Raw genomic sequence first — 287,477 nt, forward strand, 5'->3', positions numbered from 1 at the left:
AGACTAACTAAAGTGATTTCTACAGACCAAAAAAAAAAGATGATTTGGCTCAAATCCATAACAGCTGATATCCAGAACTCCAGTTTGGCTATCCTTACATCTGCGACAGTGGTTCTCCCACATCTGGAGGCTAATGACACCAGGATGCTTTTTAAATTTATTATTTATTTATTTATTATTGCCCTTTCCCACATCATGAAGTTCTATTTTGTTTTCTGAGCTCATACAGACCTAGGTTAATGTTTTGCTGATCAGTTCTATTTTTTGACTATGGAGTTTTTAAACATTGTAATGGAGATTTCACCTGTAAAAAGTTACAAGGCCTTTACTATTATGTTATGTGTTGTATATATTATATTATGTGTACACACTTGTGTTTTGTGTTGTATGTTTGTATGTGCGTATGTCCATATATCATTATGATGAGTGCTCATGAAAAAATGGATCCAAATATTTTTTTTCTTATTCACGTGATTTAAATGGTTTAATTTAAATTAGGTAAACAGCTGTTGAGGATTGTTTTAATATGTGAACAAAAAAGGAGGTTAACAGATCTGTTTGTTTATTTTCACCTTTCCTTTTCATTATATTTAATAATTCTATTCAGGATAATGTAAATTGTTCAGAAAATTGCTTTCTTTTAGTGCCTGCTGGAATGTTACATAATTTTTTCTTTAGCCATCATTGCCAGAATTCCTATCTTCATCCCAGTGCCGGTGAAGACAAAGATAAAACCAAACTACAGCTTCTGCAATAGCTATCACTGAACTGCTTGCAGAACTTGCCTCGACTATGTATCACTTATATGCATTGTGAACTATCTGTTGGTGCAGCAACTTGTGGTAGTGCCGGGGTATTTTTGCTGATGGTGTCATCGGTGGTACAATTTTCCAAAAAGGAGCCGTCAGTTGGCTTGGTGTATCCTCCTCCCTTCTGCTTGTGATGGTCGTTCAGCTAAAATTTGGGGGCCAACAGAGGTGAGGCAAAGAACTTCACCCTCCCACTAGTACAAAGGCCTATCCACAGGTGTGGCTGTATGCTGGACTGGTAGTCAGTGACGGGTAAGATCCAATTGCAATGGTACCAACCTAAGACAGGAGGCTGACACCTTGAGGTCAGCTCATCTGATGACGGGTAAGTACCATATGTAGTATTGGACAACCTAAGACAGGCACGGTCCCTAAGCCACATGCTTGTTGTTTAATTAAACAGAGAGGGGGAGATGTTGAGAGCCACAGCCGAAGCGGCCCCAGCAAACTTCCAGCTGATTGGCTCCTCTGCAGTGATGCTCATTGGGCTGTTTCCCCACCCTTTCAGACCACAGAGCTGCTCATTGGGGGACTCTTTTGGCTCCACCCACATGACCCAGCCAATCAGCCTCAAGAGTGGGAGGGGGGGGTTGAGAGGCTCGATGGAAGCTGGTGGTGGCAGTTGGGCTCTGAGGGAATTCCTGAAGAGCTCGTGTGGTGCGGCGTGTGTGTTCTAAAAATACAGTTTGTTTCTGCTTGACAATTGGCTCGTGAATTGTGCCCAGCCAGACTGCGGCAAAGAGAGATAGAAGCAGAAAATGAGGCTCCCACATTTCAGAGAAAGAGATGAGCAAGAGGTAGAGTCAATATTAAAGTAATGATAGCTGGGAATCTTACAAAATGGCAAGAGACCCATTACCCTCGGCACCTAGACACTCTCAGTGAAACTCAAGAACCTAGAGGATAAAGAGTATCCTCTTGTAAGGCCCCTAGAGAATAAAACAGCTCACCCTATGCAGGACAGCAAAATGTTGGCCAGCCGAATTCTCACGAACAGCAGCATAAGCCAGAAAGAAGTGGAAGGATGTCTTTGAAGTTGGGAGAAAATAATTGTGAATCTGTAATTCTGTATCCACCAAACTAAACTTTAAGAGTGAGGATGATATAAAGGTGTCTTAGGTAAACCAGAGCTTAGAATAGGCACATGTGGGTGTCCCTAATGTAATTAACATCCAAAACGAGAAAAAAATACAACAGAAGGGAGGAGAAGGGTACAAGATCAAAAATATTAAAATGTAAGAGTCAACACCAGACTAATGGAATAAGTAACTTCTGAACCAGCTATGAAAATCAGTGAGCATAGAAAATTTGGCCAGTCCAAAAAAAGGAGTAAAATGGGAAAACCAAGAAAAACAAAAAGAAAATGTGAAGTACAAATAGAACTACATGAATTGCTAAACACAATAAATGTAAATAGGCTAAACTCACAATTAAAGGACACAAACTTCATATTACATCAAAAATTTATGAGTATATGATGCCCTTTGAAAAGTAAAGTTTAGAGCAAAGATAAAGTAGGCATTCACTAACCAAAGGAGGTCAGTTTTTTTTTCTTTTGGTATTAGAGACTGAACCCAGGGGCACTTAACCACTGTGTCACATCCTCAAACCTTTTTATATTTTATTGAGACACAGGGTCTTGCTGAGTTTCTTAGGGCCTCACAAAGTTGCTGAGGATGCTTTGAATTCACAATCCTCCTGCCTCAGCCTCCTGAATCATTGGGATTACAGGTATGTGCCACTGCACCTGGCTGTGTAGTGTTCTTAATAAAGGACAAAGTAGAACTTAATATGAATCACATTGTGGTGTTGATAAAAAACACAATCCACTGAGTTGACATAACAACCATTAATTGTATATAAATAACTATCCAATCCCCAAACACAAAAATCAGCAACTGTCACACTGACAGGATGTGATTGATCAATATGCAACAGTGATACATTTTAATATCCATCTCCCAAGTGAAGAATAATAAGAATCCAAGAAACAAGTCTGATCTGGCAGAAGATATATACACATTTGCACTTCACAAAACATATATTTTTTTCAAACATGCACTGAATATTTACAGAAGATGTCAGTTTAGTGGACCATTAAAGAAGTCCAGTGCATTCCAAATAATAGCCTTTACAGGATCCATCCACCTCTTCTTACCACTGTGAATTAAATTGAAATATAAACAATAAAAAGATAGGTATTTCCCATGCATCTGGGAATATTAAACTATGTTAATGAGAAAATCACAAGGAAAATGATAAGTGCATGAAACTAAATTACAACGAATACATTACATTTAAAACCTTGGGAGATGAAGGGAAGGTCTTTCTTTTCTTTCTTTCTTTTTTTGTATTGGGGATGGACATGTGGGTCTTGCACAGTCAACCGCTCTACCATTGAGCCAAATCTCCAGCCCTTTTTATTTTGAGATGAGGTCTCACTAAGTTGCCCAGGTTGGCCTTAAATTTGTGATCCTCCTCCCACAGCCTTCCAAGTAGCTGAGATTATAGGCTGTGCCACTATACCTGGAAGATTCAGGTAAATTTTTACTTAAAGGAAAATTAATAGTCTCATATGCTTTTATTAAAAACATTAAAAGGCTGAGAACAGATGACGAAGGCACCAGTCAATTCAGTTTCTGGTAAGGATGCTCTTCTTGGCCTGTAGATGGTCACCTTCTTATTGCATCCACATTTAGTTATATTCTCTCTCTCTCTCTCTCTCTCTCTCTCTCTCTCTCTCTCATTCAATCTTGGAGATAGAACTCCAGGGTCTCCTCTTATCAGGACATCAGCCATCTTGAGTTATGACCTCACCCTTATGACCTATTTTAACCTTTACCACCTCCTCAAAGACCCTACCCACAATGCAGCCACATTGGGGATCAGGGCTTCAATGTGAGAATTTGGGGAGGATATAGACCTTCAGCCTTTAATGCACATTGTTGGGTGGTACACAATTTTGGTTTGTACTCATTTGTCCCCATTACTGGCTTTTACTTAGGTGGCATCTGTCAAGTTTCTTCACTATGAAGTTCATTTTTCTCCTTTTGTAATCAATAATGTTTTGTGGGGAGATGCTTGTAAACTATGTAAATATCATAAATCCCATAAATATTTATCCTAAGTATCGATTTTTGATGCTTCTTGTTCGAATTACTTATTACTATGCTGAATACCAAATGGTGATATTATAATACTACCATCCCTTTTCATTTATTAATTGGTATGAATTTTAAGGGAAAACTTATTTTTATCCCTATTTACTTATTTATTTTTATTTATAGCCGTTTAGATTTATATATTAGATTTTATTCAATTGCTATAATTTACTAGGAACAATATTTCTATTGGTTTTTAAGTTGTCCTTTATTTGGCATTTCCACAAAGGAATTAGATTAGCTTTTGCACCATAAACAAGTAGAACACCAGATAAAACATATAAACATATTTTCAGACTTTTGACAACAGGAAGATCAGGTAGTGATCACTAGAAGTGAAACAAACAAATAAGCACAACAATTACTACAGGTTTTGTCCTGGAAGAATTCTGTGGCTCTGATGTAGGGAGGAGGAAGTCCAGCAAGCAAAGTAGGCTTTGTGATCCAGGGCAACAGGAATCAGAGTTTAAGGGGGAATTTGAAATCTGTCAGAGTACTGGAGATAAGGTAGCTGCATAGAGAAAGGCTTCCAGAAATCTTCAGGGGCTTCCAGGAGTATTTGGATGAATATTGGCTTATACATGGGTAGGGGGAGACTCTATGAGGCTGGACAAAGAGCACCACAGAAGGCAAAGAATCAATGTGTAGTGATAAGCCAAATAACCACCACGACCCACACAGAGTTGTAAATTATTGAGGTTCCAACCAACCAGAGTGGAGAGCTCTTGTTCAATAATGGTAGCATCCAGTGGAGACTCATGTCTTAGGAGTATGTCTCAGGAGGAGGATGTCTATCAGCATGTCTTAGGAATAGGAAGGAACCACCCACAGGGTAAAACCAACTTTTACTTCCTCTAGTAAGCCCAAAAGGATGATGCTAATCTGGGAGTAAATTAAGTGCCTGCCAGAATAGAACTCTACTTCTTGAAGAAAGCTAGCAAAATGTAGCCACTTGACAGCATCACACAATGTCTAGCACACAATAAATAATCACTAGATATGCGAAAAAGCAGAGAACATGTGGCAAATAACCTGGAGGAAGAAAAATAGAGTCAAATTTAAAAAATGACAGAGGTAATGGAATTGCCAGGGAAAGGCTACGTAACAGCTTCTACAAATATGTTTGAGATATTAAAGGAAAATATAGTGAAAAGAGAAATAGAAACCACAAAAAATAAACAAATGGCTACTTTAGAGCTGAAAAACATAATCTATGAAGCAAAAAAAGCACACCAGATCTGCTCATTAGTATATTAGTAAGTTCAGAAGTAAAGGTGAGTAAACTTGAGAACATAGTCATAAAAACGATTCAAATTGAAGAACAGAAAGAAAGAAAGAGGTCTAAAAAATGAACAGAGCCACAGAGCTCCTTGGCACAGCAGTGCACAACTTAGAACATGTATGATTGATGTCCCAGGGATGGAGGAAGAGACAATCAGGTGTGTGTGTGTGGGGGGGAGTATTAGAGGAAATAGTCAAAATCTCCCCAAATGTGGTGAAAAATATTCTGAATTTTAATGAACCCCAAGCAAAGTTAACAAAGAGGAAACCACTTCAAGTCATGCCAAATTAAATTAAATTAAACCAAAGAACACTATAAGACCTTAAGACAATTGACAAAGAGAAAAATTCTAAAAGCTTTCGAGGAAAAAGACATATTACACACAGGACAACAGAGATGAAAATGTCTTCTGGCTTCTCCAAAACAATATGAGCCAGGTGATATTATAATGACATCTTTAAAGTGCGGAGAGGAAAAAAAATCCCAGCGTTGGTTACATAGAATTTTTTATATCCAGTAAGAAACCTTTCAAAAATTGAAGGTGAAATAAAGACATTTTTAGACAGACAAAAGCCAAGGAAATTGTTACCAGCAGACCTGAACTAACTACAATAAATGTCCAACCAAGTTTTCCAGGCTGAAGGAAAATCATTCTAAGTGGAAACTCAAGTGTGCAAAACAGAAGAAAGGTGCCAGAAACTGAAAATATGTAGATATGTAAAAGATCTTTGTACCCATTAAATATTTTTAGGAAAATAATTGTGTAAATAAAAATAACAATTTATTCCATATTTCGCATAGGAATGAAATGAAGGGCAAAATAGCACATGAAAGAAACATCAAGGCTTGCCTTCGGAGAAAATGCCTGTTTATTGAGGAACAGCTCTGCATATTTATAGAGATGGGGGTGGTTTGGCATGGTTGAAGGGTTTGACAGTTGGCATGGGGTGCTTTTTGATTGGTGGGTAAGGATCATGTGAGCCAGCAGGGCTAGTCTGATTGGTGGGTAAGGATCATGTGAGCCAGCAGGGCTCACGATTGGACGGCTCTTCTTGGGGGATGGAGAAGTTAGTCTTTGGAGCTGGGGTGAAACCCAACAGCACAGAAAATGGAAGAAGGAAAATCTAAACATATTGTTGTAAGGTTCTAACATTGCATGTAAAGTTTATGCTATTACTTGATGTTTAAAGAATCACATTTGTAGGGAAACAAAATGGATTGAAGCATAGCTAGTAAGCGCTTTATTGACTTGATGAAACTGAATACAGATTGAGTGTCTCGTATCAGAAAAGCTTGCCCAGGATTGTTTTTGAGTTTGGAATAACTATGTATGTATGTACCTAGCTACCTACTATCTGTCTGTCTTGGGGGAGGGGACCTAAATATAAAAATCAATTGTTTCATACGTACATGTCTTATACACTTAGCCTGAAGGTGATTTTATAGAAGATGTCAGTGCTAAAAATGTTTCAAACTTTTGAGCATTTTGGATTTTTAATTTTTGTATTAGGGTATTCAATGTATACTATAATACTTATACTTAAAATACTTAGTTAACTCAAAAGAAGACATGGAAGAGGGGGAAGGGAATTAGGAGAAGATAGGAGAACTATCAAAGGAATAGCAATAGAGTGAACTTAAATTTACCTTTATCTTTAATTACATTAATTCTAAATGGGCTATGCGCATTAGTTAACAAGCAGCCAAGTCATATCTAACTATATGCTGTGCACAAGAAACACACTTCAAATATGAAGAGAGAGGCAAAAAGTCACTGGATGCGAAAGGAGTTACAGGGCAAAGACCAGTCACAAGGAGGCCAGAGTGGCTGTATTAATATCAAATATATAGGCTTCAAGTAAAAGGAACTAGCAAGGGCAAGGGGGACATTTGCAAGTTATAAATAGCCAATTCATTAAGAAGATGTAGTAGTAGCACTTATACGAATAAAAAGTGACCATAATTAAATAAAGTGAGAAAATTATAAAATAAATCTAGAAAATTTGCCACTATTTGGAAATTATGTAACATACTTTTAATATATTTTAAAATTATCCATGGGTCAAAGAAGAGTCATAAATAAAATTAGATAATGTTTTGAATGGAAATAAAATGAAAGCAAAATGTATTTATGTTTTTTAGAGGGAAATACTTTTAAGTCATTTTGTGAGAAAAGAGGAAAGGTTTAAAATAAATGATCTAAGATTACATTTTAAGAATCTAGGAGAAGAACAATAAAATCCCAAATAAGAAGAAAGAAGGAAAAAGGATCAAAACAGTAGTTAAGAAATAGCAAATGTAAAAATGATAGAGGAAGGAATCCGTGAAACTAAAAATTTGTTCTTCATAAAGCTTTATGAATTCATACCTTTGAATTGATTGATCAAAAAAGGGCATCTGTGATCATTTTCCAAAACGAGGAATAAGAGAGGGTATCACTGCAGAGTCCACAGACATGAAAAGGATGCTAAGAAACTATCTTGATGATCTTTGTGCCAATAATATAAATAACTTAGATAAAATGGACAAATTATTTGAAAAATACAATTTACCAGAACAGACACAAGAAAAAATTGAAAAATGAATAATCCTATAATTTCATGCCCAAACGATCAACTAATAAATTCTATTAAATATCTAAGGAAGAAAAAAATACCAATATTATGTAAACTTTTTCAGAAAATAGAAAAAGGGACCACTTTGCAGATGATGTTGTGATGGCATGACAAAAAAACAAGTATGAAGAAAATATGGGAGATAGTAGAGGATAGGAAAGGCAGCAGAATACAACAGACACTAGTATAAGTAAAACAGTGGATGTGTAACCGATGTGATTCTGCAATCTGTATACAGGGTAAAAATGGGAGTTTGTAACCCACTTGAATCAAAGTGTGAAATATGATATGTCAAGAACTATGTAATGTTTTGAACAACCAACAATAAACACTTAAAAAAAGGAAAAAAAATTGTCAAATCAAATTCAGAGGTATTAACGATATACTGTTAAGAGTCAGTGCTGTTTTGACATTAAAAGAAAGAAGTAATCAATGTAATTTGCAATATTGCAAAAAGAAGGAAATCATGATTATTTCGGAACAAGCATAAAAATCATCTGACAATATTTAACATTCATAGATTATAAAAACTCAGAAAACTGGGAATATAAGAAACTTTTCTCAATACAACAAAAAGCATATATGAAAAACATATAGCTATACCATACTTAATAGTAAAAGAGTAAATACTTTTTCCTTTAAGACCAGTTACAGTAAGGATGAACCTCTCTTACCACTTCTTTTCATGGGGTAGAGATCCTAGCCAGTGTAATAAAGCAAGAAAAGAAAAAAAATAAACAGCACAAAGATGGGATATAAATAAATAAAATCATCTTTATTTGCAGATGATATAATTATGTGGTTATTAAAACTTAAGGAATCTTTGAAAATGCTACAAGGTATATAATTTTGCAAGTTTTCTTGATACAAAGTCAATATACAAAATCTACTACATTTCTTTTTTTTTAAATTTTTTATTTATTTTTTAGTTTTTGGCAGACACAACATCTTTGTCTGTGGTGCTGAGGATCAAACCCGGGCCGCATGCATGCCAGGCGAGTGTGCTACAGCTTGAGCCACATCTCCAGCCCCCAAATCTACTATATTTCTAAATACAGCTGGCTTTCAATATTCATGGAGGATGGATTCCATGATCTCTTATGAATGCTAAATCTATGTTACTCGAGTCTCATGTAACATGATGTGGGATTTGGATATCACATGTATCCGTCCTTCCATATACTTTAAGTCAACTTTAGATCACTTATAATACAAATACTATATAAATGCTACAATCATTTATTAAATGCTATGAACAATTGCCATTAAATATTGCTTAAATAATAGAAACAAGGAAAATGTGTGTATGTTCAGTACAGATGCGATTTTTTCCTAAAATTATAATTCATGGTTGGTGGAATCCATGGCTGAAATGGGAAAACTATATGAGTAAGAATAATTGGAAACATAAAATATTTATAAATAAATTGAATAAAATGACACTATGAAACTATGAAGTACTTTTGAAGAAAGTTAAATGCCGCAGTCCGGCTGCAGCAGAATAAGCGGGGGGTGACGAATAACTTGTGTACGTTGATGCAGCAGGAATAGGAGCCGTTTATTGTAGGATAACAGAGGTATTTATACATTTTGCACAGCTTATCTTAATTAGCATAAACTAGATACAGCAGTCAACCAATCAGGAATCTCCACACTTAATGGCTCGCTTTTGTTACTTTACAAACCACTCCCTCTGGCATTTTGCCAGGCGCCATCCAGACTTGTTTACAGACTCTAACAGTTAAAAAATACCTATACATATGGAGAGGTACACTAAATGGATGGGGAGATGCATCACAGGACTGAAAGTTGTTGTGATATCCAAGAAGTTTCTTCCTCTTTTGGGAACACTCTCAACACCAAACATGTGGGTTTTCCACCAGTTCACCAGTTCTCCATCAGCGGGATATTGACAATTCCATTTAGGTCTGACACCAACTCCTGGAATCAGCACAGACCCCAGGGGTCAAGACTTAGTCCTCCAAGGCTATGGGAGATGCCAGAGGCTGATGAGGTGCCCAGGTTACCCTGCGAATCTGGCATTTCCACCTGCCTCCCCTCAAGTTTGACGATATGCTAGAATGGCTCCCAGAGTCCAGGAAAGGTCTTAACTCATGTTTTCTGGTCAGTTATAAAGCCAAGCACAAGGGACACAGGAAGCCATGCTGGAGAGCCCCGGTCCTCCCCAGGAGTACTGCCTGCCCAGCACCTTGATGTTCTCACCACTGGAAACTCTCTGAGTCTTCTTGTCCTAGAGCTTTCCTGGGTCTCACTCTCTAGTCCCCATTCTTCTCCCAGGAGGTTAGGGGGTGGGGCTGTAGGTTCCAACTGTAATCACTTGGTCTCTTTTTTGACCAACTCCATCCTGAAGCTGTGGAGAGTTCCCATCTTAAATCACCTCATTAGCTTAAGTCCAGGTAAGATTGAAGGGGCTTGATATGAACAACAACAACAACAACAACAACAGAAAACCCCACAACACTCTTATTTCTCAAAATTCCAAGGGTTTCAGGAGCTCTGTGCCAGGACCAGAATGAGACCAAATATATTTCTTATTATATGATAACATCATTCTACTCGAATTTATTTGTAGATTTAATTCAACTCCAATGACTATGCCAGTAGATTTTGGTAAAATTTATGTGGTAAAGCAAAGGACCTAGTGTAGTTAAAATAACTTTTAAAAGGGGGGAGCTTTTTTGGGAGACTTATACTCCCTAATTTCAACAACTGCAATATAATAAAACTTCAAAATTCAAGTCACTATAGGACTAGACACGAAAATTAATGGAACACAACCACACAACGTATGTGATCAACTGATTTCAACAAGGAAGCAAAGGTAATTTCATAGCAGGAGGATGATCTTTTCAGTAAATGATTCTGGGATGACTGAATATCCACGTGGGAAAGTAAAGCCTGGCTCTTCCTGGCCTCACCTATCAAGATGAACTCTAGCTAGACCATTTACTTCGGCACAGAGACTTGAATCATGAATCTTCTGAAGAAATCATAGGAAAATCTATGTCTGACCTTGGAATAGGCAATGGGTGGAACACCACCAGCATTAACCATACAGGGAAATTTGAGAAAATGAGCTCCCACAAAGTTAAAAACTTCTGCTCCTTAAAAGACAGCTTTAAGAACATAGAGGACTGCTGTGATTGGAGAAGATATTGTTGATAGGTAAGTACAGTAAATCACATATTCAGAAAGACTCCAACAACTTAATAATACGATAGATGACCCAATGAAGGTGTGCGAATGCTCAGATGTGCACTATGCAAAACAGCCACACGAATGGCCAGAAAGATCAGGAGAAGCTGCTTGACATCCCCAGCCAAGGGGAAGCTCAGATGAGACAAGAGGATACATCCACTAGAATTGCTAAAATTAGAAAAGGTAAGTAAGACAAGCACTGCTGAGAAGGTGGGGCACTGGAGTGCTGAAGCATCATGGTGGGAATGCGAAATGTACGATCATTTTGGAAAATGGTGCAAAAGTTTCTTATAGGATAAATAGCCTTATTAGAAAACCCAGAAAGTCTATGAATTACCTTAGAGAAATGAATACAAATATCCAGACCTGTAGGTAAACATTCAAGCCAGCATTACTTACAATATCCACAAACTAGTACAATATACATAAATTTCCATCAATTGGTGAATGGATATACCAACTGCATTTTTAACAGATTCAAAAATTATTCAGCACCAAAAATTAATGAATTACTGGTACGTATGGCTATCTGGATGAATCTCAAAAACTCTACTAGCCAAAGAAGGCAGACAACAAAGAACACTAACGGTAAGATTTCATTTATGTGAAGTCCTAGAAAAGGCAAAAGCATCTGTAGCAACATAAATGAGATGAGGAGGTCTCTGGGAGGGGTGAATCATTAGGACCTTTTCTGTCAGAATTTTGGGAATAATGGGAATATTTGGTGTCTTGATTAGAGCCATAGTCACATAGTTATATATATTTGTCAAAATTCATTGACCTGTAATTGAAATAGGTGCCTCTAATTGTATATCAATTATATCAGATCAACTCAGTTGCAATGTAGATTTTTTAATCCCCAAATTTGGCCCATGTGTGCCTCTTCAAGTTGGCTATCTTTAGAGGTTACCGTCTTTCCTTGAGCATTTCTTTAGTTTCTGCCACAAAATGTTCCTGGTGCATCTTGTTCTTTGTTGGTCCCAAACCTGGAATCATACGCTGTCCCAAGGATCCCATGTTCCCTTGAGTGGAGAATGGTCTGTTGAAACCAAGATCTGAAGCTAAGTGTGCTCACTGTCACTGGAGTGTCACGCCGACAGTCCTTTCGGCAGACAGAGCAAGGAGACAGAAGTATGGACATGACACACACAAACCTAGGTGCACACCCATAGTTCTACCTGTCTATCTCTATCAAAACCCAAGAGCTCACACCAACACTTCCCACTTCAGTTCAACCTGTTCCATGCCAGACCTTCACCCTTGAAGCACTTCTCCGAGGTTATCACGGGTGACAAGTTAATTAGCCCTTTCTCTTCTGGTTGTTAGAGTCTCACCCTGAGCACAGATCAGAGCCTCATTACAGAGTCTTATTATCTTTTCTTCCTCTTGGTCAGAAGCGACTTCAACATACCCCACATTTTTCTGAGGTTCTTTTATCTGAAAACTCGTTCTCTGCATTAATTTCTGTCACTGTTGGTTCTTTGTTTTCAAATCACATATCAAATTCAGACTAAGGAGCAAAAAGGACATTTACTGGAGGCTCAGTGGTGGCTTGCGGAATCTAAAGGAAAGTCAAAGAATCAGAGTTGGGAGCAACAAGAAGCTCGAGAGATTGGGGAGGGATCTAAGAGGCCAGACTCAAAGACCCTTCATTAGCACATCACCAAGGGGAAGAGCTGGCTCCTCCACTGTCCCATCTTATTCTTTCCCTATTGGACATGTGGACCTAGGTGAGTGTCTGCCTGAACGCTCTTGTGTCATTGATGGGCTCTTTGCTTTGCTGGATGGGGCCAGGCCCCCTGAATGAATGCCCCACCAAGCTGTGCTATGGAGTGGAGGGCTGGTGGGCAGCCCAGCAGATGCCTGAGACCAGACCCTTCCCCTTGCTGCAGGTGCCACCTGCCTTGCTCTTCTGGAGCTCTTTGAATTGCTGGCTTAGTCTCAACTTTCAGGTCTCTTTTCAAATGCCATTTCCTCAGAAAGACCTTTCTCAATTACCCTACCTAAAGCCAGCCTTCTTCAAGTTCCCTCTTTCGCAGCACTCTGGGTCCCTCCCCCCCAGAAATAATTACCTCTCCAGCTGTCTGCTGCTGGCTGTCTATCGATAGCAGCAAGCCTCTCCCCTGCAAGGCAGAGGCGCTCAAGAACGGCTTGTTCATCTGCTCACTCCTGAGACCCCGACCTTGACCTCATGTACTTGGGGACCAAGTGAAGGGCGCATGCCCAGGGTCTCATCCCTCTGTGTAGCAAAACTGGGCTTCCTACACCAGCAGGTTTGGCGCTGGAGTCCCTGGTTTTCTAGTTGCCTGCCCCCTGCCATCTACTAGAAGACATGACAAAAGCAAAGCAAACCTGACTCATGCAGTAAGAACAGCACTCAAACCGAGGCTGTCTCAAGGAAATGTCCATTTATAATTAGAAAGTGCCACAGCGACGGCAGATGAAGGGTTAAACCAACCCCAAATAAATAAGTCACCATAAAGAGGGTTAGGAAGAGTGAGGGAAGCCGGTTCACATTGCTTCTTTCTTTTTGCTCTGAACTCTGTTTTCCTCCTCCTCTTCCTCTTCCCCCTCCCGGCAAGAGGCCCAGGTCGCAGAGCCATCCAGGGGCTGGCGGAGCCCTGAAAGGGACCAGAGGCGCTTGCTGACAAAAGCCTGAAATCCTGGTATCTCTTTTGTTTTCACCCAAGTCTGTGGCCACTGACATTCCTCTTTCACACCGCGGGTGGATAATAAGCCCCCTTCTCAGGCATCGAAATGCTCTTATACATTTTAATGTGACCTTAGACAGTGCTTTTCAGAAAGCACGGCCCATCTGACTACACTTGAGGTTGAATTGAGCTAATGGTATTCACCTCATCTTTAGATGCAAAATTGGAAGATAAAAAGACCTTGATGTGAAAGGAGGGGGGGCGCGAGGGGAGTTGGGAGGGGAGTCGGGGGTGGATGGGTTGAAGGGGGTGTGGGAGGGGGGAGCAGATTAGAGATTCTGCTCAAAAATCTCATGATTGCGCGTTGATAACGAAATGTCTCCCCTTTCTAAAATCCCCCATGGGCCCCAGAGATGTCCTGATGCTTTTATTTTTAATGATAGAATCTTTTTATTCCCGGGCCAGGAAAATTTGAATGTTGCTGCATATGTGGCCAGGAGATACATTGACCTTTAGCAAATCTTAGTTTTTAAAAAATCAGATGGAACAGTTATTGCAATATTCCAGCCCCATAAGATGAAAAAGAGAGGGAGAGGGAGAGAGAAAGCGCTGCCTCTCTGTAATCAGACGTGGCTTAAATTTAATAAAGATGTGGTGTCTCCTTTTAAATGGCCGCAACCAGCAGTCTCTGGGAATGATAAGGAGCTTGCTGGAGACGTGGCGCCTTCCAGTTTCATCTCAAGATCACAGAGAGAAGCGTTCTCAAATGGGAGCAAACTTGGTTTCTCTCTGCTGCTCTTCGGCTCAAACTTGGTTCTCACCCTTGGAACTAAAGGCAGGCAGGAGGAATGGGAGGGCGTGACCAGATCAGCCTCCCAGGACAGAAGCCAGGAGGGAGCCCCTGCAACTCAAATAAAAGGCATGTCCCCCGGAGACAGCCTGCCCTGCTTCCAGTTTTGACGTGCCTGCTGTCTGTCAAAGGCCCAGGGAATGCTTCCCGCCACCGGGGCTCAGCGCCTCTAGGATGGAGGGGCCAGTTGGGCAATCCATCATGAGCACACCTGGTCTGCCCAAGGGAGACAGCAGGTGGGGAGGGGTGGGTGGATGGCAGGGAGAGGGGGACCCCAGGGTGACTGGTGAGAGCGGATCCGAATTGCTCAGACAGAACCCCATGCCCCTGGGCGTCTCCATCCAGAGGGTGTACATAATTTATCGGCGCAGACAGGGCGACGGATGGGGCTTGCTGGCCTTTGACTCGGCAGCGTCTGTCTGTATTTAGAGATGGGATGCTAGGGCCTGCGGCCACGGCCCTCTGACGTTCACGTTGGGCACTGACTCAGATACAGGTGGCGCATGGCCTTGTGTTTTTGTTTTTTGATGTCTTGTTTGTTCCCCGGGTGGCAGCCACTCAGATGTGCAGGGAACTCTTCTCTTTCTCCATGAGAGTGACCTTCTCCTGTGTGTGCCCTCAGAAAGTCTGAGCCTGAGCAAGGCAGATTCTGCAGTGGGTGTTCAGTTCCCGGAGAATTTCCTATGTGGTCCCTGCTGGGGACGAGAGGCTGGGGTGGTGATCTAGGGTCACCGCTGCACAGGGCATGATGGCAGCAGGCTGGCTGGTGGTCACAGGTGCATCTCAGCTGGGGTTACCTGAGCTCGCTGTCCACCCACCTTGGTGACCTTCTGTTTCTTCGACTGACACACACAGAAAAAACTCCTAATTTGCTTTTAGCTCAGAATTCATTCGTACTAGGAAATCCAGGCCAAGAGATGGTCTGCCTAAAACCTCTGTGACCAAACGCCCAACTGAACACATGTGTGAGGGATGATGGAGGGGCCACCCACAGTGCTGGTGGAAGCTGGGCTTGGAAACCAAAGAATGAACAAACCTCTAGGAGAGGAGAGGTGGGCTGGGTGGAGGAGGGGGACTTCGAACATGCTCTGAAGGTCAAGTGAACAGGGGACCAGCCCCACGGGCTCACAGCTCAGTAGCAAAATGGCACATGCACCCGTGGTCTCCTTTCCCCATGACAAGCAGAGGGGCCAATGGCAGGGGTGACTTCACCAGCCCCTTCCTGCTCAGGGGTCTTAGAGGTCACGTGGCTGCAGAGCTCCTGGGTGGTGGAGTCAAGAGCAAAGCCCAGTCTCTCTGATTGAGTTGTGTGATTGCTCCTATGTGCTGGGAAGTTCCGCTGTCCCCTTTGGAGCCCTTGTCCTCAGGGCGTGGCCCTGTGGAAGGCCGGGCTGGCTCCCTGCCTGCACAGCACACCTGCAGAGCTCACCGCCAGGCTTCGTGCTGGGAATCTTCTCGACACAGGGGAGGTTCCCACCCTTGCCCTCCAGGGCCTGAGAACTTTCTTTCCATTGCATGCTTCAAGCCCAAGGGGGAACTGGCACCGTTCCTCCTAACCTTGTCCTGACCAGTCCTCAAAAATGCAGTCTTGGAGGAGTGGAGGCTAGGGAGGGGCACTTGGTCAATTCCTTGGAGCAGGGCCACCTTGCCTGCAGGATCCTTCAGGTCTGAGGCCCCTGCCAGGGGTTTCAGAGAGAGTGGCCTGGATCCCTGGACCTGGCCAGGTCACCTCGGGGAGGTGGGGTGGGGTGCAGGGTGGGGCTGTGACTGGCTGTGTCATCTGCGGGGGCTGACTTCTCCCACCCAGGAATGTGCTGACAGTTCTGATTTTAGCGTCCCCCTAACCTTCATCGGCAATTCAAAATCTAAAAATGTTCCAAGACTCAGAAAGATTGATGATTCATGTGCCATGGCTACTTCTGAGTCTGACTTGCATCTGGGGGAGGAGAGTGCTGGCAGGGGCTGTAGTGGCCAATCTTGGCCTTCTGAATCAGCAAGCCATGGGAAGCTGTGAGACTCTGGGCAATAGGTGTCCCTCTCTGAATTCTGGCTTCCTCTCTGATAATGATTCTACGAAGACCGGTGCTGCAGGATTGGCTAAGGCTGAAGACCCTTAGGTGGAAGAGTGTTGCTGTGGAGTCACTCGCGAGGGTGAAGAATGGCTATTTTTGTTTGCAGAGTTGGTGTTTGATGAAGAAAAAAAAAAGAGGTGGAGGAAGAGGAGGAGGAAGAAGAGAACATTATAGCAGCTATCATTTTTTAGAGTTCTCACTGTGTACCTGCTGTCAGTTAGTCTTCACCAAACACCTTGTAGAATTCAGAAGACTGTCATCGTCCCTTCTTTCTGGCTAAAGGAATGGGCTTAGTGGGGTGATTGGCTGTAGGTCACACAGCTAGTAGAGGCCAGGGTTGGGCTTTGAGGGCATGGTCAAGTCTGCATGACAGGTGGTCACTGCAGGAGAGCACATCTTACCTAGGACCCTTCTTGGTGCCACTAGGCCTAGGGGACAGAGGCAGAGGCAGAGTGTACCCGGTGTGACATCTTGGGAGCTCATGGATGAGGCTGGGGTTTAGGTGGGAGGGTGGTGCCAGGGCCCAGTGCCCCCAGCCAAGAGTTCCCCAAGCACCCCAGGGGCTTTGACTGGGGAAACTGCCCGCACAGGCCCTGGCGAAAGAAGGCTATTTTGCCATAAATATTTGGATGAGAAATTGTCTTTGAAGATAAATGGTCTGGCTGGTGGCAAAGCCTGAGCTGGGAGGGGATGGGGAGGAGGACCGGGCGGCCAGACCTGGGGGGCCGGGGAGGGGCAGCCAGGGGCCTGAGTGGGTGGAGGGCTGCCGAAACCCACCAGCCTTGGCCTTCAACAGATGGGAAGGAGCTGGATCAGTCAGCCATGGGTGTTGAAAAGACTTTGAAATGGCCATCCTGGGAATGTCTGGACTCCCCAGGAAGAGCTGTGCCCACACATTGACATCCCTAGCTCTGACCCTGGGTGGGTCCCTTCCCCTCTCTCAACCTTCTCTTTCTGTCATTTGTAAAATAGGAAACACAATAAACGTCCCCACGAATGGGTCAGGTTTAACTCAGTTAGGATATAAAGTAATGGAGGCTCCATTCGGTATTAAAAAGCATCTTTATTGAGCTGTAATCCATGGACCATGCAATTCAGTCTTTCAGGTTTACAATCCAATGGCTTTTAGTGTATTCACAGATACGTACAAGCACAGAGACCATTTTCATCACCTCCAAAAGAGACCCTGTAACCGCCCCTGTCCCCTCCAGCCTAAGGCAGTTGTGGGTCTATGTTTTTCGTCTTGGACTTCTCTATCCTGGCTTCCCAGGTGACTTGGGGACATGCTGCATGGATTATGTTGCCTGCTGTACTCAGCATGATGTCGATGCTCTGTTGATTTATCACTCAGCGTCAGTGGACACTCAGTGGTTCTCGCCTCTGTTAGGAACTGTGTGGTCTGAACGCTTGCGCGTGCCCTTGTGGACGCACCTTTAGCGCCTTTTGCTTGGTCTTGGGATGTTCCTGGGAGCACAGTTGCTGGCTCAAATGGAAATGCCCCATTGGACTGTCTGAGGGATGTTTTCCCAAGTGGCTGCTCCACAGGGTTCTCCACACAGCTCTCAGGTAAGTCCTTCTGCATGGGACAGCATCTAACGATCCCCAAGCAAAAGCCCACCAAGGTCCACAGCGCCCACTGCATCAAGCCCCATCCCTGTTCCTTAGCAGCATGGGTGGAGCTAGAGCCTCTGTCCCCGCCACTCCTCCTTCCCACAGTGACCTCTTCACATATGGCTCTCTCCTAGAAGCGGCCCTCCTCCACAGCAGGCCTTCCATGCCAGCTGCCCGCCTGGCCTGGCCCACTCTGGGCACTTGGGAAAGGCTCCCACCAGCCTCGCCTGCCTCATCCCTTGCAGGACCTGCAGCTGTGTGTGGGGAGTGCCTCTGTTCAGGCCCAGGCCCACCAGGCTTCTGATGTGCTGCTGCAGTTTACCAGCAGCAGGGCACCAGCCGTTCAACTCTCTCTCCTCCTCGGAGTCTGCACCCTGAACCCAATGGCAGCGACCCAAAGCTCAAGTACTAAATGCCCCTAGAATACCTGAATATACAGAGCAACATGCAGAGGGTGACTGAAAGTGGCATGAGGCCATCCCCAGGGAGCTACAGGCAGCAGGTCTGTGTGTTCCAGGAAATATTTTCTTTATTTAAATTCCAGTATTTTATTTTATTTATTTATTTTTTCAGTACTGGGGATTGAACCCATGGACTCTTCCATTGAGCTACATCCCCAGTCCTTTTAATTTAATTTTTTAAAATTTGAGACAGGGTCTCTCTACGTTGCCTAGGCTGGCCTCGAACCTGCGATCTTCCTGCCTTGGCTTCCTGAGTCCCTGGGATTACAGATGTGCATCACGGTGCCTGGTGAAAGGTTTTCTTTATTCCTGCAACATCTGTCCAGTGGGTATGATTCATGACACCCATGTTACAAGGTCAAAGCCAAGGCTCAAGAGCTTCATTTGCCAAGGACACACACATCTACAGGACAGCGTTGGAAAATCCACAGCAGAGTTAGGCGCAGTTAGGAAGCACAAAGGTGGCATTTCCCCAAATGTGTCTTTCAACTTGAGTCCTGTCAAGTACCAGGGGGAGCAGAGACTCCTAAGCCAAAGGAGGTGGAGGAACACTTTGCAGGGGTCATCCTCGAGGGTCTCCCTCAAAGCCTCCCAGGAACACTGTCATGCAGAAGGCAGTCATGTCAAGATGTCCCCAAAGGCTCCTGGGGCCACTTCCCAAACAGACCCTGCGCCCTCACCTGAGAATATAGGAAGTAGCTCTGGGCAAAAAGACCTAGGCTGTTTTGGGGTGTGGGGAGCACGTTTTTGGCCATGAGAAACCCCGCTCTGGCCCACGCTGACCTGCAGGAGACAGCCCTGCCAGGGTCTTCTGGGAGAAGCCTTCTGACCACAGGGGAGAAAGGATGGAGGGATGGGGCAAGCAGGACTTCTGGAGGTCAGCCTCCCCCCGAGCCTGGAGCTGAGCTACTGGGGCCTCCAGAGGATGCCCCTACTCTTCCCAAGGCCTCCATGGCCCCTGTCCCTGGCCAGAGCACGGGGCAGGTCAGCTGTGGTTTCGCTCTTGATGTCTGTCCCCTTCTCCTCCCATCTCTACCTCTACCTCACCCATAGGGGACAGAATCGTGCAGACCACTGAGAGGAGCAGCAAGCCTTTGACCTTGCCTGTGACTCCCGCCAGCCAGGGCCTTGGTAATGCTCACTCTTGGTCCTCAAGACCAAAATGTGTCACTCGTGGGAGTGACAGCGAGAGAGAAGAAGGCTTTGTCGAATGGCTTCTATGTGCTCAGCACAGAAGGAAGAGTTGGCACATTCTGTGCCAGGATCCTAGTTCCACTTTGAAGACGACGCTGCAGTTCACAGAGGCCAGGGACCCCTGCAAGGTCATTCCATGGTGGTGCTGGGAAGAGGAGGGCCTTCTGCCTGCTGCGCCTGTGCCCTTCCCGTACCCCTGCAGTGCCCCATGAGGCAGACCTTCCTCAGCTTTCTGCCTCCCTCTGTGGGCAGGAACATGGCTCTCAGGATGGGCCCAGGGGACACAGAAATCAATTTGTTCCTTGAAAGAAAAGAAATGGCTTTACTGACCTGTGGACTGAGGCGTCTCCTGGGATAGAGAGGGCACTCTGGGTCGGGCCCTGAGTGCAGCCCAGCGCCTGGCCAGGGGCGCTGCCTCTTCCATGCCCTGGGGTCCACCCGGTCAATCATCTGCTGAAGGCGGGAGCACATTCCCCCTCTGTCCCACTGCAGAAATGACAACCCCCGACAGCTGCTCACCCTTCACAGGGCACCACAGGGGCCAGTTACTATTATTATTTTTTTTTTTTGGTGGCAAAAATGTCCAATGACATAACATTTGTCATCTTGGTCATTCCAAAGTGTACAACTCAATGGCACTGAATCCACTCCCAAGGTTGTGCAACCATCTCCAACCACCATCTACACCCAAACCCTTTTGTCATCCCCGACAGAACTGCACCCATTAGTAATAGCGCCCTCCCGCTCCCCAAGGGCCAATCCTCATTTGGAAGAGGCCTCCCTCCCCGCCCCCCAGCAAGCTCCCTCTTTGGGAACACATGTCCAAGCTCTGAGCACAAGGATGTGGCCTGGATGAGTCCAGGTTCAGAAACCTAATTAAGGAAAAGGGGAAAGAAGGTTCCAGAGGAAAGCGACCTGGTGGTGTGAAGCTACCTTCCTCCTGAGGGCGGGGCCCGCCTCAGGACCTGGAAACCTGGACGGAGGTTTGTTTGTGCAACGTCTGGGCTGGGCTTGGCCTCCTGGCTCTCCTGGACGCGGCTGCCGTCTCCTTTGCCACACAGACCATGAGCTGTTTTCTTTTGCTTTCTGTTCCAGCTGTCCCTGAGGCTCAACAACTGTCCCCTCCCTCAGGTTGAAGGCAGCTGGGTGGAGGCAGGTGGCTGCTGGAGAGGGCAGGGGCTGGGGGCTGGTGGGTTTGTTGGTTTTAATCCTAGGCTGCAGTTTAGCCAAACAAAGATGAGAAGAAAACTTAAGATACCAATCTCTGGCCCCCCAATCAAAGGGGTGTGGAAAGCTCTTGGGAGCCTGGATTTGAATCTACAGTCTTCTAGCTGTCACCTCAGACAGGGGCTTCAGACCTTCCAGGCTCGGTCTCTGACCTGGCAAGGGAAGGTAACCGGAGTAGCTGGCCACTCATTTCTGTATTCTCTGCTGCAGGAACCTGCCCTCGTGGGCCTTTGCAGTGCTGGTAGTTTGAATATCTTTGCTGTCTTTGCTCATTTGAAAACCCCTATTCATCCTGCAAATCCCACGTTACTGACCCTCCTCCATGAAGCCAACCCACCGGACCTCAGAAGTTGGCCATTTCCATCTGTTTCAGTACCCAGAACTGGTTTTGTTCTGTTTTACTCTCTTCTGTCATTTAAATGTTCACTCCATTGCTGGCTTGATGCTGGGTCCAGGACACAAAATGTGCGGGACAAGCATGAGGTTCTCTTTGCCTATGGTCACACAAGGTCCATATCTGAATGGTTTGGGCCCATGGGGACACGGTGTGTGTTCCTGGGCAGGGACCACAGGCACTCGGACAGAACTTCTGCCTCCTCCCATGAGCAGACCCACCTCCTGTGCGCCGGAAGCCCAAGTGGGCACTTGGAGTCTGGTTCCATGGTTAGCCTTGGAAGGCAGGGTCACAACTCCTATCTGGGGGCAGAGGAGCCTGCTCCAACAGGACTAGCCTGTCGCGGGATTTGGGCAGCCGCAGCCTGGTCTCCCTGGGACTTGGACACTGTGTCTGTTTCTCATCCCCGCTCAGGAGCTGGCGTGCCCCAGCCCCGCATCTGTTTGTAAAAAATAATTATTTGCTTAAAACATGTGAAGTGCTCCTGTAATTTTAATCGGTTTAATTTAAATTTTAAACGACGGATCTTCAACCTCTAATCACTTTGAAACTGAAGTGCTTTTCACCAAATGTGAAGTGTTTTAGGGTTGGAAATGATTATGGGTAGGACAGTGAAGGGGTGCGGGGAGAGAGGGCCAAGGAGACAGGAAGGGAGGAAACCCAGGACAAGGAGAGCAACTCAGAGTCAAGTTGGAAGCCATTTCCACAACAGGGCAGAAGCCAGTGCTTTGGAAGGCCTTCGCTGAGGTGAGACAGGGATGCCCACAGCCCCACGTGGTTCAAGTTCAAATCTGCATTTTATTTTTTACATGGACACAGGACTTGGTGCACTGTGAGCTTCACAGTGAGTTCGGCTGGGCTTTCGGATTGCAAAATTCCGGTGAGCCCTCTGGTGCTGAACTTGTGTGTGCACGTCCCTGCAGTCCTAGCCTTGTGACCCATCCCTCAGTTAGGCCTCCCAGGGCCGGCCACAGTGCAGCTTAGACAGCAGGACCGAGAGGTGGGCTGATGACTGATGATTTAGGAATTTGACCTTGGTTTGTGACTCCAGAGCTGAGATCCTGCCAGAGGGCTGTGGACCCTGCCCAAGGTGTCATGACACATGAGTTTCTATGTAGATGCGTGTGCAGGCTTGCATGTGTGTCTATGCGTGCATGCACACATGTGTGTCTATGGACATCGATGCATGCGTGTGTGTGTGTGTGTGGGCATGTGTGTTAGTGCTGGGAACACCTGGCCGCAGCTGGCAGGGCTGGGTGTTCCTGGGAAACATGAGCGCGGTCATGGCTGCGGGCACTGTGCAACCAGGAAGCTCTGGCCTCCGAGGCCAGATGCCGGAGCCGGCTCTGGCAACTGGGGTGGACAGGCTGCCTGCAGCTGCTGCCCGTCCCACCAGCCACTTTCCTCTTCCTTTCTGTCTGTGCAGAGAGGCTGAAGGAGCAGGAGAAACCAGTCCTGTGTCTCGCAGGCCTGACTTTCAATTTCACTCATTGCTTTTTTCCGTGTGTGATCTTGGGCTGGTTACTTCAAATTCCCAAGTGTTGTTTTGCTGTTTTAGAAAATAGGAGCTGGAGTTGTAGCTCAATGGCAGAGCACACCTGCCCTGTGGGGCCCTGGGCTCAGTCCCCAGCACCACACAAAAAACCATACAAAACTCCCCAAAGATGTGTGTGTGTGTGTGTGTGTGTGTGTGTGTGTGTGTGTAGATAACACAAGGAAATAAGCACTTTCCTTGTGCTCTTAGCTTCAGGCAGGGTGTCCCCAGCCCCGCCTTGGCCCCACAGTGGCCCTGTGCTTGCTTCTTCACTCTGGCCTCCAGGAATTTACAGTCCCCTGGCTGAGCACCTATCCTCACCCTGTCCTACTTCAAGCTCCTCCATGGAAGGCCTGGTCCTGTGGATCTTTGTGGTCAGGGCCAGGAGCTGAGTGCAGCTCCAACTGGAGGCTTCTGGGAGGGAAGATAGGGTGCAGGGCGAGACCCATGGTTTGGGCCAGATGGATCAGCTTCTGACTCTTGGCTTTGCCACATGCAGCCAGAAAAGTGTGTTCACCAGTCTGAACTAAATTTTATCTACTGTAAACTGTTTTACAAAATCTGTTCTATAAGGAATGCAGAGGCAGGCTACAAACTGGAAAAAGATATTTACAATACCCAAAACAAATGAAGGATGGTGTACGCAGAATGAAGAAAGACTTCTACAAATCAAAACCTGAAAATAAAAGCAGATGAATTTAAAAAGCAAAATATCCACATGAATAACTCACAGAAGAGGAGTGTGTTAGTCAGTTTTGCAAAGCTGGGGCAAAATGCCTGATGAAAACAACTTCAAGCAGAAAAGGCTCATTTTGATCCTGGTTTCCCTCTGTGGTCCCCTAGAGCCTTGGTTTGGGGCCTGTGGTGAGGCAGAACATGGTGGCAGAAGGGTACATCAGAGCGAAGTTGCCCAGGTCCTGGAAGCCAGGAAGCAGAGGCAGACAGAGAGGAGAGAAAGGAGGGGCTGGGGACAAACACCTAAGCACCTACCCTCTTCAACTGTGTCCCACCTCCTGAGGTTCCACCACTCTCAACAGTCCATTCAGCTACGATCCCTCCATGGGTCACTCCACTGATGAGGCCAGATCCCTCTTGATCTAATGGCTGCCCCAAAGTCACACCTCTGAGCCTCAGGGTACCAGAACCTCACCTTGAAACAAGGCTTTGAGGAACATCCCATATCCAAACTCGGACAAGGAGACACATGAGTTCCCAGACATCTGAAGAGATTCCCCATCTTGGCATCAGGAAAATGTAAACCAACAGCGTACGTACTGGAGTCGCAGAAATATCTGGCAGAATAAGATAATGAACAGGAGACAGAAACAAGGGGCTGACATTTGGGGGGTTACCTCCCCAGCTGAGCTACCTGCTCCCCAGGTAGCCCATGACAACCTCTAAAAACAGCGTTCTTCTGCCAAACCTAGGAGAAGACAGACCCCAGACCCTGTAGCAGCCTTCTTCTGCCACTCTGTTGGGGTTTGCTATTGTTTCTCCCCCAGTTCTTAGATGGATGTTTGGAGCATTGTCTTTGAACTGTTCTTCTCTAATCTCTCTCTCTCTCTCTCTCTCCCTCGATATATATATATATTCATACCAATTTTCCATAAATTTGGCTTTTGAGCTTTCCACAAATGATCATAGTTTCATCATTTCTTAGTTAAATATTTTCTGATTTTCATCGTGATTTTTTTTGTTAGAATTAGCTTAATGCTCAGAAGTGTATTTATTTCTCAACTTCCCCCAATTCTTGCTTTTCAAGAGCATTCTGCTCACTTTGCTATTGCAACCTAGCTGAGTTCCACTCTGATCAGAGAATACACTTTGTGGGGTTGAATCTTTTCAAACTCGTTGAAACTTGCTTTACGGCTCAATATGTGGTCAATTTTGGTAAATGTTTAAGTGTACTTGAAAAGAAGGTGTGCTCCGCAGTGGTTAGGTGCAGTGTTCCATTAATGCCAATGAAGTGAACGTGGTTAATTATGTTAATGAAAACTCCTATATCCTTGCTAGTGTTTTTGGCTGACTTGTTTTATCGATTATGAAAGTATGTAAAAATTTGGTGTTTGCGTCTATTTTCCATCTCAGTTTTGTCGGTTTTTGCTTTATATATTTTGAGGCTATGCTATTAGGTCCCTGCGCCTTTAGAATTATTATACTCTTTCTGGGAAATCTGGCTTTGCGTCTTCTAAAGTCCCCCTTTTTGTATGTAGTCACGATTTCTTCCAGGAAGGCTGTGTGGTCTGATGTCACTGTAGCTCTGCCAGCTTTCTCTTGACTGGTATTTATATTTAGATGTTTTTCATCATTTTACTGCCAATCTTTCTGTATTCTTAAATTTTAAGTGTGTTGGTCAGCTTTTGGTCACTGTGACCAGAATACCTGACAAGAATATCTTAGAGGAGGAAAGTTTATGTTGGGCTCCTGGTTTCAGAGGCTCAGTCCATGGATGGCCTGCTCCATTGCCCTGAGCCTGGGGCAGAGCATCATGGCGGGAGGTCCTGGCAGAGCAAGCTTCTCAGTGTGGGCTTCCAGAAAGCAGAGAGAGGGAGGAACCAGAGGGACAAGATAGAGCCCCACGGCTGGCCTCCTGTGACCTGCTTCCCCAGCCACCCCCACCTGCCTAGAGTCCCTCTCAGTCCATTTAAATGATAATCCATCAAGTAGATTAACCTACTGATTAGGTGCTGGCTCTCATAACCTGACCAATTCACCTCCTGCTCAACACAGGAGCTCTTAAGGCACACCTCCAATCCAAGCCGTAACAGAAGTGTGATCATAAGCAGGATACAATCGGATCATTTTCTTTTCTTAAATCCCAACGATCTTTGTCCATCGCACTGAAGAAAGTAACTGGGATGGTCTATTTCTTCTAGTTCGTATCTTTTGCTTGACCTGTTATTTTTATTTTTTCAAATTTTTTGCTTTCTTACTTTCTTTTAGATTCACTGAGTCTTTTTTATTACTTATTTTCTCTTTTTAAAATTTAGTATTAATACATTCTTTTGTTATTCTTTTAATAGTTACTCTAGAACTTCAGTCCTTAAACTATTTGGTCTCAGGACAACTGTTCTTCTCCTAGAAATCATGAGAACTTAAGGTTTTCCTCATCTGGATTATATTGTCGATATTTTGTTGTCTTATGTTAAACTGGGAAAAATTTAAAATATTTGTTAATGCATCCCAAGGTAGCAATAACAAATATAAGCTATTAGAAATAAACTACATTTAAAAAAATTCTGAGAGGATAGCATCTTTCCCCTTTTGGCCTCTATCTTTGATGTATAGCTTAATGGAAGACAGGCTGGTCCCCATACTGCTTCTGCATTCAGTTTGTTGTGATGTGTGGCTTTGGTCGGAGCATGGAAGATCTGACCTCACTCAGCTGCGTAGTTGGAGGAGGAGGAGCCCTGTGACGACATGTTCAGGGTGCTGTGCGTGGGTTTGTTCCTACACCCGACTCCGCTAAACTAGACTCTTCAAGGTTCGTTACAAGGTGGAATCTGAAGCAAGGTCAATGAACTTTTCTTATGCTATTTTGTTAAAGTCTATTGGCCTCTCTTGCAATTTGAATAGTTTTTTTTTTTTGCTTTTGCATAATTTTGTAGCACGGTGCACTGATCATTTGGAAGATGTGGTTCTAATGAATTATGCAGGTCTTACAAATATTGACACGTTTGATTGTATGACATCAAAAGTTGCATTTGCTTATGCCATCATTGATTTTATTAGCAAGCTCACTGTGGCCAATAAATCACTTTCCAAAATTCTCACTTTTATTTGAAAACTCAAATTAGAACATTGGTAACATACACTGTAAATTGTTTTCCTTAAAGTGACTTGTATACTTTGTTCATTAAAAAAAAAAATTTAAACTTATTTTACTTAGCTATACATGACAGTAGAGTGCATTTATGCTCCTTCATATATCATCCATAGATGGGATATAATTTCATTTCTCTGAGTGGCATGTTGCAGAATCACCTTGGTCATGTAGTCACATATATACATACAATAATAATGTCTGTTTCATTCTACTATCTTTCCTATCCCCTCATCCCCATTCCTCCCCTCCCATCACTTCCCTCTACCTAATCTAAGGTAATGCTATTCTTCCCTAGTGCCCTCTGCCTTATTGTGAATTAACATCCACATATTAGAGAAAACATTTGGCTTTTGGTTTTGTGGGATTGGCTTATTTTGCTTTGTATGATATTCTCCAACTCCAACAATAGACTTAAAAACAAGCATCACATGATCATCTCAATAGATGCAGAAAAAGCAGTTGATAAAATACAGCACCCCTTCCTGTTCAAAACACTAGAAAAACTAGGGATGGTACAACATATCTCAACATTCTAAAAGATATCTATGCTAAACCCAAGGCCAGCATCATTCTAAATGGAGAAAAATTGAAAGCATTCCTGCTAAAAACTGGAACAAGACAAGAATGTCCTCTTTCACCATTGCTATTCAACATCATCCTTGAAACTCTAGCCAGAGCAATTAGACAAAAGAAAGAAATTAAAGGGATACAAATAGATAAAGAAGAACTCAAACTATTGCTATTCTCTGATGACATGAAGATACAAAAAATTCCACCAGAAACTTCTAGAACTAATGAATGAATTCAGTAAAGTAGCAGATATAAAAATCAACACCCATAAATCAAATGCATCCCTATATATCAGTGATGAATCGACAGAAAGAGAAATTAGGAAAATTACTCCATTCACAATAAGCCTTAAAAAAATACCTGGGAATCAATCTAACAAGAAAGACTTGTTAAGACTTGTGAAAGACCTCTACAATGAAAACTACAGAACACTGAAGAAAGAAATTGCAAAAAGCCTCAGAAGATGGAAAGATCTCCCATACTCCTGGACAGACAGAATTAATATTGTCACAAAAGCCATACTACCAAAAGCGTAATGCAGATTTAATGCAATTCCCATTAAAATCCCAATGACATTCTCCATTGAAATAGAAAAAGCAATCATAAAATTTATTTGGAAAAATAAGAGACCCAGAATCGCTAAAGCAATCCTTAGCAAGGAGGTATCACAATACCAGAACTTAAACTATACTACAGAGCTACAGTAACAAAAATGTCATGGTATTGGCACCAAAATAGACTCATGGACCAATGGTACAGAATAGAGGACACAGAGACAAATCCACATAAATACGATTACCTCATACTAGACAAGGGTGCCAAAAATATTCACTGGAGAAAAGATAGCCTCTTCTACAAATGGTGCTGACAAAACTGGAAATCCATATGTAGCAAAATGAAATTAAAACTCTATCTCTCACCCTGCACAAAAATCAACTCAAAATGGATCAAAGACTTAGGCACTAGAACAGAGACCCTGCACCTAATAGAAGAAAAAATAGGCCCAAATCTTCACCATGTTGGTCTAGGATCTGACTTCCTTAACAAAACTCCTAAAGTGTAAGAAGTAAAATCAAGAATCAATAAATGGGATGGATTCAAATTAAAAAGCTTCTTCTCAGGAAAGGAAACAATTAATAAAGTAAAGAGAGAGCGGATAGATTGGGAGAAAGTCTTTATGACATGCACCTCTGATAAAGTGTTAATCTCTAGGATGTATAAAGAACTCAAAAAACTTAACACCAAAAAAACCAAATAACCCAATCAATAAATGGGCTAAGGAACCGAACAGACACGTCTCAGAAGAAGGTATACATTTGATGAACAAATATATTAAAAAATGTTCATGATCTCTAGTAATTAGAGAAATGCAAATCAAAGCTACACTAAGATTTCATCTCACTCCTGTCAGAATGGCAATCATCAAGAATACAGGCAACAATAAGTGTTGGCGAGGATATGGTGAAAAGGCACACTCATACATTGCTGGGGGGACTGCAAATTGGTGCAACCCCTATGGAAAGCAGTATGGAGAGTCCTCAAAAATTGGAAATGGAACCAACATTTGACCCAGCTATCCCACTCCTTGGTTTATACACAAAGGACTTTAAATCAGCATACTACAGTGACACAGCCACATCAGTGTTTATAGCAGCTCAATTCCCAATAGCTAGACTATGGAACCAACCTTGGTGTCCCTCAACAGATTACTGGATAAAGCAAATGTGGTATATATACTCAATGGAATATTACTCTGCTTTAAAGAAGAGTGAAACTACTTTGTTCATTTTTTGAAAAGGTTTCTGCCAGACATCCAAGTTGGAATAACCATAGTTTATCTGTCAGTTATTCTTTTGAGTAAAAATGGTGTTGAATGAGAAAGAGTGGCTCTTTCACCTTACCATGTGGCCCCACAGATCCTTTTTCTCCAGACAGCCGTTTGATCTCAGGATATGTCAGTGCTTTATCCAGTGTCTGAGCTCATCTAGTCACATAGAGTATTAGAAAATATATTCTCTAGGGTCATGATTTAATGAAAATTAATTCTCTTACTGTTTCCTAGAGGTCAGTCAAGTGAAATCGCTCCTCTCTTGTTTTCCTGCAAGGCAGGTGGTGAAGCCTGGAATGAGTAGCGATATGGTTTCTTACTGTGGCCGTGACCTTAACTTCTTTTACTCCTTTCCGAGTTGTATTGTGTTGTAGTTTTCATGCATTCTTTAATAGTTCATACTCTACAGGTCATTCCTACTATAGAATTTTCATTTACATTGATCACATGTTAACCTTTCTGTCATTTTCCATGCATTTCTACATTTCCAAGCTTCTTTCTGAAAAGTGTCTTTTAGTGTTTGCTTTAGTGTGGGTCCGCCAGTGTGAATTCTCTCAGTCTGAAAATAACATTTCTTCCAAATTGAATGTATCTTCATTTCCCTTTATTGTTGAAGGGTATTTTTGGCTGAGGAATTCTAAGTTGGCAAATTTCTTTGAAGATGTTGTAGATCACATTCTATTGTCTTATTTAAAAAAATGTTTCTCTTGGGAAGTCAGATGTCAGTATTCTTCTTTTGAAGGCTATGTATCTTTCTTCTCTGTCTGATTTTATGATTTTCTCTGCCTTTGGGTTTCACTAGTTTTAGTATAAAGTACATAGGTATGGTGAGCTCTGTATTTATTTTTCTTGGAAATACATAGTGCTTCTTGAGTCTTTCTAAATATAATTCCTCATTTTTAAAAAAGTGTCAGCAGTTATGTCTTTTCATAAGCCTCTTTCTCACTCTCCTGTACTTTAGAGACTCCAATTTCTTGTATGTTAGATCTTTTCATAGTATCTCAATGTTTCTTACACTTCTTCCCTTTCTTTCTATCCTCATGTCCCTCTATGTGTTGCTCTAGGTATTTCCTTTGGACATATCCTTCAGTTTACTGATTATTTCTTTAGCTATATCTTATTTTTTATTTGATCTATCTACTGAATTTTTGTTTCAGTTATTTTATTTTTCAGTCCTAGAATTTACATTTGATTCATCTCTAGTAGTTCCTGGTTCTCTGATGTAATTCTTACTCTTTTGCTTCCTTAGACACATTACACTATTTTTAAAGACTGGGTCTCCTTTATCTGGAAGTCTTATGGGAAGTTTTCATGGTTTGTTGTGCCTCTTGTTTCCTGCCATTTTATTCTGTTTCCTTGTGTGCCTGGCTTAAATTAGCTATTGGAAAAACTCTAGAGATAAATTGAGAACTAGAATGGTCATATCTTTCTCCAGAGAGGCTTACTGTTTGATTCAGGCAGACTACTAGCAGATCTCCTTAATCCAATAGTAACATTTTATCAATTAATATTAGCAATGAAAATATTTTGAATTGGGTTTCAATCCCTTGAAAGAATAGCATATTTCTGGTTTGTCCATACTCATAGGGTATATCCCTTTAAAGTCAGTTGAAAAACAAAACCTAGTAAGTTGTTCCATGAATGCAAGAGAAAGAAGAGAATCCTAGATAAAGTGGACACCATTTTTGGTGCTGGTTTACTAATCCCTTTAAATAATGGTCTCTGAATCTTAACTTTTATCTTTCTACTTTTATAAATTTGTCACAATCTAAGCCAACCAGACTCCTTTCCTGGAATCAGGAGACACCTTTAGGAGGAAAAGCAATCCAAATGCTGGGTTTGTTTCATTGAATTTCCTTTTTTTTCTCTGAATCTTGGCCCTGTAATTCTTCACCGTCTTGATAACTCTCCAATTTAGGCACTTAATTTTTAATTTAAAAATTCACCTAGATTTTCTGGGTTTTAAAGCATAGATGTTGGTCCTCATAACCTGGTCTTTTATTGCCAGAGACAGTACAATGTGTTACAACTTCTTTCAGTTTGCCAATATCTAGGAAAATTGAAGACACTTACATTTTGCGAGCCCCAAATTTCATACCTAAGACTATTAAATTTAGAGAGGAACTTCTGCAAATATAAACAAGGTGACATATGAGAACATTCTTACAGCAGTTTTGTGATAGTAAGGCCAACCCACAGAAGAATGGATAAGTCAGTTGTGGTATAGTCTTTCAAAAAATAAAACAGTAGTGAAAGTTAATCAAACTACATGTACCAAAACACCACCTCATGAGCACATTGAATAAAATATGCTGAAAAAATTGTGAGTGAAGTAAGATTTTGTTTATAATAAAATATATAGACATGTGTGGCTATTATAGACACAGAATTAAATATACTTTTTTTCTGGTGGAAGGGGATTGAGTTTGTGATCAGGAAGTATTTTATAGATGCTTCAATTTTGCCAAATAATATTTTACTTCTTAAACTATACGGTGGCTAGGTTTTTCTTGTAGTTAAAAAAATATTTTGGACAGTTTTGTCTTAAATAGATTAGTTAGGGGGGCTGGGGATGTTGCTCAAGCGGTAGTGTGCTCGCCTGGCATGCGTGCGGATCGGGTTGGATCCTTAGCACCACATACAAACAAAGATGTTGTGTCCGCCGAAAACTAAAAAATAAATATTAAAAAATTCTCTCTCTCTCTCTCTCTCTCTCTCTCTCTCTCTCTCTCTCTCAAAAATAGATTAGTTAGTCCATTTATATCTATTTTGATTATTTTTAAAATTGTTTCTATTATCTTACTATGTAGTTTCTCCTTTCTCACTTTTTCTATGATTCTATTTTCATCTTTCTTGCCTATTGAGGAAATATTGATCAAGATTTTAAAAAATTATCTATTTACTTTCTTCCTTATTTAAAGAATTCTCTTTTCCTATTTTTAAAAAAATTTCCTGGACACTTAACCCCCTTTGAACACTAAAAGGATGCTAGAATATTCCAAATCAAATCAACCCCACTCCTAACTAACATGATTTTGTTGTCTAACATTTTAACTCTGTTATTTTTCTGTAGCTTTATAATTTTTTTATTTTTTAAAATTTTAATTTGTTATACATGACAGCAGGATGCATTACAATTCATATTACACATATAGAGCACAATGCTTCGTATCTCTGGTTGTACACAAAGTAGAGTCACACCATTTGTGTCTTCACACATGTATTAGGGTAATGATGCTCATTTCATTCCATTATTTTTCCTACCCCCATTCCCCCTCCCTCCCCTTTTCCCCTTTGCCCTATCTAGAGTTCATCAAATCCTCCCATGCCTCCCCCTACCACATTATGAATCAGCATCCTTAATCAGAGAAAACATTCAGCATTTGGTTTTTTGGGATTGGCCAACTTCACTTAGCATGATATTCTCCAACTCCATCCATTTACCTGCAAATGCCATAATTTTATTCCCTTTTAATGCTAAGTAATACTCCATTGTGTATGCATTCCACAGTTTCTTTATCCTTTCATATATTGAAGGGCATCTAGGTTGGTTCCACAGTTTAGCTATTGTAAATTGAGCTGCTATAAACATTGATGTGGCTGTGTCCCTGTAGTGTGCTGATTTTAAGTCCTTTGGGTAGAGATAAAGGAGTGGGATAATTGGGTCAAATGGTGGTTCCATTCCACGTTTTCTAAGGAATCTCCAGATTGGCTGCACCAATTCGCAGTCCCATCAGCAAAGTATGAGTGTGCCTTTCCCCCCACGTCCTCGCCAGCACTTATTATTGTCTGTATTCTTGATGACTGCCATTTTGACTGGTGTGAGATGAAATCTTAGTTTTGATTTGCATTTCTCTAATTACTAGAGATGATGAACATTTTTTAATATGTTTGTTCATCGAATGTATATCTTCTTCCGAGAAGTGTCTGTTCAGCTCCTTAGCCCATTTATTGATTGGGTTATCTGGTTTTTTGTTGTTAAGTTTTTTGAGTTTTTTATATATCCTGGAGATTAGTGCTCTATCTGACGTGTGTGTGGCAAAAATGTGCTCTGAACTTCACCTGACTGTTGTTTCTTTTGCTGAGAAGAAGCTTTTTAGTTTGAGTCCATCCCATTTATTGATTCTTGATTTTATGTCTTGTGCTGTAGGAGTCATCTTTGCGACTGCTGGACTTCACCTGTCCTGGACGTCTGAACACGGTCTTGTTTCACTCTGTCCTGCTGGCTGTGCAGTTTGTGACCCACTATTCTGGATGACAGTATTGCAGTGCCTCACTCTGCAGGCACTGGGATGCGTACTCTGGCTGCTTCTGTTGGAGCTGAGATGGACTCCGTCTGTCTTCTCATCACTGTTGGAGGGTTATCTCATTTCTTTCTCTGGAGGCTTTTAAAATCTTATCTTTGTCTTTAGTGTTTTAAAGACTCACTACAAGATGTCAGTGAGGATCTAAAACATTCAATCTTATTGGAACATATAGTGATTATGGAGCTTGGATCAGTGTCTCCTACCTATTCTGGAATGTTCTCAGCTATTGAGTGTTCATATGTTACATGTTCATATATTCTGCCCTCTCTGCATTCTCCTTCTGGGGCTTTTCCTTCTAGTTCTCATGTCTTTTAAATTTTCCTATATTTTTTATTTCCTTATCTCTTGCTATTGCATTTTGAGTAATTTAATCAGACTCTTATCCTTAGGTTCACAAAATTATTAACTCATCTACCATCTATTGGGTTTTTTAAATTAATGAAAATGTTCACTTTTGGAAGTTCCATTTGGTTATTTTCAGAGCTGCTTGGTCACCCCGGATGGTCTCTTGTAGATGCCTCATCTCTGTGATTCCCTTTCCTTCTCCATATTTCCGATACACTGATGCTGCGCAGCATGTGTTGGACCAGTCCATGGGTGCAGGCTTCAGGTGTTTGAATCTATTGCTTGCTCTATGTGCTGACTGCCACCTGTGGGCATTTGCCTCCTTCTGTTTTGTGACTTTTCATTGTGAGCTCATTTATTATTATTGTTTTTAAATCTGTAGGATGCTCATGGGCCAAAGTAGGGAATGCATTCCTCTTGAAGTTCCTATCTGGTTCTGCTGTGAATCAAGGGCATCAAGGATATGGAGGCACTTCAGCCACCTTTGAACATCCCTGATCTGCAGGGGGTTGCCAGCCCAGCCCCACTGCCTCTTTAGGCTCAGAATCCCAGTAGTGAGGCCATTTGGTGCTTACCCTCAAGGCAGGCAACCTCTTCTGTCTGTGCACCACCAGCTCTAGCTCCCACCCGGAGGAAGACTGGAGGGTTTGGAGATGTCCACATGCCTGTCAGCCCAGCACTGTCTCCCAGCTGCATGCCTGTTGTTCAGGGTAGTCTTGTTCTGATATGGGAGTGTGCTTTGGAGCACTCAGTCTGCCACACTGCCAAGAATGGTCATTATTGTAGGATTCCGTATTGACCATTTTACTTCTCCAGCTCATGTAAACATTGCATAAAGGCAAACATACTATCTGCCTTGAAGGGTTCTGGTGAGGATTAGGAAGACTGAAAAGGCCCTGGCACTTAGTAGATGCTAAGTAAGTGGTATCCAATGGCAAAAATGCTGATGATCAGCACCCAGCTTAACGAAACCTACACTACTTGATGTACACATTTAGATCCTGTACTATCCTATCTCACTTAATCTCATCATACTGTAAGGTAGACTGGGTTATTTCTTCTATAAATCAGGAAACTGGGGCTCTGAGGGTATAAAGAACAGCATTCCTATATTAAATTATATGAAATATACAATGGTACCTATTGGAACATTTGGCTCATTCATTCTTTTAACACTAGTTGGTGCTTGGAGTTTTTTTTTTTTTTTCTTTTTTTTTTTTAGTGCTGCTGTTTGAATTTGGATGTAGATGCAACAGGTGAGTTGCCATGTGTCATTGATATTTAGTAATTAATGATGCCATTGGAAGGGAATAGGCACCTTGTGTGGGTGGCCTGTCCCCAAACTATCTGGTGCTCTTGGCGAGAGCAGGGCCCCTTGATCCTCCAGCTCTTTCTAGAACACCCCTGACAATAAGAAGTGTTCTGCATTCTGGTTCCTGCGGGTCACCTTCTGGAATCTTCTATTACTCCTCACCACACTCAGCTTCTCTGGGGTCCTTTAGGCTGCTGTGACCATGCTTCAGCCCTCCACCATCCCTGGGTCCCTGGGAGCTACCCAGGTCTGGGGAAGATAAGGCCCAGCGTGGGCAGTGTTCTGTTGCAGATAATGGTGAGTCTGCTTTGTGGCATGAGGGTCCTCCGCTCAGGAGACAGAGACCTGCCTCAGCTCCACCTGGAGGACTGGGAAGGTCTTCAAGCAGGTTGCACCCCCTCTGTGCATTTACAGATGGGGATGTTGGAGAGGGTACGGAGAGGGGAGAGGGTATGGGGGGGGGAGAGGGAGAGGGAGCTTTGTGTTTCATCTTCTGCTCCAATAAGAATTCACTTATGGAACATGAAGTCTGCACAGCTACCGAGGGTCTAAGAGGGAATTCAAACCTGCGTCTGTCTGGATTCTGCAGCCCACACTCCTGCCACCGTAAGACGCCCACCCCAGGGGAGTTCAGAAGGTAGGAGATGCTGCCTGTAGCGTGGCCAGCACAGTGCCTGGCATTTAAGAACTCGGCGTGGTTTGGTAACTTTCTGTCTTGAGCAAAAAGAAATCTTAAAAGGAAGCAAATTTCTGTTGCCTTGGAGAAGGAGCCAGAAAGTGTGTGGGAAGGATCCGCTCATCCTGGGCTGCCACAGGTCCTGTGGGCCTCCAGTCCTGGTGTCCCCTGGCAGTGGGGCCCTCTCCATCTGCTCCAGGTTGTCCTTACCCTGTTTCCCTTGTGGCCTGGGGGCTCTCATGGGTGGACGGGACGGCGAGTTTGCATCTTTGAGGAACTGTGCTACGCTGAGCCTTGTCTTTTATTCATTGTGATTATGCTTGTAACGAAGGACTGCAAATCTGACAGACTGAGTGTCACCGTGGAGGCTGTACTTCTCATAGTCCTTGTGGTTTGGATTGATTTGGGAGAGAGCAAAGGGAGAGGGGGCTCTTTGTGAAGAAAACATAATTTTTCTCCGTGCAGTTGTTAAAGAACATGACTCTATCAAATTCATCTCACTAAGCAAAAATGATGCTGGCAAACACCCTTGTGGCTTAATAAACTGGAGGGACATGGCCATGGAAGGAAGGAGGGGCAAAGTGGTGGTTCCACCCTTGAGATCTGCCACTGGGGTGTCCAAGGCAAGGTCAGACCCTTCAGTCAGAGAGAGCCCACTCCCCTGGCAGGGGTCACCAAGGCCAGGAGACCTGCCCCCCACACCTTGGGGGCACATCCCGATGGCCTGTGCTGGGAGGGCTCCCATAGTCATGCAGTGACCTGGGCATGGTCGTCGTCCTGAGAGATGTGAAAGCAGAAGCTCAGAGACGGGGCCTGGCTCATCTCAGGTTTCTGGTTAGTGAATGACTGAGCCAGGTCCCAAACCAGCTTGTGTGGCCCGAGCCCACCGTGGCCCCTGCACAGCAGCACCTTCTAACTCTCGGGCTCACACCTGATGTCGCTGTGCTGTGACCAGGAAGAGGGGCGCAGTACATGAGCACACTCCCCACCTGCCCAGATCAGGGGACTGCAGATGGGGCAGCCTTCAGGGCCTTGCAATCTCATGGTCCCTCACTAGAGTCCTGAGTAAGGCCTCCGGCAGCCAAGCCACCAACAGCGCCTTCCAGGTGCACCAGGGAGGTGCAAAGGGAGCATCTGGAGGAAGTGACGGGCCCCACACTCACCCCCATCCCTCGTCCATCAGGTCCTGAATTATGGAACCCTCCAGAACTTGTCCCACAGCTGGGCGCTGGCTGAGTCACAGTGGGACCCCAACCATTCCAAGCCCAACTCTAATCTCTCCCCTGGCCACGGGATGGTTCCTTTGCTCTCGTGCCTGGTGGTTGCTGCTGGCTGTTGGCTGGGATTTCAGGAGGGACTGCTGGCCTGGGCAGCTGCGGTGGCCTCCTGGGGTGCCTGGGGCTCCCCACACCTGGGTTCCACGCCTCTGCCCTGAAAGTCATGAGGCTTGGCACCTGCTGTCCTTCCGTGTTAAGACCTCACTGTAGCCTGCCCAGGTTCAAGGGCAGGGGATCCAGGCTCTGCTTCTGCAGGCGAGGTGATGCTCCATGACGGGATGTGGATGGTCTTGGAGAGCACAGTCTGCTACCACGAGGGGGTTAATAACTGGTGTTGGGATGACCATGAGTATAAAATGGCACAATGACACCCAGCTTCCAGGCTGGACGTGTGGATCGAGTGAGGCAAGGTCTGTGTAAGTGAGTGCTTATTAGACAGTCCAGGTGGGACTCTAGGTGCTGGGACGTTAAGAACAGGCACAGCCGGGATGCTTGAGGGTCAGAGAAGACGGCAGTCATGGAATCGAGCCTGATGGTGATCAGTGACTGGAAAACAAGGGACCGTAAGGGGTGGAGGTTGTGCAGTGAGGTGCAAGCTGCCGGGCTGCTGGGAGGCCGGAGTGGAGCCGGAGGAAGGGCGAACACAGGGCCTTGTGTGTGCAGAGGGCAGGCGACAGGGAGAGCAGGGGTGGAGATTGCGCTCGCAGTGTGTGAAAGTTCTGGAAGAGTGCAGGGAGGTGTGTCCCATGGGGGCGTGGAGGGAGAGGAAGGGGCCAGATGCACACGGCCTCTGAGGCTGCTGACACGGAGCCAGCCTGAAATCACTGTGATGCAGAAAGCCAAGGGGGTTTTGGGCGATGGCCGATCCTTTCTCTTAATATTTGAACACACTTTAATACGGCTTGAAGGAATGCACCCTATTTGTAAATAACCTTGTAAAATCTCCGCAGGGTTCCCACCGTCCTGAAGAACAAGGAAACCAACTCCTGATGCAAAGCGAGTCTGCTCCTTCACGGCTCCCTGGCATTCCTGTGCCCCTGGGCACCCAAGACCAAGCAAGGGCAAGTCAAGGTCCAGGTTACTCGGCCTGCAAGGAGCAGGCAGGACTTCAGCCTGGACGAGCCGAGTCCGGTGTTCCCTCGCTCCTGGCTGACGGTCAGGCCCGGAGCCTTTGCCTGGTGCCAGCCTCCCTTGCCCCCTTCTGTTCCCTCCCGAGTTAGCTCTGTGGCCCAGGCTGGTGTGTGAGAGGCAGGCTTTTCTGTCACCTGCCAGCTGTGACAGGGCTAAGTGAATTTCTTTTGGTGATGATGGACATAATTAATTTAGAATAGAGATGGCTCATTGCTGCTGGTGTCAACTAAAAGTGAGAAGGGAAGACAGGTGGCACACCTGGCCAAGTGTTCTTAGGAGAGGGTGGCCCAACCGAGCACCAGCTCGGGTCCTAGAAATGTGTCACGTCCCCAGTGGTCTACAGAGAGCAGGTCCCAGCAGCGGGGACAGCAGACGTGGAGGCCGGGGCCCCTGAAATGTACCTCTTCCTAGAATAAGCGATTGGTGGCCTGCCATTTGCTGATTCTCAAACTTCAGCCTCCACGCCTGTCATTTAGAAGCTCACGCAGAACATTCTTTGGCCAGACCCCGAGAGCCCTGGTCCTGTCTCTTTCTGGGTGCAGGGCTTATGAGCTTGGAGTTTGGGGTTCTGGGTTTGAAGCTTCCAAGACCCGGCACACGTGACCCAGCCTCTTTGGTTTTCACTGTGCTGTGAAATGGGCCTGATAATCCCCACCTCAGCGGGTCGTGGGGGAAAATACAGGATCTTGCTTATAATGCTGCTTTGCTTCTGTGTTCAAGGTCGCTAGGAGTGGAGACCTGGGCCCTGAGCAGAGGACTACTTGGTGAGCTTGAACTTGGGTGCCTGGGGTCTGGCGGGCGCCAGCTCCATCAAGGGCACCCATAGGTCCTTCAGGACTCAGTGGAGGCATTGCCTCCCCTGAGAGCCCTTCCTCAGTCTGCTTCCGGATCCCTGTGTTCTCCTCCACTGGAGCATGTCTCCTGGTGTTCAAGCCGTCTGCTCCTCTCTTCTCCTCCCTGGCCTGGGCTGTGAGGTCCAGGGGAAGGGATGAGCTTGCTCATCCTGAGTCTTGGGGCCCAGCACACGAGACACTGTGCTTTGTGATCAGAACATGGAGGCACTTTTGCAGGCTGGCTTTGGCCTCCCTTCCTTCAGCCAGCATCCCCCTAACGGCTCTCCAGTGTTCCACCCAGGGGCTGCACGCTGATACTTAAGCTATTGCCTTGTCTCATTTTTTTGCCATTATAAATAATGCTGAGGTGAATATCTTTGTGTCCCTGATTTGTTTAATGAACTCCTGCCGATAACGGAGAAAACCGTCAGATCCTGATAGTAAACAATTTCAAGAGATAAGTCCCATAGAATGGGGTGTGATCTGCAAGCACAGAGAACAGTGGTCAACTTCTAAATTGAAATACAAAATAAAATGGTGCGCAATCTTGTACCTGCTAAATAGCCAAATTAAAAATAACGGTGATCTTGAGCACTAATAATGTCATAAGGAGTTAGGAGCACTTCTTCTGGCTTGTTTTTGGCAGTGGAAATTTACACAATTTGGCAAGGAGTTAGAAAATTAGTGATTCCACTCTTTGGAACACTAGTTTGAAAAACAGACTCCTTGTATGCATTGGAAGAAACTGCAAGTCTGTTAATGGTTACTCCTTGGCCATAGAGTCTTCTTCTGTGTACGGAGCCAGCTTCAGCAGGATTCTAGCAGAGCATGCTGAGGCCCAGCATGAAGGGCAGTCAGTCTTGTCCAGTGGGTGAGGGAGCAGATAGGGTAGGGACAGGTCACCCAACTTACGTGTGTTTGCAGGTGGGGTACTTGATATGTCCCAGCAAGAGGATGGTGGGCAGGGGCTGCAGGTCATCAGGGACCTTCTAGGCTATGCTGGGCTCTCCCTTGAAGGTGATGGAATGACACTGAATCAGGAGAGTGACATAGTCAGATGCGAATTTTAGAAGAATCTCTCTGACTTCTGGGTGAGGAGGGAGGCAGGGAGGCCAAGAGGCTGCTATAATGGTCTAGGTTGGAAATACTGAAGCAGGGCCTGTGTGCAGGCAGATTGGTTGGAGAGAAAGAGGTGGATTCTGAGATTTTAGGAGCTGATCTCCACTGCTCCCTGGAACCTGCGCCAGGCCCCTTCACTGGGGCAGAGGTCACTCTGCTGTGTTCCCTCCCAGCACCCAGGGTCTCCTAGAAGCCCGAGGCGCACCTGTCAGCTCCTGCACACTGCAGACCCACTAATTGCGCTTTGGTTGATTGCACGACTTGCTCATCTGCCTGAATTGAGGCTGTAGCGTTGCTCTGTGCAGGGTGATTATGCCAGTAAGTGACTGGCTGGAATATTTACAAGATTTTGTCCCTTGGTCGATTTCCTTTCTCAGAAGACAGCCGCTGTGTGGGGTAAAACATAAGACAGAAAATATCTCTGGGGCTTGCGCAACGTGGCGACAGGAACACTTGTGTTTCAGAGAGGAACATGCAAAATATTAAGTTTGGGTAGAAAAGAGCATACAACTGTTCTGTCCTTGAAATGCATATGCTCCGCTGGCGGATCAGCGGGGCTCGCCTCTGCCCTTGCCTGTTTGCAGCCAAGGAGCGCGTCTCACTTCAGTACGGGTATGTGCTGTGCACCCTGGTGAGGCTGGGTGCAGGTCCACACAGGGGCCCCAGAGGTGTGGCTGGGTGTTGGGGTCCCACAACCTTGGATCTGGATCCACAACCTGGGACATCCATGGTTGTGATCTTGACTGAGTTGTTCAATGACTGCAGGCTCCGCTTCCTCCTCTGTCAAGTGGGGAGAATGCTGAGTCTTTGGAGAGTTGTCATGGGAAGTCTAAGAGGTGAGGTGGCTGAAGGTGCACGGTGTGGGGCTGGGATGAGTGTCGCCTGCCCTCTGCCTCCTACAGGCCTGGGGACCAGCTTGAAGCTGGCACAGGGAAGCTTCCTGGGGGCTGGGAAACCCCACGGGTTACACTGCACCTTTTCCCCGTTAACCCCACTGACGGGAGCAGACTGGGGCGATAGATCTTTGGTGAAGACTCTGCTATCTTCCTTGAGAAAAGAGAATCCATCTTTCCCACTAAGTGCCAAGCACTGCTGGAGAAAGTGTTTCCATGTTACACTCAGGCCTTGAAAAGTATTTCCATCTCCCTTCTTTGAAGGAGCCATTTGAGGCTCAGAGATGTTACATAATATTCTTTGGGTCACACAGCTCACAAAAGGCAGGAACTGGGTTTGGACCAGTCTCAAAGTTTGATCTCTTTGGTCTGGGAAGCAGGTAGGAGGCTCCCCTCGCCTTTTGATGGGTGTGAGTGAAAGGTGTTTGCCTGTCCTCCTCAAATGCCAATTGTGGCCCTTTGTTGGTGGGGAGGTCACATGGAAGCTGCCTTAGCTCCTTAGGACAATGTGGCCTCTGCACTTGACACAGAGTTCCCTTCCTGGTGTGGCTCACAGGGTCTCCATTTCCTCATCACCTCCTTTTAGCTGCCTGACCTTGGACAATTGCCCCAACTTCCATGAGGCACTGAGGGACACTGAGTGACATTTCCCCAAATGAGATTGGGCTTCCTGACCGGGTGCCACGGACCCCCCTGCAGTGGGAACGTGTCCTTTTGAGACCTCCCATCAGGGCAGCTGCCTTCCGGCTCCACGGGTCTCTCTCCCCCATGAGGGGTTCCCTTGGGTGATGGGCCAGCGTGAAGGTGGCTCTAATAGGGCTCTGGCAGGGTGAAGCTGGCCTGTGCCCACAGCCCACGGCCTGGGGTGGGGACGCTGCTGAAGGGTGAGCAGAGCAGGCCCGAGTCCCGGGCGAGAGGCTGGCTGCCTCCGAGGCGTGTGCTGTGTGTGGACAGTCCTTCGCCTTCTCGGCCTCAGGATCTCACCGTGTGAGGCTAGCAGGCCCCGCCATGGCTGTTGATAAGGGGAAAACAAAGTCACAGCAGCAGGTCGTTGGCACTGTGCCTGGCTTAGGGCAGGTGGCCTGCCTCAGGCCTGCTGTCAGCATGGCCACCATCTCTGTCATGGCCCTGAGTGCTGGGCCTGGCGTGAAGAAGGGCTGGTGCAGCCAGGCAGGGCTGGGGTCTCCGTTTGAGGAGGTGAGAGGTACTGGGTAGGGGCGGGAGCTCAGAGAAGATCCAGGCAGCAGCCTCGTTGCCTTAGCCTCGTGACTGGCTCAGTCCAGCCAAGTGCTCGCTGAGCACTTACTGTGCAGGTGCTGGGGTGGGATGGGTGCAGGCAGGTTCTCAGCACCCAGTTCAAGCAGACCATGAGCACCCAGAGAACTGCAGCCCCGTGGGAATTTGGAGGTGGAGGGTTCATGCTTCGGTCTCCTGCTGTGATCCCTTGCCTTCCTCTCTGCCAGGTCTGGGCCACACCAGCTTTGCACCTTCCTGGTCACGTCCCGACCCAAGCTTGGCAGCCTACAGTGGCTCAGGGTCATCCAGGTGCCTGGCCCCAACCTTGCTCCTCAGCACTCTGAGGCTATGCCCAGAGGGTGTGGGACTAGGCCTTGTCCCTCTCAGCCATACCCCTGGGTGCCTGGGCAGGCCAGGGCACAGAGGGAACCTGGAAAGTTTGCATGGATTCCTGATCCCTGCTCTTGGTGGCCTCCTCTGCTGTGTCCCCCACCCTCCACCGTGTACCTGGCGTCCTGCAGGGCTCAGGAGCGTTTCTGCAGGAGTGAGAGAACTTGCACTGGTGAGTTGGAACTCCTGCGATTGGTGAGTTAAAAGAAGAAAGGGTCAGAGGCATTGGGTAGGACGTTGTGAAACATGGTTGCGTTTTAAGTCTGAATGGACTAAATGTGCCAAACGCAGTTTGAAACAGGTTGATATCTTGACCCAGCAAAAGCTTTTGAAACGTTTAAGAGAGGAAGGACTTGAAAGTGGGGAACTCCTACCCCATACTGTCGTGCATGTGCCCGCGTGCGTGTGCCCGCGTGCGTGTGCCCATGTTGGAAACGTCTTCCAGAGCAGTGTCATGTGGTGGATCCACGCAGCTTATTTCATGCACATGGCTGGTGCTCAATAATTGCTCTTGGGTTAGATTGAATGAAGCTCCCTGCTTTGCATCCCCATGCTTCTTGCTGGGCTGCACTATTTGAAAATTGCTGAGGTTAAAAAGGAAGCCATGGTTATATCTTGATTTAGTTTGAAAACCTGCGAAGACTTGCACTCCGGCAGTCAGACAGACCCACCTGCCTGTTCACTCTTGGGTTCGCACACAGAGTGGCTGCTGTTCAGATGGAGGCCCTGACGTGGGGTTGGCATGCAGATATGAGAGGAGAGTTTGGCTTTGTCCGTGCTTCCATCTGCCAGGGCTGCCCCAGCCAAGCACCACAACTGGGCTGGGCAACAGAAGTCCACTGTCTCACAGTTCAGAGCTGAAGCCCAAGACCCAGGCTGCGGGTGGCTGTGGTTCCTTCTGAGGCTGGGGGCAGAATGGGGTCCTGGTGGCCTTCTTCACCTTCGTGTGGTGCTCTGCAGTGTGTCTGTGCTCAAATGTCCCCTTCTAAAGCCACCGGTCTTACTAAAGTATGGCCCACCCCAACCACGTCATTTTAACTTGATTATCTCTGAAAAGACCTTTGATTCTAACATAGTCACATTCTGCAGTCCTGGGGTTAGTACTTCAACATGGAATTTAAGGGACACATTCACGCCACAATGCTAGGAACCCAAGGCCCACTGGGAAGGCAGGAAGTCCAGTGCCTCTGGCTGGACAGCTGTGCCCTGGAAGCGGAGAACATGGCTGAATCTGCCTGGGAGGGTCAGGAGCCTTCTAGAGCAGGAGGGCAGGCCGGCTTGCTGAGGTGGCGGGTGGAGGGCCACGTGCTGTGCTCAGGAAGCCCAGAGGCCTGGACGCCTGGCCTGGGGCCTGGGGTGCTGCACCAACAGCAGAAGGCAGAGATGCCCAGGGGGCAAGGCCGACAATGGGCCCTGGAATGCTGGGTACCTAGAAGAGGTGTCAGGATCACCCGGGCCTGACCGAGTCCACTCCTGCCTACGTCACCCTTTAACCCCCTCCCCTGAGTCTGCCGCTGGTGCTTGACTGAGGGATCTAGGGCTTTGGAGTCGTTCTGTTGATGAGCTCAGGGATCTTGATCAGGTTTAAGACTTCCCTGAGACTCCGCTAAAAATGAGGACTTAATATCACCTCCCAGGGCCAAGGTTAGGGTGAGGGTGCTGAATGGGTGAGGTGTCCTGAGGGGCTTCTGCACTCTCCTTTGAGCCTGCCTGGGAGTACAGTGGTCAGAAGCTACTGTGATGGAGGGGAGGGGGAGGAGCCAGGAAATACACAAAGAAGACAGGAGGAAAGAGGGGCCGGCAGGACAGGAGGAATGGGAGGGAGAGCTGGTCAGATGCGAAGCCTCGAGCTGTGCACTGGGGCAGCACAGATTTGAAGACAAGGGAGTCCTGAGCCCAGGTGCCCAGCCAGGAAGGGTGCCAGGAAGGGGTGGGTGGGAAGGGCAGGGCCCCGGGGTTCCAGGGTCCCCTCTGCTGTGCCTTCCCTCACCAGTGGGCAGCAGATGGCTCTTTTTCTGGCTCACATCCGCGGGCTGGGTCTCTGTCCTGGAAGGCCGCCCACCTGTGCTGCTGTTGGTTGGAGGGCCTGGGTTTGGCTGCTGTCCCAGGTGGATGTCCTCTGTGGTGGGACTGGCTCTGCCTCTCTATTTAGGAGTCACAGTGTTCCATGTGGCAGTCAGTCAGGGCCCCCTTGCTAGGGGCCTGTCCAAGCTCCCTGAAATTTTAGTTTCATGTCCTCTACAGAAGGACTCGGGTGTGTGGAGAAGTAGAATCTGGCTCTGGAGAAGCCAAGGGGCCAGAGCCTGCATTTGCTCCCCTGTGCACAGGGCCTTGCAGCCCACAAGAGTGTCTCAAAGATGAGGAGGAGCCTGGGCTGTTCTGGTGGTTTCTTTCTTTCTTTCTTTCTTTCTTTTTTTTTTTTTTTAAATGTTTACTTTTTAGTTGTAGGTGGGCACAATACCTTTATTTTATTTATTTTTAATGTGGTGCTGAGGATCGAACCCAGGGCCTCACATGTGCTAGGCGAGCGCTCTACCGCTGAGCCACAACCCAGCCCCTGTTCCGGTGGTTTCTGAGCTGTTCTGTTCAGGTTTCTTGGAGTTGTTTGGAGAGGAAAGGAAAAAAAGGTCTTTGATCAGTGGTGTGCTGGTAAATGTTTAACAACAGGCTCTCTGGAAAAATTCCAATTTGTAGCAGTGGCCGATTTCTGGGGTGTAAATGCTTCACCATTGCCAATTTCAGGGATCTTAGGCTGTCACTGGACACTGGTGCGTGGAGAGACCCACACCATTGCAGCATGTGGGGGTTCACGAGGCATGCAGTTGGTGGGGGCCATGTCTTATGGTTAAATCTGAGGACCAAAAAGACCATGTCAATCTGATTCTCACACTCGGGTTGCCAGTCCCCCCTTAGGGCTCTCGCCCTGGAACACCTTGTGATGGTAATGATCTCTACTTTAGTCTCCAGACCTGGGTTAGACACAAATCCCATTTGCCCCTCTGTCTAGTGCAGGTGGACCTGAGGCCTGGTGCAGCTGCTGCAGGTGAACTCGGGCTGGCTGGTGCTGGGCCCAGGTTCAATGTCATGCTGTGAACAGCTCTTCTCAGCCTCCCCTTCATCTGTGAGCCTGAGGCCTGGTCCTAGGAGGGAAGGCTGGTGGGAGCCACGGCTCTGCTAGCAGGGGAGCCCTGCCCTGTCCCCAGGGGACCCCGGTGTTGCTGCAGGTGCAGGGGAGCGGCCCCTGGAGCCTAGAGAGTGAGGGTCGGAGCCTTGGAGAGGCAGGATCTGGTGCCTTCTACTCACCATCTCTGGAGCACAGAGAGCGGGAACAGGACAGTGGGCCAGAGGCCGGTGTCAGAAGAATTCTGCAGAATGTGCCCCTTGCTCTGGAAGGCTGTGGTGGAGTGGGAGGCTGAAGGAGGTTGAAGCAGTGGGGCTGGTGGGGCTGGTGGGGCTGGCGGGGCTGGTGGGGTGGCTTTGGGGGAGCTGGAGTGGGCTGGAGAGGGTGAGCCAGCTTCCTATGGCACCCACCTCTCATGCACAGGAGGTAAGAGAGGTGATAAGCTTCTCGCAGAGTGGTGGGTGGCGGGAGGCATGAGGCAGGACGCAGAGCTTGGCACACAGCAGTCAATCAATGGACAGTGATTTCTGCGTCTTCCTTGGTCCCTTCCCATCTGCCCAGAGCTAGGAGCGAGGCTGCCCTGTGACATTGCTTGTACTCCCGGCAGCTTTGGGGAGAGATGCTGCAGGTGGCCCCTAACCCAGGGCCTCTTGGGAACCTCTTGGGAACCTCTTGTGTGTTTCCAGGCTGGGGAAGGAGCCTCCGGAGCTGGAGGGTGGCGCCATGCACGTGGGCTGCTGCCCTGGCCGCCCAGGGCTCTGCAGACGCTGGCTCACAGGAGCCAGGACAAAGCCCCATTATGAAGGGCGCTCGCTGTCATGTCTGCAGTGTGTGAACCTGCCGACCTGGCCCGCCCCTGCCCACGGAGGGCTGGGGCTGCCCTGCCTGCCATTGTTCCCACAGTGTGAAGGAGGTCACCCGGGGTGAGCCTGTCCAGAGGCATCTTCTGTGGGTGTGGAGGGTGCGCGTGCTCTTGTCCAGATGGGACTAGCTGTCCTCTGTCCCGTTGTCCTGGTCAGAGGTGCTGGGCTCTGGCTGCAGGGAGCAGGTCAGGAAGGAAAGAAACTGTGGTCAGCTTTAGAGTGGGAGGCCAGGTCCCAGACCTTCTTCCAAAAGGGAGTAGGTGTTTAATTGAAGGGTTCTGGACCTGCAGGCAGCAGAGGGTGGACCATGTTCATGCACTCAGTAAATATTTGTTGAGAGCCCACGATGGGCCAGGCGCTGTGGATGTGGCAAGGAGATGGGTCTGTTCTCATGGAGCTTGTCTTCCATGGCCGAAGTCTATTCTGCCCTCTCCCAGCTTTCCAACTCCAGGGTACGACTTGTGTATGCATCTGGCACGACCTGAGGCCTCCCTCCATCCCCCTTCCTCTCTCCCTCCATCCCCCTTCCTCTCTCCCTCCATCCCCCTTCCTCTCTCCCTCCATCCCCCTTCCTCTCTCCCTCCATCCCCCTTCCTCTCTCCCTCCTTTCTTCCATAATGTTCACCAAGGAGCCTCCACTATGTTCACACCCTCTTCCGGCCATCAGGATGCCTTACCTTTTGCCGCCCAGAGGCAGATTGGAGACAAGGACTCAAGCCTATGGCGATTACTAAGGAGGCGCCCCTGGAAGACCTGGCCAGGGGTGAGGGCAGGGGGAGAAGCTGATTGGGGTGCAAGGTCAGAGGACCCCTCAGGTGCAGCCTGATGCCCTGAGTCTCTAGAGCCTCGGTGGTGTCGCTGACCTTGTCCTGAGCTGCAGTGTGTGAACCTGCCGACCTGGCCCGCCCCTGCCCACGGAGGGCTGGTGTTCCTGGGCCAGGGGCTGGTTGGGGGCCTCTCCAGGGGGAGTAAGCTCCCAGGTACTTTGGATCCCTGAATACGGATAAGGTGGCTGCAGTGGCCCAGGCCTGTCCTCCCCAGGGAGCAGCAGGTATTGATGGACAGAGGCAGGAGAGGGCTCACCCAGAAATATGAAGTAGAAAGGGTCCCAGAGCTGCTACTTCTGTCACCATGGTGGGGCGATGACATGTGGGGGAGGGGCCAGGCCCCACCCCAGGAAAGAGGTGTCAAGGAGGGTTTGTTGGAGGAGGTGATACCATGGTGCAAGAGGCCTGGTATACACACACACACACACACACACACACACACACACACACACCTGGTGTCAGGGCTGGGTTTGAACCTAGTTCTCTCTGCACTGAAACCTGTGCTGGTCTCTTGATTTTCTTGGCTTCATGGACTCAGAGCTCCTGAAGGGTGGGAGAAACGTCAGTGGTCACCTGACTGGCTTGCCAGGGCCACACAGTGTCTTGCTCCCAAACCCAGTCAGATGGCCCTCCTGCAGGGCCTCTGAGCCCCAGCTGCGGCTTGCCCAGGACACCCCAGGACGGGTCCCGCCAAGGCTTGCCTCTTGCGTGTCCTTCCCGGAAAGGGCCTCAAGGTGACTGGGAAGATGAGAGAGGGCCAGTGGGAGGATGAGTCGCACGCTGCCTGCCTCCTGCTGCAAGGCAAGGGACTCGCCCTGGGGAGGACAGGTCACCTGCAGCGGGGAGGTCGCACAGCTGCTTTGTCAGTTCTGACTAGCGAATCGGCTGAATGCTGGCCGTCTGGACAGCTGGTCCAACGGAAAGGTGACAGCATCCTTGTAGGTCCTTTTCTTCCCAGTCCCCCATCAGTCGGGGTAGGGAGTAAAGATCACGTGAAAGAAGCTCAGCTGGAAAATAAGTCTGTGCCTCAGATTTGCCTGGGGTGCATTGCTTATCTGTGAGTAATAGGGTTTTCACAATCCACCTTTTATATCCATCTCGATACTGGGCCTTGGGAAGCCAAGTTCTTTTAAAGGAAAAGGCCTGCTCATTGCCTGCTCCGCTTCTGGGCGAGCCTTGGAGGAGTCATCGTCCACCCCCAGCCCCTGAAGAATCAGACCAGCCGTGTGTCCTGAACAGAAGAACGCCAAATCCTAAAGACTTCAAAGCGCACACAGCTTCAGGGGCTTTTGAAGGTGTGAGATGAAAGCCCCAGTCAGCAAAATAAGTGTGTGTCATGTGTGTCTTTGGTGGCAATCACTGGCCTGACATCCCAGGCCGCTGGCTGGCAGGAACCTGGTTGCTGTCTTTGTCCATCCATCTCAGGGTCCTGGAGGTTTTCCTCTGAACCTTCTCCAGGGGCGTGGCCTGTGTTTGATTCCCTGTGTGTGCTAATGGAGGAAGGTACCCCTAGCAAGCCGGGATGAACCTTCCCCTCCACAGGGCCCTTCCATAGTTCTCCTGATTCAAGAGGTGGACGTTTGTGTGTTTGTTTCTAGTTTTGCAGGAGACAAAGGCTCCGAGAGGGGAAGCCACTGCCTGGAGGTCACAGAGCTAGTTGGCACGTGATTCAGCTAGCCATGAACTTGCCTTTAAAGCCCTTGGACCTCTTGTGGGAGGCCCCAGGGTAAGTCCACCAGGAAAGAATGACCCTGTCCCCTCCTTTCTTGTCCCTCCACATGGAGTTTGGAGCTGTTTTTTTTTAAGTATGTGTGGTCATGGGTCAAGGACAGCTGTGGTGAGAATGTACGCCTGGGGGTGGGGGCACTTGGAAGTCTTTAACTTTTAATCTGCTCCTAGGAAGGCGACCAACCGTCCCTCCCAGGACTCACTCTGAACGTTTTCTAGCGTCTTGCATTTTTTGGTTAGTGACAGTTTTGCAAATTGCGGGTAAAGAACTTAAATGTCTAATTAAACCCTGAAGATGTACAGGAGTTTGAAAAGAGTGATTGATGTTCACGGAGGTGCGGCTCCCTGACGGAGGCCGCCTGACAGGGACTGCAAAGCCCGCTCCGCGACTGATGTCTTGTTGTGATCCATGTTGTCATTTTTTCATTACTGATTAAAATTAAAAATCTGCTTGGCAAATCCATTGTAAAAATTCCCTTCATGAGCATCGACGGGTACAAATTATTTTGTCAATCGTCTGGCAATCAAAATGGGGCTGGAGACGATTCTAGCCCACACTTTTTTATCCCCTTCTCGCTCACGCCAGTGACTTTTCACAACAAAGTTTTAAAAAGCGTAGGTAGCAGTCTTGGCAGCATTTTTTTAAAAAATTAAAGATTCATCTCTATTTTTTAATGAAACGTTGGTTTGTGTGAGCCCCTCCCCCACCGAGAGTGGAGGGAAGGTTCGCGGTGGGAGAGTCAGTCTGTGCTCTGTAATTGTCTAATGCTGTGTAATGACAGGTGGATGATAGTAATAAAAGCCTTTATTAGGATAAAAATCTGTTTTGAGAATGGAAGCGTAAATTGTCTAACACTTCGAGGCAGAGAAGAGCCTTGCTAACCTGCAAACCAAGTGGAAAATATTTACAGCTACTCCACTGAGATGGCTTTTGACCTGGTACATTGTGTCACGGGGAGGATGGGGCCGCCAGGCAGGAAGGACTCACGGGTGGCATGGGGCTCTGTGTGTTGCGCTGGGAGTTGTAGGTCCTGGACTCCAGATTTAACTCTGGATAGTCACTTCCCTTGCTGGGTCCCAGCTTCCTCCTTCTCAAGTCACATGACCAGCTTGCCTGGGCAGTTCCTCATTCCCTTGGGCACGGCTCCTGATGCGTGTTCTTTGCTGCAAGTCGCAGGGCAGGCACAGCTAGGCATTGAAGGTCCCCGGGCTCACCCCTAGATAGTGGCAAGAGACCATGCTGGGTTTGGAGCTGGAGGCGTTGGGTGGGACCCTGATCAGCCACATATGTGCCCTGCACATATGTAGGTATATTGAGAAACGTACTCACGTCTTGGAGCCTCAGTCCTTTGAGTCCCTCCATGAGCACTCAGCATGGTGCGGTCACGTGGGAGGGACCGAATCTAGGAAAATTTAATCTAAAAAATCGCAGACATCCAAGAAATCTTTGAAGCCTTCTGAGAAAGAAAAAGACTCTGTGTGTGTGTGTGTGTGTGTGTGTGTGTGTGTGTGTTGCCCAGATCCCCAGGCCCCCAGGTCCCCAGAACTCCCATGGAAGCTCCATGGAAGCTCCTGGGTCCCCTGCATTATGTGAGCAGCTTTGGGGTTGACTGCTCCTGCTACCAGTCTCTGGAAGACAGGATCTGAAGCCAGCACCTGGGTTCAGGATCCCAGCAGCACCCAGTTCTGACATCACCGGCCTCCATCCCACCAACAGGCTGATCTCTGTCCTCAAGGCACCAAACTCTGTCTTTCTTAGACATACAGAAGAGTGAAGCTGTGGAAGGTCCTTTTAGGATATTCTTGAACTGTATCTTAGACTTAATTAAGAAATATTTCATTCTGTTCAGTGTTATTTGTTTATAATTTATGCATTTCATTTTCTCACCCCCCCCTTTTTTTTGCACAAAAACCTAAAGATTTTCATTCTTCTGGAAAGAAAAAAGTAGAATAGATTTCTATGGGATTAGGATTTCAGGGTCATCTTTAATGATAAATAATATGCCCCCTCTCTTTTTATAGACTCATCTGCTTATAAAATACCTTGAGCAAATCATAGTACAGAGAAAGAACTTGGAACAATGAAATCAGGAGGTTCAGGATTCCAAATTGACGCCCTTTCTAACTGAATTGGGATATTTATGACTCTTCACACATAGTTGGCATGTGAGCCTCAGATGAAGAATAGGGATATTATAAAATGCAAATAAATCCACATTTTCCTCCCTCCATAATAATGGGGACAGGACTATTGGGAATTTTAGAGGCCACGGATATTTGAATGGTTAAAAAAAATCCCTTTAATGATTGGGCAATTTTCTTTTGGAAAATGGTTCATACTATTTTATAGGATGATTTCCCCAAACCTATATTTTGCGGATATTTTGCTAATGTGCCAACCCACAGCTGGAAAGACAGGCATTGCCTCTTCCACACCCCTGAAATGTGAGCTGATGCGTTCGGCATTGGTGAGAATTCTTCGTTCAGAAACCCCCAGGGAGCCCGGCTCCCTCCTCCACTCTGGGACAGTTGAAGGGGTGTTTTCTGAGATTGGTGCCCACCCACTTGCCTTATGGACTCATCATGCTGAACATAGTTTAATTAAATCACTCCCCCCAACACCGAAGACCTTGTATGTAGGGGTGTGAGTCCAGAAGTGAACTTCATGCAGGCTTTGTCCTATAAGAGCACCAGCCTGATTGGAGAGAAGGGGGAAAAGGAGGGTAGGAGAGCGGGGGTGGGGGGTGGGGGGTGGAATAGGTCATTTTAAACTATCCCGGTTGCAGAAATCATCAATGAACACAGTAGTTCCAGTGGACGTGTTTGGCGTTTAGCCAGATCTAAAGCCAAGGTGAGCTACAGCCCTCTCTATCACTCCCACGCTCTGCCAGTGTCAGACCTGACCAATTGATCCCAGTACCTTTCCCAGGTGGGCAGGGGCCACCATTGCTGCCTACTGGGGTTGGCCCAGGAGAGTAAATCCAGGTGTAGGTAGGAGCTGGTTCCTGGGAAGGGCCCTGGGTAAGAACTCAGGGGACATGTTTCCTGCTTCCCTTTGGGTGAGACTTTGTTAAACGGTGAGTGTGAAATGACCTTTAAAGTCCTCTGTAGCTCTGACATGTTAGCTACGAGCAGCTTACTGAGAACGTGTTTCAGTTAGCACACACTGGCTGAGGACCGACTGTGTGTTGGGCCCTGTGCGTCTATGGACATTAGTGGGGAGATGGGCATGGACTTGACCTGTACTAATGGCAGCCGGAGTGTGGAAGAAAAATAGTTTTGGCCAAGGGCTCCAAGGGTTAGGGGAGGGAAAGCTATGGGGGAGATGGGAAGGCTTCATGGGGCACCTGGCAAGCAAACTGGCCTGAGTGGATCAAGAGGAGTCCCATAGCCACAGGTCTGATTAGTGCCCAAAGTGCTTGGCTTTCTGTTCTTCATCCTGGATCCTCTGTTTCCTCATCTGCAAGTTGGGGACCACGTCAACTTCCTCTCCAGATGGAACAAGACAACAGTGTAAACAAGTGTTTTATTCAAAGCCCCTTATTATTGTTGTTAATTATTCATTTGGTCATCTGGGAAATACTTGTTGAACACCTGTCTGCCAGGCCCCGTCAAACCCTGGGGATAGAGAGGTTGACGGGGAGGGGACAGTCTCCTTCCACGTTCTGGCTGGCTGTCATGGCACGGGAGAGCAGACATTTCAAACTGTGTTTGGGCGCTGGGAGGAGAGACGTGGTGGATTTAACACCAAGTTATGAAGAGGCTCAGCCTCTGGGAGTAACCATCTGAAGGAAAGAGTTTGCCCTCAGGAGGCAGCTCTGCTTCCTGGAGATCTTCCACTGTGTGGGTGAGGATCAGAATCAGCCCTGTGTGGAGGGCTTAGCACGGCCCCTGGAGTGGAGAGAGTGGTCCTGGGTCCCCCCTGGCTGCAGGCACCTCACCACCCTGTTTCTCTTGACCTTGCCAGGGGAGTTGCTGGGCCCCCTCACAGATGCGGGAACTGGGGACTGCCAAGGTGAGTGTCTGCCCCCTAGATGATGTGGCCGAGTCGCCCCAGCTTCATGGGGTCCATCTGAACAGGCTCATCTCCGCCCCCATCCTGTAGTCTCCCCCTCCTCTGCACGTTCCCTGGCATTCAGCTTAGGCCTTGTGGGGACAGTCAGAGGTGGCCAGTATTGGGGCATGGACATGGAGCCAGGCTGACCTGAATGGAGACCTGGCCTCATCACTTATGAGACTCTGGTGACCTGGCCTTCCCTCCTCAGTTCCCGCGTGTGTCGGAGGGGATGTAGAGGAGCTGGCTCGTGAAGGGCAGCAGGGACGAGCGGGAGAGCCAGGAGTGGCAGCAGGCCTGGCACGAGACTACTCTTATGTGCAACCATGGTACAGGCAGCTTTCCAGTGGTGCCTCTCAGCCTCCGGGAGGGGCCTCTGGACCACTTTGCCATCCACCCTGAAGCTGACACCGCCAGGCCCTGAGCACACGGTGTCCCGAAACGCTCTCTCTGCCTCTGTTGACGCTGATACATACTTGTCGTGGGCGATGTTCCCACTATCAGACATTTGGTGGAATCATAAAAATCCATTCCCACCCTGCTTAATACATTTTCATGTTTCTTCCTTGACAGGCCTGGGCGTGTTGGATTTGGGGTCTCACCATCTTGGGGCCCATGCCTCTGATTTGCTTGGGAATGGAAGATGTTTGAGGACCGTCCAGGTAAGAGGCCCAGGTCACTGAGATGGTCCTTGCTGCTGTCGAAAAATAGAAAAGTCAAGGTCAAGAACAAGGTCAGGGTCCTGCCCCTATCATGTGCCCATTTGCTTCTTCCCGCAGCCTCCAGACTCCCCAAGGCCCCCACACAGTCTAGTGCTGGAGCTCATCCTGATTCCAGCCATGTGCTCATGGTTAATCGCTCCAAACCTCAGTGTTTATGAAACAGGAATAATAAAAATACCCACCCATGCAGTTCAACGACTAAATGGCCTGGTGCAGGAGAACAGCTGTGCCCAGGGTCTTGCTCCTGGTATGCACCCGGGAAATGTTGTCACAGGAAGGTATTGAGACCACAGTCTGCAGCCAGGCTGAGTTCCCATGCTATGGAGGAGGGGTTTATCACTGTCGTCTTTATTTTTTAGATAGGGAAACCAAGGCTTCGGGAAGCCCAGGCAGCTTGGTAAACATGTCACTGTCACCTCCCAGTCTACCCGTCCAGGCCCAAGCCTGCTGTGAGCACACTGGAGCCGGGGTGCAGGAGGCACAGGGTCTGCCTGGGGGGTTGGACCTCTGGAAGTTCCACTGCTTAAGTGGAGGCCTCGTGGCAGCCGACTGCACACTGGGTTTTACTGAGGGCCTCTGGAGAGTCCTCCCCATGGAAAGGCAAACACATTGGTTCCCAGTGACTGGACACATCAAACATGTGCGGCCTCTAAACCTCAAAGGGGGGTTGGCAGCTGGTGCCTTTCTGGCAATGAAAGCTGTTGATTTATTTTCCAAGCCAAATGGCTAGCTGGGTGTGCCCGTCACAACCTGCTGCTAGACATTCCTGCTAGGAGAGGCTTGGTCTGTGTGAGGGCTCAGGGCAGACCTGCTCTGGGGCCTAGGGTCGTGGAGTCCTTCCCTTCAAGCTCCTGCAGCCTTTGCCTGTCCCTCTGTCTGTTTGTGGCAGGGCAGGGAATCCACAGTGGTTGTTGTGAGCATCTCTGTCATTTGTTGGATGCTTCAGACTCCCTCAGAGCTCATCTGAGGCAGTGGCCCGCATTTGATGTTGGCCTAGAGGCTGGTCTCCTTTTCTGATTGGGGTTCCCAGGACTCCTCCCTCCCTGGCCCAAGCTATTTTCAGTCTTTCAGTGTTTGCAAATGCTGCTTTGGGACCAGCTCTTGGAGAACTTTTGCAAACATAGATGTACACAGAAAAGCGGGTGCCCAAAGCTCCTCAGTGACTTTGGCTGTCCCTGTGGAAGGCTCTGTCCTGCCAGAACGGAGGACAGCAGGTACCCAAGGTATCCTGTGGCTGCTTGGCTGGATGGAGGTGGTGTGCTTCCACAGTCTCCCGAGGGGTCGGGCCTGATCATCCCCAAGCAAAGAGCTTCTCCAAGGCAGCACCTTGCCACTCTGTCTCCCCTTCCCGTACCTGCTGTCTGCACAGCCCTGCCTGTTCGTATTTGTTGAGATGAATAGTTGGTGTGGACATAAACCATGAGTCAGGGCTTCTTGCATTCCAACCCACTTCCCACCCCAGGACCCCTGCCTTTGTGATCTCAGGGTCCTCTGTGTAAAGAGCTAAAATGATACCACGGGTGTTCAGCACCCATAAATGCTCTCCATACCTCGAGTCCCAACTAGGGTCAGAGTGCTGACCCTTAAACAGACACAGGGACAGGCATTTCTGCTGACATTATGGGCTGGAAACAGAGATGGCAGTGTTAGGGTGAGGATGGCCATGGCACTTTCATCAGTCAGGATAGGTTAGGTTATGCTGTAGTAATAAATAAGTCCTCATCTCAATGGTGCAATACAGCACAGACTTACTTCTTACTCATATGAGAGGTCCAATAAGTACCAGCTGGGGCTTCAGCTCTATGCTGGGGCTTAGGCCAATAGAGAAGCCATCATCTAGAATGTCGTGTATTCCATAGTTGGAAGAATTGCATCTGATTCTTGAAGTTTCCACCAGGAAGTGATCTATATCACTTTATCTATGTAACTATCTATGTGTCTATGTATGTATGTATCTACCTACCTACCTACCTATGATTGAATCCAGGGGTGCTTAACCACTGAGTCTAATCCCCAGCCCTTTTTATGTTTTTTTTTTTTTTTTTTTTTTGAGATGGAGTCTCACTAAGTCGTTTAGGGCCTCACTAAGTTAGTGAGGCTGGCTTTGAAATTGTGATCCTCTTGCCTTAGCTTCCCAAGCCACTGGGATTATAGGCGTGTGCCACCACACCCAGCTTCATCACTTCTTTTTAAATGTCATTGGCCACAGCAAGGTTTACAGTGACATCTAACTTCAGTGTCCCAGAGAATTAAACCCTACCATGTTCTCTAAGGGAGAATTTGGATATTGGTGTACTGTGCACTAAGAAATTCTGCACCATGTTTTGAAACTTCAAGGATAGTTCTTGGGGAGTGGCTTCATCCCCTGAGTCTTAGCACCCTAATAGGCTAAGGAGGGAACAATGTTTATTCAACAGGTTAATGTGAGGGTTGAATGAGATGATATATTTAAAACAGAGTCAGCTCAATACTCACTTCCTCAACGTATGCACGAAGACTCGGGAGAGAACGCTGAGGAAAACAGATTTGGTTCCAGCCTGGCCAGGCCCCACTGAATAGTGGATGAGAGAACATCCACATAATTTAAGGGGGTGGCAATTTTGATGTGTTCATTAAAGGGAAGTGTGGCACATAGATGGTGAAATAGATCCAGTGGCCGCCCTCGCCTGCCTCAAGCCCTGTGCCTGTGCCTTTGCTGTACCCCTTACCTAGAAGCAATGCCATTTCTCCACCTTTTGAGTGGGGATGGTCTTGGCTTGTTTGGGCCCATAGAGTGCTGAGAAAGTTATGCTGTGCTGTTCTGGGTCTCAGCCTCAGGAGGCCTTGCGTGCCACTGCCACCCACCATGAGGTTGTGGCTAGGTGAGCCTGCTGCACAGGAGACCATGGGGAACACAGGGGAGCAGAGCTGTCATTCACCAGCCATCCCCCAGCAGGCTGACGGGCTGACCGTGGACACAGAACCTGTCCAACTGAGATCAGCTAACCCTGGCCCAGGTTGACAGAACTGACCAGCTATCTCATAGACAAATAGAAATAATGCATGGCTGTCATGTTAAGCTCTGGGGTGGTTTTGTTACTCAGCATTATCGTGGTTATTATGTGATTAATACAGGAAGAGCCATGCTGTCACAATAATGTATATCCAGAGAATTGAACTAGTCTGGGAGTCACATGGGCTCCCCTGAGTGAGCAACGACTGCCTGGGATCCCGTGGAAGAGTGGAGCAGGTGTTCTCTGGGTGGTGGAGGAGCAGGCAACAGAGGACGTGTGTGTGCAAATGAGCCCCTGTGGGAGAGCACAGCCCCTTCAGACATGGAAAGGGGTCAGGGAGGTGGGTGGCAGCAGCCACCTGGGAGTGCCGGGTTCCTTCCCAGGCCTCTGTAAATAAGCCCTTTCATTTCTAGGGAACCCGACGTCCCACTCTGCATGAGCAATGTGGATGACACCATGTTTTGTGCCATGTTTGTATAACACAGGCCTCGAGGGCCCTGCTTTCTTGGGTCCCAGGGGAAGTAAGTGGGTGACCTCGACGTCAGAGCTGAAAGCTCTCAGAGGTGGTCTTGTTCAACCTGTCCTGTGCGACTGGGGAGCAGTGGCCTGGAGAGGAGGTCCTAGGTGACCAGGTGTGGACAAGACATCTTACTGCTTTTCTTCCAGTGTGTCTCCCTGGGTGATGGGTGAGTCTTGGAGGCCTGGTGTCTTGATGAATAGTTTCAAGGAAGACCCACAGCAGGCACAGGTGGAAGAGGTCCAGAAAAGAGGGACAGATACTGTTTAACTATCTACTGTGTGTCAAAGGCTGGGTGAGGAGCTTTATGCAGATCATTTTATTCTCTTGGCAACACGATGAGACAGGTGAATTTATTTTTATTTTATTTGATTCGTCTGATACACTGAGAAACTGACATGCAGAGATTAAGTAATCTCAGCTCTTCTGGCCGGCAAGCCCGAGACTTTCCTTGACTTCAAAGTCCATGTCTTCCCTCCCTAAAAGCTGCCGCTCTGTACCGAGTTCCTTCCTGGTGGAATCCCTTGACTTCCGCTGCTTGTGAGGGACTTCAGATGGAGCAGATATTTATTATTATTATTATTATTTTTGCCTAGTCAGTTCTCAACCTTGGCCTTTCCTTTGGAGAACCTTGACATTGCAAACAGCCCAACCCCGCCAACTCTTCTTCCCTAGCCTAAGCCATGGGGCAACTCTGCACAGACAGAAGTTACAGCAAACCTTCTGGAATTCATTCCAGATGGAGTCTGGCCTCTCGGCCTAGGAAATGTGCAGGATTCAGCAGCCGCATGACTCGGCTGCCCCCACCCAGCCTCCCTTGGGGAAGTCAGCCTGCGTAGCTTAGGGCAAGAAGGTCAGGAGATTCTTACTGGGAGACAAACTAGCACTGCTTAGCTGGGAGTTGATGGCAGAAGCCCAAACTGCTGTGAGAGGTTCAGTTTCTTGGGGTCAGATCAATGCAGCTCAGTTCAGTTCACCTGGACTCAACTGGACCGAGCTCAGCTCAGCTTAACACCAACAGGACTCAGCTCACCCCACTCAGCCTGGGCGGCTCAGCATCCAGAAAGACGGAGCATTGATGGCAGGGGTAGAGTGAGCAGATGGTCAGAGAGAACAGAGGGGACAGAGGGAAGAGGAGACGGAGGTAAAAGGCAAGAAGTGAGATTCAAAAGAGCTCTGAGTGATATGCTCGGGGCTTCCTCTGTAAGAACAGTAATCTGTGAGATGAATTTCATTTTATTCTTACAAAAATCCTGGGAAACATTCAGGGTAGGGATGATTGTCTCAACCACTTTGAAAAAATCATGTCTCATTGGTTTCTGTCTCCTCAGGCCCACAGCTGGCCTGCAGCAGCCTTGGTGTGACTCAAACTTTCTTTTTACACCATGAAATGTCCAGAAAACAGAGGGAGGATGGGAGGCAATGGGGACAGACAAATGGCCAGAAGAGAATGAGAGTTTGGAAAAAGGCAGGCGTCCCACAGATTGTCGAGAGAGGATGTTTGCTAAACATGTCTTCAAGTTCCAATGAACGGCATGCCACATCTAGAACATATTTAGTTGAATTAATAAATCATGGCCCCATTTTCCCAAATCTCTTACTTCTCTAGAACTTTTAAGTTTCTTATCTGCAGAAATGAAGTTTGTTCCCTAAATGATTTTTAATATCCAAATGAGAAGGAAATGCTTCAAAGAAATAGCTTTTGATCTACAGATTCAATGCAATTCCTGCCAAGTCACCTATGATGTTTTCACAGACCTGGGAAAAAATGTACTAAAATTCCTTTGTAAGGATGAAAGACTTAGAATAGCCAAAGTAATTCTAGGTAAAAAAGACAAAGCTGAAGGCATCACAATATCCAACTTCAAATTATACTCCAGAGCTATGGTAACAAAACCTGCAGGGTACTGGCATAGACCAAAGGAATGGAATAGAAGACACAGAGACAAAGCCTCACAGATGGAGCCATCCGATCTTTGACAAAGGCTTCAAAAACCTCCCTTGGAGAAAAGACAGTCTTTTCAACAAAGGGTGCTAGGAAACTTGGATACCATCTGTAGAAGAACGAAACTAGAACCCTGTCTCTCACCCTGCAAGAAAGTCAACTTGAGTGGATCAAAGATCTAGGAATTACAGCAGGAACTTTGCAACTCCTGGAAGAAAACAGAGGCCTCATGCACCAACCTGTGAGTGCAAGCAACAACTTCCCAAACAGAACTTCTACAGCCGAGGAAACAAAACCAAGAATTAACCATCAGATGGCATCGAATTTAAAAAGCTTCTGCACATCAACAGAAACAAGAGCAGGAAGAGGGAATCTACAGAAGAGGAGAATATCTTTGCTAGTTACTCTTGCAACAGAAGGTTAATATCCAGAATATATAAAGAACTGAAAAAGCTTAACGTCAGAAACCAAATAACCAGATAAATAAATGGTCAAACTAAAGAGACATTTATCAAAAGAAGAAATACAAATAGCCAATACATGTGTAAAAGTGTCCACCACCTTTAGCAATCTGGAAAGTGCAAATCAAAGCTACACTCTGAGTGACATCTCTTCTCACCTGTCAGAATGGTGGCCAACAAGAATGCAAATAATGAATGCCAGAGAGGATGTGGGGCAAAGGGAATGCTTTACAATGTTGTGAATAAGTAGAACAACTATGGAAACCAGTATGGAGATTCCTCCAAAGATTAGGAATGGAACCACCATACGACCCAACTACACTACTCCTTGGTATTTATTTTAAAAGAATTAAATCATCGTACCACAGTGATACATACATACCCATGTTTAGAGCAGCACAATTCACAATAGCAAAGTTATGGGACCAGCCTAGGTGTTTTCAATGGATGGATGGCTAAAGAAAATGTGTTGTAAATTCACAATGGAGTCTTATTCAGCCATAAAGAAGAATTAAATGATGTCATTTTCAGGATAATGGATGGAAATTGAGAGCATTAAGTTACGTGAAATAAGTCAAACTTGTATGTTTTCTCTAGTATGTGGAAATAAGAGTGAAAAATTTGGTGAAAATGTAAGAGGGCAATGTCATGAAAACAGAGGGGAGACCCATAGGGCAGAGGAAGGGGCCAGGGGAAGGCCTGAGGGGAGGCAGAGGAGAAGTAACGGGGAATGAAATTGGCCAAATTTTATTGTTCCATTGTGTGCGTGTACACATGTCTAACAACAAATCCCACTATTATGTACAATTATAATGCCTCATTAAAAAAGAAATCAGTACCAAACTTAAGAAAAATATGGGAAACATTTCAACACCCTTGTACTCATTGCCTAGAATAAACTAAGATTAATGTTTTGCCCAAGTGGTTTTGGCTTTTTGTTTGTTTTGAAAATAAAATCATTGACAGTTATGTTACGGTTCCATTTGTGTCCCTCTCAAATCCGTTTTTCTCACTTTTTGCCTAATGTCTGGAATTAGAAGTGTCCTGTTCTGGACTTGAACAAAGAATGGACTTCTCTATCAGCATTGTATCATTTGTGTACTGCATAGCACTATGTACAGGACATGTTACTCTATTACTCTGCAACTTGGATATTCTAAGAGATGAGTTTAATCCATTTACATTTATTGTGACTCCTAGGAATTATTTTCTGTTTTGTTTCCAACATGTAATTCCTGGGTATCCATGGGCGTTTGATTCCAGGAGCACCATAGATGCTAAAATCTGAGGATGCTGAAGACCCTTTTATAAAATGGCCTAGTATTTGCAGATAACTCATACGCGTCTCCTGCATACTCTAAGTCTTCTCTAGATTATAATATCTAATTCAATGTAAATGCTATATTAAGAGTCACCATATTAAGAGTCACTATATTAAGAGTTTTTATACTGTATTGTTTAGGGGATAATGACAAGGGAAAAAAGTCTATGCATGTTTAGTACACATGCAATTTTTTTTTTTCCAATTAATTTGATCCCAGCTTGGTTGAATCTGTAGATTCAGAACCCATGGTTATGGAGGGAAACTATGTTTTTTCCTTATTGCTACTTAAAAGAAAAAAAAAAACAACATTTAATTTGTCTTCTATTGTAAGAGGTGGCAAACTGTAGCCTGTAGGCTGAATCCAGACAGCTACCTATTTTGTGAACAATGTGATATTGGAACCCAGGCATGCTCAGTTATTTCCAGCTGGTCTCTGGTTGCATTTGCATGGCAATGGTTGAGTTTGACGGAGCTGCGTGGCTTCCAGAGCTGAAAGGGTTTGCTATGTGGCTCTCTGTAGATAATATAGTTTGTAGTCTTTGTCTCCAGGGTTGGTTTTATTTTTGTAACTACTGGTTTTGAAGTAACATATCTTTTTAAAAAAGCAGTTGTCCTTAAAATTTTAAGGTGAATGTTTAGCAAAATCTAATGCAATTTCTATTCTCTTCCCTAACAATTTACCTTAGAACTCTTTAAGTCTGAACTCTCCCTCTCTTTAAAAAATAATTACTTAATTTTTCAATTCTGTCTCATTGAACCCTTCTGGTAGTCATTCTTATTTTTTGTAGCCAATGTTTATCCAGCCTTCCAACATATTTACCTTTTATAGATTCCCATTCTTTAGGCTTATACTTCATTTTGACTTTTTTTCCTTTTTAAAATTTTAACACATCTAACTGACAAAGATTGTCAACGTTCAATGTGTGCAACACAATAATTCACTACACCTTGTGTAATGATTACTATATTCAAATTGATTAATAAATTTATCTCTACCCATACTGTCCATTAGATTCCCAGAACTTGTTCATACTGTGACTTGAACTTTGTACCCCTGGCCAGCATCTCCCCATTTCCCTCACCCCTTAGCCCCTGAACCATTCACTACCTCTGCTTCTCTGAGTCTGGCCTTTTTAGATGATACCTACACGTCAGATCACAGAGCATTTGTTTTTTCTGTGCCTGCTCTATTTTACTTGGCATGAAGTCTTTCAGTTTCTCATCCACGTTGCAGATGTCAGGATTTCCTTCCTTTTAGGGTGTTATGTGTCCTTTGTACATTTATCACATGATCTTTATCCAGTTGTCTCTCAATGAATGCTTGGATGTCTCCTATACTTTGATGATTGTGAATAATGCTACAGTGAAGATGAGGTGCAGGTATCTCTTGAGATACCGATTTCGTTTCCTTTGGGCATACACACCCAGAAGTGGACTTGTTGGATTTTGCGCAGTTCTATATTGAATTTTTGGAGGAACCGCCATATTGTTTTCCATAGTGGCTGTACCCATTTCCAGTCCCACCAGCAATATGCAAGGGTTCTTTTCTCTCGACACCTTCTCCAACACTTGTTATTATCTGCCTTTTTGATAATGGGGGGAGGTGATATCTCTTTGTGGCTTGAATTTGCATTTTTCTTTCTGATTTTATTTCCTTCGTGGTGTAAGTAGTTTTATTCAGTGAGATTCGGCAGATGACAAATTCTTTGTGTGTCTGAGAATGACTGTTGTGGTTGTTACTCTGGAACAGCAGCTTGGTTAGACCTTCTGGAAGCTTCAATAGGCTATGCTGTTGCCTCAGACTTGAAGGGTGCTGGTAAGAGGTCAGCCATCATTCCATCTTTCTTGTCTCTTCTCTCTGGTGATTTCTAAACTGCCCTCTTTATCCTCGACGTTGGCTAGTTTTGCTCTACTTCATGTTGCTTCAAGTCAATTCGACATATTTTTTTTTTCAGTTCTGAAAAAGCTGTCAGTTCTCAGCTTTTCAAATCTCTCTCTCACCCACACTCTTTCTCATTTTCCTCTGTGCAACTCATATCAGACATAGTGGATTGAGGTGGATGAAATTGCTGAGAACCAACTATTGGTGACCTACAAAAATAATTCAACCTAATATATTGGAGCTCCTCTTGTTTCCATACAGATCTTACATGACTCTTTAATTTTTCCCATTTATCGCTCTTTTTTAATATTTAGTGTGATTTCCCAGTGTTTATTTTAGAGTTCAATATTTTCGCTTCCATGTAGCTATTCTTCTGTATAAATGGTCGTTGAAATTCTCAATTTTAATTATCATATGATTCATTTCTAGAATCTCTAGTGAGTTCTTTTAGAGATGGCTCTTCTTTCACATACTATTTTGCTCTTGTATGCATTTTTGGCTTTGGATTTCTTCCTGTCTCTCTTTGAAGATTTTAAGTGTGCTTATTTAAAAGTGTCTTTCAAATCTTTCCTTAATTTCTAGTTCTGAAGGTGAATTTCTCTCATTTTTCTAGAGCTTTTGATTGTACTGTGCTTCATGTGGTTTTCTTACTCATGTGTATTCTAGTTTTTAATTGTGAGTTCATCTTCAGCACGGGTAGCTTTCCACAGGCCCTGGTGTCCTGAGTTTTGAAAGTATCTTCTCTGAGAAATTTTACCTCTGCCTCGGCTAGGCTCCTATGTGGTTTTATTATGCCGGTGCCATTTTTTATATTAAAAATTTAGCTTGAGATTTCACGAATGGGCTGCACTTTATAATGCCTGGTTTCATGTGGGGGTCTCAGGGCCTTGCCTCTGCCTCCCTGAAGTCTAAGATCTCCTTCCTTCTGCTCTCCAGTTTCTAGAATCCAGTCTTGATATTCAGGGAGTTGTCTGTCTTCGACTTTTGTCAGCTACTCTGTTTTGAGTTTTGTCTTCACTTTGTGTTCCTGGAAACCTTTCTTTCCTTGCTTTTGAGCTTGGCTTGATACTTTTCAATAGTTGTTTGTCATACTGGTTGGACATTTGTATTTATTTTTACCAGGGAATGGACAGCTTTCCTGTGTTGGCTCTGCCCACCATATTGACTGGACTTCAGAGTATCAGTTATTATTATGGATGTTTTTATTATCCTGGTCGGAGATGCATAAGTCAGCAGAAGTAAGACAATGGATGTAAGTCCAGTTTGTAAACGTTCAAGTTCTCTCTTGACGGAAGACATGGGGTGCTCAGATTTTTTTCCTAACACAGGAGTTTTAAAAATATCCTCTACAAATTGAAATTAGTGGGAGAGCTGCCTACATTTGCCATTTCTGCTTTCTCATCCCCTGCACAGAAATGTCACGTATCTAGGTCACTAATGTGACCTCCACCCAGCCGACTCCGCGGGGAGCTCCGTAACCTCTTGCTCATTTGGTTCAGCGGCAGTGCTCCGGGACCCCCTCTCTCCTTGCGGACCCTGCTGTCTGTATGCTTCTCCTCAGCTCCTTTCCAAGGCCACTTCTTTCACACAGGTCAGCTTCAGCTCCAACACACGTCCTGCAGGAGACCTCTGATTACCCTCCGAAGCCGCCACAGCCTCTGCCCCTTGTTTTCTCTGCTGTCACCCTGCTCTGCTCTCTAAGCCCTTGTCACCAAATGGCATCTTGTTGACTTCTCTACTCGCTTGTGTTCTACCCCTCCACGAGGGTGCGCATGCCATTACGGCGGGTACTGGCCTTCCCTTTCCACACCCATTTCCCGGCACCGGAAACTGAGAGCCATGCCTGGCACATAGTAGGCTCTTCATAGTTGATTGTCTCAATTGTCATTCTATTTGATGCGTGTTCTCTCCTTCATTTCTGAACAACTCTGCAAAGGAGAAATTCCTTTGCCCTTTATAGAGAGAAGGAAAGTGAGAAGCTGAGAAGCAAGACGTCCTAATGCCAGGGTCCTGATGCCAGGCAGAGGCAGAGCCGGGCTCAGGTTTCCCCACATGATGCAGGCCTAATTATTCTCTCACGTCAAGCTCACTCTTGCTCTTACGAACAGATTTGGGGTTTGGGTGCAGGGGTCAAAACACAAAGAGTTCAGTCAAGGTGTCCCTTTTGTTTGAGAAAAAACCCTTTTCTTTAAGCCAACGAAGACCGTCCGAGACCCTGAGTCCCCACACTGGGTGGCAGGGTTCCTTGTAGATGCCCACATGGTTGGCATCATGCAGAGGCATTTTTTAAATCAACTCTGTTTTGGAGTCTTTTAAACCATAAAAAGACCAGTGTGAAACCACAGAACTTCTATGTTTCTTGCACTTTTAAAACTAAAGACGAAAAAAAAAGTGGAGGGGGGTTGCTGGCTTATTTGAACCATATTTTGTAAACGCCAGCTTCTCTCCCAGGCTGCAGCGGCTGGTGCCAAGTTGTGACTCGCCACACATTTTTACGGGCCTGGTTGTCAACCTTTGCAAACAGCTGCCTGCAGTGGATGACTGACAGCGCCCAGATCCCGTGCAGGAGCAGGCACCACCGTGATGTTCGCCGAGCGTCCAGATTCCTTTCCCGGTTCTGGAGATGTTGTCTGTCCTTTGGCTGCAGATGCTAACTCACCCCTCCAAGATTGTCCTTGTTTTTTTGTGCACTTAAACATTGGGGGAGTTGGCACTAGCAGTGCATCAGGACATAAGTGAGCCCCATATAAGAAGAGAATGCAGCTTGATGTCCACTGTGCCCAGAAATAGCATGTGGTCAGGCAAATGTTTTGGGTCTGAGACTGCAGATTGAACCCTGGCTTCAGCTACCAGCACTCACTGTGGGTGACTTTGGACCAGTCACTTACCTGGCCCATTCTTGGTTTTCTTATCTGCAAAATGGGACTTCTAATCCTGCCTTGGAGGCTGGGCATGAAGACAGAATGAGAGAGTGCTCAGGAGCGGGCTTAACATGATGGGGACTGCATTGTTGGTGAGATCCAAGTTCAAATCCTAACTCCGGTTCCTACCAGCTGTGTGCTCAGTCTCAGCTTCCCTATCTCCCCACTGAGATATTAGAGGTTAAATGAGATAATGTGTATAAAGGTCTTGGCACAGAGCCTGGCTCATGGCTCTCAGTAAATAGAGATCATTTTTGTCTTGTTCCTAATAACCAGTCCCCAGGATGGTGCACAATGCTAAGCATGTCCTAAATGAGAATCATCAATTTTGTGAATGTGTTGTTAGGCCATCTGGCTAACTTAAAAAGTTTTCTAGGTTGGTAATCACGATGAGGGATGTGTGTGTGTGTGTGTGTGTGTGTGTGTGTGTATGTGTGTGTGTGTGTGTGGTGTTTCAAACTTATAGAAATTAGGGGGAAAAAAGAAAGAAAGAAAAAGAAAATCCTTTGTTCAGCAAAGAACATGTTTCAAAGCAAAAGTCATGAGCCAAGAATACGCAGGTCCTTTTGTTGCCTGTGGAAGAGATGATTATTTTGTAAGGCTCTGGGGCACTTAAACTCTGTCCAGAAATTCCTTTGGTAAATAATAATAATAGAAAATATCCTTTGGAAATAATAGAGGGGATTTAGCACATTCCTTTCTTTCAGGGATCTCAAAGGCTTTCGCATAATTTTAGGGCTTTAGTGATTTTCTTAAAAGGGTTTGACTTTCTTTCCTGCATCAGCCAGAATCGCGTTCGCAGGAACTGTCGCGCTCTCCAGCTGGAACGGGCTGGAAGGAGTCCTGGAGCAGATTTTGTCTGCCTGTCTGGTACACCAACAGGGGAAACTGAGGCACGGGAGCTGGCCCTGTGGCTGTCAGTGGGGCTCGTGGGCCGGACTCCCCACCATCAGCCAGTCGCTCTGCCGCTCCGCAGTCTCCGGGCTGCGGGGAGCTCCACACTCAGGCAGCCTGACTTGACGTCTGACAGACACCTGACGCGCTTGCTCACTTCACTGGGAGCTTTCTCGGGCGACAGTTTGACAGCTCCGGGCAGGGGCAGGTGAGCCAGGAGGTGCAGGCTTCTGGGTCTCCCGCCCTGGAGCACGAATGTTCCCGCCGGCTGTGTGACCTCAGGCAATGCGCGCGAGCACTCTGGATCTCTTTGGTTAGAATTAAAAGCCCACCTGTCATGGACGTCCATCCCAGAGTGAGGACTGTCATGATCCGCGCGGTCTCCCCAAATTCTGAAATGTCAGTTTAACATCCTCTTATTTTTAACTCATTCTGCATTTAACCCTTGTTCATTTGCTCATTCAATAAAAAAATGAGTCCCACTGTGTGCTAGCCACTGGGTGTACGAAATGAGGCCAAAATGAAACGTGGACCCTGACATTATAAACCTTCCCCAGAGAAAACAGCCCGAGTCAGTCGGCAGCACCACGGACATACACATCTGTCGGGTGACGTGGCTTATGCCGCAGCAAAAGCAGCCTACACATTTTGGGGCTGAAATCTAACAAAACCTTCATTTTAGCTTTTGCTGTGTGTCTAGGCCCATCAGGAGGGCTCTGTTTGTCACAGGCATTTGGAAACTCAGGGTGACACAGGATCAACCCAGCCAGGCCCCCCGCAGAGGCCGCCGCAGGGGGAAGGGAGTCTGTGGATGCCACGCTGGCTCTTAAGGTCCACCAGACGTGACCCTTTACCCTGTGTGCTCGCTTCACGGGACCGAGAAAGGCCCAGAGTCACTTCTAAGGCGGTGGGAGCGTGCACCCCCGGCCCAGCTCAGCTGGCAGAGCCCTGTTTCCCCACCTGCAGAGACGGTGGCCCTTCCCTCTGGCCGTGGCGGCTGAGGTCTGGGCTCCATGCATCCTGGAGCAGCACCCGCTCTGCCCCCCAGGCTGGGAGGGGAGTCACCCATGCGCACCTCCAGGAGTTGGCGGAGAAGTGGGTGCAGCGGGGCTTACGACTAATTTCGGTTTCTGATTTCCAGAGAGATGCCTTTATTCTGGACTCCTTCCCCTTCTGCTCTGAGATTCTGGCAGGAGTATTTTCAAGGTTATGGTTATTACTGCAATTATTTTTCTAATTTCTTTTTTGAGTGAAATCCATTTTTGCAGAGCGAAGAAGGAGTGGTGTGAAAGGGGTTTAACAAGTGAAGGGAAGCCATAATTTTGGCAGGAGAATCGTGACACTCTGGAAATGAGTAATTATGGATGGGGTGGGCTGCGCTGGAGACCGCCTCGCACAGCAAATTCCCCTGCTGTTTCCAATTGGTTTTGCTGGTGAGTTTCAATCCTGCCTTGGCTTGCTCCTCGGCTGCTGGAAGTCCTCCTTCCAAGGCTGTCCACCCTCCAGAGGTGAACGCATGGGGCCCATTTTGATATATGGGTTTGGAGATCTGTGCCTTGTGCAAATCTCAGGCCACTTCCTGGGGATGTGCCCCAGACCTCCTTGAAGGTTTTATGACCACACTGGCTTCCAAGTGACAGAAACCTAACCCAGTTGATTTAGGGTCACCCGACTCCTGGAGCTGGCTCTGCATTCTGAGGGGCCTGTAGAGGGGAGCATGCGTGGTCCACCTGAGGTCCTCATCTGTCCACGTTGGCCCCGGAAGGCCCCACGTGACTTATTCCCATGGTCCTGGACAGGTTCCTTGCCTTCCTAGGTGGTCCTCTCCCAGCTACGTCCAGGCCAGCTGGGAGGCCCCAGGGGCATCTTTCCAGGTCACTGAGAGCCACTTGGGACCGTAGGAAGCCCTCAGGCAACTGTGGCTCTGCATTGCCCCTGGGCAGCCCTGCAGGGTGGAAGCAGAGCCCTGGCTGGCCACCCTGGGGTCCCTGTGGGCCGAGCTCTGCCTGCAGCTCCACCCGGGACTCAGCCCTTCTCCACCGCAAACCCCACCTGGCCCCGCTGCCCAGGCGTGGCTTGGACTTTCTCTCTTGCCCGACCTCCACTCTCCACGATGGGGACTGCAGCGCTGCAAGGGCCAAGCAGTATCACCCTCAGGCCTGTGAGCAGGAGCTGGGGACCTTGGTGCACTCCTTCCACACGGTGAGTGGCTCCTGCTGGAGCCTGGAGGGGCTGCCAGGGCCCACTTGAGTCTCCCTGCACCCTGTCTAGATGTCCTGCATGCCCAGGAGGGTCCCAGGTTTCAGCCCTCTCTGGCTCCCGGGGTGTTTTGGCAGTTACGGACTCTGGGCATCTCTGTGCTGGAGTCCAGGGGCACAGCTAGTGTCCATTCTGTGGCAGTGGCTCTTGGCCCCAGAGGCTGAACCCCTGGGAGGCCTCCAGGAACACAGACAGAAAGGGAGCTGCTGCAGGGCTCCGGCCTCACCCCGTGGTGCGAGCGGGCTCAGCTGCGGGAGCTCAGGTCTCAGCTGCATCTGGCTGGGAAGTAAGGTGGGCAGCGGGCGGTCAGGGGTCAGCCGAGGCCAGAGTTGGAGCCCACGGACATGCCTTGGTTCTCGCTGCCTCTAGCCCCGAGGTGCTCACCTTTCTGGGGATCCTGCCTAAAGAAGCCAGAGTCCTGCGTCACAGCCCCAACACACCCAGCTCAGGGGCACAGGGTGGGGAGAGAGTGCGCCAGCCAGCCTACCCGGGCTGCAGGGCCACGCTCAACAGGGAATGCCACTTCACTTCTGCCTCCAAGTCCACAGGAAAATGTCCCTTGTGCCCACACTCATGGGACACCTTTGGGCACTGGCGTCCTAGGAAATGTGATCCAGCCAGGACCCAGTGGGGCATCCCAGAACCACTGCCTCCTCTTAGCCTCGAGCCCCTCGGCTGGTGGGACAAGGTCTAGTTCCACTGGGCACCTACTGTGTGCCAGGCCCTGTGCCAGGCTGGCGTCACAGAGAAGAGTTGGACTCAATCCCTGACCTAAGGGCCTGCCAGACTGATGGGGGCAGGCTCCGAAGCCAGCGGCACTACTGCAGAGGTGATCACAGAGCTGCAAGGGCTGGGCCTGGGGGCTGGGCGGCAGAGCCAGCCTGTCTGGGGGGTAGCGAGGGAGGGGACTGGCTCCACAAAGCAGCACAGGCAAAGGCCCTGGGGCGGGAAGCGGTTGCACTGGGGTTGTCCAGAGTCACTGTCTGATGGTCTGCCGACTGAGATGAGAGGCAGGAAGGGGCGACATGGCCAATGTTAGTAGGGTCTTGGGCTCTTGCCTAAGGAGTTAGACTGAGAAGGGGTGGAGGTGTTGGGGTTGGGGGTCCAGTGGTCAGGTCTGGTCTCTAAAAGGTTCTCTGCCAACCAAACCCAGCGTGCATGGTGGGGCACAGGAGCTGGCTGGGGTAGGGGGTGAAGTGCAGTGGGCTTCATATCACCTTCCTCCTGCTCCCAGAGACAAAGGGGAGAAACACCAGGTGAGGGACAGCATGGCCCAGTGCTGGGGAAGGAGGACATTTCAAACAAAGGGTGGACTTCATTTTTCACACTCCACGCTTGGAATCCCGGCTCTCTCCTGTCACTGTTGGCTTGCGGGTGGCCTGGGCCACCACTGGGGCTCCCTGTCTGGGTGCTCCCTGCTTGGCTCTGGAGGGAGGCTGATGGGAGGCCGTAGAGGTTGGTAGACTGCTGGCCTCCGGTCCTGGCTACATGGGCCCCGCCTGCCACTGTCCACACACAGCCTTCCATCCTGGCCCAAGAACACCAGCCACTGGGGGACAGCGAGGAAGGCCTTTGTGCCTCACGGTGGCCTTTTGTAATACGTGATAGAATTCTCCTGAAATCTCACACAGAAATGTTCATCCCCATCGTTTGGGGAAGGGTATCATCACGGAGCTTCTGATCCCGCTGCCGCTGAGTGAGTATTAATAACAGGAGAGGTGTAGGAGCCGCGGCTCCAGCCGACGGGCCTGGCATTTCGGGGGGGCTGAGTTCAAGTTCACGGTGTGATAGGTTTTAACTAGTGATATTGGCCGTCTTTTTTCCGGGCTTTGATCCCACAGCCTCCTCCTCTCCAGCGTCTTTTTCTGCCCTTCCCTCCCTCTCTTTGGGTGATGGAGTAGAGCCCCCACTGTCCCCTGCTTCTCTGGCATGAGCCCAGCTCACACCCTCCCTGGGGCTGGCGTCCAGGGGCGGAGGCCGAGCGCAGGGTTGGCAACAGGTGAGTGGCAGGCTTGCTGCGCGCAGCCAGGCTCAGAGGGCGCTGCAGGGGGCCTGGGGCCAGGCGGCTCTGCCCAGGCCTGGAGCTGCTCTGCCACCTCTCGGAGCCTCCTCTTGCCCTCAGGGAGCAGCCATGTCACCTCCCAGAGTTGTGAACTGATAAAGGGAAAGATGTCAAGGGTGACGTCTCCCGTCTGGGGCGCTCAGCCAGCTCCTTGGATGCGGGTTTCTTTGAGTTGGTTTTCTGAAGGACCAGGCTTGGGACCTGGGTGGGGGTCAGCATGGGACAGGGAGGAAGGAGCCTGAGCCTGGGACCCATGGGACCCTGGGAGAGGTGCTGTTCTGCATTGGTCCTCGGCAGCCCGCCTGTGTGACGGAGCTGTCGATCACAGGCTCAGCAAGCCCCCCCCTGGGTCTTCACTGGAGAGTCCTGCCTGGACAGGGATGGAGGGGGAGCAGGAGGGGGACTCAGAGGCCAGAAGGGCAGGAGTGGCCATTCCAAGCACTACAGACATTATCTCCCATCCATCCTTGCTCCCTGGGCCCCGCAGACTCAACCCCAGGACAGGCGGGCCGGGTGGTGTCAGTCCTGTAGTGTCTGGAGGCCAGAGGTCAAACCAGGTCAGGCCTTTCAGGAGGACAAAGCCTCCCCAGACCTCTGGACTGAAACTGCAGTTGGTCAGGAGTGCGGGCAGGTGAGCAGGAGTCCGGCAAATGCCGAGTCCAGCCGTGAGGTGCTCAGCCTGCGCCTGGGCAGGCCTGGGGGTGAGTGGTAGCCCTACTGGCCTCCCAGATGCAGGGACCCCAGCAGAACCTTTTAACCTGGGGGCCTGGCAGGTGATAAGTCCTCGATGGACAGAACTGGGGTGCCCAGATACCTGTGGGAAGCCAGCCCAGCTGCCCTCCCACTTCCTTGCTGGGAGGGGTCAGCTGCTTGGCAGTGCTGGCCCTGGAGGCTCTAGGCTGTGGATTGTTACAGCAGCTCCTTACCCTAATAAATGCAGGGCCAGGGAGCTCCACTGGGCAGAAGCTGGCCTGGACTGTGAGGATCCACTTCTGGATCAGAAAGAAAGCCCACTCAGGGATGGCTTGAGGTAAAAATGGAATTTAAGGTCGGGGAGGCGAGTCTAGTCTCAGGCATGGCTGGATCCAGGTGCTCAGAAGCAGCCGCCTCCCCGTCCCTCCCGAGTTTCCCCGTTGGCTTGACTTGCTGCAAGGTGGAGAAGATGGCAGCAGCGATTCCAGACGTGGCAACTCATGCGTCTTTGAGGAAAGCAGTGGTGTTCTTCTTGTTCATTCCAGGAAAAGGCCTGGAGTCTACACACACTCATTTGGGGCCCAAGTTCATCTCTCACGCAGTCTCTGGTCAGCTGGTAATGGGAGTTCAGGCCTCTGATTGGCCAGGCCTGGGTCGTGGGATAGTCTGGTCAACCTCTGTGGCCTGGGCACCATTAAGGTGAGGGCAGTGGTGAACATGCCCACTCTCACCACCCTGCGCCCTCCCTGCATGCTCTGCGGGGGGTACTGGTCAGGAGCAGCAGGACCCACAACCGGCTTCCTGTCCTGCACCTGCCCCTGTCCTCTGTGTGTGTGGGGGGGAGCTGTGTGTGACAGGGACGGGTGGGGCAGGGACCCTGACTGCCTGTGCTCTCTGTCCTGCAGAGCGGGGCTCGCACATCAGACTCAGGTTCCCGTCTGCCTTAGCTTCTGGGGGACGTGTCCTCAGACTCCGTACAGTGCCCTGTGCGGGTCAATGCGGCTGAGTCCAAACCCAGGAGGTGTTGAAGACTGAGTTCTTCGGCATCCCATTCACCTGTAAGCCCGCAGTTTGGAGACTGCTTCTTCTTTTTCTTTCTTTCTTAAATCATTTTTTTAAATTGTGCAAAAATACACGTAAGATGGAATTTTCCATGGTACCATTATAAAAGGTGAATTTTCAAGGGTGCAGTTCAGGTAGCAAGTACATTCACACTGTTGTGGAGCCATCTCTCCGGACCTTTTTCATTTTCCCAAACTAAAACTCTGCATGCATTAAGCACTATCTCCCCATTCCCTTCCTCCAGCCCTGGCAACCACCTTGCTACTTTCTGTCTCTGATATTGACTACACTAGGGACCTCATGTAAGTGGAATCATACAGGATTTGTCCTTTGGTAACTGGGTAATCTCACTTAACATGGTGTTCTCAAGGATTATGCATGTTGTAGCAAGGGTTGGAGTTTCCTTCTTTTCAAGGCTGAGTAATATTCCATTGTACATATAAACCACACTTTGTTTACCCATTGATCTGCTGAGGGACACCTCTTGGCTATTGTGAGTGACACTGCTATAAACATGTATGCACGGATACTTGCTTTCAATTCTTCTGGGGTATGTACCTGGGAGTGCAATTGCTGGATCATATTCTATTTTTAATTTTTTGAGGAACCACCGCACTGTGAAAGTCTTTTTTAATAGCTCTTGGTTCCATTAGCAAGGATTTATAAATGGGGGCTGGGGGGAAGATAAAGGAAACGAGGAAACGCTCTCTCTTTGGGGGCTGAATGGCAGTCCTAGCAGGGGGAAGGATTTATTTTGACTAGCAAGCCAGGCGAGCATAATCCAGGTGCTGGGCAGGAGGCAGAGGGCGGGGCTGGGGAGAACAAGGAGCTTTGTGCCCGGATGCCCGGCTGGCTCCAGCGCGGGCAGCCGGCTTTATGTGGATGGCAAATTGTCACTTTGGTGAAATTCAGGAACGCTACTTATGTCATTAGGCGGCAATCTATAATTAACTCACTCAAGGCTGTGTGAAGGACAGCCTCTTCCAGGGACAGCCCAAGTGATTCCACCTGCACCTTCTGGGTGGGAGCGCGGGGGACCTTACTGCAGCCAGCAGCGGCACCTGATTAGTGGCAACTGTGGAGCCCCTGCGCCTCCTCCTCCAGGAAGACCTGACTCCCTGCTGGAAGTGAGGTGGCAGAGGTGGGCACCAGTGGATGGAGGTCCAGCCAGGGAGTGCGGCCTGGCCCGCCGAGTCCTCCTGGCCTGCAGAGTCCTCTGGCCCGCGGAGTCCTCCCGGCCTCTGCTCCCCGAGGAGTTAAGCAACTTCCAGCCCGTGGACAGGGGAGGGGAACCCTCCGGGGCTCTCTGACCACGGGGCTGCCTGCAGCCTGGTTTCCCAAGCCCTGGGTGGGATTGGCGTCTGACTGTCCCCTCTGGAATGTCTGGGCTGCAGCCGGGGCTCGCTCTAAATGAGAAACAGGCGGGCAGGGCTTAGCGGGTCTGTCAGGCCACGGCCAGCTCCTCGTGCGGTCTGGGCAGGGTTGCTTGGCACAGCCCCGGGGACAACACACTGGCTGGGCAGGCTGCCCTCCCACCGGCACAGGGGACGTGGGGGCCCCCAGCCAGCTCAGGCCAGTGCCTGTAGGGAGGTAGGGCGGGCAGCATCCACCGAGGCCACAGCAGGGCACGGCCCTGGAGGCAGAGAGAGCCTGCTCTCCTGCAAGCATGGTTTACCGCGCCCTGAGTTGGCCCGTGAGGAGGAAGGGGCCATGTGCCTCGGGTCCTGTCTCTTGGCACAGAGACAGCGGATGGCAGCGACACTTCACAGACTCTTAATACCTGCGAAACCTCAAGACTGGGCTGATACCTTGGTTTCATACCTATGGGAACTGAGGTTCAGAGAGGTCAGGAATTTACCCAGGGCTGCTGGCTTATAGGTTCTTCTATAAGCAAACGACTTCCAGGTCATAGGCCTCTCCTGGAGTCCCCAGCACGATCCCCCTCCCAGCTCCCTCTGGCTCCAGCTCCTCCTCTCTGACCTCCTCCCTGTGACCGCCTACATCTGCCAGGCCCTCTGGTTTCCAGCCTGTGTCCTGCGTGTTTCCTAGTCCCAGGGTGGGAGAGCCAGGGGCTCTGAGGTGGAAGTCGTCCCTAAAATCTGGGGCGGCTCAGACCAAGTCTCCTCCCCACTGGTCGCTCGTCCCCTAAGTGGTAAATTGGTAAAAGCCACTGCTGGTGGATGTCCTGACCCCATTTTGACAAAATGCCCAGGAGGTGGCCTTTCCATCCTGCGGCGTCTCCAGCCATCCAGGCTGTGTTCTCCCCCTGTCCAGGCTCGGCGCAGACAGGTTCGGTGACCCACCAGTGGCCACTCAGGGCACCCACACCCCTGGAGGAGCGGCTGCACCTCAGGGCTGCAGAAGAGAAGCGGCCCCTGTCTGGCCCTTTCTCTGGGGAAACGTGAGGAGTGGGCTTTGGTGGCTCGCAAGGACTGGGCCTGGGGCCAGCCGCTCTCTCCTCCTGAAGTTAGAGCTAAGACACCTGGATGTGAATAAAAGAGAGGGGGGCGCGAGGGGACTCTGAGCAGGTCCAGGTGCCTGGAGGGGGGCACATGGCTGTGGGAGGGGCAGGGAGGTGGGAGGTCTCCTGGGGCCGGAGGGGAGCTGGAAGAATGTGGAGGACAGGGGCTGAGGAAGAGAGGAGCCCTCTAGCCCCGCCCTCCCCTGGCTCGCTCCGTCTTCTTTCCCCTGTTTGCAGAATGAAATCAGCCTCATCTAATCCCAGGCCCTGGTGGGCACGGAGAGACGGAGCTGGTCGTGGGCAGGACGGAGCCCGCCTTCTCAAGGTTAGTGATGAGGCAGAGCCGGCCCCCTACTGCTGCCCGGCTCTTCTGCTCTTCTCCAGGAGACTCCGGGCCCCAGCCCTTGAGAGGTGTCCACTGGATCCTGGGATGGACCAGCCTGTGTCCTCTCCAAGAGGAGCGATGCTGGCAAGTCATCCATGCCAAAGAGACGCTGTGAAGTGCTCTCTTTAATTGAAAAGGTAAATGTACAATAAAAATATTTTGAGATAGAGACCACATCTATGTAACTTTTGTTTCAGTGTATGGTGATCATTATTCTGTTTTATCATTGGTTATTGCTAATCTCTTACTTGCCCAGTTTATCTCTCTTGTTCTCGGATAGGCAGGTATGTCATAGGTATGTGTGCACAGGAAAAAGTAAACACAGTAAAAATACAGTTGGCCCTTGGAGTCCATGGGGAATCAGCCCCAGAAACCACTGCAGACCCTGCAGAGGCTTAAGTCCCTTATATAAAATGGGGTGGAGGTTCCTGGTCCACTTTGAGCTGAGTTTTGTGCAGGGTGAGAGATAGGGGCTGAATTTCATTTTGCTGCATGTGGATTTCCAGTTTTCCCAGCACCATTTGGTGAAGAAGCTATCATTTTGCCTTTGTCTAGTATGAGATAACTACTTTTATGTGGTTTTGGCTCTCTGTCTTCTATTCTGTGCCGTTGGTCTACAAGTCTATTTTGGTGTCAATCCCATGATGTTTTTGTTCCTATTTCTCTCGTTTAAGATCTGGTGTTTGATGCCACCTGCTTACTCTTCTTGCCTTAGCTTTGGCTATTCTAGGTCTCTTATTTTTCCAGATAAATTTCATGATTGCGGTTTTTAAAAATTTCTATGAGGAATGTCATTTGATTAGAATTGCATTAAATCTGCATAACGCTTTTGGTAATGTGGTCATTTTGACACATTAATTCTGCCTGTCCAAGAATAAGAGAGATCTTTCCCCTCTTCTAAGGTCTTCTTTAATTTCTTTCCTTAGCTGTCTATAGTTTTCATTGTAGAGGTCTTTCACCTCTTTTGTTAGGTTTATTCCCATGTATTTTATTTTTTTGAGGCTATTGTAAATGGGGTAGTTTTCCTAACCCTGCACCTAATAGAAGAAAAACTAGGCCCAAATCTTCATCATGTTGGATTAGGCCCCAACTTCCTTAACAAGCCTCCTAAAGCACAAGACCTAAAATCAAGAATCAAAAAATGGGAAGGATGCAAAAAAAAAAAAAAAAAAAAAAAAAAAAGAAAAAAGAAAAGAAAAGCTTCTTCTCAGCAAAAGAAACAGTCAATGAGGTGAAGAGAGAGCCTACAGAATGAAAGCCCATTTTTACCACACATACATCAAATAGAGCACTAGTCTCCAGGATATATAAAGGACTCAACACCAAAAGTTAACACTAAAAAAAAAAAAAAAAAAAAACCCAATTAATAAAAAGGCCAAGGAACTGAACGGACACTTCTCAGAAGAAGGTATACAATTGGTCAACAAATATATTCTAAAATGGAAATGGAAATGGAAAACACTATACTATTTGTGATACCATTACTTATACAAGACCGCTTGTTAATGCTCAAAAATACTCAGCTGTGGATCCGACAGAAGCTGAGAGCCCAAAGCTACAACCTTAGGAGGGAAGGAATCAAAGACCTAAAGGAATGGACAGGGGGGTGTGTGGTGTGTCGGGGACGTTAAAGAGATGCAGGACAGGATCCTCCGATTGATGAGGAGGTTTCACACACTCCTGTCAACGTCCAGCCGGATTTTGTATTCTAGAATTTATATGAAAGGGGGAGGAATTAGAATAGCTAAGATGGTTTTGAAAGAGAAGAATGAAGTAAGGGGAATCATTTTGCCTGAGTTTGAGACTCATGCAGCACGGGCATCAAACTCAGCCCGGTTCCGTCCACTCCCGGTGCTTCTGCCACCTGCCCACTCAGCACACGTCACTTGGCAAACCCACGGGGCTCACCTGGTGGGCCTGGCTGCATCCTGTCCCATCCTGCCCTGAGGTGGAGGGTATGCTGGGTGCAGAGCCTGTGTGTGCACATATGCGTGTGCCCCTGTGTGGGGGTGCGTGTGCATGTGTGTGGGGGGGTGCGTGTGCACCCACTTGCAACAGGAGGTGGGTGCAGGAGCCAGAGCGCCAGGGTGGCCTGCCTTGGAGAGCCGTCCAGGTTCCTTCTTCCTCTTGCTTCTTCTCAGCTCTTTGGGGACCCTGCAATCAGGGGACAGGGCTGTGCAGGGAAATGGTATGGCCTGGGGTTCAGCAGTGAGTTCCTTTTAAAAATGCAATTCATGTGGCCCTTCAAAATCTAGGACTGGGAAGGCAGGGCAGCATGGGCCTGCTACTACTTAGATCCAGAATGTCCCCCAAAGGCTCATATTGGGGTGTCCCCCAAAGCCACATACCTGGGTGTCCCCCAAAGCCACATACCTGGGTGACCCCCAAAGCCTCATACCTGGGTGTCCCCAAAGGCTCATATTTGAAGTATCCCCTAAAGGTTCATACCTGTCGTGTCCTCACAGGCTCATACCTGAGGGTCCCCCAAAGCCTCATACACTAAGGCTCTGTCCGCAGCGAGATGCTATTGGGAGGTGGGGAGCCTTTAAGAAGTGGGGCCTAGTGGGCAAGCTCCCCTTCAGAGAGACCAATGGGACCGTGCCCTTGAGGCGGGGACTGGGACCCCACCCTTCCTCTTCCTCTTCTTCTCTTCCTGGCGGCTACAAGGTGAGGTTCTGTTCCACCAGCTGCCCCTGGGCTGCCTGCTACAGGCCCAGAGCAACACGACCCGTTGATCACGGGCCGAGCGCCAGAAGAGCCCTTTCCTCTTTGTGAGCTGACGTCCCCGGGTATTTGGAGCAGTAACGGAAGCTGACCCACCCAGGAGGAGTCCTACCTCCCTGGCCCCCCTGCCCAGGGCAGTGGCAGGCCAGCCTCCCTGGGAGCAGATGCCGAGACGGAGCTTGACAGGCAGGGTGCTCAGGAGCGGACAGACTCTGGGAGGCCGGAGAGGAGCTGTCAAAACCCGAGTCACCCCAGGAAGGGGCTGCCCGAGGGTGAGGCAGGTTGCTGTGGCAGAGGGGTGACAGTTGGAGGCTGCTGGAAGTTGGGCCAGCACATCCTTGGTTAAAGGGGGACCCTCAAGGTGCTCTCTGTAGCCAGCTCAGGGTCCACTCTGCTGCTGCAGCCCACCTCTCCTGGACACGTGGGTTCTGGTCACGGTCTTCCCGAGGGGATCAGAAGAGCTCCTCTGTCTTTAGATTCCCCCTGCTCTCAGCTGGTCACAGCTGTCCACCTGGTTACATGAGAGGGCCGAGGCTCTGGTCAGCGGGGCCTTCCCAGGCAGGGCCACTGTGTGTACCCAATGACAGTCATAATTTGGAGAGCATCCAGGGAGGACCCCCGGTGGACCCCATGTGCAGCTCTGTCCCCCCACTGTCAACAGTCCACTTGGAGCTGCTGGCCGGGGCCCTGTGGTGGGCATTAGCAGGTGTGGAAGTATCAGAAGGAAAATGGAGACACTTGTGCCAACCCTAAGGAAAAAGAGCAAAGGGCCAGGACCCGAGGGAGGAAGCGTTCAACCCAGGACGGCGGCAGGAATGTCACAGGAGACTGCCTGAGACCCACCCTGCACGGGCACCACAGCCCTGTGGAAGGCACTTCCTGGAGCACCTCCCCAGCCCCTGCCTGCGCAGCCTCTGTGGACTCCGCTCGCGGTACTGATCACCAGGGCGAGGACTGCTGTTGCAAAATCCCTGATGTAATCCTCCCGGCTCTGCCCTTGCCTCAGCCTCCTGCAGTATAGACCAGAGCTTTCTGTGGCGCTGAGTCCCCACTGCGTGCTCTGCCGTCCCCAGGTGAGAGTCGGAGTCCCAGGAGAATTTCTCTCTCTATTTTTAAGATTGACACGTGTTGCAGAAACCTTCCCACTTGGCCTGTGCCATGTCCACTGCATGCCTCTACCCAAACCTTGCCCTGAGTTCTCTCCGCAAGCCCTGTCCAGCCACTGCCCATGGGTCCAGACCTGATGTCCATGTTCTTGCTGCACAATGTGGATGACCAGTTGTGAGACCCAAAGCTCTGGTCCTTGGAGGATTTTCAAGGGATTCCCCAAGCAGCCCCCCTCAGCCGCAGGACCAAGCTGGGGGGACTGGCATACCAGGCCCGACGGGAGGGCCCAGCAGCCCTCCAGGGCAGTTGCTTGTGCCCCTTGGCCCTGCTTAGAATTGGTCCCAGATGTGCCATTTCTGTGTCATGAGCGAGGCCCTTGCACCTGCCTATAACCTTAGATCTCCAAGAGTCCAGAAGGACCCAGATCAATGTTCTGGACACATGGTCACTCTAGCCTGTGCCCAGGGGTTCCGTGTCCATCAAGGCCCAGTGACGCAGCAGCAGTTATTTTTCACAAGGCGCCTAGTTCTCTGCTCCAGGTGGCAGGACTGTGCTGCAGGCCCCAGGGGCCTCCTGCACGGCCATTCCCTCCCTGGGGCTCGCAGCATGCTCTGCGGGTTTGCCCGCTGCCTGTGCCTGACACCCTACGGCCATCTTCTGGGTCACATGACTCGAGTGGCAGGCTAGTTCACACTGCAGCCTGGTGACCACTGAGGTGGCAGCTGCTGGGCCATCTGACAGGTGGGGCATATCATGCCTTAGAGCCTGGAGGCTGACCGCGTGCAAAGCTCTTTATTTTGCCTTGAAAGCCTGGTCCTGTGGTGCCCCCAACCCTGGGCCTGTGGCACTTGTGCTCATGGTTGCATGTCTTACTAAGGTGAGCGGAGGCTTCCTGGCTGCTCCTTACTTATCTGGCCCTGCACACAACGCATCATTGCTGTGAGGGACAACTACGGTGGTCGACCACCCCACCCACTGTGGATGACCTTAGGTCAAAAGGCAGCAGAGCAACGTAGCTCTGAAGCAAAGCTGTCGGTGGGTGTGGCAACCACTCCTCCCTGGCCACTTTCTGCAGTATTGTGTCCACCTGGCTCCTGGTGGGACAGAGCCACTGTTGGCCGGTTCTAGGAGACCTGTCCTCCCCATTGCTTCCAAGGAGTCCCTCTGTGGTGACCTTCCCCATACCAGCCAGATGAGGATGGTGCTGCACATCCTGGGGGCGGGGACTTCTCACCAGTCTGATACCTAGGTTACGTAGATCCTGGTGAGGGATGGGTCCTCTGCCCCTCCCTAGGACGTGATAATCAATCAGCCTTCTGGCCTAGTGTGCTGTGCCCACTCCAGTGTCCCCTTCCCTGAGATGCGTAGTCCTGCCTCATGGCTGCCTTGGCAATCCTGGGGTGTCAGCGTTAATCAGTGTGGGCATTGCTTGGTCAAGACTCCCAAGGGCCATGGGATAGTCTGCACCATCTCCTGGGCTCTCTGCTCGGGGGTTAAGTCCTGTGCCTTGGCAGGGAGCCCCCAAACCAACAAGCTCTCCCAATCTGCAAACATGTGCCAGCCCCCAGCAAAGCAGCCCATGCTGCCCTTTGACAGGCTGGCTGGGACATGTAGCTTCTTTGGGATACAGCTCTCTTCCTCCTTAGCAGGCTCAGCGTGTCCCCAACAGAGTAGTGTTGAAGCTCAACCCTAGTCACAGGCCTGGGGGTCTGGAGGGGAGGTCAGGTTTGCGAGGGGCACATTTTGTTATTGCAACAAAACAGTGTCTGCATTTTGACCAACCAAGAAAGTTTGGATGTGGTGGGCCACGTGTGCAGGCTCAGGGGACTGGAGGAGCCCAGGCTTCCACGGCCCAATCATCAGGCTCCCACCCTTTCCCAGCCAAGGTCATGGCCTCAGATCCCAGAACTGCCCTGGTCGGGCATCAGTCTTTCCTGGAGCTGGTCATCTGGTCATTCTGACTACTGTGTCCTGGTCTGGGCCTCAACTTCCCCTGCGCTCCTGATGCAGGAGATGAAGTCTGCTTGTGAGCCAGTAGGAATGACCTTGCCTTCGCCTTTGACCTTCAACAGTCACTTAAAATTGTCCAGTGTTTAGATTCTGTCCTTCTTGGTGTCCATATTGCTAGCAGAGTCCCTCAGCCTCCTGTCCTGGTCTTCTTATTTCCCAAACACCTGAAAATCACACCAGTCAGTGCACGTCCCTCCCAGCACGAGTCTCCTGAGCCAAGCCACCACCAGAGAGGGGCTGACAACCAGACCACCACCTTCTGCCAGGGGCTGTCTCTGATCTGCCCATTTCTAGGTCAGACGGAGGAGATGACCAGGTCCCCACACCCATCTTAGCACCGGCTACTCTGGATCAATCCTGGCATTAACTCTAGCTGCCGGGCTCTCCAGAAGCAGACGCTGATGTGGAATTCTGCATACAGGTGTCCTTTGGGGATCCACACCTGGGTAAAGGGTGGTCAGAAAGCTGAATTGGACTCAGGGAGAAGCCCAGGGCAGGCATGACCTCAGAGACAATGCATGTGTGACCGAGCGGTCCAATCCCACATAGGGCTCACTGGGTCTGTAGTGACAGGGCATGGTTCCAACTGGAGGGAAAATTCTCTTATTTCACTTCTGCAGCCCAAAGATGCATCAAATGAGAACCTGGTGGACTTTCCCAGCCACTCCCCTTACAACATTAAATAGACTTCAAATTTGCTCCAAAGCAAACTAGGAGTGAAAACTCTTTATAATAATAATATAGAAATTTCCAGAACAAGGTTTTAACCACACATTATTTTAGCCAGAACATCTTGTAGCCTATATTGGGTACTTGGAAAGATCTCTGCCTGATCAAAGCTGCTTTCTAAGGAGACAACTTATCTTGTGTGACCCACACTTGGGACTCAGAATCTGACACTGATGGTCAGGTGGTCTTCCTGGGCAAGAATGGACAGTAAGATCTGAATGGGCTCCCAGCTCAGGACTCGAAGGAAGGTGATGGAAAGACTCATAGAGCACAGGTGAGCTCACATCCTGGGATGGCCCAGAGTCACCATCACACCTGTGTAGGCAGTTGAAGCACTGCCAAGGTTACGGAGGCCTTTGATCTTGATCTTTGACCTTGGTCTCCCTCACTGGGGGCTGGAGAGGGCCACCAGCTGCCCATGGGGGAGAGCTCTGCCTGTCTGGATCTGTTCTCTCTCCTGCTGCCCTGCCCCCTACTTCCTTGATGGAACTCACTGCGGGACCCTTCTTGTGAGGTCCTCCCTTTGCTCACATGCCCTCTCAAAGCTGCATCTTTCAGGCCTACATCTCTGAAATCTCTGCTTCCCTTGGTGGCTTCTGGGCTGGAGGTGGCCATGTGACTCTGTGACTCCCTCTGATCCATACTAGCTCTGGCTGTCTGACATAGTGCTACGGTCTCTCCAGCGCTAGCCGTAGACAGTAAGGGACGAGAAAGCTTTTGAACCCACTTTGTCATAAAGATCCACCTCCTGCTCCGAGTGCAACCTGAAAACAGGTCCCCCAGTGTGAAATGCATGCTGGGAAACTTCCTGTGCAACCTCATTAGAGTTCCCCCAGATGCAGAGGCATGTGAACACTCCTGCTTCAACACTCCATGTCCTGTATGGTGGTGATTTCGTGCATAGATCACCCAAATCACCACATTCCCATGAGCATCTGTTATTTTTTACTTCTCCGTTTAGGACACTGACTTGCCTTTGGTCACCTGCTCAACACTGAGCTTCCACTGAGGATGGCAGAGGCAGACAGAGGCTCTCCAGGTAATGACCACCAAGGCCTGGAAGGAAGGGTGGACAAGCTGCCCCCAGAGGTTCCCTCAGGGACCAAGTTTTGTGAATCTAGCAGCATTTGAGGACAGTGAGGGGTCCGTGGAACTGTCATTCCTCAGAGTTTGTGAGAGCGTCAGCGGCAGGGCCCATGCTGCTGGGCCACTAGCGAGGGGAAGCTCGCCGGAGCTCGGCAGTTTTCTAAAGCCGATTGGTTTTCTTAGAAGATAGTTAAATGGTAACTAGGGCTGCCTCTGATCAGCATCTCGGGGAGCAACACCCCAGGCCGGGTTCTGTCCAGGGAGGGTCTGATTTGGTGGGCCTGTGGGGGTGGCTTCTTTTCCTGGAAAGTGGTTAGAATCCTTTTGGTGACCCTGTGTGGTCAGCAGGGTCTGGAGTATGACGATCATTTCAAGAATGGACTAAGGATCGAAGGAAGTAACTAGACCTAGGCCACGCTGACCATTCCTCCTCTTCATTTGTTCTTGTTAAACCCTTGGCGTGGTTGAGGATGAAGTAGATGTACCATAAAGTAAAGGGAAGGGAAACTCCCCTCACATGGCGATGGCTCCCCAAATGGCTTTTCTCTAGGGGTGGGGGATACTAGTGGGGGTGGCCATCCTTTTATCATGGGGCTTGGGCTGGGGGTGCATACTCTAGGGAAGAATAAGAAGCCGGCTCTCACAACAGGGAAGGTGGGGTCACTGGGGACGCCTTATCAGATGGAACAGCCTCCTTAGGCTCTTTGTCTTGGGAAAGAAAGAGTACCTGCTTGATTTCAAGATTGAGTCCTCAAAAGGGGACAGGAATTTTGTCAAATGCACGAGCTATCTTCCTAACAAGGCAGAAAAGCTTCACTAAGCACACTTGCTTGGGTAACAACGAAACGTCGGCACAGATTCTTTGCAGATTGCTGGTCACTGTCCTCCCCTGGCAGCTGTGGAACCCACCATCCTGCCTGTGCCCCAGGGCCTTGGGCTCAGGTGGGCAAGCACAGGCCTGGGGGTTGCAGGAGCCCGTGGTGCAGGTGGGCTCAGTCTCGGGGCACTGTTGCGTTGCTCAGGGATGCTAGGCTGAGAGTGGGGAAGGGGAGCTGGTCCCCCAGGGTGGCCACAGGAGTGACTAGGTCAGAGGCACTGCCCTTGCCCAGCATGGGACATGCATCCATGAAGACTCCGCTCAGCCTACGAATCATCCTGAGGGGGTGGGGGGAGGCTGATTTGAACATGTTAATCCAGCCCCCGTCTGCTTCTTTTCCACCAAAGCTTCAATATGCATCTGATCTCAGGATATTGGATTTTTCTTTGAGGGAAGAAAGAAATGACTTATCTGGGGAATAAGCCCCAAGTTCCCTCCATGCATTGCACATTCTCTACACTGGGCTAAAATAAGGTTTGCTGATTCTCATGTAAATCTCTAAAGCCTGGGTGTCATCATAGGAGTATTTTATGTGCCAGGTAAGTAGGTTGCATCCCCAGGAAAATAAAAAGGAAGAAGGCAAGAAAGATTAGCGATCGTATCCAAGGAGAAAGAAAACAGCTTCAAATGCTTTAAGTGCCTATAGCTTCTTGATACAGTGGCCAAGAAATACGATTCACTCTGAAAGCAGTCATTCTGGTTTATATTTGGAATTGATCTCGAAGTCTGGCAGATATGTTCTTTTCATGGTTGTTGTTGCTGTATTTCTTTTCCACCTAAGCCTGACAAAATGATGCTTCAGAAGAGCCTCGCAGGTTTTGTTTCTTTCCTGGGTGGCTGGTGCAAGCCAGATGCGAGAATGAGCTCTCCTGCCTGTCGTAAGTGTTCATTGGGTGACTGTTGACCAGATGGGAACCTCCAAGGAGAAGCTTGTTCATGTCTCGCTAGCTCCGAGGAGTGAAAAGTGAGGGTAGCCCACAAAGATTTTGTCAGGATGAATTTACCAGCCTAGAAAGAGCAGAAAGTGCTGTCTTTTCTGATTCTAAAGCTAATGGGGGAATTTCAGAGCTTATCAAGAATCCAAAACAAGAATTGAGGTGAGTTAGAGGGGCTGATTTTAGCCAATGCCAAATGCACAAAGCATTAGAGTATCTCCAAATGCCCCTAAATTTTAGCCTGAATATGAAACTTCAAAGTGGGAAGGTCTTCTGACCCATTTAATTAACGTTGTTCTATTGATGAGAAAACTGAGATGGTGGGGGATGCCACCTTAGAGCAAGCTGGGATTGAGAAAGGCTAACCCTATCACCAATGACAGTAGATTGTATTTTCCAAGGATGTATGCAGCCACGTCTCCTCTTCCACCAGCTCTTCTGCAATGTGACCTTGAGATCCCTCCATGAAGACTACAATCTATTTCTCCCCCTCACCTCCTAAATCTGGGTTGATATTGTGACTGCTTTGACCAATGGGCTGAGGCAGAAATAACATTGTGCCATTTCCAATGATCTGACAACTTTGCTTTTGGTTTCTTAGAACATTTATTGTTGATTCACTGTGGCTGTGCACCCAACCACCATACTGTGAGAAATCCAAGCCACATGGAGGAGTCATGTGTAGACAATTCAGTTGACAGCTAGCATTGACTTTTGTCCATCTGGGTGCCCCATCGTGGATGTCCAGCCATTGAACTTTCAGATGAGTGCAGCTCTAGCTGAACCTAGGAGAAAAGCTGAGCTCAGTCAACCTCCTTGCTGTGAGGGTTAATGGTTAGCTTAAGGATTATTTGTTAGGCAGTAACATTTAGCTGAAATGTTACTCATAATGCTAATTTAAAAGCTCATGCCTGACTATCACTCTACACTTTTACCAATCACTCTCCCACTTATTCTGAAATTCGGCATTTTTCTAATGGAAGGTCATGACTCATGAGTGGATCATAAGATCATTTAGTGGGTTGCAAAAAGTCAACTCAAAGAGAATTGAATGTGTCAGAGTGCACTGTGCATAATAAGGATACAAATTATTTTGTGAAATTTTTAGTTCAGTTGCATGTGTGCACTTGATTTGCTGCACCACATAATGTATTTCTCATTGTGGGTTTCAGTAAAGATCGCTAAGAACATGTCAATCTAATTTGACCCTTAGTAGGGCTTTGACAAGCGAATGGCAGTGGGTCGGAGTCTGTTCCAAAATACCACAGACTGGGTGGTTTACAAACAACGGGAATTTATTTCTCACAGACTGGAGGGTAATAAGGCCAAGATCATGGGGCTGGAAGATTTGGTGTCTGCAGAGGGCCTGCTTCCTGGTTCATAGAGAGCAGCCTTCTGTTCCTTCACGTATAGGAAGGGTGAAGATCTTCCTGAGGTCCCTTTAATCCCATCCACGAGTACAGAGAGCCCTCCTAACACCCCCCCGCCTCCTACCATCATGCACACATTAGGATTTCAACATATGAATTTGGGGCAATGGTCCACTGAAGGAATGAGGAGACCAAAATCAGAAGGCAGGTGACGTGGCAGCCCTGGGCTCTCTGCACCCCGCATCCCAGGTCCAGGGGTCACTCAGACCCTTCAGGGAAGAGCCACCTTGTTGACCAGGCAGCTACAACACTGGTGACGCACACGCTTGCTCTGTGTGGCCCCCTGTGCTAAGGACTCTGTGTGGTTGGCTCGTGGGGCGCCCGCTAGACTCAGGCCGCTCAGTAGAAACGCCTTCTTAAAGCTGCTTACCTTATTAGGTGAGGAAAGGAGGCTCCTTGCGGCTGTATGGTGAGACAGCCTTACGCTGTTAGCGGGTTGCAGAGCCGGGACCCAAACCATCGTACGTCGGCCCCCATCTTCGCCGTGATACCATGGCTTCTGTCCCACTTTGGAAAATTCCCGCATGAGAAACTTCACAACCTTCGTGGTTTCCTTGCAGCATTAGCCAGCTTCTGAGGCTGGGCCAGGACCTCCCCTGGGACTGTCGATGGGGCCTCCTGTCTCCCCAAGGCACTGGGGTGACCCTCAGTGTTGCCACCCTGTCCTGGGCCTGGAGAGGGCCACGCCTTTCCCACTGCCTGGGAGCGAAGGCGCTGCTGGGTGAACCACTTCCCTTCTGGGTAACAAGATGAGCATCTTTACCCCGCGGTGAAGGTTGATGCTGGCAGAAGAGCGGAGATAACGACCTCGGAGCTCACTTCCTTTCTTCTTGCTTGACTTTCACCTCTCTCCGGGCTGTTTACTTGTCTCCTGGAGTGCTCTGGGGGACAGGAGCAAGAGCCCTGCGGTCAGGGCATCTCCATGCCTCCCCCTCCCTGTCTGCAGAAGGGAAATCTTGAATCGGATCAGTCCTGTGGCTTTAAATTGAGAGAGGGTCCCCCTCAGGGGACATGGGTGATGTCTGGGGTCACACATGTGAGTGTGGGTGTGCGTGTGTGTACACTACTGGTGTCTCAGAGGTGGCCTAGCGATGGTGCTGAGCACTCTATTGTGAACAGGGCAGTGCCCACAGCAGAGAAGCCTCAGGCTCCACCCTCCAAGTGGCTGAGACTCTGGAGGATTCTATTAAGAGGAACATCCCCACCCACTGAGTACCCACCAAGCACCAGAAAATAAGAAGAAACCAGAGATGAAAGAAACATCTAAACAAAATCCCCACCACCTCCCTCCCCAGACACTGGACTCCAACGAGGAGCTGGAGTTAGTGGGGACATCAAGTATACATTTTGCCCTAGAAAGATAAACACCAGAAAGGAGCTAGGCATTCAGGGCTGCGGGGGTTTCTAGAGTGGTCTTAGCCGGTGCCTGGGCGCCTTTCTTGATTCTCATCTGGTCCTCTCAGCCCTTTGGTCCCTGTCCACCGACACTTCTTTGGGAAGTCTTTCTTGATCTCCCCAAGGCCTTCACAGCACCGCAGTGACGGGGGGCTTAGCATTTATCCCAGTTTCTAATTTAACGTGTTCATCTGAGGATTGACTTTTGCCTGGCCCTTCTGCCTACACCACCATTCACAATGGCCTCTCCAGTCTGGAGATGACCCCACAGATCCCATCCCATCGGGTCCATTAGGCTCCCCCCACCTAGGGCAGCCACCCAGAAGCCCCATGCCCTGAATTCTCAGGAGTTCCCAGTAATGGTGGTCGCTGAGCCCTGGCACATGGGGTCTTTGCCCTTGGCTATCCGCTCCTGCAGCCTCCTGTCCAGAGGCCTCCTTTCTAGCTCCCATGACCCTTGGTTCTAGTCCCAGTCCTCCTGCGAGGGCTGAGACTAGCTTCCTGCTGTCCTGCATCTGGGATTTTGCTCAAAGCGCCGGGCAGGGTTCTCCCTGTTTCTGGTTACACCATCGGCCTCCTCTAGTCTCTGCTCCCAGCCTCTTCTTCCAGGAAGTCTTCCTCTTCGCCTGAGGTCTGAGTTCGTTTCTCCCTCCGTGTGGTCACAGCACTGGCTGGCAGTGCTTTCCCCCAGTTCAGTGCCTGGCACATTCAGATAACCACCCAGTGGGCAAAGTCACTGACCCCAGTTCAGGCTTCAGGCTTTCTCCCCGTCTGATCCTCGGCTCCTGTTTGAAAAGAGGGGTGGGCTTCTTGGGTGCTGCCTTATGTGGGAAAATTCTTCCACCTCTGAAAAGCAGCTTTCTTTTTTGTTAAAGTCTCCCTGGAGATGAATTTATAATAAAACTTTTTTTTTTTTTTAATCCAGGAATGATAAAATTGATGCCATACTCTCATTTCAGTGATATAATGGTGACATAGAGAAGGAGAGTTTAAAGAATCATGAACATGACCAGGGCAGCTCCTGAGAGACAGGCGATTGCATCACAGGGAGGCGTTGACCTTGACCTGACCTGGGGGGTGAAGACATGCACTGGCCGTGTTAGTGCTGCCTAGCACTGATGGTTACTGGTGGGGTTGACCGTTCACACTTTCCCTGATGGTTTAGGTGTTGTTAGGGCTCACAGGTCAGTTGTTTGCAGCAGCAGGAGACACAGGCCAGGCTGCCACCTCCCCGCTCCCCTGGGATGTGGTGAATCTTGGGGAATGTCGGTGGTGGCTTCTGCATGCTGGGCACTGTGAGAGGCTAGAGCGTAACTTAGCCCTGCCTCCGAGGAGCTCCCCAGATATAGAACAATTAGGATGTAGATATCTGTACCAGGAATTCTAGAAAGTCAGGCAGAAATGCTAAGAAACTAGAACAGATATGGAGATTTCAAAACCAGGGAGAGAAATTCCGCCTGAAATGTAGGGAACGTGGAAGAGATGTCCCACTTGGGTCTTGAAGAAGAACAATTGTTTGTGTAACTACTATTCATGTATAGAGTTCAAGGAGATATTAATCCAGGTAGAGAGACTGGCCTGAGGAAATGTCCAGAGGTAGAAACATGAGGTGTAAAAACTTTTTTTCCTATATTTCCTTCTAGAAGATTGGCAACTTAGGTTTTGCATTCAGGTTCATGATCCATTTTGAGTTGATTTTTATATATGGTATGAGGTGTGAATTGAAGTTATTTTTTCCAACATCATTAACTCTATCAGGTTTTCTCATCATCCAATTGGTGACAGGCTTTTTATATAGAATATAGTTATCCATATAGTTAGGTTTAAAATTATCATATTTCTATTTTATTTTTCTACTTGTCCCATCTGATGTTCCTCTTTTCCTTTGATTATGCCTTACTTTGGATCAGTTGTGTATTGTTTGTGATTATATTTTATCTCCTGGGTTGGATAACTCTTTGTTTTATAGTTTTTGTGTTTTTGAAACTTATCAAGTCTACCTTGAAGTGACACTTTATCCTTTTGAGTATAAGAACTCTACAACGGCATACTTAACTTTTCTTCCTTCCTGGACCTTTGTATTTTCGTTGTTCTCTATTTTTTTTTTTTTCATGTTATAGACCCCATATTACATTGCCATTATCTTTAAGTTATAAACTATTTTAAAATATTTTTTTAATAATAAGAAAAACATCATATACTTTCCCTGTATTTACCATTTCTATTGCTCCATATTTCCATTTGATACATTTTTCCTTCTATCTGAAGGACTTACTTTAGCATTTGTTGTGTGGAAACTTTCGGAAGACAAATGCTTTCAGCTTTTAGGTGTCTGCCAAACTCTTATTTCCCCTTTGTCTTGGAAGATAGTTTTGCTGGTTATAGAACTCAAGGTTGGCAGATTTTTTTCTTTCCAGTATTTTAAAACTGTATTGTCTTCTAGCCTGCATTGTTTCTGACAAGAAATGTGGTATCATCCGTATTTTTAGTCCTCTGTTTGTAAATTTTTTCTCTTTCCACTTCAAGATTTCTCTTTATTATTATTGATTTTGAGCAACCCCATGATGTGTAGTTTTACTCATGTTTCTTGTGCTTGGGGTTCAATTGATTCCCTTTCATCTTTGGTTTTCATTTCTCATCAACCTTGGAAAAACATTTCAGCCAATGTTTTGGCAAATATTTTTTTCCAACCTGTCTCCTCATCTTTTGGGACTCACATTTCTTGTATTTTAGGCCCCTCAAATTTGTCACAACTCACTGGTGCTTTGTTTATGAATTTTTCTCTCTGCACTTCATTTTTGATAAATTCTCCTTCATGTTTTGAAATCCATTTTTTTTCTTTTTTAGTGTCTAATCTGTGGTTAGAATAATATAGGAAATTTCTTTGGCATTGTAGTTTTCATTTACTAAAAATTCTATTTTAGCTTTTTATTGGTTATATTTCTCTGCTTCTTTGTAGATATATCTTTTTATATTCTTGAGCTATGTTACGTAGCATAGTCAATTCATGTGAAGACAATTAGATCTTTTCAAACCTTGCTTTTAAGTTTTGTTAGGTAAGACAACAGTAGTGTTTGGTCTAAGACAAATTACTTTCCTTTACTGAACCCACACCTTCCGGGTTGCTGTAGGACATAGGGGTGGATTATGGTCTCCCCAGCCTGGTGGGTGGGAATGGGGACTGCTCCTTGCCCTGTGTGAGCACCAGTCATCTTCTCTTGAGTCCCACTGGGTCGTTGTTCGCCCAGTCTTGGGTAATCGCTTCATACGCATATTCTAGTCAGACTGAGCTGCATGGGGGGGCACCTTCTCAGCTCCCTGGAGTTTCTCAGTACTCTGTTCTGTAACTGTCCACTCCATCCTCCTCCCTCCCCCCCAGCTCCGTCTCTGCATCCTTCCTGAAGACTCTCCAGGCAGTCAGTAACCCAGGACAGTTGTAAAGCTCGCTTCCTCTGTTCCCGCCTCACTGGGATCATGGTCGGTTGCCTAATGATGAGTGTCTTGAAAACTCTTGTGATACAAATATATATCACAAACAAAGTCTCCCCTGCTATTTTGATTGTTTGAGGCAGCATAGAAAAATCCGGTCCCTGTCCTCTGTCTTGGTTGGAGAATGTCTTTCTCTCCAGAGAAACCAGTCCGTCCATTCTCAAGTCCCCCTGGGGACTCCCTGGCTGTGATAGTTTAGCCTCTTCTGTCTTTCATTAGGAGTGTGTGGCGACTTCCCGTACGGTGTCTCCGTCTCTACCCAGTGCCTCTCCAGTCCGTTCTTGTGAACAAAGCAGTTGTTCTTGCTTACAGAAAGGTCTGGCTTTTCCCTTAGCGCCTTGGAGAGGACATGTAAGACCCCAGATTGCTGTGCCTCAGAGGAGTGTTTCTCTTGCCTGTGGGCTTTGAGGTCCGCCAACAGTGTGACTTAGGGTGAGGGTTTGGGGTCACGTGGTATCAAAAGGACCCAGCTTGGCCTCTGGAGGGTTGGGGACTGAGGCCAGCCAGGCATGTAGCCAACCGAGTTTATGAGATTCAGCCCTAGAAAAGACTCAGGCTGTATGAATACGTAACAATGAACCCCATCATTACACACGAGTATAATGAACCAATAAAAATATGGAGGAAAACACTCAGGATATCCAGGCTTGGGTGAGCTTCAGTGGCCGTCAGTATTCCATGTATATTGTCACATACTGGCACCAGGAAAGTGGTGCTGTCCACAACTCCACCGCCAAAGACCATCGGAAAACCTGCATTTGGAACTTTCCCAGACTCTGCCCCATGTGCCTCCTCCTTTGGCTGATGGTAATGAACTCTTCAGCTGTAATAAAACCTCGTCGTGAACAAGGCAGTTTCCCAGGTATCCTGAGAGTCCTTCTAGGACATTAGAGAAACTAAGAAGAGTGTCAGAAGGAAGGGCAGTCTCACGGACTCTTCCTCTCACTTTGCTCCCATTTCCATGATATAGTTCTGCTCAACATTCTTTTAGAAAGAAATCTGGTCATCCTGTTCCTTAAGTCCCCTTGGTGGCTTGGTGATTCAGGGTTCAGGGCCTGCCCTCCCTGCTGGCCTGCTCTCTGCCCCACTTGCTCATGGCCTTCTCTTTGTTCCTGCTTCTGGGACCTTCCCTGTCCCCCTTTTTTCTGGTTGGCTCCACGTGGCCTTTACATCTCACCCTCTGGGCCCAGTCTGTCCTTCCCTCCCACAGAGCAGGTATCTGCCCTCCTTACCCAGTGACTCTCGAATTCCCCTAACCCCTTGTGAAGGTGCCTCCACCCGATGACAGTGGAGGGCCCTGGTGAATCGTGCTGTTTGTCTCTCTGAGGCCAAGGGCAGCTCCACTCTCCGCAGAGCCTGGCCCAGCTTGCTGAGGCCTCTCTTATAATTAACACAGTGGAAGCTTTAGAGATGGCCTTGGTGTCAGGAAGAGCCTTGGCCCACGGGTCCCCCACTGACTGAAGACCTCCTATTCCCAGGAAGAGGCGTCACCTCTGCTGTGCACCCACCTCCCTTTCCCTTGGTTTCCCCCCTCTACTCTCCAGCAGGAAGTGGAGTGGGACTATGACTTGTATCTCTGGGTCACATTTCTTGCCATGTCACTACCTTCTTTTATGATCCTGGGCAAGACACTTCCCACTGGGGCTTCTGGTTGCTTCCATGGAAAATGAGGGGTTTCAGCTTGTTCTGTGGTTCCTACCAACTTGACCACAAAAGTCCCCTCCTATTTTCCCTTCCCTTTGGAACATCAATCATGTTGCAAATGGCAGAAAGACTTGGGTTTTGGTTAATTATGTAGCCTTATGTGTGACAAGGCCTCTCTCTCTCTCTCTCTCTCTCTCTCTCTCTCTCTCTCTCTCTCTCTTTTGCCAGGTGACCATGGACTAGAGTCTTTTAAGTAGATTTATGTCAAGTATCTGTTACAGGAACAGAAAGCTGAGTAATACGATCAATTGCTTTGTTTGGGGGAACTTTATGATCTCATTAATGTCAACTGATGGATTCTCAGCAGTGGACACCTTCCTGTTTCCTGTATATAGCCAGGAGTTGGCCTTCAGGTGGGATTCTGAAGGGGCCACATAGCTGGTCAGGGTCTAGAGGAGCTGTGATGTCATCTGCCAAGGATGGGGGCTCCATCACTATCTGGCATGAGGGCAACCCATGACATCACATTGATGAGAGGTTTGATATTTAAGGAGTAGTGAGCTCACGTGGCCAAGTGCAGGCAGCTCCCCCACCATTTCTTCCTTTCTTTAACAGATATGTACTGAAGGCCTACTTGCCCAGGGCCTCAACCAGGCATGGAGGAGACTGGAAGAGACAAAGGTGGTAGTTTATGCTCTCACATCTGGATTAGGAGTCAGATTCACCTGCCACAGCTTGCAGTCCAGGATGGAGGACAGCTAGGACCACAGGAATGTGACAGCCCAGGGACCTAGAACTACAAATGGGGTAGTGATGGGCATTATAATTGCCACACTTAGTGACTCTGCCCTGTGAACTGGGCCCGTGTGAAGGGCTGTGTGTCTCTTCCTGTCACCATGCCCGCATAACCTGCTGAGGGGAACACTGCATCTTCATTTAGGAAACGGAGGCACGTGTAGGCGGAGTAACTCGTCTCCAGGTCTCATGGTCGGTCGGGGTGGGGGCAGGGTTTACTGCCCGACTCCAGGAGGCCCTCATGCACCCCTTTCTTCCACCATTGTCCAGGAGGGAGGCAGGAGTGACCGGGGAATGGGGAGCTGCAAGTGTGCGGGGGCATCTCAAGAGCACAGCCATGTTTTCTTGTCACCCTGAGGCCGATTCCAACACAGGCAGGGACCCTACCCTCAGAGGAGGCAGGGTAGCGGCACAGCAGAATCTTGTAGTTTAGAAAGTGCGGCTGCAGGAACAAATGGCTCAGTGGAGCTGGTGACAGGAAGGCTTGACGGAGGGACTCAGGGGACTTCACAAAGGGTGGGAAGTAACCTGGGGCAGCTTCAGCTGGCAGCAGGCAGCGCTGTCTGAAGGACAAGGGTAAGGTGGGGGGAGAGGGCCCTGTAGGAACCAGGCAGGGTGCTCCAGCAGGGCGGTTACAGGAGGAGTCCTCCCTGTCCCCACCCTGACCTCCTTCCCACTGGTGCCTCTGTCCTGGACCCAAGTAGAAGCAGGAGGTGGAGGGAGGCTATTGACAGCTTCATCCAAACCAGCCCTGTGACCTGGGGAGGGTGGTAGTTTTATAAGGTGGATGAAAACTCTCCTTCCCATCAGGCCAAGGAGAGGCGACCACAGCTGTGAACCTGGTGCTGGGTTGAGGGCAGCTGTGGCCATCTGTGGTCAGCCCTGTTGGAAATCGTATTGGCGCTATCCTAGGTGTCCCTTTGAAAGGAAATCCCTACGGTCCAGGAATGTTTCAGAAATCACTGAGACACACAGACAGAAATGGGGATGGAGTGGGAGGTGGACTCTTTGCAGACCTTGACGTCCCCGTGGCTGGCAGCTGAGAGAAGGCCAACCTCCCACCAAAAGGTGGGAGACCCACGTCCCAGGCCTGCAGTGTTTCACTCTAAAAGGACACTGTGTGCCATCTTTCAGTTCCTTGCTGAAACCCAGCCACGTGTTCTACCTTACCTGTCTGTCTCCAGTGCTCTCTGAAGGTGTCATGAGCCCAGGTGTGTTCCCCTCACCTCCAGTGGGTGCTGGGGTCAGGCCTCTCAGGCACACACAGCAGGTGTACCCCCTCAAGGCCACTTACATTTCCATACGGAACACAGCCAATGCCCAACCACCAAAAGGCCACCTGCTCTGTGGGTCAAGAGAGTGTGTTGGAGCTATTGGAGCCACCTGGAGGGCTGCAGGGGTCAGATCTACGAGGCCTTGGGCCTTTGCAGGTAGGTAGGCAAAGGACCTGTGGAGCTCTGGGCTTTGGAAGGTTCTCTGCTGGCCTTGGGGTGCAGGATGACTCTGGTTATCAAGGGTGGGTGGAGAGAGAAGGGGCGCCGTCAAGAAGGAGTGGGCAGGGCCCATGCATCCTCACCTGGGGGGCCGGGGATGCAGGGAGGTGGGGTGCCAGGGACCCCCAGCTGAAGGAGATGGCTGGGCTCACCAAGAACCACCAGGATGTCCTGGGGACAGAAGCAAACAGGCCCCTGTTTCCAGCCTCGAGACCTTGCCCCTCAGGAGCTTTTCTGGATGGGGAACGCCCTGTTTCCGGGGGCATCTTGAGGCCATTGTGGGGCACCAAGTGACCTCTGGGCTGCTTCTTTTAATCAGCAAAATCGAATTGCCAGCTGGCTCCGTGCCACCCCCACCCCCAGCCGCAGGTCTCTAAATAGAGAGGCCCCCGAAGCTGCCGCCACGTGAAGTATCATTAAATACACCTTCTCACACTTGGCACGTGAGCCCTGATAAAGTTTCACCTTTTAACGAAATAAATGACTCAATTAACAAGATGAAAAACAGCAGTGTGGTGGCAGGCCCACTTGGTGGCCAGGGAAAAAAGGCTGGAGAAGAATTATCCCAGCGGGGAGTTAATGTGGGCAGAGGCCAGCTCGGTGGGTGTCCCTGCCAGCCGGCCTGCCAGCCGGGGACCAGGCCTGCTGACCGCTGCCAGGGGTCGCCACATTCTGGGCAGGGGTCCAGCAGGGCTGGGGGCTCCAGGGCGCTCCTCCAGCAGGGCCGGAGTGTGTGACTGAGTGAACACACACGTGTGTGCCTGCCTGTGTGCATACGTGTGTGCTGATGAGGCTTCTGCTCCCTGCTCATTGGAGGACAGAGGGCTGGCTGAGGGGACAGGGCATCGGGGTCTGAATTCAAGGTTTGCATAGAGCTGTAATGAAGACCCTCAGGTCACCGTTCCTCCTGTGCAAGTAGAGGCGGCTGGACGAGGGCAGGGGTCTCAGGCCCAAGGCCCATTTCGGAAGAAAACTTGGCTGAGGAAATCTAATTCTTCCTTGGTTTCCACTACGGCCTACCTGAAGCAGAGCCCTGGGCAGCGGGGTGCAGGGCCACAGAGGCCTGGTGTCTCGGCGTCAGGGACTTGGTCACCGCAGACATCCTAGCTGTTTTCCTTTTCCATTGCAGTAGCTGTGGAAATTTCAAATGCCGTTTCCTCTCCTCTCCTCACGGCTTTGGAATGATGATGGTTCTGAGCCCTCGGGGAGGGCTGGTTATTTAATGCATTAATAAAGAAGCACATGTGTTTCTAGGTCACAAATCCGTTTTTAATATTCGATAATTTTCAAAATAATGGGCTTTCTTTGTCATCACGTGCATTTTATTTTATTTTATTCAGGCAAAACTTAATTCCAAGAGGGGGTCCTAGGCCCTGCCCACCTCTCAGGAGGGTCCATGACTGGAAGATGTTTGAGAGCGCCTGAGCTAAGAATTTCCAAGTGTCCATCAAACTCGGGAGTCCAGTGAGTTTGTGGAGGTGGGACTGGATGCTCCCTAAGTGTGACACCTTGCCATGGTGCCGGGTGCTGGGAGAATCCTTGGCCAGGACCAGGGTGCATCTGGGCTCAGTGAACACTCGTTACTCTTACTCTCTGAGTGGTCTGGCTTGACCTTAGACTCCCAAAGCATGGCAATGACCCAGAGGGTTCGGGAGAAACTGGTACACCTTCCGTATGTGACAGGTGTGGTCACAGCTTTCCGGAAGTCTCCCAGGAGGCAGACAGTGTGGCCTTATTTCACCCTCCAGCTAGCATGTGAACAGAAACGGAAACCGAGAACTGCAAGCTTGGGGTTTGTGGGTGACCTGGATGGTAGCTTGGGGGGGCCCTAGCTGATGCCCTGGGGAGGCTTCGAGGAGGCAGGAGGTCTGAGCAGGGGGACAGCTGCTGGCGTGGCTAGCTGGCAGCACGACGCACTGGGATGGGCATGGAGTAGATGAGAGGGTCGGAGGGCGTGTACTGCTGCACGGGAGGAGGCATTCTGTTAGTGCAGGAGAAGGGGATCCCAGGGTGGTAGGAAACAGGGGCAGGCATCAGGTTTCAACTGTGGAATGTGAACTTGAATTCTCTTCAACTTGGGGAGATGAGAGTTGAGAGATAAAGGAAAATCCCAGTTTGGGTCCTCTTTGAGTCCATTTTGAGCCGCTATAATAAAATCCTCTAGACAGTGTTTTAAAACAAACAGGGATTTATTGGCTTTTGGCTCTAAGGGCTGGGAAGTCCAAGATCAAGGTGCTAGCAACTGGTGAGGGTCTTCTTGTTGCATCATCCAGCCATCCTGTGTTGGAAGGGCATAGAGAGGGCGTGAACTTGAAGCCTTAACCTCTTATACTGGCCCTGCTCTGCTGGGCCCTTCTCCCCATTGGTCTCTGCTCCTCGTGGCACTGCTCACTGGGTCCCGCTCTCCCCTGGTCATGCTCTTGGGCTCTGCTTCCCCTGGGCCCTGTTTTCCCTGTGCCCTGCTCCCCCTGGTAACTGGCAAGCATCCACTCACAGGCACACTCCCTGTGACCTCCCCTGTCCCCACCATTAGGTACCTCCTCCCAAGGCTGTTGCCTTGGGGATTAAGTTTCCAGTGCTTTTGTGGGGACAAGATCACACCGTAACAGGTCCCTCTAAATAGTACAATGCTCTGAGTCTGGACCACAGGGAGCACAGCTTTTTAGGCTAAGTGACACATTTCATGTTTGTGTTGGTTTTTAAGTGGATCATGCTCTAACGACAGTTTATTTCTACCTCCTCCTCTGAACTACACACCAAAAACACATTTCCAAATCATACATCATCTACATCTGTTTTGAAAATGCCCTTTTGTATAGATATGCTTGTGTATTATTTATATCTTACTTCCAATTATCTGACCTTTTCGTTATTTCCTTGTTTTGCAGTGAACCTTTTTTTGTAGATAAATCCTTCTCTATTTTGCCAGTTCCTTGGTCACATCTCTAGAGAGAGGCACAGATCTTTTTTGACCTGTTGAGACATATTGCTAAATTGACTTCCAGAAAGGGAGAACCACATCTTGCTTTCAGTAACAGTTTTCGGGACCCTCATTTGCCTCCTCCATACCAATGCTATAAATAATCTTGTTGGTTTCTTTTTGAAACAACTTTACTAAGTGGAGAGAGAGAGAGAGAGAGAGAGAGAGAGAGAGAGAGAGAGAGAGAGAGAGAGAGAGAGAGAGAGAGAGAATTATTGCTCTGTTTTAATTTGCATTTACTTGATTGATGGCTGCCTTGGTCTGAAGGCATCCCCTGATGGTTCATGTCCTGAGCCTCATATGATAATGATATTTGGAGGTGGGGCCTTGGGAGGTGGTGGGGTTGGATGAGGTCATGAGGGTGGTGCTCTCAGGACAGCCTTAGTGGCTATAAAAGACAAGGAAGAGAGACCTGAGCTAGCAGTTGGCTCTGTCTCTTCTGGTAATGCAGCAAGAGGGCCCTCGCAGAAGCTGGTCTGTGTTTTGGGCTTCCCATCCTCCAGAGAGCGTGCCAAACAAGCTTCTGCTCTTTGTAAATTACCTGGTCTTGCTATTTTGTTATAGCAAAAGAAAACAAACTGAAATGATGGGGAAGATGGAGAGTTGTTTACAAATTGAAATTTGCATAGTTTTTCTTTGCTGGGAGTTGCTTACTTATGTCCTGTGCCTCTTCTTCTCCAGAATTCTGAGTGGCTCCACAGACCTCCCGGGTCTGCTCTGTGCCTGTCACCCAGCAGGCTGCACTTGCCACGTGGTGCTGACCCATATCACCCAGGCCCCAACAGGCTCCTTCTGATCCCAGCCTTAGCTCTGACCTCCAAGGCTGGAAGCTCGGCTCTGCTTGTGTTCCAGCCTGGCATCTCCTCTCCATTGCTGAGCGCTGTGCTTGTCCCACCACCTCTGGCTCCAGCCTGGCTGTGGGAGCCTCCTTGGCTTCTCGGGTTTTCTCTTGGGCTCTCTGCCCTCCCTCCTGATGGGCCTGTTTCAGTCTCTTGGGCAGGATCTCGACCCTGAACACTGATCATAGACACATGGAAGGAAATGCATGACGTTTTTGTTCCCAGAGAGGGCCCAGCAGATGGACCTGCAAGTCTGTGCCTCTTGTGCCTGGAGCTCACTGCCTCTGGGGCTGGCCGCTCCTCTCAGAGCAGCCTGGAGTGCTGAGGCCATGACACTGTGCACACCCAGACTCGTTGGGTTCTCCTGGAAGCTGAGACGGGAGCAAGGTCTTGGGTGAAGATGGTTTATTTGGGAGGTGACCCCAGGAATCAGAAAGGGAGTTGAGGAGTGAGGTGGAGAAGAGAAAGAGCCGATGGAGACATCACTGGCTGGTCCCTACTGTGAGAAGCTGGCCCCATCTTCCTGGGACCTCTGTGAGGAAGAATGGAGAACGTGCCTCATAATTTTTCCTTAAGAAATGGGGAGGAGAGTGGCTGGGACTCTCAACCCTATGGCTCACTATTTTCTTCCAGGCCGTACCTTCTGTGGCTTGAAGGCTGTGGGGATAGAAGCAAGGAGACCATTCTCTCCCTGTGGTGAGATGGGGCCGGGGGACCTGGGAGTGACCCCTCGATCTTCACCCACACTAGGGGACAGGTGGGTGGTCAGCATCTCCTCTGTTGGCATCCCAACCATGGGGCAGAGGGTCTGGGGTCTGAGGTGGCTCAGCCTGTACCTGCAGCAGACACTGTGATGGGCCTCGGTCCATTCTTTTCTCCCCACAACCACCAAGAATAGAGATGCCCCAGCCACACCTGAGGCTTTCTGGACTCTCTGCATTCAGCTGTGGGTCTCTGGCCTCCCTCCCCTTCACCTGGGACATTTGTCTGAGCAGAACACCTGTGTCAAGAGAGAAGATTTGGTGGCCAACTAAGTATGGGAAACCCTGGATCTTCTGTCCCTTCTTGGAGAGTCACAGTGGAAGTGCTCACAGTGAAGGCTCTGCGAAGTCCCGCAGCTGGGAGGCACTTCACTTTGTTCACCCTGATGCTCACCCCTTGACGTCTGTGAGGCACCGGCATGGTGGCGACTGTGGGGTGGACCTGGAGCAGATGGTGCCTGGTTTCCACCTGGCCTCCTGCCCACCCTAAGCTCCCGGGCCGCCTGGCTGTTCTCTTGGTTCTCGGAGCCCATGTGGGGTGCACAGACACTTCTGGGCACCCGGGGCGTATCCCTGGCTCCAGAGGACTCGCTTCTCTTGCTCCTCCGCCTCTGCTGAGGCCCGGCCATGTTCTCCATTATCAGCTGACTGGCTGCAGCTCCTGGCCAGGGCCCAGGGCCTTCCCAGGGAGCCTTGTGCCACAGCCCTCTGTCAGGCCCTGCCACATGGTCCCAGGGGCCCCCCACCTTGCCCTCTTGTTTCAGTGAGTGGCAGAAAGTTCCGAAGCTCCAAGGGGCTGCCTTTGTAGATGGCATCACCAAGTGGCCACTTCCTAAGCCAGGCTGGGCAGCCAGGGGCAGGGTGCCAGGCTGAGACGGGGGAGGCCTGCGGATCCTCAGGTCGCCGGAGCTGAGCTGGCTGCCACGCGCCTTCCCTGGTCGTGTTCCTCCTCAGCCCCGGCCACCGCTGAGGAATCTTACCCTCTCGGCCACACGGCAGCCAGTCCCTGGCTCTCCTCTGACCCCAGTTTGAGGTCACCTCTCTGCCTTGACCTCACTCCCCAGCACCTACCGTCTGTGCCTCCACTGTATGTCCTGGATAGGTAAAGGCACGTCCTCCACACCAGCAGACGTGGCCTTCCAGTCGGGTACGGTGTGGCTTTCTTGGGCACTGGGGACATTTTCACCTGGGCCCCCAGTGACATTTTAAGATTGACAGGTTTCCCCTTTTCTGCCAGAGGCAGGTGGTGGCAGAAGAGAATAACAGGGGAGCCCCTTTAACTCACTGCCTTGGCACAAGCTGCTGGGTCCAGCTTGACCAGCGGCTGTGGTGTGTCCCTTTGTCCCTTTGAGCCTCAGTTCTTCATTCACAAAGAGGAGCCAAGACCTACCTTGGGCCTTGCAGAGGGTTCTGAGAGTGACCAAGATTCCCCATGACCATGGCCTGCAGAGCTGGGTGGGGACACAAGCACCTTAGAGCATACACTGGGAAGTGTTGGTACGTCAGGTGGAGGCAACGCTGGCCTGGCTCAGGTGTCACAGAGACAGTACTCTACAACACACAGTTGCAGTCAATCTTACCACAGGCCGCCACCTCCTCGTCACACCAGCGATGTGGTAGTGAATGGATCCTTGGAAAGTTAGGCTATTGATTCCTCAGCCCACAGGAATCATCCACAATTAGTGGTTCTTGGCATTTCTGTGGGGTGGTGTGGTGTTGAGGGAAGGAAAAGGGGGGCTTCTGCCGTTAGACACACCTACAGTGGAGCTGGCTCGTGTATGAGGTGTCACCGAGCGGGTGACTCCCAGGGTGACCAGGCTCAGTGAGGGCGCAGGGATGGGGCATGCTCTGGGATGGGCTGGGCTGCAAGAGGGGCCCAGAGCCAGCCTCGAGGTGCTGGGAGATGTTCCAGGTTTGGCGTAAGGTGGTCTTTGTTCACGTTGGGCCTCCCTCGGTGGAGGGAGGGGTGGGGTGCGTGGCCTCTTCTGGGCACCTGGGGCGTCTCCCTGGCTCAGGGACTTGCCTCTCTTGCTCCTCTCTCTCTGCTGAGGCCCGGCCATGCTTTCCATTCTCACCTGACTGACGGGAGCTTCAGGTCCTTAGCTGTGGGGTGGAGGGAGAGGGCGATGGACGGTGAGACCGTGGGCGCGGATCCTGCAGTGCGAAGCCCCAGCACCGTCACCCTGTCCCACCCTTCCCGGGGCGGGCTTCTGGCCCTTGACTTCAGGGTGCTGTCTCTGGACCCCGGAGGCATCTTTATACCTAGTACGTGACCCTATGTTCAGCAGGTGACAGATGGCCCAGTGCTTTCTGGGTTATAGCAGCACTTGAAGGGAAGGGGCTTGGGGACACTGGGGCCTGCTGTGAATTCTGGCTCCTGGGACCGTTGGCCCTCCCTGTGGCCTGGACCAACCAAGTCTTATCACTCAGAGAATAGCCAGAGTCAGGGATCTTAAATTGGTGTCTCAAGGCTTCTGCACAACCAGCCTTCCATGTCTGTAGGCTCTGAACCCAGAATCCAACCAGTGCTGTATTGCAAATATTAGAAAGTTTTCATCTATATTGAACACATAGAGAGTTTTAATGCTGTTATTTCTTAAACAATCCAGTACAACAGCTATTTAAGTGGCATTTACACCCTCTCAGGTATTATACGTCATCTGGATGTCATTTAACGTATTGGGGAGCATCTGTGGAGTCAAAACTCCACATAAAGCAGATACGACACCACATCAGGTAAGGAACTGGACCAGCTGAGCATTCTGGTATCCGAGTGTGGGCTCCTTGGATGCCCAGGACACAGTATATTGCAATCCCAAGAAGGGGACCCAGTCGGGATCTGCTCCCCATTTCCAGTCGCCTGGAGTTGGTGCACACAGAAAGCACCACTTGGTCAGTGGCTGGTCTGGAAGCCTCCCGGCCTCCTCCTGGGGTCCACTCTGATTGCCGAGGTTCTGTCCTGTGAGTGAAGAGGGCGGCATAATGAAGATGCAGGTCCACGTTCTGGGTAGAACCGTCTCCTGACCCTGGGGCCAGCTGCTCCCTGGTGCTCACTGTGGGTGCCTCTCGAAGCCAACTCTTCTTCTCCATGAAAATCCCACCTTCTTGTTCTCTCCAGATTTTTTTTTAAAGAGAGAGAGAGAGAGAGAGAGAGAGAGAGAGAGAGAGAGAGAGAGGAGAGGAGAGAGAGAAATTTTAATATTTATTTTTTTTTTTAATTTTCGGCAGACACAACATCTTTGTTTGTATGTGGTGTTGAGGATCGAACCTGGGCCGCATGCATGCCAGGCGAGCGCACCACGGCTTGAGCCACATCCCCAGCCCATTGTTGTCTCCAGATTATTTTCTTTTTCCTTTTAAAAAATTCCCATGGCTGTAAGCGATTTCTCAAAGGTAAACGTCCTAGAAAGTCTTCCCTGAGGATCTTTTTCATGGAAGTGGCCCATAGAGGTGGCTCAGGCATGAAGATCTCACAGGGGCTGGGGGTCATTTAGTGTCACTAGGAAAACCCCAGACACACACCTACTTGGTTATCACTGTGTTTTTGCAACCACTAAATAGGGGGCTCTGGCTTGGCTTCTCCAGGCCATGGTGGTGGCCAGGATCATAGCCCCATTCAGTTGGCTCGAATACAGAGGACCAGGAAGACTGGGCTTGGAACCTGTCCTGTGCCACACAGGTCAGTAGGGCCAACTCACTCCCCTTCTCAGGGTTCCCACACCAAGAGCACTGAGATAGCTTCAGTTGCAAACTTATTCTGAGCATCAGAGAAGCACGTGGAAAGACAGCAGATTTAGCCCATTAAATCCCCAATTTTCAATTCTAATATTTTAAGGAAACCAACACAGGTGCATTAAAATAGGTTGGAAATAAAAATCTAGAACATTCACATCCTTACTTTTATGTATATGTGAAATGCATTTCAAACACTCTAATACTTCACCTGTTATTTTTCTCAAAAGAATACAACTCTAAAACATACTATATATTTAAAAGTGACTGTAAGTTGTGTATCTGTTTCTCAATTTTTCATAGATCTAAGCTATAGATGTTCTCAAGGTGGTGCACACCTGTAATCCCAGTGGCTTGGGAGGCTGAGGCAGGAGGATCATGAGTTGAAGCCAGCCTTACCAACTCAGAGAGGCCCCAAGCAACTTAGAGAGACTGTGTCTCTAAATAAAAAGCAATATGTAAGAAGGGATGGCATGTGGCTCAGTGGGTAAACACCCCTGGGTTCAATCCTTGGTACCAATATATAAATAAATAAGAAAAAAAGAAAAACAAAAAACCCTGAGCTGACCATTGAAAGGTGTTACTTTGCCTAAAGAGTGACTCCACATGTTTCATTCAGTCGTTCTGCAATTAGTAGGTACCATCTGTTTTTAATGAATATTTATTTTCATTGAAAAGGAAATGGCTCAAGACAACATCTTACCAGCTGGTAGAGAAGAGGACATGGGGTTCATGATGGTGACGCTCCTTCACCCCAAGCTATTTGTCTACTTTTATCTTACTGAATGCACTTTGGAATAAGGCTGGGTAAAAACAAATCTAGCTTTTACCATGTTTAAAATGAACAGACATCTTGTAGAAATATGGGTTTTTAAAAATCTGGTTGTTTGGCATGAAACGTACCGGGCATGGGGTGGGTTTGTGGTGTCTGGGGGGTGGTGTTCCCAGCTTCAGTGTTTGGACTTTGGGTGCCCCAGAGAGTTCTAGTGGGATGGCTTGACTGGTAAGTGTGGCAGAGTCGGCAGCTAAGGCCAGGGCTGGCCTATGGGTGTGAAACCTGGGTAGCTGCACCTGGCCCTGTGCCCAAAAGGGCCACCCTGGGCTTAATGCTCTGCGCTGGCTGTCTCAAAATTCTTAGTGATTTCGTCTTTGAACTTGTCTTTTGTAACTGAAGCCCAGTGGGACACAGGAGCATGTGGCTGAGCAGAGGAGGTGGTGAAATGGGCAGGTCCCAGCCTCCTAGCCTCCCTACCTTCATATAAGGCTCTCCACAATTCCCCAGGCCCAGCGTGAAAGTGAGTGCGAGGTCCGGCTAAGGAAGTCACTGGCCTCCATGGAGTATGCGTCGATCAGCAAGGGACAGGAGCCGCTGAGTTGGTTCCAGCCCCTCTTCCACTTCTCTGGCCAGAGTGCCCTGTGCAGCCGTTCACAGATGACCTCCTTGGGGTTGACCATGGGCCCATCCACAGTGGCCCATCTCTGTTTGCTGGTGACACGGTAGCCATTGTGATGTCCCCTCACTGCCTTCCTCGCGAGCTGGTGGTGTCGCTGGCGAGAGCAGACCTACTTCTGTCCCGTGCTGAGTGCCTGGTGGAAGCACAGAACACTGTGCCGATGCCCTCTGCTGCACTGGTCAGCATTTAAAAAGCGTTGGCGGTAAGACATCCTCACTCAGCCCGGCTTCCCTGCTGTGTTGCTCATTGACTGCGTCCCTTGCTCCTGGGGCCGGCTTCATGTCTCCTGGTTTCCTTGGTCACGCTCGTGTATCTGCACCTCGCAGCCTAGGTTACAGGCCAGGCCGTCTGGGTCTGTGTGACTCTGATGTTCACGGAGGGATGGAATGGACCCACGATACTGTTCCTGGGACGTGTCCTATCCTCAAGCAACCTGTGGCTGCATGGGCATGTCCACGCTGCTAAATGCCAACTGTGTAGCTTTGTCCAGTGCTCTCATATCTCCAGGTGAACTGGAAGGTAGAGTTGAGCTGCGAGATGCATGCTATAATCTTACATTCAAATGTTTCTTTTGTTACATGGTAAACAGAACACCAGGCAAGCAGACTGAAGAGAGGGGCGGCTCCGTTGTAGCACCTCCCAGGCTTCTTTCTCCTGCCTTTGGAAAGAGCACCTCTGCTTTTGCATTTTATATTGGTCCCCACAACTTCTGCAGCCACCCCGACTAAGTCTATTGGGACTGAGACACAGAGACATTACGCTGTGAAACCAGAGGGTAAGGCCTGGTGGAATCTCAGTACTGTGTCCAGAGCTGGAGCTGGGCTCCTGTATGTGCTCCATGGAATAACCAACTGGTGAAAAGAGTCTCTTCCCTTTGGAGGTTGGATTATCTTTGGATTTTATATATCTGGGATACTTTCATGGTGGGTTTAAGTCCAGAGAAGTGCTTCAACCTGCAGAGGTCACACAGCTTATCAGAGGCAGAACTTGACCTCTAACCCAGATAGCCCATATCCTGGCGGCCAGAGCCTTGGTATACTGTTTCCACCCACACTTAGAAGTTACATGGGTGCCTTCTTTCGGCTGCTTTGGCTATTCCATGGGGCATTTGCTCACCAAGCCTTTGATGATGCCTGCCTGTGTCGGGTGGCAAGCCTGTGCTGGGACCACGTGGTGTGAAGAGGAGTGTGGGTGGGGGTTGGTGACCGTGGTTTCTGGAAACAGACAAATGGGACCAGATCACTGCTCTCCCCTTGTTATCCGAGGGACGCTGCCGCGCAGGCAGAGCACAGACGGAGCCCTGCCAGGTATGGGGTCCCGGGTGCAGTGGAGGCAGCCGGATCTTCTGTCCCTGTGGTGAGACTTGGGAGGCAGGTGTCAAAAAAACAACAGCTTTTACCAATGGTTTTGGTAAATCCTGGAAGGAAATGTGCGGGGCATGAGGGAGTTCAGAACGGAGAAAGTCATGGACGTATTCAAGCCTCGGTGACCCCATCTGCAGAATGGGAACAATAAAACCTACTGCAGAGGCTTGCAGCAGGAGCAAAGGAGACTCCAGGCATCACAGCCCTTGTGTAGCAAGTCCTTGTTTGGGAAACACCAGTGGGGCCAGGGAGCAATGCCACCCTCTTGCCTTCTTTTTAGGTGACCATCATGGCCACACTTCATCCTTGAAAGTGGAAGTCAGCTGTGTCACTTTCAATAAGCATAAGTTCCTTTCATATGTTAGGTCATATCATTTTTACTTGTGTCTCTCATAAGCAGAGTTCTAGTTTAAAGAAATCAGTGAAACCCCCAAGTTCTTACAGATTTGGCCCCCAAACTTAAGCATCTCCCAAGTTCTCCATGATGGAATTTACTGGGACCAAGTACCAGTTAAACAGTGTTTCCATTTACTAGGGTCTTCTGGGCGGCCCGTGAAAGACCTCCGAGGAGCCACCTCCCTCACCCCAGGTCTCGGCTGAAGCGGGACCTGTGCTTTACGATTTCATCTAAGTTTCATGACCAGTGCCAGTGCCATGGTCTACAACAAATACACTCCACAGGATGGCATAAAACACTAGCAGCTACAGTTTTATTATAAATGCTTAATTTTACATTTTTTTGGTAATATTTCTCCTAAGGACGATGTACTTAAATATTGTTCTCACCAGCAGTTTGTCTTGATAGAAGTTGGGAAAATGATAAGGACAATTCAGTCATTATTTGGGGAATAAAAACAGTACAACATGAAACACCTGAAAACAAGATATTAAAAAATCGAATGAAATGTGGAAGCATAATAATTTCCAAGCCATCACTTGAATGGGCTCCAAAGGAGCATTTCCTCTTGTCAGATCCAACTTGAAATGTGCAGGTAACACTGGAAAGAAATATTCAAAATTAAAAAAACAAAACAACGTTGGTCGTACAACCCGAAGACCACGGGATTAAAGGGTGAATGGGTGGGGTGTGCTTGTCACTCTCCCCTTCCTGTGAACAGAGCAGAGGTTCTAATGGCTGTCCTGTGTCCCGCCCTCAGCTGAGGCTCTTCCTGAAGTCAATCAGTTCAATGAGGGAACAGCCGCCCCAAGGCCGTCTTCCCCCAGTGCTTTGAACCAGCAGGTGCAGGCCTCATTCTTTCAACATGTCCCCTGATGGCACAAGTGGGGTGACGTTCACCCTCTCTGGTGGTTCATCCTAGGCCAGTTGGTTGCTTTTGACAATGAGCCATGGAAGGGGGGATCTGTCTTCATGTCTGAGGATGAGTCCAGAGGCGGGTGTTTCAGGAGCAGTCTACCAGGAGTTAGAGTTGGTTCGGATATCTTAGGGTTCTTTGGGTCCTGCTGGATGTGTGAACTTGACCTTGGGCTGGTACCAAGATGGCGGCAGTAGCGCTCTTGTTTCCCAGGAGCCCTTTCTCCCCACCTAGGAAGTTCCAGGGAGAGGCATCGTGATCACATCCCACTGGCCAGAGCTAGGTCCCCTATGCTACATCTGAACTCACCACCAGCACGAGCTGGAGACCCACAGGCTCTCTCCCGGAGCCAGGATGGCGGTGCCCACCCTGCACGGTGAGCAGGTGGTTTCTCCGAGCACCTGCAGGCTGGTGACGGTGTGGAGGAGTCGCTGCCTGCTGCCTCCGAGCTGCTGCTCTCCCCACGCTTCCTGGCCCTTTCTGGATGCCTGAGCGTCAAGGCCACGGTCTTGCTTGCGTTTGACCTTCTCTCTACCTTGCACCCGACTGTGATTCTCTGAGTGAGCTGGTTCGATGTCCCTTTCTTCTTTCTTTCCTTTTTTTTAATGGAGTTAAAACAAAACCCCCAACTGCTGCAGCCCACAGGAACGGAGACACTGCCATCCGTGCTGTCTTTTAAAATTGGTGGTGCTCCTTTTTTTAAACCTTACACTGACAGTGTTCTTGGACCTGCTGGTCATGCAGCACCAACAACTTGATTTTACAACAAAAACAGGCATCTCCAAGCACATTGTGCTATATCCTGGTGGGAGAGGTTTCTTTATCGGGGCAAGTTTCCTCTTTTTAATCCACAAAGTCACAAGCAAGAAATCAATACTTACTTACATAAAACGTACCTTACATCCTTTTTTTTTTTTTTTTTTAATCTGAGAAGTTTGTTCTCAAATTTCCAAAATTCATTTTCGACCCATCCTTGAAATCCAGAGGAATGTTCCGTGGCTAGGTAGTGATGGCCTGTCCGTAGAAAGCAGGCCCGCTCCAGGTATGGGGAATGGGCGGCCCCAAAGAGAAGGAGGAGGCCACAGAGCACCCCCCTTTGCAGAAGTCATGCTTGCGCCTTCTCCCGTCTTCTTCTCTCCTTTTCATCCGTCACCGGGGCAATGCCCCCCAGATCAGGGCATTAACTTGTTTGTTTTTGACAGTGAAGGGAAACTTCATAGCCTCATCACTCATTCTAGAGTGTGGGGGGAAAACAAAAGCCAGCCACCAAGATTTGCATGGTGCTCAATTATACATTAGTGAACATCACTTGGCAATCTGTTCATATCAGTTTAATTGGATTTTAATACTGCCTCTGATCTTGTTTTCTAATTAACAGCAGTGCTTGGAAATAAAGCAGAACCATGCACCCAGCAACACCTTTGATCTCGACCATATGGAGCTCCACCAAGCTCTGGAAAAAACCTCCCCTGCCGCCACAGCGGGCTGAGGGAAGCGGGGGCCCCCAGATGGCCAGATACCGTGGGCACCCGCACCCCACGGATCGTCTTGTCCTCCGATTGGTCCCCACTGGGAAGGCGGAGGACTTGCTTCACGTGCTAGAGGCAAGTCCGTGTCCCCAGTGCGGGTGAGGTTGATGGATTTCACAGCTTAGTTTTTGGGGACAAATATTTGAGTAAATAGACCTGACCCTGTGGAGTTTGTTTCAGAATGGGGTCTCACCATCAGGACAGAGTTGGTGTGTCATCAGCTGATAACGGGGACGGAAGTCGGGCTGTCACGTGCCTCGTCAGAACTTACCCTCAGAGCCACAGGTGAGGCTCACCCAGCGTCTTCCAGCCAGGCTCCTGCTGAGGGCGCGGCACCTCTTTTTTCTTCCTGTTTCCCAGATCTTTGTTGCTAACTTTGCTGATTCTTTTCCTATGGAGTGTGGGTGGGGAGATTGGGACACACGGAGACAAGCAGAAGACCACGTCCAGCCAGACCAAGGGGTCCAGGGGCGGTGGCTGGTGCAGGACTCCGGAGGGCCAAGGAGCTGTGCCCAGCCGTCTCCTTCAGCATCATGAGGCCTTGGCCGGCTAAGGGGCAGACAGAGGCAAATCTGGGTGATGGGAGGACTCCTGGGGCTCACCCTCCACCCAGCCAGGCAGCCATGTGACCTCAGGCACATTCCTTGGTCTCTCTGTGTGGCAGTTTGCTCCAGAGGAGCCCTGAAATCTCAAAGCTCCCAAAGCCAGCTCTTTATTTTTGTGGGGGCGGGTACTGGGCATGGAGTCTGGGGATGCTCTATCAACAAACTATACCACAGCCCTTTTAATTTTTATTTTGACACAATGTCTCACTAAGTTGCTGAGGCTGGACTCAAATTTGTAATCCTCCTGCCCCAGCCTCCAGGTGTCTGGGATCATAGGTGAGCACCACCACCCCTGGGTGAAGCCAACTCTTGGACAGATTTGGGGCAGACTCATTGGGCATCAAGCCTCACCTGAGTTGATACGTATTCTGTAATCTTTGTTCACTGACTTATTGTGAATACTAGTTCAAGCTCCTATGGAAATAGTCAATCTTGGATGATGGGGGGCTGCCCTGGACTCCACTGTGATATTATATATTAAATTTTCTAAAATCAAGCACTTTCTGGATTCTAGACCACACTGGATAACAGGTTGTGGACCAGTACCTCCCTCACGACCAGGGTGACCGTAACCCCACAGGGGACATTTGCCACCTTCCAGGGACAGTTTTGATGGGCACAACTTGCAAGTGTGGGGTTACAGCAGGCATCTAATGCACATGCTCCAGTGTGCAGGACAGTCCCCAGAGCAAATGGTGATCTGGTCTGCAGTGTCCCCAGTGTTGAGGATGAGAAGCCTGCTCCACAGCGCAGGCAGAGGCCAGCTCTACTCTCCACTCACCACTCGGAGCTCCTCTTTCTTCATTTGCCAACATCAGACCACAAACTTCAACCCCCAAGGGCTCCAGGGAAACCCGAGATCACAGACATGAACATACCCCCTACACTTGCCCACTCTCTAGAACTGCAAGACGGAATGAAGTGTTACTCAGCTTCATGTCACTGTGACCAAAACACCCAACAAGACCACCTTAGAGGAGGAAATGATTATTCTAGACTCACAGTTTCAGAGGCTCAGTACATGGTCAGCCAACTCCATTACTTTGGGTCCAAGATGAGGCAGAACATCATGGCAGATGGATGTGGGGGAGAAAAGCTGCTCAGCTCATGGCAGCCAGGAGTTGGGATGGGAGAGAGAGACACAGAGAGAAGGAGGGAGGGAGGGAACACGCAAATGAGGTACCTGGGAAAGATAAAGTCCTTGGGCATGCCCCCAGTGATCTATTTCCTGATGACAGTTGCCAGTTAGTTGATTGAAATGATCAATTCATCAACTGGATTAATCCACCAATTACTGTGTAGCATTTTAATCTAATCATTCCATGTCTGAACATTCCTGCCTTAACACAGGAGCTTTAGGGGGCCACCTCGTATCTAAATCACAACAGTGTATTTTTGGTAACCCTTCTTTTCACAGAAAACACTTACCTGTCTATACATCTCGAGTGCCAGGCGATGTGCAAGACATACCAAGAGAGAATCGTGGTCTCCCCTTACACGGTACTTGCAATGTGGTAACCGTCTTGTTACAGGGAGCCATTTATAGCTTGGTCTGTAGCTTGGGATATTCTTGAAGCAGCATTTCCCTTGGCTTATTTGAACCTTTAGATTTGCCACTTTCTGAAGAGCCCTTGTTACTAATTAGAGAACTTGGATATGCAGGGTAGCAGGTCCTGACCGGCTCCTGCCTCCCCAGCTCCTCTCCCCCGAGCTGGGACCGCTTCATGCCCCCTTGCAGGTGTGGGCTCTGTTCTTCACTCTGGCCACAGTGGTGCCTGTCCAGGGGGGCCCAGAAGAATAAAGCACTCCCCTCTGACAGCTCAGCTTCGAGTCTCTGTGGGGTTGATCCATCCCTGTGCCGTGGACATGTGTGCTCTGTGGGTTTTGGTTTGGTCCCTGGATGGTTTCCTCATGGGACCCAGGTGTGGACACTGGGTTTCTTTGCAGGAGGTGCTTTCTGGAGACCCAGGTCTCTCCACTCCCCTTTGGCTTTGTACCTGCATAAGACCTTCCTCCTGAAAACTGAGTCCTGCTCTAAGCAACCAAAGAATGACAGATAATTCAGAGAGTTCCCACTTGCTTCTGATAATTCACATGGTGCCCACTTGCCCCATGTCCCTGGCATCTGGCATAGAGTTTAAATGTGTGCACATGAGTTTAATCTTGCTACGTTGTTCAGACTGGTCCCAACTCCTTGGGCTCAAGTGATCCTCCTACCTCAGCATCCCAAGAGCTGGGACTACAGGGGCACACCACTGTGTCTGGCTTTGCGTGTATCTTCTAAATGCAGACCAATTATTGATTACCTACAATGAACTTTTTCTCATAATTTAAAACCCTCCCCCATTCCTCTTTGCAGGTGACTCCTCCCCACCTCAGACCCCAGAAACCACTGATTTTGTTTGAAATCCTACAGTGAGGAGCCTTTTGAGTCTGGCTCCTTTGTCTTAGCCCAATGCATCCAAGTTGTTTCACGTATCAATAATTTATTCCCTTAGCTGCAGGTAGTACTTCCTAATGTGGATGTCCCCCTTGAAGGACATTTTGCACTGTTTCTTATTTATTTATTTATTTACTTACTTGGCTGGAAACATGAGAAAAGCTGCCTTGGACATTCATGGATAGGTTTTGGTGTGAACATACATTTTCATTTCTTGGTGTAAATACCCAGGAATGGGATTTCTGAGTCCTTTGGTAACTGTGTTTGGAGGTTCATGAACTCTGCCAAACCAGTTTCCAGAGTGAATGTGCCATGTTGCCCTCCTTCCAGGCATCTGGGGAACACCAAGCACTTTCTTTTTTTGACAGTTCTTGGTAGGTCTTCTTGATTTCAGACATTCTGAGAGGTGTGAAGTGGTGTCTGATACTAGTTATAATCTGCACTTCCCTAATGACTAACCAAGCATCTTCTTCTGTGTTCATTGGCCATCCACCGCTCTATCAAATCTTTTCCCATCATGTTATTGAGTTGTTTTCTTTTCATGTCAAGATATCTTAATTTTTTCGAGCAACTGAAATCATCTGCGTACTTGAATTGTCTGTAGCCAAAATCATTCTATTTTCTATTTTTTTTATTGTTGGTTGTTCAAAACATTACATAGTTCTTGATATATCATATTTCACACTTTGATTCAAGTGGGTTATGAACTCCCATTCTTACCCCGTATACAGATTGCAGAGTCACATCAGTTACAGTTACACTTCCATTGATTTATATATTGCCATACTAGTGTCTGTTGTATTCTGCTGCCTTTCCTATCCTTTACTATCCTACCACCCTGAACGTGCCTGATCTCGTCTATTTTCTATTTTTGTGTTGAAAAAATACAACAGTTAACTCTCACTTTTATTTTCTCTCATGTGAAACATTGCAAAAAAAAAATAATCTTTTCTCTTTATTCCTTAGAGAAAATGGGCCTGGTTGGTAATAAGATGACTTTTGTTTTAGCTTTATTATTATTATTATTATTATTATTTTAAAATTAATTAATTAATTAATTTGTTCTAATATGTTATACATGACAGCAGAATGCATTTCAGTTCATAGTTCACAAATGGAGCACAGCTTTTCATTCCTCTGGTTGTGCACAAAGTAGAGTCACACCATTGTGTCTTCATACATGTACCTAGGATGAGGATGTCCATCTCATTTCACCATCTTTCCTATCCCTATACTTCCTCCCTCCTCCTCCCTTCCCTTTCCCCTATCTAAAGTTCCTCCCTTCCTCCATGCCCCCACCCCCGTCATTATGGATCAGCATTTATCAGAGAAAGCATTCTTTGGTTTTTTGGGATTGGCTTACTTCACTTAAGCATGATATTCACTATTAGCATAATATTCTCCAACTCCACCCATTTACCTGCAAATGCCATGATTTTATTTTCTTTTGATGCTGAGTAATGTTCCATTGTGTATATATACCAAAATTTCCCTATCCATTCATCTACTGAAGGGCATCTAGGTTGGTTACACAGTTTAGCTGTTGTGAATTGTGCTGCTATAAACATTGATGTAGCTGTGTTATTGTAGTATGCTGATTTTAAATCCTTTGGGTATAAACTGAGGCGTGGGATAGCTGGGTCAAATGGTGGTGCCATTCCAAGTTTTCTAAGGAATCTCCATACCAGTGGAATGAGATGGACATACTGCTTTCCAGATTGGTTGCACCACTTTGCAGTCCCACCAGCAATGTAAGAGTGTACTTTTCCCCCGCATCCTCACCAACACTTACTGTTGCTCATATTCTTAATAACTGCCATTCTGACTAGAGTGAGATGAAATCTCAGAGTAGTTTTGATTTGCTTATTTTGAGTTCATATATTTTGAATGGAAGTTCTTTCTCAGATATGTGGTTTGCAAAGGGTTTCTTCTTAAACTTCTTAAATTTAAAGTTTGTTAACAGAGTCTTTGGAAGAGCAGAAATTGATGAAGTCTAATTTATCAATATTTTTCTTTTCAGGGTTGTTACTTCTGATACTATTATTTGAGAAATCTTTACCTAAACCAGGGTCACAAAGTTTTTCTTCTATGTTTTCTTCTAGAGCAGCATGTGTTTTGAGTCTTGGATAGTGAAAGTCTTTTTATTTTCCATCTCAGCACTAGGGATTGCTTCCAGGGATGCTCTACCACTGAACTATATGCTCAGTCATTTAAAAAATGTTTGTTAAATTAAAAAATTTTGATATACATGATCTTGCTAGATTTCCCAGGCTGGCCTTGAACTTCTACTGCCTCAGCCTCCCTAGTAGCTGGGATTATAGGTGTGCACCACTGCACCAGTGCGAATAGTGTTTTCAGACTCCCTGTTTCTTTAGCAATGCCTCTCCTTCCAAAATGGGTAAGCTGCTGAGCAGTTGCTTTGCTCCATCTATGTAAGTCTCTCCTGAAGGTGATCTCAGTGGAACTTTGCTTTCTGCCCAGGTCTGTCTATATCTCTCCCTATCAATGTGCTGGTATTTCCTTGGAGTAAGAAGACTTAAACAACAACAACAACAACCACATTCTTTATCTGATCTTTGCTTTAAATCATTTGATCTACCTCAGAATATTATCTGAGTCTTTGCCTCAAACCTCTTGAAATCCCATTTCTGACTATTTGGGACTGGAAACAATTGGTTTGTCCAAACTGGAAAGGCCCACAGATTTCTGGACTCTATTCTTTTTCTGTTCTTCTTGCAAACTAGTCAACTCTTTTCTCAGTTTATCTCTTAATATTTTTTTCCCAGATGCTGCCAACCTGTAGGTGAACAGAGTATGAATGCTGTATCTTCCAAACTCTCCTCTAGAAATGTAAGTTCAGCTGTGGTTCTTTGTGGCCTGGTGATCTGTGAATTAAAGAGACCAGCTGCATGTTTTCCATACATCCAACATGGGACAGGATGGATCATTATAATACAAACTGCTTGAGAAAAATGGTGAGGACAATAGTAGGCCCAGGCTCTGCCCTCCACATGTTCACAGAAAATGTACCTTGCCCTGCATAACCATTCATTCATTCTACTATGAGTTTTCTCACTTCCTGCCACTTAACTGATACACTGATGACACCCATGTTAGAAATGTGAGGACTCTGCTGTCCTCTACTAGCTTCTATTTTTGTATTAGTCAGAATGAGTAGCAGTAGCTGCTATAACAACAACCAGGCATTTCAGTGAGTTAACCTAATAAAAGTTTATTTTTCACACATGTTAGGGTCTATGGAAGGTTGGTAGATCTCCTAAAGAATTGACACAGGAAACTGGGCTCCTTCATCATGAGCTTCCCTCTTTCAAAATCCCTAACTCCAGCCATAAGAGTGGGCATGAGTGGTCATGTGGAGTGGATTAAGGCTGGGGTTAGAAAGGTGCCCATCGTGTCCACTCACATTCTATTGGCCAGGACCCAGTTCCATGATCTTCTGTGTTTTGAACGTGTTCCCCAAAAGTTGGAAACTCAATCTCCAATGCAAAAGAAGAGAGGCCTTTAGGAAGTGATTGAACCGAGTGGATGAAGACTATTATTGTGAGAGTCATGGCTAACACGAGGAGAGTGGGCCTTTATAAACCGTGTGTTCAGCCCTCTTCTCTCTCTCACCTGTGGGGGGCTTTCTGCCACATTTTGATGTAGAAAGAAGGACCTCACCAGATTCAGCACCTCAGTCTCGAGCTTCCCCGACTCTAAACCATGAGCCAATTTGTTTCTGTTCAGTGTAAATTACCCAGACTGTGGTATTCTGTTATCACAGCACTATGGACCAAAGACAAAAATTAGTACAGTACAGTGGGACTATGCTGTAATAAACACCCAATAATACGGAAGTGGCTTTGGAACTGGGCAGTGGGTGAAAGCTGGGACAGTTGTGAAGTGCACGTGGGAGACGTGAGGCCGGCTCTGAAGAGATCAGCAGGGGAAGCCTGAAACTGCTCAGAGCTGATTTAAATGGTGTGACCAGGATGTTGGTGGAACGTGGCGAGTGAGGCCAATTCTGATGCAGTCTCGGGGAGAAGTGACGAGCAACGTGCTGGAAGCTGAGTCAAGGCCACCTTGTTACAAGGTAATCAAGACTTTAGCTGAACTGTGCCCATGCCCAGGGACATCCTGACGGTGTGCAAGAGGAATGGTCCAGGACTCCTTTAAGGTAACTGTTGAGAGCCACAGCCAAGGGGCCCCAGCAAACTTCCAGATGATTGGCTCACTGTGGCCCCAGCAAACTTCCAGCTGATTGGCTCCTCTGCGGTGATGCTCATTGGGCTGTTTCCCCGCCCTTTCAGACCCCGGAGCTGCTCATTGGGGGACTCTTTTGGCTCCCCCCACACTACCCAGCCAATCGGCCTCCAGAGCGGGAGGAGTGGGGGTTGAGAGGCTCCCCAGAAGCCGGTGCTGGCAGTTGGGCTCTGAGGGAATTCCTGAAGAGCTGTGTGGTGTGGCTTGTGTGTTCTAAAAATAAAGTTCATTTCTGCTTGACAGGTGGCTCCTGAATTGTGCCCAGCCAGACCGTGGCAGTAACTGTCAGGGATGCTGGGAAACGTCATCTTTCTGCGGGTCCAAGAAGAAAGAAGTTCCGGGGGTGGGGACGAGGGTCTCTCTCCAACCCTCTGCCTGGGCATTCTCCCCTCAACTGAGCGACCGGGCTCTTCGGGTTTTCGGGCTCTGCTTACTCCTTTAAGGACAGTGTCTGGAGTTGAGCCTCAGCACTTTAGCATCATCCGCTCTGTGGCTGCTCTCAGCAATCACTGGAGAGAATCTCAACATGCTGGCCACAGTGCTTGGCATGGGAAAAGAGAGGGACAGGGGGTGGCACCAACACCTACTAAGTGGCCTCTATGTTTCTAGCTATTGAAATGATTATTTAGCTCCCAGCGATAGAACTCATAGTCTCCATCTTCTTGTACAGAGGGTGAATTGGTTCAGTAAGGCTGTGTTGCCCGAGATCCCAGGGGTCACAGGGCTTGTGACCCTACGCTTAATGTCTGCGTTCATTCTGGATGACTGACTTAAGTTGCACTGAGGAAGTTGCTACCCTGCAGCCTTCAGCCTGGGGGGTGGGGGGAGAAAACACAAAACCAAACAACTGACTGAGGGAGACCCTGGGAGCCGTGAGCTCTCTAGCTGGCCGAGGAGCAAGTCCTTACAGAGGAGGACAAGGGACTTGCTCCCTGGGCTCCCCGAGCCTCTGCTCCAGGCCAGGTCCTATGTGGAGGGACTCCCCTCAGTTTTAGTCTGGGGTTTTCATTTTAATCTGTGGTCCTGTGATGGGGACTTCTGGGAGAAAAATCTAAAGGAAACTGCTCTTCTAGCCCACTGGGCCATGTCCCCAGGAGGTGCAGATGTTCTGATAAGGTGCAGCTCTCCTGGAGATAAGGGCAGCGCTGCTGCTGAAGAGGCTTCCTGCCGCGCCCCTGGCTGGCCTGGTGGACTGAGCTGCAGGGCTGAGGGGGCGGTTCCTGGGTCAGTGAAGCGCTGAGGCTGCACTTCTTTCCCTGCCTGCTGTCTCTGGGTCCCCTGTCCCTTCCAGGCATGGGAAGTGGGAGAGAACAGGTTTTAGAGGCCCCAGAGCTGAATATCAGCCTGGCTTGGTTAATAGTTAGCTCCAAGACTGTGGTGAGGTCATCTCACCACTCGGATCCCCTTTCATCATCTATAGCATGGGTTATCAATTCCTTTTATTTTTGCAGTGCTGGGGATGGAACCCAAAGCCTCACATATGCAAGGCAAGTGCTCTGCTACTGAGCTCCACACCCAACACAGGCTATCTGTTCTTATCAAAAAGGAGTGTTTGCTGAGATCAGCAGTTCATGAACCTGAGAAACCTCATTCCTCCAAGGTGTCTGGTGTACAGTAGGTGCTCAATACAAGGTGGCTACACTTCATCACCATCATCATCATCATCACTATCCATTCTTATCACCAACATCACTATCATCACTACCATCACCATCACCATCATCACCACCACCATCACCATCATCATCATCACCATCAACATAATCATACCATCATCACAACATCACCACCATCACCGTCATCATCACCATCATCACCACCACCATCATAATTATCATCACCATCACCACCACCACTATCACCATCGCCACCACCACTATCACCATCACCATCACCACTACCACCACCATCATCACCATCACCACCACCATCATCACCATCATCACATCACCACCACCATCATCATCACCATCATCATCAATATCAACATATTCATACCATCATCACCATCATCACCACCATCATCACATCATCACCATCATCAACATAATCATTACCATATCACCATCACCACCATCATAATCATCATCACTATCACCATCACCACCATCATCATCAACATGATCATCACCATATCACCATCATCACCACCACCATCACCATCACCACCATCACATCATTCATCATCCTGTTCTGACTGCAGCCTTCGCTTAGTGAGGCATCCCTTCTGATTCTTTCTAGAAAGCCATGCACCAGACTCTGGGGTTACAGTGGTGTTTCAGTCAGCTTTTTCACTGCTGAGACTGAAAGGCTTGACAGAGAACAATTTCAGGGGAGGAGAAATTTATTTAGGGGATCACAGTTTCAGAGGTCTTAGTCCAGGGACAGCAGGCTGCATTCCCTGGGGCGCGAGGTGAGGCAGGACATCATGGCAGAAGAGTGTGGCAGCTACATGAGACTCCACTTGCCAGATGCCAAATATATACTCCAAAGGCACACCCCCAGTGACCCTCTCCTCCAGCCACCCGCTGTCCCCTTCAGTCATGGCGAGTAACTGATTGGGTTAAGGCTGTCATAGTCCAGTCATTTCTCCTCTGAACCTTCTTGCTCTGTCCCACACATGAGCTTGGGGGACCCCTCACATCCACCCATGACGAGTGATAACTGGTCCTAAAACAACGCCTCCTTGGTTCCAGGTAGGAAGGCAGACGGGGTTACTGATGAGCCCTGTAGCCCCCGCTGCTACCTTTGGGTGTGGCTTTGCAGGAGCCCCCAGGCTTCCCCCCGCGGCCTGCGGATGTTGCTGGAGCTCCTAGTGGCCCATGACACTGGGTCTACCTAGAGCCTTCTGCATTCCTCCAGTGGCGCCTTCTGACTCTCCCCATGTCTGTGGGAGGAGCTGCAGCCTGAGGAAGTCCCACAGTTAGGAGACAGAGACAGGATGGTCGCTCATTCACCAGGATGCAGCGCCGGGGCCCTGGGCCTTGCTGGAAAGGACATTCCCGTGGATGCTGCAAACTCTTCCGATGTTAGCGTGTAGTGAGGTGGGGGGCTTTCCACACGGATGGGAACAGTGACCAAAGCTGGCGGAATATTAATTGGTGTGCCACATTCATAAGATGGAGGGGGAGGAGAGCTTGAAATGACGGGGACACAGCAGTAACACAGATGATTCCTAACGGGAAACAGTCAACATACATACAGTGGCAGCAAATTGGATCCGTTCACAACAGATTTCCTCCTAACCCAAATTGGCTGTTAGCCTCTTTACAGACAGAGGAAGCTGGCATCTCGGTTTGGACGAAGTGGAAAATTTTAACCCTATTAGGGAATGCAAGGTGCCAGCAGCCACGCTCCCTCGGAGGCACCTTGTGAAGTCCCAGCAGAGGCGAAGAAGCCACCTCGAAGCCCCGACTTCTCATTGGCAAGGTCCCTCCGTCGTCTCTTATCATCAGATGTCCCTTGCAGCACAGAGAATCTCAGAGCTGTGTGTGCTTGGTGGCCTGTGTCTCCCGGTTCTGTGGTCGACGCAAAAGGTGCTTTTGCTGGAAACGTTCTAGGAGTGTGCGGCTGCTCTATCTGCAACCTGAGAGATGGCTCTGCTCCTGCTGAAGCAGCCAGGCCCCCGGAGAAACGCAGCTCTGGGTTCCACCTAGGTCCAAGCGTACGTTTTACTGCCTGGCCACCATCAGCGTGACCCTGGGAGCGTCGGTCCACGTATCCGCCGTCAGGTTCGTGGTCTGCAGGGAGGGAGAGCAGGACACTTGGCGGCTTGGTGGACAGGGCAGCAGTGAGCACAGGATTGCTGGAGTCCCTTTGACATACTGATTCCATTTCCTTAGGAGAAAGGCCCAATAGTGGGATTTCAGTTCTTTTTTTCCATTTTTTGAGGAACCTCCATGCCGTTTTCAGTAGAATAGTTTTGGTGTGAGTAGGAATGCAGTCCAACAATAAAAGTACAGCATAGTCAGTAGATAAACCAGTGTCGTGGGTGATGATTGGCATCAGGTATGATGACGTGTGTGTACTTGCCTGTGCTGGACTTTTCTACAGCTGGCAGCACAGCAAGTGTGTTTACACCCTCGAGTCGTGTGCTTGCCGTGAGCTCACGGTGGCCAGAACGCCACTAGGTGGTAGGAACTTCTTATGAGACTCCTGCTGTCTCAGCAGCCTGTCACTGACCAAAACATCACGACGTGATGTGCTCGATGGACACGGGAATTCTGTGCCTGAAAGTTCTTTCTCTGGTTGGAAACGGTTCAGAAGCCTTGTTCTGATGATGATAGAAATTCAGCAATTTAGGTTGGGAACAGCTCTTTCTTTAAGCACATTAAATAGAAAATAATTTCATCTTGGGCAAAGGCAGTGGATGAATGCAGTTTCCCTGTGGATTCTGGCTCCCATCTGGAGTACCAGCTAGTCCAGGCTGGAGTACCACCGTGATTTGTTGGGGACTCCTGGTTTTCATGGACACGGAATGGCCCCAGCTCTGCCCTTGCCAGGTTTCTGCCTTTTCTGGGAGCAGTTCTGTGTCTTCATCAAGCTGCTGCATAAAGACGAAGCCTGAGCCCGTGCAGGGCCTGCGCCTGTGATCCCAGGGACACGGGAGGCTGAGGCAGGAGGATCGCAAGGTTCAGGTCAGGTTCAGCCACTGAGGCCCTAAGCAACTTGGCGAGGCCTGTGTCAAAATAGAAAGGGCTGGGATGTGGCTCGGTGGTAAACTGCTCCTGGGTTCAATCCCAGTACTGAAAAGCAAAAATAAAATAAAACCAACAAAAAATCAAAGGGAGCCCAAGCCTGATAGGGCACAAAACCTGTAGTGATGTTTTCTGGTTATCCTTCCAATAGCTGTAGGATCTGTAGTGATGCCACTTCTCTTACTCCTGTTCTGATGACTTTTTTCTTTTGTCTTTTTTCCTGATCAGTCTTATTAGAATTTCATCAATGGATCCTAGCAAACAACCGTTTTTATAGAATTTTATTTTATTGATTTTTCCCTATTGATTTCTTCTCTGATTACTTTTATTTTCCTTTTTTTTTTTTTTTCTGCTTAGTTTTGGACACACCCTTCCCTCTTCATCTAGTTTTTAGAGTTGTAAGCTGAGATAATTGAATTGAGACTTTTCTTCTTTTTCTAACATATGCATTTAAAGCTATAAATTTTAGCCAGGAATGGTGGTACACACTCGTAATCCCAGCTTCTGGGGGGGCAGAGTCAGGAAGATTACAGATTTGAGGCCTGCCTGGGTAACAACCCAGTCGCAAAATAAAATAAACAGGGCAGGTGATATGTCTCAGTGGCAGAGTGATTGTCTGATCATGTGCCTACCAATGTCTTGGGTTCAATCCCCAATAATGCAAAAATCAAAACAAAACAAAGACCAAAAAACTGAACTTACGAATTTCCCCCTAAGTAGGTGCTGCTTTATCAGCGTCCTATAAATTATGATGTATTTGCATTTTCATTCAACTCAAAATACTTTCCAATTTCCTTTTATTTTCTCCTTTAACCAATGGATTATTAGAAATGTATTACTCAGTTTCTAAATATTGGCGATTTTCCAGATATCTCTGTGTTTTCAGTGTCCTATTTAATTTCAGTTTGGCCTGTGGAAAATGTTTTGTATGACATGGATTATTCAGGCCCTTTTTATGGCTCAGAATATGTCTTATTTTGGTGATTGTTTCATGTGCACTTGAAAAGGATGTGTATTCTGCTATTGTTCCCCAGAACACCCTATAAATGTCAATTAAGTCCATGTGGTTGATAGTGTTCTTCAAGTATTACTAAAGACTTTCTGTCCACTTGTTCTGAGAGTTATTGAAAAGAGGACATTGGAACCTACAACTGAAATTGTAGACTCTTCTATTTCTCCATTCAGTTGTGACCGTTTTCCTCCATATGTTTCATCTTCTGTCACTAAGGGCATAAATATTTAGGATAAATATGGCTTCTCTATGAATTAAACCCTTTTCCTTCAGAGGTGACCTTTGTCCCCTCTTTGCGGTCCTTTGCTCTAAATGTACCTTGTCTAATGTCAACAAAGCCACTCTATTGTCTTCTGCTCAGGGTTAACTTGATGTCTCCTGCAGTCCCCTGTCTTTACCCCATTAGTGTCTTACTAGTTAAAGAAAGTTCCTTGTTGGCAGCATAAAGTTGGGTCTTACTTGTTTTGTTTTTTAACTCAACTTGAAAATATCTTGCCTTTTGATTGAGGTGCTTAGGTCGTTAATTTTAATGCCAATATGACATGAGTGAGTTAAACGGACCGCGTCACTGTAGTTTCCGACGTGTCCCACCCACTCACCTGCTCTTTGTCCCTTCCCTCCCTCCTTTTGGCCTTTCTTTAGATTGAGCATCTTTCTTTCTTCGTTGTGTCTGCTTTGTTGGTTTATCATTTCTGACTTTCGTCTGTCATGTAGCTGTTGGTTTATGGGTTTACTGTCACCTTCCATTGATCACGGTCAACCTTCCAGTGATATTAAACCACTTTACAGAGGTATAAGGAGCTGATTGCATGTTTTGAAATACTTTCCTTCTTGCAGTATATTCTACAGGGGACTAGAGGAGTCCACATGGGCCTGGCCTTTGCAGAGGCAGAAGTAGGTGTGGCTGATTCTTCATCCTGAAAACAGGAGTGACAATGAGGAAATCAAGGACAGCATGTGGGTGATGGCAACTCGTCACTGGTAAGATTAAGATGATTTGTGTGAAGAAGAGACTTTTCTTTTACATTGAGAAAAACTGTTCCTCGTTGAATCAATGGGGATGCATGAATCCTTTTGCCACCAGAAATTAATGTCATTTGTGTTTCAGTGACAAAGTTTTAAGTTTCCATGTAGCCTCAAAGTCAAATGTACTTTTTGTGTTGTGCAGAAGGAACCAGATTTGCAGAAATTGGCATCTATGGCTGTTTGCTCACAGGGGACCTTTACCTTGTCCTCCAGGGAATATGGTAAAGTCTTGGCTCTGGTGAGGTTCTGAGTCATCTCAATCTTATATAATCTGGGTGGCAGAGTGAAACTAAACAAACAAACAAAAAACAACAACAACAAAAAACCCTCCTTTCTGATCAGTTTCTTCCATATGGTGAATTTTGCTTATTTGAATGTTCCTGGTACTTGCACTTGAAGCCCAGCTGGTTTCTTGGTGTGGTAGAACCTGGGGGAAAAGGCAACCAAGCAGAACAAATCAAACCCTGGTGTCTTAGTCCATGTTGTGCTGCTATAACAAAATACCTGATGCTGGATGATTTACAAAGAAAAGAGGTCTATTTGGCTTGTGATTCTGGTGGCTGGAATGTTTGAGTAGCATGGTTCTGTGTCTGGCTGACTCATGATGTGGCAGAGAAGTGGGAAAGAACTAGCTGTGTATAGAAGGAGCACTTGGGTGAGCAAAGAACAAAAGCGGGAAGGGGCTGGGCTTGTTCTTTTTTAAACCTTCTTTCTGGGAATGAATCCACTCCTACCTGACCTGGTCGCCTCCCTCTAGACAGCTTTCCTTCATTCAGGAGCGTGGAGTGCCATGACCAAGCACCTTCCAATGGCCTCAAACACCTCAGTACTCTTAACCAGGGACCAAACTTCCAGCGCATGGACCTTTGTGAACACACAGCAGATCCAAAGCACAGCACCTGAGCCACAGGGGAGTCTGCAGTCTGGTGGCCTCAAGGTCAATCCTGCTACCTCAAGGTCAATCCTGCTGCTTTTCTCACCCATCACTTTTCCAGGTGTCTCCCTGCTGCAAATGGATCTTTAGTAATTTCCTTCCCAGTTCTACAGATCCCACCACTCTAGATCTTCTTCCTTGTTTGAGCCACATTGGATATTTCATCTGTGTTTAGCACGTGGAGGATTCCATTTTGATATTTTCTTGACAGGATCATTAACTTTTTGTAAAAAAAAAAATCATTTTATTGCATTTTCACGAGTATCTTTCCTATTACAAAAGTAAGTGTGTGAATTAAGAAGCTTAAGAAAATGCATGTTTAAAAAGAGGAAAAATATGATCATTTTAAAAAATCAGTCAAAGTGACTGCTTTTGATTTTTGGTTATATATTGCCAAAATTTTTGCCAGATTCTATATGTATATATATATCTCCTCCCAGTCTTTCTTCTCTGGGTTTATTTAGGCATGGATTTCTGCTTCTTTTCTTTATAAATGATATTACACAGGATAAATGGCTTTGTAATTTAACTCTTCATCTGACAGTTTCTGTAATCAGCCTTCTACATCCTTAAATATCCTCACACTCTGTCTTATTTATGTATTTATTTATGTATTTATTTTATTTTATTTTTTTGGTGCTGGGCATGAACCCAGGGTCTCCAAGATGCAAGGCCAGCCCTCTACCACTCAGCTACCCCCCAACGCCCACCATATGGATTTTAATGTCTACAAAGCCTTCTCTTTTGGATGTGCCCTGATTTATTTTTATTTTGTTTTTTGTGTCCTGTTGGTGGACTTTTGAGTGATTTCAGGATCTTGCTCTCACGGGCAGTTCCATGCTGCCCCTCTGCACTGGGGTCTTTGTACCCATCTGTGATGATTCCCTGGGGGTCAGTTTCTAGCAGCAGGACTTCTGTGACAAAGGGTATTTATCAAAAAAAAAAAAAAAAAAAGAAAGAAAAAGAAAGAAATGTATTTCACACGAGATTCTAGAGAAGATTTCAGGAATATAAACTTTGATTCATAAGGTGATTTCCCGCCAGGTCTCACTCTCACTGCCTCACCAACCCCAGGCCTTACTCTCCGCTCCAGTTCTTCACCTGCGACTCAATCTGTGCCTGGGGTTGAGACCAGGCCTCAGTGACGTGGGGGTGTTCCCAGCCTCTGCTGCTCGTGGTCCGGGTGGACATTCACGTTCTGCTCTGGCCACATTTGGGTGCTGAATTTCGGGGAGCTGCCCCAGATGTTTTGGGGTGGGGAGGGGCTGCTCAAGTGCCAAAATATGTTCCCAAATCCGACAGTTTCCCAGTTTGGAAGCGCATCTGGCCTTGGGAGTGTTTCGGATGAATAAGTGTGAGCCTCGGCTGAAGGAGAGATCGATGCCCACTTAGCCGCAAACGCTGTCTCACTCGTTCAGCTTCCACTTCTTTGCTTCCTAGAGAGGCTCAGGCTACGTGGCGTACCTCCGAGGTGGATGGGAGGCCTGGTTTGGGGATGTTCTGATGGAATTTTCCTTTTGAGGCTATCCTCCCCTCCCCCCGCCCCCAGGCACGGGAGGCCAGGTCTCAGGGGCCTTATTTCTGCCCTTGTTGTTTGTTGGAATTTCTTTTCTTGGTTTTCAGTTTTTAGAAACTTCTGGGGTTTTATTGGTGTCCTACAGTTCAGTGTGACACGTGGGGAACCCTCCTCCGTCTTCCTCTCTGAGCCCTTTTTCCTGGCACGGCCATCCCTGGGCCGCTGACCTCCTTGCTGGCCTGTGCAGACTGCTCGGTTGTGCTGTCTGCTGAGGTGTGAAGCAAAGTCTGAAGTCAACTCATGTCTTCTCCCAGTGGGTGACAGTGAGGTGCCTTTCTGTCCTGTAGTACAAAAGAAAAAACACGGTGAAGGCATTGGTCTGCTTATCCTGTGTGACGCTTAGAGACTGTGAAAATGAATATGGGGGACACTGCCTGGTGGACATTGCCTTATTTTCCTCCTCAGGTGGGTGCCTGCTTTCCGGGTGATCTGCACACCCAGGCGCCTGCTGCCCGCGTGATTGTTGTGTCTTGGGGCAGAGTTTTCCTGCCTTACCTCTCTCTGCTCAGCCTGCTATCTGTGAGTCTTTCTCTTGGCTACAGGAGGACTCCACCAATTCATTTCTGTGTCCCTGAGTTGGTTTTCTCTCCTGTCATGCGGCTCTTCCCTTCCTCTGTCTCCCCACTTTCCCACTGCAGGGTGGGTGGGGAGATGCACTGGACACCCCTGTCTTAGTCTCTTTGTGTTGCTATAACAAAAGATAGGGGGCTGGGAACTTTATACAGAAAAGAGGTTTAAGTCACACACCATTTTGGAGGCCTGTGAGTCTGGTGCTGGCACTGGCTCAGTTTGGTGAGGGCCTCATGTGTATGGCTGGAATCCCTGTGGAAGAGACAAGTGGCTTGTGAGCAGAGAGCTTGAGGAAGGTGCTAGCCGGCCTTATAACAACATTCTCCAGGGGCTTGATCCAGTCCTGGGGGAGCTGCATTAATACCACCCAGGGAATGTCCCCTGATCTAATGACCTTCGACTGCACTCTACCTTACTGGAGACTGAGCCTCCAGTGCATGAACTTTTGGGGCAAAACATGAAATCCAACCATAGCACCCCATTATTCCAAGAGGTGCCCTTGAAATTGCTATAAAAAGAAAAATAAGAAATGTTTGTCCCCACCCTGCCCTCCCTTCGGTTGGAGACACTGAGTGGTCATGTGCTCCGGACCAGAAAAAACCCATAGTGACCGCACAAAGGTGCCCCTCTGGTCAGATTGGCCATACTCCGGGATTCAGAGGAGTCAGGGGCTGCTGGGTCACCGGCCCACTGGATCCCAAGTGCACCCCTCCTCTCTGTGGGTCTCAACCTCCCACCTGCAGTGTGATACATGGGGGTTGCTTGAGCACGCTAAGGCCCCTCCCACTCCATGTGACCCAGGAAGGACAGCTAGTGAATGGATGGGTCACTTCCTAATGAACATGATTGTTCTCTTTCGTTGGACCCTTCAAAACTATGATGACACAAGAGACCCAGAATAGCCAAAGCAATCCTTAGCAGGAAGAGTGAAGCAGGAGGCATCACAATACCAGACCTTAGGCTATACTGCAGATTAACAGTAACAAAACAGCATGGTATTGACACCAAAATAGACATGTAGACCAATGGCACAAAATAGAGGACACAGACAAATCCACATAAATACAGTTAACTCATACAAGACAAAGGTATCAAAAACACGTATTGGAGAAAAAAACAGCCTTTTCAACAAATTGTGCTGGGAAAACTGGAAATCCACATGCAGCAACATGAAATTAAGCTACTATCTCTCTCCCTGCACAGAACTCATCACACACCCATAAATCAAATGCATTTTTGTATATCAGTGACAAATCCTCAGACAGGGAAATGAGGAAAACTACCCCATTTATAATAGCCTCAAAAAACAAAAACAAAAACTTGGGAATCAATGAAAGAGATGAAAGAGCTATATAATGAAAATTATAGAACCCTAAATAAAGAAATCAAAGAAGAACTTAGAAGATAGAAAGATCTACTTTGCTCTTGGATAGGCAGAATTAATATTATCAAAATGACCATACTACCAAAAGCACTCTACAGATTTAATGCAATTCCAATCAACTCAAAGAGTATCAAGGACCTAGGAATTAGACTAGAGACCCTGCACCTAATAGAAAAAAAGTGGCCCAAATCTTCACCATGTTATCATGACTTCCTTAACAAGACTCCAAAAGCACAAGAACTAAAATGAAGAATCAATAAATGGGATGGATTTAAACTAAAAAGCTTCTTCTCCGCAAAAGAAACAACCAGTGAAGTGAAGAGAGAGCCTACAGGATGGGAGTAAATTTTTACCACACACACATCAGATAGAGCACTAATCTCCAGGGTATACAAAGAACTCAAAAATTACCAAAAACAAAACAAAACACAAACAAACAAACAAAAAATCCAAAAACCCAATCAAGAATGGGCTAAGGAACTGAAGAGACACTTCTCAGAAGAAGATATACAATTGATCAACAAATATATGAAAAAATGTTCAACATCTGTAGCAATTAGAGAAATGCAAATCAAAATTACTCTAAGATTTCATCTCACTCCAGTCAAAATGGCAGCCATCAAGAATACAGACAGCAAAAAGTGTTGACAAGGACGTGGGGGGGGAAGGCACACTCATACTTTGCTGGTGGGACTGCAAATTGGTGCAGCCAATCTGGAAAGCAGTATGGAGATCCCTTGGAAAACTTGGAATGGAACCACCCTTTGACCCAGCTATCCCTCTCCTCGGTTTATACCTAAAGGACTTAAAAACAGCACACTACAGGGACACAGCCACATCAATGTTTATAGCAGCACAATTCACAGTAGCTAAACTGTGGAACCAACCTAGATGCCCTTCAATATATGAAAGGGTAAAGAAACTGTGGTATATATACACAATGGAGTATTACTCAGCATCAAAAGAGAATAAAATCATGGCATTTGCAGGTAAATGGATGGAGCTGGAGAATATCATGCTAAGTGAAGTAAGCCAATCCCCCCCAAACCAAAGGCCAGATGATTTCTCTGATAAGTGGTTGCTGATCCATAATGGGGATGGGAGGAATGGAGGAACTTTGGATAGGGCAAAGGGGAGGGTGGGGAGGAGACAGAGCATGTGGGTAGGAAAGATGGTGGAATGAGATGGACTCATTACCCTAAGTATATGTATGAAGACACACACGAACGGTGTGACTCTATTTTGTGCACAATTAGAGAAATGAAAAATTGTGCTCCATTTGTGTACTATGAACTAAAATGCATCCTTCCGTCATGTATAACTAGAACAAATGAAAAAAAAAACAAAAAACAAAACATGATGATAGAAGAAAAATGTCACCCCTGGGTTACCAGGCCCTGGGCTCTGGACCAACCCTAAAGATATACAACACAGAATCTTTTTGTGCCTCAGCCAGATCCATGTTTGATTTGCCAGGGTTCGTTCATCTCCTGAGTCCCTGGGGAGTTGGCCTTTTCGTGAGCGTTTAGCGTGGACTTCACAACGTCTGCCCTGGGAGTCAAAACCAGGGGAAAGTGGAGTCACCCCTGCAAACGGGTTTGGCATGGCCATCCCAAGAGGACGTCATAAGCAAGGCCTGAGTTTGTTTATGGTGACCTGTGGTCATGTAAGGAATTGTCGGTCTCGACTCTGGTTTCTGTCCTGCTGTGCGGCTGTCATGAGATACCCGACACTGGGTGATTTATAGGGAGACCCTGGTGGTCCTGGTGTCAGGGGAGGGCTCTGCTGCCTCCCCAGACCCCTGTGTCCTCACGTGGCGGAGGGGACAGAGGGCCTGCAGGAGCTCCCTCAATCTCCACTCCTCTGTAAGAGGGCAGGTGCATTCACGGGGCAGAGCCTCCCACAGGCAGCGCCTTATCCTACTGTCACACTGGGATTAAGTTCCAGCTTGAAGTTTGAGGGACCTCCTTCACCCTCCCATGGCGGTTTCGTGTGTGCCTTGGGCTGGAGGTTCTGATCCTAGTCTTTGGAGGTGCCTCCAGCAGCCCCGTGGCGTCCTACACAGATCTCGGAGGTGACAGAGCGTGGATTAGCTCAGCTGGACTGCTCTCCGTGGAGGTGCAGACAAGTCTCCTAACCACTGAGAGCCTCAGTTTCCTCATCTGTAGGATGGGACACGTCCCTTCCTTCCTGATGTGAGGCGAAGGTCCCACTAGAGCACCCTGAGCCACGTGTTTCTTCCATAGTGAACTTGGGGCTGGATTCAGATGGGAACAGGATCGCGTGTCTGCAGCGCTCCTGACGCTTCGGACAGGAGCAGCTGGTGCCATGGGTGCCTGCCCGTGCCTGGAAGGGTGCGTAGCAGCATCTGTCTGTCCGTCTCTCCCCTAGGTTCCTATAACTCCCAGGTGTGGCCAAATGCGTTCTGGGGCCCCCAGTTGAGAACTGCAGCTCCCAAGCTTGCAAGGTGCTGCTCTTGAACGCCAGAACGAATTGTTAGTATGAGATGGTTTTTGTGGAGTTAGAAAAGATTCCTGGAGCACGTGGCTCATTTAAAACAGCATCTTCCTTGCGACAGGCCGGGCACTGATCACTGGCTGTGCAGGGTGACCTGGCTCCTTCTCTCGTGGGTCTGTAGCTGTGTCCCTGCACAGGTCTCCTTCACACCTCTGCCACGAGTTCTAAGGGATGCATCCAGGGAGAAGCGGGCCCCTCCTTTAGCTCCAGATGACCCCAGCCTGGCTCGGCACAGTGTCAGGTCTCAGCCGGGGTGGCTCTGAGAGCAGCAGGCTTCAGGCCCCTCAGGAGCTGCCCGGTGGCGGGGACAGGTGTGCCTCTGGAGTCCGGAAGGCGGGTGGGAGATGCCTCTGCAGTGGTTGTGACCAAGGGTGGGCGGTGGCCCGGGATGCTGAAGTCAGCCTTGCCCGTGTTCCAATGGGACTGTCTGGGCTAAGCTTGCCTTGGCCACCGTCATTGCCCGTGACCTCCAGAGTGGTGGCCCTGGAATATTTTCATGGCTGATCATGGACACCTGGTGCATCCGGGGAGACTATGGCCCAGGTGGCTCTTGCAGCAACAAGGGAGGCTGGAAGGCCAGACTCTGTGCCTCCCTCCTGGCTGAGGAGAATGCAAAGGTTCAGGGAGGACACCTCTCAAGATGCCCAGGGCCCTTTCTTGAGCAGTAATGAGCTCTTTGTCCCAGAGGGTCCAGTCCTGGGGACCCTGGCCTGGTGCAGGAGTGTGCTGGGCCTCTGCCGAGCGGCGGCTGGGCGGTGTGCCTTCCCCAGAGACCACACTCAGCTTCCTTCCTCAGAGGCCACCCAGCTGGCTCGGGGCTCTTCCCACTTCTCCCCTCCTCCCTCGGATCCTGGTCTCCATCCTGTCTCTGAAGTGAACTTGCTCTATAAGTTCTAACAAGAATTATTATGATCTAACTTCTTGTGGCTTCAGGAGATACCAATCTGTGGTAACGCTTCAAATGAAGTGTCGTGAATGAGTAATTACTTTCTGAAATCCGAGGCGTTCTGTTGAATGGGAATCATTATTGTGTGTTAATTAAAATCCCACTGATTATTAAAATTATATTTTGGTGTTTTAATAACTCTATAAGGGACATGTAGATAAAGCTCAGAGATACACATCGGTGTGGGTTCTTGTTAAAACCCCATAAATATTGGTATTAATTCAAACATGTACTTATTGGATCATGAAAGTTAAAAGGAATTTCTGCCCCGTATGTACGGTCTGGGTGTTGCAATAGGCCCATCTTTCTTGCATGCAGAGAGCTTTTGATCTTTGTGACATCTAAGAGCTTCCTCAGGGTGCAGGGTGGTGGGGACATAAGAGATTAAGAGCGGTTGGAGCACACTCCCGTCAAATTCCTTCTGGGCTCTTCCAAGGAACAGAGGGGAATTGGAACTCAGGACCCTTTGAATCTCATCATATTAGATCAGGGAACCGCCGCTCAGAGCTGGTAGGGATGGCCAGCCGTCTTCCCACCGAGCCTGGCTCCTCGTCAGTCTCACCTGGGAGAACATTCGTGCTTCTTGCTGCTCCTTGATGGTGGTGACCTGTCCCTGCTGGGTTTCTGCTTGGGAAAGCGTCTGGAAGGTTTCACCTCCTTCCTACTCTCCCACCTCCCCCTGGGCTCCCATCTCCCGTCCATTCCAGGCCTGCGGAGGAGGTCCCCAGAGGAGGCTTTGATCCTATGGGGACTGTCCCACGGCCCTGCCCTCTGCAGGTGTGTCAGCTGATGTCCCAGTGGTGCCCAGCCAGCCTCGCCTTCCTGCTGCTAGGACTGAGCTCCCCACCGGAGCTCTCAGGTGCCTGGAGACGGTGTCTCTGTTGGGAGTGGGTAGAGCAGGGCCCCAGGAGTGGGACGGGGACATGGTGTCATCTGCTAGAGTGAAGCAATACCCTTGGAAGTCCCTTCCGTCAGGGCACATGGCGTGGCTGTGGGATGTGTGTCGCTCGGGCCCTGGCAGGAAACAGCGTCCTCAGATTGGGCCATCTGGAGAGGTCTACAGATGTGCCACCTGTAAGGGGTGAGCAGGGAAGAGGGACATCCTGGGACAGTGCAGTGCCACAGTCCTGGGGCAGCAGGGAGGGCAGGGCAGCTGCTGCCCTGGGCCGGGAGGCAGAGAGCTCGGGAAGGTGGGGACGCGGTGGCGGGCCGTGGGGAGCCTGGAGGGTTGGGGGAAATCCCTGGTCCCTGGCTACCCTCCCCTCTGGCCTCCAGCTGTCCAGCCCACAAGGCCTGTGGGCTGGACAGAGCGGCTCCCTGGCCCAGGGAGGATACTGGAAGGAGGTTCAGGAGCCCAAGGGAAGAGGAGCAGCTTGGCCTCGTGGCGGGTGGGGCCGTGGCCCGTGGCCAGTGCTCACCACTGACCAAGGGGCAGCTTCTCCACAGGGGGCGTGGCCTCAGGGTAGGTGGGAGTGAACTCGGGGGGCTGGTGGCAGCAGGCCGAGGTCCCGAGGAAGCTGCTGCAGGCTGTGGGCGGGTGAGGAGATCAGGCCTCTGGGTTTCGTAGGAGTTCGGGCAGGAGACCAGAGCGGAGGCTGCCCAGATGGACCAGTGGGCTGGTGAGTCCGGTGGACTCCTTTGTGGGAGGGGACAGGATGTGAGTGGGACTGGTGGGTGGTGAGGCGGGTGAGGCTGGAGGCGGGGCCTGGAGGGGCGGCTGGGAGGCGTTTCTGAGAGTCCTGGCCCCTGGAGGGGAGAAGGCAGGGAGGAGCCTGGGGTGCTCACCAGAGGCCGCTCACCAGAGGACGGCCAGCGCGGGCTGACTGTGGGTGGAGGGAGGGAGAGCACGGTGCCTGGGCCGCGGCTGCCTTCAGAGAGGCCAAAGGCTAGCCCGAGCTGGAGGGTCACTCTTCCCTAGCTCCTGGGTGCGGGCCCACTCAGGGTCCTCTAGGCCCATGGTCTCGGGCACCCCAGCCTGGCTTCCTATCAGAATCTTGAGAGTCAGCTGGAAAGCAGCTTCCTGGCTCCCAAGAGGGGAGCTGGCCCTGGAGTCTGCATTTCTACAGTCCCCAGGACCACCATCCAGCAGGGCTGTTGACAATGCTGTCCTCTCCCTTCATCCCTTACCCCAGGGACAGTGGTGTGGAACCTGAGGCTCTGGGGGCGATGGCCGGCCCAGCTTCCTGTGGCTGGAGCCCTGAGTCTGTCCTCAGTGCTGGGGTTCCCTAAAGCCAGGCTGGGGGAGAGAGAAGGCCGGGGAGGGGGCCCACCTCCACTCCTCTGTTCTCACCTCTCTCTCTGGTAAAGCAGCTTCCTGGGAGGTCGCCTCCCGAAGGGCAGGGCAGGGCCACACAGCGGCTGGGCATGTGGGTGCCAGGCCCTCCCTGGTGGCCAGATCTTGGCAGACAGAGCCTGCTGGGCCTGTTGGGCCTCAGCAAGCCCCACAGAGGGAGCTTGGTTGGGGTGGAGGGGCCTATGTGGGTCCCTGGGTCCCGAGCCTCGTTTGAGCATCTTGATGAGCTGAGCTTGGGCCTGCTCTGTGCAGCTGGAACTGTCCCAGCAAAGCTGTCTTCAGGGTTCGGTGTCTCTGACGTCCCCGTGCACTGTCGGGGCAACGCACAGGACCTTGGGTTGTGTGGGGACGGGCGTGGGCGTCTGGTCTCAGGCAGTCAGGCAGACCTGGCCTCACACGCCCCTGTGCCCTGTGGGTGGCCTCTGTCATTTGGTTTCTTCATGTGCAACATAGAGGTAGCAACACTGGCCTCTCCAAGCTGGTGCCCAGCCCAGTGTGGGGGCGTTGGGTGAGACGACTGGGCGGCCAGCCTCTGCTCACCGCCACACATGAGCCTTGGTGGGTGTATGGACATACAAGAACCTGGCCACCAGGATCTTGTCCTACCAGGGGATGGAGCTGGTCCCAAGGAAATGAACAGCGCCAGGCGAGTCTTGAGCGCCAGGCCTGGAAATGTCAACACGTGAAAGGGAGTTAGTCGCCACACTCTCTGGAAACCCTCTTAAGGACTACTGGAACTCCTGCATAGCCGCTAAACCCTAATCATACGTTCCTTCCACCGATTTGTTCCCTGTGTCCCAACCCAGGCTGGGCCAGTGTCTTCTCTGCTTCACCAGCTGGGTGCCTGCCACATTGGTGCTCCTGTCACTCTGTGGGGGAAGGGGTGATTGTCTGACTCTCCATTTGACCATTGGCTGTTGGGGGCACAAGTCTCATTCACCCCTGTGTCCCCAGTGCCCAGCCCAGATGTGGCAGAATAAAGGCCAGGTTTCCTAAATGACTGAATGGACGTTAGGAAAGAGATCCTAGCCCTCTCCTGGAGAGCAAGTGGGGGTTCCGAGTGTCGGAGGTCTGAAACACAGTGTCAGACGTGACAAGGGCAGCGATAAGTGACACATTGGAGGGTGCCGAGAGCCAGAGACGCTTTTCCCAGGGGATCCAGAGGTCTTTGGGAACAGGTGGCCATTGAGAGAGGGTTTGAAAGAGGAGGTGACCACTTGTTCCTAAGTCTGTTCTTCTCCATCTGCAGGTGGGTGGGAGCGGTCAGAGACAGGACCCCACCCTCTGTAAGCCCCCTGGCCACAGCAAGCTTCCAACACTCAGGTTTTGTTTCAAAAGAGTGGAACATGAAGAGCCAGAGGGGAGCCACAGGACAGTGAAGTGTGCAGAGAGCGCCAGGTCTGCCCAGGCTGGCCTCACACCCAAGGAATTCTGGGTGGTGGACAGGGTTGGAGGGTCAGGCTGTGGACTCTCCAGCAGAGCCGCTGATGTGCTACCAGGTTCCAAGCTCAGCTCAGGGCTCCTCCACTGAGCTGGGCCTGGGGCAGGAGACAGTTCATACTCACTGGAGGAGATAAGGAGATGACTAGTGCTTTAGGGCCTCCGAGGGTCTCCAACAGCAGACGCTCTGGAGACTTCTGTGATGGAGAGGCCATTCATGTCCACGTGTGCTCTGAACACGTCTGTGTGCCTGGCAGTGGGACAGGACAGTAGAGTCATGCCCCGTGGAGCTCACACCCTAGTGACAGAGCCGGTCGTCTAGCAAGCTCCCTGGTGGGAGTGAGGGAGGCCGGGGGAATGAGGTGTCCTGGCAGGGAAGGCCGTGAGTAGAAAGGCCAAGGACAAGGACATAGTTTGACAGGAGCATCCCTAGGGGGAGAGCAGCACATGCCTGTGGTGGGAGGGACCAAAGGAAGGCCATTATGGCTGCAGGGGAGGGAGGCCGAGTGGACAGAAGGGAGGGAGGCAACTACCCAGCACACTGAGCCCAGGCCAAAAGAGGCCCCATGGCTGCCTGCCCTTGTGGCTATGAGCAAGGCCAGGCATGTTCTGTGACTGACCGCCGGTGGTGGCCTGTCATTTGGTTTCCACCAAGGATGGCCATGCAGGCCCTGGTCTCTAGGGGGTTGAGTTCTGAATCTTGTGCCTAAACGTGTGTGCAGATGTCCCTTTGAGCAGGGCCTGTCATGGTCACCCACTCGCCACGCCTCCCTCTCACTGAGGGCACCACAGGTGTCTCTCTGCCTCCCCCTCAGACCACCAGCAGCGGTGTCCACCACACAGGGCCCTGCTGAGGCCGGCCCTCTCCCTCGGAGCTCGCAGCTGCAACGCTGCTGGGACCTGGCAGTGGCAGAGTGGGGCGGGGTGCGGCCAGACTTGTGCCTGGGCTGGTACTTGAGAGTTAGCCGAGTGCCCAGCAAGGAAGGACATGCCACACAGAGGGACAGCAGCTCAGAGGAGTGGAGATCTGCGACGCGCGAGTCAGCAAGGAAGGTGGTTGGGCAGTGGAGAGGGAAGCCGAGCAGAGGCGGGGTGGAGAGCTGTCCTGGCCAGGGGGGCTGTTGGAAAAGCCCGGATCCGGCAGGCGGGGTGATGCGGCCTGGGCCTGCTCCAGGTGGTGGGGCGCTCCCCACAGGTGGCCCTTTGATCTCATAAGAAATGGCCTATTCAGCATCTCCCAGCCTGGGCCAGCTCCTGGCAGCCAGGGTGGGAAGGTGGGAAGACACAGGGATTGTCTGCCCAGCACAGAGCCCAGAGTCACTCAGCAAGGCGGGTGTGCACCGGGCAGCCTCCGGGTTCCAGCAGGGCTGGGTGGCTGCTTGCCAAGGATCCCCCCCCGCCCCCCCGTGGGCTGTGTGCTGGCCCCAGGCTGGGCGCAGGCTCCTCTGCCTGCCCTTGCAGGTCCTGGGTCAGGAGTGGGTGTGGGGGGGACGAGGGGTTGGGGATCACTGGGATTGAGCGTGGGGGACTGTTGTGCGACGTGTGCACAGCAGGCTGCAGCCTGGAACTGACTGCCGCACACGCCCTTCCTCCCCCAGAGACTCTCCTGACCCCCTTGTTGTGAGAGGCAAGCCGGACACGTGGCCCTTGATAAGGAACACGCAGGGTTCTCCTTGCACCCTCCACCTGCCGTGAAGTCAGGACAGGGCTGCAAGAGACAGTTTTACTTTATTCTTCAAAATGACAATGAACGCGATTAATGCTGAAAACAACAGCTCCTTCTAGACTTTTGGCTTGGTTCTCTTTGTTTATTTTGGGTGTCTCTGATCTCCTGTCTGAAGTGCATGTTTCGAAGGCCCATTGGATAAGGGGTGATACTGAAGAAAGCTCACTCGCAGAGTGCCAAGTTCAAGAGAGAGAACTTGGTTGGGGGCAAATGAGTGTTTGGGGACAGGGTGGGTAGGTCAGGTGTGAAATCACACAGTCCTGACCTTTAATCCTCCTGGCTTCTCTAAACTATATGTCCTTGGCAAGTCACATAAACACTCTGAACCTCAGTTTCTTCCTTTGGTAATAATGGCTGGTAATCATATCTATGTGTAGAGTGCTGTAAAGATCAAGTGTTTGTGTATATATAATAGCTGATCAAGAAACATTAGTTTTCCATGCATTAAGTTTGAAAAATTAGCTGGCACATGCCTATAATTCCACAACTCAGGAGGCTGAGGCAGGAGGATTGTAAGTTTGAGGCCAACCTGAGCAACTTAGTGAGACCCTGTCTCAAAATAAAGAATAAATAGGACTAGGGGTGCAGATCAGAGGTACAGTGCCCCAGGGTTCAATCCCCAGTATGAAGAAAGAGAAGGAGAAGGAGAAGGAGGAGAGAGAAAGAAAAGTTGGTTTAGGAATAAACTTTAATTAAAATATTCTGCCATACTAAGAATGGGTCAGGAGTCATAAAATTATTTAGAGCTTGTTGTCATTGAGTTAAAAAATCCAGGAGGCTATTTAGTCAACATCTGTTTTCTCCTCCCAAGCCTCACAATGATGGACTCATCTTAAAAATTCAAATAAAGCAATTTAAGTTTTCAAATCTATTTTATTTATTTGCTCACTTATTCACTTACTCTGCAGACAAGCAGTCAACACCTCGCTGTGGGAGGTCTGGGGTGGTTCTCGGGGACACAGACAAGAGCAGAGAGGAGGGCTGGGCAGCAAGAAAGGACAAACTGGCCCACTGGGTCCCCGTAACTTACTAAGCGAGTCCCCGGGGCAAGTCATTTACACACTGTGGCTCGGTTTTCTCCTTTATATAATCAGGACAATAATATTTCCCTTGCAGGGTTGTTTGTGAGGCTTACAGATAATACATGTAAGATGCCTAGCAAGGAGCAGATGACAGCGGCCATTATCACCAGGCCGAGGTCCCTGCCCTCCGTGGCTGATGGTCTCCGTGGTGACAAGCACCCAAGCAGGGATGGCCCACGAGGATGTGCCCCGGGAAGAGCACGCGTCTCTTTCTGCATCCGTGCATAACAGACCCAAAATGGAGGTGTGGGGACTTCTCAAAGCAAAGTGACAAGGGCTTTTATTTGGGTGGCCTTCTTATCCTGTCCACTGTAAAGACCACTGAAAAAGAGCCAGATCTCCCTTGTGCTTTTAGAGATGTTGCTTAGGGTGGCCGCAGAGTGGGAGCTGCCCATGGCTGTGGGGTCCCAGGGGAACATGGGAACATGCCGCCACGAGGGTGCGGCAGCCCAGGGAGTGGGCGAGTGGTTGTGGGGAATGCTGGAACGTGTTCCTCGGGGGTGGGCTTTTCCTGCTACCTCAGAGCCCAGACGTCCTAATGGGTTTTAATGACTCTAAGACTCCAAACCATCCCTCGCCTCGGCCGGACCCAGGGGCTGAGCTACCAGATGGCCTCTTTCCCGGGGAGGGTTGGTCCGAATGGCAGGTGAGAGCCAGGTGGGATAGCCTGGGCTACATGGTGGGATAGCCTGGGCTTCGTAGTGGGACTTCTAGTTAAAAGGATTTTGTTCAGGACTTTGCGCCTCCTCGCGGGGCAGGAAAATGTGTAGGGCGTGGGACCAGCCTGGAAGTCAAATCTCAGGTCACCCGTGACACACCAAGTTCTCGGGAAACGGCCTGTCTCTCTGGTCTCTGTCCTCATCTGAGAAACGGGCATACTAGTGAGAACTCCTGCACTAATGCCAGGATTTTCCTCCTTCTTGAGGCCTGAGCCTCGCCTTCGGCAAAGTGGACAACTTCTCGGGTGCCTCCCAGTTTTGTAATCCTATGACTCTCTTGTGGGCCAGTTCCTTCCCGTCACCGCCCGGCGAGGCCCTGAGAAACACCTGCCCGGGGCAGCCTGGACTTGGCGTAGCAGCTGCTCCAGGTGGTCTTCAGTGGCCTGGGCGGCTGCCCACCCGAGACCACACGGGCCAGGGGTGGAGGACTATATGAAGAGTGACACTGGCTAGTTCCCGTCCCTCTTGGCTGCCACAGGCAGACTGGACTGGGAGACGCCGAGGGCCCCAGCCTCCTCCAACTCACACGTCGCAGTCATCCCTGGCGGGTGAGGTGCCTAGAAAGCGGGTGCCGCTGTCCGTCAGTCAGTCGGGGGCTCCCGCAGCCCTCCGTCCCTCCTTCAACCGGCTGCTCTGGCTTTCCGGTACCCGCCCTCTCTTGTAAGCAGGAGCGTCCCTATCAGCTGAGTCACCCGGCCAGGACACCAGCCAGAAAATTACGGTAGCAGCTCCAGGACTCAAACCCCTGCCCAGGGGGGGCCTTGCCTTGTCTCCACCGGCCGCGTGGGTGGGAGCCCTCGTCCCTTGGGACATTTTGCCTTCCCTTCCCATCCTAGAGACGTACATGGGAGGGCAGATGAGAGGCCACCACCTCCCTAAGGCTTAGCTGCTGGCCTGGGTCCGGCCTCAAAGCCCCCGCTGGGCAGGCGATTTCCCCGCTGGGCAGTCTCCTCACTGTGCAGCTGAGAAGGTGGAGAGCGCCTGTCCCCGTCGGTGGCTTCAGCTGGCGTTGCCCTGTCCCTGGGCCTGTTGAGTAACTGCTGGATGTTCTTGGCTCTTCAGGAGTGGGTGTCACCAGCATCTGGAGGGCAGAACCAGGGAGCTGCTAAACGTCCGCCAGCGCTCGGGTCCGCCCCCCACGGGCCAGGGCCCCCAGCTCGGGGCTGAGTGCAGTCCCCGGCTTCCCACAGGGCACTCTCCCTTTGCCCGAGGACTGGCTGTCCTGCCCAGGGGGCCTGACGACACCAACACGCTGTTCTGGGTGCAGGGTGCGCCCGTTCCTGATCTCCAGCTCTGGTCTCTACCTGGGGCTATTGTCCCACATCTCACTGCTGGTGGGAGGGTGACATCGGGTGTCCCACCTACGGCTCAGCACGTTCATGCCCCGACCTGCGCTCGTGTCCGGCCTGCAGGCCCTGTCCCCTGCCATGCCTCCCCACACCCTGCTGTGTTTGATTCATGGCCACAGTCGCCTTCCATGTCCCTCCCCGGTGCTCCTTTCATCTGTTACCTGGATGAAAACTCTCCTTCTCTGTGTCCAGGGTTCGGTTCCAGCCACTGCCAAGGTCATCTTTCCAAAGCTGACTTTCACTAGGCACCTTCCCGCTCCAGGTTCTCCCCAGGTCCCTTTGCTGGGAGGGTAAGTAAGGCCCAGCTCCTTAGCTGGGGTCCTGGGGCTCACGTCGGGCTGTCCACTCCCTGCCCCTCCCTTCTCTATGCCAAGACCTTGGCAGTGTGGGGCGCCCCTGGGGCTGCACCGTCTGCATGCCCCCAGGCGGTGAGATGCAGGAGGAAGGAGCCTGTCCCGCCTGCCCGTCACTCCTGCCTGAAGTCATAGTGACCATGATAGCAGACAATGATGACATCCCACTGCCTACGGAGTGTGGCATCCCGCTGCATCTGCACAGACCGCCTGTTTCCACGGCCATCCATGGCTCATTTTATAAAGAAGACCAAGACGGGGCAGGAGGCTTCACTATTTCAGAGCCAGAGACTGTGTCCTCCACGGCGTGTCCTCCACACCTGTGTCCGCATGGCTGGATTTGTGTCCCCGCTTGTTGACTGCCAAGCTCTGGCCATAGGACTCTCCTTCATTCATAAATTCACGAATTCACTTATTTGTGGGGAAATGCATGAATCAGTGAAATGAGGAGCTTATGCATTAAGTAATTGAGCATTTTCCATGTGGCAGACGCATCAAAGTTGCTTCGTGTCTTTTTTTGGAGGAGGGTGAGATGAATACACGGACAGATCGCTCTGGTCTACTGAATTAGGAAATAACTCAAAAGCAACTTTTTAATTTTAGAAACGTAACTTTTTAAAACTAAAAGTGATGGGAGCAGGCCATTCTTACCCAGGGAACTCATGTTGCAGAGGAGGGCACTGAGAGTCTGCCCGAGGGGCATCCCCGCCCCGGACGGCACCTGGATTCAGGTTTATGGCATGGGCTGGATTTCCTCCAGGAACTGCTCTTCCTTGTGTCTGCAGGCGGATGGTCACTCTGGGCTTCGAGACCGTGGCAAAGGGCAAAGCGCAGCCTGAAGGGGTGAGGAAGAGGGAGACCCCCAAATCCTTCAGAGGTCTTGTGATTTCATTTGGCAAAGGGAGACACCATTGTCCCATTTCATGGGCGGATTCCTGAACCTTAGACAGGACTCAGCTGCCCAGCGGCACTCAGGGCTGAGTTGCACCAAAGCCCCTGGAGTAGAGAGAACCGGGCAGCAAGGTGCTCCTGCTGTCACCTGGAGGACCTGAGCTCGGCTCTGCCACCTGCTTCTGCGTGGCCTGGGGCAGGGCACTTCTTTTTGCATCTCGGCTTGCTCGGGTACAAAATGGGGAGCTGGGAGGCTTGAATGAGTCATGCCCGTGGAGGACCCACACCCGTGCCCGCATCACCCCTGCTCAAGGTGAGTGTGTATCACGATTGTTTTCATCCACGGGACTTTTAGTTCTAGATTCTGCCAGTTACTCCTTGGCTGACCTGGGCAGTCGGGGAGCCTAGGTTTTCTTGTGTGCAAAAGGGGGCTGACAGCTCCCACCACCGGCTCCCCGAGATGCTGGAGCTGCCATCCTGCCCAGGCCCCGTAGCTGCCCAGACAGCGCCAACTCTTTATATTTCCTCTTCTCTGTAGAGGCTGTTGGAATTGAAAGAAAAGGAGCTTCCATGTAGAAGAGAGAGGGCAGGGGAGTCCTTGGGAATTCTGGCCTTTGGCAGTTTTCCTGAGCGTCTCTGGGAGTGCTGGACAGGCTCCAGGAGCCCCTCTCACTTCACCTGCATGGGCATTGCCACATTGGCATGGCCGCAGAGCAGGGCTGCCCTGGGAGAGCCGTCTGAGTCACGGGAACCTGGGGACGTCTCGGGAGTGTCCCGCAGCCGGGTCAGGCCTGTATGGCAGAGCATCTCCGACCTCTGTGCCCACAGAGATCTCACCGTGCCTCGGGGGGCCGAGGGGGCAAGGCTCAGCTAGGACTCCCACCACTTCCCGAGCAGACCAGGGCTCTCCTCCGGACCCCGCCATCAGCCTGCTGAGTGAACTCGGGCCAGTCTGAGCCTTAGGGTTTCCAGCTGGAAGAGAAAGGCAGGAATCAGGTGTGGCCTCCAGGGTCATCTGGGCTTGTTTCTCTGGGTTGAGGTCTTGCTCCTCGTCAGGCCCAGAGCCTGGGGCCCAGCAGGTTCCAGAAGCTTCCATGTGAGGAAGTGAATGAACAACTCCTGGGTCACAGCACAAAGGTGCCCGGTTCCTTCCAGCCCACCGAATGCCCCCTGGGTGGTGGCACAGAATAGAACCACGGCAGGTGAAGGTGGCTTTGCAATGGTCTTGGACATCCCTCGGCCGCTCTGGTCAGTGGATCAGGCTGGGCCAGTTACGGGTCTGCGTTTGAGAATGTAACATTTCACACTCAGAATACTTGAGGGGAAGGCGACCTTGGACATCAAACCAGCTGTGGGCTGACGTTGGCGTGAGGACTTCCTGGAGGCAGGGCCTGGAGGCGGTGGCCAGTCCTCCCATGAAGGGGCAGATGACTGATCCACGAGGTTAGGCCTGATCACCCCAAGTGGCCTCCTCCGGGAGCCAACAGGTTTTCCTCAGTCCCTGCTGATCACTGCTGCTGAGAGCCGCGCTTGGCAGAGGCGCTCCTGCCCGTGACTCAGGGCTGACTCAGCACTGAGGACCGAGTTTCCATGGCCTCCAGCTGGGCTCCCTCTTCCTGAAAACGCTTCGGCCAGACCATCCCAGGGAGGCTCCCCCTTCCCAGCTGCCCCGGGGCAGGAAGTGACCAGCTTGCCTCCAGCCCCGCGTGGCTGCCCAGTGGGTGCTCCTCTGGGAGCCAGTGTGTCAACCTGCAGCAGTCCCCAGAGGCTGGCCCCACGGGGTCCTCAGACGGGAGGCCGTGGCTTCGGAGCAGTGGAACGTGGGTCCTGACTTTGAGCCTTGTGCCTTTTCTGGCTCCATTGCTCTTCGGGGTCTCACTCAGGTTCTTTGCAGGGCAGGAGGTGGCTGTCCCAGGGGCTAGGTGGTCTCAAGTAGGGGGACCTGGCTTAGCCTCAGCCGTGGCCACAGTGCTTGGAACAGAATGTGCTTCTGGTCCCCAGGCACGGAAGACTGGCCGAGTTAGGAAGTGCTGAGATTTGCAGGTGGGGAGCGAGGGCTCTGGGGTTAACCCTGGCCTCTGGACCAGCGGACCGGGTGTCCAGCAGTGTTGGAAGACTCTCTTCCAGGCTCATTTGACTCCCCACATGCAGCTGCCTGAGGCCCAGTGGGCATCCTGGGCGAGACCTGGCCCAGCACATGATGGGAGGTCTCTGGAAAGCTCCCAGCTCTCAGAAAACGGCCATTCCCTGCTGGCCACTGTGCCGTCCAAGCCTGACAGCCCGAGCTCCCCTCGCTGGAGGGAGTGCTCCACAGACCCACCTGTCCGACGAGACACCCGGGCTCAAACAGTAGGTGGCTCTGGCAGCCAGAGGCCATGGCAGGGTTTGGTGTCCTGATCCTGGCTCCAGACCTGCTGTGGTCTTTCTAGAAACAGAGGTGAGTGCCAGTGAGCTGGCTCCTATCAGGCTCCAATCGTCACCAGTCAGCCTCTCTGCTGCTCACTGGGTCACCAGGGGACGGCCCCAGGTGCGCTCCTGAGCGGGTGCTGCGGTTGGCTTGCCTGACCTGGGGACTGTTTGCTCTTCCTCTTAGGCACGCTCAGAGGTGGGCTCTTGTCATCCCACCTGTTCAGAGGAGCAAACGGAGACATCGAGAGAATCAAGGTGTCCCGTCCACCACGGCCCAGCTGAAGGTTCAGAACGATTCTGCTCAGAGACACTCAGCCAAGAGTGCAGCCCACAACTACCCAATGCACCCAGCTCCCAACGCTGCCCCTTCCAGCCCCACTCGGCAGTCCCCCCTCCCTGGGCTCCAGAGGGCCACAGGCCGTGCCTTCCAGGGCACGTGGGGACAGGCTCCAAGGCCAGGGGCATGTGCAATGCAGACGCTGCTCCTTTTGGAGCTCATGCCAGCTACTGTTTGCAGGACACAGAGCAGAGCCACCTGGCCTCGAGCTATCCAGCTCCCCAGATCCCAGACTTCCAGACCACAGACCCACAGAAAGCATCCCTACCTTCTCTTCCCTTCCTGGTCTCTCTCCCTCCTCTGTCTCGCCCTGAGTCTCCCAACTCTCTCTGGGTCCAACTGTCTCTCCCTCTCTCTTCCAAATCACGGAAGGCCATAGACTTGGGGGAATTGGCCCTAAGAGACTGGGGAGAAAGCTACGTGGCCCCAGGTGAGCCCCAGGTGAGCCCCAGGTGAGCCCCAGGTGAATGCCTCTTAGTTCCCACGCTGACTTCAGCCAGCTCTGACCCTCCTGGCCCCTCAAGGCCACCTTCTCAGGAGGAGGTCATCACTGCCTGCTGCCCAGTGAGCACAGAGGCTGGGCGCTCACAGCAGATGGTGGCACACAGCCCAGCGGGCTCTGCGCTTTGTCCAGCACTGCATGCTCCTCCTCACTTGAATGTGCCTCTGGACACCTCGGGTGTGGCTGGCCTTGCCTCTCCAGCTTCGGGCTGACCATTCGGGCTGCCCGGCCAGCTCCTGCTCAGCTCCAGCTCACCCCATGTGATGACCTGCCCTGCTGTTCGAGGACCCGGGGGAGGAGTTGGCTCATCTTTACGCAAGTGAGCCGGCCAGTCGGCACCTGCACCCATTCCCACGGTGGCAGCAGGAAAGACGGGGTTTGCAGGACCTGCCTCACGGCTTCTTGCTCTTGGCCTGAGCCGTGCCCAGCTGTCAGAGTGACAGATCACCTCCCCCCCCCCCCCGACACAATAGCCATTGTCACACCTACTGCCCCTAAGACTTTGAATGTAAGGACGCGTCCAGCCCCTTGGAGACTCCCCTGGTTCACTCTGCTGCCAAGGGACGGTCTTGTCCCCAAGATGTGGCGTTCCTCATCCTTTTCTCTGGATTGGTAAGACCTAATGCTGTAAGTAAACTTCCCCAGGATCTTGAGACACCTCTCACCAGGTAGCGATGATTCACTTCTGAGCCGTCGAGTAGGTCAAGGTTTGGAATCCCCTCCGGGCTCGCTGCCCTGGCATTTCCCCCACCTTCCCTTTCTTCCCCTCCTGCCCGGCCCACCTTCCACTGGTCTCCCCTCCGTCCCACTCAGCAACAGGAGGGCTGCCTGGTCCAGGGGCCCCCGTGGGTGGTCTCCCGCTCCAGGGAGATGGGCTGCTGACATAGTGGGAGTATCTTCCCAGAGATTTCAAAGCACCGAGACTGAGCTGTTGGTTGTGAATTTAAAAAGAAGAAAGATGAGAGTCAAAATATCCCAAAGGCAGTATTAGGACCCACCATAGCCCCACCCCTTCTCCACCCTGCCACCCCATGCTCCGCCCGAGATCCGCACTGGGTTTGCTATTGATGGAGAGGCTACCTTTGGTAAGGGGGATGCCGAGGGGAGGAAGGAAGAGCACCAAGGCTTAGGTGGACTAACTCTGGGCGACTTGCTTTTTATGTGTGAGCACAGATTTTGTTACTCTTTGGGCCAATAATAAGAACGATGGTAATAGCAAAATAGTGAGGCATCACATGCTGGACATTTTTCTCAGGGCTTTGCGTGCACTGGGTAATCTGATGTTCACAGCAGCCTTCCAAAGTGGGAACTATTCTTATCCTGATTTTCCAGTAGAGGATACTGAATCTCAGAGATGTTCAGTAACCTGATGATGGTCACACAGCTCAGAGAAAATCGAGCCTGACATGAGAACTCCAGGATAACTGTGTTGCTATCCATTTTGTCAGACTACAAGCTGGGTGTTAGGGATAGTCTCCTGTGGACTGTCACCCCTGCCAGGTACAAAGAGGGGTTGCCGAGAGGTGGACACAGGAGCACAGCCTGATGAGACCTCATCACCAGGGCTCTCTCTGTGACACCTCCTTGGGCCTGAGCTGGGATCCTTGGCTTCCAGAGTAGGGGTGGTGGGGTGCATGCGTCTGCAGGGCCTGGCCCACCTTAGGGCACACAGGAAGAGGTCCGCCATCTCAGATAGGTGGGGACAGGCCCTTGTCTTTGTGTTTGCTGCTGTGGCTGTTGTTTCCTAGAGGAGGAAAAGGCTGACCCCAGCCAGAATCTGTGAACTACAGCCTGGTTCACGGCCAGGCAGGGGCCCATGAGGTCTCTGGGAGTTTTAGCTTCTTTCAATTCGCCCTTTGATGGTCTGAGTTGCAGAATCCCCACCAATGTTATTCCAGGTGAGGTGGCTGGGTGGGCATCTGGGATGGAGGTGCCGTAGCAGTGGGGGGCAAGCTGTGGGCACAATCTGGTGCAGCTGTCCAGCCTGGCGCATTCCGGACACACACTGCCCCACGCTATTTCCCTCTGGCTGAATATTTCCTCCTAAGGCCTGGGTGCCGATTTCCACTCACCCAAAGACTAAGCAAAGGCGGCTGGAGTGGCCTGTGGCACCCACTGTGAGTCACAGGGCAGAACCAGGATGCGGGCTTCCCTCTAGGTCTGCGGGGGCTCCTGGTGCTAGTCCCACCTGGGGTCCCTTTGCATGCAGGCTCCTGCAGGGCTGGCTGTGGGACAGGGGAGCTGGCAGCGGGGGGCTACCCACACAGCAAATGCTCTCTGTACGGCCACAGCAAGCCCAGGCCTTGCCAAGTTCGGAGTCGGCTTGGCCTTTGAGGGTGCCGAGTTTGGAACCGAACACTGCAGCCCCTTTTTGGAGTTGAAATTTGGTTTCCTCTTGGAGAAAGGCTACTTCCTGATTGCTAGAGAAAGAGAAGAAAGTCTTTAAAAGGCTCCAGCATTCCTGTTGGCCTGCAAACCATCGGCCTCCAGCATTTTGATGATTTAAGTGTCGATGGATTAAAAACATGTGGTCCGTGTTTCCCCTGAATTCAAATGCACGCTGAACTTAGAGAAAAGTTAAAAAGAAAGAGAGAGAGAGAGAGAGAGAGAGAGAGAGAGAGAGAGAGATATGGAGAGAAACAGTCCGTGTTTTACTCCATGTCCTGGCTTTGAAAACTTGGCTTAAGGAATTTATGGAGCACACGCTCCAAAGGGGCTCTCCTGGGCCCTCCGGAAATGTCTTGGGTTGGCAGGAGGTAGAAGGAGCTTGTACTGGGGTGGGTGTGGGAGTGGGTGTGGGGTCCAGATCCCCCCAGGCTGAACCAGGTTTGCTTTGTCCAGCTCCAGACACTAGGGCAGTGGTCCGAGGAGTAAACAAACCTTCAACTTCCTCTCTTGCAGAGACCTTTCCCCATCCTGGTCCCCCATCTACTGAGCAGCACGGTGCTCCTCCGTTCCTGTGGATTCTCTGGTAAGCTCTGACGCTCGTTCCTTCTTATCCAGTGGACACTGTCCAGCCTCTCCGCCTTTGCCTGGGCTCAACCCCCTCCCTCCCTCCCTCCAACCAAATCCTACCCACTCTCACCCGGCAGATTCATGACTGTGTCCAGGGGTTCCATGGACACCTGGGGGTGACAGTGGAGGACTTGTGGAAGGACGTGCCTTCTACAGCTCCAGACTGTGGGGAAACCCACTGTCACCCTCTGGGACTCAGGACGGAGGGCAAGCAGGGGATCCTGGTGCTGGCTCCTGCATGCATGGCACCCCATGGATTTTAGAGGGTTTCCTCGGGCCCCATCCTCTCAGCCCGTTTACCGCAGGGAGTGATGTTAGCTTCATAGACCAGGGAGGCCTTCAGCTTTCATGTGGCTGGAAGTGAGGCCACTCAGATATCCGGGAGTTTCGTGGCCAACCTGAGGAGTTGGGGAGAGCCCTGATCCGAGCAGCGTGCTGGGATGGAGGCCTATAAATAACTCCCACCAGCCCAAGCAGAGTGATCTCCGCCTCCCACTGCATAAACACACGCTAGTGCCCAGGAGCCTTTGCTGGCTGCAGGTTTGGCCTCCCAGAGGCTCGCAGACCGTCCAGCTGGATGTGCGACAGAGGCAACCACTCTGACTTTCAGGCAGTGACTGCTGTGTGTCTGGCCCCGGGTGAGACATGAATAGATTATCCCCTTGAACCCTCGTGCCAACCCCAGAATCAGCATCGTTCCCACTTGACAGATGAGGCATGGACAGCCCAGGCTGCAGGACCTGAGCCGGGGCTGCCGGCCAGGGAGGGAAGTGCTCGGTCTCCTGGATCACGTAGCATGGCTCCCTCCCTCCCCTCCGTCATCCTACAACCACCCTACGAGACCGGGCCTTCTGTACGGCCTGTGTTTTTCTTTGGTAATAGAAGTAACACATGTTCCTTTCGGGAAAGCTGGGGAATTCAGAAATGCATACAGAAGATGAAAATCACCTGTGTCCTCGCCTCTCCCAATGACATCCTTGTGTCCTGTGCGCTCGCCTTCTGTGTTTAGACGTAGGTGCAGTGACACAGGACAGACGGCTGCAGACATACCTGCTGACGGATGACGGAGAAGTTCTGTTCCACGGGCGTTTGTCCCTTGGCATGGACCAGCGGCTGTTTCTCCACTTCCTGTTGAGACACTTGAGGCTCAGGGCAAGCGACTTGTCCACACCTGCAGGTGGGTCTGACCCACGGTCCTCCCCGCCACCTCTGTCCTCTTGCTCTGCCCACATCTCCAGGGTGACACATTTTGGGATGAGCCAACCACTCCGCCCACATTCCTCCGGGGGACTCTTGACCAGCTGGTGACTGAGGCTGTGTGGCCTCAGGTGACTCCGATTTTGGCTCCCCTCATTCACACAGTGGGTACACTTGGACTCAAGGCTCCGGGCAACTGTAGAGAGGAGTGTGTGTGTCTCCTCTCACCTGCGAACCCGGAGGGGCACAGGCTGGCGATGAAGCCGGTTTTGCCGCTGGCTTTTGGTGAGAACTGGGGAAAGCCGTGGACCCTGTCTCAGTCCGCATCACGGGGTGCGGGTCATCATCCTGCTCACGGGGGTGGGGGCTCACCGCGTCCTCGCTGTGTGGCACGGCCTGTGTGGAGATCTTCTCCTGCATTCGTTCAACTCATCCTCACAACCACCCTGCGAGGATTAGGCGCGATTGTTACGCCCACTTTACAGATGAGGAAACTGAGCAGGAGTGAAGGAATTGAGCATGCAGGACAACAGGAAGAAGCACCTGAGACAGACGAAGACTCTCGGAAACTGGAGATTCTTCTTTTTTTTTTTTTTTATAAGAGAGAGAGAGAGAGAGAGAGAGAGAGAGAGAGAGAGAGAGAAAATTTTTTAAAAAATATTTATTTCTTAGTTTTCGTCGGACACAACATCTTTGTTTGTATGTGGTGCTGAGGATCGAACCTGGGCCGCACACATGCCAGGAGAGCGTGCTACCGCTTGAGCCACATCTCCAGCCCTGGTAATTATTTTTTTCTACACAAGACTCAAGGCTTTTGGTTGAACAAAGTGGCTCAGGACATTTTCTCTGTTCTCAAAATGTATCCCTGTCAACAAATAACGAAAGTGAAAACCCTTCTCACTTTCCTCTACATTAGAAAGACCACTGCCCCAAACTGTGGAACACACTTCCGCAGAAGGCGTGCTACCCAAAGTCTGGCCAGCAGGCACATCTGGGCGGACAGTCTACCTGCTTCACCCCTAAGGCAGCAGGGCCCCTTGCTCTGTGGAGGAGCTGGGCTTACAGTCTATGTGGCTGATTTTAAAAGCCGGGTGGACAAAGGGAAGGACTATAATCAAAATGGCTATGACTGGATCTTACCTCCCACTTAAGGCTAAATGCTGTGCTCTGAAAACGGAGGACTTTCTCTTTCTCACATGTCCCCCTTTTCTTTCGTGCATTTGGATCCCATTTTCCTCTGTTCTTGTACCTTTGGGCTTGGCCTTTGGTGTGGCCGACCTTCCTAGGCAGAGATCACCAGGGCTTCGGGAGCACTGGGTGGGGTCCTTCCCAGCGTGGCTGAAGCTCCTCATCTTCCCGGGTCTTGATTAAGATCAAGCCGCCAGGCTGGGAGGGGCGAATCAAAGTTTGTATCTTCCAAAATTGGTGGAATGCAAATCTGGGGACCCAGAGTGTGACACGCCGAAGGAAACCAGGCACTTTGAGGCAAGGTCTCTGGCTTTCCCTGTCCTCCTACCTCCTGTCCCTCCTGCCCCCCAGTCAGTCATGGAAACCAGAATTCCTCTTACTCAAGGCGGATCACAGAAACTCGGACCCCTATACCCCGGTGCCAGCCATGAACCTCCTCTTGAAGATGGTCACCCTGGGGGTGTCCTGCTCCAAGTTCAGGGGGAAGGAACGGCCGGCTTGCCGGGTCCCCGTCTTCGGATGTCAGGTCTGACCCTTTCTGTGGTCTAATCCCTTTGTCACATGGCTGTCCAACCTTTTCCGACTCTGAGCATAAAACAAACAGCTTCCCTGGGCTGCGGCTCCCTGCAGGTCCCCATGTTTGGTTAAACACATTTGTTACACCTTGCTCTTGCTCACCTGGTGCAGGAGTGTGGACTGCGGCCTCAGGAGTATTATGCCCTTCCGCCCTCACGAGGCCTCTGCAGGAAGCTGGGGCTGAACCGACTCCCTAGACTTTGAGCAGGAGATGAGTTTCCCTCAGAGTATGGGGCTTGGGGCAAAGGCCCCTCCAGTGAGCCGTGGATTAAGACAACGTCACCCAGGGTGCGGATGGGCAGTGTCCTAGCAGTGATGGGTGGTGCGGGCAGAGGGACAGTGAACCTGCCACCAAAGTCCCTGGTTGGAGAAAAGCATTGGTATGAGGTGATATGGGGAGGAGAGAGGCACAGACCAATAGCAGCCCTCCTGGGGCCAAGAAAAAGCCATGCCTCGGGCACGGTGGGCCATGCAAAGTGGCCAGCAGAGACGTGGGGGGGTGCTCCAGACCACAGGTGGGCCAAGTTAGTGCTGGCCTGTCCTTGGCACTCCCCACTCTGTCACAAGTCAGCACATGGCTGGCTCCGTTACAGGAAGGCTCACGCAGAGGAACCAGCCTGCGTATGACCTGTCCACCACAAAGATAAACTCATCAAGGCCTGGGGGAAGGGTGCCCCCTCACAGGGCTGACAGAGGGGACGGGACACAAGTCACCCCAGGAAACGGTGCAAAAATTCATACAATTGAAAAACCGTGTAGAAAGTTCGTGGATTATAAGATATTTTAAATGTCTTTTTAAGAATTTGTAAAATGGCATAAGGAGATGGAAAGAGAGCTGACCAAACTCGAGGAAAAAACTGAAGGGAAAAGAAAAATGTTACATAAAGAAAAGCCTCATTAGAATCTATAAAAATCAGGATCATGGTGCTAGGAATGTCCTCAGGGACGTGGTGGCCAGGCTGACTCTAGGAGGCCTTGGTGGCAGTCAGCAGAACATGCGTCACAGCGCGAGACTCCTGTATTGAAAGACATTCAGGATCCTAACCCTTCCCCCAGTGTCAGTTATGCCCCTCAGTCATTGTGTCAACCAAAAGCACCCGCCCAGTTCTCAACGCATGTAGACATAGGATGATTGTGAAGGTAGAATGCTTTCACAATAGACAGGAGGGTGAGAAGTAAGACAAAGATTGGGGTTCCTTTAGGAAGAGCCAGAACAGAGGACACAGAAAAATATTTAGTGATATAACTGAAGAAAACTTGGCTGAAGTCAGAGCTGTTCAAAAGTAAAAAGTGATTCAGAAACAGCAACACCAACACATGTGCTCTTGAAAATATGGACTTTCTAGAGTAAGAAAATAATTCTATTAGCTTATCAGAGAAAACACAAAATTTGAGGTATAACAGAGAAAAAATGACAGGGTTACCTTACAGTCTTCCACGGACATCTTCAATACCAGGGAACTAATGCTTCCAGAGAGATTGAAGGTAAGGAAAAAAGGTATGCTCTGAGAACTTTGTTGATAGAACTGGGGATGGAGTCCAGGGGTGCTTTACCACTGAGCTACAACCCCAGCCTTTTTCATTTTTTTTATTTTTTAAGACGTGGTCTTGGCAAGTTGCTGAATCTAGGCTGGAACATGCGATCCTCCTGCCTCAGCTCCTGAGCTGCTGGGATTACACGTGTATGCTCCTGTGCCTGGGTTTGCTCAAAGAACTTTAAATAAAATTATATTTTACTCTGGAGAAAAAGGTTTTAGGAGTATAGACAAGCATGCATGCACTTTCAGGTTACAATGCATGTAAGCCTTTGAGGGAAACTTCTAATCTAGACCACACAGAGATAAAGCAACAGAGGAACGAGGGAGTCCGGGTCAGGTGGTAGACACCTCAGTCATGAAACAGATGGTAGAATGAGCTGCAACCTCTTCACGGGATGAAATGTAGCTATCACGAAGCTGGACCAAAGCAGGACAATGGAGGGTGGCGGAGGGGTAGGTAGGGAGACACCTGGTGTTCATTCCCTCCTCCCTACAGCAGGGACCTCACAGTGTGACACTTGCACTTGATTGGAACCCAGCTCCAGTTCCGTGGGCTTCAACATCTTCCTTGATGTAGACAGGTCTTCTAGGAAGGAAGTCACATTCCATATCCTGAATAAGACCCATTTGTAAGCATCCCTCCTAATTGTACTCCAGTTTCTTCTTTATTTCAGTAAATTCAAAAAACAGAATCCAGTGTACGTATTTGAACTTGTGTGCGCTGGGCACAGCTCATGCCTAGAATCCCAGCGGCCGGGATGCTGAGATAGGGGGATCATGAGTTCAAAGCCAGCCTCAGCTAAAGTGAGGAGCTAAGCAACTCAGTGAGACCCTATCTCTAAATAAAATACAAAATAGGGCTGGGGATGGGGCTCAGTGGTCAGTGCCCCTGAGTTCAATCCCTGGTACCAAAATTCAAACTTGTGGGCAGGTTACTATTTTTGTTCTTCTTTCTTTCATTTGATTCTATCTGTTATTTTATGTATTTTGATACAAAGAATAAGGCCTACAATGATGTTTACCAAATATTGATGACCTTTGTTCCAGGGGTGGAATTTTGATAGGTTTTTTTTTTTTTTTTTTGGTGTGGGGCGGTATGGCTGGGTATTTCCACAATGTTCATGAATTATATTTACTAAATAAATAATGTCAATATTCTGGGGGCGGGGAAAGATGAGCTCACATGGAAGCAGAAAGCAAGTGTCGTTTTGTTTTCCCGCTCTGTGGTGGGAGGCAGCTCCCTGGGCCACGCATCCTGAAGGCTCAAGTTCTAACGGTGGCTGTGAATTGACCTTAGGGGTTCCCAATGTCTTCTCTCAAAAATATACATGTGTTTTGAAACCAAGGCTACTGCTGAATCAATGATGATGATGATGATGATGATGGTGATGGTGAAAGGAGCCAGGTGGTGCACACACCTGTGATCCTGGACCCTCACCCACTGGAGGCTGTGGATTATTTGTGAAGCCAGTGGTGTGTCACTCTGTGGAGCCCAGCACACCAAGGGCACACAGCGGCTCCCGGCACTGCCTGCTCGACCAGCATGGAGCTCTTCTCATCCTAAACCCCAAGAACGTGCGGGTGGTCTGGCCACAGCACTTGGTGTGCTCCACGGACCAGGGCACTGGGACTAGTCAGGGACAAGCAGTGACTCCAGGCAGCCTGGATGCAAACACTGTGACTGCTCCCGGTGTGATCAGCAGGCAGGACTCTACTTTGTGTGGGCACAACAGCAGGGCAGCATTCAGGTAAAGGCCTGCCTCAGGGAGCCAAGGACGAAGCCAACACAGAGGGAAGCAGCCAAGAGGGAGAGACATACTAGCTCCTACTATGTTGCTGAAGCACCTGGATCCAGCCGTGCCTGAAGAGTTGGAGGATATGCAGGACCATGAGTTCTCTTTTCACTTGATCCATTTGGCTTTTCATCCCTTGAGGCTGAGTGGTGTTGATGAATTGGAAAACATCATGCCAGGTATACCGAGCTGGTTGCCAGGCTTTCCTGACTACCAGTTTCTACCTGACTGTCTGGGGTGCGTCTCAATAAACTCACTGAATGTTTCAGTCCCCAGGGTGGTGGCTGTGTTTGTGGAAGTGCACGCCTCTCTTGCTTACTCTGCCCCGTGTCTCAGGGACGGCTTCCCCCTGAAATCTGAGCTGCACTAGATGAATGAGTTACAACTCAAAGGTAGTCACTGGCAAGTGTTGTTTTAAATGATCTAAATTAAAGAAATGGCCTTTCCCTTTTAATGTGCATATAAAACCGCTGCACTCTTCTGGTTAAGAATCGAGCTTCCATTACCATTATCAGAACCATAAAAATGAGTGAAGTGATGCAAAAATGCAAAGTGTTTTATGGAAGTTATGAGAAATTGGTTGAGGACTTTCCCTCTGTGAAGTTGCAAAAGGCTGTCTTCCTTTTTATTCTTTCATTCTTTAATTTCCTACCTTCTTTCCTCCTGCCCATCTTCCTCCCTCCCTCCCCCTCCCCCTCCTCCCTCCCTCCCCCTCCATCCCTCCCTCCTTCCTTCCTCCCTCCCTCCCTCCCTTCCTTCCTCCCTCCCCCCTCCTCCCTCCCTCCCCCTCCATCCCTCCCTCCTTCCTTCCTCCCTCCCTCCCTTCCTTCCTCCCTCCCTCCCTCCCTTCCTTCCTCCCTCCCTCCTCCTCCCTCCCTCCCCCTCCATCCCTCCCTCCTTCCTTCCTCCCTCCCTCCCTTCCTTCCTCCCTCCCTCCCTCCCTTCCTTCCTCCCTCCCTCCTCCTCCCTCCCTCCCCCTCCTTCCTCCCCCTCCCTCCCTCCCTCCTCCTCCCTCCTTCCTTCCCCCTCCCTCTTCCTCCCTCCCTCCCTCCTCCTCCTCCCTCCCTCCCTCTCCTTCCTCCCCCTCCCTCCCTCCCTCCTCCTCCCTTCCCCCTCCCTCCCCTCCCTTTCTCCCTCTCCTCCCTCTTCTCTCTCCATCCTTTTCTTCCTCAATTCTGACCCAATTTCCTTGATTTAAAACCAGGAATGCCTATATAAATCCTTAGCCAAAGCAGAGGAGAGCCCCCCCACACAGCCCCTGGTTTATGGAGACAAAAAGGATGCAGTGGGCTGTTCACAGGAAAGTTCTAAATGTGATGATGGAAAGAGCATGTGAGGCACATTAATTCCAAAAGGCCCCTTTATTGGATTGCGATCTGATTGTGTTTACAAATATATAGCCAGAGGCTTTTAATTTTGGGGCAATTTCATTGTTCATAGATATATATCTGGCTGCAGATATACATCTATGAAATTATGTGCTTATGTGTTTTAAATGAGATACGGCCCCTCTCCTGTAATGCAATAATATTCCTACTTTATGATCTACAGTTGCCCAAAGTTGGGGCAATTTTATAACAATCTTATTTGAAATACCGTAATAGATGGAAGATGTAAATAAGGGGATGTTGAGAGACCCGGCTGAAATCTGAATTCATCGGGATTGAGCAGCCGCTGAGCTAACAAGGACAGACTTTATTAAATCGCACGATCCGGTTCTTTTGCATTTCCAGGCGCTTTTCGCCTCTTTGCTGTATATTTGTCTTTTAAGCCCAAGTTCAATAAATAAACCCAACTAACAATTAAAAAGTCCCCAAATGACTCTAGATTGAAAAATGCAAAAATAGCCTTGCTGGCGCTGCCCTCGCCGTGGAGTTTGATTAAATTCTCTAATTGCGTCGGAGGGGCCGGGGGCTCACAATGCGCAGGCGCCTTTATGGGGAGCCGCCGATTAAAAACTTCAATTACTACTAAAAATGGAAAACGTTTGTGATGGATAAATGCTCTTCCTTTTTTGAGAGCTGCCTTTTCAACACAACTGATTTGGTGAGATACTACTCTATTCCCCCCACCCGGTACCCTGTGGATGGATTCATGTCCCTGCCCCAAACCTGGCCCCTTCTGTCCTCCGGGTGCGACCCTTTGCCTGCAGCTGGTGTGGCTAGACAGCTCTTCCCCGGTCAGAGACTGGCCACCCTGCAGGAAGTGGGACCCGAAGGTTCCTGGGGAGAAGAACCAGATGTCTGCAGGACACATTGGTGCCCAGGGTGGTGTCTCTTCTTGGCTGTGCCAGGTGCACGCAAGAGCAGGGCGCAGGACAGGAACAATGGCCCCTAAGCAAACAGGCCTGGACCTTTTAGGAGTCTGGGTACTCACTCCTGACTTGGGTTCCAATGTCACCTCCTCACCCTGTCCAGTCTCACCCCTGTGATGTGGTGGGCTGGAATAATACCATGGCTCCTATCACTCACAGCCGCCCTGGGTTTTCTGTGGTCAGCTCAGGGGTTGGCTCCTGGTGGACTCAGAAAACAGGCCCTGCTAAGCACCCATAGAGAGTCTGCACCTGGGCCATCCAGCATCGCTCGTTGCTTAGTGGGCTTCTGAGGAACAGACCATAGAAGGAGTCTGCATGTGCAGACCCTCCCTGCACCAGATTCTCCTCCCTGACCAGATTCTCCTCCCTGCACCAGATTCTCCTCCCTGACCAGATTCTCCTCCCTGCACCAGATTCTCCTCCCTGACCAGATTCTCCTCCCTGTACCAGATTCTCCTCCCTGCACCAGATTCTCCTCCCTGTACCAGATTCTCCTCCCTGCACCAGTTTCTCCTCCCTGTACCAGAAGCCAGGGGCTTCGGCATCCCACAGACCTGAGTTTGGATCCTGCCCTTTGAGCCTTGGCGTTCCCATCTGTGAAGGGGGCATCAGCCTATCCAGCTCATAAAAGTGCTACACAAGGAGAGTGCAGGTCAGAAGGCGAGGGTCGCTGAAAGTGCCAAGAGTGGGAGGCCCTGCTTTCCCTCCGTTTAGCCTCCGCCTCCGTCAAGGTCACCATTTAATAAACTGGGCATGGCAGAGGGGCCTCACACCAAGTAGGAAGGCTGCCATGTCCCAAGGCCACTGCCATCACACACAGGTCCGTTTGTGATCTGTGACCGTATTGACAAGTGCGGGTCCCTGTGCAGAGGGGCTGGTGTGCGGGCATCCTGTAGGGGTCCCCGCCACCCGACTTTCCCTCCTGGCGGATCCATACTCCTCCCCCATGGGCACCTGGCCCCAGAGGCAGTGCCACGCGGCTCAGGTTCCTCTCTGAGCCTTGGATGAGTCCCCAGATGCTCTTCGGACACAGGTCTAGTCCCTGTGTGACCCGGTTCCCACCTCAGGCCGGGGCTCCCTGCTTCCTCTCCAGCCGCCCAACCCTCCTGCATCTTGACCTCGTCCCGCGTCTGTCCAGGCCTCTGTCCACGTGCTGTCCCTCCTACATCCTCCTCGCTCCACCTCCTCACCTCCTGGCTCACTTCCTGGTTCCTGACTCTGAGAGGGTGAGTCAGAGGCCCTGGCTGCAGGGCGACGAGGCTGTGCATCTCCACCCACAGACCTCGGGGGTTTGCAGTCGCATAACTGTGGGCATTTGTGGGGCACAGTGCCACTCTGGGCAGACAGACGTGGTGCTGCCTGCTGAGGATGATGACATGGCTTCAGGTCCAGGGCACCTGTGGCCCAGAGGTGGGTGTCATTAGCCAAAACTGGTCCTGGAATCCTCTCGGCTGCAGGAAGCCGCCCAGCCTGAGTTCCTCCCCTCCCTAGGGAGGCCATGTCTAGAGTCTGCACCATGTGGGGTGGAGGCCTGGTCTCCATCCCGGCCAGGGTCAGCCTTCCCTGTGGGATTGGCCGAGGCCTCTCCTGTGACTCTCCTGGCTTCTCCTCCCACAGTCCTTCTTCTCTTGCTTCCCCACAGCTGTTTCAGGGAGCTCCTGGGTGAACCTCTGGCACAGGCAGCTTCACTCCGTGGTCTACTCTCAGGAGCCACTAACCAGCGGTGCTGCAGCTGGCCCGGGGCAGCGTCTCTGGGAGTAGGTGCTGCAGGACAGGCCCTGGAACTCCGCAGGATGCAGCGGTTCAGCCTTCTGCTGGCCATGAGACGGGCCTGGGTGTGGGAAAAGGGAAGCACCATGGGTGTGGTGTCTCAGGTGGGCAGGGAGGGGTGGCATCTGGTGTGTGGTGGAACATTTCTGGGGGCCAGGCTGTGACTGATGCCAACTGGGGGCAAGTGTGAGCTCCAGTCCTATCGGCTGATAGAGATCTCATCCCCTTGGGGGGCAGAAGGACTCAGGATCAGGCCGTCCTTGTAAGAGCAGCAGAACGTTCCCGGAGAAGCTGGCTTCTCAGAATGCGCAGGTCGGCCCTGCCAAGGTCAGGCCCTAGACCAGGCAGGAGTGGGACCCACCGCAGCTCTGAGCCCCCTTTCCCAGGCCTGCCTCCCTTACTCCTTCAAGTTAAAAAGTTTTCTGGGCGATGAGATGGGGTGGGGCTTCCCCTCAGGTAGGCCGCAGCGTAGTAGAGATAAGAGGAGGCAGAGCGGTAACAGGAGGGGACATGGAGTCTGCTGTGGCTCTGGCACCAGGGTGGCAGCAGTGGCTGCAGAATGTTTCAGTGACCTTCCGCTTGTAGGATGTCTCAGGAGGACAGACCAGTCAGGATCCCGGGACCCTTGCCCAGCTGGAGTGACCTTCGCTGAGGGAGCACGTCCAGACAGCACAGGGGGGGCTGTGCTCGGTGCCGGGGTGAGCTGCCCAGGCCCCGCTTCAGGACAGGGCACTCGGTGCCTCAGTTGCCTGCAGTGTGGCACGTCATTATTGCCTGGACGTTGTCCTCCACCAAGAGAAGCTTCCTGACCCCAGGTCACGGACCTCCAGAGGCAGCCTGCACGCTGTGTCCGGTCAATGCCATGCACAGAGCCTCCGCTCCTTCACGGTGACTGGAGGCGCCCCTCGAGGTCAGCTCTGCTCCGGAGCTTCCTGGGGGTTGGCTGCAGCTCCTGGCAACATGATTGACGTTCAGGTTTTCCTCTGCCAGGTCCTCATTTCAGCCCCCTGGACCCCTCCTCGTCCCAGGAGCACCCAGCAGACCCCCACACCTCCCTCAGATGTCCGGGGGCCTTGCTCCTTTGCCTCTGTGCTGGGTTAGGGGAGGAAGTGCAAGGCTTCTGTTTACCCTGAGGGCGCTGCTGGGACTGACACCTGCCACTCTGTCCCCTGGATCTGAGTCCACTTGGAGCTGCAGAGTTGGTGGCTGGTCACAGTTAAAAAATCTTTTCAAGTGTTTGGCAAAGTCCCAGTTTTTTTTTTTTTTTTTTTTTTTCTCTCCCTTTGCTAGGTTCCAAGCCTCCTGTGCTTTGAGGGATCTTGAAACTGGACGTTTTGGAGTCATTTATATGAAACTCACCCAGGGGCTCTTTGGTAAGACGGGTCAGATGTCGGGCAGCCCTGCTGGCTGTTTTGTCTTACCTCCTCGACCTGATGGCATTCCTAATACTGAGAGAACTGCCCGTGCTCTTGTCAAAGAGCGCAGACTCTTTTCTGAAGGCAGCCTGTCCGACGGCCTGGTGAGATTTCAAAGTTGGCACCAAGGCTCACTTCCCAGGCCTAATAATCTCCGTGCTTAATCTTTCCCCAGAAGGGAGAAGGTTTTGGAAGAAAAGGACTCTCTCCCCTTCTGTTGCCGGAAGAGTCTGAATTACAAAAAAGAGAGCAAAGGCAGCTGATGGCCTCCCTGACTTGTGGCTCCGCTGCAAAGGCCCCTTTCTAGGGTCTCACCGTTCTGGCCGACCACATCCTGCGACTCCATGGGCAGAGTGAGACCCGAGAGAGCACAGTGTTGAGTTTGCTTCTCTCTGGGACACACCGGTCGGTGTCCGCCACCAGGAGAGGACAGGCTGGGAGCAGCTGCGACTGCAGGCTGATCTCAGGCTGAGGGACTCGCTGAGCCCCTTCCTGCTGGGGGGGGCTCTCACACCTGCCCGTCACTCAGCCCTCCAAGGAACCCTGTGACGTGGGCACCCTTGGGCCATTTTAGACAGAGAAGGCAGGACATGTGAGCACACCCGATGACGCTGAGGGTCCTTTCCGCCTTCCACAGGTGGGCAGGGGACCGGACGCCGCTGCCTTCTGCCTGGAGTGTGGAGCGATTGTTGAATGGAAATAGTATTAATAATGTGACAGAGGTTTCAGGGCCCCGGGGCCTGTCTTTAGGTGGCTTCATGATCTACCAACATTCTGAAGCTTTCTTCAGGGCAAAAAGGCTTGAACTTGGACCTGGCTCCTGGCCTGGCCGGGTGTGGACTCGGAAGACCACTCTGAGCCTGTGAAGCCAGGACCATGAGACCAGGCAGGTGGCACGGTTGGCCCTTGCCAGCCATTATGACCAGGAGCAGGGGTCTGATCTCTTTTCTTGCCCTGTGACTAGTGACCACTGGGGTTCTATCAGACAGTGGCTGTCTGTGGTGTTTTGTGTGAGTGGCTTTTATCTCCCTGCACAGGGAGGTGGCATGGAAATGGGCAGAGAGGGTCCTGGCTCTACTTGCCCTATGAGTGTCTGTGCATTTGTTCCTGGACAAAGGGACTAAAGACGGGGAAGGTAGGAAGCCAGGGCAAGGTTGAGCCCCAGGCAGCGCTGGCCTGAGCTCCCTGATGAGACTCTGCCGTAGAACTCACAGAGCCATTCAGGGGAGGCAGCTGGGTCTGAGCTAAGTCACTGGTGCAGCCATGTCGTGTGGCTGTGTGTCTCTGTGCGCCTGTGTGTGACCCTGTGGGCGTGTGCAGTTGAACAGTGTGAAGACGCTCTGTTGGGGTGACAAGACACTGGTGGCCGTTTCTCAACACGGATCCTGAGTTGATTGCTTCCTCGTTTCTTCTTTCCTTTCCCCTCTCCTCTGCCCCTCTCCTCTGCTTTGGCAATTTTGATGCTTTTTCCCTGTGAAACATATGACTTATTTTCAGGCTGGCTGGAAGCTATCACCTGGGGGTGTTCGGGAGGGTTCGGGGGTGGGGGGGATCTGCTCTCTGGTGTGCAGGACCCAAGAGCCCGCTGAACGCTGGGCACTAATCTGAGCCATTGCCTACCCAACCCCCCGGTCTCCAGCGGGGAGATCCCTGTACATGGAGAGCTCAGGGATCCCGGCAGTCTCTTACCTTGTTATCAGCAAAAATGGGATAGGAACTGGGATTTCTTTTCATAGCATTTTTAGGGATTTTTGGGTGGTGGGTGGGGGGAAGAAAAAGAAACCTATCAAAATGGTTTGCAATCACCTTATCTTCCTATAACTTAGAATTAGCCATTTACCTTTTCTCAGGTTTGCTTGCTACTTTTCTCTGTAGGCTCTCAAATGATCCTGCAAGAGATGAGTGTACTAGACACTTTAAAAATGACTGGAACCTTACCGAGGAACCCACCCCAGCCCGCAGCTGCCTCCAGTGACGCTGTTCTCTTCTTGGTTGGTCCATTTCATTTTCTAGGGAAGTCGCCATGACTGTGAATTTAATGTCCTTCCTTACAATTCGCTACAGCTAAGCATATAGTAGACACACACAGCACCCCTGCACTCTGTGAGTCCTACACAGATGACACAAATCGCACCACGTACCGATCCCACAGACCCGCAGCCATGAGCTTGTTTCCCTGGTGTTGTTGTGGAGACCTGCCGAGGGGACAGATAACATCAGGCTGGCTTTCCTTGGTGGCGGGGCCGATTCCATCACATCACCCTGCCGTTTCTTAGTCACCCACACACCCAGGGATTAGCACTGGGCTGTGTGACTCGCTTCCCATAAACCTCTGAGCGAAGAACCTGGAACCAGAAGCACTTTTACCCATGACCAGAAATCACAGGTGAACCCGAGTTGAGACTCTCCCCCATCCAGTCCCTGTTAATTACAACTTGCCTCAGGATTGTGTGGCTTAGTGCAGAGTCCCCTGACAGCTGCAGTGGCCCCCACTCCTGAGGACACCAGTACAGATGCTCTTTTTTAAAATTAATTAATTTATTTTAACTAGGTATATATGACAGCAGGATGCATATTGAGTCATGGCACACAATGAATTCAGTGCAGCACAGCCACTCATTTCTGTGGTTCTGCACCATCTAGCGTCACGCCACACGTGCCGTCATACATGTACCTAGAGTACTGGTGTCCATCTCATTCCACCATCTTTCCTGCCTCCATGCACCCTCCCCATCCTTCCCTCACCTTTGCCCAATCACAGTTCCTCCATTTTCCCAAGCCCCCCCATTATGTATCAGCGCCCACTTATCCCATGGTCTTGCTTCTACATGGGGCATACCCCTACCTCACGGTTGCTCTCTGCCATGGGAAACCTGCGTTTTTGTATAACGTCTCAGGACACGGAAGGTCTGTAGTGGGGAAGCCACCCCAAGGGGTGGAGAAGGAGGGTGAGGTCATTTCTATGTCTGTCACCTTGGGAACAGGTGGATTCTCAGATACAAAGCAACCTGGGCAGACGGTGACCAGGAGGAATGGAGATACTTCTCTGGCAGCTCTCTGGAGAGTCCCTCCATGACGGGGCAGCAGGGGACGAGGGGACTTTCCTATGATTACAAAGCCAGAGTGAGAAGATGCCTGGGGTTCAACACAGACGTGGTTGGCTGTCCATGGGCACCTCCTCTCGGCCCCTTCGTAGAGAGGGCTGGTGAGGAGAGTGCAGTGGTCTCCCTGGAGTGCATGGTGGATGTGGAATTTCAGGAAGGGACGAGAGTCTAGCCACTGGGGAAGGATGAGTGCCTCCTCGGGGGTGGCCGTGGAGACCCTCACAGCAGAGGAGACTTGCAACCTGACTGCTGAGGTGGGAACAGGAGCTGTCCAGGTGAGGTGGTGGTCCAAGAGGTGCAGGTAGCAAACAAATCGGGGAAGCCTGGGGACGGGAAGCTGTTCAGGGTGTCTGGAGGATGGGAGGACCTGGGAAAGCAAGGACACTGCAGGGAGCAGGGGTCTGGATACAAGCACGATGTCACCAGGAACTGAAGGAGGATTAAGGGCAGGGAAGCAAGCACGGGATGCGTGTCCCTGGAAGATGGCCAGGGTGGACTGGAGGGAGCACAGCTCCAGGCAGCAGGGCCTGAGAGGGAGGACGGAAGGCTTGTGAGGGTGGGAGGGATGGAAAAGTCGCAGCAGTGGCTGGCAGAGTGTGTCTTGAATGCATTGGCTTCTAGGCCTTCACTGTGTTCCTGCAGTGGGGGCATTATCGCCCCTTGAACAGACAAGATGGTGAGGATCCATCGAAGCTAAGTAGCATAAGCCCGGAAGTCCCTCACGTCTATTCCAGAGTCAGCTACGTGTCCCCTGATTTCTGGCGCAGGGAGAAAAAGCATCCAGCAATCCTAATGACCAGGATTGTAGCTCTTGGAACCGGGTGGAGAATAATAAAGGCAGACACCCCTCCTGCTTCAGCAAGGGGTTAGGTGTGGTCATGTGACTCATTCTAGCCAATGGGTTTTGAGTCAAGCTGACAGAAAGTAAATTTACTAGCTGATGGGGAACCTTCCAGCTCTATACTTCTCTTGTTTGGGTGATAGGAAAACTTGTGTAGAGACTCCATCAGCATGGCCCTCTCAGTGACCTGAGGGGCAGAACCCACCACCTATCCATGTTGCTGTGGAGTATAAGTGGAAAGCAAACCCGTGGCTTTTAAGCCATGGGTGTCTAGGGTTGTTTGTTTTAGCAGCAAACCTGCCTGGTACTGACTGATGTGGGAATGCCTTCCCTGAGTGAGGAAAAGCAGGTGAAGAAGAAGATTGACAGCAAGAGAAGAAAAATGCCCTTTCTGGAGCTGGGAAGGCTGAACCGAGGCCGGAGGTTATTGTAAAAGGAATTCAGGTTTTGGAGATCGGCAGACCTGGGGCCAATGTCACGTCAGACACCCGCTGTCTGAGAGGTTGCTGGCAAAGGGCCCCTCCGTCTCCTCCTGTGTTCAGTTGTTACCACCTCATCGGGCCATTAGGGTGAGCACAGCTCACACACGGGGCATCCAGCAAAGTGTCCTGTCCCTGGCGAGCACTCAGCCAGTGACGGCCATGACGCTGGGAAGGTGGTCAGAATTCAAACTTTGAGGCACCACACACTTCTCCTACCTCGTCCACCTGTTTTTGTTTAGTGCCAACAACAGAGCTTGGGCACCATAGGCATTATCTCATATTCCTTGGATAAATGAAAGAATCAAAGGGACTGCGATTATTTGCGTTACGTGCCCTCCTCTCCCCAGCGGGCTGGGAACCCCTAGGTGGGAGGGCCCCACTTAATTAATGAAGTCCTTCGTGCACCGCTTCCTCAATGCCCAGGGAGCATCGCTTCTCAGAACGCTGCCCTGAAAGCCTGAGTCACCCTGGCCTTTAGGAACCGCCAGCTCTGAGGGCCAGTCTGCCCTGGCACACAATCCCCAGCCCAGGTTTGCCAGGAGACGCCCCCTAGCCCCCAGCTAGCAGGACGCTATTTCTACCTCCGAGACCCTTCAGGCCTTGAGTCCAGGTGCCTGGGAAGCCCCCCACCCAGGAGCCACACCCACCACCCATTTTGTACCTAGGTCTGGCTGCATTCTGGAGGGCCCCGACCCCTGCCCTCTCAGACCCCACCTGCAGATGGCCCGGAGAGGACCTTGGCAGGGCTGAGCTGGCAGCAGCCTCTCTCCTTCCCAGGGAGACCTGTGTGGAGCAAGTCTGTTTATCAGACCACGCCTTGTAGCCAGAGGTGGTGGCCCAACAGGGGCAGAGACGCCCGCGTTGCCTCACAAGCTGTGCGTTGCTGCTATGCGCCCGCAGCCTCAGCGGGCAGATAAGCACCTGTGTGGGAGAGGGAGCCCTTGATCCTGGGCTGATAAGCTCAGGCAAGGAAATAAAAAAAAAAAAAACAACACAACAACAACAAGAAGGGAAAGGCGAGCGGCCCAAGTCGGAGGCTTTTCATGTACACACGGGCGTGTCCCTCACCTTCGCCAACACACCGTGATGCAAAAGCCTGATTTTAATTTAATTTGGTGGTCACGCAATCATGGAAGGAGAGCATGTCAGAGCTGGAAGCGACTCTAGGCATTGTCTAGCTGAATCCTTTAATCTTCCAGGTGAGGACACCGAAGGCCACAGAGCTGCAGCAACTGGCTCAGGATCACCCTGCGAAGTTTCGACAGAGTTGGAACCAAACCCTGGGTCTCCAGACCCCAGGGCCTGCCATCCTTCCACCACATGGGATTGCTTCACAGGCTGCCACCTGACTGCTTGGTGCACCCTGCAGACTGCACGCTGGTGCCCAAGTGTCCTCATTATCATCCCAGCGTGTCCTTGCTCCTCTGGAATTGGAAGCACCTTCTGCACCCTCTTTTGGCAAGGTCGACCAGTTAGCCCAAGGCAACAAGGGCGGATGCCTTGGACCCCAGTGATTTCAAAACCTGCTATCCCATATTAGAAAAAAAAGGGAGGCCCAGATCCCAGAGGTGACTTGCCTAGGTGACACAGCCACAGAAATCAAAGATCTGGGTCTAATATTTCGAAACTCCTGACATTTGTGCTTTCCGTCACGAGTGGATCAAAACCCAGGTGGAGTTGAGCATTCCCGTGAGGGGCACCAGCCTCTGCCACATTCCCCAGTGGCTGGTTTTGGACAAAAGACCCCCATATTACCTTTGGGATAGAAATGGAGTCTGGCAAGCCTTTGCAATGCAGAAATAGCCCTGTTCTCAGCTCCACGGATGATGCATTGACGTGTAGATGAGTCCTTCAGGGTTTTGGTGGGGGATTCATATCTCAAAAAAAAAAAAACAACAACAAAAAAAACACATTCAAGCTGCATTTTTCTCTGTAAGACTTTCTTTCTGGGGTTGATCTATTAATGGAGTGAAACAATCTAGATTTTAGTTTAAAATAGCTTCTTGATGAAAGCAATAGATAAATGTCAGCAGCAGCAACAAACTATTATCATCTCAAGAATAATAAATATAATTGGTACTTCCCAGTCTTTATTTCCTGTAAGTAGCCAAGCCAAACTTAGCCAGAGATGATATCTAAAAATATTTACCAAATACCTACATATAATTAAAATATTATGCAGTAGGCGTGTATTCCTAATGAGAAGCAGGAAGCTCTTGTCACCTTGACCTTTCACCCCAGTCCTTGTCTCCTGCGCAAATCACTTCTGATTCTGTTAACTGTTCTTACTTGTTTGTTTTTCTTTATCCTGGTGATTAACTCCAGAAGTCCCTGCACATGTTAATAATGTTCCTTTTGATTGATGGAGTTTAGACACAATATCTTGGCTCCTGTAACAGATTAAGAATTTGTTAATTTAGACCCTCACCCTCATCGGTCCACCTCTTCCCCTCAACTCATTTTGCAAACACACACTCCCACACAAACACATCCACACACACTTGTTTAGTTTCTTGCAAATCTAAATCACACATGCATACATTTTATTTTTTTTAACTCTTCATGGTAACATCCGACTCCCTAGTGACAAGACGAGCATGTCAGCTCTCACCTGTCTTCTCCACGGTCCGCACACTTCTCATTTTGCAAGAACTTGACTTTTGATTTTATACTCTTAAGTTTGATAACATTTATTTTTATCTTATTTGTATAGACAAACTCTACCATACTTTGTCGGTAAGGCGATTCTAGAAATTGAAATACAGGAAACAAATCACATGGTCTTTACTGCAAATCTGTGAGCAGGTCATCTCCCAGCCAAGTCGGGACTGTGATTACTACCGGAATTACTGCTCATTTCTTTTTCTTGTTTTAGTTTCCAACTATTTGCCTTTTTTGTATTTATCACCTCCTTAATTCAAATCCTTAGAATTCTACTTCCTTTTCATAGATCCTCCCCGTTCCCACCCCCAGATCTTCCATTCTGCTCTGATCTAGACCAGTTGCTCTGGGTCCGGTTGAGCTGTCTCTCTTGGACTCTCTTGCACGATTATCCGGGTTGAGCACTGACTCCTATTCATCTTTCTTATTTTACATTCCTGTATTGTGCACGCATGTCCGCTGGACACTTGCTAGTAAGTATTCATATTCCTGATGCTGTCTTCATTTTTCTCTCACACTTTATTCTCACCCTCCAGTGGTAGCTTAGCAGGGTGTAGAATTCTCCGATGACACTTAGTCTCCTCCACAGCTTTGGAGGAATTTCACCTCTGTATTCACAGACCCAGTTGCGCTGATGACCAATCATGATGCCAGTTGTGTTCTCTTGCTTTCGTGGAGGCTCCATGACTGATTTAAATTTTTTTCTTTATATTTGCTGTTCTAAAATTTCGTAATGACATGCTCAGTTACAGATTTTTTAGAGCATTTACTGGACTGACCACTCTGTGGGCTCCATTATTCTGAAGACTTTTTTCTTCTACCTTTGGGATAGTCCCTTGTATTATTGTTATTAGATTTATTTATTTTGGGGTGGGGATACACTTTCCTTTATTCTACCTGTTTTCCTCTTTCTAGAACTTCTATCAGCTGGATGTGGAACCTCTTTTGTGTCTCTTTTGCCCTCCTGTTCCAGTACCCAGACTGTTCGGATGACAGGCCTGTGCCACTGTACCCAGCTTCTCTAATTTCTTTAAAGAAAATTTGTCTTTTTTTTTTTTTTAATAGGACGGGCAAGGGAAGCGTTCCCTTCATCTTCTGCTTCACCTCTACTTCTCACTCCCGCCTTTTCCCACGTGTGGCTTCTGATCTCAGGAGACTTTCTGGGGTCCTCTGCTCTCTGCCAAAGAAGTGTGGCCTCTGTGTGTGGCTCTGTTCTGACCCTGGGGCCAGTCCTCCGCTCCCTGCTTCTGTACTGGAGATGCTGTGGACTGTCCTGTCTGTCCATGGGCCTCCAACGCTGGTGGCTGACCCCCTTTTTGTTATTTTACCTTCATTTCAACAATCACAGAAGGGGAGGTCATTCTTGCATCTGGCCTGGTTAACGTTCTGTCTGCGGGTTATGGTGGTCCTGTCTCTCTCCGGTCTGCCCGAAGGGCTCTCACCATTTATCAGGATCCTCCTAGATCTGTGATCCTGTGGCTGCTGGTGCCTCATCACGTGGCCCCGGGGCTGCTCTGCATCTGGTGCCTGCTCTGTCCCAGCCCTGCTGTGACCCAGCCCTAAGACAGGTCTCCTTGGCTGGGCTAGCCCGTCCCTAAATGCAGGGTCCAAGGGACAGAGGAATCCTATGGTGACCAATGCTCATGGCTTGGGTGTCCCCCGGTGGGTGCTGCCCTAAAGTGGCAGGCAACAAGCTCTTCCCTCCTGCTGGCATGTCCAGGGGACCCCTTCAGCCTGAGGCTGCCACCGTCCTGCCTCTTTACAGTGCTGTCTTCCCAAAGCAGAGGAGAGGGGACAGGCCTGTTCTCTGGGGAGCTACCTAACTCACCATTTTCTTAAAAACGAACAAACCAACCAAACTTTTAAGTACACAGTTTTAGACCCGTGTTAGGCGCACAGTGAAATGGTGCAGAAGGCAGCAGGCCCCCGTGCGCCCCCACACCGCACACACCCCTCCTCCAGGATGCACATCCCCCTGGAGCAGGACATTTGTCACAGCTGAAGCCCTGGCATGTCACTGTCACAGAGTGCTCCAGTTACCCGGGCTGTTTGGTATGGTCCTTCTATGGGGTCATCAAAGTGGGGTGACCCTGATCCCCCAGGGCTGCGGTAGAGTATCTGTGGCCCTGACGATGCTCTGGCTCTGCCTGTTCGCCCCCAAGTCCCTGGGGACTGTGGTTCCCATATTGTCCCCACAGCTCCCCTTTCCAGGGCACAGTGCTCTGCACTGACCCTTCCCCTGGGTCTTCCACAGCTTCAAGGCTCATCTCTTTACTCTCCACCTTGTGGGGGTGATGGCTGCAATGCTCCCTCATCTGGGAGCATTTCTTCACGTCTGCTCCCTCAGGTTTGGTGGCACCAGGTGCGACACATGCATTGTCCTCCATCCTCCTCACCGGGGCCTCTCCAGCTGGCTGTCGGGCCTGCACACACCTGGGCCAGCTCTTGGGTCTTATCCTCTGGCTACACAGCTCTCTCTTTCCTTCCTACTCACAATCTGTCAATCTCACCTCCTTCTGGCTCGCTCTTTCCCTCAGTCACCTCGGGGCCTTTGCACTGCCCTCTATGCACCTGGAATACTCTTTATGAACACGGTTTCTATCTCTTCTTCCCTGAGAATTCCCTTACGAGCCCCTTTGAAATGGCTTCCCTGATTGTCTTGAAATCCACGGCTCTCCTGGGATTCCCTTCCTTTCCTTGCTTTTGATTTTCCTCCTTGGCATCTAACTTCTAAAATTCCCCAAACCCCACTCACTTATTTTCACATCTTCCTCCTCTGTCTGTCTGATTTGATGCCATTTTCCAGAGCTCAGAATGACATCTGGCACACACAGGTTCTTAAGGTGGACATGCGGACTGGGGGTAGGATGGAGGCTCGTGGAAACACCCTCCCAGCCACGGGCCTCGGCTTTCCACCCCGGCTCTTCTAGGGCGTTGCTGTATCACAATTCTCTTTTTTGAAGAGTAAATTCAGGTCTTTATGTATTAACCCCCCCGCAAAAAAAAAAAAAAAAAAGAAAGAAAAAGAAAAAATAGACAAAGAGAGAGAGTGCGATCAGGTGGAAGTCCTGGAATCAAACGCCCTGACAGTCTTCTAGCTCTAGTCCAAGCGGTGGTCCCCGCCCCCCCTTGAACTTGCTCCCTCCAGAAGGGGAGGGTCTTCTGTGCAAACCTAGCCCACTGCACCTCATGGAAGCCGTGGCCCCGTGGTCCAGGGCCTGGGTGGACACACATGGGAGGCGCAGGCCCTCTGGTAAAGCCAGTGAAAGGCCCCTCACTGCCACCTGCCTCTCTCCAAGGTCACTGGGAGGTCATTTGCAAACGTCACAGTTGCTTCATCTCCACGTTTCTCCCCTTGCCCGCTGGGTGACTCCTGGGAATGGGCTGCCCTGTCCACCTTCTAGGCTCTTCTGCGGAGCAAAGACGGCCCATGCACAGCACGCTGAGGCGGGGCAGGCCCCTCATGCTGGCCGGGGGGGCAGTGTGGCCCTGGGGTCCTGGCTGGGAGCTCCTGGGTGCTGCCTCCTCTGCGGCTCTGGGTGACTTCCATCCTGGTCCTGCTGTGCAGGGCCTGGGTGAGGGGACAGCCACACCCAGGGCTGGGCTGTCCTCCTTCCCTAGCATCTGGGGTTCTGTCTCTAGGAAACGGGAGGGGTCACTGAGGCTCTGACACCAGGCACATCTGCAAAGCGGGAGTGGCCATCCCAGGCCAGGGCCAGCAAGGAGAGATGCTGGGGCAGGGCTGGCCACCTGGTGATGTCCTCTCTCCACACATCTGAGACCAGTCCCATCTCCCAGGCATCCTTGGGGCCATGGAAATGCAGGGGAAGCAGTTTTCAGAAGATGTGTCTAAGATTTTCTTGAAATGTTATTAGAAATCCTTACAGCAAAGCAGACCCGGGAGGATTATTCTTCAGGGTCTGACCAGGAGGGACAGGGCTCCCATCGGGGAGTGGCTCCTTGGAGAGGAGCTGGGCTGTGTGAAAGGAGGGCCGCAGGAGGAGAGGCCGTTCCACAGGCGCTCTTTCCAGGAGCGAGCAGTCGTGGGAGGCAGGAGCCGGGAGGGGAGGGCTGGAGCCCGAGTGGACACAGCCCGGGGTGATGACCAGCTGGACCACAGAGGGGAGCTGCGATTACCCCCCGAGTGACAGTCCCAGGACGTCTCTGCTCAGCACCAGGCCGTGTGTGTGTGTGTGTGTGTGTGTGTGTGTGTGTGTGTGAGAGAGAGAGAGAGAGAGAGAGAGAGAGAGAGAGAGAGAACTGGGTGTTTATATGGAGGATTTTTTTTGAACTCCCCCTTCCCTCCCTGAATAGGTTCTGGGCTGTGTTTTGCATCCCCGGTTCCCTCTGCAGGCTCTGGGAGTACCAGGTGGCATTCTCCAGGGTTACTAGCGTCCCCAGGGCAGAAGCGTCTCAGCAGGTCTTCTTCCTTCCCCTCGCTCCCCTTGGCCCAGACCTTGCAGGCTTCCTGTGACTTTGGCAGCTGCTAGGAGCACTTGCAGAGTTTGGCTCATTTCACCCACAGTCCCCCTGGTCCCCGGCAAACCTGCTCCCTCGGCTTCTGGAAACGTCACTCTGGCTGCTGCAAGGTGCTTCCGTGCCTCAGTTTCCCTTCAAACGCTGCTTTCTCTGCAGGGAGATCTAATGAGATTGATGCACGTGAACTACCCGCACCACTGCGCACTCTCCTTTGTATGAAGGACTTGGGGCTTAAAAAATGCCTCCGCATCTGCTCTCCTTTAGAACGTGGGACAGGGTGGGAGCACGAGGTTCGAGCCACAAGAAAAGTGGGTGGCCTCGCCGTTTGAGTGGGATTGAGCAAACCAGTGATGACGTGGATCCCTGAAGCTCTGCTCTCCCCCATCCCCCTGGCCCTGAGGCTGTCAAGCAAGGATGCCACCTCACATGGGCTTCTCCCTTAGTCAAGGCTGGGATAACTGCTCCAGAGGAAGGCCTGGTGCCTTGTGAGGGACAAATGGCTGCAGGTGACACGGGAGGAGGCTCAGTCCAGTCTCTCTCTCCATCTCTCTTCTTGAGGTAGAAAGGGGTGGAATGTGGGCTTAGGACCTCTGGATGGGAAAGGCCGGAGACTCCGCACGCAGAGATGCCTTAATAAACACAGGATTTAGGACGGAAGCGAGGGGAGCCGGGGTCTTAATCAATCTATATGAGACCAGTTCTGCTACAGACGCCAGGGCAGGTCTCAATCCTCAAGACTTAATTGGCTCCTCTCATGTCAAAGCAGGAGTGCACGCACCGCCCAGCTGCCAGCGCTGAGAAATTAGTTATGAGAGGACAAGTTCCCCACAAGGCTACCCAGAGAAGGGGGAGCACAAGGGGAGCCCGAGGAAGAAAGGCGAGAAGGGGAAGAGCAACCAACAGCCCCGCGCTCGACACCGAAGGCTTAACATCAAATGCAGCCAGAAATCCATTTCCACAGTTTCATTGGCCATCCCGGACGCCTCATTTCAAAGGAAAAGATTTGAATTCAGAGACATCACGCTCCCTTTGTTCTCTTGCCCTCCAGCCTTTGGTGCCAGTGTGGACTGTACTACAGGGAGAGGGTGAGATCAAACCCCCTCTCTGCTCTGCTACCTGCCCCCGGAGCTGGCCCTTGGCATGCTTAATGAAATCAGCTTTGCTATAGATTGACAATGCCCTGTCAATTATAATCATTTATCTTGGCAAGCAGAGCATTTGAACACTTGAAAGAGCAGGGGTTCAGCAGGCCCAGAAAAACCAGAATAAAATTATACTGCATGGTAATCAGAGCGAGAGTATATGCGCACATAAAATTTTACTTTAACTGTCAGAAGAACCGATACGATCTTACGTCTCATTTTCTGCCTGTAGGGTGTCGGCAGCTCCATTTGGTCACTTTCTGCTAACGGTGGTGCATCCAGGGACTTGCAAGGCCCTTGTGTAAGTGGAGGAGGGGAACTGCCCGGTGCACAGCCAAGGTTGGTCACTGCTGTTTGCTGGGGACACCAGGTCGGGTGTGCAGTGGCCGATGGCACAGCCAGCAGGACTGGAGGAGACTCTCCCTCCACTTGTGACTGTGTGAGCAGCGACAAAGGTTTCCACCTTGCAGGGTCTCGGGCTGTCTTCTGCATCGTGGAGGAGATAGAAATGTCTCCTTACCAGGCGGCAGGGCACAGTCTTAGATGTTCTTGCACAGTATCATGAAGTCCTGAGTTTTGCTGAGGTCATGTCTGCCCTCTCCTCTGAGCACTTTGGGGTGGGGGCAGGGGCCATCAAGGCCGGATCGGCTGGCAGCAGGCGCTGCTCCACTGTGCGGGGTCTGGTCGGGAGGGCAAGGCCCTGGGTGGCTGCGGAGTGGGAAGCAGCGGGCGGGGGATCTCTGGGCCTCACATGCCGCAGCTTCTGCCTGGCTTCTGTCTGAGAGGCCTCCAGGAGGACCAGACGCCCGGAGGTGAGGAGGGTGCAGGGAGAGGGCTGGACCTCGGGGATGGAGAGCACAGGAGGAGGACAACGGGTCCTCAGATGCAGGATTGAAAAGAAGGACTGAAGAGGATGAGGGTGGGCGGCAGCTAGCCAAGGCCGCAGGCACAGCGGGTGGGTGTGGCAGGGTCCATCCTCGCCTGAGGCCGGGCTGACGTACCCTCCCGTCCCTCCTGGCCAGTCAGGCCTCCCCTGGAGGGAAGGAGAAGCCCGTAGATCAGGAGGCTTTGGGTTTCGTGAGCTGAGGGGTTCTGTGGTCAGCAGAAAGAGGCCAAGCTGCCTCTGGACTTGGCTGGTGGACACATGGAGCCAGCCACACCTTCCTCCTGGCTCCTGCTGCAACCCTCCGGGGACACTTGGGTACATAAAGTAATAGCAAACCCATCGACGGCAGGTCAGGGGGCTCTCCCTCTGTCCCGTGGGCATCCGTCCAGCTGCCCATAGCTGGCTGGCAGCAGGGCACAGCCAGCCTGGCACCATGGGACCTGCACGGCATCCACCTAAGGGGTAGCAGCGGGGAGAGGTGCTCGTGGCTGGGGGCCTGGGGACCTGGGGACCGGGTGTGGGGCGCGTCCTGCAATGGCAGAACTCAGAGGCCAGTGTGGGCGGGACTTTCAGGGGAAACTCCCAGGACGTGGTGTCGTGGTCAGCCTGGCCCTGGGCACCCTCACCTCCGCCCTCCTGACTCCTCCCACCCTCCTGGGTGTCCTGGGGAGAGGGGTCTCTGTGCTGCTAGCTGGACATGGAGGCTGCAGACGGCAGAGTGGGTCCTCTTGCTGCTCCTCCGGTAATGCCTTGGGCTGCTCCTGGCCCTGGCCCCGCGCCCCACCCCTCGGGTTCCTCGGCCGAGGGCCAATTAGCTGCAGAACTTAGTTCTGGGCAGCTGTGCACAGCTGTTTTGGAAAAGGGCTTTTAAGAGACCAAAACATGGGCCTCCTGCAGCCTTACCGGATTTCTTCACTGTGCGTCCACCCAGGAGGGGCCCTGGCAGCTGAAGCTGGACACAGGGTGGGGGTGAGTGTTCAAACTTGCTGTTTTCCCAGCTGGAGCCCCATGAGATAGGACAGGGTCTACGGCCAGGATCCTAAAGTTACTTCCCCTGTTGATTATGGCAGCAACCATACCTAATTCACAGGGTGTTGTGATGGTTAACAGAGACACTTTTCAATGACACTGGAAAAACCACCCTTAGAGAGAGAGTTGTCAGGCCCAGAGAGGTTAAGCCGCTTACTGAAAGTCACACAGCACTTTGGGCACCAGTTCTGGCTGGACACTGCTCTCTTTACCACCCAGGGCACTCCCCTTTCCTTTGTACTTACTTTCTCTGTCCTCAGACAAGAAGAGCTCACCCCCTGGGACCTTTCTAATAACATTTCCTTTCTCTAATTCATACATCACAAATGTACTCCATAAATTAAAGAAAAAAAATCATCCTGCCAGTGGAAATGAATGAAGCTATTGTAAAATGACATGAATAGGAATTAAAGTCTCTCTCAGCTACATTTTTGGGGGTGGGGAGGGACACTAAATCTCTCAGTGGGGAGCAGGGTGCATTATATCCTGGGGCCTGAGCAGGAGCAGGGCCCTTTGGGAGATGAGATGGGGGTGTCCAGGCTTGTCAGCCTGCTCCCCTGAGGTCACGGAGCAGGCCAGAGACAAGGAGCCTTCTGTGTGGGGTCAGGCGGTGGGGGAAGGGGTGTCAGCTTCACACTGGCCACAGAGAGGCTTCGGGGACAGGTCTGGACCCTGATGTGTCCCCTGCTCCCCCTCCGCCTCCCTCCCTCTCTCAGCTCCTACCACCTGCCATGCCCTAGGCACTGGCCTGGTGCCCCAGGAGAGAGCTGACCACTGGGGCCCTCTGAGTTGTGGGGTCATTGTCCACTGTCTTTCCTCCACCAGTTTCCTCTACTCTCTGCTCTCAGGGAGCTGAGTTCTTCTCCAGGTCCCCTGCAGGGCTCTGCTGGCCCTGGTCTGAGCAGGTGCCACCTCCCCATGTATCCTGCCCCGCGAGCCCTCCTGGCGTGCTGGTGTGCGGGGCTGTAGGACATTTCTGGAGCTTCATCAGCTGCGTGGTCACTGCTGGTGGAAAGTGTTCGGTGAGTGGGTGGGAGCGACCCCTGGGCAGAGAGCCGGAGGTGGGCGGGGAGCTGGGCAGGTGGGCGGGGAGCCGGAGGATCAAGGCAGGAAGGTCCCACTGTTGGTGAGCAGTGGAGGCCACACCCCAGCTCAAAGTGACTGGGTGCCAGCGATCGCTCTCTGTTGTCCTCCTCCCAGGCCTCCCCGGCGCTGTAGCTGGCCCCTGCTACCCTCCTGAGGGTCTTGTCTCAGGGTTATTTCTGGGCCCCTGACGGGGGGTTGAGGGGAAAGACCATGTCATCTGAAGCCAGTCTTGTTGCAGCTGCCCCTGAGCGTGTATTAATAGATGGGTCTCCTGTGGCCCTGGCCAGGGGCACGCCCTGCTCTCAGATCCTCATGGCCAAGGAGCCCCACACCACCTGCCAGGCGGGAACACTTACCATCCTGGTTTTCTGTAGGGGAAACTGAGGCACAGAGAAGGTGTGCCTCTTTCTGAGGCTCCCACAACTGGTCCAGGTAGCCCCACATCAGCACCCAAGTGCCTAACCCAGAAACTTCCTGCAGCGTGGGTGTCTGGGCTGAGATGAGAACTCCGCTGGAGGGCAGGACACGGGTTTTGACACATTAACCCTCTTCTCTCACTAAGTCCCCCTGACCAGGGCACCCCAGCTTCCCCGTAGCCCCCAGCCGAGTCACAGTGGCCCACGTACCCCCACAGTGTCCTATGCAGAGGAAGCCCACGTCCCCCCAGGAGAGCTGGGCAGAGGCGTGCTCTGGAGGACTGGCTATATGACACCTGGTTGCTGAGTCTGCTTTGGGGTCCATGGAGCATGTTGTCCCAGAGTGTCATGCTTCCACGCCATGGGAACACACAGAACTCTGGGGAAGGTCCCAAAGGTGGACCTGGTTATGAATTTTGTCAGCAGATTCCCCATGAACACACGGCATGACTTCCCCGTGTTGTTAAAACCTTCTCCCTGGTGACTGGACACCACAGACTAGTATTCAGCTGTTAAAAGGAATGAAAGCTGATCATTTGGGACAACATGGCTGGAACTGGAGGTCACGATGTGAAGTGAAATAAGCCAGGAAGGCAACGCGGCCTGATCTCACCCAGGCCTGGAATCTAAAGAAGTTATTCCAGTGGGAGTGGAGGGTAGGGACGGCAGCCAGAGGCAGGGCACAGGGGTGGGGGGTGGTCCGATGGCGGGTAAGGTGGACGGATGGGTGCTGAAGTGCTGCGGTTACACAGGAGCAAGGCATCTGGGGTGCGGTCGCCCAGCAGGGTGACTACAGATAACGGTGCACTAAATATCTCAGAAAGTTAGAAGAAACGATCTTGAAATCATTTTCACCACAAAAATAAAGAAATACATAAATAAATGTTTGAGGAAGTAGATATGTTTAAGTTGATCTAAACACTACCCGATGTAAACATGCATCAAAATACCACACAGGACCCTATAAATATACAAAAAAAAAAAAAAAAGAAAAAAAAAAAAAAGCTCTTACAAATCGGTTAAGACTACGTCTGAATCAAAACCCTTGTCCATTCTGCAGTCTGAACTTCCGTGGTGGCGCAGCCTGGCATCCCAGTCACCTGGGGGACCGAGACAGGAGGGCCAAGTGGGAGGGCAGCCTGGCCGCTTAGCAAGACTCTGCCTCCAGTGAAAAGGGAGGGCAGGGCCGGCAGCCTGGGTAAGGCGCCCCTGGTTCAACCCCAGTACCCCCCAAAACAGAAAGAAAAGCAAAGCACGTCCCAGGTCCCGAGCATCTCCGTGCACTTGCACACCCTCTGTGGCGGACATGGTTCAGGTCCCCTCCTGTCTCAGGCCTGCCAGGGAAGGTGCAGGGCTAAACTGTGCCCTTCGGTCATCCGGGGGCGGGTTCTGCTGGTGAGATGCCTCGGTTCAAGGCGAGTCCGTAGGTTCTCCATGCACATGACCACCCCTGAGGTTTGCAGATGGTTCCTGAACTGGTGGAGCACACAGCAGTGGAACATCCAGGGGAAGAAAACCATGTGGGGTCCCCTGAGAGCCTGCTGTGTTGCATTTAATCTGACCAAGCCTCCAGAGGAGGGAATTCGCGTTCCTGACACACGGATTTGGAAACCGAGGCCTGGAGGGCTGTTCAACTTGTCCAGGGTCACACTGCGTGACAAGGTCACAGTATAGGCCTGTCAGGCCCTGACACTGGGTCCTTCCTGGTCCCAGGCTGGGGAGGGACATGTGGCGTCAACACAGTGCATGTTGGTGCCCTCTGGCACTCAGACCTTCTCTGCCCCTTGGACACACAGGAGCCAAGCGTCTCGTCCTCCAGCTGCTCACGATTTGGCAGAAGATGAGGTCAAAAGATGTAGCTGCCAAGGACCCACGAGCCGGGTGCAGGGCGCTGGCCTTCCCCATATGGCCTCAGTGTCTCGCGATCTTCCTGTGGATTCAACCAACACACTTACTTTGTGATCCCGTCCCCAGTGAAGAGCGTGTTGCCATGGTAACCGTAAACCATAAACACTTCATTAATGACTTTTTGTGTGTGTGTGTGTGTGGTGCTGGGGATTGAACCCTGAGTTCATTAATGACTTTTTTGATGTTATTTTTCTGCATGAAATTGGCTGGAGAGCACCTCTATTTCCTCTGCACCGTATCTCCACCTGGCAAAGCCAGATCCATCCTTGAAGGCCATTTCCTCCTCTTCCAAGAAGTCACTGCAGCTGGCACCCAGATCACTTGTCCATTCCACTGATGCTTACTACAAGCCTTCTATTTTTGTGGGATTCATTAGCTTATTTCTCAGATTCATTTATCTATCCATCCATCCACTCATCCATCTATCCATCCATCCATCAACTCATCTATCCATCCACTCATCCAGTGCCGCAGCCCAGCTGGCTGGGCAAAATAACCGGGGGGTGACGAACAACTTGTGTAGATTGATACAGCAGGAGTGGAAGCCGTTTATTGTAGGACCCGAGGGATATTTATACATTCCACACAGCTTACCTAATTAGCATAAACTAGATACAGCAGTCAACCAATCAGGAATCTCCACACTTAATGGCTCACTGGCGTTACTTCACAAACCACTCCCTCTGGCATTTTGCCAGGCGCCATCCAGACTTGTTTACAGACTCTAACATTTCTCTGGCAAAATGGCAGGTGCCATCCTGACTTGTTTACAGACTCTAACAATCCAGCATCTATCCATCCACTCATCCATCCATTGACCCATTCACTCATCCATCCATTCATTCCATCCATCTACTCATCCATCCATCCATCCATCCACTCATTCATCTATCCATCTGTCCATCAACTCATCTATCCATCCATCCATCCACTCATCCATCCATTGATCCATCCACTCATCCATCCATTCATTCCATCCATCTACTCATCCATCCATTCATCCACTCATCCATCTATCCATCCATCCATCCATCCATCAACTCATCTATCCATCCACTCATCCAGCATCCATCCATCCATCCATCCATTGATCCATCCAGTCATCCATCCATTCATCTATCCATCCATCCATCCATTCGCTAATTCATCATCCATCCATCTACTCATCCATCCATCCATCCATCCATCCATCATCCATCCACTCATCCATTCATCATCCATCCAGCCACTCATCCATCCATCCATCTATCCATCCATTTGACAAGTGTCTGCTCAGCTCTACTCCGTACTAATCCTTGTGTTTGATGCTGAGAGTGCGCGCGCGCGCGGGCGCACACACACACACACACACACTGTAGTACCCAGTCCTCACCCTGCAATGCTCATAGACCACAAGGCTCATAGACCAGCTGGGGAGGAGATGATCCCAATATGCCTTTAGAACCTGGGAAAGGCAGACTCAGAGGGGGAGTGGCTGGCTGTTTGTGGGGTCTTGAGGAAGGCTCCCCAGAGAAGGAGCAGCTGAGCTGTCACTGACGAACACAGAGCAACTTCCAGGTCAGCCTGGGTGAACAATGGCCTCCAGGCCTGTCACTGGCTCTGTGGTGTCTTAGTGTAAATTAGAAAGTCACCTCTCTGGCACCTTCGTGCAGTCAAAAAACTGCAACCCTCCTTCATGGCCCTGCACGTCCCTCTCTGGGATGCCGCTCAGCCCCCGGGATGCCCCGGCCAATCCCCATGACAGAGCCCCACCTGGCTCCAGATGACCATGGCGCTGAGGTTGGGGCCAGTCCTAAGGTCCGAAGACCCTGGTCCTCCTCCTTACCTGGGTCTCCAGGGGATGCAGAGACAGGGCTGTGAAGCTGCGGGCCCTTCTCCACTGAGAGCTTTGCTGGTCAGCTCAGCTCCCCCTCTGGCCGCGGTCCACCCTGGGGAGGGAACCTGGGAGCTCATACCTGGTGGGTCCTGTGGGGCTCCATGTGTCCAGGGCCATGGTGCACATTCCAAATGGCAGCCGTCCTTACTATAAATAGGGCAAGAGGCCGCTCCGGCTATTTGCCCTTTGGTCTGGGACCTGCCATGTCCTGGTCTCTTCAGTGGGCATAATGAGATCCCTCGCTCCCGGGGCGGTGAGCCGGTGAGACACTGGCACAGGAGCCCTCTGTTGGTTAATTAGTTCCATAACGTAATTGTCCCCCGCTGCTGTCCCTGCATTGGGGCGGGAGGACAGGCACGCCCTTCCTCCCAGGCTGAGTGGACAGATAGATCCAACAGGTGGGAAGGGTGGGGGCAGAGATCTGAGCCTGAGGTCAGAGGACAAGGGACGGGGCCCTTGGAAATGCTGCCACTGGGCCTACCCGGGGCCAGAGAGGGAGGGAAGCCCCGCAGCTGGGTGGGTGGGGTGGCAGGGATCAAACCTGCCACATTTTAATTTGGAACCAGTGCCCCAGGGAGGGATTTAGACACTGTCAGGCTGCTTTGTGCAAATAACCCCCCTTCCTGGACAGCTGTCAGGGTGAGTCTGGAGGAGCGCCTGGCCCCTCCCCCAGGGCAGGCGGGTGGGGGCTCGGGCCCTGAGCCAGGCCCTGCAGGCACAGGCCCCTCCTTCCTGCTGCAGCCCTGGGGCCGGGCCTGTGAGCCTGTCCTGCATCGAGGAAAGGGGGCCGGGGCACGTCCTTGAATCCCCTGGCCTTGAAGCCAGGGCTCCTACTCCCTCTGTGGCCTTGCTTCTTGGATGAAGAGACACCCCCATCATTGGGTCTTACACAGAGTAGGTGCTCAATAAAAATGAGTGTCAAGCTGGAGGGAAGCGAAGGAGTGGAATATAAAGAAAACGGGGTTCTTTTAAAAACCCACCCAAGGGAGAAACTCTGCAGGGCAGGAGGGAGGGGTTCTTTCTCTCCTGGAATCTTGGAGCTCTGCTTGGTCTGTGTTACACTGGGTCAGATGTAGTCTTTGGCCCCTGCTGGTCACCTGTCACCTGTGGGACAGTGGCACGGGAGAGGTAGGCAGGGAAGGCTGCAGAGCCCACTTGACTCACAGCTGGGGCTCCACCATCTCCTCTCCCCTTCATGGGGGTCGGAACTGGGGGACGAAACGTTCAATGCACTCTTAGCAGGAAGTAAGACGAGTGTCCCCCAAGTCCCCAGCCAGCGCTTGCTGTCCTAATGTAGAGGGTGTGGAAGTCCCCTGCCGTCGTCGGTAGAGCACGGATGGACAGACAAACCAAAGAAAAACAAATACCAACCTCCTGGAGCTTGTCCCCCACCCTCCCTCCCGGATTGAGTCTGTCTTCTCAGTAGAAAGACACTTGCTTTGGGGGGTGTTAGGGGAACGGAGCTGAGGCTCAGGGCCACGCTGTGCTTCCTCCACGTGGAACCTCAGGACCTTTGCTTCACCTGTGACTCAGTTTCCTGTCTGTAAAGAGGGTAGTAGATACTGGGCGGAGACGTCCGTAGCACTTAGCTGAGAGACAGCTGCAAACTGCAGCTGCCGTGGGGACAGTTAGAGGAACCTCCACCCCATTCCTGAAGGAAGTGAGGACCTGGCTCCCTGAGCTGCCCAGGCCTGCCTGGGGTGGTCATCGCCAGGTCTGGAGGAGGGTGGGGCATTAACAGCTCCCCTGATCTTAGCTGCCCTTGCTCCTGGGAGCATGGTTTCAAAGGATTCTCCGTGGGCCAGAGCCAGCCCCAGTCCTCCTGGTGTGCAGAACCCCCAGCCAGGCTCCCTGCGCCGGCCGAACCCTGGCGCGGGGCCGAGAGGAGCCTTCAGGAGCGCTTAGCAAAGAATGCGGCCATTCAGACGGTGACTGTCCGTCGCCCCACCCTCTGTTCTCCGCCTGGGGTGCTTGGCAGCCCAAGCCAACCACAAGACAAGTTTTATCATCTGTTAAACCTGTCGTTTGGAAAAAAAAATGACTTCAATAAAATATTTCAACAATTATAGTCCATTTTAATTAGGTGTGTACCACATAATTATAGATTAAAAAATGAATAGGGTTTCAAAACCCAGCGCCGTGGTCCTGCGAGCTCGCTCTTCTCCCTGTGGGATTTCCAGCCCAGTCCTGCACCTGAGGAGACGCCGCATACCTGGCGGAGCCCCCTGCGCCCCGGGACTCACCACCTCCTCTCACGGTCCCCCTCCAGCGGGAGTCCCACCCACTGATGAGCCACTGAGGAGGAGGGGAGCGGTGGCAGGCTGCAGTGCTGGTGCTGGAGACAGGGACGCCCGACGGTGGGGGGGCGGTGAGAGGAGCTGGCTGGCCTGGGCAGCCCTGGGCCACTCTCTGCCCCAACAGAAACCTGTTGGGTAGCCTTGGCACGATGGCTCCACTCTCTGGATGGAGCTGCTTTTCTCCTAAAAGAAGAGAATTAGACCATCACTTTCCCACATTTATGTTTTTTTTGGGGGGGAGGCACTCATTTTTATTATTTATTTATTTTGTTTTACTGTTTTCTCTATTTGAATAACACCCAAATTTTCCATATTAATGCGTCACGCGATGTTTGGATACTGTGTGCGTCTCATGGTATATATATCAGGTCAAACTTATCTCTCCACATTTATCATTTCTTTAAGATAGAAGCACTCGGAATCTTTTCTTCAGAATATATGTGTGTGTGTGTGTGTGTGTGTGGGTGTGAATAGGGCTGGGGTTGTGGCTCAGTGGTAGAGTGCTCACCTCACACGTGCGGGAACCTAGGTTCGATCCTCAGCATCACATAAAAAATAAATAAGTGAAATAAAGGTATTGTGTCCAACTACAACTGAAAAATAAATACTTTTTAAAAAGAATATACATATGCAGAATACACACACACACACACACACACACATATTTGACCTACTGTGCATAGCCCACCAGAACTTCCTGCTCCTGTCTCACTGTGGCTGGTATTCATGGAAGGCCTCTCCCTCGACCCCTTCCCCAGCTCCTGGTACCACCATCTGTTCTCATTTTCTATGAGGTCAGCTTCTTTGGATTCTGCATGTGAGGCCCCATGGTACCTGGCTTCCTGAGCCTGGCTTATTTCATTTAACATGATAGCCAGTGCTACCCAGGCTGTCACGAAGGACCGCTTCTTATTCTTTTTAGGGCTGCATACTTTTCCTTCATGTCTATGATCTTCCCTATCCATTCATCCATCCATAGACATTTAGGTTGTTTCCGTTTCTTGGCTGATGTGAGTGCACAGGTGCAGGTGTCTCTTTGACAGACTGGTTTCATTTCCTTTGGATGCACACCCAGGAGTGGGATGGACGGATCATATGTAGTTATAATTTAATTTTTGAGGAGCCTCCTTGCTGTTTTCCATAATGGACGTGCTAATTCACACCCCTCTAGCAGTGAGCACGGGCACCCTGTTCTCCCCCTCCTGCTTGCTGCCTTTTGTCCTGATAATGCCTTCCCCGCAGGTGTGAGGTGCGGCTCCCTGCGGCTTGGGTTTGCATTTTCCTGATGACTCCTGATGCTCAGCCTCTGGTCAGTGCTGGCTGGCCACTTGTGTGTCTTTTGAGAAACGTCAATTTAGGCCTGCTGCCCAGCTATGATGGGGTCATTTGCTTTTTGCTGTGGTGTTTTTGGAGTTCCTGGATGTTAGACACTTGCCAAAGGTATGGTCTGAAAATCTTCTCTCCCGTTCTGCAGGTCGTCTCTTCACTCCGATGACTGCTTCCTTTGCTGTGCAGAAGGTTTTTAGTTTGATGCAACTCTACTTTTCAAATGAAAATTTGGAAGAAAATCCCAGGACATACTTAGTTAAAAATACAGGTGCCTGGTCCAGGGAGCCTGGTCCTGAACCTGCTCTGGTGACCCTGCAACACTTTAAAGCTTGAGAAGACCAGGCAAGGTTGTTTCCAGCTCATCCATTTCTTGTTCAGCAAGTATCCACCGAGCACCCAGGTGCACCAGCCCTGTCCCAGACGCTCACCGGTAGCATGAACCAGGGCTGGCCAGTGTCCCTGGTCCACTGGGGGACTTCCTGTCCAGTGGGTGCAGAGGAGGGCTTGTTCCCACCTGTCTTCTTGCACTCAACTGAGTCCTCAGCATAATCCCAGGGAGGGGACTCGGGACCTCCCCTCACCTGTGGGGCTCCCCCAGGCCTGGGAACCAAGGTCATAGACCTCCCCATGACAGCTCTAGACCCAGCCTGGGATCTTGTGGCGCAGATCCCAGCAGCCCCTCAGGACCCAGCATCCCCCTCTTCACATACTCACTGTAGCTACCAGTTGGGGTTGGGATTCTGCCTCCTTGGCCCCGGGTGACCCTTCTACATGCCTCTGCCCCTGGGAGTCCTTTACACCCTCAGGACACTGGAGACCCCAGGCAGTCCCCCCTCAAATTAACTCCTGTCCTTCCCACCCACGTGCCCCAAAGAAAACTCGGCACCTGTGGTCTCTTTCTCTCTGCATCTTAGAACCACCTTCTTCCTTGCGGTGTGCTGGCTTCAGAGTGTGGCAGCCATTCTGCACGGGACCAGAGGTGAAGGGCGTGGGCCACCACCTCAAGGTTTCAACATCCTCTCTCAAGGGAGCGCTGCATCCTGTGCATGGTAAGAGGGGCCTGCTTCTGTGAGAACGTGTGCTGGGTGGGTGATTGACGGGAGCTGGGGAGGACACGTGGAGGAGGGCTGGGTGAGCCCACTGGCTGATACACCTGGACAGCAGACAGGCAGCTGCCCGGGGAAAATCTTGGTCCAAAAAGATTAAATGGAAATTCCAGAAACAATTCCCAAGTTTTAAATGACTTCTATTATGGTACATTGTAATTGTTCTACTTCAATTATTGTTGTAATTCTTATATTGTTATGATTAGTCATTGTTAATTTCTTACTATACGTGTAGTAATTTGTAAATAAACTCATGTAGGTATGTGTTTACCACCTAGGGACAAAAAGCAGATCCAGGTTTTGGGGATTTGGTACTGCTTATGGGTGTTTTTGGCTTCGGGCACCCAGGAATGTCTTGGAACCAATCCCCAAGGGATGGAGGGGTTCTGTAATGTGGGTGGGTGGAGAGGAAGTGGGGAGACATAGGTCGGGTGAGAGGACAAATTGAGGATCAGATGAGGGATGAATTAACAAATGTGGCCAGGACACAGGGAGCCGCTGGGTCTCTTTCTCTCTGCATCTGTGAGCCTCACGCAGCAAGTGCCTGGGTGATGGGAGGAGTGGGCCAGGGTCAGCTGCGGTAAGGAAGAAACCAATAAACGGACGGCAAGTGTGTGTGTGCACAGGGGGGCAGGCGACGTCCTCTGGAAGCCAGCTCTGCCGAGTCACTGTGGTCCTGGTGGCGTGTGGAATCCACCGGAACTCAGTCTCTGCAGACAAGCTCCGGCCCATCTGAGGATGTGCAGGAGGTGAGTGGGCTCCCCTGGCTGTGCAGCTACAGCACAGGCCAGTGACTCACCCCCGAAGCCTTCCAGAAGCCACTGAGCCAAGTGCCTGGAGCTGCTGCTGCTCGGAGCCCTGGGAGATTCCGGGAGCCTCCACCGGGCCAGGCTAGCTGGTGGCAGGATGGCACCAAAGGGGTTGCTGTACGGTTCTCCGCCATCGCTGGCTGAGAGGAGCCAGATGATTTCCCACAAATTCTGGGACAAATGTTTGCCTTAAGGCTCAGAACGCGGTGCCAAGTTTCGGCCCAATCAGATACTTCTGGGTACTTGCGACTCATTTGAGAAAGAAAGGGAGGGGTAAGAGAAAGAGGGGGAGGGAGAGAGGGAGAAAAGGAGAGAGGGAGAGAGGAGTCCCAAGTCGGGCAGGACGGGAAGGAGAGGCTCCCGGGGGTGGAGGCAGAATGTCCTTGGAGGACAGCAGCCCTGCTGGGTGCACCTGGCAAGAGAGTGGCGAGGCTCTTCCCAAGGTGGGGCAGACTCGTGACAGCAGTGCTGGGGGACAGCTGAGGCTCTGCGGCTGTGGGGGAGCCCTGTCCTCCCTGTGAAGGGCTATCCCAGGATGGCTTTGGGGCTGGGGCTGGACACAGGGCTGCTTAGCATCGTGTGGCCCCTGCCTGGCTCTCTGCAGCTGCACCAAGGCTGCTGTCCTTCTCCAGGGTACCTGGCACCTTGGGCGTCACTACATCCCCAGGGAGGAAGAGTGTGGGTGCAGAGGTGCAGAGGGGTCTTCTGCGTGCGGAGGAGCTGGAGGCTCCAGGAGGGACCCAGCTCTGGGTTCCATGCCAGGCCTGAGGACGGGGGCTCCATCCTGCAAGGCGGAGCCGAGGTGCAGGAGTGCTGGTGTCCTAGAAAGGTGGCCTGGAGCCACACACGTCAGGAGGACACCAGGGACCGGTGGGAAGCCGGGAGGCCAGACTGGAGACCCTGGCAGTGGCGGGTGGAGGACCATGGGACCTGGCTGAGAGTGGCCACTGAGGGGAGAGAAACAGTGGTGATGGGGGGCAGGTGACTGTAGGGTGAGGTACAGGAGGACACCATGCCCAGGATCAGGTGGCCGGGCTCGGCACTCACGTTGGCACTGCCTTTCTGAGTCAGCCTGCAGGGCACAAGCTTCTGCCCCCCTCTCCTGCTCAGCCCCTGCAGTGCAGCCACCAGGATGCTGTGGAGTTTCTCTGGACCCCTGGGTCCCTTACCCGGGCCCACGTGTGTCCTGGACACACCTGTGGTCAGAGTTCCCACAGCTCATCATGCACGGGAGGCACAGCAGCTGTCACCCACTAGCTCTGAGTGCCCTAAGGGCAGGGGCAGTGTGGCCCTGGGTCCAGCCCAGGCAGGTACAGCTCTGGGCTACTGAGTGAGGAGCCCATGAGAGAGGGTCAAGGAAGGGGGCAGGCGCTGGGAGGAAAAGAGGGCAAAGAAGCACAGGAAGACAAGGGCCAGGGGAGGGAGGGGGAGGCAAGGAGGGGAGGGGAGGGCCAGGAGGCTGGCTTCCCCTGAGCCTCTGCCTGCTCTGGTCACTAGATCAGGAACTTCCCCAAGAAAAGGGACACTGAAGGAGGGAGGGAGCAGGGACCCTGGCTCCGGCTGTCACTGGGTCTGCTGGTGACGAGGTCTGGGAGGCCCTGTTATGGCAGAACAAGAGCTGATCCCCTGTGTTCCCCAGAGAGGGCTCCGTCACCGGGCCCGAGCCCACGCCCACTCTGAGGCTGCAGGAGACCAGGACGCATCCAGGGTTGACCCTTGCCCTCTCCCCGTGGTCACTCTCTCCCTCTTTCGCTCACACAGGCTGTCAGTGCTGAGCTTGAGCGAGGGGCTGGGCTTCGGACCAGGCTGGGCAGGTGGCTGAGAGGGGAGCGGCCAGGGGCTCCTGAGGTCAGTCCAGCTCTGCCCCAACTCAGGACTGGGCCTTCGGGAAAATCTACATCTGAGTTTCCTTCTAAGCAAATCAGCCCAAAGGTGAGCTGGGAGGCTGCAGGGTGGGTGGGAGAGGACGCCACCCCACCCAGAGCTTGCTGTGCTCCCTGGATAGAGCCCCTGAGGGTGTCCCGGGGGCCAGGAGGAGGGTGCATCTGAGCCATCCTTGCCATGCCGTCCAGGGGGCTCCGTGAGAGGAAATGGGATGCGGGAGGCTTGGGGAGCCAGGGTCAGCTTCTGAGAATGCTCTAGAACACGAAGCCCGAATCCTCCTAGAACCGTCACGACAGAGGAGGGGCAGGGCAAAGGGGGGCTGAGTCCTGGTGAGGCTCAGCTGGGCGAGGGCTCTGGGAGGCTCTGGGAAGGGTCTTCTGGATCACCACCCCCTGAGAGCGGGCCCACCGTCGGTCGCCCAATCCTGACCGTGGGACCAGTGATCCAGCGGCAGATGAAAACACCGCTCTGAGGGCCATGGCATTAGCCCTGCAGATTTCCTTGCACATTTTAAAACAAAGAATTGAGATTTAAAACAAAAGAAGGTGTGTGAGGCAATGGGTGTGTCAATGAGCTTGACTGAGCTCTTCCCCATGGTCACATATATCAAAACCACATGTTGACACCATTAAGATGTACAATTTTTATCTGTGAATTAGACATGTACATAAGTCAATTTTAAGTTATAATATTGTTTCCTCTAAATCCACTTCACTGGATGGGCGGGACCTGCCCACCTGAGGCAGGATCAGGCAGGGATGGTGGAGGCCGCTGCGTCTGGTGTAAGGGACCCGGGATCTGCCCTTGTTGGGGTGCAACATGTGTCCCAAGGGTTTCTCCAGGTGCCACTGCACACACTGCAAATTTCACAGCCACACCGAGTCTCTCTTGTTTTCCTGTTTCACAGGTGAGGGAATCGGCCCTCAGGTGGGAAGTGGTCAGCGTTGGTCTCCGTCCTTCCAACCTGCAGCCTACAGGCGTGGCCAGCAAGGGCAGAACCAGGTCCTGACGGAGGCTGGGAAGGAGCCAGGTGGACCCCGAGGGGTGGGGGCAGAGACACTTGGAGCCAGGAGACTGGATCCCTGGTGGTGCTGCGAGGCGTGTAGTGGGCAGAGAAGGCCTGGCTCTTTGCAGGGACCACCCAGGCCTGGGCGTGCGGCGGGTGGCTGTGGCTGGTCAGGCTTCTCCGCATCTTAGACTCCGCTGTTGGATTACACTTCTGCAGCACAGAAGACGCGGGCTGGACGGAGCCTGGAGACATGCCCGGGGAACCTCCTGCCCCAGGGCGCCTCTCGGTTCAGCACTGCCCACCTCCTGGGCGCTCACCTTTATCCGCTGTCCTCTGTGTGTTTTGCAGTGGGCCTGGGTCTCAGGGTCTCGGGCCAGCGCCCCACCTGGCCCTCAAGCTCCATTCAGGAGACCTGTGCTGGGAGGGGCAGGGCGTTTCCTCTCACTGTGGCGGGGCCTGGGGAAAGGCCAGGATGGAACCCTGGCAGGGCAGGTGGAGCCTGAGGGCCAGCGGGTGGGAGGGAGCCGGCTCTGGAATTCAAGGTCCCAGCAAGAGCCCAGCTTGTCCACTTTTTTGCAGAGGGCCACTCAGACAAGCACCTCAGCGCTCAGAGCCCAGTGATCTGTGAGCTGGGAGGACACAGGGCCTCTGGCGGGCAGCTGGGAAGTCTGGAGGTGCAACAGGAAATGCCTGTCAGCCCTGTGGAGGCCCAGGAGCCGGTGACCACGGAGGGGTTTGCAAAGCACTTAGCCGGCTGCTGTCCTAAGTGCCTAATAAATGTGAACTACTACTATTATTATTATCATCATCATTATTGTTACTTCCACCGTGTTGCCATTCTGTCCTGGGGCTGTTTCACTTTCTGCCCAACTCGCGGTACCGCCCTGAGCAGCCAGCGTGACTATGCCACAGCACGTTCTTTGCTCTGCCCAGTGGGGTGTGAAGTCACGGGCATGTGAACCCCATCCCTCTCCTCCAGGGTGGGCTGTGTGGCAGCTGCTGTCATTCATGCCACACCCTGCTGGAGGGGACATTTCTGTTGTGAGCACACTGGCCTATGCTGCAGGTGAGAGGACAACTCTGACCTCCCGACCTGTGACCACCCCACCTGTGACCTCCCCACCTGTGACCTCCCCACCTGTGACCTCCCCACCTGTGACCTCCCCACCTGTGACCACCCCCACCTGTGACCTCCTGGCCTGTGACCACCCCCACCTGTGACCACACCAAAGTGGCCTCCCACCTGTGACTACCTGATAACCCCACCACTCCCACCTGGGACCACCCCCACCTGGGACCACCCCCACCTATGACCTCCCCACCTATGACCTCCCCACCTGTGACCTCCCCACCTGTGACCTCCCCACCTATGATCTCCCGACCTGTGATCTCCCCCACCAGGGACCTCCCCGACCTGTGACAACTCTACCTCTTTCTCCACTTCAGAGATGAGAACAGAGAGCTGGGAGGCTGCAGCTGGCACATGGATCAGGATTTGGGGGCAGCGCTTCTGCCCATTGCCCTGTGTGCCAGGGACATGAGGGTTTTGCTCATGGCTAACCTGGGCTGAAGATCTGAATCAATGGCCACTGCTATGGAGGCCCAGTAATGGAGGGGCGCCATGCACTGCCCTGTTGGGAAGAGAATCGTAATCCAGGGGGAAGTGAGCCAGGCATCAAGGCATGGGAGTGCCACATGCTCCAGGATGTCATCTTCCTTGGTTGCTTAGTAGCCATGTGACAGTTGGGAGCTGGGAGCTGGCAGACCTCGCTTTCAGGGCACACACGGGCTGCTGTGTTTTAGTAAATAAAGTTTTACAGGAGCACAGCCACATCCATCTGTGCATTGAATGTGTGTGTGTGTGTGTGTGTGTGTGTGTGTGCGTGCGCGCACACGTGCACATGTGTGACATACTGTGGGTGGACCACTGGGCAACATTCCTGGCACAATTTTTCATACAGGATCTCACAGTTTCTGAGACTGGCCTTCAGCTCTCAGTCCTCCTGTCTCAGCCTCCCGCTGGAATAACAGGCAAACCCCCCACCCCCACCTGGTGCCCAGTTGCTGTGCGTTGTTGATGGCTGTCTATGCACCACAAGGGAAGAGCTGAGTATTTAGAATAGGAACCATCTGACCTTTAAAGCTAAGATATTTACTATTTGGCCATTTATAGAAAAACTTGTCTGATTCCTGGGTAGATGTCATCTCTTGAATCTCAGTTTCTGAATGAAAAACTGGCTTCTGAGTGAAAGCTCCAGAGGATGCAGCAAACATGAGTTCTTGCAGCCTTGGTGGGAGCTGGTGCAGGTGGGAGTTGGTCCAGGTGGGAGCTGGTGCAGGTGGGAGATGGTGCAGGTGGGAGCTGGTTCACAGTGGGAGCTGTTTCATGGGAGCTGGTGCAGGTGGAAACTGGTGCAGGTGGGAACTGGTCCAAAATGGGAGCTAGTATGTGGGAGCTGGTGCAGGTGGGAACTGGTGCAGGTCGGAACTGGTCCATAGTGGGAGCTGGTGCAGGTGGAAACTGGTCCAGGTGGGAGCTGGTGCAGATGGGAACTAGTCCACTGTGGGAGCTTGTGCAGGTGGGAGCTGGTATAGATGGGAGATTGTTCAGGTGGGAACTGGTGCAGGTGAGAGCTGGTTCAGGTGGGAACTGGTCCACAGTGGGAGCTGGTGCAGGTGGGAATTGGTCCATAGTAGGAGCTGGTGCAGGTGAGAGCTGGTGCAGGTGGGAACTGATCCAGGTGGAACTCCTGCAGGTGGGAACTGGCACAGGTGGGAGCTGGTGTGTGGGAGCTGGTGCAGGTGGGAGATTGTTCAGGTGGGAACTGGTGCAGGTAGGAACTGGTCCATGGTGGTGGGAGCTGGTATACGGTGGGTACTGGTTCACAGTGAGTGCTGGTTTACATGGGTGCTCGTCCATGGTGACAGCCGTTTTACCATGGCAGCTGGTCCATGGGGGGTACTGGTCCATGGTGGGTGCTGGGTCACGGTGGGTGCTGATTCACGATGGGAGCTGGTTCCCAGTGGGAGCTGGTTCCCAGTGGGAGCTGGTCCATGGTGGGTGTTGATTAGAGTGTGTGTTGATTCACGGGGGGAGCTGGTTCACAGTGGGAGCTGGTCCGTGGTGGGTGCTGGGTCATGGTGGGTGCCTGTTTAGAGTGTGTGCTGATCCACGGGGGGCGGTGCTGGTTCCCAGTGGGAGCTGGCTCATAGCAGGTACTGGCTAGAGGATGGATGATTGGAGGGCTGGGGCAGGACCTCTTGCCACACGAGGTGGGGTGGAAGAGTGACTTGGCAGGCCAGCCTCAGGGGGAGGTGGACCTGAGCCATGCCTGACTCTGCCCTAGCCTTGTGACTTTGGGAAAGTGATTGCAACTTTCATCTTGTTGTGAATCACCAGATATTGGGGTATCTGCTGGGATTCTGCATGTTAATTCACAAAAACAAATGCAGACAAGTGTTGATGAGGTTGGTTAAACTGCAGCCCTCATCTGATGTCGGTGGGAACAGAAAACACTGTGGCCACTGTGGGAAACATTTTGATAGTTTCTTAGAAATTTAAACCCATATTCACGAACGAGCAATTCCACTTCTAGATATCTACCGGGGTCTGCACCTGGTCTGCTGCCTGGGGACCTGCGGGCGGAACATCCACAGGAGGGTTTTTCACAGTAGCTCAGCTGGAGCCTGAATCTGGAATGTCCCTCCCAGGCCCATGTGTCAAAGCTTGGTCCCCAGAGGTGGTGCTGTTGGGAGGTCGTGGAACCTTTAAGTGTTGGGGTGTAAGGGGCGGCCTTAGGCCAATAGAGGAGTGCCCTCATGGGGACATGGGGCTCCATTTCTTCCTCTTCTTCCCCCCCCCCCCCCCCGTCCTGGCCCTGGGAGTAACTTTGCAGCACCACGGGCTCCCCGGCATTGGTGCCCTGCCTCCCTAGGCCCCAGCACCAAAGCAACCCTTTCCTGGGATTATGTCGGGTATTTGTTAGGGTGGCAGAGAACCCACTGGCCCTGGAGTTGTCAAGTGGAAGCAGCCTGCGGGCCCAGCGGCTGACCAAGAGATGTTGGAATCAATGGCGTATCATCGGGGAAGAAAAAGAAACGGAGCACCATGATGCTCCCGAGAGCTGACCTAAAGCACATTGTGCTAAGTGAAGTAGCTGGGTGCAAAGGGCCACCTGGGGACCGAGGCCACATGCCCAAAATGCCGGCACGGGCAAATCCACAGATGAATGGCAACCGGGGGAGGGGAAGGGGGTGGTGACGGCAACGGGGCCTGAAGGGTCTTTATATGGGGTTATGCAAATGTTCTGAAGCCAGGTGGTGGCTGCACAACTGAAAATTTACTAAGTGTCATTGAATCGCACACTCAGAATGAGCGGTGTCCTGGTTTGTCAGTGAACTGCTAAGGTCAGCTCTTGCATTGCACAGAGGAAGGCACCCTGGCTGCCTGTGCAGCAGAGATTCTCATTTTCTTTCTGGCCGGGCTGAGCCATCATAAACCTGAATGGTGGCCCCAGCCCTGGGTGTGGAAGACCTCTGAGCTCCCACCAGCACCGGGGCTCTCACATGGACGACTTGGAGCCTCCGCTGTAAGTTGGGAGTTGTAGGCGTTCCTGGAACCAGGGTGTAGTTCTGGATCGACTGCTGTGTCCCCCCAGATTTATGTATATGGGATGGAATGGGGAACAGAGCCTTTGAGAAGTGATGGGGTATGGATGAGGTTTGGGGTCAGAGCACCCATAATAGGTTTGGTGCCCTAGTAAAGGGATACGGAGACTAGAATTTTCTCTCTTCCTGTGAACACAGAGCAAGAAATTCTGTCTATAAACCAGGAGACAAGCCCTCCCCAAGAACCCGGTCAGGCGGCCACCTTGATCTTGAACTTCTAGTCTCCAGATCATGAGAAACAGATGCCTCTTGTGCAGGTCTGTGGAGAGCAGCCCCAAGTAAGACTCCCGTAAATCACAGCGCACTTGGTACGCCCTCAGCACCGGAATCTTCTCAGACCAACAAACCAATGCAGTGGCCACGTGGGGCTCTGTTTTCCTTCCCCAGCTGACACACATCTTCACTTCCTGTTCATGCTTCTACTGTGGAAGTTTGGAGAACAGAATGAATCTTGTGCTTAGAGGCAAAGACCAGAACCAGCTCCTGGCTTTGCTGCTAGCCAGCCACGTGACTCCTCCCTCTGCATCCCACTGTTGGGGCTTTGGGGAGGCTCAGTGAGAAACCCTTTGCTGTCTGTGGACGTGCCAGGTGGTGTGGGCTGCTGACCCCAAGACCTGCAGCATGACACGTTCTCCCACGGTAGAGACCTGTGGTGGGAGGCTACCTGTGTTGGAGGACGCCAACGGGGCCTTCCAGAGCCCAGGGGTTTTTGGGTCAAGGGGCCAGAGGTTTCTGCCCTGCTGTGGGTCTGCCCTGAAGAGATTGCCAACCTTGGTGGTTCTCTCCAGTGCCCGCAGTAGGGGCTCTTGGAGGAACTCCACCATGCGGGCAGTTTGGTACCGTCTGAAGCTTGCCAAGCCCTAGAATCATCAATGTTGGGCAAGGTTCGGGATGCAGGGAAGAGGCCTGGGTGTGCCTGAGCTTTGATGAGTCTGAGGAGCCCCATGTTGGTGGTTTTGGTTGGAAAGTTTTGAGGTAAAGACGTGCCTTATCTGTCCTGGTCCCTGTCCTCTGAACCGACCCCAGGAAACTTCCTACATCTCCCAGAGCTTCACCTCTTTCCCCAAGAAGGCAAGGTGCGGGGGGATCAGAGTCTCTGCCAGGCAAGGCCATGTGGACGCGTGTGCCTTGTGCCCAGCGGGGCCAGTTTGCCGGGTTCTTCTTTCCTTCTGGAATCCCTGCCTGCTCCCTGGTTTCCACCGTCTGTCCTCACCATTTGGCATCTGCTGTACCTGTTCCCGTCCTGTCTGGGTATGGAGCTGAGTGGGGCATCCTCGCTGGCCCTGAGGCCCAGACGGAGGGACTCTTCTGCCCACTGCTGCCCCAGAGCCCTGGAGAGAGTCTGTGGAGGAACTTGATGTTGTGTCAAGTACCAACTCCTTTATCATGAGGGAGGAGAAGACTCTAGGGACAATGTGGGGCATTCCCGAAAAGGCACAGGGCTCAGGAAGACAGGACCCATGCTCCAAGGCCAAGGGTCAGGAATCTCAGGGATGGAGGGGATTCACGAGCTGGTTCCTTGGCCTCCTGTGAGAAGCATAGAGAAGGGGAACAGGAGAAAAGACTTCGAACAGCATGCGGTGCCCAGGAGGCCTCCGTGGAAACTGTGGCCCCCCTGTGCTGGGCGGCAGGGGGTGTGGTGTTCTTGGTCTCCTCAAGTTCACCAGCATCAGTTCCCAGAAGCAGCTGCAGAAAGAGCCCACTCTGCTCCCTATTTACCCGGGTCGCTTTAATTTGAGCAAATACGCAGAGCACAGATTGCTGGGTTGCGTTCTCCCTTGGAAAACACGCTTGGTAAATACGAGCTCGCGCTATTATCTCGGAACGGGCAGGGTTCGCCTAAACACAGACATTTGGTAATTACCCCTGGAAGCATTTGCTTTGTGCAAAGAGGATCGACATGGGGCTGCCTCTCCTGCTCTGCCCCCAGCTTGGCCGGCATCAGCTCCTCAAGAGCCAGAGGAGTTAGTGGGGCTCCCGCCTCCCTTAGCCACCGGCCCCGGGTGAGGATCAGACGTCCTGCTGCACGGGACGTTTTTCCCTTGGAAGGGGGCATTGCACAAACGTGTCTCCAGATAACTTTAAAAATGGAAGCTTCTTTTCCCTTTATTGTTTTTTCCTTCTTCTGGTGAAATGGAAACTAGTAGGCCCGACCCGGCCAGGAGTGCGGCAGATCCACGGGATGAATTTCAATCTTCACCCTTTTTTTTTAAATTTTAAATTCAATAAAGGCTACTTAGGGCCAAGAGACTTTTTGGCTCTAAAAAGCATGTAAACATGAGTCACTGTTAATAAGGTGAGCACTTTACTTTGGGATTAGGCCTAAGTGACAGGGCCCTGGTCCCTTATTCCTACTTTGGGACTGCGCCAGGAGAATGCTTTGTGCTGTTCTGAAAAAGGCAGAATTAGGCGTTCCATTTATTCTATTGATCTTAATAACCTCCTCTCATAAATACTTACTTTATGACATCAGTGAGAGGGGGCAGTGGTAAAACCCAGAACAGCAGCAGTAGTTGCTTTGAGATGTTCTGTGAGCACCTCGGTGAGGTCGTTGACAGCCAGCTGTGCTGTCAGGACAGTTCCAAGGTGGCCTTCCACCCCTTTCCCTGAATGTGCAGGAGGACAGGGGGCTCAGTGTCAGCTCCTGTTCATTAGGTGCGTTGCGTTTTCCTACTGGGAACTGGGATTTCCTGCAGATCCAAGGACCAGAGAACGCCCAGTCGGTGGGTGAAACAGCGCAGTGCTTTAAGGTGTACCACACACGCCTGCCTCCTTTGGTTTGTTCTCTCGGTTTTAAGAAGAAGAGCTTGAGGTTCCGAGATGCGCCATGACCCTGTTGCCACGTTGAAGTCCTTGGTTCAGTTCTGCATCATTTCTCTTTAAACAGTGTTGCTTCTCCTTTTTGACTCCCTGGGGAACAGTTTCCCTCGGGCTGGGCCCCAGGAGCTGGTGGGTGGGGCAGTCCTGGGAAAGGGAGGTCTGGCTCGCCTTTGTTCTGGGGGCTGCCGATGGCTGGCTCTTGGCCGAGGAGTCCTTCCGGGGGCTCTGCCTCACTTCCGCAGGCCTGAACTTGCACTCAGGGGTCAGAGCAGCAGACGGGCTGCGCTCCCAGGACTGTCCCGTGTCCCTGGGACTCCCCACGTGGTGCTTTGCTCCAGGCCTTCTTTGGGAAGGACTTCCAGCCCAGAAGAGAGTGCAGGGGACTTTTGCTCCTGAGGACCTCACCCAGTGCCAGGGCCTCACTCCGCCTGTAGTGTGGGGACTGATTTCCAGCTGCCATTTAAAAAGAAGAAGGAGGAGGAGGAGGCGGGAAGTGGGCGAGCTAGGGAGGGAGGGAGGGAGGGAAGGAGGCAAGCCTGTCATCAATGACCCTACTCGGAGGACTCCTGCTTTGATCTAGTTTTCACCTAGGATTTCCACAAGGGCGTGTTGGAGCAGAGGGCACACGGTGGGTCCCTGTGGATGTGGGCTTGGAGCTCATTCCTGTGGTCTGCTTGGAGCCTCGGTCTCCTCATCCGCTCACTCAGTCACCTTTCCGCTCGCTCAGTCACCTGTACAATGCTCACACCCCTCTGCACAGAGGAGGAAATGAGGCTCAGAGGCACGGTGGGCGTTTGAAACCAGAACGTCCAATGCCCTTTGCCTCCTGAGGCTTGGTGCGTCTTCCAGCTTGAGCCCGGCCCCGTGGGCTCAGAAGAGCTGCCGTGTGTGTCACCAGCCTTAACGTGGAAGTCAGTGGCTCTCAGACTTCTGTGTTTAATAGAGGCAGATTTATTTTTCATGTGATTCAAGGACAGATGAGGAAGGGCAGCCCCATGAGGCTCAGTGGCCGCCCCAGGTCCAGCCCTCCCTGCAGCTGTGGGTCACCCTACCCTGTGCTGGGCCCCTCCATTCCCAGGACACGGGTCAACCTCCTGGCCATCACCTCCATTCCCTCACCAGGTGGCTACCTGGGAGCCGTTTATTGCAGGACAGGAGGGGTATTTATACATTCCACACAGCTTATCTTAATTAATATACACTAGATACAGCAGTCAACCAATAAGGAATCTCCACACTTAATGGCTCGCTGGCGTTACTTCACAAACCACTCCCTCTGGCAAAATGCCAGGCGCCATGCTGACTTGTTTACAGACCCTAACAGCTACCTTCCTCAGTCGGCTGCCCTCACTTGCAGGGCCAGCTCCCCCTGCAGCTGCCGTCTGACCCCCTGCCCTCACCTGGGGACCCTGGGTGGAGGAGTCACAGCTGCCTGTCTGCAGTGCCCCAGAGCTCTGGCTCCCTGCTCACCTGGAAGGGTCCTCTCAGAGGTGGACTGCTGGCTCCTCTGCTTTCCAGAATGTTCTGTGGCTCTCTGGCTGCTGCCCTTGCTGGAACACCTCCTCTCCTTCTGCCCTCTCTCCAGGCTCCTGTCTTGTTCTCTGCTCTCTGGAATCGGGCTTCCTGTCCCCCCACCCAGGCTCCTCAGGGGGCCAAAGACCACCCCGTTTAGACCTTAGGCCCCTTCTTTCCCTGCCTGGGTCAGCTCTGTCCTGCTCTTCCAGCCCCTCCCTCCTCTGCGCTGGAGGGGCTCTGTCTGCAAGAGCCAGCGGACATTCTGTTATTTAATTGGATCGTGGTAAGTTCTTAGATCATCCTTCCTACATGGTCATCAACCCCAGGACTTTTGCCCTTGCTGTCCTGGGTCTGGAACACCCCTTTCCTGTCCCAAGTTTCTGCTTCTATTCAAATAGCGGCCACTCATCCCTCCGTTCCCTGCCCCAGGGCGGTTCCCAGCCTTTCCCCTGTTGCCTGTTTTCCTCTTGGTTTTTCTCTGAGCCCCGCCCCTTTTCCTTCTCCCACCTCAGGACTGTGACTGCACGTGCACGTGTGGGGTCATCTGGCTCTTGTCCAGCCCTGTCCTCACGCACAAGCCAAGCTCCAAGATGGTAGAGCATGTGTCACCTCACTCACTGCTGACCCCAGCTCTAAGGTGGAGCTGGCCTGCTGTGTTCTGTTTGCAACCTGGGCAGGGGGCAAGGAGGTCACTTGTGCGACTGTAGCATGTTGCTGTGACCCAGGGCCTGCTGGGGTTGAAAATTCCGTATCTATAGGAGGAAAGAAAGCAGGAAGGGAGGAAGTGAGGAGGAAGGGAGGAGGCAGCCCTGCACCTGGGTTCCTCATCCTCTGCAGGCCCTGGGCAGAGCAGGGGCACCCCCTGGCTCAGTCTTTGCAGGGATGTGCCCTGTGGTGTTTGGAGCCCCAGTGTGGCCAAGGGCCATTTCCTCTGTGGCCAGAGTTCTTGTCACCTACGTGCCTATAGCTGGCTCTGCAGTCTGTGGCTGCCCCTGTGCTGTGCAGGTGGGCAGCAGGTGGGCAGCAGGTGGGTGGCAGGTGGGCAGCAGGTGGGTGGCAGGCTGGCTCCAGCTCCCCACAGCCTGCAAGGCTGCCCTGGCTGGTCATGTTCTGGGCTGGGTCTGGTTTGGTCAGCCTGGCTTAAGCCGTCCCTGGGAGTCAGCAAAGATTCTCAATCTCACATTTAGCAAGGGACAGAATCATTTCCTCTCAAGTACCCCCTAGCATTCAACGAGGTGACAGGGAAAGTGTCTGCCTTCCTTTGTCCTGACAGAAGCAGATGGCTTCCCCCCATTTTGCTGATATAAGGACAGGGCCTGTGGGTCTGCTCGCGCTGTGCTGTGCTGACACGGTTGCAGGCTGGCTCCAGCTCTACATGGTTGCCCACGTACCTGGACATGCTCTGGGCTGGGCCTGAGGGGAGGAGACTCTGGAGGAGATGATGTTAACAGTGGCTCTTTATGGGTGATGAGAGGAGGAGGAGGAGAGAGAGTCAATCCCAACAGAGGGAGGCAGCCAGCGAGTGGTGTGGAGGGTGGAAGTCAAGACGAGGACCCTTGCCGTCAGGGCGGAGGAGGACGCAGGACAGGTGAGACGCAGCGAGGAGTGGGAGGTAGAAAGGGGAGCTCGGGTCCATGGGCTGAGGTGAGGACTTCTCCGTGAGTCCATAGAGAGTCGGAGAGGATCACGGGCTTGATGTGGAGAGATCTCCGCTGGTCACAGGGTAGAGAGGGAAGAGGAGGAGAAGGGGACAGGTTAGGATGTCACTGAGGACAGAGAAGGAGGAGTGGTGAGGGAGAAGGGAAGACAGTTGGACGAGCTGGCCTTGGAGCGGGCAGTGGGATGATTGGCAAGTCCAGGGAGCCTCCCCGCTCGAGTTGACAGTGGGGATCTGTGAGTCACGCTGGAATGACCACGTCACTAGTTTTCATCCTGTCCTGAAGAATCTTTAGTCTCATAAGTTTGAAGAGAAGGTCTTCTCTCAAGAGATTCGGGAGAAATAGAGTAAATACAAAGAGAAACGAAAGGGCACACACTGTCTCACTGTTGCCGGGTCCCCACCACAACAATGACTACTGAAGTCCCCAGGTGAGGACCTGGCTCCTTTACCCCGGTGACTCTGGGAACCTGCTCAGTGTTGGCTCTTGGTTCCCCAGAGGTTGGTTGGGCTCTGCCGCAGTCTGGCTGGGCACAAATCATGAACCACTCAAGCAGGAACCAACTTTATTTCTGAACTCCGCCAACGCCACCCACGTGGCCCTTCCAGGCACACCACACACCAACCGGAACTCCTTCCCCCCTGGGCTGCACACACTCACTCTCCGAATCCTGTGAGAACTCAACAGGAACTCCAAAGTAGCGGGACCGGAGGCAGCAAGAGCCGCCCTATACCCAACAGTAAAGGTCTAATATACAATTGAATCAATCCAGCATCATCTTAATGGCTCGCTTCTCAACCATTACTTCTGGCAAAATGCCAGGGGCCATTCTGACTTGGCTGTGGCTCTCAACATCTCCCCGCTTCTGTTTAATTGAACAACAAGCATGTGGCTTAGGGACCGCGCCTGTTAGGTTGTCCAATACTACATATGTCCTTACCCGTCATCAGATGAGCTGACCTCAAGGCGTCAGCCTCCTGTCTTAGGTTGGTACCATTGCAATTGGATCTTACCCATCATTGACTACCAGTTCAGCATACAGCCATCCTTGTGGATAGGCCTTTGCACCAGTGGGGGGGGGGGGTGAGGTTCTTTGCCTCAGCTCTGTTGGCCCCCAAATTTGGCCTTGGTGCCAGTGTGGGGGGGTAAGGTTCTTTGCCTCAGTTCTGTTGGCCCCCAAATTTGGCCTTGGTGCCAGTGGGGGGGGTGAGGTTCTTTGCCTCACCTCTGTTGGCCCCCAAATTTTAGACCATCACAAGCAGAAGGGAGGAGGATGCAAAATGCCATGACACCAAGCCAAATGATGGTTCCTTTTGGAAAAATTGTACCACTGATGACACCATCAGCAAAGATACCCCAGCACTACCACAATTCGCTGCACCAACAGATAGTTCACAATGTATACAAGCGATACATAGTCCAGGCAAGTTCTGCAAGCAGTTCAAAGCGGAGGAACCCATCAATATGTCCATTTCCTCCCAAAGGAAATCGACTCCTTGATTTAGCATTACTTGTTGAGTTATTATTCATTGATGCATCAGTTTATACAGTTTACTGTGATAGCTATCAAAGAAGCTGTAGTTTGGTTTTATCTTTGTCTTCACCGGCACCGGGATGGCCACAGCCGAGTCGGAATGGCCCCTGGCATTTTGCCAGAAGTAATGGTTGAGAAGCGAGCCATTAAGATGATGCTGTGGCTCTCAACAGGGCTCCAGCTGCCCACGGGGGTGACAGGTTCCATGGCCCCCTCTCGGGACATCTTGGCTTCTCCCGGCTCACACTCCCCCTGGCCTGCTGTGCCCGACCTCAGACAGGCATATTCCAGAAGTTGCCCTCAGCCACAGCACGTGTGAAGCCTCTCAGTCCCAGCTGTGCCCGTATTCCTACCAGGTCTCTTGGCTGAAGGAGATCAAGTAAACTTGAAGGACCCCGGAACAGGCTACTAAAAGGGGATTTTTAAAACCAAGGGGCAGGGTAGGGGTATTAGCTCAGCTATCTTGCAGAACACCATAGGCCCAGTAGCTTCAGCAACAGAAACTTACTTTTGCAGGTGGAGGCTGGGGGTCTGGGATCAGGGTGCCCTAGGTGGGTGGGCTCCGGGGAGGGCCCTCTTCCTGGCTGGCAGAGAGCCACCTCTTCCATGTGCCCTCACATGTGCAGAGAGAGTGCTTTCTCCTCCTCTTCTTTGAAGGCCACCAATCCCACGAGGACCTGACTCTCCTGACCTAATGTACTGTGATCGCCTCCCAGGCCCCTCTGCCTCACAGCATCAGGTATGGGGTGTCATTACTTTTTTAAGTCATTGTTAATTCAAGATCCAGAAACAGAAATTACATAACCCTCAGTGGCTTTTATTGTGTGTTAAGTTATTTGCACTTTTTTTTTTTTTATAAAATAAAAGTATAACCTGGCATGGTAGCATTAATTGTTAAATTTAGGAGATCACATGGCACAAAATACTCTGCAGGTGGGAAACCGAGGCTCAGAACGCTAAGCGCACACAAACTTGGAAGAGAGGGGTCAGCGTGCAATGCCCAGGTTCTGACTGTTTCACACCATGACAACCGCCAATTTCAGTCTGGCTGTGGCCACAGTGACTGAAGTTGATGGATCCAGTTAGGTGACATGTTACCGTGTAACTTTCCTCATCTTTTGTGGACTTCTCAGGTCAGTGGCACCCACCCTGCACCCCTGGGAACTCCTCGGCGTCCTCTGCATACCCTGAATAAGTAGGTTGAACTGTTTCAGGGTTGGTAAACTATAGCCCAGAGGCCAAATCAGGCCACTGAGTTTTTAAAAAATGGTTATTTATCATGGCAAAATGCACATAGCAGAATCGACCATCTTAACCATTTTGAAGTTCACAGCTCAGGTGCGTTACTAAATGCTGCGTTGGTCAGCCTTCTCACCTCTGTGGCCAAGAGAACAATTTTAGAGGGGGAGAAGTTTATTTGGGGATCATGGTGTCAGAAGTCTCATTTTGGGGGGCACCTCTGTCTAAATCATGACAAGTACCTTCACCTTGTGCTGCCATCACCACCAGCCATCTCCAGGTCTCTCTCATCTTCCCAGGCAACTACTGCGTGCCATGAAACAAGACCCCTGTCCCCTGCCGACCCAGAAATCTCCACTTGACTTTGCATCTTTATGCATTTGACTGCTCCAGGTACTTCACAAAATGGGATTATGAATGCACAACAGTGAGACTCTTCATCATTTACAACCACAAGAATGGGCAGTTATACCCATGCATGTATGATATACTTTACTGTCATGTATGTCGTATGTCTAAAAAGAACAAATTGTGTGTATGTGTGTGTGTGTGTGTGTGTGTGTGTGTGTACATTCATACATACAAGCATATATAAATTTCTGTCTTTATGAAGGCTGAATAATATTCCATTGCATCTATAATGTGGGCATGCCACATTTTGCTTTGCTTATCTATTCACATGTTGGTGGGCACTTATGTTGCTCCACCTTTGATTATTGTGAATAATATTCCCAAGGACATGGGTGTAGAAATCATTGCTTGGTTTTGTAAATGAGTTTTCAGTGGAATATAATTGTGCCCACCCATTTATACATGGTCTATGGCTTCCAGTGGTGGAATTGAATGTTTGCACCAGAGACGGAATCTCCTCAAAACCAAGAATATTTGCTGTCTGGTCCTTTATAGAAAGAGTCTTTCAAGCTTTTAACTAATGGGACTAGGGCCTCAATCAGGTTTTGCCTAGCTTCTGAGCAGAGCATTTCCTATCCCTGGGGCTCAGTTTCCCCCTCTGTACAATGAAAGTTTGGGTTATTCTGTGATTTTCTAATTGTGGTTTCTGGGTCTCTGGGGTCACCAGTAGTGCTCACGGTGGGGTCTATTGGTAGAGCGGACACTGGTGGGAATGGGGTAAAGCTCCAAAACTCTCCGCCCATTCATCCCAAACTTCTCCATCTTCTCTCTTCTGTATCTCAGACTGGACATGTTTTGCTCAAGATTTACTTGGAACCAAAAAAAAAAAATGTTAGCTTTGGAAAATGTTTGGCCCTGGGACAGGAAGGAGCTGGGTATGTCCTGGGTCTTTTGATCCCAAGGTGGGTTCTGGGTGTCGTGAGATTGTGAAAAGCCAGTTGGGAGGGGGAGACCCAGTCCTTCAGGTGGGGCACATGGCATTCCTCTCAGACAGCAGCCACTCTGGGAGATGGAGGAGGTGCTCAGAGTTGGGGGGCACAGCTCTTCTGGGCCCTTGGGTATTGCTTTGCCATGATGTGGATGATGGAAAGGGAAGTGGAACATCTCTGGGAAATGTGGCACCAAAGGGTCCTTCAAGGCAGGGTGGACAGAGCTCTCACCCCAGACCCTGCTCTCAGCTCCAGTGTGTTTGGTGAGGTCCCCTGGGATTCCAGATTGCCACACAGGAGGTGAACACGTCCTGGCTCACCTGTTGATGGCCTAGAGATCTGTACTGTGGAGCCTCCTGGTCCCTCTGCGTGGGTGCTGGGCCCGCACAGAACTGTCCCATTATCCTGAGCCTGTGTCAGGTGGCTAGGAGGAACAGCCCAGTCGTACCACAAATAAATAAGGCATGCATTTCTAAAATATCCCCAGTTTGTCTCCAAACTGGCCTTGTAAGGAGATCCAAGTGGTGTCCTCACGGCTCCTCTAGTGTATTATTTCAATTCACTGTTTTGGAGGCTCGGGCACGTGGAATGGTGGTGTCTGTGTTCCCGTTGTCCTGGATCTGGAGGTACAGTGTACCTGGGCCTGTGCCTCCTCTCGGGGCCGGGGGCATTATTTGCTGTTGAGCTTGGGGTCCTGTGCATTCTAGGAGGAGCTGGTCTGGAGGACTGTAGGCTCTGCCAGTTCTCCTGACAGTCTGCACTTGAGCTTCAACGGCACACATGGGGGACACCTGTCCTGCCTGGTCCTGAGGTGGCCGCTGTGCACCCTGGGAGGAGACTCTGATTATCATTCACATCAGGGGGAACAGACCTCAGAGAGGGAGGGCCCTTCCCCTGAGATGAGAAAGAGACACGTTCTTATTTTAATAAGATCAGGTTTAGGTGAATTCTTAACTTCAGCACACAGTAACTAGTGACCAAGCTGGGTTTCTGATTGGGCCTTCCATGTGACTGCTGTCCCTCACCTGACCCGCCCCCTTGTCCTAGAGGAATGCCATGTGCTCACGGTTCCTGTTCTAGAGTGTGGCTCTCTCCATTCTCCACGGCTTGGCTGCTTCTTCAGGTGGGAACCCCCATATCACGGAGGCTAGTGCTTCTGGAGCCTGCTCTCCTGAGATTTTCTGAGGTGGCTGCAGGGGGCTGCCTGGGTTGGTGTTGTGGGCCCGGCCACCTGGGCGCTGAGGTTCCTCCCGCCACTTCCCGGAACACGGTCTTGCCAGTTCCCACCCACCTTCTCTTCCCTCTCATGGAAGGGGCTCACATCGATGGCCTCAGGACTTGCTCCGGCCCCTGCCTCTTTCGGGTCCATACTCCGCTGTCATTTCCCTCTGGAAGGGCATTCTCTTCCTCAGAGAGTCTCCTGTCCCTTGCTGTCCCCCTCACCCTGTTTTGTCACAACACACATCATTTTCCGACACTCTCACAGGAATCAGCAAGCTTTCTATAAAGGGACAGAGAGCAAACAGTTTCAGCCCTGGGGGCTCCGTGGGCTCTGTGGTGGCCACTCATTTCCTCTGCTGCAGTACAAAAACGTCCACGGACAAGGCGTAAATGGATGAGCCTAGTGTTTCAATAAAACTTTATTTACAAGAAAGTGTGGCGGGCTGGACTTGGCCCACGGAGTATGCTTTTGTCTCAATCATCTGACAGAATGTAGGGAACTTACATAGGGGAGATTCTTGACTCTGTTCCAGAACCTAGAATGTAGTTGTCACTCAGTGGATACTAAATTATCAATGAGTGAGTGCTTGAATTTCTCCCTTTCCTTTTAAAAAACAGCTTTATTGTATATTCAGAGAAATGTAATTTGATCAGTTTCACTGACCAATACCTCCCCTCCCTCCCCTCCCACCACTCTGTAAAATTACTATGCACCAATAAAAAGGAAAAATGGCTTAACCAAGATATAATTTGCATAGGTAGAGTTCACCCATTTAAAGAGCACAGTTCAACCCTGTGCTGTCAACCCCTCCCTCGTCCTCCCCAGTCCTGACCCAGCCCTAGGCAATCACTAATTTATTTCTATCCCTTTGGATCTGACTTCTCTGGCCACTTTGAATAAGTGGAGTCACACAAAACGTGGCCTTGTGCAACTGCTGCTTTCCTGCACGATAACATTTCTGAGCTTCCTCTGTGTTGCCGCAGGGACCAGGACTTCATTCTACTTTGTTGCTAAATAATAAGACACTGGGAAATACACATTTTATGCACCATTCATTGGCTGATGGATGCTTGTGCTCCCAGGTTTTCTCCATTTGGGAACACAGACAGTGGCTGAAGCTGCTTGAACACTCACGTGCAAGCTTCTGTCTGTGTGGTCTCACTTCTCTTGGATGTGCACCTGGAGCAGAAACGTTGGGTTGCCCAGTAGCTGTTCACTTAGCGTTTAGGGAACTGCCAAATTCTTCAAAGTGGCGGCACCAGTTTACAGCCCCCAGGGGGGAGCCTCTCTGCACCTTGGCCCATGAGGGCTACTATCCATCCTTTGGTTCTAGCCATCCTGGTGGGAAGTGGTGCCTCTCTGTGTTGCTGGTTTGCCTTGCCCTGGCCAGCAGCGATGCTGGGCTGTAACTGTTCTCATCAGCCCCTTGTGTACCCTTTTTGGAGAAATGTCTGTTCACATCCTTTGTCCATTTAAGAGCTGAGTGATATGTTATATTTTAATGGAGGTGCAGTAGTTCATTATATATTCTGGAAACAAATCTTTAAGTAGACACATGATTCACAAACATTCTCTCCAATCCTGTGTGTGTGGGGGGGGTTTGCCTTTTCACTTTCTTAATCATCGTCTATGAAACATAAAAGCCCTGGATTTTGATGAAGTCCAACTAATCTATATTTTTCTTTTGGTCATTTGTGCATTTGCACCCACCAAGATTCACCTCAGTTTTTCTTGGAAGAGTCTGTTAGTGTTAGCTGTCTTATTTAGGCGTAGGGTCCACCAGGTGTGAAGGGGAGGGGTCACATCCACTTCCCGCATGTAGTAGTAGTTCCAGGACCATTTGTGGAAAAGGTCTTTCTCCCTCTCTTTTATCATCTTGACCCCTTGGTAAAGAATCCCCTGACCATGAACACAAAGGCTCATTTCCAGGTTCTCAGTCTTATTCCGTGGTCTGTGTGTCTGTCCCTCTGTCAGCACTGCACTGTTCCGATGGCTGTAGTTTGTAGCAAGCCTGAAACCAGGAAGTGTGAGTCGTCACCTCATCCTTCTTGTCCAAGGTTGTTTGGCATCTTCTCCTTTTTATTCACCAATGGCGGCAGCAGGCTCTCAGGGTGCTGTCCTGCTCAGAGAGCTTGGGAATTGCCTGGAGGGAGCTTTAAAGGCTGTTCTTTCTAAATGATGAGAGACCTGTGGGGGGAGTTGGAGGCTCCTAGTCTTGCTTCTCTCTCTGCCTCCCACTGGGGTAGTTCTCCTCCCTGTCTGCATCAGGGTTTCTCCATCTTGAAATGAGTTACTCAGACTCATTTAAGAGCTGAGAGACATGTTAATGGAGGTGCAGTAGTTCATTATATATTCTGGAAACAAATCCTTAAGTAGACACATGATGGAAACTAGTCCCTGACACCATCCCCTTGGTGGAAAAAAATCACTGGGCCCCAGAGAGCCACGTGACAAACTCAGGGTGAGAAAGTGCACACGAGGCTCACTGAACTGCCTGGAGAAGGAGTCCAGGGTTTAACCACATTAGAAAGTCTTTTCCTTCAACATCGACCTTAAAAATGAACTTGAGGCCCCCCAGACTCAGTGATGTGGGATTGACAGGGGAAGGGGTGATTGTAATCCAGAGTTGAACCATCTTGGGTTCTGGTTTTTTTTTTTTTTTTTTTTTTTTTTGGTCTAAATTCAGTTCATCCATTTGTTTCCTTTCTCTTATCTGAGTTCTTACCCAGATATTAAGGGGACATTTCAAAAAAAAAAGAGGCTTCAAGAAAGGATTTAAAAATCAGAGTAAGGGCTGGGAAAGTGCGTGCTTAGCCTGCCTGAGCTTAGAGAAAATCTCCACTCCTTATGGCCTCTAGATCTTCTGCCTCAAAAGGGACCCAGATGAGACAGAGTATCACCTCCAGGTCATGCAGAATCCCTAACCCGGTGCCACCCCTTGGCCCTCCTGCTGCTGTGGTTCTGTTCCTCACCAGGTGCCTGAACTTGGATCCATTGTGGCTAGATGCGGTCCTCAGTGAGGAAGAGCAACGTTTCTTCACTGACATGGTGGGAATTGGGGGGTTTCAAGTCCCAACAAAGATGTAGACAAATGAATGGTGCAGAGAGGTATGGCTGGAGAGGCGGCTGGGGGCGTGGTGTGGGGGCGTGGCCAGGGGCGTGGCCAGGAGGCGTGGCTGGGGAGCACAGGGCTCCAGGCGTTCACCCTGAGCTGAGATGGGGAGATGCAGGGGCTGGACCACATGTGCCAGGGAATTTGATGGCCTTCTAGGAGTGTCTGAGTCAGAGAAGAGATGTGACTTTATCCTGAGAGTCCTCTTGGAGGGCAGTGGGAGAGCAGGAGGGGGACCAGCGAGAGGGATTGGCCCAGGTGATGGGGGTGGTCCCAAAAGGTACAGACTAGAAGGGGCAGGCACAGCGGTGGGTACAGGAGCCTGTTCTGAGCTCAGTCAGGATGGTGGTCTTATGAGGAGGCTGCGGAGGGTGTGAGAGGCAGGAGATTCAGGTGGGACTCTGGTGTGGGGCTTGGGCACCTGGGGGAATGTGGTGTTATTAAATGGAAGATGGCACCAGGGAGACACGTTGGTTGGGGTAGTTACTGCAGCACTTGGAAGGTCTTCTGGAGCCCCTAAGTCTAGTCTTTTTGTCCCAGTAGACTGGCAGTCCCTGCAGGGGGTGCTGCCCTTTGCCCTCTCACAGGCCCTGAACCCTCATTCTGTGACTGTCCTGGGAAGGAGAGTTGTTGTTGAGATTCAAAATAACCATGAAGGGTCATGGCTTCCTGGTCTGATGTATCCTCTTCTCCCTGCTAGGACAGGGTGCCTGTACATGCCATGCCTCAGAGCCCTAGCCCCCAGCCCCTGACCCCTCATACTGTTAACTGGGAGATTACATTCAAAGATTTTGCTTTTTCATTTGAAGAAATTATTCCCACTTATCTCTGATCTAGACCAGATTGGCTTAATATGCAACCAAAGACCCTTGGTGGCCCAGAACTGATGCTTACTGGGCTGTTTCTGGACTGGGAGTGCTGGTGATCTCAGATGTGTCCCCAGAGAACAAGCCTGAGACCCTGTGTGTCTCTGTGTGTGTGTGTGTGTGTGTGTGTGTGTGTGGGTGGGTGTGCCCATGTGTCTATGCAACCCAGGGAACAGATGCAAACCAGTTGGACACCCGCTGAGCACTCTTGCTGTTGACAGTTGGATGACATCAGACTCTGGTTTTGGTCCACCCTGGGTCTTGACACCCCGTTGACTCCCACAGCCCTTTCTCCGTGGGAGGCAGCCCTTGTTGCATGGTGGGGAAGGCACCACTCCTGGGTCCTGTCCAGTCTCTGACTCTTACCATCTCAGTGACCTTGGACAAGTCTTCCAACGCTTCAGAACCTTGATCTGGCTATTGTGAAACGCAGAGTCACAAACCTCAGGGAAGAGCAGCTGTAGGGTCCAATTAAATGCAAAACAGATGTGAAAATGGCCCATGTCCCTGGCACCTTCTCGGCCACAGTATTTCCTTCTGTGCAATGGGAAAAGTGATTCAGGGATCGCTGCGGTGTTTTCTGGCTGAATGCTCCTGCTGAGACATGTTCAGTAAAACACGTTTCTGGGTGAAACAATCAGAGTCTGAGTGATGGCAGAGTTACCAGCTCAAATGTGCACAGGAACCAGGCAGGTAGAACAGAGCTGGCCAGGGTTGGGGGGGGGGACCCTGAAACTTGAAGACAGCTTGTTCTGTCTCAAGTGGGTGGTGGCTATTGTTTAGCTCCAGTTGGCTGAATTTAAGCAGCCAACCAGGTTCCGCGATGCTAGGTCTGACTTTTGTGAAGTCTGACTTTTGAAGCTGGCATCTCATCATATTTCAGCCCTCTCACAGTCAAATGAGGTCTGTCTAGGAGCCGGGTGTGGCTGCAGTTTGCAAAGCCACTAATCCTTGGTGAAATTCCTCTTCCATTAAGGCCTGGCTCAAGCAACCCCCTCTGGGTAGGGCTGTCTGTCTGTGCTCCTATTTTGTCCAGAAGACACACCCCCCAGTGTCCACCCTCCTTCCTGGGTGCCATGCGTGAGTTGCTAAGTGTGCCCCCGTCAGACAGGAACATCCCATGGGCAAAGCCTGGGTGTCAGTCACCTTGTTCACCTCTGCATCCCGGGGCCAGCAGAGACCCTGGATACTAAACTCTCCGTCAGAGTCAGGTGAGCCAGCGAGCTCTCCCTCCAGCCTCTCTCTGCTTTCCTTTGGTTTCCTGCATCGCGTAAGTCAGTGAAAAATTCTTAGAAGACCGTCTGACTCAGGAGTCGGGCAGAGCTGGGTCAAAGCCGGCCTGTATCTCATTCTCTCGGTGACATGTGCACAAGGAGGCAGCCCAGGGGGCCGGGACCTCACCCTGTCTGCCCCCAAGCCCGTGTTCCTGTCACTGCAAATCAAACTCAGCAGCCTCAAGAACCAGAGACTCCATGTCCTGACTCCCTGCCTCGTGCCCTCTGCGGAGCCCGTGGTGAGAACGTGGTACAGCAATCACAGCAGCCAGCGGAGGGAGTCGCTCAGGGGCCGGGATGCAGTTCTAGGTACTTCCCAGGGGTGCTCACATTTGAACAAGGGACTCTCATTGTTCCCACTTTACAGATGTGAAAACTGAGTCACAGAAAGGTGGAGTAAGCTGCCCAATGCTCTGCAGGGAGGACAAGGCCAGTCGGGCTTCAAAGTCACCCTGTCTTGCTCTAGAAGTCCTGTTCTTGGGGGTTCCGTTAATCTCGCTGGGTCTGCAAGCTGGTCATGATGGGAATCACGCGCTCTCCAGCTTGGGTTCCGCCTTCTTTTCTCTCAGCAGAATGCATCTAGCACGGCTCAGTAGTTCATTGCCTTTTTTCTTTGTTGTTTTTTGGTACCAGGGATTGAACCAGGGGTGCTTAACCACGGAGCCACATCCCCAGACCTTTACTTATTTATCGAGGCAGGCTCTCACTAGATTGCTTGCAGTCTCGCTACATTGTCGAGGCTGGCTTCAAATCGGTGATCCTCCTGCCTCAGCCTCCTGAGCCGCTGGGATCACAGACGTGCGCCACCATGCCCGGCACTTCATTGCTCTATTCCCCGGTCGCGTTCCCTGGCACGGACGTGCAGGCTCCTGCATCCGTTGGCAGTTATGAACAGCACTGCCCAAGACCCGTGTGTGGGCTTTTGTGGGGCACCCAGGAGTGGAATGCCGGTTCTGATGCGTGGGCACCTTGACCGTGTCAGAAACTGCCAAGTGTTTTTCAAAGTGTCGGTGCCACTTTACGCACTTCCCGCCGTGAGGAGTGGAGCTGGCATCTGTGACACCTTTTAGTATTGCCAGCTTTTAAGGGCCGCCCCTACAGGTGCACTGTGGTATGTCATTTCTGGGTGTGGATCGGTCTTTCATGATGAGGACGTGAACACCTTTCCCACCTCATCGACCACCCACATCTCTTCTTCTTGTTCTAAACTAGGAGATTCTCGCCTGCCCAGGGCCAGGTGGACATCCCCCGCGTCTTGCGGCAGTTTCACAGCTCTGTGCTGAGCACTGAGGTCTCCTGGCGTGTTCCTCAGACGGACTTTCTGCTTGGATCCCGACAGCTAGGTCATGGGGGGGCTCTGCCTATGTTCAGTTTACAGGCGAGGAAACCCGGTGGAGAGCCATTCAAGGGCCGCGGGTGGGAAGGCCAGCGTTCCTCGGAACCTCAAGCTTGTCCTGATCTTGTCTGGCGTTAGGGGAACTTGTTGGAGGAAGTGGCCGTTCTCGGGGCCCCCTGGAGCGTTGTTTTGGGGGAAGTGGCAAGAATTTCCTTCATATCCTTGGCCTTTTCTCAGTGTCCCCTCTGAAACAGACCCTGGTGACACAGAACCCCAGGTGAGTGGTGGGGACAGCAAGACAGGGCCAGGAGAAAACCGACAGATGGTGCCTGATGGAGCTGGTGGCTGCTGGGGTGACTGGGGCACCTGTCCCTCGGGCAGCCTCCGAGGGACCAAGCAGAACATGCCACAGAACTGACCCCCAGAGGCGGTGGAGGCTGGCCTCTCGCCCACCCACTCTCAACTGCACTGCTGAGGGAAGCCCCCTTTGGACTCCATAACCTCGCGCTTCTGGGGGACAAGCGGGTTCCAGTGGGTTGGCAGAGAGCCCTGAGGTGGCAAAACAGGGACGTCCCTGTTCTGCCGACATGTGCAGAAGAGCCAGGCCAGCTGTGCAGAAGTCAGGTGTGGCCAGAGCATGTGGCAGGGCACCCAGGGACCCGCCACGCGCCACCTAGCGAGGCTCGCAGACCCTCTGCCTTCTTTCCAGGCACTCTGGTCTCGCACCCTCCTGGCAGGTGATGAGCGCCTGGGGGCTCCGGTTGGCCTCCATGGGGCAGCAGGGTGCAGGAGGGGCTGCTCCGTGTCCTCACGGGGACCACCAGAAGTGTAGAGGGTGCATGTTCCTTTTTAACGCAGCCCTGCCGATCTTGACAGCTGGCCACGCCTTTCCAAAGGGACCTGAGAGCTTCCACTGTGGCTCAGGCTGGTGGCTTGGAGAGAGTGAGAACAGGACACATGTTCTCTGGCTCCGTCCAGCTCCATTTTAAAATTTGCCACCCAAAGATTTTGCCAGCTCCTCCTTCCTTAGCTTCCATGTGGCAATGTAGCTGTGTGTGTGTGTGTGTGTGTGTGTGTACCTTCTCTCCACAGCTGCAGAACCATGTGTGTGCCTTTTTACCTTCTCGGATATGAAGGTAGGTCATGGTGCACTTTATGCTGAGGAAATTATGAGAACATCACATCCGGATGCTTGGAACCATCTTGAGAAAACTCTGTCTTATTGCAAAACCAGGACCCTGTGAGACCCAAGTCTCAGTGAGCTGGACAAAGTGTTTCTCCACAAAACCAAACAAACAAACCAAAATACACTCAACAACTTACAGAGGTGTCCTTGCAATGTAAGCAAGACAGAGTAAACGAGGCCAGGGAGACAAGGCCAGGCCTCGAGTCTGCCATTGTGTGATCCCCGCGCTGGGACCTTCAGCCTGCCACCTTGATGTGGTCCAGACACCAGCTGGCACGTCGACTCACGAAGGCTGTCAGCCAGGAAGGTCCTTCCAAAGGAGGAGGCTACCACACAGGCATGGGAGGTGCCGGTGTTGCCTGGGCTTGGAGGGTCCCCTCTCTGCTCAAACAAAGCTTAAGGTCTCTGCTCGGCTAACTCTGCCCTGGGGAGGCCTCTCCCATTCTGGGTCCTGAGCTTTGGGAGTGCATTGAGTTCCTAGGCTGCTGTCACAAACTGGGTGGCTTAAAACAACAGATAGGTATTGATTCTTGGTTCTGGAGGCCAGAGTCTAAAGGCAAGGAGTGTGTGTGTGTGTGTGTGTGTGTGTGTGTGTGTGTGTGTGTGTGCGGGATCAGGCTGGTTCTTCCCGCAGGCTCTGAGGAGGCTGTGCTCCGTGCCTCCTGACTCCCTGTGGCTGCCAAGAGGACATTTGCTGGTGGATTCAGGGCCTGCCTTGACAATCCAGGAAGATCTCATCGTGACACCCTTGGGTTGGTTTCAGCAGCAAAGACCCCTGTGGTCACGTTCTCAAGTTCTGGGTGGACATGTGCTTGGGAGGGCCACGTCTAAACACCTCTGCGTCCTCCCTCCTGAGGCCAAAGAAAGGGAGCTGGATGCTTCCAGATGCAGCACTTAGTCACCGACAGAGATGGAGCTTGAATTCAGATCCATTTGACCTCCAACCCCTGACCTAGCTGGCTAGCCCGGGGCTCCCTTGTTCTGTGTTCCTGATGGGGACAGCCATGGTGTATGTGCCCCTAACTTATCAGTCTTTCCAACCCTGGTGCCTTTCCAACCCCTGTGTGATGGCCTGACAGTTGTCCCCATGGGTGGCTGGGGTGACTCAGGTTGAGAAGGGTGGAATGTCTTGAGGGGTGTCACATGGTGGGCAGGAGGCCCACTGTGAGTTTGCACCAGCACCGCCGACCCCCAGAGGTTGGCCTACCTTTCGTCCTCCCTGTGGAGCACGACCAGGAGCCGGGCACTGAGTGCAGCCTTGCTCTCTGCGCCTGCTCAGCAGGGTGGATGCCCTGCTGCTGCCCCGGGTGCAGCCACTGGGCCTCCCAGTTCTGTTTCCCTTCCTCCTACCTCTGGGCCTTTGGTAGAGTTACGGGGAGGGCACGGGGCTGTGCGTGTCCTCACTTCCCTCTTTACGGCTGTACTCAGTCACTGAGCACGATTATTAAGTTTGAGCCTCATTCTGCCTCCGTGGACTCCCGGGCTGGGTCACGGGCCGGCCTCCACCAGATGTGAGCCTTAGTGTTCTCACAGCTCAACTTGCCACTGGGTTTGGATCCCAGGAGCAGTGTCAGCCCGCTGTCTTTGATGCTGGCTGTTGGGTTTCATAAAAATTATATGAAAGTTATAAAAGGGTGATAAGGCCTTCCCGTTTTACCACCGAATGGAAAAGTTGTCCACACAAAGCCTTTATAACCATCTTGCAGCAATTTCAAGGCTCTGCATCACTTTAGCAGATTATGTATTAAAAAGCCTTTGAAAGGAGCAGTGACCTTTGGTCCAACACGGCAAGACAGGAAGGCAACGGCCCTGCTTCTGCATTGCACAGCCTGGACGTGGACCCTGGGCTTCCTCAGAAGCGGTGGACCTGGGCACTGGTCGACGACAGGGATTTCCTAGTCACATTCTGGCCTTCTCAGAAATATTGTCTTTTAGGAACAGGATTGATTTTCAGCTGCTGTGGAAGTCCCTGTGGGCGTGGAGGGGCTCCTGGCACAAGGGAGCCGGTGACCGAGGCAGCAGGCCTGGGTCCGTCCTAGGTGTCGCTCCCTGCAGTAGGTTTGGAAGCCTCTGTCTTCTGAGCCTCAGTTTCCACCTCTAACACCTTCACCCCGTGGGTCTCACTGGGGGTCAAGTGTCAAGCACAAGATGAGGCTTTGTCGTTCTCTGGGCCAGCTCGGATCGTACTTACTGTTAACGTATGTAGATCCGTAATTGTTTATGTAAAACCTTCACTTTCTGATCTAAAAACTGCATATTCACACAGCTGAGGTGGGTTTGTTCTTGGGATGGCTCTCATGCATTCCATGGCTCTAAATAACAGAAATTGCTTCTCTCGTGGCTCTGGCAATGGGAGTCTAAGACCAAACCCTGCCGTGCCCTGGAAAAGGAGCCCCACCTCCTCCAGCGTCTGTGGCTCCAGAGTTCCTTGGCTTGTGGCCGCAGAGCTCCAATCTCTGCCGCTGTCTTCTCAGGTGTCTCCAAACTCCCTCTGCCTTTCCCTGAGAGGGACACCAGTCACGGCATTAGGGTCCACCCGATAATCCAGCATGACCTCATCTCAATATCTGTAAGTTAGTTTCATCTGCCAAAGACCTTGATTTCAAATAATGTCACATTCACAGATTCTGGATGGACACCGGTTTTGGAGGGGGCTCCCTCCAACCCATTCTGTTAGTCACCTAAGAACCGAGAGTTCTCTTTGGGAAAAGATAGCTTAGTTCTGCAGGAGGCTTTCCAAATAGCCACCCCCTGTTATGGAAGGGGTGCTGCCCCGCACAGAGCACCCTCCCCTCCTCCTGACTGGGTCTCAGTGCAGAGCTTCTGTAGACAATAAGCCCACCACGTACAGACAAGGACAAAGAGGCTGGCTCGTGCAGAGGTGACCCACGGTCTCTCTGAGGCCCTGGGGCTGGCCTCTTTGTCTCTGCTGGTGTCCCAGCAACGTGGTGGGAGTTCAGGGAGTGGCTTCTGGGCAGCAGGTTGAAGGGTGGAAACAGATGCTTGGACATACTTTGTCATTGCTCAAGCTCCTGGAAGTGTTCTGCTTGTGTGACAGCCAGGCTACTCACCCCCTGGAAGCCCTGTCCCTCCTGCGTCTCTCTGGCCTTGTCCACCCACCCATGAGGCCCGGCCATCCTGCTCCTCATCGGGCCGGCCTCTGAGGGTCTTCTGTTGCACCATGTATCGGGGCCCTGGCTCAGGCCATCCCTGGGAGTCCCCTCGGCCACTGCCTGTCTTCCTCTAGGCCTTTCCTTCACTGCCACCCAATATCACCCTTCTAGAAGGCACCTGTGACTGTGTGTCCTCTCCACTTATGGTCCTTTCCTCCTGAGTCCCCTACCTCTGCGGCCCTGTCTCTCCACTACCCTCACTCATCATCCCTGACCCCCTCTGGAGCCACCTGTGTGCACCACAGTGCTTTCAAGGCCTGTGCGCTTCCTGTTTCCTGTGCGTCCACCTGACATCTCTTCCTGGAGCACCTTCCCCTGGGCCCTGCTGGCTGCATTACACACCTTTCCTCTCCCTGTCCCTCTTCCTGGTCTGGGTCCCTGGTGTGGGGCTAGGACCTGGCACATAGTAGGTGCTCAGAAATGTTTGCTGGGTGAGTGGGAGAGGCCTCCTCTCTGCCTCTGAGCCCCCACAGTGTGGACGCCGGAGCCCGAGATCAGCTGCTCATTCCTCCTTAATACCCCTTTACGGCTCAGGCCAGATGTGGCCCAGTGACCCTTGCTATCAATCTGCCACACAGCTGAGAGCAGGACGATTGGTTTGCCGCAAGATTTTCACAGGCCCAGGGTGAGAGGACAGGAGGGACCCTGCAGCCTGCCCAACCAGGCTCCCTGTTCACCTAGTAGGCAGTGCTCCCAGGTGACACTGTTCTTGGCCTTGTCCCCTCCAGGTCTGGACTGAGAGGCGAGAGCTGACCTCGTCCCTCTCAGCGCCTCCCTACTGCTGATCGGAGTCTATTCTCCAGCTTCTCCCTGGGCACCCTCCCAACCCTAGAGCCACCGCGGCTTCCACGACAGCAGAGAGCAGTTACAACCCTTCTGTTGCCCTTGGGAGCGACTCCGTCCTACCTTCCAAGGGCAGAGAGGTGAAAACAGACGCAGTCATGAGCCAGCCGGTGGCTCGGCCAGCAAGCCAGACAGAGGGCCCTTCCTCCTCCTTGGCAGCAGGCAGAAACTCCTGGGCCTGGCCTTGCTGCTGCCCATGGCTGCAAGGGTCAAGCCTTTGGACTTTAACACACCCTTGCTCTTGCTCTGGGGACCTAGTCTCTGCCCTTTCCTCCCTAGTGCTCCTTGATGGTGGCCCTCTCCGTGTGGGCGCTGTCTGCCTCGCTCACCATAGCCTGGTGCAGGCACATCCTAGGAGCTCAGGAAACATTTGCTGAATGAATGAAGGGGTATTGGAGCACATCCGTGATCTCAGGGCTGGGAGACCCCACTGGAGAATTAGTGAGAGATAAGGAAAACACCAGGGTCCCCATCACGATTGGCCACATGGGGAGCCGCAGGCATCAGGAGCCCCAAACCCAGGCTTCCTGCTCCCAGCCCCGCACCTCTCCATCAGATCTGCTCCTAAGGTTTGGGCCCTCCCCATCCCCACCTCCCAAGCAGATTGACAGGAACAGAGGAATTAATTTCTTCATGCCAATTTTATGTCAGTATTCACTGCTTTTACAAAAGTGATCGAATTTGGCAACTCACACCATGTTACAAATCAGGTAAGCCTCCCAGCTTTGCCCACAATGAGCTGGAGGCCAATCAGATGCCAGCAGAGTGAGCCAGCACTTGAACTTGAACTTGCGAGGCACATCCTCTTTCCACCAGGCATTATGGATCACCCCGCTCACAAGACTTTGCCAACGCTTCACTTACTGTTCCCAACAGTTAGCTGCTTGTAAATACAAATTGATCTCAACCTGCTCTTAAAATTTAGCCCAGTGGTTGAATGGGTGCCAATCCCGTGGTCCGAGAGTCACAGGGCCATAAATCCACACCAGTCCACGTGGCTTGGCTGTGAACCGCGGGCACCTGTTCTTGGCAGGAGCTCTTCCTTCGGGGTAGCCATGCATGGCCCTCCGGCTCCCCGGCCGGGATGAAGCTGTAGGAGCTAATGTATTCTGAGTCAGACCAACTGCCGCTCATGAAGGGGGAAAAAAAAGACTTGCTTGAGTAACCGTAATAATTGGAAAATTATTTTGATAGCCTGAAACAATCTAATATATTACAGAATTTTATTAAAATAATATCAAATCAAATTAACTGCTATTCCATAATGAATTAGGTAACAAGGTAGGCAGATATTAATCGGCCTTGGCTTCTAGGCAGGGGAGCCCGGAATTTATTAGTTCCTGTGGCTGGCATGAGGGTGAAGGCAGAAACCACCTCCGCTGCCGGAGAGGGAACCCCCTGAGACGCACCAGCTCCGACTTCTCCCCCCACCCCCGACTCCCACTTTCTAATCCACCATTAAACACTTGTATTTCTTTTATGTAGGGTCTTATGAAATTTTTAATTTTTTAATTGCTTTGTGATTTAATAATGAGGACTTTTCATTTGGCCCGAATAAGGAACGAGATGTGATATTGAAATTCTTTCACCTTCTCCACCCTGGCTAACCTTGGTCCCCTCTCGTGTCTCTCCTGTTTCCCAAGACTAGACACTAGCAAGCTCATCACCACGGGGACCTGTCACTGGGCAGACAGGCGTCAGCTGCCTGGACGGTGGATTCCTTGGGAGAAGATGGCGTTGGGCTGGGCTGTGGGGACCCCCTATGGGAAGCCATTGTGAGCCAGGGGAGAGGAGGAGCATCTATAGCTCAGTGAATGGGGGCCTCCAAACAAGTCAGCCCCCAGGTTTCCCTTTTAGGATTTCTCTGCTCTTGACCTTGGTGTTTCCCAGCCTTTAAAAATGTCTTAAGAGACACGGAAACAGAAAGCACTAACGGTTTTGGGATGCGCTGGGATAAATGAGGAGGGCCAGCAGGGTTCCCTCAGCTCCAGCCTCTGCAGCTTCTCGTTGCAGGGAGACGATACCCCTTGGCCTTTAGTGCCTGTTGGTGGGTGTCCTTGGGTGCTTCCATGAGTCACCACCATTTTCAACTGCTCACCAGGCGCCTCTGAAAGTGCTGGCTGGCTTAGGGCCCCTTTCTCTGAGCCTCGGTTTGCTAACCTGTAAAATGGGGGAGCAACAACCTTGTGAAGTTACTCCAAGGCCGAGGACTGTCACAGAACTGCCACTACAGCGAACGGCAGGGCTTTCAGTGCCACAGAGGTGCGGGGTGACAAGTGATGTCGTGGAGGGTCCTTGCACTGAGCCTCACGGTGACCCAGGTAATGCAGATGCTGTTTTTATTCTGCTCTTACGGACAAGGAGTCCGAGGCTCAGCGTCTTGCTGCCAGCCAAGGTGGAGGTGGGCAGAGACACCAGTTCTGCCCAGGAGCAAAGCTTCCCCCCATGCTGGGCATTTGTTAGGAGCTCGGGTTTGGCTTTTTCCTGGTTGGGCACTTGGTTCTGGATCAAAGCTGCAGCAGGAGACTGAGCCCTGGAGAACTTTGTAAGTTCTGCATAGTAAGGAGAAGGGTACGTCACACCGGGGACCACGATGAGTGGGAAGATCATCCCGTGTGACGTCACTTCATTCCCCTCTGACACGGTGCGCTGCGTGTGCTCCATTCTTTGTTTCTCGACAGGCCCCGTCAAGCTCTCTGACAAGTGTCCTGGGTTGAGGAGCCGGGTCTGCTCACCTGCACTATTTCCCAGGGGGGCTCTCACCTACGGTGAGAGCTGTGGGGTGGTGGGGGATACCTACAGGCAACAGCCCACAGCAGCCAGGGCCAGGGCCTGTCCCTCCTGCAGAGCACCCGTCACTCATTTCCTTCTTCTTGGCACCAGCAACCTGATTCCTTTAGGGGAGGGACACTGTTGTGAGCTGTATCAGAGGGTCTGTCGATTAAATTCCCCCTCCCATCTTAGCTGGGGGAAGATAAGTGACCTGGGACTTGTCATTTAGACCATTTATCCGATGATAAACAACAACTCACCAGTGATGAACTGCTTGAGCCAGCTCACTTATTTTCTGGCGGCCTGAGGAGGACAGACGGCTCCAGTGCAGGTTTTATTTGGAAAGGTTTTGACATCCAGTCACCTGCACACCGCGTGACGCCGCTCTTTACACACAGGGAGCGCCTACGCCCAGGTGAACAATGGCGAGCTAGTGTGCGTGGTCAGTTCCATCGTCACTGGAGGCCTCTAGTAGCCACACGCAAGCCCTTCGCTGGGTTTAATGGACACAAACCAAACTTGGGCTCAAAGTGAGCGCACGCACCCCTGCCCTGGCCAAGTCAGCGCCTGATCATGGGAAGCCATTTAACATGATTTAAGGCCGAATGTGCTGGGGCCTCGGAGGGGATTCATGGAGCACTCCCAGTTTAGAGGGAGGCAGAGAAGCCTGTGAGGGCACCGTGGCGGCTCCCTGTCCCGTGTTTTGCTTAGTGGGAGGCTATTTCTGGATTCCTGGGGGAACAGAGGCTAAGCCACGTGGTGACAGGCAGGGCCCTTCAAAGCCCTAGAGAGGCCCTTGGAAAGGCAGAGGGGGCAGAAGGTGGCAGCTGGTGGCTCCTCGGGGAGGATTCTGCCCATCACCCAGGCTCTGTCACCAAGTGTCACCCTCCTCTGAGAGGTGGCCACTGTGGTGGAGTGAACCATGGAGACCAGATGCTGGAGAGGCTGCTGGGAGCCCCACCCCCACTCCCACTGGTGGCCTCCTGGGTGGGGGTGGCCAGGGCTTGCTGACTTGGGCAGTGTGGTCATTTTTCTTCATGGAAAGAAAAACACAAGGTTCTAGGGTAAAATGTGAAAATCCCAATAAAATGAAGAAGGAATCATTCCCACTGACCATAAGCAGAGTTCATGGGTCCATTTATTCGGAAGCAAACTTCTTTGAAGTCTGAATGTTCCTAGCTGCTGATACCGAGCTGGGATCCATTTCCTTTTGGGTTAAAAGGTGCACCATCAGGGTGCTCTGGCCAGGTGACATCCAGGGTTCGTAGAGAGAGGGGAAGAGGGCTGCAGGCTGAGTCCACTAAATGAGTTGATGGACGTGGGACAAAGACACAGCAAACGATCAATGGAAATGTCCACCGATGAGTGTTTTCTCAAGGCTGTGAAACAACCCACATGGGCAGCTGAGCCACTCAATAAGATTGTCTCATTGTCACAAAGGGCCACCTGCAGTACTGGCCCCTCTTTGGGCATGTTCAAGTTTGCTGTCTTTGATGAGTGTCTTGCATAGAGCCCTTGAAGCCAGAAAAGAGCCCACAGTACTGCTGCTCGCATTTGTATGTGAATTGAGGTTTTTAAATATTGCAAGACAGAGGTAGAGCGGAGAGGAATTGCTTACACCCCAGTTCTGATGCACAATTTGACCTTTGCTCTCTTTGGTTCAGCCGCCACGTTGTGTAAAAAGGATAAAAATCAATGTGATTTTTTTCGTGCTGAATAGCTACAAGACATGTAGGAAACTTTTGTTATTTGTTACTGATAGTAATTAATTAAAAACATTGGTAGTGTGGTAAAATGAAACAGAGACATATGATATCATAGCATGCAGTATTCACAGAGCACTTGAAGATACATGAAACTTCAAACACAAATGTTGTGGTTGCACTGAACCTTGTAGGACGTGGGCTCCAAATCAGCCTTTCCCACCTGACCCCAGGTGGGCATGAGGGTTCATCTCTAAAACATATAAAGGTAATGAGTTTAAGGATTTTGCAACCATGAAGCTCTTCCCCCCACCCCACCAAGCAAGAACAACTTTCCTTTCAAATTTGCAGACAGCTTGGGGTCTGGAAGGTCTGAAATAATGTGCAATTAAATGAGAATTTTCTATTTGTGCTCTTAGGCAGTCAAGAGATAATCTCATGGCTGCAAAAGAGGATGTGGTATAAGTGATCGCCACTCACCTTGTGTTCCAAAGAGGACCAGTTCCACTGGTAGCTGAATGGGAATTCACAGGGAAGGACTTTGCAATGTCTACATGGTGCAGGCAAAGTCAGTTTTGTGCATATTTTTTTTTTTATCATGGTTTGGATATAAAATGCAGCCCAAATGAAGTGAACGTCTCTCTTGTGGATAATTGCTTCCAAAAGAACAAGTACCAAACAACACCCTTGGTGCTTACATGGGAAAAAATAATAATAAAAAGGATTTAAAATTAAGGACAAAATGAATAAAAGGGTAGATAAAATCTGAGATGCAGCGGAGGGAAGATAAAGTGACTTTTTGGCAGCAACTTTAATAGAAGCTTTGCTGCAAAAGTCATCTAACTGTGGTGTTAACTGCGCCTTCTTTACTAACCCTCATGAATGCACGCTTCTCTGTTATTATCTCAGTTAAAATGGATATATATCTCACATCAGAATCAGCTCAAACTAGTTATTGCACGTTATTCTGCATTTCCCATTTCCTTCAATGGGTAATGAGAGATCATGCTGCTTAGCCCATTTTGGAAAAGATTATGAAATGGCCTTTCTCAAGCCTGGCTCCAGGCCACTCCTGTGCTCACAGGCTACTCAGCATCCTCTGGGGGCTGGACGTGCAGGCCATAGAGTGAGCTCAGGTGACCAAGTGGGAGCCGTGGTCTGTTCCAGGCCTTCAGACAGCTCCCTTCTGCTGGTCTCCTGGAGCCCCATGGCCTATGGGCTGGGATGATTTGCATGGAAAGGGTTGGGGCTGGGCTGGACACCGGTGGCCTGCTTGGGGTCTTGATGGAGAGTTGGCTTTGGAATTCTGCATTTGTACCTGACACATTCCTAGTGCCAGGAATACGTGGGGGGACAAGACCAGCCACATACTCGTGACACTGTCTCTGCAGCCTTCCTCCTTCCCACCTGGAATAGAGCCACGTCTCCAGCAGGGAGGGGCCGCTGGGAAGAGAAAGGGGGGTTATCTGACATCCGGGTCAGGTCTGAGAGCTGTGCTTGCCACGAGTCACTGCGGTCTGACGGGGGCCTTGCTGGCCTCATCTGCAAGTTGGGAACAAGGATAGTTTCCTTACATGCTTTGGAGAGGAGACGACAATGTTATCCAGAACATCTTGTACGGCTCAGGGAACATTGTCAAGGGACATTTTGATAGTTCTTTAATTGTGTGAGGGTAACTGCTCTGGTCACCATAGGAGCTGTTTTCTCTTTGAGAAAGATAACAAGTAATCGAGCCGCCCCCTGGCACAAGAGGTGTGATCTAGAGTGTGTGTCCCACCACAGGGAAGGGCTGCATGGGTTTGTGGGGCTGCCACAACAGGGTGCCACAACTCAGTGGCTTGCACAGCAAGAATGCGGGGCCTCGCAGTCTGGGGGTACAAGATGTGGGTGGGGCCACCCGTCTCTGAAGGTGCCAGAGAAGGCTCTGCTCCAAGTGTCTCCCTGAGCTTCGGGGAACTCCTGGCTTCTAGGCCTGCTCTGTGAGTCGAGTGTGTGCCTCTGTGTGCCCAGGGTCCCCTGTCTGTAGAGACACCAGGCGCACTGGATTGGGGCCCACTGTGCTCCAGTGTGACCTCATCTTCACTAATTAAACCTGTAATGACCCTATTTCCTAATAAGGTCACCATTTGAGGTACTGGGGACTAGGAATGCACTGTATGATTTTTAGGGAGGGACATAACTCAACCCGTGATGACGGCCAGCATGGAACCAGAAGGCAACTGTGGCCTTGTAGAGGCTCGTGGTGTGCTTCAGCTTGCCTCCCGGATGGCCGGGGGAGAGAGCAGGTAAGGAGGAGGCAACCGTCCCACACTGAACATTCTAAATGTTTTATCTAAAAAATCATTTTTGCTGAGGAACAATGCAACTCAGAGCACAGAAGTCTCCTTCATCTCAGAGGCCCTGCTCCATGCCTCCTCCTCAGGTGTAGCTCCTCCCCTCCAAGAAGGAAAAACAACACTGTCGAGAATGTTCTGATCACGGGTGAGCGGTGTGCTTTCTAGAACTGGCTATGCACGGGAGTACGCAGTGGTGCTCTTTGGGTCTGTTTTCTCTGACTCGGCGTGGTTTTGAGTTCTCCCGGTGGCGTTCCTTTCTCCAGGACAGGTTTAGTGGCTTTACTGGGGTTCGTTGGGCCCTTCACTGTGGAGCAGTATTTGGCTGTTTCCAGAAAAGCAGCTGCAAGCACTCACGGCAAGTGTTCAGGGGAGAGCGCGGGTGTTCATTTCTGCACCTGGAAGCAGGGCTGCTGGCTCACAAGGAAGGTGTGGCTTTACTTTTACAGGAAACCACCAGTTTTCCCAAGTGGCTGTAGATTTTCTCTTCCCCCAGCAATGGATATGGGTGTGCTCGCTCAGGATCCTTGTGGGCATTTGGCATCACTGATCTTTGTAGTTTTACCATTCTTTTTCTTTCTTTTTCTTTCTTTGGTGCTGGGATTGAATCCAGGGGCATGTGACCATGGAGCCACATCCCCAGCCCTTTGGAGTTTTCGTTTTGAGACAGGGTCTTACTAACTTGCTGAGGTCCTCCCTACCGTGGCTGAGGCTGGCTTTGAATTTGCACTCCTCCTGCCTCAGCCTCCTGAGCTGCTGGGATTATAGGTCGGCACCTAAGTGAACTTGGCCTAATCTCAGCCATTCTGAAGGATGCTTAGATATGGCTCACTGTGGTTTTAATTTTCATTTCTTTGATGAGTAATAAAAGCTACAGTAATCAAAACAGTGTGGTGTTGACTGATAGATAGATACGCAGATGGAAGAAACGGAATAGAGAGCCCAGGCATGGATGTGCGCCTGTAGGCCAGTGGACTGCCCACAAAGACACAAAGCAGCTCAACAGACACACTCTTGTCAAAACAGTGCTGCAACAGCCGGACAGCCATGTGAAAACGAGCACATCTCAACCCTCATGTCACATATGAAAAATGAAAAAGAATACAAGCTCTAAGCATAAAAAGTAACTACATATATGTGTGTAATATAATATATACAATGTATTATATCTATTTATATACACATACAAAACACACATATGTATTATATATACGAATGTGAATGTTTTTGTGAGCCAAAGTACTTCTGACCAATAAAATGAAAGGGCAGGTCACACCTGGAAGGAAATCTGTGCACAACATGTGTCATCTGGTAAGGCCTGGCTACCAGGATGTATAAAAATCGACAAATCAACAGTAAAATGACAAACAACCCAATAAAAAAGGCACGAAATATTTGAGTAGATACCTCAGAAGAGTGTGGAGTGTCAAGGGGCCTGTGAGAAGACGCTCAGCAGGACATGCTAGCATGTTTTTTTTTAAGAGAGAGAGAGAGAGAGAGAGAGAGAGAGAGAGAGAGAGAGAGAGAGAATTTTTTAAATATTTATTTATTTTTTAGTTTTCAGTGGACACAACATCTTTATTTTATTTGTACGTGGTGCTGAGGATCAAACCCAGTGCCCCGGGCATGCCAGGCGAGCGCGTTACTGCTTGAGCCACATCCCCAGCCCACGATTTTTAAAATCCAGATTTCCCCTCTCCTCGGACCTCACGGAGCTGGGGATGTGTGCTGAAGGTTCAGAAGGTCCGGATCTGGGGAGCCCAGGTTTCACTACCAGCTCCATCAGGGATTAACTTTGTGGGCTCTGCAGCTTCTGGGGTGCATCTGAGGAAGCGGAGATTGTGGGAGGGCCAGGAAGGTCACAGCTTCACGCCCTTCAGCCTCCCCTGGCCCGGAACCTCTACACTGTGGCTTCTGGAGGTCCTCACAGGAGAGGAAAGGTGGCCCGCTCCTTCAAATGAGGACATCTCTGTGCTCCCCTGTGCCCTGGCCATGAGCCTGGGCCAGCGCTGGGCATTCAGTGACCGTCGACTGAGTGAACAAACACCTGAGTTCCAAGCCCTGCGGTCCCCAGAGCCAGGTCTGTGTCGGCCTTTCCACCAACAGCTCACGGGAGAGGGCCACCTCCAGTGGATGTCCTTCAGTCTGTCGTGGTCCCACTGCCTCTGGAGCTGAACGCAGTGGCAATTGAGACCTGAAATGACCAACCAGCCACCACCTCCTGGCAGGGCTTAGCAGAGCTCGGCAGCTTCTCAGTGAATGGGTTCCACATGGAGAAGGTCACACCTTCTCAACACTCAGAGATGTGATGTGTGGCTGGTCCAGTGTGCCGCAGTCCGGCTGCAGCAGACTAACCGGGGGGGGTGACGAGGAACTTGTGTAGACTGATACAGCAGGAGTGGGAGCAGTTTATTGTAGGACAGGAGGGGTATATATACATTCCACACAGCTTATCTAATTAACATAAACTAGATTCAGCAGTCAACCAATCAGGACTCTCCACACTTAATGGCTCGCTGGCCTTACTTCACAAACCACTCCCTCTGCAAAACGCCAGGCGCCATCTTAACTTGTTGACAGTGCAGAGAGCCAAAGTCAGCCTGCAGCGCACCAGGTGGCCAGTTCGCAGGACGGTGGTCAGTGAAGGCCAGTTGTGCAGCTCAGCCCTGGGAAGCAGAGCTCCTTGGCGTGTGTGTCGCTCTTCTCCGCAGGACCTCTAGATGCACAGGTGGTCCTAGTCCTGGTCTGCAGTCCGCCTGCGGCTGAATCATCCAGAGCTCCTCTCAGGACCGTAGGCATCTCTTTTCCACCCCACACACTCTGAAGAAGGATGGCTGGTGGCACCAGAGATTCTGGTGGACACCACATCTTCCTGGAGGGTGAGATGGGAGACCATGTGGAGGAGATGCTAGCCTCGAGGTTAGTGTCTTCTGTTTTTTAATTTTGAATGTATTGATTTATTCTAATTTGTTATACGTGACAGCACAATGCCTTTCAATTCCTTGTACACATATGGAGCACGATTTTCCATGTCTGTATTCACAAAGTAGAGTCACACCATCGGTGTCTTCCTACATGTACTAGGGTCATGACGTCCACCTCATTCCACCATCTCTCCCACCCCGTGCCCCTCCTTTCCCCTCCTCCCCTTTGCCCTGTCTGAAGGGAGGGACTTTAGGGAGGTTAGTGTCTTTTAACCTTTCTCTCTGAGTGCCTCTCTGCCTTCCCACGGCCACCTTCCTGCTTCCGGGATGCCCAACTTCATGCCCTTTGGGGATCAAAGGACACTGCATATATTCCGTGGCTATGCCTTGGTGCCTTCCCCTTACCTGGGGTTTTCTCCACTTCCATAGGTTGCAGACCCTTTCTCTTCCACCCATGTCCACTGCTTGTTTCCTATTGTCAGGGGAGGCAGCCACTCACCTGTGGCTGAGAACAGCACCCCGTCTTATCCCACAGCTGCTGTGAGTGGAGGGACCGGGTGGCCTGCCTGGACCTGCCCTCTGCCCCGGTCTCTCGGGCCCTAGTCAGAGCCTTCTCGTGGAGGCTCCGCTTGGTGGGGGGACTGCATCCCCCACCCCGTGGTTGCTCCGTTCCTTGGAGCTGCAGGACTCAGAACGTAGGTTCTTTCTGACCACCTTTCGTTTCCAGACTCTCCTCCTGGTTCTTTGTTCTTGGAGCTCCTGGGGTGGCTGTTGGCTTCCTCCCAGCCAGCCGGGGGGAGGGGCTCCGCAGGGTGAGCCTGGACGCAGGCCGTGCAGTGAGTGTCACATTGCACGGGTGCACAGGGCCCCTCAGCTTCCTGGGTGCCTGGCTGGGTGAAGTCCCAGGTCCAGGGGCACTCAGTGGTGGGAGGTGTCACATAGGTGTGACTCCAGTGTGAAGGTTCTCAGGGCCACTGAAGAGTCTGTGCTCACCATCCTGTTAAAACCATCCACCTCCTTCCCCAACAGTTCCCAGACAGCCTTGGGGGAGAACTGGCTCCTGACCCTTCCGTGCTGCCGCGGCCACCGGCTGTTGAAGTGTGAACTGGCTGCTCTCTGTTCACACTGGAAGAGAGAGGACACAGCAGTTCACAGAGTCTCATCTTGTGGGTCGCTCCCTCCCCTCCCTGTTTAATGCTTACATCTCTAGTATGGCTGCTTAATTCAATGTCAGGACGTTTGCCCACGGGTGTCCGCAGTCACGTTCTGCCACACGGAAGTCATCGTCAAAGACGGGTATCTCTCTGCAAGCAGGAGCTCCTGCCTCCTGCACCTGCCTGTCTTCCCCAAGGTATTGGGTCTCCGGGGAACCTGCACTTAGATGTCATCTCTGAGTCGGGCACTGCCAGGGAAGGGATGTGGGACGACTTCCACAGTGGAGGAGCAGAGAATCCTCAAACTGAGATGCACTGTGCATGAAAGACAAGGTCAAGGTCAAAGAACCTTGCCTCCTCCACCCCTTTGTCTTGTTCTGCCTCCTTCACGCTCCCCTGAAGCCTGTCTCCCTCTCTTCAAACATTTCTTAATAATCTGTAATTTTGTGGAAGGGATAAAGGATAAGAGAACCTAGAAGGTAACTGGATTTACATATGAATGTTGGGTTTTCATTTTAATTTTGACAAAGTGTAAAGGTTGCTAATAAAAGCATCATTACTGCCTAGCGGTTTCTTTGATGGACTATGGAACAGATTGCTAAGATATGGAGACAAATCCAGGGGTCACCGGTTTTTCCAGGAGCTATCGTTCATTCGTTAACAAAAAACAAAACACCATGACAAATTAAAAAAAAAAAAAAGGAATAAGAAAGAAATGACGTTATTTTCAAGGTAGTTTTGGCCATTGTGAGCACTTCTTAGAGGGACGGAGCCTCTGTTGGCCTCAGGACGGGTTTGATGTTTGCTGAGATGCTCGGAGGGTCATGTGGCTGGGTCTCCTGTGGGCCACTTAGTTTTTGTGACTCCTAACAAAGAGGTCTTGGGTCAGTCCTGGTGGTAAGTGGATCAGGGAAGGGAGCTGTCCCGAGCAACATGCCGGAGTCCTGGGTCTACCCTGCAGCTAATGCTGACTTAAATGGTAGATTCAAAATGGCCAGACAACCATCTGGAGTGGGTGGGTAGGAAAGGAAGCCTCCAGACTGACCCCCAGCTGCACCTGGTCCAGTGCCACCACTTCCAGGGCTGGTGTGTATGTGGAGGTACCTGGCATTGCCCAGCAAGCAGCCAACTCTGAGAACTGGCCCCTGGAGTGTCCGTTCCCCTGAGATATGAGACTGTGTGACGCTGTTGAAGGAGCAGGGCCAGTCCTCATACCCGCTTGCTGTGTGACCTTAGACAAGTCACATTTCCTCTCTGGGCCCTGGTTTCTAAAAGGAGATGAGACCAGTGGCTTTCAACATGTGCCCCATGGAGTCCCAGAGACGCTCTGGTGGGACTTGGTGGTGCCCCTCCCCGGCCCTGCCCCGTGGGTACCACATGACCTGGTGGGTGTCTGCCTCTGCATACCCTTTTCAGTCAGAGAAGCTCTGTTTTTAACTGTTCTATGTAAAATTTCATTAGAAGGGTTTTTGTGGATTGAAAAAAAATATCAAGAAGCAGTGTGTGCTGACCTCTAAAGACCTTTCTAGTGCTATGACTGTCTACCATTATTTAATAAGTGGTGTTCTGCATCCACAGCCGAGGCTTCCTGTACTGTATTTGAGGGGTGTGTGTGTGTGTGTGTGTGTGTGTGTGTGTGAGAGAGAGAGAGAGAGAGAGAGAGAGAGAGAGAGAGAGATTGTGCATGGTTTTTACAACCAGAAGTCTGTTTTCTGCCGTCTTTTATGAACCCTGCAGAGGTATTTTGTCTCTGTTCCTATCTGGTCCTCCGAGCAGCAGCGGCTTATCAGTGTCAGGGTTTGTGTGTGTTAGTTCAGTTTAGCTTTGTTTTCTGTGTCCAGCTTGTTCCAGGTCTTCTGGGGTCTCTGTGGTCCGGGGTTCTTTGCGTAGGGTGTCTAGTCATTATAGCTTTCGTTGTTTCAATGTTTGGACGCCAACTTTTTAAAAAATTTCTTCCTTCTGATCATTCTTTTATAAAGCTAGTTCCTGTAGAAATCTTCTAGATTCTTCTCTTTATAGGTAGATAAACCGAGGCCCCCGGAAGGGAAGTGGCTTTTGCCAGAGCTGCACACTTCACCCCTCCTCTGGTCCCACGGTGGATCTGCGGCTCACTGTGAGCTGCCTTGGGGGTCCTGCTGCACTTCCTTACATAGAGAGTCTTTCTGTTGTGAGGGGCGGCCTTCAGTTAGATGTGTGGAAGTTCACCTGCTCGTTACCTGGAGAGTCATCCAGGTAGATGACGGGGAGCTCACGATGCTCCCAGTTGGGTTATTCTTTTCATTGGTGAAGAGCGCGGGCTGTTCATCAGGTACCTGGGTCTTAGCCAGGTATCTCTCTGCTCGATGCAGGGAATTGTTTCTTTGAATAATGCTGATGCTTTTCTTGATTATAAGAGTAAACCGGTATTTATGGCGGTCAATTTGGAACATATGGCAAAGACTCCCAAGATGGCAGCCACCCCTCATCCTGCAGCCATGGATCAAACCCCGCCGTGTTAGCATATCACTGTGCGCTGCCCCCTGCATGCGCCGCCCCCTGCATGCGCCAGGCTTATGTGAATGGGAGTCCACTTCCATGGTCCACTTTTGTCTGCTACCCTTCTGTCTCAAGGGTCTGCTCCCATCTTTGCTGACCAAGTGCCAGCTTTCAAATAGTCGCGTGCCGGAGGGCAGAGGGGACTCCCTGAGACACGGAGAGCTCCCACCTACTCAGTGTGCCACAGAGGTCACCCTACCTTGGACGAGGACATCCGGGAGCCACACAGCATGGAGAGGGTGGAGCACACTTGGTCTGTGCCCTGGTGCCATGGCAGGCCCAGGCTCAGCCAGCCTTTGCCTTCACCCCTCCCCATATGCCTGCACATGTCCCCACATCTCCCTGGCTCTTGCTAACCAGGAATCAGACTCACACTCCCATTCCCCGAAGGCCAGGGGATAATCAGACAGGATCCCAGAGATGTGGACTAGAAGGTGTCCCAAGCCACCTAGACTCCTGACCTTCCCAGAATGGCACATGCCGAACCCAAACCTCCAAACCTTGAGGCACTAATTTCACGCATTCTCATTCCCACCAAGGTGAGGCCCAGCCTGTGTCACTGAGACAAAGAATAGTGTCCCCAATGGGGATCCATGTTCGCCAGGTGTGTGCAGCAAGCCAGGCACTTCACTTCTGTTTTTTCCTGACCATGGCACCATGGCAAGGTGAAGGATCCACTATGACACAAGAAATGGCCAAGGCTGAGAGATCAGGGGCAGGTCCAGAGCCACGGGCTGGGCCTGGTGGAGGTGATTTGACCCCACCTCTGTGCAGCTCCAGAGCCCTCCTTCTTCCAGCTCTGTCACCTGGCCTCTGAGCTAGTGGGGCTGAGCTGGAAGAAGTGAACTCTGTCCTACCCTCCCTGGCCATGTCCTAGGCTCGGTGAAGGGATGGGCCCTGGCCTTCATCTTCCACCCTGGTTCCCAGGAACAGGTCAGGAACCTCTGGGGACCAGGAGCTGAGCCAGGGAAGTGGGAGGACCGGAGGGGCACTTTAGGTCTGCACAGCTCTGCGAGGCAGAAAGAGGTGGCTGCAGTAGCGTCAGTGTGCACTTGAATCTGAGTCAGATCTACTGCCCCAGGAGCACCGTGGCTTGGGGTTTGGCAGAACGACGGGTATATAGCACAGCCTCTGTAATGACTGGATAATAAATCATAGTTGGTAATGAAAGAGCCGGTCCTACCCAGGCCACTAGATACCTGGCCATGCTGCCACCAGACAAGCCGCCCTGACAGCTGGGGGCTCAGTGTCCTCAACACTGCTGGCACCTGGTGGGACTCAACCTCATGCAGAGGTTGCCGGCTCAGACATTTGCTTCTTGGAAAGGGCTGGAAGCACTTTGCTCTCCCTACTGTGCCCTGGGGACAGGGGCTGTTACTGTGAACCCCGGAGGCCAGGTGCACTTTCCTGCCTCGGAACTGTCCCTCTCTGGGGCTCTAAAGTCCTGAACTTTAAGGTTCTTGGACCCACGATGGGGCAAACAGCCACCATTTAGAATTGCTGGGGGATCCCCAGGATGACGGCGCGAACTGCTGTCTAACCCCAGGGCTTGCCATGCAGATGTGGCTACTAGTGTCCTGCCCAGTCCTTTTTGCTTCTGCTGGAGGGAAACAGACACACACACTACAGAGTCACACACATAGTTACACATCACACACCTGCACACACACACAGTATATATAATAGCCCACACGCCTGCATAACATGCATACAATTGTAAAGCACATGGGTGTGCAATGCTCTTACACGCGTACACATGCGTGCACACTCACAGATGCCTCTCCCCCTCCCCCTCCAACTTTCTTGCTTTCAGACATGAGCTCTTGCCCACTTTGCCAGGGAAGCGCCCCCTTCCCTAAGGATGCCTCCTCCGGGAAGCCTGCCCGGTGGCTGCCCACAGTGGCTCTGTCTGGGCTCAGCTCCTTCCTCTCGTGCATCAATCCATCCATGGTCCTTTGCTCCGTCCCCATGGTGTAATCAAGATGTCACACCAGAACTTAACACAGAGCTGCTGGGGACATGTGCAGGGAAGTCCCAGCACCCTTTGTCCCTTGGAGACGAGGAGACCTACTTCTGGGGAGCACTAGAGCCTGGAATGTCCCTGGTGACACTGGAACTCCCTACTTCCCTGCAGTGGGTCCCCACAATGGGGCCAGCCTCCGACATCCCCAGATTCCTGGATATGATCCTGATGACCGACTTGGGGACACGTGGCCCCCAGGACCTCGGGGTGCATTGGGTCTGCAGCGGTGGAAGGGGTCTGGGCTCACGGGGGGTGCGTGCCGTTTGTGTTGACTCTTTTCCCTGCAAGTAACAAGTTCAATATTCATCTTCATTTCCAGGGAAATAATTAGTGTTAAGTGAACTGTGATTTCTATCTCTAGTTATTTCTCATGTGCTAATTTAAGCAGCAGAGAAAACGTTCTGTGGTGGCTGATGCGGGGCTGCTAAGCCATATTCCAACAGAGGCAGACGGCAGCACAGGCTGGACGGACCACCCACTCAACAGGGGATGGAATTCCAGTGCGCCAGGAGCCTCCAGCTGTGGGTCCTTCCCGCACAGGCCCCTCTAGTGGGGCCAGCCCACCCCTGCACTTGTGCTGAGCTCAGAGAGGAAAAAGAAAAGGATGAGTGTGGCCGGGGGCTTGGCCCAGCTCTGGACCCTGCAGAGCCCTCCCTTCCCCCTGCTCAGCTTCCTCTCCTGGCTCTCCAGCCCTTCCCTCCAGGAGCTGGAACTGGGATCTCATCTCCTGCATCCCAGGCTGGGGAACAGGCCCTCCTCGTTGAGTCTGGTGGGAGTGGGTGGCCAGGTCCACGCCTCCACACACCCACTCCTGGGAAGCATGGTCCCTCGCTGTCATTCCCATGTGCCTGGGGTTCCTGTGTGTGGTTCCTTGAGTCCTCATCATCTTGCCCCCAGGTGAGGAACCATTCTCAGAGGCTGCCCTGCCCCAGGGGGTGGGAGGCAGGGCTGTCATTTAGGTCAGTACGACTCCAGGTCTCACGCTCTTAACCATCGTCTTGAATTGGAGAAAAGCAAAGGCAGTTCCTGGTGGGTACCCAACACAGGCTCTGAGGAGCTCAGGGTGACGTGGTGACGTCTCTAAACTCAACACAGGAGCTGGAACATGAAGCAGAGTCAATTCGTGGGCAGTCGCATACCCTCTGATCCACTCTGAATGTGCCTCCGGCTCTGGCTGGGTGACTTTGGATAAGTCATTTAGCATCTCTAAATGTCACCTTCCTTGTCTACAGATTGATGGGAACATCAGGGCCTTGAGTAGCTGTGGATACCAAATGAACAGGTGCACACCACACCCCGAAGGCCTGTCCAGACCAGAGGAAGTGACCCTCAGGGACAGTTGCTGCCATGCTGTGCCCACACCCCATGCATTCACTCTCATGAAACACGAGGAGCCCTACTGTGTGCCAGGTGATAGAGGGTGCTGACCTTCTGTGCAAGCTCCACGTGGTCCCAAGCTTAGGGAACCGTCGGTAGGCGATTCTGATGAGTCTGCAGGTCGGTTGCTGTAGGAGTGAATGGTTGCCATGGGAACAGGGTGATGGGAATGAGCGGTGGGCTCAGCTACCTCAGCAGGTCCAGGAGGCCTTCCTGGATGAGGTGACGCTCACCTGTGTTGGCACCATTATCCATTTCCGGAACTTTCTCATTGACCCAAACAGAAGCCACAGCTCCTTCAGTACTGACTCCCGTCCTTCCCTCCCCAGCCCTGGGAACTACCCTGCCAGGCTCCGTCTCCACGCGCCGCCCTGTCCTGGGTATTTCACAGAAGCGGATCCTACAGTTGTCCTTCTGCACGGGCCTGTCTCCCTGTGGCATGTGTGAGAACCCCCTTCCTCCTGCGGCTGAGCCAGCTTCTCTGTGTCCTCTTCCCTGCTGATGGACGATGGGTAGCTCCTCCCTTCTGTCTCTGGGAACCACGAATGAGGCTGTGAAACAGCCATTCCAGAGTCCCTGCTTCCAGGTCTCCGGGCTCGCACCTGGGAGCGGAACGGCTGTATCATCTGGTGATTCCACGTTTGGCTCTCAGGCAGCAGGGAGAGGCCGTCTCCGGGGTGTGCACCCGAGCTGCCGCGGTGCCTGCAAAGGCAGTGGCTGGAAATGGCAGAGCGGAGTCCGGCCCTCTCCACACTGTCTTCTGGCCTCGGAGCCCGCTCTACATGGTCCCTCAGATCACCCAGCAGCATGGACTGCGGCATCTCAAATGTGGCAGAGTCAGAGGTACCCTGAATTGTGAAAATACATTAAATTCCCAAGAATCGTAGGTCTCAGGTGCACTGTGAGGAAACTGAGGCTCAGAGAGGTTAAGTGACCTTCCCTGTGTCACACAAGTGTCACACAAGCTGAGATTTCAGTCTGGGTTAGCTGAACTTGGAAGTCCTTTGCCTTTCTCAGCTCTGTTCCCACCCTCACTGCTGCCCCCACCCCCATGGCCCTGACTGGGCTCCCTTGAGTGGAACACCCCCCAGTCCCTTCTGCCTGTGATGGGTCTCGGGGGCTGCAGCCAGGGCCACTGCCACTCCTCCTTCACCTAGAGGTCCTCCCGGCCAGGCCAGAGCCCGCAGCAGGGCAATCTCCCTAAGAATAGATGGCTGCATCGGGCTGGGCACCAGCGGACAGGGAGAGCTTTGTGGAGGCAGAGAGGCTATTGCCAGCCTCAGGAATAAAGTCAGGGCTTATCCGACTTCCACTCTGGTCCCTTGGAGTGTGGCGGTCGAGCAGGACCCAGGGCCAGGGGATGGCACGAGGGCCTGCCTTAGAGCAGGTGCAGGGACAGGAGAGAGGAGTCCTATGGGTGACGCGCTGTGAGGCCGAGTCAGTGGACTGCGAGGACAGGACGGCGGGTGGGGGGGCAGTTTGCAGCAGATTTTTGGTCCAGATGCCCCTGGGGGCTCTTCCTTCCTCCCCTTGGTGTGTCTTTTTCTGTTCTTTGCACATGTGTGCACTTGTGTGTGATGCACAGACAATGAAATATGCAGCCTTTAAAAATAGAGAGAAGAGAATCTTGATATTTGCTAAAACTCTTGACACTTTCTGGGCTCACTTGTTGAGGACAATGATTTTTACCCTTTTTTTTTTAAGTCAACATTTTGCTGCTGTGACTAAAAGATCTGACCAGAACAACTTTAGGAGGAAAAGTTTATTTAAGGGCTCACGGTTTCAGAGGTCTCAGTCCATGGACAGCCGGCTCTGTTCCTGGGGCTCGAGTTGAGGCTGAAATTCATGGTGGAAGAGTGTGACAGAGGGACGCAGCTCACATGATGATCAGAGAGCAGAGAGACTCCACTCACCAGATACAAAATATACACCTTAAAGGCATGGCCCCAAACCTCACCCCTCCGCTCACACCCTCCCCACCTTCAAGTTAATCCCAGGAGCCATTAGCTCCCTGATCGTGTTAAGGCCATGATCCAATCACTTCTCCTCCAAACCTTCTTGCCTTGTCTCACAACACCCTCTCAATGGGGTGGGACTTAGGCTGAATAACTGCCCCAGTGGCCTCTAAGCTCTGATCCCAAGGACCTGGGAACGTTGCCTTAAGTGAAAGAAGGGACTTTGCAGATAAGATTGACTCGGGATCTTGAGAGGGGAAAGATGGCCCTGGTTGTCTGTGTGGGCCACAGTGTAGCTGTCCTTACAGAGGGAGGCAGGGGGAAACTGGACCAAGAAGAGGAGGGAGAATGACCGTGGCCAGAGGCAGAGCGATGGGTGGACGGGGTCGTGAGACAAGGAGCTCTTAGCCACCCCGGCTGTGCCGTGGCAGCCACTGAATCCGATTTCCAAGTTCTCGGGGAGGTGGCCTCTGGGGCACCAGGGATCTGGGGATAAGAAGGTGTGTCAGGGCAAGATTTTGGTGGCAGCCGGAAGACTATGTCACAGACTTTGGTTGAGCTACGTCTTAACTAAGTCTTGCAAACAAGAACTGGATGAATTGGAGCCACAGACTGGCACTTGGGGGAAGAACTGGAAGACGGATGCTGCCCTCATGGACTTGACCTTGGCCATTTCCTGACCCCAGTGCTGGCCAGTCTTCCTCATCAAGTGAGGGGCCAGGCCTGCAAGCCTTGGTGATTGCCCCAGCTCAGGATGCTGAAATGGCAGTGGAAATAGCCCAGAGGTCAGTGGCTGAGGCCTCTGTGTGACCCACACTGTGTAGAGAACTCGACTCACTTGCTCAGAGACCCATGGGAGTGGGTTTTACTAAGGACTTGCTTGGCCAGGGCCTGCAGGAGATGCACCTCTCTCCACCCTCCCCTGCCTTCCTGGGCTGATCTTCACCCATCTTATCCCCACCTCTACCTTTCTCAGGGTATATTTTTCCATTTTTCTTGTTAGGAAAGTAAATTTCGGAAAGGTTTAAACAGTTTTTCTGAACTGAAAATTCTTTGGGACAACAGATTCTCCACAAAGGCACCCAAACCATGTGCATACTGGAGAAAGGACAGTCTCTCCGGGGAAAGGGAGGGGTGGAGATCCTCACGCAGAGGATCGAACCTTGACCCCAACTCACACCAAACCAAAGATGGACTCACAGGATCATAGAATGTGGGACCTGAGACTGTGAGACTCCTGGAAGAGAGCAGAAGGGGAACACTTGGACACCCTGTGACATCGGTAAAGGTAAGGATTTTGGGGATAAGACCCTAAAAGCACAGGCAAAAGAGCCAAAGCAGATAAACAGGATTGTATCAAACTAGGAAGCTTCTGTCCAGCACAGGAGACAATCAGTAGAGGGAGGAGACGGTCCACAGAACGGGCGCAGATGTTTGCCAACTCTTCATCGGACGAGGGATGAGGTAGAGAACAGATGAGGAACTCAAAAAAAAAAAAAAAAAAAAAGACCACAGAAAACAAATAATGCCATTAAAATGGGGAAATTATTTGAATAGACATTTCTCAAAGAAAGGCATACAAATGTTGACGATGTAGGGAGAAAAGCTTAATATCACCCGCCATAGGGGAAACGCAAACCAAGATGAGAAGTTTCAGAGATGGGAGCTCCAGAGTGGCTACTACTGAAAAACAGACAGAGAGACATAACAGGCATGCTGGTGAGGGGGAACATGCAGAGAACAAGGCACCCCGACACGCCGCTATCGGGAATGTGGATTACTGCAGCCGCCACGGAAAATTGTATGAAGCTGTTTTTCGAGAAACTAAACATAGAAGCATTCTATGTTGATGTACCCCCTTTCTGGGCACATAACTATAGACATTCACGCAAGCTTATGAAAGAGAAGCCTGTACTCCTAGGTTTACTGCAGCGCCATTTAAGTAGCCAAGCTGTGGATTAAACAAGTGTCCATCAGAGGATAAAGGGCAGACAGACACCGTGGAGTATTACTTAGGCATACAAAATGCAACCTCATCATTTGTGTCAAAATGGATGGAACTGGTGGACGTTAAGTGAAATAAGCTAGATACACAAGACAAACACGTATTTTCTTTCATATGTAGAAACTACAAAAATAGTTGATCTCAAAGTGGAAGACGGTGGAATAGTTGATAGGGGTCGGGGGGAGTCTGAAAAATGGGAACCGGATATTATTAGATAGGAGGAATGTGTTCTCCTGTCCTGCTGTGCAGTGGGTGACTATAGTTTACAGCAGCATATTATACATTTTAGGAGAAAGTGGAGGAGAGGGGCTTGCAGCCTCCAGACAGAAATGCAGTAAGAGCCGGAGATGGTCATCACTGTGATTTTATCATTGCCCACGATCATTTGAATGTCTCACTGAACTACACAAATGCATGTAATTGTATGTGTTGGCTAAAAAGATGAGTAAAATGAAAAAAAAAAAACAAAATAAGGAAATTCTTTTTTAGTGACATGACCAAATTTTAACCTGTGCTGGGTTGGGTTGCAAAGACCCTCTATTCTCCAGGACGCTGCCCCAACTGGATACACTAATGGAGACTCGCTTTCCAGGAGAAGAAAAAGGTACTTTTCTTCAATTTCCCCTTTTGAAGTTATCTTAATACTAAAAAGAATTGACAACAGGGACCAGGCAGATACTTCCACGCCCCTGCAGAAGGTACTATTCACAACAGGCAAAGGTGGGAGCAGCCCATGTGTCCAGGGACAGGTGAGTGACACTTGAAATATGGCAGGGACATGAAAGGGAGTGTCCTTCAACTCTGTGAAGAAAGGGGATTCTAGCGCACCCTCAATCACAGGCGAGCCTTGAAAACATTATGCAAGCCACCCAAGGACACGTTCACCTGACTCCATCCCATAGGCAGCCCAGAGCGTCAGATTCAAGACAGGACATGCGCTGGCAGCTTCCAGGGGCCAGGGACAGGAGCAGGGTCCATGTTCCACGGGTTGAGCCTCCCTCTGGAGGAAGATGCAAGAGCTCTGGAAATAGGGGTGGTGACAGCTTCTCCACAATGTAAATGTGCGCTGTCTCCATGCTGGGCACTGGGAAACGTCCACTGGGGTGAGTGGTCGGGCGTTTTACTGCAGATCCTAAACATTAGAAATAGAAAACTTGCTCTAAAGGAGTGGCCAGGACACGGTGCGATGCTTTTCACTTCTTAAGCTACTGGAGGAAGAACTTTTAACCTGCAGAACCCTTGTCACAAACGGGGAGGTGGGATGTCCCAAGTATCCTTGAAGAACGGACCACTCAACTGGTGGTTTAAATATACAAAGTAAACAAAACCCCCCAGGGGTGTTGATAATTAACCTGTGCAGGCTTCCACACCATATCATGAGAATGGAAATGATAGTTGTTCCGAGAAGCCAGGCCGCGGGCAGTCAGCTGCTCACCACCCACGCCACCTGGTCGGGCACTTCCTGTGGTTATCCTCCCCTGGAATATCAGCACCTGGCTCCCGGGTGGCCAATGCACCAGGGCTGAGAGGTGGCCCTGGTCTGTCCACTCTCCCTGACTGCCCCCTTCACGGTGACCACGTGTGTACCCCCAGTTAGACACGTGCATGTCCTCTGCGGATCTGCCCCCGGGTGAGAGAGCCTCTGCAGATGGTTGTCCAGGGCCCAAACCCCTCCTGGGAAGTTGAAAGACAAGGGAAGTCTCCACCTCCGAGTCTCTCCTCTGCAGGGGATGCCAGGGAGGACGGGAGGCAGGGTCTGCGTTTACCTGGTCTCCCAGGACAACAGACTTGCAGGCAGCCAAAGAGATCGTCAAGCCGCGAAGCGTGACAGTCGACATCAAAGTGGGAATGCCACTCCTTGATCCGGACTTGGCCATACCTGCCGGGGCGAGCCTCGGATATGACCACCCCGGGAATTCAAAGGCGCTCTTAGAACAAGCGCACACACACACACACACACACACAGCCCCATGCAAAACCCTCCTCCTACTTTCAAATGAAAATAGAAGTCTAGACATCCTTTCTTCACAGTTCTTCACTGACCTAATTATTCAGATCTGCGCTTTCTTTTGGTCTTTTCAAAGAACAAGAAGAATGGTTAATTTCACTTAATGGAATAATTGAATATCATAATTGTTTTTTACATTTCAGCACGAATGTTTGAGTTAAGCTGCACCCCCCCCCCCAAGAGCTCTTAATAACCGGGCTGCTCAAAGAGGCCTTTCTCTCCCATCTTTTTCTCTCCCGACTGGACCGTCTGGGCTGGCTTCTGGCAGCCAGCGTGTTTGGGGGGAGTGGTGCCTAATGACTGTTTTGGTCTTGGATGCTCTGATCTTGCTCTGATTCATTATTTGTCAGGCATGAGAGGCACCCGGACAGGGTGGGGAACAAGGCCTTTCTATTCTGCCTCTTGTTCTTGCTCCTTGCCTTCCCTTTCCCTCTCCCTTCTGGACGAGGGGTTAGGATCATGGCAGTGGCCGGCCTAGGAAGTCAGGGAGGCCGGCCTCATGCTGGTGGGTTTGTTGATGGATTCCACTATTTCTGGACTACGTATTGGGAGATGGCTAGGTGCTGGGGCTTTGTCCAGGCCACGGGGGTCTGGTGGACACAACACTGCAGTGGAGACACACTCAGAAAACAAAGACACCCACGAAAAGCAGCTCCAGTTGTGAAGGTAAGAACACGGAAAGTTGCCGTGCAGTGAGACTGAGGAGGGGACCGTGGGCCCAGCAGACTATCAGGGAAGGACCAGGGGTGAGGTGGCAAGGATCTCAGGAGAGAGGGCAAGAAGTTGCCCAGTGTGGGTGGAACTGGGAGAAGGTGCTGCCGATCACAGGTGAGGCGGGTGCAAAGGCCCTGAGAAGTGAGGAGATGTCAAGGAGGTGAGGGGGCCTGGGGGAAGGCTAAAAAGAGCCCAAATAATTGTCATAGAGGGGACTGGAGAAGGAATACTCCACCAAGAACGTTGTGGGCCACAGAATGGAACTTGGGTCTGTTCCTGAACAGTGGGTCACTGAAATGCCAAATATATATATTAATCCCTCTTGCTTCTTTGTGGAGAAGCAAGAGAGTAAGCAGAGAGTTCAGTAACGGAGCTGCTACTGCCCTCCCACGGAGGGCTGCTGGTGGTCTGAACAGAGGGTGGAGGGAATGGAGACAGTGAGAAGCAATCTGGAAATACTGTGGAGGTAGAAATGACAGGATTTAGCATGGAGTCAAACCTATGTGTCAGGGCAGGAGATAAGGAAACCACCTTCAGATTCAGCCTGAGTGACTAAGCAGTGTTCTTCATTAACAACGGAGAGACAGGCAGTATTAGTCAGCATGAGACAGGTTGTACTGCATAACAAGTAAGTCCCCACATCTCAATGCCTTAATAGACTGCGTTGTTCATGGTATGTATCCAGTGCAGGTGGCTCTACCATCTCAGGCACATGGCTTCCCAGTCAGCAGGGAAAGGTTGAATGCATGGAGAGTCTCTTCCTTTTCTCCCATGCTCCAGCCAAGAAGGACACACTTGTTTCTACCCTCAGCTCACTGGCCTGGATCACCTGCCTAACCAGGGCAAGAGAAGGGGTCCTAGACTGTGTACCAAGAAGTGGGGATGAGCCTGCCACCTGTGAGTGCTGCTGCTGAAGGGCAGGAGACTACCTGGGTAGGGTACATGTTAGGTATCAAATGGCCAAAGGAACAAGTGGACTAGGACTCAGGGCCACTGCGACTAATGACAGCTCCTGCTCTGTTTCAGGTCCCAGCCCTGCGTTTGAAGGCAGAGGTGACAAGTGCACGAGTCTCACCCTTGGGGTTGGTTAGGGAGCCACAGTGTTCCTGTGATGTCCATGTTAGCACCTCCCAGAGCTTCTAGAAGCTGCCATGCCTAGTTGTCTTCACAGCCTGTGTCCAGCCTCCTCGTGAACCACATGCTCACGCGGTGTGTATCCTGGGCTCCCCCCATGTTCTAGGAGCAGACGGATCTCACGGGTTCGTGAACATTCCACACCCTCCTGTCTCTGGGCATTTGTGAGCGCCCTCCTTCCCTTGGTGTGCCCCTGTGTCCTCATCTGCCTGGAAAACTTCTGTGCACCCTTCAGTGTCCGTGTCAAGGCCACTGCCCTGGTGAAGACTTTGCTCACCCCCCACTGTTCTCCCCAGGAGCATCAGTGGACCCTGCCTGGGGCACTTGCTCTGACCCTTCATGATGCCCGCCTCATGGCGCCTCAGGTGCAGAGAAGGTCGCCGTACCATGGGATGTGGTGGCCACAGAGGGTTGCTGTCCCCCCAAGTTCCTCCTTCCCCTTGGCTGGGAGACTTCGAGTTTTGACATGACGTTCCAGAGAGAGAGTGTGGAAATCAGGGCCTTGCCTGCAACCTCCGGGGAAGACACCCCCAGGGTAGGCTCCTTCGTCCTGCCCTGGTGGCCCCGCCTCAACTCCCATCGGCTGCTGTTTCCCTGCCTGGTACAGCTGACATTCCCAAATTTTCACAGAGGTGCCAGGCCCACCTACCCCAGCAGAACTCATGTCTTGATCGGGGCTGTGGCACCGGGCCCAGGACGAGGACTGAGACGGAGAGAGCATTTGCTCCGTGACTGCGTGAATGAATGAAGTCATCTCCACTCTTCCAGTCGGCAAGTTCTGTGGCCTGGGAGAGCAGAGACCCTTCCCCAGGCTGTCAAACTGAGGCCCAGTCAGCAGATTCTCTGTCCACTAAAATCAGTGCCTCCTGCTCCATGGGGTCCACCCACTTCACCTTATTGCCCCTTCCTGCCACTCCTTAGCCTTTGCCTGACCCCACCTTGATCACCCATCTGGGTCCTAGCAAGCCCCACCTGCTCTCTGCTGATCCCCTGGTGCTTCCTCTCTGCCCCGCCTGCTCCACACAGGTCCATGGCTGACCTGGGTTTCTTAGTGTCCAGGACCCACATATTTGCAGCAGCTTTAGAAAATCCATGCACATCTAATACAGGGAGACACTGGACCATTATTTACTGGCTTTCACTCCTGCAGATGGTGGGAGAATTGGGGAGAATTTAACCCGAAATGATCACAGAGCACTGTGCCAATATCTGGAATTAGAAGGAAGGAAAAAAAAATGTTCCTTCTTTTGTGAACTTCTGGGGCCAAGGAAGACCACACTCTTCCTCCTGAGCTCTGCAGTGGTCCTGGACCCCACATGAACATTCTGGTCAAATTCTACCACCCCAAGGGCCAATGGATGACAGAAAATCATGTTTCTCAGAATTTTGCCTGTTTGGGAACTGGATGAAGTACTTTATGGAAATGAGCTTTTAGTAAAGACCACCCCTGCTTAGCTCCTCTGCTGGCCCAGGTGAAGTAGTTAAAGGGGCTTCCTCCAAGTAGAGGTGGCCTTGTTCCATGGAAAGAGGTCCTGTTGTCCAGACGCCCTGGTGCAGTCAGCAACCTGTGCCCTCTGTGGGGCAGTCCTGGATGCACCGGTCAGCAGAGACAGCATTGACCAGAGGAGCAACTCAGATCGGGGGGGGGAGAAGCAGGCAGGTGTGGCCTGATGCCCACTTCCTGACTTGGGACGGACACTTGATGTCCCCACACCTCTCTTTCCTCATCTGTAAGTGGGACTGCGCGGCTGCCTGCCGCAGAGTGCTTCACGGATCCCCTGGGATGGGAGGTGTTCAGACTCTCGATGGCTGTGGAGCGGTGGGCACCTGTGGGTGTCAGTGCACACGACTGCTGGTCCCTGTGCTGCAGTGTGAATCCTGCCAGCAACAATCGAGCTGCCTGGTTCAGCAGGAAACTGGACGCCGTTCAGACAAAAGCCATTTGCTTTCAGTGTCCACCATGGCGGGCTTGCAGGGACCCCCGAGCCTGCTCTGTGAGCTCACGTCCCCTCAGGTTTTGCGCTCATTCTCATTGACATAAGGGAAATCACTTCCCTGAGTGCCATCCTGACTCCTCCGTCAGCCACGAACTGAGCTTGTCCCCTGCTCTCTCTCTCTCAAGGAAGCAGACGTGAATACCAGGCAGATCTTGCCACTGCGGGGACAGGAGGGCAGTGACAGTGAGTACCTGGACACATTCAGTGCAGCTTAGAGAATGTGAGTGGACAGGAATGGAAAGGATCACGGCGGAGGCTCCGGGCAGGGGAGATCATCTTCTGCAGAGTGAACAAGGAGGACTTCCTGCAAGAGGCTCATTTGCTCTGGGCGCTCGGGGTTGGGGGGCGGGAGTTAGAATTCAGCATGTGGAGCCGGGAGGGTGGTGTGGACCGAGGGTCAGCTGTGAGATCTCAGAGGGCAGAGTGGATTGCTATTTGCTGAAGTTTGGGATTAAAAATGGGAAGGAAATTTTGAATAAATATGGTGAACCTTCTTTCTCTGATGCCTAACGAAATGAATAAATAATAAATAAATAAAACCAAGCAAGAATGCACAAGCAGACCAGAGCAACGAACTGGACACAATTTCACATTATCCACGTGCCAAAGAAAGTGCGAGCCAAAGAGAGGAAGGTGAGTTAGAAATGGCTCTCTGCGTCACTTCTCAAAAATGATACTGGGTTGAGAAAATGAGCTGCCCCAATTCTCAATAGTCTTTTCCAGTAGCCCCGTTTCCTTATTCTGAGAGAGGTACAGTCAGAGTTTGGAGGAGCACCCCAGGAAGTCAGGGAACATTTACTGAACTTTCTGTAAGTCCCACCAGACTACACTGTTCAGGGTTGATGTGGGATGGAGTTGGGCTGAATTTCCTGCTTCCCAAGGTTTCTGGGGTTAGGAAACTTGCCTCCACCTAAGGTGCCCAGGCCTGTGGGCTGAACTCACCATTCACACACCCTATCAGGGTCTCAGAGAAGGAAACATGTCTTGAAAACATAAGGAGACACTATTGTTTAGGACACACTAGATGAGAATAAATAATTGGGCCACTATATAAAGATACAATATCAAAAGTTGAATATAACCAAGATGAAAAAAGTGTTGCAAATAACACTTAGATGAAGAACACAATCCTGAAGAAGATACGGCCTCAGGAGCTGGAGGAAACCCTGGTGATGCTTTACGCTGTAGCAGAATATGATACGATCATGGCTGGGCACAGTGGTGGCACACGCCTGTCATCCCAGTGGCTCAGGAGGCCGAGGCACAAGGATCATGAGTTCAAAGTCAGCCTTAGCAAAAGAGAGGCACTAAGAAACTCAGTGAGACCCTGTCTCTAAATAAAATACAAAAGAAAAAAAAATAGGGCTGGGGGTGTGGCTCAGTGGTCAAGTGCCTTTGAGTTTAATCTCTGGTACCCCACCCCTGAACAACAACAACAAAAAGATTATAATATGATCATAAGTTTAGTAACTTTGTGATATTCAGTGAACTCATGAGAGGAGAAAATATGACAGGGTTAAGAAACCAATTGAGGCCTGAAATATAAATTACACACAAAGAACAAAAAGAACAGAAAAGTATGGTTCAAATACTGAGGTGCTGACGTTGGGGAGATGCCTGATTAGTCTAATGGATGCAGAGGAAAAAGTGAAGAGAGGACTCGATCAGAGGAAAGGTATGAGCTACTTAGAACAGACTAACGTAAGTCCTTATGTGAAAAATCGGTAGCCCCAATGAAACAACTGTTCATAGACACCGAAAATAAGGAAGAAATTCGTGCATAGTAGAAGATCACATTGCCTTGCAAAAAGTTGATAAAGAACATTTCACACCAGGGCATGTCCTGTTTAATTCATTGAACATCAAAAGCACGAATTCTTCATACATCTAAGCAGGAAGGAAAATCAAGCTTTGGGTACTCCTGTCTGTGACGTGCCACACCCAAGACAGGAAGCAGGACAGTGGGGCGCTAGGTGATAGGAGGTAAGAATTGAGGCTCCCATCCCCAGGTATGCTGTATTTCAGGTATAAATGCAACAGGCAGATATTTTTAAAATATGAAACATGGTGAGTCCCAAGAGACTTTGAAAAGAAATGATGTCTAAGTCCAGAAAACCAGAAAGGAGTGAATATGATGACCAACTGTGGAGCCGTCAGTGCCCAGAGACAGAGGGCTGATGTATGAAGTTCTGAGGGACAAAACGTCATCCCCTGCATCTCAGGACTGGACTGAGAACTTGAAGGCAGGGTCAGGTCCAGTTTTTCTCCTTAAGTATAATGACACAAACAATTAAGCAAACAAATAAAATATAGGGAATCAATCAAACAGCAGAGTTTCAGGTCATACAACATGCGAGTTCCTTTCTAGAAAATAAATGTCGACAGAGAACCTTAGCTAAGCAAGCACTGAATCAAATCAACCACCGGAGAAAGGAGGTTGATCAAGAAAGCCTAGAAATGAGGGTCGAGATTTAGAGATGTTGGATCAATACTACAAACACGTAGCGATTCTGGCTACAGATGGAAATTAAGTGCTATGAACCCTAATGATGTAAACATGATGGTATGGCTAAGTAGAATAGGGATTGGTGACATTTTGCTCTAGTGGGTCAGATAACAAATATTTTGGTCTTTGCAGATCATATACAATCATCATTTTTAAAAAAATTTATTTACTTATCTTTGGAAATTTAAACACTATTCACAGTTCATATTCTGTATAATAGGCAGCTGACCCTAACCTGTGGTATGACATAGACAGAACTAAGTCATTGCCATTAAAATCTCAGAGTCAACATGGCCTTGCCTTTTATGGTCCCTTTTTCTCTGCTGCTGAGTATTGGGACTCGTTGACAAGGTGGCTTTAACTAGGGACAGAGTGAAATCCAAGCCAAACCTCGTCATGGTGAGTCATGGCTGAAACCGCTCTGCATGTAATGCTAGAACTTTACCAAGATGGTAGCCACGGCCACCGGGGCTGCCAGACACGGGAAACGGGGCTGCTCCATTCTAGATGTGCTCAAAGTGTGGGATAGACATGGACTTATGAAGACTTAGTAAAAAATAGAAGAATATTATCTCATTGAGAAGTGATCTGTACATTGATTAAAATGTTAAAATCTTGGACACATAGAGTTAAATAAAACACATTTTGAAATTTTACTGTGCTTTTTTAACTGATTTAAAAACACCAGGAAATTAAAATGTTATGGATTTGGCTTGCATTACATTTCTATTTGACAGTGGGCTTGGAAGCACCTGACAAGAAGATAAAATCATTTCTCAGAAAGATGGGGGCTTGCCATCCATTTGCGTACCGGCAAATGGATCCTCTGTCTTCTGTCCCTTTGTTTCCCCGGTTGAAAAGTGGGTAGCCGGAGTCCCTCAGACAGAACATGGGCTTTCTGCTCCAGTCTTGGACATCGTGCCTGGCTTGTGACTGTTTGGGTTGGATATGAGGTGTCCCCCCAAAGCTCCTATTTAATGCAGGGATTTCAAAGGTGAGATGATTAGATTGTGAGAGCTGGAGCCCCATCAGTCCATCCGAGTGGGAGTGGACTGGCTGGAGGTCACTGAGGGCGGGTGGCCATGACTGGAGGAAGTGGGGCCCTTGGGGTGTGCCCTGGAAGGTGCATCTTTCCCCCGGCTCCCTCCTCCCCACTTCCTGCTGCCATGGACAGAGCAGCTTCCCTCGCCCACGCCCTTCTGCCACCGTGTCCTGCGTCACCTTGGGCCCAGAGCACTGCAGTCAGCTGACCACGGACCGAACAGATGAAACCAGGGGCCAAAATAAACTTTGCCTCCTCCACGTTGCTCTCGCTGGGTCTTTGGGTCACGGTGAGGGAAAGCTGACTAACAGTGGATTTAGAAAGACCTCTTATCTCAGAACTCAATGTCTCATTGAGAAACGGGGGAAAGGTTTGTGGAGGACACTTAACACCTTAGTAATGTCCCATGAATAGCTGTCCATAACCAGGTGGTGGGTTTCCTGGATAAGGGGTCTTAGATCCCAGCAGAAGGATGAGGCCCTTAGAAGTGGGCTGTGTCTTCAAATGGACACCCCTTCCCTGCTCAGCCTGCCTCCCAGATGCACCCCACTCTGCCCAGTGTTCTCGCTCCTCACCGGGCCTCACCCCCGGGTCTGACTCTCCGTTCTTTCTGTGTTTGGCTTCAATGGCCCCCTCCCCCACCCAAGCCTTCTACCTTTTCTTTCAGACCAACTCCCAGTTGGGACCCCGCTAAGCAGCTTTTAAGAGGTGGTCATGGGGCACAGTTCTGTCCAATGAGACCAAAAAGTGAGACAACTCTAAGGGCTTTGGGGGAAATTCTTGCTCTTTGGATAAAAAGAACAAACATATCAGGCCACATGACGAAGCCCTCCTGGTAGGACCTGCGTGGACCTGTTACGTAAGGTGGGGAAGGGTCTGGAGGACCCCCAGGATGTGGTCTCCAGTCATGGGACAGGACATCCCGTGCTGAGCACCGTGGCTGGGCTGCTGGTCACCTCCCCTGCAGCAGCACCCCCAACTGCATCTGGTGGAGAGATGGTGAGGGATAGGGGCTGGGTGGGGTGTTTACTGAAGGCCAAGAATTCCAGGATGAGACACAAGAGGATAACCCAAATTCTGGAGATTTATTTATTTGGTGGCAGCTGAAACAAATTACCATAACTGTGGCTTCAAGCCACACAGACAGGCTCTTCCACGGCTCTGGGGGTCAGAAGTGCAGCACCCGGGTTGGCAGGGTGCCGTCCTCTCCCACTCCCCAAACTGGGGGCCTTGGCTTGTGGCCCTGGCCCCACACCACTGCACCCGCTTGTTCCTATCACCACGTCACCAACCGACTCCAGCTCGCCTGAGTCCCTGATATAAGGACACTCGTGTCCACACTGGGACCACAGATGATCCCGGCTCATCTCCGCACATCAAGAGCCTGCCCTTGGTCACATCTGCAAAGCTCCTCTGCCATATCAAGTGGCCTTTGCAGGTTCCAGGGTCTTGGGGATGGTTGTCTTTGGGACGGTGTCCATCAGCCCGCCCACAGGAGACACAAGAATACTTTGGAGAGGAAGCAGTTGGACTTCATGACTCCGGGCTGGGACAGGGAGTGGGGCAGCGGTGAGGTACTATAGGACACATGTCCCGAACTGCAGGGATGGGAGGGGGTCATCTGTCCAGGGCTGTGACAGTCCAAGCCCTGGGATGGTAGTTGGGTCAAGTTCAAGTGTAACTGAGTTGAACTCCAAGTGGGGGAGGGGCCAGTGGAAGGGACGACGGAGGAGAATGAATATGCACTTTAATTCCAGCCGTCCAGCCGTCTCTCCTTCCTGGTAAGGGAAAGCCATTTGCCCCCTAATCCCCTCCTCGGCTGAAGAGAGTAGAAGTGTCTGGGGGTTGGGCGGGCTCATCTTCTGTCCCCAAAGTTTAGACAAACCCCCTGAGCCTGCCTTGGGGACAGGAGAGAGAGCAAGGAGGTAAGGGGCAGGCCGGCTTCCTGGGCAGCCTCCCCAGACAGCCAGGCCTGGGAATTTGGGCCCCGAACAAAGCTGCTTTGCTTGAGCATAAACAGACTGCCAAGAATGTCACTCCACTGGTTCTTGGCCTGCCCGTCAGATCCCTGCCCTGGGCAATGTGGAAGAGCATCAAGAGAAGGAGAAAATAAATCAAACCCAGAAAGCCAACCCGCTTCTTCACGGCTACTCAAATAATCTGCTCCATTAATTTCAGGTCCTTATTTATTTTTGTTTGATTTCTAGAAAGGGGTGGACATGTTGTTGCAGAAGGAACAAGATTTACATAAGTGGAGAGTTCAGTTGTAATATTCCTGTGGAATAACCGGAAGGCCCTTGCTTTTGGAAGGAGGCTCAGAGATGTTAAGCCACCTTCATAAGGTCACACAGGTGGGGGTGCGCAGAGGGAAGAGGATCCTGATGTCAGTTGACAACAGGCTCCTTTGGCTGCTCAAACCTCAGATGGACATACACTTGTGAAACAGGCCAATTCTCTTCACCACTAAAAAATGGAAAACTCAAGGGCTTAACTGAGAATAGAGGGGGGTTGGGGAGCCCAGCCATGCCAAGACATTTTAAGTCGGACTCCGTGATAAACGGAGATTTGATATTTCTGGATAATTCCCAATGAGCACCCTTCCCCTTTAATTATCTTGTGGTCGCCCTTTCAAAGGTGATTAAAGCTATTCTTCAGTAGATGTGGTTATAGATTGAGTGGGAACCTGGTCTTTCTTGTGGTTTTTATCGCAGCAATTAAATCTGGCCGGCTTGGAGAAGCTGTGTGGCAGGAGGGTTACCGAGCGAAACGATTTCCCCTTCGGGCAATGTTAAATTTAGGAAAAATACAATTAATTATATCAGACAGGTATCTGTTCTACATCACGGATGCGCCGAGGCTCCTGGGCTGGGCTCACGGGGCGGGCCCGCCCTTCCTCAGCAGGCTGGGGCCGGGAGAAGCCCCTTGCGGAGGTTCCCTGAGCTGCCCTCCCAGCCACACAACCACAGCTCTCTCTGGAAGCAATAATGAAAGGAGTGGTGTTTGCCAGAACTTTCTCTAATGCCCTCAAACACACATCCTGGTCTGTGTTGAGAAACTGGGGTGCCCTGAGATCCCGGAGCACCCCTACCCTGCACTCGCTGTGTGGTCCAGGGAGAGACCCCCAGGATCTCTGAGGCTCTTTTACCCACCTGCAAAATGAGACGGTTGCTGCAGATGTCCTCAGAATCCCCTGCGGCTCAGAGGTAGGGACGTGGACGTAGCTCCGTGTGGCAAGTGGTGACCCCGCGTTAGAAGACTCACTTGCATTTTCCTCTCAGAGGTCTGCTTTGTGTTTCCCACGTTGAAAGGGGCTTGGGAGTCCTTCACCTTCGTACTCCTCCCTCTTGGCTGGACGTTCACTGGCTCTCAGGTTCCGTTGGGAAGAAGGAGCCGCAACCATTATTGATACGCTCCTCCTCTGCCTTGCTGGCGGGACATAGGAAGGGGACCTCTCACGATGTCAGCGCCATGGAATCACGTCCTGAGCGCCGATTCCATCAGCCTGTCTGTCCCTCTCATGAGCCAGGCGTATTTGCACAGGGCCAGCCCCGCCTGGGCCGCTGGTGGGCAGATGACGGCCCCTGCCCTCCAGGCCAGAGTCCTTGTCTTCCTGGTCCCTCCTCCAAACAGCACCTCTCTGTCTCATTCATTCCCTTCCTGATGAACTGGGGGAGGTTTACCTGCCAGCCGTCTCACAGGGGTGTTGTCAGGATTAATGAGATAATATTTTTTAAGTACTCAGAGATCTTCTGATGAAAGAGGCTATAAAAGTACAAAGTGTCACTATTATTGTAATTAATGGCGTTTCCAAAGCTATCGAAGCTCACGTCGGGTTGTACAAGAGACGGAGGAGATCTCCACTATTGTAGCCAGCGGCCTGTTGGTGAAAACAAGGCAAAGGGCCGAGAAGGTGGTGACAAGAGAGCTCACTGATCAGGGGACTGGTAGTGAGGGCTGGACCCCAAGGCAGGGGGCGCTGCAGGGGGACCGCCTGCACCAGGAGATGCAGGATGGCAGCAGAGATGGCCTCCTCTGGGCAGGGGGCAAGTGAAGGTGCTCAATTTGGACACTGCAGCAAATACATCCCCAGTGGTCCTTTCTCCCATAGCAGCATGTCCACTGGGCTGCCAAAGAGTCCCCCTGTATGTCCTTGACCTCACCCACAATCATGGCCCTCCAGTGGGCTGAGGTGGAAGGGAGGGTTGTCTGTGGAAGCTGCATTATCTGTTCCCATGTGAGAGCTCTGATCTAGGCTGTGGGGTCTTGAGCCAAGCCCTGACCTGTCTTGGGAAATGAGCTTTAAGGATAGTGCCAGGTTTAGGACCAGCCACATACTTGGTGGGACATGCGGCTAAATGAGAATGCTGGGTCCTTGTTGGAGCAGCAACCAAGCCCGAGGCCCTTCTGAGCACAGGATGCCGTTCAGCTGCACACCTTGAGCCCCCAGGAAGCCACCCCTGACGGGCTATGCTGCAAGTGTCCCCACAGACAAAATCGTCAGCCCTGATTCTCCCTCTGCACAGGCCCCATTCCCACCACAGCAGAGCAACAGGAATCAACATGGAAAGGCAGGAGGAGGAGGAAACACTGGTGGCCCTTCAGTGTACACGCACGGGGACACCAGGGAGACTTCCATTCTCCGGGTGCAGCTGTATGAATCAGCTCTGTGTGGGCACCTGAATGGTTGTTGATGCCAGACGAACCAGTTTAAATGGAACCGTGAGTTTACTTCAGTTAGTACACCCAGGGCAGTGCCAACCCACGGCCCCTCATGAGCATCCACGGAGAAGCTCTGCGACGGGCAGACCTGCCTGCAAGGACACTTCCAGAGGAGTGTGTTAACAGATATGAAGCACGTTAATGCCCACATCTCTTTGTACCGACTTTGACAGCTTCTCTCCTGGGAATTGGGAGGCAGGAGGGAGCAAGACCAAGTCCCTGCTGCTCTCATGGTATGAAAAACTCCTAGGGAAGAACGGATTCTACGGACTCAAGACACTGACCATTGCTAGCTGTGTATTTGATCATTGTCCTCTTCATCTCTAAAGTGCATTCTATTTTGGGCTGTCCCCAGTGCACGGCTGACTTTGAGTCCCTCCGAGGTTGTTTCTCATAAAATCTGGCACCTCAGGACTTTGCAGTTTCCTCCCAGGAGGACGGTGAGCAAGGTGACAACCTCAGATGAGGACCAGCTGCGACCCTGTTGTTTTCCAAAGTCAGCTGCCTGTTTTGGACCGCGCCAGCCCGGCTGTGTGCTCTGATTTACGTCTTGTGTTTTCCAATCTTGTTTGCCACGCCTCCTCTCGTCTCCGGGCTCGTTGCTGTCTCTTTCCTTCTCTACCAAGTATATTGTCTCTGTGGTGGGGATGCCTGGAGTAAACCTCACTCTGACTTTTAAGGAACGATTTCAACAGAGTTATGTCCTTCCTATCACCTGCATCTTGGAAGCTCCAATGAAATGTGTCTGAATGTGTGTGTGTACACATGCCTGAAAATGTGAGTGTGAGTGCGTGTGTGTCCATGTTCTATGAATCAGAATGCTCTCTTGTGCAAATCATTTGAGTAAGGCAGCATTCACGGTGACCACAGGATATGTGACAGGGTGGGCACCAGGAAGATGCAATTTTGACATCATTTATCAACTTTGTGACCTTGGGCACACTATGCAATGTCCCCAAGCCTCTGTGTCTGAGTGATAAACTAGGAAAAATAGTGCCTTCCTCACAGGGTTTCCGTGCAGAGCAGAGGGAACCCTCCACCCTACGGAGCCCGACTCCAGCCCATTAGCCACTCCTACAGGGCAGCTGCTCTATCTTCCGCAATCTGATCTCACCCTTTCAGAAAGTTTGTTCACCAAGAGCTTTTGAAAAAAAAAAAAATCACCCAGACAAATTATCAGTGTCTCTCCCAGTTCCCTCCCCTGTCTCTTGTTCCCCAGTATTTTCACAGTTAAATCCTTCATTTCTGTGCCTATGTCTGGAAAGTCCTTTAACATTCAGAGAAGTGACACTGGTAAATACGGACATACTGCTGCCTTTCCTGTCACATCTAATAACCAGGCAATGCTGTCATTGGTTGCTTCAGTGACCTCTCCCTTCGAGTCTCCCCAGGGGACCTACCAGTCATGCCCATTGACTGACCACAGTCTGGGCCGTGATCTTAAGCTCTATGAGTTCATGATGCTAGACCCCCCTCCAGGACCTTCACACCTCACCATTAAGAAGGGAAGGCGAAGGGGCTGGATTCTAGAAGGGTAGACATGATCTCCTTTCCAGTGATTTCCTAAAAGAACAAGTTTTCAGATAAGGTTAGCAGTCCAATGTCTAAAGGCAATTTCCAGTTTTCTTGTAAGAAATGTAAATAAGGCAGAGCATGTTAAAATAAACAAACAAGCAACAAACAAAACAAACTTAAGTGGAGGAAGAATACTGCAAACATTGAAGTTGTGAAACTATGTGTCTATTTGGGGTTCATTCCCACCTTAGAAGAGGAACTAGGGCAGCACCCCCTTGTCCCCCCAGCCTCTGCCTCCTCTGTGAATGGGACTGGCTGCTCCTAAGGCATCAGGCACCATGGGGCAGATGATATGGGAAGGACCCAGGACGTGGCTAGCACAGTATGCTCTCTCTCCTGCCCTCCTTCTCCAAATGCTTCCAAATTGGGATACCAGGGCTGAAAAATGCTTGAGATGCCATCCGGTTTGCCGTCCCTGTGCTTTATAGACTCAAGGGGGAACCCAGGTCCAAGTGAGTAGAGGACACTGGTGGGGGGTTTGCCAGTGAGAGGAAGACAGTGGGGGTGGGGGTGGGGCTGCACTCCCACCCCCACCAGGGACCTTTTGTATCCATGCATAGGAGGCTGAGGTTCCCGCTCTCGTTGCCAGCTGAAGATGTTTCTGATTTGAAGTTGAACAATAAATTAAAGAAGAAAAAAAAGGAAGGCAAATTTGACCCAAAGTGGTTATTTAGTAAATGTTTGTGGGATGAATGGAATTCTTCAAAACTAGAGACTCAGATACAAATTCACTCAAAACACTGATGCTAAGAAATGTAATTTCAGGCATGTGTTGGTAATTATGCAGTTCTGCCTCTAACCCTCATTACTGATGGCTTGGATTGGATTATGCCATTTTTGGCAGCCAAGGGAAATGAAGTCAAGCAAAGCAAAAGATGTGGCAGGAAAGGGGTATCCTCTGGCCATCAGTTGGTCCAAAACGGAGTTCAAAGCTCTGGAGCTTTGAGCCTGGGACTTAAGTCTTCAGCTCTGCCTTGTTCAATAATTTTATTGCCAATGTGAACAACAGGGGATAATTTGGGAAGGATCTGAGGCTTAGAGAGAAGGTTAGAACACTGCTCAACCACATCCAGGCTGATGCCATAGACTCGGGCATCATGGTGGATCTCACAATATGGAAATTAATTAAACCGGGAAAAGATACATTTCTCTATTTATTAAAAACAAACAGACCAAAACCCCAAAACAAGGGCAGAAAAATTGGATGGGGTGTTGTGATTTAATAGGTTTAATAAGAAAAGGACTGAGAGATTATTAGTCGACTGTAAAGTTGGTCATATTCAATATTGGAATGTGTCTGATAAAATAGAAATGAAATAAAAAGTGAATTTTGGTTGTTTTAAGATAAATTTTCATTTAATAAAAGAATAAATTGAGAAATTTTCTGGTTTTTTTTTTTTTTGGTAATAAAATCATTCTATGTGTATATCATGAAACTCTGCAATGATGTGGTGAGAAAGGAACTTCATGTCTGTAGCATTATTTTCCAAAACCCATAACCTCAGTCCAGTTGGGAGAAAAACATCACAGGAACATAGATTGGGGGATATTCTTCAGGGAACCTGGTCAGTTCCTTTTAAGAAGGTCAAGTCTGTCAAAACAGGAAAGACTGAGCAACTGTAATAGACTGAAGAAGCCTGGGTGGGGGGGGAGGTACTTGCAACATGGTACCCGTGGGAGCTAGAAGAACCCAGGCAAAGCATCCTTGGGAGTAGTCATGGCCAATGTTGGTTTCTTGTTTTGACAAGTGTTCTGTGGTATTGTGAGATTAACATTAGGGGAAACTGGGTGGAGGTATGTGGGGAATCTCTTCACAATCTTTGCAGACTTTCTATAAATCTAAAGTGATTCATTAAAAACCATACTGAAGGCAGACTAGCTGAGCCTCAGTGTCCCTCCATTGTTACCACCGTCAGGACTGATTGTTGAACTCCTTGTCCTCCTCTGCTTCATGTCCAGACATTGCTATGCTTCCTTCCTCATCTGTTAGGTTTTTTTTTTTTTTCCCCTTTTGCCAAGTCCACCAGGAAACTGTGGGCCCAACTTTAATATTCAGTCGACTAGATAAGCTCTCGTGATCCCCTCCTTCCCCTTTCTAATTTCTATCATGGATTGTCTCTTTAGAGACACAACATTTGTCTTTTATGTTCCCTGATTCCATACCCTAAGAGCAGTGCAGGTGAGCAAGAGCGAGGCAGAGGGGACTTGAGACCCTGTTTCCTTGGGGAATGAAGGCACCATCTGGGTTCTCGTGGAGATGACCAGCGTGACATTACCTCACAATGACACCATGGTGAATAAAAAGGGTCAGGGTCTGTGGAAATCAGGTGTGGAAATTATGGAAAAGCATTATCTTCCAAAGCTGTGTGTCCATAGGACACCATGTTGCAGACTCAAAGCACACCCTGCCATGCTTGCTGAACTCTTGTCAAAGGCTTCCCTTTGCCTTCAGATCTCTGGTCTTGGAATTTGGGACCCTGCAATCTGCCAGTCTCTTTCTCCAGTTCTATGCCCTGCCGCTCCCTCCCCCCCAGCACCCTTTCCTCACCATCAAATATCTGCTCCTTCTTGGGACCTGCAGGCAATTTTGTCTCTCCTGGCCTCTGACCAAACCCACTAACTAAACCCTATAACAGCTACAGGAAGAAGTTTCCAGTATCTGGTTCTTCACGTCTATGTGTTGGGCAGAGCTGTGCTTTATAAGTATTTTGTTAAACCCCTGAAGAAAGTATCTTTATTTCTGTTTAATAGATCAGGAAGCTTCAGCACAGGCAGAGTAAGTCACACACTTAGCACAAGACAGCATTGGGATCAAGCTCAGGGGCACAGCCTCTAGGTCCACACTCCCAGCTACGCTCCTGCTTCATGGAATTTCTCAGCCTGGCAAACTCTGGCTTAGGCATCAGGGGGACCTTCCCTGAAGATCTCTAGATGATTGCTGACATAAGGAAAATATGGGCATGGTTTCTGGAGAGGCTATGGTCTGGCCCCCAAGAGGGAAAGGGCAGAAGGAAAGTAAGGACATAGACCTTGGAGCTGCAGAGCCCAGAGTCCATGTCATTTCAGCAGAGTTTCTTCTCTGCTCTGCACCTCATCTATCTGGCTGTGGGAGGAGGATGGAGTGGTCTTGGCAGAGCGTTGAGTCCGTGCAAAGTGCCTGACATGAAGCGTGGCCCACGGCAGGCATCCGTAATGGGCAGCAATGGCAATTGCTATTTACATCTGGTGCATAATAAGTACTCAGGAGATGGTACTCCCTTCCAGGGAATAATCGGGTGAGTTATGATGATAGTTCTTTTGGTCGGCATTGAAACGTAGCATGGTGTCCTTAGCAGAGACTTCAGAGATAAAGCAACATTCTTTTTCCATAGATGGGAAACACTGAAACCAAAAAAGGAATAAATGGTAAATGGGTAGAAGTCTAGAAAATGTCTTTTTTAATAATATAGTTCCACACCACAGGGGCTGTGAACCTTAATTGACTGATGCCAGTCTCCAGGGTGTCTTCCCTTTCCATGCTTATGGACCCTCAAGTCCACCTGGAGAGAGCAGGTCGAAGGTTTGTGTGTGTCCTTTCCAGCTTTTGGAAAGAAAAGTAGGTCCTTAGATGATGTTTATAGGCAACTGCCAAGCGTCAGCCATCCTCATGCAATCTCCACGTGGTCCTGGGGAGTACGTCTTATGGTCCTGGTTTTACAGATGAGGAAACTGAGGGTCTGAGAGAGGAAGTGATTGGCTCAGGGACAGAGCCCGTGAGTGGCCTGCCTGCAATCTGAACATGGGGGGAGACACCAGAGGTCTCCTGGAAACCTCTTCCCCAGGAAAGGATGTGCGAAGGCATTACTCCGGGAACAAGAAGAGGGGAAAATGGGGTGGGGCCTGGAGACGAACAGAGAGGCGGTCTTTCTGTGCTGAGGGTGGGTAGGGAGATGCCTGGAAGCACTGGGCCATCAGGACAGAAGGACCATCTTCCTGGGGACTTCCAAGTGTGACATGGTGTATAGAGAGGAAGGCCCAGGCATCTGGGGTGTGAAGAAAGAGCCCCAAGCCTCCAACAGATTTATCCTTGCTCCACTGTTCCTCTGTGGGTCGTCTTGAGCAGAGTGCTCAGCCCACTGTGGGCCCGGACTGCTCTTCTTCTCCGGCCCCAATTCAGTCACTTTGGTTCCAATCAGGACCAGAGTTCAGCTCAGGAGGGAGTCATGGCCCCGAGCTTATTGATCGGAGCCAAGGAGCCTTCGTTCTGGGACCCGTGTTTCAGGTGCTCTCTGCCCTGCACGGACTTGAACTTGAGAAGGTGGGAAGCCAGTTTCCTTTCAAGAGGTAAGAGCCTGCCTGAGAGCAGAGTCTAACCAGGGACAGTGACCTGAGAGGTGCCAGCACAGGTCCTGGTGACACCATGTAACACCCTGAAGCCAGATCACCTGTACTCAATCCAGATGGAGATGTTCTTTCCAACCTGGGCTATTTAATGTTTGGGATTTTAATTAAAAAACAACAACAAAAAAAAAAAAAACACAAGAACTTTTGGTCACTTGCAGGCAAAACAATATGAACTTTATTTGTTCTTCTGTGTTTTGCTTCATTCAGCGAGTATTTCTTGAGCTGCTGTCTTGTGCAGGGCCCTGTGCTGGGTAACTCACGGGGAAGGCGGGGGAGGGTGCAGATGAAGGAGCTGGGAGACCCAGCAGTGCCCCTCTGCCTGCTTCTCTGCTACTTCTCCTCTTCCTCCCCAAAACGTCTTGCTGCTTGCCTCCCTTGTGTCCAGAACTTCCAATGGCTTCTGTATTTTCTAAGATGCGTGGCCTGCCTTCTCTCTGGCCAGGACTGGCCTTCCTTCTTCATTTTCCTTCTTCTGTGAGCCCTTTCCCCATGAAGTGAACAGGTTCAGCTCAGTTTCATGAGCTCCCTACCTGCCGTGGGCATGAAGGCCGGTGAGGAGTGAGGCAGAATCCCTACCCACAGGGGATTCTCCAAATGCTGGCAGTGTTAGTGGTGCAGACACAGACAATTCCATTGCAATGTGACAAAGAACATGACAGAAGCAGGATCCTCAGCAACGGGAACATCCCAGATCTAGGCATCACCCCTGAGAATGTCCCCTTGGAAGGACTCAGGGAGAGGAGGTCAGCGGGACTTGGCAACTTGCAAGGCTGTAGGAATGGACCCGGACCCGGATGCTCCCCCTTGCCAGCATGGACTTGAGGAGAGAGTGGGTCATCGGGGTGCACTTGAGGAGGCTCAGGAGTTGGACCACGTACAGAAACATGTCAATTCTTCAATTCTTCTGCCTTGGAACCCTTAGGAGGTCTTGGCTTTGCAAAACAACATATTACCTCTGAATCTGAATCTCTAAAATCCTGGCAGGGGGGCCGTCCAGCCGGCACTGTTGCCATATGTGTTTAGAATCCTATGCACAATAATTAATTTCTATCCTGCAAAAATGAATAATTAATACTGCATCCCACGTCCATTGATCCAAACAGAAGTTGACACATATTAGAGACACACGCTGCTGAGCAAACTTTTTAAATGGAGGCATTTGATTAACAAAGCAACTTTTAAAAATTCCCCATCTTCCCCACAATAGGAATTGAACATCTTCCAACAAAGAGGACAGGCTGAGTAGGGGCTGTCAAGTTGCAGCTTGGAGAAGAGGAGGGAAGGAAAGGTTGCATGTGCTTGGAGGTGCTGGTGGGGGAGCTGGGCAAGAAGGTGAGGATGTTCCGGGGAGGGAAGGAGAAGAAAATAAAGGACAGCCTGAAAGAAACTAAAGAGCTAAATATTTGGCTTTGATTTTTAATTATATAGCCATGGTATAGAAATATGAGCACAGGGATGGTAAAATCAGGGAGATAAAAAATGAGTTCAGAAACTCTCCATGACAGATGCTGCTGGTAGATACAATAGAGTCCCAGCGGCTGTATCATCATCCCTGCCTGATTCCACAGTCCTCTTACTAAGTCAGGTGACAGGTTGACCGTGTTACCCATTTGTGGAGGGCGAGGGGCTGAATCACAGGGGCACTGGGTGGTACAAGGAGGACTACAAGGTCCCTTTTGATCAGAGACACCATGAAACGTGTCATCATGTATCTGCTATCACTTTCATGATTATTAACACTGTTATTAATAGTAATATCTCCCATTTATTGGAGGACCATGGGTCTGAGGCTGCTGGGCTCTTAAAATGCACCTTTGCACTTGCTGATAAGAAAGTGGTCAGGGCGGCCCTGACCCTCCAGGTTAGGTAGGAGAGGTGGACAAGGAGTTGCTGGCCAACCCCATACGTGCAGAGGAGGACTGGAACTGGGACATGAGTCTGGGTTGCTGTATTTGTAGAATGATGCTCTTTTCCCCTTAACAGGAGTGGAGGCCAATTCTGCACCTGGGATCCGGAAAACTAGAGGTGCTTCTCCTCCTTGAGGGAGTGGGGAAGTGGCATAGGAAGCACTTCTCCTTGGGACCCCCAAGGTCCTCGATCTGGATTTCTGGATTTTACATATGGGGTCGGGGACGACAACATATGGGGTCGGGGACGACAACGCAGGCTTTGGCTGCCTGAACAGGAGTGTGAGTCTCAGGATGAGGGAGGTGACAGTCTAGGAGAGCTGGCTTGTGTCAGATGTCTCCTGAGGGTGCATCTGGAGCATTCTAGACCTCCAGGAGGGCAGCGAGGAGAGACCTGAGCGATGGTGGCGGCCGTTGAAGTTGCTACATGAAGGCAGTCTGAGGAGCACTTTGACCTGCGGAAGATGGACCAACTGAAGGCAAAGTCACTTTCTCTGTCCTCCCTAATGGTTTCCCGGTGCGCCCTAGAAACCTGAGGAGGGACTCCTGAGTGTCAACACCCAGACTGGGGCTTGATGTCATGAAGGAAGCCAGCCCCCTTTGGAGAGAAGCAGCAACCTGCCTCCAGGGCCAGAGGGTGGGGTTGGGACGGACAGGGGTGCAGGAGCCACCATCCTCGTTCGCTGGGAGGAGACTGGCCATGGGGGAGTCCAAAGCTGGCTATGTGGGAAGGATAAGGCAGCATCCTGAGAGAGGGTGGGAGAAGAGGAGCCGAGGAGAGAGGTGTCTGGCTCACCCTGAGCTGTCCCACCCCGAGACACCCAACATGTAACGAGGGCACCATCTTGGGTGTCCAGCCCATCAACCTTCCTTGGCTTCAGACCACCCTGTGCCAGGTGTCTGCAGCGTGAGAGACCCTCAGAACCAGAAAAGGTCATAACAAATGACTGTTTTTAAGCTGCGGAGTTTGGGATGGTTTATTTTACAGAAACAGACAACTGGAGGAGATGGCCTGCATCGGGCGAGGGTTTTCTCAACAGGCCACCTCCGGCTGGCTTCCTGAGCAGAGGCTGTGTGTGGTGTCTCTGAAGGTCTCTGCTGTCCCTTCCACTGCCGTCAAGAATGGGAGATGGGTTCATGGTCTCTTGATGGCAGTTGTGGCAAGGTTAAGTGAAAAGCTCGTGGGTATTGGGAGAGAAATAATCATGGCCATTTTGTGATCCATGGGTGGTACCTGTGAGCCATGCCTCTTAGACCTGCTCACAGAGATGCACTGTGACATAGAATGGCTGCCATGTGACCATCTCGGGTAGGGACCCTGGGATCTGAAGCAGCACATTCTGGTTTTAAGGTAGAAAACACATAAAACGATTTCCATGCATTCCTCTTATTTTACCAACAAACAGAGTATCCAGGAGGCTGTATGAGTTTCCCAAGGCCAACTGACCTTAAGGGCCACAGTGGAGACGGCATAAGGATTGGAGTGTGCTGCGCTAATATCCTGGGCACCTCCTCTAGGCTCAGAGCTCCTATAAACTGGGGCTGTTGGTGCTCTTGGAAGTGTATGCATGGTTGCCACCTGGCCTGCCCTGCCCACATGGTCCCACTGGTGACTGCTATTCTGAGACTTGGACCTGATCCTAGGTCTCCTGGTTCCCAATTCAGTCTTCCTCTCATCACATTAACGACAACTAGGTAAACTCCCAAATCCAGACCAACAACATGAAGACATGTCAGAGAGAGAGAAGGGCTGAGTAGGCACCCCCCATGGTACCTGCAGCCTTGAGCTGCACGTGGTGCCTGCTGGGCGCCAGACAGAGCCCCGAGACACAAGGTCAGCTTCCCTCTGGATGCTCTGATGGAACTACTGTGTGAGCCTGGAATAAGATCACCATCTTCTCCTCACAGTTCCCACCTCACAGTGTCTGACAGAGTGGGTTCACAGTTTAAGGTAAATGTTGGATTTCTCCATGATAGGCATGTGGACTCAATTAGAGGAATCATAAACAATTTATCAATTTTTTCAAAAAGAAAATAAAGGCAGAAAAAAATTACACTGTGATAATAGAATGTGGAAGACCTGGAACTCAGGTGAAAAACAGAGCAGGAAATAACATGATTAAAATGTGAATAACTGTCTATGAAACTCTTACAAACCAAGTTCTCAGTGGAGCAACCTTCGGAACGCAAGTCCCACCCACCAGGGGCCTACAGACCTCTAGAAGCCAGGGAGTGAGGGGCACGGCCGCTGTTGAAAATCGCCTTCACTCCCGGGGTGGGGCACTTTAGACTGATATTTAGATGGCTGCCTGTCTTCACAGGCAGCTCCCGGGCCCAGTTCCCAGGATCAAGTCATACTTTGAGCAGAGGCTGCTGTGTATTATCGGGGAAGTGGATGAGGAGAATGGAAAATTCTAGAAATGGTCTTGGACTAATACATGAACTCTGTGGGGCTCAGTTTCTTTCTGGAAATAGACCCTGGATTAGGGACCCTAGTATCTTCCAGTTCTGCTTGAATCTGAATGCAGAAGCTCTGTACATGGGTGGGGCAGGCACACACACACACACACACACACACACACACACACATACACACACGCTCACGCGAACATACACACACGCGAACACACACACACACACACACACGCTAAACCATATCCTGAAGACCTAGAGTTCATTAAATGCATTTTATGACAACTTGAAATGCTGCCAGAACCCATCTGGCTGAAAGAACTAATGACAAGTGTGTGTGTGTGTGTGTGCACACACAGGCACATATGTGCGTGTCACGGGTATGTATATTCGTGCACACTCTCACACACAGCTTGTAAATGACCAACTGCAAGCCAAAGCGGCTGCAGGGCGAGGCTCATGCCCATGGTTACTCTTAGCACTATACTTAGCTCGGAAGAGTGTTATCCATTGGGCTTTAGCACATCAGGGTTGGGACCTTTAGCTTTGGCTCTTTCTTTCTCTCTATTTTAGAAGCCACTCCCCACCCCCCAACACCAGTAACAGAAAAACATGGTCTTTAAAATTAAGGAAGCAGTGTAGCCTGCCACCCGTCCTCCCTCTGCAAGTGGCGGGTGCTTGTGGGAGCGCAATGTGGAAGGCATTTGCCTTGCTGTATTAGTTTTCATCAAAGATCCACAGCTCACACACAACAGCTTCTTTGCATTAAAATCTGTGACTGTAAAATTTCAGGGAGAAACATTGATCTTGCTGTTGCCATTAACCCTCCCCCCACCCCACAAGCTCTGAGAAAATCTGCAACTCCCGTCCGTCTCCGTCCCAGAGTTCATGCACATCTCCCATCAAACATAGCTCCATCACTGTGGACCCCCAAATCTGGAGCAGCCTCCACACACCCACCCAGGTGCACAGGGAGCATCTGAGGGCCCCAGCAGGGAGTGCCACGGGGGTCCTTGAAAGGACATCATTTGGACCTTTCCTGAAGGGTCCCCTGGAACAAAGCCACCTCTCTGCCGTGGGCATCCTGTTTGGGGGACATTCTCCCTGGCAATACACCTGGACGATTGTGCTCCCCTGTCTACGGTGGAGGCACCCACTCATGCACATGCTGAATCCAACTTTTGGAAGAAGTCTCCTTGGTGGATTCATTTAGCTGACTTTTTAAGATTATAAATTGTGATAAATTATGTATAACCTAAAAACTACCATTTTAACCACTTTTCAGTGTATGATTCAGAATATTGTGTGGCCGTCATCTCTCTCCATCCCAAACAGAGACTGTCCCCAACAGAAGCACCACCCCATGTTCCCCTCCCCGGCTCTGGCAGCTGCTATTCTATTTTGTTTCTAGGAACCGGACGACTCTAGGGACCTTGTGTGAATGGACTGCATGTGATGGGCTTATTTTCTTAGCCTAAGTCCTCAGCTTCATCCATGTTGTAGCACGTGTCAGGATTTCACATGTCAGGGTTGCGTCTACCTCTCGGCTCTTGTGAAGGATGCTGCTACGTCGTGAGCATGCAGCTCAGTGTGGAACTTCCCGCTGTCCGTGTTTTTCTGCTCAGAGTGGACTTGCTGGTCACATGGCAATTCCTGCTTAGCTTTCTGAGGAGCGGCGGTATTGCTAACTGACTCTGGAGTCTACTGTGTGCGCATCTTTATGGACCAACTGCTTCTCTTTAGAGGACCAGAGGGCTTCATGAGGCTTCAAGGGGTCCCTCCACCGGTCGTGGCCATTGCTGATCCAGAGCCATGCTGGTGCAGACTGGGCTCCTTCCGCATTTCTTCATTGTTCTCTATGACTTTTCTGGAACATGAGGTACCGAGAGTCCCTGCCAGAGCCTGCACAGAGAGATGATGTGACATGTGCCAGGAGACAACGGGGCTGGCATGCCCAGGTCCGATGTCAGCTCCTTCCCTCCTGGGATGGGCCTCCATGGTAAGGCACAGACCAGAGACCAGGACACCATCCCTAAGTGACAGAGATCAGCAACTGGAGACAAGGTGCTCACAGAGCGCCAGGTGTGGAGTCCCATCATCAGTCCTGCACTGGCCTGTGACGAGCTGGAATTTGCATCGCTATTCTCTGGTTCTGAAATTGCCTCTTCTACCACAGTCTTCTACCGCTGGCTGGACTCAGTTTCCTTATCTGTAAAATGGAGTTCTGACCACCCTCCTCCCAGACCAGGCTCAAGGAGCAAATGGAGTGGTCGGTGTGAGGCACACACCTTTCCCCAGCGTGGGCGAGCTCTTGTGATGTGCTGGGCTGCGTTGACATTTTCTTCTGCTCTATGTCTCCTCCCTTTCAGGAGCCTTGCAGGAGCCACGAGGAGCCTTGGAGAGGAGGTGCCATCCATGGAGCATGAACTGATGACCACAGGGCTCCAAAGCCAGGCCCCCAGGGCTGGTCTGTTCTCCTCTTAGATTTCCATGGACCAGCCTGCGGAACCCTCGTGCTGGGTGGTTTCTGGGTGATCCGAAGACATACTATCCCACCTCCACTCCAGGCCCCTGGCGTACGACCGGAGGGGTGGGCAGCGTCTGGCAGGGGGAGGCAGGCGGAGGCTGGCTGCCTTGTGCCTTGTCTTGGGGCTGACGCCGCTGCCGGCCGCCACTGTCTCTGCCCAGTTTCCTGAGTCTGGACGGGTCTGAGGTTGCGAGTGGTTTCCTGTTTCTCGGCATCTCAGGACTGGTCTAATTGGAAAGACATGTCAGACCCATGTGTCCAGCATGCTGGAGATGAGGAGGAGGAGGAGGACAAGGGGAGGAGGAAGAGGGGGAGGAGGAGGAGGAGCAGCAGGAGGAGGAGGGAGGATCCAGTTTGCCCAGTCCACGCCTATAGAGGACCTGAAGGCAGAACCTGGGGAGGACTGGAGACCCCAGACCCCACGGGGGTGAGCAAGCAGGGGATTCTCTAGGGGCTTCTGTGGACCCCATAAGCCAGGCCATTTGGACGGAGCCGTCTGGAGGAGGATGCAGTCTGCTCGGCCGCTCTCCTGCTTGCTGAGCCTCTTTCCTCTCCGTTGGTGGGTGCAGTTCTGCTCCCTGAGACATGGCCCAGGATGGCCCTGGGCTCTGTAGATGCCCAAATTCAAGGCAGTGTTTCTGTCTCTGGAAAGCTGAGGACCAATATCTGCAGAGGGACAGATACACAAAATTTTTAGAACCCCCTGTTTGTTGCTCAGAGAAGCATAGCAGAGCACAAGGTGGGGCTCATCAGGTCCCCTCAAGTGGCCACAGAAGGGAGCTCCAGAAAGCCACACATCTTGGCACCAGAGGAAGAGATAGGGTGGGGCTCCTCGGGGTGCCCCTCAGTGCTCACTGAGTATCTGGATTTGGCCAAAAAGTCTCCAGACTTGAGTGTTAATTTTTTGCTCCCAAATTGAACATCGAGGGTGGACTAGAAGCACTTTGTTCCATCCCCAGCTGTCTCAAGCGTCTCAGTTTCCTCATCTGCCAAAATGACCATCGAGGACTATCTTGAGGCTTGCAAGAGGACCATCAGATTGCGGAGCTGGCTGGGGCCCGGCACGTGCTCCATCGCAACCTAATGCTCTGAATCCTGGTCCTCGCCTCCCCAGTAAGGTGTCCATGCCTCTGGAGTCATGGCTTCTCTCCTAAATCTCCAATGCTCTTGTCCAGCAGCCCCCCCACTCCTGCCACGGGACACATGGCAAGCAGGGCAGACAGGGGAGGCTCGATTTCGTGTTGTGAAGCGGCCTCCCACATGCCTGGGAAACCATGGCCGCCACAAGCAGCATTCCACCCCATGGTCCGTGGCAGCTGGCCACGGGGACATACGCTTGGCTGGACACGTGTTGGCACATGGCTGGTCTCCCTGCTGGGCTCTGGAGGAGGGATCAGCGCTCTCCTCACATCGCCCTCTACCTGACTGTGAAGTCCCAGGGTCCCAGCTCCTGCAAACTAGAGGCCTGGGGCATTAGAGGTGTGCGTGCCCATCACCCAGTTCTTCGTTTCTGACTTGGCTGGTGTAGTGCCCCCACCAGGCCGGCCAGCTCCCAGGGTCCCTCACTCCAGGGCCAGCGGGGCCAAGCAGGGGTCTACCAGCTGGCTGTCGGCACAATGGCAAAGTGGACGGTCCTTCACTGGACACCTGATGTGGGCCAGCTGTGTGGTCCTAACCGATTGTTTCTCTTCTGTACAAATGAAGATTTGCCTGCTGTGTGTGTGCATATGACACGCGTGTGAACGCAGATGCACGTGAGGTTTACAGAGAGGAAGCCGGGGGTAGCGTCAGGCACATGGTAGCTCCCATGAACTTGAGCCAGCTCCCCTCCCCTCTCCAAGCTGCTATCACATGCCCCGCAGCCACTTTTCAGTCTTAGGGTGCTGAGCACCTAGCGTGAGCCAGGCGTCATGCTTAGCCATGAAACGTGACTGAGGGCAACTTGGACATGGCCAGAGATGATCTTTCAACCTTCTGAGGAAGGAAGCTACACAGACAGTCATCCCTTGTGTGGCACGCGCCATGGCAGGGCCGTGTGGAGAACTTGGGGTGTGGGAAGCTTATCTGTTCCTTTTAATTGTTCCATAAATGTTCACTAGAAGCCTCTAGAGTGCCATGCCGTCTGCCTGGCACTAGGTGAACTGAGCAGATGACCCTTGGTCTGGGCTCTGAAGGGGCTTGTGGTCCTTGGAGGCAAGTGATCATGTAAAGAGACCTTTCCAGGCCTGGGGATCAAGATCCCTCTGTAGCATGGTGCAGAAATACAGCTTTAAGGCAGCAAACCACAGGGAGTTCTCATCTCCCCCCACCCTGGCCATCACAGCCTCGACTAGAAGGTGGCCCAGGTGTAGACTTTGACTCTACTAGAGTTACAAGTGTCAATGTCCACCTCGGCCTCCCCATTTGCTAAGGACGAGGTGATGGGGTCTAACGTATGTGGGGGTTTGTCTACTCTGGGCTGGTTTTGTCTGTACCAGCTCATGAGGTCTGGATAGGTAGGCTAGATTCACTTCACATAAGGCTACGGAACCCAAGGGACTTTCCTAAGGCCACCCACCAGTGTGTAGTGGGGCAGGTTTCAAATCTAGGCGTTGCGTTAAAAAAAAAAACCATGTATTTTACTGTTGGCCTTGGGCTTTGCCTCCCTGGGTGGCACTAATTAATATCCAGCGTCCTGACTTTCACCTAGACTTCAACACAAGGTAAAATACCACGGATTTCCACGTATGTGCTCCAGTGGCTGCTCCATCGGAGAATGGCGCCTCGGAACACGACACTGTTTAATTATAGGGCTCCGAGCATCAGCTCTCAAGTAGAAGGTGCCAGAATTGCCAGATCCCACGGAGGTTATTTTCCTGCCCATATTTGGAGGAAACCCATTGCTCTCTATTTATCTAATTGATCCCAGGGCTGGGCAGTGGCGAGCCAGCGGGAGGCATTTGCTGACTGTGTGCTGTTCTATTTTTTGAGTTGAGATTCACAGGAAAGTGAAGCCACATTTTTTGCAGCCAAGGGGTGGGGGGTGGGGCCAGGCATTGAACAATGGGTTGTCTCCTTGGCCACCAGACTGGGCACAGTCATATTTGGTTATATGTTGGGCAGGAAACAATTATTTATCGGTACATTTATTTTCAGGACTCTGGGTGACAGGCAATTGAATCCAAATATGGTCTGAAGAAAGCTTTGATTCCATTATATACTGTCTTCTTCTCCTGGCCCTGATTCCACTAGCTGTTGCAATTGGCCTTCAAACAATCCAGACTATGTTTTCCAATGAGTTGGCCGCATTAAACACATAGAAACATATACACGCCTTTATGCATGCTATTTTTTTTTTTTTTTAAGAGAACACTCTACAGGAAACTTGATATGGATTGAGCACCGTCCAGGGAATGGCCTCTTAGAGCCCAAGGACTTTGGAGTCAGAGCTGAGTTGGGACACCAGCTTCATCAATTACAAGGTCTGGGGTGTTGTTCAAGAAGGTCCTGGACCTCCCTCATTCTCAGTGTTGTCATCTGTAAAATGGGCACAAGGATTCCTACCCAACAGGGATGCCCCAGGGGTAAAATGAGCTGATAGCTTTGAAGCATCAGGGTGCACAGGAGGCGTCTCTGCAGGGTTGGATAGTGCCCCTCTAAATTCAAGACCTTTTTAGGACTTCAGACTGTGACCCTGTTCAGAAATAAGATCAATGCAGATGTAATGACTTCAACCTGAGGTCACGTTGGGTGGTGGAGGCGGGGCCTGGAGGCAGCACAGTGGTAAGGGGAGGAGATACAGGTGCTGCCGGGGGGGCACAGCCATGTGAGGACAGAGTGGAGTTTGGGGTCGTGCAGCCACAGGCCCAGGAACACAAAGGTCAAAGGCCACTGTCAGAAACCAGGATGGAGCAAGGAAGGATGTGCCCGAGCCTCACGCAAGTGCCGTCCTGCTGACGGCCTGATTCCCGGTGCCTCCAGCTCTGCGGGAATGTGTTTCTGTAGTTTAAAGCCACTCAAGTTGTGGTGGCTTTGTTGTGGCAGCTCTTGGGAACTCCCCGACTTCTGGATAGATATTTTTATGAGGAGCCCAGCACAGATCCTGACCCCAAGGTCCGCTGTGCATTACTTTCCTACACACGGTGTCTGGAGATGCCAGGATGGGAGGACACAGTCTAGTTTGAGTGTCTGACCTCGAATGGCCCAGACCAGTAATTGCCAGTTCCCTTTCCTCTCCCATCTTCTGTTCTCCGCTTAGTTCTCTGCAAACAGCATGGCGGGAGACTCTCAATCTACTTTACATGTGTTCCTATAACACGTAAATCCAGGGTACTTGTCTATTTCACAGTAAGACCACATAAAAATTCTACTTGCACACATAGCTCTTTATAAGGCGCCCTATCTCCTGTAAATAGCCTGTATGAAGTTTGCAGAGGTGATCTGAGGTGCCACGCCCTTCCCAGGAGGTGTCTTGCCATCAAATAGAGCAGGGACAAATGGAATTTATGCAGGCATATATCATGCTTCTAAAAGACGGTGCCGTTTCTGCAGGCCCCCGTGAACACTTAGGGCTGACAGTGCCTAAATAAACGGGTTTATTTACTGCACTAGTTACCTGTTTAAGACTAGCCGTTATGTTAAGTAACACAGAGTGCCCAGACCAATAAATTTATGGCGTGCCTGTTTGTTTTACTGAAGAATTTATTGCAGTAGTAATAACTGTCAGGGGAAGGCAGGCGAAAGGGCTGGAGCCGCACACAGGATCCATCACACTATCCGCGTCCTGACAGTCATACGGGCAGTTCCTTTGTCACTGACTCAAGCACTGGAAACAAGACCTTGAAAAGGAACCTGGGGTGCAGCCTCTTTGGAACAGGCCATCTTTTCTACATGACCCAGGTGGTCGTGAATGACAAGCTTCCTAGGCTGGGGGTGACTTACTGCAAACACCCCGGAGATGACTTTTGCAGATTTGAAGGGTGCTTCATGCCAACCAGAAAAGGAGAATACCTCATTCCCACCATGGCTAATTAGATGGTGACCCTGAGGGAGCGCCAGGCATCTTATGTGGAGTCTTATACCTGTGTCCTTAATCCAGTTTGGCTTTTTGTTTTAAGATTAGCCAGAGACTTGAGGACAGAAGACGAGTTTAGATCAGAGGTGTAGGACGGTGGAGTGGAGCTGTTTGAAGCACAGGTTTTGGAGACATGGAGAGTAAGTTCTAACCTCAGAATTGTCAATTAAAGCTGGGCACTTGTAATCCCAGCGGCTTGGGAGGCTGAGGCAGGAGGATGACGAGTTCAAAGCCAGCCTCAGCAACTCAGTGAGACCCTGTTTCTAAATAAAATACAGAAAACTCTGGGGAGGTGGCTCAGTGGTTGAGTGCCCCTGAGTTCCTCTGGTAACGGAAAAAAAATGGCCACTTAAAATTGTGTCCACATACTTTATATATAAACAGATATGAAAAATTGTGGTATATATATGTAATAAGGGTTGTAATGCAAAAAAGAAAACAAAGTACATGTATAAAGGCATGAATTGGCATGAACATACTCTATCTACAAAGATATTAAAAATTGTTCTCTATAGGTGTAATAAGAACTGTAATGTATTCTGCTGCTGTGTATTTATTTATTTATTTATTCATTTATTTTAAAAATTTTTTTTTATTATTAGTTGTTCAAAACATTACAAAGCTCTTGACATATCATATTTCATACATTTGATTCATGCGGATTATGAACTCCCATTTTTACCCCGTATACAAATTGCAGATTCACATGGGTTACACATCCACTTTTTTACATACTGCCATACTAGTGTATGTTGTATTCTGCTGCCTTTCCTATCCTCTACTATCCCCCCTCCCCTCCCGTCACCCCTCCCCGCCCCTCTTCTCTCTCTACCCCATCTACTATAATTCATTTCTCTCTCTTGTTTTTTTTTCCCTTTTCCCCTCACTTCCTTTTATATGTAATTTTGTATAACCCTGAGGGTCTCCTTCCTTTACCATGCAATTTCCCTTCTTTCTCCCTTTCCCTGCCCCCCTCTCGTCCCTGTTTAATGGTGATCTTCTTCTCATGCTCTTCCTCCCTGCTCTGCTCTTAGTTTCTCTCCTTGTATCAAAGATGACATTTGGCATTTGTTTTTTAGGGATTGGCTAACTTCACTTAGCATAATCTGCTCTAGTGCCATCCATTTCCCTGCAAATGCCATGATTTTATCATTTTTTAGTGCTGAGTACTCCATTGTGTACAAATGCCACATTTTTTTATCCATTCATCTATTGAAGGGCATGTAGGTTGGTTCCACAGTCTAGCTATTGTGAATTGTGCTGCTATGAACATCGTTGTAGCAGTATCCCTATAGTATGCTCTTTTAAGGTCTTTAGGGAATAGTCCAAGAAGGGGAATAGCTGGGTCAAATGGTGGTTCCATTCCCAGCTTTCCAAGAAATCTCCCTATTGCTTTCCAAATTGGCCGCACCAATTTGCAGTCCCACCAGCAATGTACAAGTGTACCCTTTTCCCCACATCCTCGCCAGCACTTGTTGTTATTTGACTTCATAATGGCTGCCAATCTTACTGGAGTGAGATGGTATCTTAGGGTGGTTTTGATTTGCATTTCTCTGACTGCTAGAGATGGTGAGCATTTTTTCATGTATTTGTTGATTAATTGTATGTTCTCCTCTGAGAAGTGTCTGTTCAGATCCTTGGCCCATTTGTTGATTGGGTTATTTGTTATCTTATTGTTTAATTTTTTGAGTTCTTTGTATACTCTGGATATTAGGGCTCTATCTGAAGTGTGAGGAGTAAAAATTTGTTCCCAAGATGTAGGCTCCCTATTTACCTCTCTTATTGTTTCTCTTGCTGAGAAAAAACTTTTTAGTTTGAGTAAGTCCTATTTGTTGATTCTTGTTATTAACTCTTGTGCTATGGGTGTCCTATTAAGGAATTTGGAGCCTGACCCCACAATATGTAGATCGGAGCCAACTTTCTCTTCAATCAGACACAGAGTCGCTGATTTGATATCAAGGTCCTTGATCCATTTTGAGTTAACTTTTGTGCATGGCAAGAGAAGGGGATTCAGTTTCATTTTGTTACATATGGATTTCCAGTTTTCCCAGCACCATTTGTTGAAGATGCTATCCTTCCTCCATTGCATGCTTTTAGTCCCTTTATCAAATATAAGATAGTTGTAACTTTGTGAATTGGTCTCTGTGTCCTCTATTCTGTACCATTGTTCCACCCGCCTGTTTTGGTACCAGTACCATGCTGTTTTTGTTACTATTGCTCTGAAGTATAGTTTGAAATCTGGTATGGCTATATGGCCTGATTCACACACACTTCCTGTTTAGAGTTGCTTTTGCTATTCAGGGTCTTTTATTTTTCCATATGAATTTCATGATTGCTTTATCTATTTCTACAAGAAATGCCATTGGGATTTTGATTGGCATTGCATTAAACCTATAGAGAACTTTGGTAATATCGCCATTTTGATGATGTTAGTTCTGCCTATCCATGAACAGGGTATATTTTTCCATCTTCTAAGATCTTCTTCTATTTCTCTCTTTAGGGTTCTGTAGTTTTCATTGTATAAATCTTTCACCTCTTTTGTTAGGTTGATTCCCAAGTATTTTATTTTATTTTTTGAGGATATTATGAATGGGGTGTTTTTCCTAATTTCCATTTCAGAAGTTTTGTTGCTGATATTCAGGAATGCCTTTGATTTATGCGTGTTGATTTTATATCCTGCCACTTTGCTGAATTTATTTATTAGTTCTAGTAGTTTCTTTGTAGACCCTTTTGGGTCTTCTAGGTATAGAATCATGTCATCCGCAAATAGTGATAATTTAAGTTCTTCTTTTCCTATTTTTATGCCTTTAATTTCTTTTGTCTGTCTAATTGCACTGGCCAGTATTTCAAGAACTATATTGAATAGAAGGGGTGATAGAGGGCATTCCTGTCTTGCTCCAGATTTTAGAGGGAATGCCTTCAATTTTTCTCCATTCAGAATGATGCTAGCCTGAGGCTTAGCATAGATAGCTTTTACAATGTTGAGGTAAGTTCCTGTTATCCCTAGTTTTTCTAGTGTTTTTAACATAAAGGGATGCTGTACTTTGTCAAATGCTTTTTCTGCATCTATTGAGATGATCATATGGTTCTTATCTTTAAGTCTATTGATGTGGTGAATAACATTTATTGATTTCCGTATATTGAACCATCCTGCATCCCAGGGGTGAATCCTACTTGATCATGGTGCACAATTTTTTTGATGTGTTTTTGTATCTGATTTGCCAGCATTTTATTGAGGATTTTTGCATCTAGGTTCATTAGAGATATTGGTCTATATTTTTCTTTCTTTGAGGTGTCTTTATCTGGTTTCAGAATCAGGGTAATATTGGTCTCATAGAATGAATTTGGAAGAGCTCCCTCTTTTTCTATTTTCTGAAATAACTTGAAAAGTATTGGTATTAATTCTTCTTTAAAGGTTTTGTAAAACTCTGCTGTATACCCATCCAGTCCTGGGCTTTTCTTGGTTGGTAGTCTTTTGATGGCTTCTTCTAGTTCATCCATTGATATTGGTCTGTTCAAATTGTGTGTATCCTCCTGACTGAGTCTGGGCAAATCATATGACTTAAGAAATTTATCATTGTCTTCATTATCTTCTATTTTATTGGGATGTAGGATTTCAAAATAATTTCTCATTGTCTTCTGTATTTCTGTAGCATCTGTTGTGATATTGCCTTTTTCATCCTGTATGTTAGTAATTTGAGTCCTCTCTCTTCTTCTCTTCATTAGCATTGCTGCCGTGTATTTAAAAAAATAAAATCAATAAAACTAAAACAACAACAACAACAACAAAATTATGTGACAGTAAGTTCCATTCTCTAAGCCACTCGTTGCTCCTCTGAAACACTGGGATAATCCTCCATCCTTCAAGGCTGTGAGGTCAGAGGGCAACCATTCCAAGATCAGGTGACCAGTGGGTGCTGGACAAGTTCTGGCTTCCATTGCTATTTTGATTGACTATTTATAGCCCTCAGATCCAGAGAAGAGGGAAGATAAGAAAGATGTTATCTGGTCTGATCCTTCTCTCCCTATTTAGCAGAAGGATAAATTGCACACACGGGAGAGAACCATCATTGTCCAAGGTCATGTTGCAAATTAGTGGCAAAGTCTTGGTAAAAAACCAGGTCTTCTGAGACCCAATCCTGATTCCAAGTTATTTATTATTTCCAGAAATGATTGTGAAGCACCTTCTGTGAGCTTGGCTGAGATGGAAGACTTGTCCATCCTCCAGATGGACTCTTGGGCTTTTCTGGATCCCAAGTGTCGATCATAGAACCTGGAATGGTGTGGAAAAGCAGAGAGGTTTGTGAAATGACTCAAGCAAAAGATTTTGAGAGAGCTTAGAGGAGGATCAGTGATCATCTGGGGATGGAGAGGCACTCTGGATCAGGAAATAGCCTCTTTGCTTTGTCCTGGAGGTCCTGGGTAGCCAGCCAGGTGGAGAGAAGGGTGACATTCCAGAGGAGATAATGCCAAGAAGGCCAGTTGAAGTTGCTTGGGGCTACCAAAGTACAGGCAGAATGTGGTTCCCTGGGGACGCTCTGTGCACTGAACAGGCCATGTCTTGAAGAACCTCCTCGTCTGCACTCTGCCTTCTCAGCTGTGAGCCTAAGAGACACTGTGGTCAGCAGCCAGGGCTTGTCATCATCCTGCTCAGGAAGTTGAGGTCCAAGTGAATATCCTGAGATCACAGGGATAACATTCCTGCTCATCATACTCAATCAAATACATCATCTGTGAGCACAGTGAAAACAGGGATCTCATTTTCCAGAATCACTAAGAATTCCAAGATAGTGACAGAGAAACATAAATGCAAGAGCAGGACCCTTCTGAACTTGGGCCCAAGAATGCCAGTGCAGGTCCCATGCTCAGGAAGCCAGCCTGGTTCCACAGGTGCTTATTGGGTCTTCCTGCACAGCAGGAGGAGTTTGAGGCTCAGGGATGTAGCCGAGAATGAGCTGGAGGGGCTCCTTCCTCTCCTGTGGTGTGGTGGGCAGCTCCTGACAAATAGGTAAAGGGGATAAATGAGCATGGTGGTTCCAGGTGACGGTGAGCACTGAAGAGACAGGGTCTCAGGTCGGGTGGAGGAGGCATCAGGCACTGCTGATGTGCAGCCGACCTCTGGACAATGAAATGTGGTGAAGATCTGGGGGAGCAGTACCTTGAGCAAAGGAAAAGCAAAGTACAGTAGCTCCCCCTGCTCCCTGTAGCCATGGCTTTACGTTCTGTGCTTTCAGTCACTCACAGTCAAGCATGGTCTGGAAATATTAAATAGAAGATTCCAGAAATGAACAATTCATAGGTTTTAAATTGCACACCATTCTGAGCAGCATGATGAGATCTCCATTCACCCTACTCCATCGTGCCTGGTACATGAGTCAGCTTCTTGTCCAGTGTCTCCATGTTATTTGTATAGATGTATTTGCCCATGAATCTCTTAGTAGCCATCTTGGTTTTCAGATGAGTTGTCATAATATCAAAGCCCTGGTGTCAATGAACTCTTAAGAAGTAGCCTGATGCTATGTCACATGCCCATGTCATTCACCTCACTTTATCTCATCACACAGGCATCATATCATCTCACACCATCATCCTAAGAAGGGCGAGTAGAATCCAGTAGGATATTGAGGAAGAGAGGAAAGTGAGCACGTTCTGTAACTCATAGTATATTGGTACAATTATTCTATTTTATTATTAGTATCATTAATTTCTCACTATGCTTAATTCATAAATTAAATTCTGAGATGGGTGTGCATATATAAGGACATAAAACAGTATTTATAGGGTTTGGTGCTACCACAGTTTCAGCATCCATGGGGGTTCTTGGAATGTATCCCTCATGAATGAGGGGGACTGACATATCTAAATCAGGAACAAACTTGGAATGTACAGGATCAAGCAAAAATGCTGGAGTGACTCAGGAGCAAAGATTCTTGTGTCTAGATCTTGGGGGCCCTGAGGACACCGTGAAGACTGGATGAAAAGAAGTGGATTCTCTTGAAAATGGTGCTCTTACAAAGCAAGAAGTCCTCCATTGACCCCTCCTGTCAGTGGCCTGAGGCCCTGGAGAAATGGATGTTTCTAGTAGTACATCCCATAATGAATGATGTGGGAGGAATGTTTTTGACCCACGAACGCTAAATGCAGCATCAGGTGACTACTTTGTAGTTCTCATGTAACTCATGTCCACAAAACCATGAGAAAATGGAGATGGCAGTGTGTTCTATGAATGAACAATTTTCCTTTTATTAAAAATCCTGAAAATTATTAAAAATGTTAACATTTAAGAGAAATTTAACAAAAAACCTCATTTTAAATCATTCAGAAATAACAATTGTCAAATTTTGCTAGTCATTATTCTGAGCACCTTTAGGACTATAATGGGAAACAAATTAACATGTAGCTAGAAATAATAGGTACTTCTGGAAAAAAATATAACTCCAAATTTCAATAAAAATTAAATGCATATTTTTACTTCACTACAATAGTAGAGACAAGATCCTGAAGGACAACATGATCTTCAGATAAATCATTCTTCATTGAAAAATGAAACAAAAGTTATGGAAAGGAGTTGAAGGTGTTTTAGAAAAATGCCTTGACTAAAGATTCTTTTGGATTTTACTATGGAAAAATGGGAAAAAATTAGCATTTCTATTCTTCTTCTCTCCCCTTCTTTCTTCAGTCCCTGACTTTTCTCTGGTTATATTATTTTTACATTTATTACATTTACTTGCTTCTCTAATTCTTTAGATATCTTTATGAATTTTTTTCTCCCTCTTTGAGGATCAATCATTTCACTGGAATTTCATGTTAATGTGTCATTATTTTTCCCCTGAGATGTAACGTGTTGTTTTCTCTATAGATTTTAATCTTCATCTCAGAACATTTAATTTTAGGATGTCACTGATTATTTTTTCCCTTTCCCTTTCAGGAGCACCAATTATACATATATTGGTTCTTTTTATGAATTATACCACATATAATCATTTTTTGTTGCTTTTATTTTCCATTTTATTTTATGTGCTTTTTATGTTTACTCTCTTTTTTTAGTTTTTTTAATTGTTGTGTGTTTTTATTACTTTTAAAATGACTGTCATCTTTAATATCATTTTCTTTTCCATTTTTTAATTTTCTAGATTACCAGCTTTTTATGTCTTATGGTCTCTTCTTTGACCACTGCACAACCTCTTTGAATTCATATATACAGAGAAGAACTCCTCAAGGTGATGTATGCTTAATTTTATGAGCTCTTTTCTCATCGACACAAATAATCATTCTCGCAACCTCCATATATGTGGATGTTTCAATGTCTCTTTTCTACTCTTTTCTTTAGTGCAATTTATTTTTTTTCATGACTAACTTTTTCTGCCAACTTTCCTCCAGGTCAAGGTATAGAAAAGGACAGGGGTAAAATGACTGGGACACACAGAGCCTCATTCTGGACAAACCAAATCTTTCACCCTCCTTACAGGGCTTATCCCTTCTTTGACCTGTGGGACATCTTGCTGAAGTTCTTAATACGTGAGACGATGCTGTGGCCAATGAAAAGACACTGGTGCTTGGTCCTATGATCTTAAATATTCCCCTTCCTTTCCCTCCTGGAACCCACCTGAGCTGCACCAGGGACAATGACATGATCAGCCTGCAGCCCTTGTGTCTTCAGAGCATCCAGAGTCTTGGGTGGGATTTCTGAAAGGGCTTTGCTTACCTTTCCTATATTTTGTGCAGAACCCTAGAATCTTCATCTAGAATCAGAACCAACAATTGTAATTGGTTACACTATTAAAAGAGTGAACATTTCAGGGACCATATACACAGTTTGAGCCCCAAGGTGGGGTCACGTTGGCTCAGTACCCACCACCTAGATGTGCACCAGGTGTGTTTGGCAGGAGTGAGGTATATTTTGTGGTTTGAGGAGGTGGGACATCCATGTGCCATCTTCTCTCTTATTCTCTATTTTTACAATTATCATTTTGGGTAGGGATTAAGAATGGTAAGTAGAGCAAAATGCATTTTCTGTACCATCTGCAAGTGAAAATTTCCTGACTTTCAGATTGAGAGTGACCCAGGGCCTCTGATTCTCCATTCTAATTGGTAAAACAGATAACAATTCTGCTTGAGAATTTAGACTAAAAGCCAAAGGATTATAGGGCCAGTATTTTTTTGTGGTGCAGATAACTTTTGTCTGGGGGACATTCGCACAATGACAACATGCACTAGAGCTGATGGAACATCTACTTGGCCCAGGGCCTTGGCCAGTACTTTGTCTGATTCCGTTTTGATCTAAACAATAATCCCTTCAGGTGAGGCTGGTTAACCCCACTGATTAACCATAGAGGAAAGAAGGATCAGAAAGGTCAGGGGTAGGATGGTGCATTCTGAGTTTGCCCTCAGCGTCTGGAGAGGCTTACTGCCCGCCTCTTCCCTCTCCTCTGTAGGCTCCATCTTAGGTCTAAAGCAAAATTTGGAGTCAGAATTTTCAGGAAACCCTAGTAGTGCTTATATGTCCTTTTCATTTTCATCCCCAGTGTCTGTCTGAATGACACCTGGAGTCCCACCCTCTTTGATACCAAGTCCCTCTGGCTACTGTCTCCCTGGGTTGCTTGTTCCCAGCATCTGTTCACTAATCCATTTCCCATGGGAATGATTAAGATGGTCTTGGGTAAGAAAGGGGCCGTGGCTTGGTTTTGTTTATTTCTTTGCTTGCTGCACATTGACAGCTGCTATTAACTGGTGCAAAGATTTGGTTGATACCCAGTCAGCGTTTTCTATGTCAGGTTGAAGAGAACCAACTTCAAAAACCTTCTGTGGTCAGCCACAGCATCCTTCAACTCACATAGCGATTGTGGCTAACACGAGGAGGGCCCTGCTGAAATCCATACACTTCCAGAGCTTCAAACTCTCCTCCTTCCCCGCCCCTGCCCATCTTCCTGCTGCATCTGGCCACCTATCCCCTGGCCCTCCTGTGAGGACTCTTCATGCTTCACCAGATCAGCAAGTATTGTTGGATAGTCCTTTAATCTTTTGCTTCACCAGATTTTTAAACGCTTTTATTCATTGCTTTGGAGAGACCAGAGTGACTATTCCCACACGATCATCAGAACTGTTCTCAGTCACGGAAACCACTAAGACTCTGTTGAGGCCCTTGGCTGAAATGCAGCCCGGCAAGTTGTGCTTGTCCACTTTGAAAAACTTGGTTTCCTTTTTCTTCCACCAGAGATAGCCACCCTCCCCCACTCTGCAATGGGGTTTCAACGTGACCTCCCCTGGAACTCCGTGGGTGCCTCGATCCTGCAGGACCACATCACACTGCAATCACGTGTGGGTTCTTCTCTCAGAGGGAGTTTCCGAGTTGCCATCTTCTCTGCAGTGCTTCTTGCCACCTCAGCATCCAGGTCAGCGGCTGACTGGCGGAAACCGAGCTGCCCAGAGGCAGAAAACATGAAAAGCTGCTGTTTACAGAACACTAAATCATGAAATCATTCTAAACCAGGGAAAGCTGATGTTTATAGAATGCTCTTTGAAGATTATCCTCATGATTAAAGAGTGGTGGAGAGGGGACCTGGCTGCTTGGGGATCCCCAAGTCGGGCTGAGGCAGCTGCGCACAGCTCCACCATAGCTCTCAGGGTTCCTCCCGAGGAGCAGCGTCTGAGAGGCCAAGTTCACGACCAGGCACCAAGAGGGCCTTGCCACATCCAAGCCTTGCCTCAAATTTCCAGCAATCAAAAAATCCAGCAACCTGTCACCCACGACCTAAAGACCTGAGCCTTCACGGTGCCCTCACACAGGATTCCACGAGGGCAAAGGCGCTCCACAGTCCAGGTGAGGCCCGCCTGCACACCCACGTCCTGTCCCATGCCTAGCTCGTCTTTCATCTTCTTCACTGGCCTAATGGAAACATTAAATAAAAATCAAGGCACTTATGTCTTTGATTTAAAGAAATAAAAAAAAAATTATAACAACATTTTCATAACATTCTACATTTTCAGACAGCACCTTTAGATCTTGTAAGTCGTCTGTGGCTAAGCGTGGTCCTTTGTGTGACCTGGTGTATTCTGGGGTAGGGAAAAATCTCACTAAGAAACAACAAGATGTCATTGAGCTCCTCTTTGCCTCCTCTATGGACAATACATTGAAAGACGAGAGAAAGCTTTGGTTGGTTCCCACGTTGGGAGCAAACCCGGACTCCGTGCCCTCGGAACCCTTTTCCTCAGGGCCCAGGAGTCTTTATTCTGAGGCCCTGGTTTTACGACTGCTGTGTAGTGGGCTGGAGGTGAGGAGGGGGCTGCAGCTCTGAGGGTCTGGAAGGGCGTCTAAGGAGCAAACGGTTATAAGAGCATAACAGGACCATGGGAAGAAGGGGGGTCTCTCCAAAGCCCCTGGGCCAGGCGGCATCAAGGTGAACGTGATCGTGAAACTGGGCTCCCCGCCCCAACCAGGAGACCACCCACCCTGGCCTGAGGGTGAGACGCTGGAGGACCCTGGAGCTGTGGGACTGGGGTCAACTCCCCTGGCTATTGTTTGTGCCCTAGCTTGTGTCACTATGTATCTCTTGGCTGCAAGACCCGTGCTGGTTTAGCTTTGACCAAAGGTTCTGGGAGCCCCTGTGACAGAGTTGACTTAGTCCCCGGCCCCTCTAGGACTGAGCTGTACTTGATCCATTTCTTAGGACGCTGCTGTCATCAGGGAAGGGGACCAGCTAAAGCAGGCTGAAACCACATCAGAGAGGCTTACATCTCCACTGGAAAGCCGAGGGCACCCCTGGGGTCGTGGTGGTGGCCCAGCCGTGGTGACACAGCCCAGCTCCTTCTTTCTCTGTCTCTGCTCCGGGTTGGCTTTCCTTCAGAAGATCCCTGTCCCTGAGGTGGCCCGCTAAGCCACCCCTGATGCCATGATTTCATGGAGATGCTGCAACTAGCTCAGCCGTGGCGTCAGAGAAAAAGTGTCCTTTCCCTGGCAATTCTAGGGCTTTCTCTGTTGGACCCACGTGAAGACCACCCAGTCCCAGGTGTGTGGGGGTGGGGAAAGCAGCTGAGAGTAGAAGTAGACCTTTCTAAAGGAAAACCGGGCACTTATTGTCAGAAAAATAGGAGACGTAGTTTGGGTGCGCAAACCAGCAGATGTGCAGATGTCTCCCTGCCCTCCCTCTTCCCAGCCTGGAGTCCTACCTGTGGCCACCCTTGGCCTGGAAGCCAGCCCTGAGACCTGCTGACTGCCTTCCCCAAAGCAGACGGCTCTGAACGCTGGCCAGGCCTTTGGTCCTTCAGATCAGAGTTTGCCATCCTCCCTTCCTGGAGATGGCTCACCCGGACCTCAACCCGCTGCTGACCTGTGACTCTGAACCCTGGATGATGGACAGGGGCTCTCCCTGCTCGCAGTGCTGGGATCTGTCTTATGGCAGAGACTGACCCCGTGTCCCATTCCCTCCCCGCAAACCTTAGCCTGTCTCTGGGAGTGGGGACAGGTCCAGTTGGCGTCAGATGGCAACAAATGTCCCGTGGCCAGTTGAGGGCTCATTGGGAACTTGAAGCCGGTGCCCTTTGCACTATTTCAAGGAGCCAGCGCCTTAGGAAATCCAACAAAAGAACTAATACAAAGAGGCCCCCAGTGTGACTCTACCAGCCGGTCTACCATCAGAAGAGAGGAGTCAAACTGCAGAGTGGAGGCTGCTGTCGGAGTTGGCGTCATCCACGGGCGCCAACCTACTGCCACCCTGGGAGCAAATTCTTTGACATGCGGGGGAAGCACCGACTTCATTAGCTTGTGTGGGAGTGAGGGGGAGACGTCCCTGGGAACTTCTGGCAGCCTTGCAGGGAAAGGATGGTGACGGTGTGCTTCATATTGAACTTGGCATACACGGGAGTGATGGCCGTGTTCACAGGAGATCAGGTGGCACTTCGAGTTTGTCTGCAAGAGCCTAATTACTGACCTGACACCCATCGCTTCAGATGGGCCCGGGAAGCAGCTAACTGGAGTCTGGAAGCATCTGGTAATGCAATTACCCTGCCAGCTCTTTACCCACTTGTAGCCCTGTCATTAGACACTTTTTTCCCCTTGATATTCTTAAAATGTAGAGTTACCAACCAGAGCAATTTAAAATGATATATAGTTATTTTTGACTCCTCTCCTGTCGAGGGAGAACTTCATAAATGATGTCACAATAAACGGAATGTGAGAGAAACCTCAGAAATGAAATTTGTAAGGGCAGAGACTGCAGGAGGAAGAGAAGGATCATCGCGGGGCCTCCCGGGTGCTAATGAATTAACGGGGAAGCCGAGTTAATGAGTTCCAAGGAGGAGTTGTTGTCAGAGGGTTGAGGTAATAGTGAGGAGTTATGGAGCCAGGAGGCAGAGCCAGACGTTCCAAGTGGCCCCCACGCTCCAGGAGGGGAGGGAAGAAAAGTAGGGGGAGTGGTCCCCAAACTCGGTCAAGATTCGGGAACACCAAGAGGATGGCAGAGAAAGATGGGAGCCCTGGAGCTCTAGCGAGACGGTAAAGCTGATGATAGAGCTCCGAGGATTCTCATGAGCCTTATTTTTCTTGAAATGGAGAGAAAGGAAGGGAATTAGGGAGGATGAAGGCTTTCAAGGCTGCTCCCAAATTAATAGGAAGAGTCTCAGAGATGGAGAGAGGGTGATTGAAGAATGGAGGAAGGACAAAGGCCGAGCTGCCAGGTTGGGGTTGGGGTCGGGGTTGGGGTTGGGGCTGGGGTTGGGGTTGGGGTACCAGGCGAGTTGCAACTGCGGTTTGAACTAATGCATTGTTTCTGCCTTTGACAGAGGAAGGATTTAAAACTCAGAGATGTTTAATATTTTTTTGCCCAAGGCTTACCCACACGGCTTCAAGGTGGTATAATTCTGACCTAACCAAGGTTTCTGGAATTTACTATAAAAAAATGTAGATGCTGTTCTGGGATCAGAGAGCTCACAGCACAGAGTCGGGGAGGCTGATCCACGTGCCCCAGCAACAATATCTTGGAAGAGCCCGAGTAGAATTGCCGCAGACTTATCTCCCGTACTGTCCCAAAGGCTGGTGCCTCCTCTGCCAGGTGGTTGTGGACATCAACTAAGATCCAGGTGTGAAATGGTCTCATAAACTCTGGAGGTCTCTAGAGAACTTACAAAAGTCTCCCATGTGTTTCTTGGGAGCTTTGGGGGAACAGTGAAGCCCAGTATCCTTAGATGAAATCCTCAGCAGGTAATCTTGGTTATATAATCAATACCAATAAAAAATAATAATAATAATAATAATACCAATAAAACCTGCCATGTCTCCACATCTCCACATTGCTCTGGTGTCCCCCAGTGCCTCTCTGTTTCCTTTCTTTCCTCCTTTAGGACCTGGAAGAGTAACATTGAAGAGTCAGAAATGGTGTCAGGGAGCTCAGCCTGGGCTGGGGGGAGCGACACTTAGCAGTAACCCCTCACATGGAGATGAGTCACCTGCCATCCTTCTGACCTGGGATCCTGCCTAACCTCATCTTCTCCTCGAATGTCTCTCTTTTAAAGCCCATGTCATCCATGGGAAAGTCCTCAGCTACACAAAGTCCAGAGACCCGACTAACCCGGGGGTCATCACGGGCAGAAGCATTCCTCATTCTGTGATGGCTTCACTGCCTACTTGTCATGTCCAGGGGCTTATACGTACCTAGTGGGCAGGGGAGTTTGAACCAGCATTAAGGACTCAGCACCAATACGGTGGGCCAGCACACACAGGGCTGGGGAGATGTTTGTTGATGAATCAGTTAATCGCCTTGTGTTCGTGTAGATCCCTTCTCCAAATCCCGTCTAAAACCAGCCTAAATGAAGCCTGACTTCCCATAAATCATAGGCAGTAGTTATTTCGTGAGCCCCCAAATTGCAGACTTGATAACAGTTCTCTTGTTCTGTGGCCTCTAGGAAGCTCAGAGTCCACCTTAAGGGAAATATAGAAACGGAAGGCTTGCATTTCTAGACAGTTGCCTAAGCAATAGTTTTTTTTTTTTTAATATTTTATTTTCCAGTTGTAGTTGGACACAATACCTTTATTTATTTATTAATTCTTATGTAGTGCTGAGGATCGAACCCAGGGCCTTGCACATACTAGGCAAGTGCTCTACGGCTGAGCCACATCCAGCCCAATTTCTTTTTTTTAATCCTTCTTATTTTAGGATCATACTGATAATGTATTTATGCAGCCACATCAATTTGGTCTTTAAGAAAGGTGTGCCATAAACTTTTGATGTGATCTGGGCGGCTCTCCTCCTTGAGCTGTGGGGTCATGGGCTGTAGATTCACGGCATACTCCTAAATGATAACCTGCCCTCCCTCCTTCTCCCTGAGGGTCTCTTAGACAAAATACGGTATTGCACACAAGCCCATGTAGATGAGAAATCCTGTCGTTGGAGATGACTTCCAACGATAGAATCTTAATAAACTTTCTGTGTTTGATTGGCTGGGATAACGAGAGATACATATCATATGTGATCGCTGCACCACAGAAGATAAGCTGGTCATCATTTTCAGATAAAGACGCCCATCCATCCACAGATTGCAATCAGGGGGCTGCCATGGAGTTCGTGGTCTGTTCCAGTTAATTAAATGCTAAATGAAATTCAGAGCTCTGGCTCCTAGAGATCCAACAATCTGTCGCCATGAGCCGCAGTCAGTGATACAGTCTGAGAGGTTTGATGGGGGTCTAGTAGTTGCTCAGGAAATACTTCTTGGTATTATTGTTTTATTGGTTTCCTGACCAGCTCCCTTAATTGAGAACTCCAGTGGAAAGCAGAGTGGCTGGTGTCTGAGCTCCCTCTTCCTCTGATAGCTGGGGGTCCCTGCTGTTTGCCGGTGGGTTATGACTTAGGAAGACCTCTGTAGCAACCCACGCTAATTGCTGTGGGCCTGGCACTTCTTCACCTCAACCATAAAACACATTCAGCTGGAAATGACAGAAATAGATCTTTTGTAGCAATTCTCTGCAGGGGGAGTGCCGTCCTGACTCCCTTCCCCACTGGGTCTTGTTTCCTCTTTGGAACTATATCTAGAGGGTTTTTTTAAACTTTACAAAAATGGGTACTGGCCGCCATTACTGAGCGCCTATGGAGGCCAAACGCTGAGCTCAATGCTGCACCCTCAGTTTCATCCTTCAAGAGTCCTTCAAGGGAAGTGTTACTGCCCACATGCTCTTGGGGCTCAGAGAAGGTGAATAATGTGCCAAGGGTGACGCAGCCAGCGAGTGTGTCTATTTCACAACACAATTTTTAGATACTGAATAGTGACCAAACCCATCATTGTAATTATTTGTCCAACAAATACACAATGGCCAATCCCCCCAGCCCCCCAGGACTCTGTGCTAAGGCGGGTGTGACAGCCAGTGGCTTTGGCTGATGCCACTGTCTTAGAGTCTATGATGGCTACCAAGTCTTCCCTTCCCCCCACCAAGGTCATGGGCCTTGGGTCATGGGGTCATGGGTCATGGGGGATGGGGAGGCCTCTTACAGTTTGGGCTGTCTTCACTATAGTCCAGGAAGGGGAGATTTGCTCGTCTGTACTCTTGGTTTGCAGCTAAGGTTCCAAGAACGTCTCAAACCCAAGACTCTGCTTCCTTCAAGAAGCTTTGAGAAGTGCTCACCGTCAGCATCCCAGGTGCTGGGAGGGCCTGGGAGGGGTGCCACTCTTCTCCCCGCTTTTACTGCTCGCTCTGCTCACCAGCATCTCACTCGACAGCAGTCAATGGCCTCTCACTGGGCAGACATCTCGGTCCACTGGAGCTCAGAGCAAAATACCTTAGACAGGAAGTTCATGAACATCAGAAATGTGTTTCTCACCCTTCTGTAGGCTGCCGAGTCTCAGACCAAGGCACCAGTAGGTCTGTGTCTGGTGGGACCCCTGTTTTATAGACGGTGCTTCCTTGCTACGTCCTTACACGGTGGACAGGGCAGGCAAACTCCGGGGCCCGCTTTGTGAGGACATTGCTTTTATTCCCAAGGGTGGAGTCTTCATGACCTCATTGCCCCCCAGAGCCCCCGTCTCTTGGTGCTATTGCAGTGGGTATTGGGCTTCCTCACACAAAGGTGTCCGGGTGGTGGGCACCAATGTTTAGACTATAGCAGTGACCACAGATGACAGGAGGGCAGCTCCCATCTCCTTTGGGGACTTCTATGTAACCAGAAGAATAAACCCTGTTCTTCATGCTTTTACATGCTGTCACTAAATATCAAAAATAAACCAGCATTAAAAAAGAGAGAGATGGAGATCAACACACACACAGCACTTCGAGTTCTTTGAAACAATGTTGCATTAATAAGACAAGAAAAGAAAGACCCAGTCACAGAAAGGACAAAAGAAAAATTCTGAAAACTAAATGTTCAACTGACTAAAGGAGATAGTTGGCCAAAATGGTAGGAGACAGAGTCAGCAAAGTTCTACTCCTAAACAAGAGAACCCAAGAAAATACAGGGGTGCAGGAGTCAGTCCCAAAGGCTCAAAGTACAAGGTTCCTATTGCTTTTGTAACAAGTTGTACACATTTAGTGGCTTAAAACAATACACTATCTTATAGTTCTGTGGATTAGAAGTCTAACACGTGTCTCACTTTGCTAAAAATGAGGTACTGGCAGGGCTGTGATACTTGCTGAAAGTTCTAGGGACAATGTTTCCTGGCTTTTTCTACTCTTGAGAGGTCACCCACATTCCTTGGCTACGGCTCCCATCTTCCATCTTCAAATCCCACAACAGAAGGCTTTGTCCGTCTCATGTTTCATGTCTGGGACCTCCTCTACTTCCTCCCACTCTCATGCTTCAGGAGTCCTGAGATTCACTGGGTTCACTTGCATAAGGTAGGATAATTCTCCTGCACCAAGCTCAACTGGTTAGCAACCTTAATTTCATCTCGACTTTAATTTTTCTTTTGCCCTGCAATCTAACCTATTCTTAGGGTCTAGGAATTCAAACACAAATATCCTTGGGGACTTTAGTAGTCTGCTTTCTGTTTCGGTAACAAAGTACCTGGAGATGAGTAACTTTATAAAGAAAAGAGGTTTTTAAACTCATATCTCTGGAGGCTGAAGGGATGATGCTGGGATTGTTTGGCTCTGGGGAGCACCCTATGGGGAATGGTGTATGGAGCAGGAAGAGACCCCATCTTGAGATCAGAAGCCAGAGAGCAATCCAGCGGCCCAATTCACTCTTGAGAGAACTCTCTCATGGGTTCATGGGAGCTACCTTGGTCCCCTCTGAGTATAGTGTCCCCAGTGACATAAAGACCTCCTGCTAGGCCCCACTTCTTAATGGTCCACACCACCACACTGAAGGCTGAGCCCCCAACACTTTAGCTCATGGGGACACGTTCCGACCTCACGTGAACCATAGCACTGCCCTGCTTACCAGCCGAGACGCCACCCTCCTGAGAGAAGAAAACAGACGGGTACGAAGTTAGCCAAGATTCACTAAGGAGATTTCCTTCCAGGGCTGAGAAGATACTGAGTCATTGGAGCAGAGGTGCTTTCCTAGCAGGGACCAGAGTAAGTGGGAAATGACCCCTCCCTAGACATGCCAGGGTGACACTCAGAATGCAGAGGATCAGACATCGTCCTAGACGTGGAGAGAGACAGAAACAGAGAAGAGAGAAGAGCCGGGAGTCTCGGAGGATGAGTCAGGAAGAGAGAGAGAGGAAGAAAGGGGAGGGGCCTGGGGCAGAGGGAAGGGGCAGGAGCTTCGGGAGCAGTGAGGGGTGAGGGCAGGAGGGTCTGGGGGCCTGGGAAGGAGTCCGGGACACAGGTTATCGACCTCCACCTCCCCTGCCTACCTGGCCCGGCGCTCAGTAGGAGCCGGGTGTTCGACTTTGTTAGATGGACCATGACCAGATCCTCCACTGCTACCTACTATTTCTTGTTGAACTCTCTCCTCCAGGGCCACTCTGATGGGCCACCAAGCCGTGGACAATAAGCTGACCATGTCAGTGACTAAGAATCAGCATCTGCTGACCAACTAGGCACTTGGGAGTCTTTCAGTTTCTCATTTCACCAAGTCAGTCTGCATTTGTTGCCTGGGAGCAAGTCTTATTTCATGGAGTTGACTGATACCAGCTGCTTCCGGGGAAGCATTAGGTTCTAGAATATTCCAGAAAGAGTCAAATTGCTTGGTGCCATTTGGACAATGATGACAGCAAGGAAGGGGCAAAGAGCCCTCAGCGGAGGCCTGTGGTCACAGTCATGTTATGAAGTAACACCTGGACTCTTGAAGCAGCACAGGTGTTTGGGCTGAATTTCTGAGCTGCTGAGGCTTTATTTTCTCGACAGATTTATCATGTTCCCCTTGGCTCTCTCCATGGACTGCTATCTATGGACACCCACTGGAAGGCCACCAGACAGCTCTGGCCTGGCTCCTCCTGCACTGGTCAGCAGGTGCTCTGGCCCCTGGCGCTGTGCACACCACTTGCTGCTGAGAGTGCCTGTCCCCTCCTGTCCATTTCTGGTCACGTCCAAGACGTGCTGAGCTCTCCCTTCTCCAGAAAGCTCCTCCTCACCCAGCCGGGACCATGGCTCCTCTGGGCTCCTGAATTTGCCTCTGATGGTAACGTCCTGCCTGAGTGTAGCCCTAGGGAAGAGTCATCTCTCCCTTCCTCATGTCCTTCTTTTCAATTTCATTTTCCCTTCCCCACATGCTGTTACTGTATTTGTTATAAACTGCAGGGTACAGTGAGGGTACAGGTAAATACACAGATGAGAAAATGGAGGAGACACCCCCAATTCTAAGTGCTGTAGAACCAGCCTCCTGGTAATGATGATGATGATGATGATGATGATACACTATAACTCATAGTGCATAGGACTTTACAGATAATGGAACCCTTATGCATATGTCAGTCCCTGATGTCATTCAAAACTCACAGAACTCTGATAATGACTTCCGTGCACCCTTGATTTGTCTGCAAGGTGAGACCAAATGCCATTAAGCAAAACGTTTGCCATCCTAACGCACCATCCCTCTAGGAGCACGGCTGCCCTGCTCCCTGTCCAGTTTAGGAACCCACCATGCTCAGTGCTGCTTACTC

Source organism: Callospermophilus lateralis, chromosome 3, assembly GCF_048772815.1.
Source record: "Callospermophilus lateralis isolate mCalLat2 chromosome 3, mCalLat2.hap1, whole genome shotgun sequence".
NCBI classification, from domain to species: Eukaryota; Metazoa; Chordata; class Mammalia; order Rodentia; family Sciuridae; genus Callospermophilus; species Callospermophilus lateralis.